Genomic DNA, 288,358 nt, shown 5'->3' on the forward strand with positions numbered 1-288,358 from the left:
TCCTCCCATAAACTGTAGCCTAATTTAAAAAAAAAAAAAACAAACTGACTGGAAGCCCCTCAGCAGCTTGTCCTTGCAGCCAGTTCTGCACTGGTAGAAAAACAAAATCTGACGAATTTAGGCTAAAAAAAAAAAAAAAAGAGTTCCAAAGTATTGCACACTGTGGATGTTGGCATTAAGACATTGGCACTAAGGCAGGTAGACAGGATTTTATCAACAGCAGCTATTTTGGGGAGAATAGTAGCTTGGGGGAGTGTGAGTCACAGTTCTTGACACTGAGCTGTGATTTTTATATGTAATGCTTATCCTGCAGCAGCAATCAAGTCAGAACAATGTTATTTTCCAACAAAACTCCACTTCACCTCAGAAAGATAATCTCTGAAGTGTAATGGTTGATCGCTCCCTTACTGTGGGTTTTACCCACTATGAATGAGTTTAAGAATCTGGTTTCTGTAGCTGTAACAGAGAAGACAATTTACTATCACTCTGACTTTTAGGTTATTAGTTCAGTAACCTAAAAACTGAGCACCCCTGCACCACTCCTATTTAGTCACTTCTCTATGTGCACCTGAAAGTTGGATAGTACTGAAAACTCAGTCCCATCTGCATTTAAAATTTAAAAAAAAACAACCAACCAAACAAACAAAAAAAATCACAGTATGATCTGTGACTCACCATAACAGCAGCAATTCTCTTTTGGGATCTTCCTTCTATTTCCAAATCTCAGAGGAAGTTGCTTGATGGGCAGGGAACAGAAGAGCGTCTATGTGATCTGGGCAAGAAACAAATACAAAATCCAGCCACCTTCCAGAAATTCTGCAAGGCTGTATTCCAGCATGCCTCTCTACACTGATTCTCTGCTTTGAAGAATCTTTTTCCCCCACACTTGTACCAACTTGATCCTGTCTTCCCTCTGCAAATACAGAAGGCTGCCTTATTACAGACCCTTCTGGGGAACTGGGGGGCCAGAAATTTAATTAAATTGCCTAAATCTCCATTTTACTCTATTAATTTTAGCATCAGTGACATACCGTAGTGGATTATAACTCTTAAGATACTAAGTAAGCATTGTCTTGAATACTTCTGATGCATTTCACGTTAACCCCAGTAGTGGAACCACCAGGAGTAATGATGTCCCAGCTTCAGCATTCTGATACGAGCTGTCCATTACAGCATTCCCAAATGCACTGACAAGAAACAAAATGGGTAGAAAAGCACTTGGGAAAATTACCAAGAGAGAAGATTGCTATCCCTCTTGTGCCAAACATGGAGAGATTCACTGCTGTACGCCTTTGGATTTTCTGCTGCCTGTACAAGATCACATTCACCACACTCAGCAGACAGTATCTCGAGACTGCTGTACTGCACACAGCCTATCTGAACCTCCTAAAACACTATGCAGTGAAGCTGCAAATATTTAATTCCGCATTTTCAGCAAAACATTTATTTCGGTAACTGTAGGTCAGTTCTGAACATCCATCTATGACTAAGAATAAATGGAGATTCTCTGAGCAGGTGTATTGCACTTGTATCTCCTTAACTTTACCTGCCATTACAGCTGGGAAAGGAGTTGTCTGACTCCGAATTTTTAATCTGTGAGGCTTTGCCATCTGGGCCACACAGCCACTAAGTAACCATTTGAGACAGCAGTACCATTTGATGAAACAGCAGGAAGAACCAAGTATCTTCCCATTCTTATTACCAATTAACGTGAGTTACTACCTGTGTTTCAAGACTATTCTTGGTGAAGTTAATTTTTTACTCTATTTTTGTTATGATTTCTCTGAATCTAACTGAATTTGGAGGTAAAGAACAGTCTTGTTTGTTCTGCTGCTTTTATACTCATTGCTAGACCTACAAACAACAATCTCCATGGTCAAGTACATGGTTTATTATTTCAGTAAACAGGACATATACTATGGACTTTGTCATTTTCTTCTTTTCCCTCCCCCCAATTCCCAGCAAGACAGTAGTACAAAACAGTACATAAAAGCAGTTGAAAAGCAGTATATATGGATGATAGATGCAGAAGGAAGAATTTAACAGAGGTTTAAAATAGTCTGTTGGGAACAGCAGACCTGGCTGCATGTGCAAATGTAATTTCACCGTCACCACCGTAAGGGTCATGATGAATTAAAATATCAGGAACTGTGCTACTAGGGATGACAACTCATGTCCCTAAAGCAAAGCAGATGCTGCACTGTTCGGCTACATCACATTAGCGTGCTCACTCAGCAAACCTGACCTGGACCGTGCAAGGCACAGCTCAAAACTTGTTTTCTCACTGAAAATGTGTTACCCCTGTTGTGTATGTCACAGCTTCTCCCCCACAACCTCTGGACTACTTTAGTCTGGAAATAAATGTTTCTACGACAGTTCACAGCTGCAGCAACTATAGTCTCATTAAATAAATCATGTTTTGCTTGTACTGGTTCTTTGCTCTTGCTTAGACGGAGGGACTACCATACAGGAGGACAATGGATTATTTCATTTTTCTTCTAGACTGCACATTCTATATTCAAAATTAACTGTTCTTTTTCTGTAGACTATTCTCACAATCAAAAGCTACAGACTCAAAACATGGGTAAAAGATTGCCCGCAGCCGCCTTGAGCTCCTGGCAGTCATTTCCCCGCAACATGCTGAACAGCACTTCTGGAATTCTGTGGTTCTTTTTGCTTCTTCCCTGCCTTTATTCACACATCTCTTATACTAAGATCCAGCATGTCATCATTATTGATTCTGAAAATTCGAGTGTAGACCCCACAACTCAAGAAATTAAGGTACACACCTGGAAGGAGATGCAGGTGGCTCAATCCTGGCTCCAGTGGAGGTTCAGCTACAGCACTTCACTGCGGCCTGGCTTCCTCCCCACGCAGCGGTTAAACTGTTCTCTCCTACCAAGAGTCAAGTCACCTACCCTTACCAATCCAATGATAGAAGAAGAGCACCACCATTCTTAAGTCCTTTAACTCAATCTTCATTCAACACTACACACTAAATTTGAGTCAACTCCTTCAAACTTCCAGGTCAGCCAAACTGATTTTTTTCCCCAGAGATTTGACAAAAAGTTATCCTGTCTTTGTGTTCAAAATAAAGAGATAAAATGGCTTTTTAATCACAGCAATCACAACGGAGACTCTGGTTGAAATACTATTTACTTCTCCAAAAGAAGCTGCATTCCAGGTTCCTCTTTGCTGTTAGAAATACAACTCTGCACTGGAGGAGGATACACATGCAGTACTACTAGCCTCTGCAAGTGACCCCACCAGTATTTACTGCTTTGTAAGTTGCTGATTAAGCTGTAGAAATCAATTCTTTCAAGTCACTGCTACAAATACTGAACAATGTTAGGACAAGAACTTATCATCTCTGATCAATGAGATTCAGTCTCTCTGGCCAATATTCCACGTAAAATTCATTTGAGGTTTTCATCTATTCATAGTGAGATATATTTGCAAGCAAAGTCAGTGTATCTTAAAAGGACAGGTAAGGCAAAATATATTAACAAGCACCTTTGGTTTATAACGCTGTTATGAATGCAGAATCAATAAACGGTACAAAAAACATTTAATGCAAAGTTAAATACAATACAAACTTTATTAAAAATAGGTTGCAAGTGAAATACAGTAGAAATGGGAAACTACAGCAGTTTTGATGTTTTTCATAATAATGCACAGACAAATATGAAAAGCACTTTTACACATATTCACACTTGACCCGAATGCCCAATAGCGGCCAAATCCACTCGACTGAAGGTTATAGGTATTTTTTTGCTAAGCCTTTTTCAGATTCTAGCAGCAACAGTAATTCAGCCACAGCATAAGGTTTTTTTTTTTCCTTAAGAAAAATTTGTCACTGTAAGGCTGCTAGTGTTCTCAAGATAAATTGGGAGAGGCTTGCTTTTCCTGATTAACAGACATAGCAAGCATGCAGATCCTTCATTAACACTTTGAACCAGTTTAATCTTCTACTTCATATTTAACAGGTGAAACGGTAAAAGCACACTTTCAAATAAGAAACCTGAAATACGTAAAAAATATTTACACTCCAATTTTCATTAACTTGCATTTATTTATCATACAACTCTTATTAAAAGTGATTTTTTTCCTAAGGCAGTGAAAGTCTACCCCTTTGTATTTGGAAGTGTGCACAATTCCCTAAATATATATTTATAAGAGAACAATATGATACAGGAAAAAAAAATCATCTAAAGCCAGTAAAGGGCTTTGTCAAATAGAAAATTTGTTTGGAATCACAATATATATTGTCTTAACATCACACAATGAGAAAAACTCTGATGAGGTCCTTATTCCCAACATCATCAGCCACATACGCATAGCTGAAGAAACAGTGGGAGGAAAAAGATTAACAATTTAAAATTAAATAAGGCTATTACAGTGTGAAAAAATAGCTTGAACTGCCAAAAAGATTTTCAGTACAACAGTGACAGGCTGTCAGTAAAGCCAGCCAGACTAACGCTGAGCTCCCTAGCACTGCTTCCTCAGTGTGAGCAGAGAGGGTTGGCTGCCAGCACACCGGGTCCCTTAAAGACCTTACTAACATTCCCACTCCCAGCCAGCAGTATTGTATCTGATGCTTCACACCTCAGTCTTTTTCTCTAATGTGCCAGTTCACCCCTCCACAGAAAAAAAAAAAAAAGATATTGCTGAACTGATAATAGCAGACTTATCAATACTCTTCCATGCCTAATTACCTAGTAACTTCCTTGGAACTGGAATCATTACTCCTCACCTCCAACACATCACTAACATTTTGGTCCTAGCTGATGAAGGGCCACTAGAGTAGCCTACTATCTATTGCTTATGTAATTTTTAATGTAACAATTATCCAAAGGTTTTATCTTCAAATTTTTGAAAGTCTGAAGCACACAGAGTGGGGATGCATCAACATACAGACTTTCCCATAACGTGTAAGTTCTTAGGCAACCACTTTAGACCCAACAAATATGTAGGACTAGAAATGTTTTTATTCCAAAGTTCTACCTACATAATGTGTGTTATTCCAGTATTAAGTAATGGCAAGATCTGTATTGATATGCTGACCATTCTACGAACACCATACAGTATTTCAAAACTTGCATATAAAGTCTTATTTAAGGTGGCCCAGATACTGGCTTCTCATCAAACAACCTAATATACTAATTTCTAGTGCACAGTTTAGGCAGTTCAAGCTATTTTCACTCTCTCTGCTCAGCAGCTAAAACAAAAGTAAGTGTGTAAAACACCAGAAAACAGAACTTTGACAAGTGCTACTTGGTCTGGTGCACAAGAACTTAACCCCCAAAACAGAAAGGAAAAAAAGTTACCTTCACGTGATTTGTATCTTTAAAATTTTACAGTGCTTTCATTGTATAAACCACAAGCTCCTGGCAAAGTAATCAGTTTTCCTGCTATTGCAACATCTCTAAATCTTAATTAACAGTCTTAGATATAGAGGAAACAAAGTCACTCTTTTTGGAAAACATTCATTTTCTGTTCATTAGTAGTGTGCCCCCCATCTCCATCCCTCAAATTAGAGATCTTCAGTTACATCAGGTAAGGTGCTTTAAACTTATTTTGTGTTCAACTCATTTTCCAGTTCCATTAATTTCCTAGAAGCTTTTACTTTATTGGATACATCCTGACCCTGTGAAAAAAGTCGTTGGCGTTCCCTGAACGTCAAGTTTTCTGGTGCTCCAGGTAAATCTGTATCTTGACTGGAAAGGGAAAAAAAGTCTTTGTTATAACTGTCATCTACAATAGCCTTACATATAGTAATTCTTAGGGACATGTATTCACTGATAGCTGTTTTGACTACAGCAAAGGATTCTCCCTTTAGTGTTCTGCAAGGTTTTGCTCCCCACACATACCTTTAATGTGACATTGTGCTATCACTTAGGTATCTTAACGGCTTGTGACCACCTCTGGCACATAAACGTGAATAAAACTGCCAATTTTCAAAGTGAAGTGCAAGTGTAAACTAAGGCTCTGTCTGTATTAGCACAGCATTGATGTTATGGCTAAATCTGCAAGCCTTTCTGTGGTGGCACGTGACTAGGAAAAAGCACTGGAATACAAAGCTTTTCTGTCTTGTCAAACAAAGCAACTAGTACTGAGGTCTGAGGTATGCTGTAGCAGCTGCAACACCTCTGCATTTCATTCTATACTGGCAAAGCTTCCAACTGCAATCACTGCCTAAGCTCCTGCATTTATCTCTTACCCTTGTAGCAAACCAATTTTTGTAATGCGTGTTTCTGACCACTGCAGTTAAGATCCAAACATTCTTAGTTGTAGCTGTAAGAATACTTTACATAGGTGATTAACCCTCCAATAAAAAAAGCTTTAATATATAATTCTTGATCAGAAGAGGTTTCATGTTTAGTTCTAAGAGGTCTCTGCTCTGCATGCTGTACTGAAACATTAACTACATTTTAAAATACAAGAATTGGGCTAACAGCTCCTACAGAATCCTAGCCAAGCCCAGTCACATCTTCAGTGCACTATACAGTAAAGCCTGCCACTCACATATAAGACAGCCTGTATTATTTATGCTTATTACAAATTTGGTAAGAATCCCACTTGAGAGGTACGGTTCAGAATTACAAATACAATTAAAACAGCTGAAGTTGTTAATTTACAATGATCGCTCAGTTTACTCAGTTGTAGCACTGAAATTTGCTGCTGTGAAGTATGACTTCAGATCATCGTAAGACTTGGGGAGAACTTAGCTGTATTTTATAGGAACCAAAGATAGTCCAGAGCCAACGGCAGAACTTTGCAATAGCCCAGATACAACAACAGAAAAAATTGCAGAGGTTAGCCAAGTCAGGCGTATAGAAGTTAACTGACTCCTGCATGTCACCTTTTCGATCTTTTGTCTCTTGGATCCCGATAAACTTCATGGGCCCCAACGGCTGCTCCTGCAGATCCAGTGTATGAGTTTATTCCTTATGCAAAAGAAAAAGTAAGTTGAAGGACTGCAGTTACAACACAAAAGTTTTATATTGTTTTTCTTCAGAAAGGTGCAGTGCTTCTTTCAAGAAATAGTCTCAAACTATAACCAGAAATAAACTTAGAGGGTCATCTGACCTCTAGAAAATTTAAAACCAGTACTGCTAAATTCCAACCCCCTCAAGCAGCTATGATTATTTTATTCCTGATTTTGATTCACAACGCATTTTGATTAGAATATCCAACACATATCAAATCATGGTCTTTATCTTATTATGGTTTACTGCAAGACAGATATTAGAAGTTGTTCAAGGAGGCTGACAGAAAGAGCAACACACTTGATTATCCTGTAACAAGCTCCACAGGAAATAAGTTAGCTGCAGCTGCTCTCTTTATGAGGCTATAAGTAAGCTAAGATTAGTGTATACCATCTTTGCAATTCAGCAGAGTCAGAATTCTTGTCTGTTTATTCTGATTAAGTCAACTCTATCACTCAGAAAACGTCCCCTTTCCCCCCACCCCTCACATTTAAACTTCAAGCAAGTATCTTGCAGCACTGCACCTTTAGTTTAAGTTGATATAACACACAGGTTTTACACATTGTATTAATTCTTTCTAAAGGCCACAAGACAAAACCTTGTCTTTCCAATCAAGAAGTTTAATAATTTAAGCGATATTTAAGACCATATTCTCTTAATAACTGTCAGGAAAAGAGTAAAAATAAGTGTCAGCACAATACTCAGATTTGCCTTCAGACATTTCTGATCTCAATATTGTACGTGTTATGTCTTGTGAACCTTCTTTGGTACAGAAGGAAATGTTTGCTTCTTCCACTGGTATATGCAACTTCTCATAAATATTCAATAAGAGGGACATAGAGGGCTGGAACACACAAGCAAATTTAGCTACCATGTTGCAGGCTAAATTTTTTCCACCAAAAATTTGTAGCAGATCAAATCGTAGTAGGTATGCTAGGCATACGAAGATTTTTTTCCTTTCAGACATGAATCTTACATGCATGTAAGTACCACCTTCCCTACTCTGCAAAGTCTGGATCCACAGGCTGTGGTTCACACTTCCACCTGCTTTAGGACAGTAGTTTCGATTTGGGTGTTTGATTTTGTTCTTGGTTAGTTGATAGACTCAGTGGTCTTAAGAGACCCAGTGGAAGAAGGTACGAGAGCAAAATTTGCAGAAGCGTGGTTTACTAGAGTTAACATTCAGAAGAGAAGAGAGCTGTAAAGGACAGTAATGTAACAGAGTCAGCGAGATGGGAGATGGTAAACTGCACAGTGAATTCTGCATTTTGTGCAAACGGCTTTGTACGTTACGCAGGCAGTCTTCATAGAAGCTTGAGCAATCAGGTGAAGTTAACCTGTTCTCATGGCTAGTTTAAAAATTATGAGATAAGAGTATTCAGAATTAGTTGTATGATTTATGAACTAGGTTATTAAAGGCGAAGCATCATACTACAATATTCCTTAATTGTTACCAAAACCCTGACCAAATCTTTGTAGATTGTCCTGATTGTTTTCCAGGAAAAACAAACGCGCACACACAAAAAATATCACTGAACATGTCACTTTCCTAAGATTCATTTTTCCATTAGAATTAACAGAAAACAGGATTGGGAAATGCAATTACATATGAAATGGTATTCTGTGTTGTGGATGATGGGAGGCAGGAAGAGTGGTGGTGACAACTACTCACTGATGGTTCTAGAGTTACTTAATTCACTACATTTACAGCCTTCAGAGTGCCAAATAAAGAAGGGAAGCAAGGGCCTTTAGAAGCCTACATGTTGTGATGGAAGGCACATTTTATGCTCTATTATAGTCAGTTTCAAATAAGAATTTCTTGAAAAAGAAAGTCCTTTGAAAGAAAAAAAATACAGGACAGACGTAATAGAGAAGTTTCACATCAGAAGCCTGCTGTTTCAGAATATTTGTAAAAGCAAGCTGACAACACAGATAGTCACAGTGTTTAAAGAGAATCTTATCCACACATTTCCTGTCTTTCCTTAATCTTATTTTGATTCAGTAGTTCTGTGTGCTGAGGTGCTCAAAAGGTAGAGCCCTTACAATACAAAACCATGATTTGGGTTCACTGGTTGTGGGTTTAGCAGTGGGCTCACATACATGTAGGCACAATGGAATTACTTGCATTGTAATGGTAGCACACAGCAGGTAGTGTACAGTGTGTCTACTTACACTCCAGTCTAATAACAACACACTGAAAAGCTAAAACCTTCCCTCACCTTCCTTTTAAGATTTGGATTCTGTGACAGAGCCAGACAGGAGTGACAGATGGGCTTGCAGGATCCATAGGGACTACTACATCACGAGATCTCACAGGCAATACCAGGGTAAATAAATAATTTGGGTTGTGTGTTTTTTTTTTTTTTTTCTTTTTTTCAATTCCTTTAAACTAGTATTTATGCAGTTTGGGTGCTGTACTGACCCCAGACAGTGAAACTGCTAAGCATCAACTGTATTAGTTGGACAATAATTATAACTGAGCTAAACTACTGCCCCCTTCTCTTCAGCACCGGCAGCAGTCCAACCATAGCAGAAGTTAATTTGCAAAGGAAAGAATGCCTGGCTGGGCAACAGTGGCTTGAACCTCAACTGAAAAAGATGCAGACAGGAAGCTCATAGTATCACCTATCTGTATGGCCTCACATATCTATCCTAAATCAGATTCACATGTTACTACAGCTGGATTAGAAGTGCTTCTGATAGATGGAACCTACTCTGAGGCTCATATGTTCCCTATGACCAGGGTACACCACACCTCTGATTAAAGAAAGTAAGTGATTTTCATAATACATTAGGTGGCCGAAAAGGGGATCAGGGATATACCATATTGTAGGCTTCCACATTTGTCACTGAGGCTTGAATCCAGTAAACAAGTTAGCTGCTTGGCTAGAAGCCAGCATAAACACTTTCCCTTGCTATCTCAGGTGACTTACTACCCTTTGCATTTTAGAAGGATGATTTCATCAGCCGGAGTTGGTTGCCAGGCACTTGGTGACTTCCAGCGTAAGTAAAAAGAACCAACTAGGGGAATGTCATGGCCACCATTCAGAAGAATATAGAAGAAGAAAACAGATGTAGCGGAAGTGCTGGCAGATGCTGATATTCAAAGTCAAAAATATTAATAAACTGCAAATTTATTAGAGTGAGATCTACACAGACACATACTCAAAGAGTAAAGTATATAAGATTCCTCCTATACAGCAGCAGTTTAAAAAAATGTAGCACAGAACTTTGGACTGCATTAGCTTTGAATTCATGAGTATAGCTGAACTAGCACTCTGCAGATAAAATATAGTGCTGAAGTTAAGAGCTCTACTTGAAATTAAACTCCATTATACTTGCCCACTTGGAGTTAGAGAAGAAACAAGGTGAGGAGAAAAAGAAATACAGGGGTGTAGAAGGGGAGGGGAAGAGTAAGGCACAAAGCACCAAGATGAAATTTAGACCTTTGTCTCTCTTTGCAAGAAAACTGCAGTGTACAAACTGGAAGTACAGGGATGGTGCCTAATACACAAAACTAACTGCATGTCCTATGTGTCTCTTGGTGCTTATATATTTAAGAACTACATCTACCAAGATCATGTTTAAAGCCATTTGCACACACTATTGAGAGAGAACCCTGGTACCAATAACAAAAGCAGAAGAGAAGCTATGTCCATGAACCCATTAGAAAAGCTTTCCTGCATTCAAGAAAGGTGCACTTCCAGATGCCCTGAGTCACCAGTGGTCAGTCATACAAAACAAATCACTGAAAGATACAGAGTGAAAGCCAAAACCAACAGTACTTTGAATTGGTTGAGTAACAAAGTAATTTCTGAGTCATTGTGTGAAAGATGGAATTTTTGCATTTGAAGAGTTTGGGTAAGGAACAAAGAAATTTGAGAGATCAAAACAATTAAAAATTGGAGGATTCATATTAATATCAGGATTGAAGTTAGATCACCACAGTGAAAATAGTGATTAAGTGGGAAGAAAATAAATCAAAAGGAAGCGATTCAATCTGCAGCACCAGAGTTGAAAACTTGAGGATAGTTCTGTAGAGATGACTGATATCATGGTGTCTACCTTTAGAGCTGCTGGCATGGATGAAACTTGGTTTGTTTGGTGGGGGCGGGGGCTGGCTTTTTTTGGCAGCAGTACTGTTGGCATTGACTGGAGATGACTGGAATGAGTTGGAAAGAAAGAGGCCATCTGAAACTGGGCGAGGCTGGCGGGAGGGCTGCTGTGGCTTAAGGGTGGCAGGAGGAAAGTCACCATAAGATTTTCTTGTGCTGGAGTACTTATCCTGACCTGCTAGATTGGAATCCTCCTCCTCCTCATCATCATCATTGTATGCAACAAACTTGGCAGTATAAATCGTGTCAGGGGAGAGGACCTGTGTTTTGAGGTAAGAGGTGTTTCGCTGAGGTGGGGGAGGAGGAGCGTTAGATGAAGGGGTTGGGGATGGGAGTTCATATTCCCGTGGAAGCGGAGGTCTGTACAGACCAGGCTCATCAGGTTCCAGTAATCTTCGTTCTGCTTCATCGTGCTGCCTGCGCCTTTCAGCCTCTAAGCGACTGTAATACTCCTCTTCCTGTCGCCTCTGTAAGCCCAGAGGAAACAGAAACACAGTGGTCAGAAAGGCAGACATTGCAATCTAAGAGAAATTTAAGTTGTCCCTCACCAAGCTACTAGCATCTTTTTTTGTCTCCTTTTCTGGCAATAAGCAGGGCATGTATGTGGGCTCATACAAAGAATATTTACTACTATGAAAAAAATGGCAGTTGCTGTTATTTCCAGATTTACCACTGCCTGTGGTAACTAAGGCAACTGCCTGTGTGCACTAAGGGTGATTCCAGCATTTATTACTCAAAATGTAATTACAGTTAATAAGGGGTAGATTTACTAAAGCTGTAAAGAATCTGTGGGAGAGGAAAATAACTAAAATTAACTACCAGCTTAAAAAAGGAACTTTGTAATTTTGCTGCATGCTTATACAATGTAAATTAATCAACAGAGCCTCGGAATAGATGACTCCTAACAAAGCGTCTAGTATAACTACCAGGAAAACTACTTTCACATAGAAATCAAATTACAAAGAACTTTTCTAAAGTAGACATAACTGTTTTTAAAAAACATTTATAAAAAAAACAAATTAAAAAACCCCGATGCTAATGATATTTATATGAGGCCACTGACCATTTAAAAGACCACGAAATATCTTCTATGTATTTTTCCAGTTTAAAAGATTTTTACTGTTTTTAAACTAAATAGCATTTCATTCTGTTTAGCTCTTGTCTAAGCCACATTGTAAATTAATACAACGGTCTATTCAGTAGTTTGTTTGATAACATATGAAGACTTCCATAAATGTATGTTACAAAAACCCTTTTGTCTAAGCACAGTATAACTTCTGCTGGGAACGTTTTGAACAACCACTCTTTCTGGTTTTAATCCGTATGTTTAAAAATCTCCATCTTATCTGCTCAACACCATGATTCAGTTATTTTAAAATAAATAAATAATTAAATAAGTCTGATCTTGTTCATCTAAAGCAAAAGACACGAAGCTCATCTTGTACTACTCTAAAACCAGTGCAGTGGTCAGATGGTACTGAGCTCCGAGTTGGTAGTTGTGTGAGTGTCTTTTTCAAGATCTGTCAGTGAAAACCCTTCCAAGTGCGTGATCCAAATGCCATTTGACTGCGTCATTATCGGAAATTAAGAAAGCCTTTGTTGGTTCTTTTGGTTGGCTTTTCTTTTTTAAATAATAATTTAAAAACAAAACAAAACAAAAACCAAACAACTTCTTACAGTGTATTTTAAAATACTTTCCTCAGTTCAGATACACCACACTTTCCTCAATTCTCACCTATCAACAACCCTAGTTTAGCTTTCTTCTACTTATCAGCCCATGCTGCTTATGGAAGTCTTACAAAGCTTGAAAACAATTTAGCAAAAGGAAAAAACCCCAAATCCAAACAAACAAACAAAAAAACAACAAAACCCAAACAAAAAACACCAACAAAGTAAATATATCTAATGTTTTTTTTTTAAAAAAACATATTTGCTCAATCTTCCAAAATGAAATTTCTCTCAACTTTAAAAGCTAGCCCTCTTTATGCTGAAGTCAGTGTTACTAATAGGCAAGTTTTCAATCTGAGTAAAAGTAACTGTTTTTTCTCTAGGAAGGTGAGTGCCTTAACAAACATGCTAAGAGTCAAATGAGGTGCTTTGTCTTCCAGTTTTGAACAATAAAGCTTCTCAAATTAATGTATAATGTTCTGAAGGAACCTAGAAGCCTGAATTTTTAGAATGTTCGGTTGCGCAGTAACTTAACTGCTGAAATTATTTACTTCCTTTCTAGAAACCAGTTCCATTTCCTCCCATAGTCCAGACATAAAAAACACTACGGAGTACTCATCTCCACTTCACTGTATTTCATACTCTCTCTCTATCTGTGTAAAACAATTATTGCAAAAATACTGAAGTGCTGTCTCTGAGACACAGCAAAACCCAACACCGCTAACTCAGCCATCAGAACAGAGGAGGTAGGCAGGTTATGTGGGGGCTGATGGAAACCAGGAGGTAACTGGTAACTGATTTCTGCCGAAACGGCTCTGAAGGCAAGCCCTTGCCACTGCCAAAACCCTTCAGCTGGCAAACCTACGGTACTACTTCTGCAATACCAGTCACCTCCAGCCACCACAATGGGCCATTTGTTCAATTACTTCTTGTTTTATTTTGGATAAACTGAAGCCTTGGGCCATGACCCTTATCACTAAGGCTAGTGTGTTTAACCCCTGCTGACCCAACACTGAGCTGTTACTGCCCGGGCTCCAGAGGAGAGGCCTGTAAGAAGCCCTGCAGCACTCAGAAGAGCACAACCTTTTCTTCTGCCTCTCTCCTGGTCCGCTCCTCCTCTTGCTGTCGGCGCTCTTCTTCCTGCCTGGCCCTGTCTTCTGCTTCTCGCTTGCGCATTTCTTCCAGTTGCTGCTGCCGTCTGCGTTCTTCATCCTGTAACTAACAGAGACACATCTTGCATTGTTTTGTCACTCGTGGGTAAGATGGGTCAAAAAAATGTAACCCAGGTATTTGCATCCGAAAATAACCCATTCAGTAGAAAATGCTACACTTCAGATAAATCATTATAATTTCCAGCTGTTAAGAGTATGCTTTGATACACTGGTTTCCCTAAAATCCATTAAAAAAAAAAAAAAAAAAAGGGTATGGACAGAACTACATACATAAAAGCACAAAACATACCGGGAGACATTTTTAGCAGACATACATGAATCCCTAGCAGAAGACTTGAAGTGACTCATGTTTCAGACAGCTTCAGCAACCATAGTCTCACAGGTACAGTAAAGTGAAATTAAATACTTGGAACCAACAGCCGACAGCTCCAGCAGCCAATTGTTTTTTCATTTTGGATTAGTATTTAAGCACCGGAAAATCATGACTCATTAGTCAAAGGGTCAATCCATTTAAAGTAACAGGCTCAATCAGCATGTCTGCAAATAGTCTCGGGAGATAAATAAAATCTCCCACTGTATCTGCAGCAGATGTGTTTTGGAAAAAGCAGAAAAGCAGAGAGGCAAAGAAATCTTTGACTACTGAGATTAAACAGCTCACATGAACAACTGATGTCCAACAGACAATACTATTTTGTATATGCTTATGATAAACAATGTACAGATTAGAAAACCAAGCAACAATGCAAAATTTGCGTGACTGTAAAGGTAACAGTATCTAAGCCCTTGATGGATGGGAATATTCACTGGCACAATAATATTCACAAGTAGAAATTAACTGGAATACATGCTGTGTTATTTCTTACGGCAGCATATGTTTGTTTTAAAGTGATCATACCACCCCACACCCCCACGATCTTTATACTGAGTGGTATAAATCAGTAAATCACTGGATCTTGCTATAAGCTCCATTAACACAGATACTTTACTCGTGGATTTGTTTTTACAATACAATTTAAATTCCAGAGAAATGCCCTTAAGACACAAAGCAAAAATGATAGAGCAAGAGAAATTTAGTTTTAACAGACTTTGTAAGGACAACCTTCATGCAGGTATCGCTCCCCCCAGTTAACAGGAAATGTGCTTTAAAGCAGTTTAGATTTTTCTAATCAATTTTTCAATCAATTCTAAAAACAAACTTATTTTTTTGACTAATTTTCTGGTAACTACCTCCCCCCACTGTTCATGTAGCATCTATGTTATGGGTATCTTATGACCCAGTACAACAGGTAATTTTGAAAGCATTTGCCTTCTACATCTTCAATCAGCTATACAGACTAATTGCAGTGAAAACACCTCATCTGAAATGTTAAACCCACCATTTTTGGGCATGAAAGCTGAAGAACAAAATTAATGCATTTCATTTAGGCAGTAATTTGGCAGATATATACCAGATGATGCTATCTCCAAGTCAATTTCCCTTATTTAGGGATAAAATTTTTGTAATTCCTAACTGAAATCAACACAGAGATCAAGCTCAGTATACACGGTAGAGCAGGGAATAAAACAGTTAACCAACTCCCTGCTTGAATTAAGACCTCTTCTTATCTTGGTTATTGAAAAGACATTATTTTAGCAAAGGAGATAATATTGCTGTCAAAAGGAAAGACAGCTAGTTATTCAAAAGAGTTTATAAAAGAGAAGTAATTTCCTCTTACAAAAAAGAAAAAGCAAACCCAAAAATAAGGCAAAAACTGCACAGTGAAAAATTACAGGAAAACTCCTCAGCTGTCCCAATTGCGTTTAGAGAAGAACTCAACATAGCAGTTACTGATCCCAGGTTACAGCATGGACACTTTTTGGCTTAGTAGCAAATATTCCTATTCAGATGTGCTTAAACAAGAAAATATTTCAAACTAAATTAAAGGGGAAGTAGGACTGATTTGTTGTATTTTCTTGTGACCTTAACTAAAGAAAGAAGGGAAAACTGGGCAGGATGCCCGCCCGGGAACTGTTGTCAACATCTGAACCATAATAATTGTGAAGACAACTGTATCCAGGTCAGAGGCTACTGTAAACACACTACCTAGTAAAAAGGCCAAAAATTATATGTCAGGCACAAGTGGGAATACAGCAACTATTAAGAGAGTAACATTTCATTTCTTTGTGATTAGTAACTGCGGCGCATTCCCAGACCAAGGCAGGGAGTGGTGGGATGCAGGGCATGCCAGAGCGCTTCCAGGCATTTGTGTTTGTGAATGGGCACAACAGTACCCAACTCAAACTTCATCCCAAACTTTCCAGATGCTAAGGAGAATCAGCTTCACATCCCATTTCTAGTAAGAGAGCTATCAGATTCCCAGGTCGAGTATTTTTATTTAACACTTCTCTATCCCACTTAGTTTTAATCTAGTTTAAAAGTTACGTTTTCATGTGATTTACGGTACTTCCAGGGTTTCTCCAAAGCGACACGTGTTTATATTGTAATGGGTAGAAACAACTGAGCCATACAGCCAGAGTGGCAGAGAAGAGCATTCTCCCAGCTAAGTACAAAGCACTTCCCAGTGAAGCAGCTAAGCACAAAGCACTAATTCTTTCTCCCTGCTTTGTCCCAGCTCTGCTGCAAATTGCCAACAGTTCACTTAGCTGCGCAACTCTGTCCCTCTATTGCCAACATACTCTTGCTGTGCTATTCCTACCTAGCAGGGCAAAAAAAGTCACCTTCCTTTGAGCGACTGCTTCTCATAAAGGAGCCGATGGGCTGATTTGTATCAGAAATGTTAAGGTATTCATGAGACTGGCAGGCATCCAGGAAGTCTCAGATTCCAGACAAAATTATTTTCTCCAAGCACTGCTTAGCACACTTGAAAAGAAGTTCCAGAAGAACTTTAAACTTATACCTATTTATTTACAACAGCTAAAGCTGGGTCAAACCTGTCAGTGGCCCAAGGAATTTAAAAAGACAAACACTAACCAAGCTGACAAGTCATGCATTAACTATTCACCTTTTATCAGCCTGGTAATTAGCAGAACAGCTATCACCAATGCTCACATTAGACATACATAAAAAGCATGGAGCATTCAAAAGTGTACTTTTTTTTTGGAAACAAAGAAGTAGTAATTACTTGGGTACGTGAAGCGGCACAGGATAGATGCAACTATACTCAGAAAGTCATCTGATCAGTATGAAAATGATGAAATTAGGAAAAAGAGGTATTTGCTGGGTACAGCATTCAACATCATCTATTTCAGAATTAGCTTGGTTTCTTTTTTTAAAGCTAAATTTATGAACATAATAAATCCTCAGCTGATTCAGGCAATGGATCCATCTAGCACAGCATTTGTCTCTGACCATGGCAGGAAGAGCTGTCGATGAGCCTGGCCATTTCTTCTAGAATTTCCCCAACATTCAGCTTGGTACTAGAGCTGTCAGTTGGTACAGCCTTGTGTAATCCTTTGAGTAGCTGCTTACAGGTATGATGTCTATGAAATCTGGCTAATTCATTTTTAAAACGATGATACTGTCTGCCTTCACTACCTCCTGTTGCAGAAAGATCCAGAAGTTTACATCCTGCTTGGCAAAGTAATTTATCTATCCAGTTCCAGCTCCGGGGATCAAGGCTTAAGCAAAAAAAAATACAAGAGTAGTAATAAGAAAAAATACTGATAGATACCAAGTCTGAACAATCCATGACTCCTGGCCTGTCCGTTATTTCAGAAAGCTGACACGCTTCACCTGTTTCACTGCTGTCAACTGCTTAATGCTCATGTACCACAGAGATACAAAACTGAACACTTTAGATATACCAAGTGATGTGAAGCATGCATTTTAAAACGTGGTGGTTGTTTTTTTTTAAAATACAGCAGTGCCAAATACCCAAATCTGTATTTTGAACAGACATGCTTACAGTTATTTCCAGCAGCACAAAGTAATTATATTAAGAGGAATTGCAAGCATTACCTTTCTTTCAAATTGGTATACTAATTATATAGAAATACATTTTGTAGAGGATGTATCTCTTCTCTGTAAGACTACAGAACTCTTTTTCCATGTATTTTCCAATGAGAGCACTAAAATACAAAATTAGCTAGAGTCATGGCAATTACTGCTCCAATCTGAAAGCCTGTCATGTTTTAGATGCAAGAGAATGGTATCAACAAATTGAAACTGAAATTATATGGTAACTTAATAATTGCATGTTCATGTGACCTACTTGGAAATACTAGTTTGTAAGTAATTTCTGCATTTACAATCCATTTTTACCTTAATGAGAAAATTGTAACACCTGTAAACAACAGGGTTTCAGCACATACTGAAACAGCGTGCTGTATTATTAGGCTCTCAGGAGAATTTCACTTCAAATTGGAAGGGAATGGTGTTGCTAGAGCTCTTCTAAAACCTGCAGGGGTGGGGAATGGAGGAAGTCTTACCTCACAGCCTGCTCATTCAAAGTTATTAGTAAGATTTTATAAACACAGTTGCACAAAACAAATACACTGTTTTATATATCAGACCACTGCTACAACAAACAAATCAAACCTGCAAGCAGAACGCAAGATTTAAAAAGAAGGAAACATAGGGAAAGGAGTTGCCACATCTGGAAACATTCAAATGCATGCTTACGGTTAACTTACTGCTTACAGAATCACAATGATTTTTGAAGACGGAAAAATGCCAAATCATCACCCGAAGCACATAGGGTGGTTATCAATATCAGGAATTGAAAAGGGAAAGATATTGAAGAGAAAGAAACAAACATACCAAATCTAGAACAGAGATTGCTGGCACAGCAGTCTGCTGCAGGTAGTAAGAAGGGGAAAAAAAAGAAAGATGCACAGTGAAAATAAAGATAGGTTAGACTTGTGCTATTTCAAAAGCATTTTTATTTGTTAAGTCAGCTGCTTTAGAATGAGGAACTGAAATGACATAATCCTGAAATACAGAAATGAAAACAACCAAATAATCTGAAATTTTTATCAGTATTGGTTTGATTCATTCAAAAACCTCAGTATTTCTCCAGAGATGCTACTTTACTGCATCTCTAGTCCTATGGACAAGTGAAATGTAACCAAAATGCAAACATTACTTCAGTTCAAGACAACTGTTATTTTTAGTTTCAAAGTGTTCCCAAAATGCTTTAAGAACTTTATGCATAAGTAGTATTTTAAATCCAGCAGTTGCAGAGAAGACTGATATAATGTTATGCAATACAACTGGCTTTCTGTTAATGACACATGGCTTTTTTAGCCTTGCTACAGTAAAATTTTAAAGACACTGTTTGTTAAAATGGCAGTTTTACAGGGATTTTTTATGCCCATAGGTAACTGCCTGTGTGCTACAAATTACATGTTAGCAATGCTGGGCTTTAACGCAACCTGTTTGCCAAGATATATTTAGCTTTTCCTTTCTTCAGTTTCCAAGTTTGAGGTATCTATTGTTTTACACAGTAATAAAGTTTGCCACAAGAAAAAAAGGAAAGCAATGCAGACTGTAGTGAATATAAGAAGAGCAAGTTTAGGAAACCAAGCTGCCAAAACAGTCCTGAATTCAAACGCTACTCAAGCCAATAGCTATTTCTGAATGTCAAAATTAGCATGTCCAAACATTTCTCAAGAATTAAAAATCACTTATCACAGAATTAAGTCAACTTTTCAACATAAACAAACAGAAGACACTCAGCATATTACAGAGCTAGTTTTTAAGCCTGTCCAAGCATAGCTATTGGTATGTAACTTTGGTATCTGTGCTATTATTCAGAAAAGAAAAATGAATTTTCCTATAGAAATTGTTTCTCAGTAACAATACATTTAACAGATTCTGAGAGACAACAGCCACTGGAGTGATAAAAACTTCATCATACTATTCAAGTTGTATTATCTTACTATATATATTATGAGCTTTTACAGTACTGAAGCTAAGGTACGCAAATCTTGTCAGATACTGATTAAACTGGACACCATGCAAAATCCAGGTATGTATGAGCTGGAGCCCTAGAGAGGGTGTATTACAACACCCAAAACCAGATGGCTCAACCTAATGCTTCCCCCAGTGCTGCTGGGGTCACCACTGAGGTGGTGGCAAAGGTAGAGGTAGCAGTTGCCTTACACCCCAGCCTTTACTTGGAACAGACCAGCAAGGTGGAATCTTGGTTCAGTTCACTGTTCCCTGGAAACAGCATGCATTCAATGTCTGTCTTCAGGTCCAAGACTATATATAAGAACTCTTGGAGGGAAATGTGTTTGAGGGAAGGGGGGGGGGGGAGGTGTAGAAGGGAAAAAAATTTTTTTTTTTCTTCCTAATTCTCCTAGAGACTTTCAGAATTTAAATGTTTTTGCTTACCTTCCTGTAAGCAAATTCATGCCATATTTAACCTTTAAATCCTACTCCAGGTACATGGCAAAATCCCTTTATCTAGACAGAATTTCTTTCCCCACAATCAGAAAAATGAATTTGACTACTAACTTGGATTCTGTAACAGGTAACTATAATACTTTCATAATATATCACTTAACTGGTGAAGCCACAGTACGTTAGCAATTATAAAATTCAATGTATTTAGGAAAGCTTCATCCTCCTTTACCCTGTAAGAACATCAAAGTACTTGAACAAAGAGCCAGAGGCTCCACCAAGGTATATATTTACAATACCGTTGTCTAAAAAGGATTATCCCTTTTTACCCTTGCTCTTCTTTCTGCCTCCAGTCGCTGCATGATGAGCATAGTATCCACATCATCATCCTCCTCTTCATCATCATCTTCATCCTTTTGCTTTGATTCCTGAAGTCGCTTCTGGAACTGCCACTCAAGCATGAGTTTGCGGAGGCGGTCATTTTCTTCCGCTGTACGATCAGGCTTGTTCTGAAGTTCCTGAATCTCTTTACTCAGCATGTCCACAATGTGCATCTGTTGCTGCTTCTCCAGTTTCTCCTTAGCATCCCGTTTCCAGGGATCTGGGGAGAGGCTGTCACTGGAGGACAGTTCTTCCTTGCTGATAGTAATGTACTGCAGATCTCTTCGCTCAATAGTCCGAGGCTGCTGTTGGGGCTGCAACTCTCGAATGACTGTTTCTTGAGGCCTCTGCAAAGTTGAAGGTTTTTCTGATTTCACTTGTTGAAGGGAGACAGGAGGAACAACAGGCTGAGTAGGAATTAGTGGCTGAGAACGCATTTGGCCCAGTTTTCTCTCCTGCTCACGCCGTTTCCTTTCTCGTTCTTCTTCCAAACGTGCCTTTTCCTTTTCATACCACCTCTGATGCTCTTCTCTTTTTTTACGCTCAGCAGCAGCTACCTGGGAGGATGCCTGTGCGCCTATCTGATTTGGAGGAGGAGGGGGAGGCAGAGGCAAATCCATTTGTAGTTCATCAAATTCAGCTGCATAATGCACTGGAGGAGGCGGTGGTGGAGGGGGAAGATCTGTTCTGATGGGCTGGGAAATGGCCACTGGAGTTGGCTGGCTAGTAGCTGGAGTTTTCCAACGACCAGGTCCACTTTTAGTTAAACAAGAACCAGGCGAGACCGGTTTGGATGAATGGTTCAGGTGTTCTTGGCTAGATGTGCTAGAATCCACAGATGAATTCATCCACTGATCGCTGTCTGGCTTCCGGTCAATGTACTCTACATCCTTCCGTATAACAACTTCCAAACGATTCCTTTCTGGCTGGAAAACTTGATCTCTGAGTTCTTCCTGGGAACGAGCTACACGCTGGAAAAAATTAAATAAGGCATGTATTTCTTAGTCCATCTACACTAAAACATATTTGAAAATGGTCCACAAACCACATTCTTATTACTGAAGATAATTACTTTTAGTGAATTTCAGCATTTCTGTGCCCAGTAAGTTTCCCAAAACCAACAATAAATTATCCTTCTCAGTCTTTTTAACTCATTTGAGTGATGGAAGACTTTGCAACATCTCAAGTTCCTGGAAACCTGGACTGGGAGGAAGTACGAACACAAAATGGGAGTTTAAGCTGAAAACTTCCCCAGCTTGCATAATTTCTCAGGACTATCTGTGACATCCCCTCCCCCACATGAGAGCACAACTAGAGTCCTGGCAGCTCAGAGCAGCAGCTCAGGCATACCAGCTCTGCCATTCAGGCTTCGGCTGGCTCGACTGAACATTCTTCCTATTGGGAAGGCAAACAGAAAGGCTGCTGAGGAAGAGACAAGGGAGCCTCTGCCCACCCTCCTCCACTAATGGGCACACGTTACTGTAGTGCCACTCACGGGTATGGAATCCAGGCAGTCAGGGCTAATTCTACCTGCTCTGGGGGTGTGGGTGTATTGGTCTGTGCTTCTGTCGCTTTTTTTAGCATGTCAAACACCAAGCCTTTTTTTTTATACAAGCTCAGGTTCTCACTGCACTGTACAACCTCCTGAAAGGGCTTGTCAGATCTGTTAATGCTTTTCTTGAAGCAAATATTCACACTTCAAATGTTAGCAACTACCAAGAACTGAACACATAATGTACCCAATTATCAACAACTGAGAGAAGACTAACAAAGCAAACTCATTTTCTTTTTCCTCCATCAATGACCTTAACCATGACCTCTAAATAATGCCTTCTTTGAGATTAACAAGTGTATTTTTTTATGCTCTATTAGTCCAGCAGACTAATAGAACACACAGCTATTTGTGTTACATTTGCTGTAAAGATGCACCTAGACAAGTTTGCTAATGCCTTCAGAACAGAAAACACACATTTCACATCAGTCAGTAGCTTATGGCAGCTTTTTTTACAAGCCCGTTCTCACTGTAAAGATTAAAGGGATGTATGTTTTATTTTTTTAAAAAGTCTATTTTCCTCCATTTTTCAACTTAAAAGAACTATTGTACGGTGGGGAAAAACTGCGTACACTTTTAATGCTTGTAAGGAGCTAAAGCCTCTAGTCGCTTGCTCTATGAAAATGTTTTTCTGCACTGTACTCAGTGTTAAGACCATAGCTCAAATTCGCTGTCAACAACTTCAACAGATGGGGTTCATCTCACCAGTTTTAACCACCTCATCTAAGTTACTCACTTAAGCTTGTCTTAAGAAGGGGAGATGCATGTCCAGGCAGTTAAGAGCTAAGCACTGAAATTCAGCAAAATATTTCCATAGCTATTTGCCACAGTCATTTAACTTGCAGCATTCTCCTTCAAAATTACCATCCTGCTTTGGGTATAACATTTATTTTCTTAACAGCTGAAATAATTACAATGTGATAGCGATAATATTGAAAAAACCCAAACCAAAACAAAACACTAAGCTTTTATTCAGTTGAGTTTTTACTGAATTCACTTTCCAGTATATCTGTGAGTAATCAATAATCAATCCTTACTCTGCTTCTATGATATAATCTCAAGATAATTTACATGACATTGATTTTCCAAAAGTAAAACATTCTGAGTCTGGTGTAAGGCTCTGCTTTTATCACAAATTAAGCAGTAGCAAAAAAAAGTTTTCTCTTTATATTTTTAAGTCTCTGGTGGATTAGAGAAAAAGATGATCCAGTGATTGGATTTAGTAGATCTAGATTTAATTTCCTGTATGGATTTGAGTAAAGTCCTCATTTACAAAGACCAGAACAACATTATTTTTTGAATTTATAAAGGTACAGTGGGGGTAAATTCATTTCAGGTCAAGAAGCAGCTGTACTTTGATAATAGATGCAACTTCGATTTATTTATTTATTTTTTTATCTGAGAGCAGGTAATATGTTTCAGTGAAGACCTTGGATAGGTCTCAAAGTATTGTTTTATTTCATTTTTAATACTTTTCTTTGTCACTTAAACAATGCACCCCACAGGCAGAGATTTTCTGACATAAACCTTCTTGGAAGAGCGAAAGATTTAGTTTGCTTTTCAGAAAGCCACAAAACATTTTACAAGACAAACCCAACTACCATCTACATCCCATTGACTCTAACAGGGGATTAAAACATCCCAGATAACAGGTCTGCAGAACATAACACAAATTCTAATGGGAGTAGAAGGAGAAGAAGGGAAAAAAAGGGCTTCTGAACCCAAGCCAGTCTTGGCAAAAGTAGCATTGTTCCCCGTCCCGTGGTTCTGCAAAAATGTCTCCAGCAGTCTGGCAGTGGAAAACAAGCAGTTTCTTTCTGTTTTTCTTTTTTTTTTTTTTTTTGTTGTTGTTGTTGGTTTTGTTTGGTCTTTTGTTTGTTTGTGTTCTTATATTGAAAGAAATTACTTCTCACCTGCATTGTAGTATTGATCGAATGATTACTTTCTGCTTGGACCTGCGGTTTCTCTTCATAATTTGGCCACTGACTCTGACCTGGACCCATTCGATCCTGGGACTTTGAAGCTGGGAACGTGAAATATTCTCTAGTATAGGTCTGCGTTGGGATGGGATAAGCTTCAGGTCGTGGTGGCAGAGTCTGCTCCTGAAAAAGGTAGAAAGAATGTAAGGTAGAATTTTCCAGTCACACAGATCTGTACAGAATATTATTCTAAACATGCATTTTCCAAATGTTTTCTTTTGGCTCGTAAAAGCATTATTTGTCTGGAACAGGAGATAAAGAGGTCGTCTAGTATCAAATATAACTGTGGTTATGACTCATGTTTTTATGGTCTGAAAGCAAGTACATAATATTGTACAAACCTAAGGACAACTTCATGAACAAAATTTAATAAAATCACTCAAGGCTGTCTCGATCTTTCATTAGCTCTAATAAGCAAAACCCCCACCCAGTCACTAGCACCAACATTATGCTCAAATGGTGAAGTAAGACACTGGTTTGATTCAAGCACACAAGTTTAATAGCCAGCATTTTCCCTGCCACTTCTGACCTCTGTGCAAAGATTTCCAGTAGAGACTGAGGTTATTTTGGTGGTAGTTCCAGATGCATATGCATTCTTTCCCCCGGGGCTTGGAGGCTGATCTGTTGGAAAGTTAAAGTAAGCATTTACATGACTGTTAATAATAATTTACATAGCTTAATAAAATAATAGTACTCACAAAATAACTATGATTTTTCCTTTGAATAGTTCTAACAAGATTCTTGCTCCAAATGTTACTACTATGTTGGCATTTTAGACTTAATCCATTTTTAAAAACAGTCATCCCCTTTTTGAATACAACAGCCTCTAGAACCAGTGGAGGAGGCATGTGCCCCTAAAAGAAGGATAATCTTTCTTACTTGCTACATTGGGACTGGAGCGATGATCGGCTCTGTTCTTCATTAATCTATCATCCCCTGGCAGCTTCTTTGGTTCACTGTACTCCGTCCACGGCAGCTGAGGGCTCTCGGGTGACCCATTCTGAGTGGAGTTGTTATACAGCTCAAATCCTTCACTCTTTGGTCGGGGTTTACCTGAGCCACGGCGGTCAGAAACTGTAACAGTTGGATATGTATTTTCTCCCTTTCACTTATATTAACTACTCTCTAGCATGTTCTTTTTCAAACCAGAGCTACCTTGCATTTATAATTAAAAATGAGTTCCCAGTAAAGCTAATGCTAGATTTTAAAATCTTTACTTCTTCAGATACACAAACCCACTCTTGAATCAACTATACAGGATTCCTTGGATTCGTATGCTTCAAAAGAGCTTTTGAAAAGATACCACAATATTTGGAAAAGACAAATGCACTTTACTGAAAAGTCTCTTGCTGACCCTCAGAGGCATATGGCATCTTGGATGGTGCTGTAAACTGTGATTATAAGGATTTATGCTTTTAACCCACTATTTTCTATACTGTAATACTATCCTATATGTAGAAAAGGTCTTCCTTTACAACATTATTTTACCTAAGACTTAAATACGTCTTTTGTTAATTCACTTAAGTAGGACGATATATTAACACTGGAGAAACATCCAAGAACTTCTTACAATCAGGCACAGAAACTTAAGAAAATATATTTCAATATTTATAGTTTAAAAAAAAATAAATAAAAAATGCAATGGAAAAACATGTTCCAGGGGCTTCTGTTTCTATTTCTTTGTCTCTTAGTAATTATATTGCACTCTGGTTACAAGGAAGTCATATTCCAAGAGGAGAAGCTTTTATGAAAGGGGCAAAAAAGCCATTGAAGTTTACTTAGTGCCCTTTGTATTCATTATATTCCCTTTGTTAAAATAAAAATTGCTTCAAACCAGAACTGTGTTTAAATGCATCAATTAATTTTTTTAAAAGGCACATATGCAAAGCATTTATTAATGATTAGACTAGCATAATTTCAAACAGTATTTAAAAACAGATGAACTTTTGAGAAGAAAGGAAATGCTTATTTTCTGTGCAATTATGTTTCTTTTCTGATTTAACATTTTGGTAATATTTGGCAAGCTACTGTGAATTGTTTTATTTTCTGCTTTGTAAGACTTCTAAAGCTGCTACTGACATAAATAATATTAGCATTCTTACCTCTTTGCATCATTGGGGATGGCTGATTAAGCAGGGTTGCCAGACCATGGTAAATTGCTCCTTGTTTTGCTACTTCTAGTGTTACTACAGAACCTGTCCTAGTCATAAGTTCTGCTGCCCTGCAATAGGAGCCAAAGCAAACAAACCAAAACAAAGTTAGGCACCGTATCCCTTAGTTCTCCTTATTATCAGTTAGTATGTCATGATTTCTCACATTTATTCTAGCAGTCTTTCATTTGACAAAACGCTATTTTCCTGATTAATACTTAAAATAGTTTTGAAAAAAGTTAAATGATAATGACTAGAGGATGCTCTACAGGCAAGTACTATGTCCACTTTATACAGTTAAAGGTCAGTAGCCACAACATTTCATATTAGAGCTAAATAAAGCTTGCTCAAAACTAAAGCCCAAAAGTGTGATACAATCTCTTCTACATGGATAACCCATATCACATACAGAAAATACTACATGAACAGTTGACCTTGTTACTAAGGTTATTCACAGACAGTTATAAAAAGCCTAACATGTAAAAAAAATGAACTTCAGCCCTTTTCAGGAATGGTGATTTTTTCTTCATGTGAAGATACCCAAGGAAAGCATTCCATACCTCTCCTGGGACAGGCCCACCAAACTTCGACCATCCACACTGAGCAACTGATCCCCTGCAGCCAGACGACCATCCTAAATACATAGTCAAGAGAGAAGAAAATTCACGTAACAGTGCTAACATGGTCTAAATTAAAACAATTATTCACACATACTAGTAAAGGAAGGATTTAAAAGCATTTCCAAAGGATCTTTCTACCTTTGGACTTCTGATGCTTAAGAATATTACTAACCACATCGGCAGCACCTCCTTTCACAACAGACTTGACATATATTCCAAGTTTGTCTTGACCAGCACCCTACAGAGAAAGAGGCATTAATTTATTACATTTATATTTGATCTCTTAAGCGTTTCACAAGTGTTAATCAGAGTTTTACATGGCTAGGTAAACCTCTAAGTTCTCATTACTTTTAGATATTCCAGAACTGGAAAAAAACACAATTATACTGAAAAGGGTTACATTCATTTAAAGTCAAAAGAAAATTTAAATATTAGGCCTATTGAACCTGCAGGCATTGTTAGAAGCAAAGAATATTGGGTCTTAATGCAAGCTTGGATAAGAAAGAAAATACATTAACTAAAACTTATACTTTAGAAAGTTGTTCTAATCCCCTTCTAATAAGAAATACTTATTTGCACTTTTACATGCATGTTATTATTTCTTATACCTCTATGTATTATATTCCGAAAGACTGCACTGTTTCCCTTGCCAATATCCAAATGAAACAAGGTAAATTGCGGATTACAAGAAACAGGAATAGAAATGCTTTTTACATTCATTAGGACTGTAAAGAAGCTAGTGTAAAGGAACAAACAGTGCCTCTAGTTTTAAATTAAACAAGTAGACATTATAATTAATAAGTCTTTTAGAGTTGACAGAGCCAATATTTAAGTCTATTGCAAAACCATGCGACTTTGTTCATAAAACATCTGCCTCAAACCGCTAACTTCTGAAAGGACTGTTAACAGTGAACTTATTGCGAGACAACCAGCAGATCCAAGACAAGAGAACATAAGCACCTACTCAAGCCATGCTGTTGCATCATCCACATGCTCCAATTTACACGACACCACACAGATCAGTCTACATGTTAGTATCACAAACCTTTAAATGGTCACTTCTAATGTAAGACAATCACTTATGATTTCATTATGTACTATAGCAAATGGTGCCATTTTACTCTGCAAGTTACTTGGAAGAAGAGTGCTAAGTAACTTTTCACCGGAGTACAGTTTTTAATGTAACATCATTTTCTAAAACACCCCCCAAGTTGGTTTGATATTGAATATGCAACTTCCTCCTCTTTCCCCTCTGCCACGCTTTTCTAACTCTTTTGGCCACAAAAACATTCATTGACTCCACTGTTGGAATAAAGTAAAATAAAAATCAAGGTGAAGATTATTCAAAAGATAGTATTATACATGGTTTTCTGAGCAAGTGAAAGACCTATTTTTATTCATTAAATCTTGAGTTAATCCCAAATGTTTACTCAAAAGCCACAGGAAAAGAATTAATGTAAGTCCCATGATTCCAGATTAACATTCTACATGTCCAAATTTTTCATAATAATTGCTTAAGCCATACTTACAGAAAAAAGGGGGGAAAATTGCAATAAATAACTGAAGTAAGGCCGCTTTCTTTGTTCAGAAAGAATATAAAAGCAGTTAAAAAAAAAAAAAAAGTAGTTACTTATTTGTTTAGTTTAAAGGGCTCTAACTGCAGAGTATTTTTAACTTTATACCAGAAAAATAGGTTGAAGTTATGAGAAACACAAGTCAAAAGACAGATAAATAAATATAAGAAAAATGAAATCAAGCTTCACAAATCTCTTTTCTTCCCCCCAACCAACCATGAAGCACACAGGGAAAGATGAACTTGTTGACAGAACACCTAGACTTCTAAGACAGATGTTGCAAGATCTCTTACCAGGAGTTCTTCAAGACTTTAAGGTGACATGGGATAAGAAGGAACTTGTCCTTGTATGCTAATAACTGGTTCAACAATGGATAGGAATTTCTTAGGTTTCACAAAGAATGGAAGTTTTCAAAGAAGGCCTAAGGGAATGTGCCATTCACCATGCTCATAAGTGTTCCAGAAAAAGGGAAAACAATAATGTAACTAAACTTACTCTATAAAAAGATTTATCAAGTAAGTAAAAACCAAGAGTTGGAAAAGGATCACATGATGCTGAACACTGGAGCAATAATGGGGGGAGAATGTATACTGGTCCAAATGGGAAGTAATGCCCCAACCTTATAAGGGACCAGTCCCTATGAGGGCAGTGGTGGCAGAACCAGTTACCACGTTCCCTCGTTGGGAACAGAAAATGAAGATGATTTGGTTTATATGCTCCTTCCTCTGCCTCCAACAACTAAATATACCTAGAGGCAAGCTCCTTTAGTTCCAAAGGGCAGGAAAGTCAACAGCAACTCACTCATCCACATTGTAGTTACAGCCTCATGCATCATGTAGTTATATGTAATTGCAGGGACAAAAGGCCAGCTCTTCTTGGAGATGAGACTAGCCAAGACTAACCAGAAGCCTCTGAAGCCACCTGGGGTTGACACTGCTTTATTCAGTCCTAACTTCAAAGGACGCTCGCATGAATCTCACCGCCTTGAGCTCAGTAATTCAGACAAAGATCTACCTAACACAGTCAAAGATGAGGTAAAAACAGCAAGCCTTTGGAAGGACGTTGCCACTTGAAACAGTGCACATATTAATCAAGCAATTCTGGGATTGTGACTTTACATTAGATACTATATCCATACACATCACCTTTCTTATGCTTGATTATGATTGTTAGTGGACACTAAATGACGTTTAAACTTTCTGTTTAAGCCCATGATACATGCACTGAGGTTTGCAGATAGTGATGACATAAACTTTTGTAATTTCACAAGTATCCATATAATAGTTTCTAAACTGGCTTTAACTCCTCAGGAAAGATCTTTTTAGTTGCTGTTTTCAGAACCATGTTCACATATCAGCTCCAATATCTGGAAGCCAACAGAACTAACAGAAAAGAACAAACAAAACAGAAACCATCACGGTCACTAAAAATCTAAAAGATTCACATTTTGAAAACCGTTCATAATTCTGATTACTCCCTTACAAAATGACACCAGCAGAACCACGAGGCTCAGAGGATAACAAGGGTGATCAGAAACATGGAATAGCTTTCTCTCCAGAACCAGCTAAACAGACATGGACTCCTGAGTTTAGCAACAATCAAGGAAGCGAAGGTATTCTATGGGATTATGAGTGACACAGTCTGGATTATTTATCATCCCTCTAATCAGCCAACAGAGAGAAAGCTTTCTTACTCATGCTATCACAGCTAGCGTATTTCAAAAAGTAAAAACCAAAACCAAACAAAACACAACAGATGAAAACCAAACCCCAAACGTCTTTCATAGCATTTCATAATTAAATTGGGAAACTGCCAGGAACAAGACTGAGGTAGATGCATAAGTGTAAACACATACAAAAAAGATCACATATTCATGGTATGGCCCTTCAAGGACTTTCAGAAAACAAAACAAAACAAAAAACCAAACAGATATATAATGCATTCTGAAAGAAATTATGAAATTACAGAAAGCCAGAAACCAGGAGGAACCATCTTAGACTTGTTTTGTTACTTTCTTTGGCTAAATACTCCACAGCTGGAGGATACTGGATCAGATGGATCTTTGTTCAAACTGTTCCTATACTCTAAGCCTTACAGTAATTCTTCATTATTATTTGAAGGAGCTGACATTTTACTCCTTGTTCCTTCTATTTTAATGTTTTTATGAAGCCTGTACAGTTAGCCAATTCCTCTTCTGGTCTTTTAAGAGAAGTTACAAGCAGATGTGTTAGCTCCAAGTCATCTCACTTAATACAAAATCGATGAATTTTGAAAGCATAAAGATTTATTTTAAAATAAATCTCCATTCAGATTACATTAAAAAAAAATCTTTATCAGTTACCACATCTACTCACATATTATTAAGACAAATGAGTTCCTTCTCTGCCTAATTCATATGCCATTTAATATGTTTCTAACAATATGCCTGTGCTCTCATTTATGCTTGTAAAGACTTCTCACTAAGCATCCTCAAATTTAACTCATCATCTTCCTTCAACTTCTACCCTAAGCTTTACAGTAATTTCTATCAAAATTCTTAATTTCCATTGAAACAGAATTAATTTTGCTTCAGTTCCACCTTCCAGGAGACTGCATTAGGAAATACACAGTTATTAATTAAAGACACAAAAGGGATGTTAATATGTAGTTAGACATACATACTAAACTCTAAAGTGAGCAAAATTCTTATACACACCACATGGATTTTTCTCCTATCATTTACTGACATTACAATAAAACAGGTTTCTTTGTATACTGCTTAACATGCTTTTCTTTCACAGGAATGTGAAGGTCAACGTAACTAAAACTATTCCCCCACAAGCAAAAGAGACCAATGAAATGTGTGCATCAGTAACAGTAATACAGTAAACATTCTTTTCAGTTTAATTTATTTTCTCCAATCCCAAATACCAAAAGCACGTGTATCTGTAAAGCTGTTAGTCCTAACAGAAGAACACAACTCTAGAGAGGTTAGATGACTGTGGAAAGAAAAAAGGTAGCAAGCATAAAAAAGATGGCTTATAACCATTGCTTCCCCACCCAAGATTAACATACCGGAACCTAGCATGCATTTTCTCAACTATACATACTCAAATACAAAACCCCAAAAACCTTTACAAGTATTTTTCAAAAATTAAAGCAGTAAAAGCTAGATGGGGAAAAATAAAAGAAGAAGAAGAAAAAAAAAACGGCTAATCCATAGTAGTAAACTTCTAGTGCCACCAATCTACTGGTTTTCTTTCACACTTGAGACAATTTTTTCCCACAATCCTTGCAGAAAGTGAAGTTATAGTACCCTTTTGAGGAAAAATTTCCCTTTAAGTAATAATTAAAGGAAAAATTTCAAGGTGTATAACTGGAAAAAAGCCCACAGACGTACTACTGCTGCTTCAGTTCATCCAGCTGACAATATTCTTGAACTGAACTGCATGAGCATAACCCTACTCCAAAGCCCTCCTTTGTTTACCTCTAAATGGTATCCATTGCTACAATGCATAGCCAAAGCAGGGAACCATAGGGAAAAAAGTTTTATAAGGAAGGTATTAGCTGATCAGAATTAGATGAATGGTGAATTATGCACTGAAGAAAGAGAACATAATATTTAAAAACTCTGATATTTCAAGTACATTAGACCTAAGCTTCAGAATGAGAACACACCTCCATTCTGTGCTTTAACAATACAGTTAAACAATCAGTACAAAAGAACAACCCAGATCATAAAAACTGCGTAAAGCACAGAGAACTAAATTTGGAAACCAGCAGTGGAGCACTATTGACACATCTCAGTATTTTAAAAAAAAAAAAATTATATTAAATTAATTACAATGACACTAGCTGTGCACTCATGCAGAGTGTCAGAAAGAAACCACTCACCGGCCTGCTCCCACACTGTCTCGCCCACAGACCCACGCAGGCACCACTGCATCGTGGCAGGTCCCACGACAGACCTGGCTGAAGGCTAAGCTGACCCCCATCCCAAACAAAAGCTTTGTTTTCAACCAAATCAGCTTCCTCAAATTGTTTACAGCACAGCATGACTGTCTGTAACTGTACAAGAGAGGGGGTTGCTAGGAGGGGCCTGGATCAATAAGGGGGGGCGACATTATTCTTAAGCTATTGTGCTAACTTTTATCAGGCTACAGCAACTGTGTACCTGTGCTAACAAATGTGTTATCATTGGGGGCTGTGAACATATAGGGCAAATATCAGGTAGGCTTTTCACGTCAGACCCCAAACTGGGCTTTTCACTGCTAGAAACCCAAAAGCCTTCTTTGAGAAGGAAAGTAAGAGCCAGGAATTGTTCACTTTTTAAATGTATGAACATTCACCCATGTTTAGGGCACATCTGCGAACTTCTACTAGCGAAGTCTTCTTTTTAATAAGCAATACAAAAAAATGCCATGGAGTTTGACCTAACAGAGAGTATTTCAGTTTAAACACTGCCCAAGTAATTTCCAAATGGGTTAAAACAGAATGACGTAAAATAATCAGCGTTTCTATGCTGCAGCCTTAGACTCCACTATTTGGTGAATAATGACATTTTTAACCCAACAAATTTAAACTGGTTTGAATTCCTAAATCCTACTATATGTCACCTATTGACTTGTCAAGCAGGTCTGAGAAGCGTCTGCAGAGCAGAAGTATTCTAGTGGAAGCCGAGTCCCAAAACAATTGCAAAACCCCAAAAAAGACACACACATGCAGATTCCCACACAGAGATGCAAACTATAGAGCAGAAAGATACCTTTGCTTTAAACTTTGATAGCCTACATTGGCAAGTGCATCCAAAAGACACTTCCCAACTTTGCCAAGGCCTACCCACTCTCCTTCTAAAAATGATTTGTGGAAAATACGAATCATCCCAACCTTAAGCAAGGGATGAAGTTGATTAGCACATCTAAAACTAACATCCCACTAATAAACCAACACACCTTTACTGATGTAATTACATGATGGGATAAAAATGTCCTTTTTGTCCAGGAAGTTTAATTAGGTCTCTGAGTAAAAACTGAAAACATCCTTGAAAATAACCTTCTCCATGCCTGGGCTTATTCATCTTTAAGACGGATGTACATAACCAACACACGTGGGAAACTGAGGAAAACAGTAAGTCCAGCACCCAGAATGAAGCCACACATTTGCATGACACTCAATACCCGTATAAAGCTTTTCTTATAATCTAACACTTATCTTAAGGAGTAATTTAATGCTTTAAAACAGTTGAAAGATGTTAACATACTACACTTGCAAGTTTGGCATGCACCTGAGTTTAGTCAAAGTATGAGAATAATTCATCTTAAATTTGCTGTGACTTACAGGTTCCTGCAGGAATTCTATAACAGCAGGGAACTTCTGCATTTAGATGGAATTTTAAAAGATCTTCTAATCCTACTTGGGAGGTAAAGGCAAACACAGGACATTTCTGCATACAGAAGTCTGCTTAGAATGGTAAGCCAGGTCTTTATCCTACATCTAAATGAAGAAAAGAATGTATGGGAAAATGTTTAAGGGGCCAGACTACCTTGTAAAAAGTAAATAAACAATGAGTCCTCCTCATTGAGAGCAAGAATTAAAGGAGCTACAAGTCAAGAGGATAAGCAAAAAACTGAGGTATGAAACACTATCAATAAATCCAGCAATTAAAATTTACCAGCAGTTCTATTACCTTTAGATCTGGCCTTATGGCATCTGTGGGGCCCACAGACACTGTGTAACAATATTTAAAGTGGGACAGAAGAAAGACAGGTAAGCTTTTAGAAAAGAGGACTAGCTTTATTTTCGTCATAGCAGTCTAGTTTCAAATAGTTCTTATCACAGAACAAAAACATGTTTAGAAAAATCTTACAAGGTAGAGTCTAAAATTACAACCTGAGGATATAAATAATAGCAAGGAAATAAAACACAGAGAGGTTTGTTAAGTTTATTATATGTTTGGATGATGATGATGATGATGGTTGGGAGTTTCACATTAGTACTGTTCATAAGTCACAGGTTGGATAGTCCATGCAAACCTAACTCTTAATTTGAAATTAAATTGAAATGTCAAATAATTGAAGTGGTACTAATTAGGCCCTAGTTCAGTGTAAGCATTGGAATGTAGCCGAACACTGTTGAACAATCTGTCTAATGCAAATAAAGAAAACTTAATTATAATGAAGAGATACTTATTTTTCTGGTGGTTTGTAGTTGAATTGACAAGTGACCTTCTCAAATACCTGAGAAGACCCTACATGCGAACTGACACTGAATCTTCTGTATCTGAAGTCTATACATGTAGTAAATCTTGCAATTCAACTCTCAAACACTGTAGAATACATAAATATCGTAATCTACTCCAAAACACTATAAACTGATCAGAAGGTGGTTGATGTGCCCCCCTTGTATGTAAATTGAATATCTTATACTTACGAAACGTCCTAAATCAATTACTTTCAAAGCAAAAACCTCTGATCTGTTAGAATAAGAAACTGAAATTGCTGACTGTATTGCTATGAATTAATAAAATGAATAATGAATTAATAAAAATGACGGAATTAAAGAAAGTATTTAAGGAGAACAGATTCTGTTGGTAGTGTTGCTGTGTCTCAAGAGGAGTTTTACAAGATTTCCTTGTTGGTAACAAGCACGGGAAACTTTGGCTCACATACATTACATCAGCCCTGAAATCGTAACATGCCATATAGCACAACTGTATACAAAGCTTGAGTAACAGGAACATCAGATATAGTCTACCTCATGGCAGCATCAGAGCTAGCTCACGAGCTGGTGACTCAGTCACCACAGAAGCACTGGAAGCAGACAGAAGAAATCCCGCCCGCTCCTTCTTCCCATCTGGTATTTGCCAGGACAAGAAGCTGTAACAGCGTGGTGGAAACAACAAGCAGCTCCTCCTGATGAGCGTCAACATGCAGCTGGGTGCCCAGGCGAGCCACCCATGCCACGTCACACCACGTGGGGACCTGCCACCAGCAGCACGATGGGCTGGAGGTGCCGGGATACCACGCTGCCCCACCAGTGCCCAGATCTGAAGGTATCGGAGTGGGAATGAAGGTCCCTCTACTGACGAGGTGGTAACCTCTTTAACACCTAAGCTATTCCCATCCTCATACATCATGCCCCACAACTAGCTTAGGTGGACCACAAACTGGCTGTACTTTCTGTGAAGTTAGTAATATTCTTGCAGCTTTAGGACATCTGTAGGGTGACCTAGTTATTTCATTACCTATCATTAGAATTAAAACTATGAAAACTATTACAAAAACTCTTTTCCAGTTGTTAGGGATGACAGCAAAATTGTAGTATTAAGTAATTAAGGAAAAAACTATGCATCTGCAAAACATACCTGCACCTAACCAAACCGGTAATGCTCCAGACAATTAACAGCAAGGTCTTGTCATTACTTGTTCTAAGCCATCATTTGTCCATACCTGTTTGGTTTCATGTATTTTGTTTATCACTCCAATAAAACCAGAGCGATGAACAGATTCCAGCAAAGACTGGCAGAATCATGTTTGATTAAAGAAAAAGAATACACTTCAGTAACAAGTTTTTTTTAAATACGTTACATGTATTAAAAACTACTTTTATTTACATAAAATACAAAGTCTTCCTAATGACTTTTCATTATCAATTTGAAGATTTCTGTCTTAGACAGAAGAATATTTAAATGCTTTCAAGTTTCACATAAATAGTAAGAAGAAAAAGTAGTCCTGAAGTTAAGGTATCTTCACTTTGCAATTATAGTTTGGCTTAATCCATAAAAAAGTGCCATACAGTTACCAATCTTTTCAAAGTAGTATTTCAATTCAAGTGGCTTCAGATACTGATTAGAGATTTTTGAAAAATAAAAAATTTTCAATACTTTTTCTCATTTTTCATAATTATGCAAACATTTAAAAATATTTAATTTTAATAATGTAAATATCACATATATGTATATACATACACAGATATACCTTGCTGAAATATTAGGACCTGGTGTATCTCATAACATTCCAAGGATAACACTGTTTCCCCAAGTCAGCCTTTTTTGTTAAGCTTCTGTTTTATTTTATAAAAATGAAACAGTTAGAAACCAGAATGAATCCCTGCAACTAAAACCTCTTTAAACAAAGCTGGACAGAAATGTACCTATCAAGCCTGATACCAGCCATCAGGCCTGAAATCTTTTATCTGCCTACGCCCTGAGTAGATTTTACTCATTTTTATCCAGGCTAATTCTGATTCCAGACTCTTAAGTTTACATAGAAAAACTCAGTAAGTTTTTATAAACATCCTTAAAGGCAGGTTTATGCAACAAAATCAAGTCTCAGTCTGACTTCCCTGGTAATTAGTCTAGAAGCATTTAAATAACACAAGCTTGTAAGCATTTTAAAGAATACCAGTTTACTAAACTATGCAGGCAGTTTATAAATGTACTCTCTAGGAGGCAAAAGCAAAGGCTTCCGATCACCCGAACACTCAGTCCCTAAAGCTGCATGCACTTCATAGGTTGTATCTGGGTGAGTACGTTTTTATCTAATTTATGTACTGAACTTAGTATGTCTAAAACTCACTGAACTATATGCTGTCAGCTCAGAGGAATGAGAAAGGCCAACACTGTAGCTACGGGTCCTGCCTCCAGCGAGGGCAAACTTCTCTGGCCTTGAAGATCACAGAAAACCACTTTGTCAGAGGAAGCAAAAGCCTTGGCTGCCTCAAGACCAATGTAGAGACTCTGGAAATCTGTCACTGTCAGACAGAATACTTCATAGCATGCTCTATATAATTTCCAAATATAATTGAGGTGAACCAGCCTACTGTATGTAAAGCTGGTCTGTTAGTTGTGGCTACAGCTGCTGCTCTTGAGTCATGTCATACCCTGACTTAAAAAGATTTTTAAAACTGACCCATGCTCCACATATGTAAACTTCTGCTTTTCCCTCTCAAATTCTCCTCCGTGGTGGAGGGAAAAAACCAAACATTTTTGGAGTTGGACAAACTACAGTCACAAGTGGGCAAAACTTTTCCAATTGAACAAAACAGGCAGTGGAGATTCGAATTTTGGTTGCAATCAACATTATTCACAGCCCAAGAAAAAATCAAGCCTTCAACAGCTATGAAGAATTCTGTTGCAGCTTTAAGTTGCACTGGGTGGGAAAACAGATGAAAAATAAGTGTCTTACTATTCCGAGAAAAACAACCACTAGACTGCAAGTAGTACAGTGTCACAGGACTCTCAAGCATACAACAACCTACAAACTTTATATCCAGTGTATCCAGAAGCTCTATTTACAAATAGCCTCAAAAAGAGTAAAGAAAAAGGACCGAAGACTTCTGTTGTTCTCTTTAATAGAATAAGGGTTACATGTTACTTTTTTATAAAAGAATGTTTGCAATCAAGATTGACTGGCACACAGAGCAAGCAAGTGAACATACACTCTATCTTCCTAAAGCGTGCTTCTTCCAGGAGATAAAAGACCAAAAAACCCAGGATGTTCTGTAACGAACTTCCTGAAATGCTATTAATTACATATGTAGTACTGTAGTTTTGTGCCTATGTAGTTGTCTTTAAAAAAAAAAAAAAAAGTTTATATTATGGTATTCGGAAACCTTAAGAAGTCAATTAGATAACCACTGAAAGCAGGCATGTTGACACAAACAGCTGTGGCTTCTTGTGTGCCAGACAGAAGTGTATCAGTTTGTTACAATGTGATTTCCCTCACACTCTGGAAATTGAGTGCTTCTAAACCATACCTGCTTTAATGAAAACCAAAGAAATCAAACAAACTATCTAAAGCAATTGGCCTAAAGTCTCAATTCTGAGACCAGAATCAAGTATGCAACAGTTCTTACCTAACTGTATTTTGCTCTCATGAAATAGGAAAAGTGGCAAGTAAAGGGAAAATGCTTCATATATGACATTTGTAAAGGACTAAGCAAGTTCTATTCATTAGTCTATCTTAACCTTTCTGAAAAGGAAGCCTCTGCTATTATTTTAAATGCTGCACATTAATCGTTATATGATATTCTACAAATGCATAAAAGCACGCTTAGTTTTTAACAAAAGAAAATAAATACACGAGCCTGTTTGATTCCATTTCTCTTTTGTTTCAAAGGAAAAATCTGTCATTGTGCTCAAGGAAAATACATTGTTTGACCTCTATTTCCCCAAACAAGGGTTAACTTCTTAATGTGTGTTTGCTATAAATACTCTCTGAGTGGTGACATGCTAAGGGCAACTCAGAGTTATGTACCAATCTACAAATTGTACTGCAGATTCTGTGACATTCTTCCCTGTTAAGGCAACTCTGAACTAAGGCCTCAGCTTAATTAGGTCTGTGGATAGGACTTCACAGGCAAGACGTAGGCGTAGCCTATTTTGGATAAAAAAAACATAGTAACTGCACTTTTTTGAAGAAATGGCACTGGGCTCTATAGCTAAGGACAAATTACAACCCAAAAAGACCCCACAGCACAATCTTCCACATAATGCTCTTCTGCAGTTTCAGATGGATACAACTTAACCCAGGATCAGTGTGTACACTATGACATACTATTAAGCACCTAAATTTCATCTCCAGTTGAGAGTACTATCTATAAAGGAAAAAGTCTACATAGACTTTGTTAACTTCTAAAAGTCTTTTTCATTACGAGGAGTAAAAAAACCTTAAAATTAAGATGCTGTATTATTAACACGTATCTAAACAGAATTTTGGAAGTTACTTGAATGCCAGAATTGAATGAAGTCTGGTAGAGGAATTCTAGCTAAAGCATATGTGCACTGTAACTTTTGCAGGCTTGCTAGCAAGTGCCTGCATACAGAAGGTATTAGTGCAAGGAAGAACTGGCACATGAATTTTATAACCTGCTTTGTTCCGGAAGGCATTAAATAAAATGTCTGGGTGATCCATTTGCAGTATTAATCTAAATACATGTAAATAAATAAGACAAAAAACCACTGCTGGTGCAGAGCTGCAGTCTGAAACTACTCAGACTAAAAATTGTGCTGTGCTGGCTTAAGCTTTAGCTTTTACACAGCATATGAAAGCATAAGCAGAATTTTACAGAACATCTACAAGGTACCAAAATTTAACCAAAAATACTGCTGGAAGTTATGAATCAAAAAGAAACAGGCAAATTGCTAACACACAGACTGCTGCTGTGAATTTGTATCAAACATTAAAAAAAACCCCAAACCAAACAACTTCTGAATCTTCTTAACTCAAACATTTAATAGAATTCATGATGGGAGGAAAGAGCAAAAGTTTTTCTTAAATACTTAGAAATCACAGACACAAGACAACTTCAGATACTGAGGTATCTGAAATCTCAAGACCTGGAACACAAGTAAAGAGCTAACAAACAGCTTAAAAAAAGAAAAAATCCCATTAACTGTCTACATTTGCAAATACAGAGTAGAGAGAATCAAATTTATGTATTATGTTACAGGTATTATTAACTATAAACCTGATTTTCAATTTTGAAAAAAAAAAAAAAAAAAAAAAAAAAGAATGTTTAAGCCTGTTCCTTCTACACAAATCACCTACAAGATATTTGTAGAATGAACTTTTGGAAAAATTTCACATTGAAATTTATATACCTGGTAGTCACCAACCCTCCTTAAATTTAACACCTTAAATTTACTGTTAAATATAAAATAACAAGCAACAGTTTAGAAAATAAAGAGACTTAGAACGATCTAATTAAACCTTAAGGACAAACAAGCTCGCCAAAGAATACAAATTATCTACGGTTAAGATGACACACACAGTTGTTTTTAGAAAAGTAAGCCCCCCTCCACAGAATATTTATTGATGAACTTTCACATTCAGTGTTTGAAATGCTTCTATTAAAAAAGAAACACCTTATCACCATCTCATCCTATTTTAGCAAGCCCTATGAGAATATTTAATCTGACCATCTGTTAAAAAATCCTAGAAAACACACTCTGATTTATATGCCAATAGGGGCATATACATATGTATTTTAAGGTGCTTGTATACATTTGAAGGTAATTTTTTCTGTTATACTAATAAAAGATGACTGAGCAAGAAATAGAAGTGTGCCACACTTTAAGGAACTAAATTGTACTATAACTAATGACTACAACCAGTATGCAAAGATTAATCAACAAAACCTGCTCTATCATTCTTGCAGAACACAGGAATCCCTTCTTTTGTGCAGTAGCAATCTAAACGGGATTTAAATGCCTCTACTCTGTGAATGTGTTGAACGTAAGATATCCTAACTGCAATGTATTTATTTGCGTGTTCTCGTCTTTTCAGGAGGGTCTACAGATTATTAAAAATCTTGTATATACTGTTTGGGATGCCAATTCTACTTAAGGCTTTACAAGGGGGAAAAGAGACTTTTAGAGGAACCTGGATTGAAGCCAACTAATATGACAAGTAAACAGATCACAGGTCATGCTATTCATGCTCTGCCACAGTAAAACAGTAGTTATCACACCTGAAACTTTCAGTATTAATAGTCACCTCCGCAAATTTGAGAAGAGCATATGAAGAATAAGCTAAAAAATTAGTTTTTTTCTTCCCAGATTTTAGAAAGTTAGCTACTAACATCTGACTATATTTAACTGCATGCTGTATTACATTGTCGCTACATGAACAAGTAACTACTGGCAGGTTTAAACAAGCAAGAGAGCAGGAAAAGTACAGGGATAGTAATTTAAAACTTCAGAGAAAAACAGTCCCAACAGAAACCTGAACAGACTTACCATGGATTCTGTTCTTCCAACAACAGAAAACCACATTTTGATCTCCGGGACTACAGATCCTTGAAAGAAAAAAAACAATTCTCCACTTCTCTTTCAGCCCTCAACAGCAACCACCGCTCTAGTCTGCTGGATTTTCCAAGATACCCATCCAGATAACTCGGAGCTGGATGCTATGACACAGTGTAGCATTTATCAACACCAGCTATAACCAATACAATATTCAGACTCTTACGTAATCAGTTATGCTGTTCTGACTTCCATTTACTTTAGAGGCTTTATTAAACTTTGAAAACTGCTGGGGAAAAAAAAAAAAAAAAACAAAAAAAAACAAAAAGGGAGCCCTTTTGTACAAAAGACAAAAAACCTCCAAATTAAACAGGAAGTAATGTGCTGGCCCACAGATGGCTGAGAAGTCACATGTGAAAGCCCCCAAAAAGCGATATATTTTTAAAGTAAACTGCATGCACACACTGCTTCCAAATCATCTGGATTTCATAAAAACTTAACCGCAATGTGGTTGGGAGTCAGGCAGCTTTTAACATCAAAACATCTTTCAGGGTTACAGCAACCAAAGTCTGCACACAACCTCAAATAGCAATACTGTTCCCGATGCCCGACCACTCCTACCAACTACATTTCCATATAGCTATTACAAAAGCTACTGCTAATAAAGCTACAGGAATATTACCATAAGAAAGCATGCAACACCTACAACAGGGTAGAACAACAAGTTACCTTTTTGGATCCCATCTGAAGCTATACATTTTAATTGTAATTAAAAATAAGCATCTGTGTAAAGTATTCAGTTTAAGAAATGCTGTTAGGTATTTTCCCAATTGAAGAAACCCAAACAAACACAACACTAAAGTGTTCTGGGCAGCTAACACTTGTTTCATAACTAAACTTGTTTTCTCTGGTATGTATGCATGTAGCGTACATGCTTACTACATGGTTGTTCAAAGGGGCTGTCCTGCCTCAGAAAACACCCCTACAGCAAAGAAAGGTGAACTAGGTGATGTGCAGCATTTCTGCTCTTCCTGGCACTCCCAACAGGCCTGTAAAACTTCTATTTCACAGCTACTCATATTTTATTTAATTAGAAGTATTGCATTTAAACATTTTACCTGTCATTAGGTCAAAACATGATCAAATACAGGGTTCCCCAGGGACCTAACACTTTCATATACTCCTTGACTTACCTCCTTGGGTTTGGTTTTACATTAATGTCACCGTGTTTGCAATCACCTAGTATGACAAATTCTTGTCTATCACAAGAATAAGCAGGTGCACAGAATTTCAATGCAAGTTGCATCACTTCTCTGCTTGTATAACCTTAGCTTCAACTCCAATCACCTTTTTGATTGCAGCAGAGAAGGCACAGCAATCACTTAGTAATTAATAACATTTGGTGTGGAAGGGGTAAGGCATTGTATCTAATTTCTCCATTAAAAACTCTTAATTGGGACAGAGTTTATTTATCTACTAAACCCCTGCAAACTAAAAGAAACTCAAAGAATTATCAGATGATAAATTTGCTAGATATTTCCTCAGAGATGAGCACAGATTACTAGGAAAGTGCTGATTTTTTGCCATGGGAACAAAGAAGAAAAGCAGTCAGTAGCAACTATTTTTCTTTACAATCTCTGAGAATCTACTCATTTCATCCATCTCTAGAATACCTCCAACTTACATTTTACCAAACTTAAACCAAAGCCAGTGACAAGTTTGAGAAGCCCATTAAGACTTAATAAGAAAGGCAGGCCAGCACTGACCTGCAAAGGCACTCTCACAGCATGTTACTGAGAGCAACTCTTTTGTCACATCGCAGGAAAAACACAACTGTTTTCCTAACCAAAACTGAACAGATTCAGGATTGTCTCTCACTGGTTGGAGCACAGCCACCTGTTGACCCACCACTGCATTTTCTTTTATTATAGCATTTCTGAACCACTCTAGAAACCAATAGTTCAATACACGTAATTGGGTCAGCAATCTAACTGGGATCCTGTGCATGGCAGCAGTAACCTTGAATTTCTGAAACCGAACATGAGCTTTCATTTCTTCAACTATAAGGTATTTTCATATGAGCATTTATTTGATAGCCAACCTTCTACTATTTAAAAAAGTTAGAAAAACCTGTATCTATTCTCATACTTCTCTCTCTCCCTATCTAGTTATAATTTAGAAGATTTTCACAAATAGTCTACTGGACTTCTCCCTCCATTTCCCTCAGCCAAAGGGAAAAAACAGCATACATGACATGAGGCATGTCAGAAAAATTATTAGTAAAAGTCGACAAGATAGGAATAGAAAGAAAAAAAATCCACCCACTACTGCTAGCTTCTCAGTCACACTCACTCAATTCTCTAATCTGTTCTACTCTGGTCAGATTGAGAAAATTAATGCCTCTGTGTTCTTCCTTACTCTGCTGTTTTACAACGCCTATTATAGGAAAAACATGCTATTAATTACTTACAATAAGCAACTTTGAACCCCTTGAAATAGCGACTTGAATATAATCATATTTAACTACTACAGCAACATGTTTCAACACAATGCATGACGATTATTTCTATGCAATGAACATCCTACTAACTTAAGTTAAGCAAATGTTTCTATTCTGTGTATACTGAAACTAAAACTAAGAAGCTGCCTCCTGCTTATTTCAGATCAATATTTAAGACATCACCATTTTAAAATCAGAATTCCAATACTGCAGTAGGCACGCAGCAGCAAGATGAAATGCAATCACTGCCTGAACCAGTGAGTACTTCTGCAACTGTGCCGAGATGAAGACTACTGCTTCCATCACTGATCGTGTTAAATCATGAAATCAGTTAAATAACTTGTAAAAAGCTTTCAAATCAAGCTTACACACTGGCCAGTAGCACTGTTACATACTGCTAACGGGAGTTCTGAGTATCAGTTGTTAAAACAATGTATAGAAGCCAGCCAGTTCCAGTGAAAAGGAAAATTTCTCCCTGTTATATCCTGATTTGCTCTACATGAGAAATCAGATTTCACAGTTTGAAGTGGAAAAAAAAAAAAAAATTTCCACTGCATATTTTGAAACATTCAACAGAAATGCAGATGGCAGTCAAAAGTCTGATACATATTTAATCTGGTGTATCTCAAGATCTAGTATCTGCTTCTGAAATTATTAACTCACTCCACCATGGCAAGAGCAGAATATTGAGTTACATTTTTCAGATCCTGAATAGTTTCCTCAATTACTGCTGATTGTTAATATATACACCTGACACCAGGTATTTCTTTACAGATGTCAGAAATAAATCTTCAAAGCTGATACCATGCAAGATTACCATTTCAAGAACAGACTATGAAATGAACAAAGTTGTAGAAAAAAAATTAGTGCTGTTTAGACACAATTAGCTAACCTAAAAGCAGTAAAACAATCATGTTTTCAGCCCATGCACTAAGTGCCAAGGGGGACTACAGCATTCTGAAGTCTCAAGTCCAGCTCAGTGAAGAGACATTAGGAAAGGCTTGTTCTCTGTTTTACACCACATAATTACAACACAGACTTCTGGATATCACGGTTCCATAACTTATAACAAGCTTAAAACTCGAAGATTATGTCTGCTATGTGACCCAGTTAATAAAGTAAAACCAACCAACTAGTGGAGTCCTCCATCTGGTGGCTGGAGTTGTATGTGCATTCTGTACATTCCTACCTACTGCTACTAACAACAGCATATAGCCACAATTTCAGCAAGTCAGGGCAAGTAGTACTCTCCTTCACCAAGCTACTTAACATATGTAGCTCTCCACTATAAAGAAGCAAAACTGAAGTCCTACATGCATCTGTACACTGTGCAAAAGATAAGGTGTTGTCTTAATAACAGAAAGTATACAAACTTTAATGTAGTATATATTTGAATTATCTTATCACATTAAAAAAAATTACACACATTTTATTCTTTATATTTACTGCTTTTCTTTCCTAGATATTTCTGTTACATTTTTGGCAGAAGTGCTATATAAGCCTGTTCATTAATTCCATTTAATAGCACTACCAGTTTTTGGCTCTGAAAAATGAATAAACCTATAGTAGAGGTTTAAACTTAACTGTCATAGTAACTACATCTGTATTATGTTTCCTCTTGTATTGTTCACATCTGTGTATTCTACAGAAACATTCCCCAGCCAGAATAAAAGTACGATCAACACAATGTGCACAGCAAACTGAAAGGAAATAGATTTTTCCATTAACATTTTCCACAATAGGCTGATAAAACAAAGCTTTTTTCAATAACACTTAAACAAACTGACTTCCATACCTTGGCAGCAACAATGCTCAGGCCCATTCCATTTTGTTTTTTTAGTGTTACAGTGATAATTTCAGGTTCTTTCCTCAAAGGCTGAGCCTATCAAACAGGGAAGAGGAAAGAAGAAAAAAGACAAGAGTTCATATTCATCACCAGGCTAGGAAAATTATTGCAGAAAATAGTTCGTCTACAAACAAAACTAAGTAGTTAGTGCAGCAGAAAATCTCACATCCTAAATAATATGTGTGGTACTCCATTTTAAAGGTAGATTCTCTAACATTTGATTAATATGGATTCACATTATCAAGAACTACACCTTATGAACACTGATGAAGCTTTGAAGTCTACCCTTTGTTTCCCCTGTTCTAATTCAGTAAAGATATTATTAATTATTCACGACTGGAAATGTAACACGTCTACAGAACTGTAGTAACTTTCAATGAAAACTAAAGTTCAGACTCAGTAGGCCACTATTAGAAAAGTGTGATCTGCGTGGAGCTCAGTTTTCAGTGCACATCTAGAATATAATAATTCTGACAAGATATTAAGAGATCAAATAATTTCAAAGGCAGAATTAAAGCCTCGAAAGTTCCAGAAAATTTCACTTCTGAAAACTTTGCAACTTGAATACAGCCTGAGCTCCTAAATACGTTCAGTAATTTTTTTGTATCTTTGCAACATTGCCCGTGCCCTCTGTTCAAACAGTTGCCATCACAATCTCCATCAGGTGAAGCATGTAAGTTAAAGCAGCCTAGTTTGTATTCATACTAAAACCTAACTGCAAGATTTTTTTCCCGTTAATTTAAATAGAAACATTATTAAGCTTATTCAACAAAAACCATACACACTGGAAAAGGTAAGCCACTGGGAACATAACTGTGCCATTAGTCTACACCGAATTTCTCTCTTGGTCTAAGAACAAGAGAAATTCTTCAGTGAAAATCTGAGGAGGACTGCCCAGACTGGGCAGCTCCCCAGACTACCAACAGAAGCAGAATTGTGAGAACAGTTTTGTCTTGGGGAAGAAAACAAAAAAAAAAAAAAAAAAAACACCAAACCAACCAATCAACCAAAGAAAAACAAACAAAACAAACAAACAAAAAGACCTCACAGCTATAAAATGGAACATTTATCTAATATTTAGATTATGTAGACATGTTGCACCAAGAGGTGATTCGTGACCTGGCATTTAGAGCACTGCTCAGACACCAAGACTTAAAACTTTTAGAACTCTCAGGCACATTCAATTAACATAAATGCACCAGAGAAAAGAATAATTTGATCAGGTTATTTGAACGGTGTTACATGGTATTCATTTCCACGGATGAATGAAATAGTAGCATCCACTCATCCTGCATTTCTTTATCAAGCCCTTTTAAGGAAGACTGGCCAGAACTCTAGCTTTTTCTTAGTATGAGGAACAGCAAGTAGCTAGTATAACTTCAGATGATTTTTGTTTCCACTAGTTCTAAAAATTGCATTTCCTCTGAGCAACAAAGGGGTGAAGAAGAGCACGTCTAAAGAATGTCTCTGATATATTTTCCTCAGTCAAATGCCCATTTAGTAAGATACACCAAGCCTGCAGAGCCTGGCTTATCAGTTCAAGACTGGGCTCTGCTGTATCAGTCAGAGATTTAGGAGATGCTCTCTTCTGTCAAGTAAACACATTCTTCAGGCCACTGCAGCAAGATGGCATAATGTCATCTGACAAATGTTGGGTTCTGAACAGCGTAAATGAAGCTTTCAAGTCCCTCTGAATAGTGAGGGGCAAGTATTTTTCATATAAGGCTTTAGGAACATAAATCTAGTTTCATGTTGGCCTTCCTGATTTTACTGCAATACTAACTATAAATATGAAGCTATTTCTGTTTAGTTGCTCTAAACATTATTTCACATAAAGCCACCATCTTTCCAAAACCAAGTTGTTCTGTAACTTTTATATTCTTGATTATCACATACTGAAAAGACAACCCCTCCCCCCTAAAACCCAATCAACCCATCACAAAAAAACAATACACAAATAAACAAAAAAACCAGCCACCTCACACTGACGTGAAAGCCCTCTTTAATAATGAAAAGGAAAGCTAAAGAATTTTTCCTGAAAACTTAGCAGAAAAAACAAAAGTATGAGATTACAACTTAATACTAAACGTTTAGTTGTAACTGCCTGTTTATAAAGAAAAGCAGCCTAGAGCTCCATTCATTCACTTACAAGTTATTTATAGATGAATATCCATATATATTTTTGCCTGTGTTTAAAAGCAATTTCTTCACTGTCTAACCACAGGGTGGGGGAACACAATGAAGTCTGAATACATGAGAATTGTATCATGCCACAGTCTAGAAAAACACTGACTTACAAAAATCTGCAAATACTTCCTTAAATTCACCAATCACTGATGAGCTACCTGTTTAATGATGAAGCCTGTTATTCCTAGTAAGGATTAAAACTCATCACATAAAACACAGTGGCTTGACAAGACATCAGTTTTGATAATTATTCACTGAATCGATACTTACTAGCTCAGCGTTTTCATGTGACAGGTGACTTTCATAGTCTGCACCTTCAAAGTATATCGTCCATGTGCCCGGTGATCGTGGATGAGGCGTTAGTCTACAGTAACCTAAAAGAGAAAGCAACATCAGCATAGTCATGATAATTTCTCAACAGGTTAATTAAAATCAAATAGCCTGCCACAAGGAAATACCAAATAGCAATATTTAACTTCTTATATTCACTAGGATGTTGAAGCTTGCATCTTAGATGCCCTTATGTGCTTCACTGCAATTTTATGGTATCTACAAAATCCTACAGTTCTATAGCTGCTGCTTCTGAGAAACGTATGTATTTAAAAAACATTACAAGCTCACAGAAAACTCTTGGGCTGCAAAACCAACCAGACTCAAGAGACATGAAACACCAAGTCAACTTTTAGAATACAAACCAACAGAACTCTGAATAAGAGAGCACCACAGAAATCTTCTGATTTGCAGAGTCTACCTAACCAGTCTCAGCAGAGATTCAGCAGAGATTCAGCAGAGGTGAAGCTTCGCCTGGACTCATTATGTTTTTAATGCAACTATGTAATTAGAAGTGGGGTTTTGTTTGATTTTTGTTAATTGAGCAATTCCTAGAATTTTGAAGAAAGGAGCAATAGCAGTGGAGAGGTATCCAACATTGTCTCCTAAATCAGGGACAGTGAGAATCCACATTACAGTCAAATTACAAATCACATACATACATTCAAAATTTTACTTTTTAGGTATTAAAAAGGCCTTACTTGTATACAGACTTTTTTTGGCAAATGAATTATACGTACTATTTATTCTACTAGTCTCCTTTAATCTCAAGAGTCCATCCTATGTAACTCACTGTACTTTCAAAACAGTCAGTTTCACACTTTTTTTTTTTAAATGCAAGAATATGGCTTTTCTATAAACTAAATTGGAACCAACAACTGCAAACTTCACTGTAGGATAGAATAAGTCTGCTTTGTTGATAGCTGCCTTTGCTACCACGTCATTCCCATGGAATTTTTTAAACAACTGCTTTTTTAAGCAGAAAATTTTCAAGAAATTATGTAACAAAAAAAGCTTCTAATAAAACTGAGTAGCACAAGGTAAGGACCACAACTTTCTCATTCACTGTAAATACCCAGGCAGACCTCCTGCTTTACTTTCTCAAGTTTAGGTCACTTTCATCCAACCACAAGAGCAATCTACACTTCACCTGAAATTTTGCCGGACTAGAAATGCCCAAACCATACATTCTTACGTTGCTGAACATTAAAAGAACTATTTTAAGCTCATGTTTTTTTAATGTTACATGGAAGCAGCTAATGAGTAAAAAAAAGCAACTTAAATAATTAATTCACATTAGCTTTAAAAGTTGACTGTGAAATTGTTGAATTATTACAAAATTTGTATTTAGGTAAATATTTGCTCTCTAGCACCAAAATCCAGAAAAGCTCTGGAGCAAAGGTAAAAAATTTCAGTAGACACGAATAACTCAGCACTGCTTATTCAAAACCTTGAAAGTGAATGAAAGAGACAGGGAGAAAGGTTAAGGATTAAAAAAATCACACATACTTTTTATGGGGTGCAAAAGTAAACAAAGAACACAGTATTAAAAGATTGAAATATATATAAAGTGGTTTACATTTAATTAAAATGTATTTTGCATTCTGTGTTCATTACAGCAAAAAATAGAAGCTCATTGTAGAACAACAGAAAACAAACCTCTCTGACAGAGTGGATCTAAAAATTCTTGTAAACCACTTGGAACGTTTCTGACAACATCGCAGGAATAGCCATCTTCTGGTAAAAGAAAAGGTAGCTGTAAGTCAGGATCCTCTTCCAGTTGGACTTCTCGGCCATCGCTGCGAGCAAGTTCATCAGCTGTATTTTCTGCAACAGTTACTACATTCTCTATCAATTCCTGTACAAAAGGCAGAAAGACATTGTTACTATCAAGAAACAATTCCCATTAAGGAAAAAACCCTAATATTAACAAAATATTAAGACTTCAAGAAAAAGGAATTTGGAAAATAAATTATCAGATATAAAACTTCTTCAGCTCTGCTATGTACAGTCAGTACGCTACACTGCTTTATTTGATTAAATCCCATAGATAATGTAGTTAGAATATACAACAGAAGCATTTATTTTTACTTCAGTATTTTCAACACTTGTGGTGCATGTTTTACTTGATATGAGAGGTGTATTAAAAAAATATATAGCAGAGAACATGCATGTGCAGAGGTGGAATCACAGGCAGCATTTTAACACTTTGTTGAATATATATATACTTCCGTAAGACTAAATGAATGGAAAACAGACAACCAGGATTTTCAGCTCCATCGGGACACATAAATCCACAGAGGACCAATGGCATAATACAGTTCCCTAGTTTGGAAGTTCTATAGAACTAATTTAATTCTACATTTCCTGGGAGCTCATTATAATATGAAGGATCCCTTAGGGTGGATATCTATTTTTGAAATAACACTGTAGAAGCAAAAAAGACACGTGCAGGATCACTCAAGGTGCAGCAGGGAACTTTTAAGTTTTACATTTGATGCACAACTGTTCTGCATAATATCACAACAAGCTTTACGAAAGCAGTGTACTTTTCACAATGTAGCTACTGTGGTTGCACGTAACAGATAGTAGTCTTCCTTCTACATTTTCAAGAGTTCTGTAAAATTTCAGTAGGATATCTGTTACTAGATTGTAAGAACTGAGGAAAATTACTTCAGAAGTTAACAAAAATAAAATTCCTAATAACTTCGTAGAAAGTAGTGGTCCAAGCAGCACTTTGTGTTCCTACAAATTACTCAAAGGAGTACACAATGAAAAGGCTCTTCTCTCCCCTCAAGCAGTTCCTCCATTTTTCTGTTACCTTGTATCTTTTGGGCTGGCCTAAGTTTTAACAACTGAATACTTTCATGCTAAGTGAAATAAAAGTTACAGGCAACTTTTAAAAAGATGGAAGTAGAAACTCTCTGAGCATTCAGTCTTCCAAGTTGCATGCTCTGCCTTAGAAACCAAGAAATCACATGAGGTTTGACTTATTAATACATTCGAACAAGCAGGCAGCATCAATACTTTAAAGGAACTTTACACCTAGTTAACCAGCATTCTTTGTGGAAGACAACTCACCCCAGAGATGAGTCATTTGGCTGACTTCAAGACAGAATTACTACGATTAATTTACCTGAAGCTGCTGTAAATATTACATGTAGATTCCTTTACTACAAGTATTTGCTTTATCAAAGATTCAGATGTGATTTCCAGTCTCTTTCCACAGCTCCTACTTGGCTCCCAAGACCAGTTTAACAGTTTGGTCTTAATTTCACCCCAGTTACAGATTCTGTGTCGCACATTAGTGTAAGCCTGATACAACAATTCCATTACTGGAACACAACGAGAACACGGTTGAGACAAAATCATGTAAGTGTTCTCATCTGAATGTTTAGTTTCAGCAAATTTCCAGGGGAAGTCAGGTAAATCCAGCCTGACTTAAGAAGTGTTCTTTGAGAAGGACCTTTTAACCATAAAAGGTGTTAACTTGTAAAAGCATTACATCAAACTAGAATATGTAGAAGAAAATACACTTATATTCCTTTGCACAAATTCCAGGCTTCCAAATTTTTCAGATTTGGCAGCAATAAGTCAGGATTTCAGCATACAAGTCTTTTTCATAGCAAGGAACAAAGAAGTCCCAAATACCACTTTACAACAGGACAAACTAGCCATATTGTAACCCTCCCTCTGACATAAAGATGATCTGGCAAATCTAGCACTGTATTTCTTTGGAGATCCCTAAAGAACAGTAATAATAAACTGTAGAATTCTACTTATGTGTACACAGGAAATACAAGATACGTTCTTCACCAAAAGACTTTTTTGGTTTGGTAGTTGATAGATAAATATATACCCAAGCTACAAGCCCCCCTGAAGGCCTTTAGAACCATTGTATTACTACCTCTGATTTAGTAAACAAGATGTATCCAAAGTTATTAAAAAATAGATTTTGTAGACAATACATTCAGTTATATATATATATATATATATATATTAGATTATCTTCACCTTTTAAGATTTTTGAGATCAGTTGACTATCCTGTAATCAGGGTTTACCTTATGAATTTTCACTCACAGATGACTACAATTCTTCAAGGACCACAAAACCTCTTTTGACTTTTGCCAAAAAGATGTTTCCCATGGATAAAACTTAGAATAGTCATTTATGTCTCAAATATCAAGATAAAAACCAGTTCTGAAACAACATCTCTCTTTACATACATGCTTCATGTATCAATATCAAAAGCATAACCTGTCTGCTGCTTGTATGAAGTGATTCAAGATTCATACATTTTTACATCCCACATGTAGAAAAGCTTAGCATTCCTGCTTCTTTCATTTGATTTTTATTTAGTCAAAATTTCAATCTTTGTTCCTGTGATTATATGTAGAACTAGCTTTTGGGAGTGCTCTGTGCACCCCCTCCTCTACCACCTTACTGGATTTCACCCACAAATGGTGTAAGGTGCAGTGACACCTCTCCAAGTATGCTCAACATGCAGTGTTACCTCACGTTCTAACTAGGTGTGAGAGAGATTTTTGGTAATACCCTGCTCAAGCTGCAGTAAAGTTCCAATGAAGCACACCCAAGCTGGTGGCCAGAAGCAGCTTGATACCACCAATTCTTCTTACAGTATGGAGAGCAGATTGACCACTCTGACTCTTCTTGTAATAATTCCAAACCAATCAACAAGACAGCTGTTTTCAGGTAGTGTTTTTACTTTAAGTCTATATTCCTCAGGTATGTCAAACAGCTCAGTAAGTGATAGAAGACTTACTGTTGGGATGAGTGGTTCATCTGGAGCACAGTGATAATTCTGCAACAAAGCTTGTAGCTGCAGAGAATTCAGCTTAAAGCAAGTACTGTTAATATTTGGAACATCTGCATGTGAATATTTGTCCATGGTAAGCAATGTGGTTGCCTATGAGAGAAAAAAAATGGGTCACTGGAGACAAATCCAAATGAGAATGAAACCTTAAGCCTTGCTTCTGAGTTTTCTTTAGATGAGAGGAAAAGACAAAGCAAGAAGCCAGATTTGTTACAGAAGCAACATAAATATCCCCAAAACAACCACTAAATATATCTCCTGTACCTACAAGATGAATTAATATTAACCTATCATAAATTAGGCATATCAATTTTTCAGCTACTCTTCTTGTCCCTGTTCAGCATAGTTATGGCTCAGGTCTTATAAACAGAAATTGAACAGTGTGTTGACTGAAATCATTATTAATTTCACTTGTAGCTTAAATATTAATGATGTTGAAAGCATATTTTGTGGTTTTGCATGCTACCTCAGTGCCCTAGGATTGATTCACATAAACTACACTTGTCCACATGCCATTCTTCAGGAACAGAGCATATACAAATACTGATTTTGAATATATAATTACTGGAGAAGTGTTAATCAAAAATACATGCACTCACCTGCACTATTCTGCTCAGGTGGCAATCAGCAGCCAATTCTAAACCCTGTTTTTCTGCCCAGGCTTCAATATGGCCCAGCTGTTGACGAACAATAGCTCCCCAATAATGTGAACATAACCCTGAATCTGGAGCGGTAACTAATCGGTTAAAAAGCCACATGTTGATAAAATGAAACAGCTGGGAGAAGAGCTGTATAGTCAGAGCAGCATTCACTCTGCATCGTCGCAACAGGGACATAGCTCCAGTCAACGTATGCAGCACATCATCTACAGAGATAAAACAAAATGTAAGTATCACATTCACATATTGTAATGTACAACTGGCTTGGGCCATAAACAATAACACAGAGATACCTAACCCAGGATGGTGAATGCTAGGTAGAACCTACATGTACTAAAGTTGCACATACTTTCAGAAATAAATTCACTGCCTTACGGTTTTCAAGATGAAGCAATATTAAGCTGATAGCTGAGATACGGTTTCTAACTCCTGAAATGAAAATATAATATTTGGGGGAAATATTTAGTATTCAAGTATATCATTGGTTATATCTGACACTTAAATCATGTCCTCACTTGAGTAAAATAATTTTTCTGTTATTTTAATAGCAAGTTAAAAACTTTATATTCTATTGTTTCAAATGCATACTGCAATTATTTCATAGCTCCTTGCAGTTAAATATCAAACTGTATTCAAAAATTTCAGCAGAAACTATGGGCATTCAATTATTCAGAATGCTACTATCTTCTTAGCTCTTTCTAACCTTTTATCCCCAGTTAATTCCTTCAAAGTTTAATATTTTTTATATTTTCCATTTTCTTCTTTAGTCATCAGGCTACATAATGTAGGAGGCTCTCACGCTTTCCCCATGGAAGCACAACAGGGGGTCCTATTTCTGGGGCCTGTGCATGAATGTGTTCAGCATGGAAAAACAAGAGGCATTCGAAGTCTGAGCACAATCACTGAGCTGGGATTACAGACACAGTGGGATAGCACACATGACCAGAATGCTGTCGTGGACAGAACGGCTCAGGAAGGCTGACACTGCTGCAAAGCACTATCATATGTAAAGTATCATATCAGGGATACTTGGCAGGAATCTACAAGGCCAGTCAGCTTAACTGTAGTACCTGGAGGTACTCTGTTAGATTCTCCCACAGCAACCTTATAGTGAAATTGCTGAGATAAAGGACTGAATAAACAGATGATAATGCAGGTAGAGAACCGGCTGGACCACTGAGCTTGGTGGATTAGTGGACACAAAGTCCAGTTGGCAGTCAGCTATTAGTGGCTTCCATCATGGACTGAGGCTGGGAGTGACACTGTTTAATGACTTCATTAATAACCTGAGCAATTGGCTGGAGTGCATTCTCCATTAGATTTCCTAGAGAGCAAATTCACAGATGACACCAAGCTGGGGGGAAATACTGATACACTGAAGGGCAGCAGTATTTTTCAGAAGGGCCTCAGTAGGTTGGAGAAATGGGCTGACAGGGACTTCATGATGTTCAAAGGCAACTGCCAAGTCCTGCATCTGGGAATGACTAAGTCTGTGCAACAGTACAGGCTAGGTGCCATCTGGATAGAAAGGAGCCCTGCTGAAAATGATGCAGAGATCCTGGTAAGCACCAGGTTGAATGTGATTAAGCACCGTGTCCTTGCTTGAAAGATAGCCAGTTGCATACTAAGCTGTTAAGTTAGCAGCAGTGCGACAAGCAGAAGGGTGGGAAGTAATCCTTCCTATGCATTTAGCATCTGTGAGACTTCATCTGGAGCACAGCACCCAGTTTTAGACTCCCCAGCACAAGCAGGACACCGATCTAACAGAGCAAATTCAGCAGAGAGTCAATCACCAAGATGATATGGGGGCTGCAGAAAAGGACAGAGAAGTGGACTTGGGTCATCCTCGGGAAAGAGAAGGCTAAGGGCACAGCTTATTGCTGTTTTCATCTACCTAATGGCAGACTTCAGAACAAGATCCCTCTCAAAGATGCACAGTGATAGCATACAACACAAAAACCAACACAAAAATTGCAACATGGGAAATTTCACAGATATAGGGAAAGTATTTTCACCATGAGGGTGGTCAAACACTGTAACAAGTTACTCGGAGATGTTGTGCCACCTCCATCCCTCAGTGGAGACTCTAAACTCAGCTGGGCAATACCCTGAACAATCTGATGCTGTTGCACCTGCTTTGAGCAAAACACTGGATTGATTACATGACATCCAGAGGTTCCCCTCCAAACTAAAGTATTCCATGCTTTTTAAATCCAATACAGATCATTCAAATGTCACTATTGTCCTTTCTTGTCACTCATACAAAATTGATCCGAACAATTCTCAGGGGTTAGGACAACTTGTAAATGTCCTATCACTGATAAGAAAAATTATATTTATTACTAATTAATTGGATGGTTTAGAAGATACAAGAAAAGATCAAGTAGTCTAACCTATTTTAGGCCTCTGGGGATTATTTTCCTCTGGATCATCAAGGAACGCTGGCATGTAGTTATTAAGTTCTGATTGCAGACAATGAACCAGGTACCTGGAAGGGAGGGGAAAAAAAGAAAGAAATTTTAAAATGCTGTTCATTATTAATGCTTCTGAAGAAAAGAGATCTATCAAATTACAAGATTCCTGAAATTGCAGTCTTATGTATGTAATGATAGGGAACCAAATAATATTTTTTCAAAGGCCAGAGAGACCACTTCTCCCGTGACTTTCCCAGAAATGCTGGAAAAAGAATGAGGTTGTCAGAGGACAAACACAGCTACTTAAACGCAATATCGCTATCACACTTGTAAGCAAAGGTCAGATGCTACATAAAGAGATGCTGTGAGGCCAAATTCTGGATCTGTAAGATTGCAAAAACTATTTTCTCCAAGCAGAAATATACTTTTCGCTGTTTTAAAATCTACCAAGAGTTGTATTTTTTTTTAAATAATTTTCCTATTCTGAGCTGATGCACAAGATCCTGAAATGGCCCTAGTGTTTTGTCTAAACAATTACTTTATTCTTGTATCTCTCTTACCTTTAACTACAGTGAAATGAAAAGCCAGTTTTAGTATTCTTTCTCTTCTAAGAATTAAATATTTTCTTTAACAGTTTTTGATAGTTCATTTACACATTTTCTGTTAAGAACTGAAGCTAAAAGGGAATCAAATTGTAATCACATATATATATATATATTAAAAAAAATATTTCATCGCTTTCTGCAACTCTCCTTTCTGTTTCACTGGTAATATTTTTAGTGAAATACCCTCAATTGCTAGAAAACAAAAACCATGGCAATTTCAACCAATTCTGGTGTATGCCAGTTGTTACCCATCAAACATTTTCACAGGAGATTTCTTTCTCTTCATGCTTCTGTTGTGCCTTTTTATTTGCCTTCTAAACATATATGCCACAGTTGTCCAAAAGTTTAATACATCCATTTAGAACCTGCCGTGTTACAGTCTACTTAGGGGAGAATTCACACACAGCTAAAATTCAGAAATACCCTTTTGCATCCAGCCTGCTCATCATGTACAAGGAAAAACACAGTGCCATTCCTTCCTAGCCACAGCAATATTCTTTTTTCATTGACTGTCTAGCAAATTGAAGTAGTAAAGAGTTTTTTTCAAGACACCAATCCAAAACACTGACCTGTGGTAAAAAGGCATAGCTTCATTAACAGTTAGTAATTTAGAGGTACTATAAAAACTGGAAGACTGTCAGAATAGCTACTTGCTATACCCTATTTGCCCATAATTCACCTACAAGAAGAAAAATAATTAAAAAAAAAAATCTGTAGAAGTACATACAAAGTGGTTTGCTGCATCTCTTTCGAAAGTTCAGAAAGCAGTGATAAGGTTTCACATACTACATATTGCTCTTTAGAACAATACAGCCCCCTTTAAAGCTAAACAGTTCAACAATGGATAGACCTCCCAATCCCCTCATGGTATAAAAAGAAGAAAGATTATATTCTGTGCTATTACAGAAGTATAAAAAGACTATATTTAAAATAGACATCCTGTAAGTGGGGGAAGGCTGGGTATGAGTCACTCAAGGTACACTGCGACTTCTCTAAACATTAGTTTCAGAGACACAAATTTGATGAGAAATACTTGTTCAACAGTAGGTCAGGGAAAAAAATAAAAGTTTAGATATGAACAGAAATTAGTTCTTTCTTGTTGATTACAAACTGTGTTCACTCAGTGTTGTTATGTTTGTTCAAGAACCCTTTCCTCAGAGGACTTCCCTTCCCATGGGGATATTTAATTCAAATTTTCTTTTAATCAGTATTGTAATTGCCTGAGCTGACGAGCATAGGTTGATTTTACCCCAAACCAAAACGTGTCTTTACATTTTTAAGAAAAAATTGTGCAAAACAAAAAACAAAAAAAAAAAAACACTGTGCAAATTGCTATTTATGTGAATTATAAAAGTAGATTATAATTAGAAGCCCTTAAAGAGCACTAGGTTCGTTACTTCTGAGACCCATAAATATTTAAGCCTATGTATCTATATATTAACAACAAAAATAACCTTTCCTCACATCTCCATAACAACCGTAAATTAAGAGAAAGCAATAAACACAAACTAAATTTAAATAACCTTTCCCTAAAATTTTAATTGGCAGCCTCAACTACCCCAAGAACAGCTAACAGATAAAACTCCTTGCATACCCCAGTGGTCCATATTCATAAAACAAAGTATCTGTCTAAAGAAGTCAGTCTAGCCTCTCTTGTAAGTCCTCTTTTCAGATATTTGATAATACACAAAAGACATTATTGCTATACCTAAAATTTGGCAAAAATGTGTATTTATTCTAAAAACCACAGAAACATAGAACATGTTAAGTGGAACAGAAGTTTGATAGTCTTACTTGAATGCCATTTGAACCAAGTGTGCCAGAACATCTTGTGCATCCACAGTAATTCGGCTAAGATCTCTGTCTTGCTTTATGAAATTCAGTAATTCAGATGCATTTGCCATCCAAAAGGCAAGTGCCCCAGCAATATTCTTCTGTTTCTGTAAGGAGAAAGAAGCAAGGAATAATATAGGGAAATAGCTTCCTGACAAAACACGGCAGCTTAAAAAGTCTCCAAAAGATAGACCAGTACCTTTTCCCATTTCACCAAACACATCTCAGATACCAGATATTTGCAAAATATTTATATGTAATATTGTAATTACTGTAAGTGGCAAGTTCAATTTTAACACGTTCACTAAACATACAAAATTCTGTTAAATTGCCAATAGCCATATCAATAAAGCCACGGCATAAGCATCTAGTTATACAGTGCTAAGAGCTTAATGGAATGCAGTATCTGGTAATCTGTGCACTTTTAAGCGCATATTCACTACTGCCCACTGCCACTCTGATACTGCTCTCACTGGCTTCAATGCCAGGTGATTCAGTATCAAGTACTGATCTATCTCACCATCTCCCGACCACAAATGCCAGGCCAGGCAACCTCAGATGAAATCCAAAGAATAGGAACCACAAACAACAAAAAAAGAAAATAAAGGGAAGAAAAAGAACTTTGGTCATTTCATATCCACATTGAAGTGCGTTAAGCAGAAATTATGGAATGCCGTAAAAGTTGCAAAGTCAAAAAAGGATTTTAGTACTGCATGTTCCAGTTGCTGAATGAGTGTTATGAACTGTTCAAGTCCAGCTGTTTGAGTATTGTATTTTGATATGGAAGCAGAATGAGAAACTGAGCTAAGCCAACATAGCTAGGATCAGTTCCCAGCAACATATCCTACCTGATCAACCTGGTCTACCTCCTGGAGAAAAACGGACGAAGGAAATCAAACAGAATAGAAGAAAAACTTGTGAACAATCATGATAGCTTTAGAAATTAAACACTAAATATGAAGGTACAACACTTATGTTCACAGTTATAGACAGATGCATTAATCAGTAGCTACGATGCAACTGAGCCCCTTTTAAAAAAGGTATTATTTTAATAGGACTAGTAGCACAACAGCTAAGAACTGAAGTGCCCACATGTCACAATTAATTCAAGGAATGCTCTATACTAGTTGACATCCCAGACTAGTCGGTTATTCCATGCTCAGTGCACCACAGAAACCCCGCAGAACTTTCTGCTGGCAACGGGGTAACCAGCCATCCAAATAACACATCAGGGAGCTATTTGCCCACACTGCTGCAATGAAGACAATACACAGAAAAACACAAAGGGGGACAGAAAATCCCCACCAGAAAAAAACAAACAAACAAATAAAAAACCCCCAACAAACAAAAGCCAAACAAACAAACAAACAAAAAACATAAAACACCTGGGACAGATTTAATACATGGGTTTTCAATTAAAGAACAAATAAACTGTTTTAAACAACAAAAGAGCATCAAATGAAATATTACACTAAGCTTCTTAAATGCTGGCACATATAAGCTCTACTGAGTTAGGCAAAACAAAACAAACAAACAAAAAATACCCACAAAAACAACAAGCCCCCCCCCAACAAACCTCAGCAGGTATGTTTATCTGATTATTTAAAACTGAGATCTTAATTCTTTTTGGCTTTCTATTCAGACCACTCTCCCCCACTTGCAACAGTGAGCTTAGATGCAAAGCTCTGAGGTGTCATTTGCTGCTACTATTATAATTTGAGTTAGAGCTCAAAAGAAAAAACAAATTGCCACCGATTTTTTGTCTCTTCCTCCCTTTCCAACCAAGGCACTTTGAACTGACTGAAGATGTGCTAGCACAGAACAAAAGGACATACTCCTACAAACAAATGTTAAAATTTGCAGAAGATCAGAAATGCCACAGAATTAGTTGAAAAGAAAAAAAAAACAGGATACAAAAATTTGCCTTTTTTATATGAAATAGATCTCTATTCCTAGATTTTTATTGAAAGCACTGAGCCTTCTCATAGATCCCTCCAACTGTATCCCTATCTCATACGAAGTCTTCTATAATATTTGCATACACTAATGCAGATTATAGAAAGTTACAGACTGAATTTGTTATCAAGTACTTCTTGAGTAACTTCAGAAAGCTATCAAATCTCCTTACAATCTAGGCAGGCAAGATGAGGATCTAAATAATTTATTTTACTCCCACAGTACAGCACGAGAGTTTGTGCACCTTCCCACTACTTCTGTTTTGGGTGTCTCTCTCCCCTTGCCTCCCGTCTGCCTTTTCTGTCTTTCACACGCTCAGTACAGGCATGCTTTACAGTTGAGACACACACAAAAAGCTATTGTGATACAGCAGCTTATTACACGGTAATTTAACTGTGACAGCCATCAATATAACCACTCACTCTACAGCTTAGATGAAGTAATTTGATTTAGCTTAGCTAGTACTGTTTATACTCCACTAAGACAGGTCCAAGTTAATGACATTTTCCTGGTCAAGCTTTAGGATCACTGCATTTGTCTCCAGACCATTAACCTTCAAACTTACTGAAGTTCTACTCTTTCATCACATTTGTAATTCTCCCCTTTTCCTCTAGCTTCTTCAGCATGCCATTTGAAAGAACCTCCTCCCAGTTTTCTTCAACCTCCAACTCTCTTCAGTTTATTTCTTACAACTAGGTAACATCTTTCAAAAACCACAAATGCAGCTACCACTTCCTTGTTGATGTCTTCCTTCAATTTTAGGTTGGAGATTAGATTGCAACTATGGGGAGTTGCAAGGCTGTAGAAACGGCCTTTCACAAAGGACAGTCCAAACATACTTGATTTTCAGTTTTCTAATACTATCAGCAGGATTATACAAAATAAACTTGCTTGCAACAATCACAAGGCTGGACTTGATTTGGGAAGCCTTTCTCAGTGCCGTAAATTAATGTTTCAGAGGATAATCTACTGTCTAGCTTTGATTTGTTTTCAAATCAAACCGATGTTTGAACCCACCTCTCTAATATCTTCTAGAAGCCACATGGTTATCCATTTCAGTTCAACACAAATTATTAAGAACTTTTTGCTTTCCCACTGTACCCATCTCTGCCACTCCAGGTTTTTCTGGGGTCATTGTTACTAGTTTACATCAGTTACATAAACCGAGTGACCTTTGATTCAGCCCTGTAACTTCCAAAATATATCTGAAGCCTTCCCTCTCATTGTTTATTTTCCATTCTCCCAACTAAATTGCTTATGTTCAGGCTCTTTACATTCCATGTTCTCCACTACTGCCACAGTCTTCCCGCTGACTTTAAGAAAATCACTCTTCCACAGCGAGTTCTGTTGTGGGATTTTTTTTTTTTCTTTTACAGCAGAAGCTGCATAATTAACTTCTGATACCGTTTCAATTTTATCAAAATAATGATTTACCATGGCATCAAGGCTCAAAGCAATGTATTAGTTCTTCACTTCCAGATTCAAACCACCTTTCAACTTCTCATCAGCCTCAGAATGCACATGAAAAGCTAGTCTTTGTTTTCTTACTCTGAAGTGTCTTCAACACTGGCATTTTCTCCCATTCTTTCTTGTGAAAGGTGGGAGCCTGTTGTAACTGTTTACAGACCCTGACGAAAACTCCACTAAATCTTTCCAACACTTGAACAAAAGCTGAACAATTTTGGTTTGCTGTGACTTTCACGTCACTGTTTACTCTTCTCTTATCTCTTAATCAACCTATTGTGTAGCGCATAATAAATTCTCTAAACCAGGACTGAGGCATTTATTTTGCTTGCTTAGTGCCTAGCACAGCAGGGTCCTTGCTCTATATGGGCTACTACAGCAGTACTTTCTGCAACAAACATATGTGTTTTAATAAATACAGAAATGTTTTGTTTTTTGTTTTTTGTTTTTTTTTTTTCCTCTGAGAAAAACCTACAGACAAAGTTATAGTAATGCATTAGTAAGTGAGGATACCTGAACTACCACTCCTTTTTTTCAGGAAATGATCATTACATTTTAGCAACAGTTATGTAATGCGAGGCATCACAGAATTTCACAGAAAACCCAGTGGATCTTATCCTGCACTTCTACACAAAACAGAACTCCTGCTGTGCTTCTACATAAGTCTTATACATGTAATAGCAGTAACATCAGACTACACACAAGATGTTGGAACATTTGAGAACTTGTATTTCTCTTTACAAAGCAATTGTGTCAGCTTGGTTCAGAAAGTCCAGTTTTATTACCATTTTTGTGGTTACAGAAGTTGTAATAGCAACAGGATCAAAATCAAAACATTTCTTTTTATTACGTTCACTTCAACCATCAGTCAGTGCAAACAACTGCTATCTATATGATATTTTTTAATAAGCACATCCAACTTGTTTTACAAGAGCTCACAGCAAAGATCTTACCTTCTACAGAACAGAAGAGTAATTTCTCGTCAGAGAACGTATCTTCAGAGCAACAGCCCCTCCCTAGCCTCCCCACACTGCTCAGGAGAGAGTCTCTTACCACTGACATTACACATGCACACAAAAGCAAACCTTCATATGGGCAGTCAATACAAGTATTAGTCTGACCCTTAACAACAGTTAGTTAAACACTAAGAAAAAGACTAAGAAGGTTCCTAGATAATCTACGATATGTATTTAATTGCCCTGACAGGTTTTTGCAGAGAAACTCACCTGTATCACTCCTTCCATCATGTTCACCATCTTGTTGACTATTGCAATGACTTTGTGAGTACGCTCAGCAGGAGTGATGTCAGGTCTGTACTGGCTTGACAATACATACCGACATGTCATGTACAAAACATACGTAGGTGACAGCTTAAAATGTACTGTTGAGCTATTTGTGTAATTTATAATGGCAGATAAGAAGGCATCTTCAGCTGCAGAGAAAGAGGGAAAAAACCCCAACATATCATAAAGTCGAAAACAGAAAGAAAATGAAATAGAACAATTTCATAACTTGGGGCATAGAGGATTTCTTTGGGGAGGAAGTTGGGGCGTGGGGGTGTGAAGGGGAGCAACTTACAGGAATTGGAACTCTAAACTGTCTAGTATGCACTACAGTTACGCACATTAACAGCACACCTCTGTATAAAGCTAGAAAATGTGATCATCAGGAAACATTTCTGTACTATTTCCTATCTCTGCTGAAAATTTGCATCTTCAAGGAAACAGGAAAATGTAAGGTTCCTCTTGTCTGTTCTATTCCTACAAAGTCTCCTTATTACAGGGAATTTTATACTAATAAAAATCTGTCTTTGCTTGTTCACAAACCTATCTGGTTTCAAATTTTAGAAGTCTGGACAATCTCTGGCATGGTATTTTTCTAGCAGATCTGAGACCTTAAGAACCTGAGGACCAAGACAACAAACAATTATATTCTAAATGAAAACTAAAATTGAATCAGATTTTAAATAAAATTAACCTGCCTCAATACCTGAAGTGTCTGTTCACCCTCCACGACAAAATAAATTCTATTACTGGATTAGTTATCATCTGTTCAGTCATTATCCTTTACAATGTTTACTTACATTACCTTAGGTTTTCAAACTGACTGAAATATTACACTACATAAAAACATGTCAGCAGGTTAGTTTTATAATTTCACAAAATTACTCACAGCTTTCCCTGAATTCAATACTGGCAGGTAGTATCAATTCTGGTCCATGGGTATCCTGAGGTCTAAAGAAAGAAGAGAAAAATTGAAACGAACAGTCCACACAGGTGATAATAATTCCACTTTAAATGACAAATTTCTCCAAATACACTGGTTCCAAATTATGCTGACACAACATCCTTCCCCAGAATGATCATTTTTTTTTACCTTTCTTCTATTATCATTCAAGCTGTATTTGCCTGCAACACGACAGATAAAAATACAGACTTGAATTGTGGAGTCTGTGATACTAATGAACATCATCTTCTGTGCTGTATGGCAGACTGCTAGGATCAGTTAGCCATCTGACATCAACAGGATTCAAGTAACAAATTATTCATGGACACACAAAAGAAAGTGAATGAAGCTTCACCTGAAACATCAGCTCGGTTACAAGTAGTGTACTTTGATATCTTTAATGCCCTCAAAACTGATGAGAACTTAGTGAACTTATTTGCCCCTTCTTCTAAAATCTATCCCCCACCCTCACCTGGCTGTTGCTATGCTATGTTATGCTAACAGCAGTCATTCTGTAAATCCCAGAACTACATCCTCACCTAACCTGACTGCAGCGCTCTTTCTTATCAGTACCTATCGGAGAATTCACAGAGGAGAAAGAATGAACAGAAAATTGATTTTTCTGGTGTCTACAAAACGTTAAGCATATTATTTCATTCCTCCCTTAAGCAAAAACATTAACTGAGATGTTCGCTGTAGATGGGCACCTATTTTTAGGAAATAATGTAAAAGCTTAACATCATCTGCATACAATAGCCATTTTTAACCACATTGTAACACTACAGGTAGCTTTCTAATTTCCTCAGAAATTTTGACAAAGGAATGTAATATGATTATATAAGCCTCATACTCCTGAGAAATATTAGTTATGCCACAAAGCAGAGATATGACACTGAAGGCCTTTATTCAGCTATCTCCTGTAGTAAAAACCCACAAGAAAACTTTGAAGACTGATGTCAAAGATCAAAAATTAAATTCTATCATACTCCAACAAAAAAAACTAAGTGTACCTTTGGGTGTTAGTGCATTTTTTTGTTTTCTTAAACTTGCAAAAACTTAAACCAACAGACAACTCAGTTGTGCCATCTAGATGCTTTATTATATAAAGTGCTCAGCAAAATAAAGTTCGGGGGAGTTGAAAGTTAAGGAACAGCAGGCACAGCAGGGCAATATGTACACAGATTTCTGCCAGTTCAGCTACACTTCAAACATGACAGCATGCTCCCTTTATGTAGAGCACTCATCTGGTGTGTAAATTCCTCTGGTTTTATTGCTATAAATTTAAGATTAACTAACTTCTTACTACCACCACACTGTCAAAAGTGCACCATCTTCACTGACAACTTAATTACTTCCATAGAAGAATAACTAATACTCACAAAGCACTATCAAAATAGAACTATAGTGACAAGTCCAGAGAAACTTTTGATCGGTCATTATGGGAATGGTAGTAAGACAAAAAAATATTTCAACGAACTGGCTGGTAAACCAATGACAGATTTCAGTCCATGATTTATTTCATTTTCTTTAGAACAAAAAGGTAGCGATCCCTTTCAGCAAAAAGGAAGGAACAAAATTATCAGTCTTCCCTCCAACGGGAGAGAAAGCTGCATGGAGAGATGAGAATTTATATGTATTAGTGCAAGGTTGCTTATGTAAACTTCAAAAGTAGCTTTAACAGATAAATCAGTATGAAGTAGGAAGAGGAAAGACTTCTTTAAAAAATGTTATTTTAGTTTTACCTGTAATTAGTTCTCTAGGAACAAATGAAGTAAGTAAATTATTTTAGTTCTTAATATGAGTTTCCTTCAATTAATGTATCATTTTCTGCCTTCTCTAATCACACAAAAAAGAAATACTCTCTAATTAAGCTTTGAAAATGGGAAATTTAAGGTAAAATAACTCTCAGTGCTTCTGATAGGATAGCAGCTAGCCAACATGCTTTATTACCGTATACATTAAGTATATATTGACTTTGTGCTCTTATTTTTATAGAAAAATCCTCTCTGTGGTGATTAAATTCTCTCAGCTAAACCAGTCTGAAAATCTAGTTATATAATGTCTAGCAAGGCCATAAGATATTGATATTGATTAGGGGTTGCCTAAGTATAGTGTCAGGTAATATTACACTTCAAAACTGCGTTAAAAACAATAGTACATTCTCCAGATATTTCTGCATTCTCCTAGCTTAACTGCCTATGATGAGCTGCATAAAAACCCCAAAATATTTTCTATCCTTGTGTGGTTGTATTAGCCAGAACAGTAGCTATGTATATATTTTCTAAGGCATGTTAAAATTAGGATTCAGGTAAGTGTCTGCATGCCATTAATACCACTTACATACTATTCTTATTTCCAACCAAACACATTTTTAAGAACTGAAGGATATCCAAGACAAAATTTTGGGGTTTTTTCTTTTTTATTATATGCTTGCTCATGCTAATTGAAGTCAGTTTCTGACGAGGATGTGTGAGCATAATCCTTATCTTTTTTTTTTTTTTTTTTTCCCACAGAATCACATTTCAATCAGAACAACCATACTCAGTAAGTAAATTGGAGTTATGCTCTCAGATTTCATTTTTTTTTCTAGAGACTAGAGATGAAAAAATAAGGCAGCCATGTTCTAAACTTTGGTCTTCAACACATTCAGCCTTTTTAAAGAAAGCCTGATTTGCCTTATTATTCACCTCTGAACAGCAGTGATGAACATGCACAGAAAGAACAGACACAGACTGGACTAGTACAATAACAAGAACCTGGAAATGCTCAGTGAAGATTTTTTGGTTTTTCAAACGTAACAGTTACTTCACTCCATGATTACCGTCCTTAGGTTCACAAAATGAGACCAGAGTATCCTACAGAAAGCCTAACTGAAGATTCACAAAATACACCCACACGAAGGGGAAGAATTACATTTACCCGAGCAGCGCATTGCCTGGACCTCCCAATTTGGCAGCCTGACTGCCAATTTGTTAATCTTAGCACAGTTAAGATCTATTTGCAAAAGAGCATGTGATAGAAATGCTGTACTTGGATAAATAACTCTCAGTGTAATTTCACAACACTTCCTGTATACATATAAGATATATACAGAAATAAAATATGTCAATACTGGTGATGAAGATCTCTGCACTTGTAGCTATCACAAATCTAAGTGTAATCTGGATGCCTCTTTAAAAACATTTTGTGCACACAGGTACCAAGGTAAAGAAAACCCTTTGTATAGTAACAGTAAGACTAATATGTGTATTCTCTTCAGACGGGCTTTTCAAAGTTTAAAAAAACAAAATAAAGCCAAGATGCAGCTCACAGATGGCTCTGTATTTTTGAAATATACAACTATAGCACAAGATGATAATCTTTACAGCAAGCGCTCTTGCTGAAAGGCAAAAGTACAGAAATTTAATGATCTTCACACGCATACAAATACACAGCTGGAACTCAATAAATATTAACAGTAGAAGCCTCAAGAACTTCTGACAGGCTATAGAAAGTTAACAAAGAAGTTTTGCTGATCTTTTATGAGAGATGAAAATTACAGTTAAAACATTAGTAATTCAACAAGGAGGTAAGTCTTCAGCAACCTTAATAAAAACAGTTCTGAAAGACACTCAAGATGCCCAGGCACTCTGACAAGAGTGCAGAGTAGAACCATAGAACCAAGTTGTATTCTACTGTAACTTCACTGAAAGCATTTTAAAAGTTGTCCCTGCCACCAAACACTAGACCATCAGGAATTCAGCTCAGGTGGAAGCATAACTTTCTGCTCTTTTTCTTCTTTTTTTTCTACCAGTCACATCTCTGAAGTCTGTTTTCTGTCTAGTGAATAATAAATCTACCAAAGGTACTAGAAGCTCCATACCAGAAGCTTTACAACTTGAATCACTGCACTTTTTAACCTTGCAGCACATTTACATTAACTTTTATCCATTTATCATAGCAGTTCATCTAAATTTAAAAGCTGATTTATGTAGATAGCAATACATTTTTCTTAAGATTTGAAAGAAATTATTTCCACAGAATCACAGAACTGCGGCGGTGTGAAGGGACTTCTGGAGATCACCTAGTCCAATATCCCTGATCAAAACAGGGTCAACTAGAGCAAGTTGCTCATGACCTTGTCTAGTCAGGTTTTGAGTACCTTCAAGGACGGAGACTCCACACCCTCTCTGGGCAATCTGTTCCAGTGTTCAGTCACTCTCACAGCGAAGAAGTTTCTCCCATCAGGTATTTACACACATTGGTAACCCCAGGCTGTCTCTTATCAAGGCTATGTAATTCCAACTCTAGGTACTCAGTCATTCTCTTCATAAATATGGGGGGTTTTTATGAGAACTGACAAAGACACTGGACTCCAGAGAAAAACCAAACGCACAGAAGCCTAAGTTGAAAGGGACCTCTAGAGATCATGTACAAGACAAACATTCAGAGGTAGCTAAAATTCTTGCTCACAAGACTTGCCAACAACACTGCTGTAGAAATACGAATGACTTGGTTATTTCCCTTTCCAGAGTAAAACACACCATCTTGCCACTGACAAATGAAAATTCCAAATAATTTTACTTTTGTTATTAGAAAATGTCATACAACATGCCTAACCACAAATCAGCACTGGTGTGACATGACTATCAGCACGGCTTTACAAAAAAGAGAACTACAAATAACAGAATATTGAAGCAAAGGAATATATAGGTTTTTTAATATTCCAAAATTTTTTGCTTTGATTGTTAATCCTGGGTTTTATTTGGAGTGAAATATCATTTTCCATAGGGAAAATCAGGTAGTTTAAAATATTTTAACACACCGCTTGATCTATCAGAAAAACATATCCAGTTTTTTTTCCATTATGAGAAGCAATGGACTACACATTTCCTACCTGCTTTCCTGTCTGCGGTAATCCTGCTGCTGCTCTATCCTAATCATCGGCTTCACCATTCCTCGTTCGGCTGTGCTGGATGCTGACGACGTCCTGTCACCATCAAGCCTGCTGGTGCTCTAATTCAAAACAGCAGGACAGGTGCTTAGCATGCAACATTGGATTAGCCAGTATCTGTGCTTGGCACTATTAAAATGAAGTGTCAATTTGAGGCTTGAGAAGAGATGAGAAAACAGAAGAGTACAGCACAGGATGCAGCAGCTCAGCAGGTGTTTTCACCACAACAAAGCGTGGAAGAGCACACTTGCAATTCAGAAGATGACAATGGCCAGCTAGGAGCAGCTATTTGTTAATGCATTGCAAGATGATATAATGAAAATTTCAAACACCTTTATTTAGATGTTGCATAGTTCTCAATACAAAGTAAGAACGAATTATTAATGAAAACTTTAGCTAAGACACAAAGTTAAAGATATTAACAGATTTAAAAGTGACTATGCTCCCCAACCCTGCTTCTCCAATAGCTCCAAGTCCTTACATTATTGAATCCATGCCATCATTTATCCTGTTCTTAAGGGAAGTCTGATCTGCTAGACAGTATGTAGTCTTCCAAGACAAGAAGTGGCAATTCAAACTATGCTATTTTTTATATACAATTTTGTTTGTCTTCTTTCAGTGTCACAAGCTCCTTAGTAGGAAGCTTTTAATTTATGATTTCCAATTACATCAAACCCTATCAGGAAGGGGTAAAAAAAAATGCTGCTTTAAGCAGCAAAATATGTAGCAATTGTTTTTCAGTATAAACAGTTGAAATCAAAACATCAGTAAAACACAGATTGTTTCCACATTTCCTAAGAAATTTATAGGACTAAATAATTTGCTTTGACACAAGAAAACCTACAAAAAAATGCATCTCAAAGCAAGAGTTTGAACAGAGGTTTTTTCAGTACTGACATACAGAATCACTTTTCATCACCAGGTCTCAGAGAACTTTAATTGAAAGTTATCATTACCCCTTTTCCAAACAGAAAACCAACTCATAGGAGCAACTTTTGCAAAACAAGTGACTCACCAGTGATTTAAGAAAATGTCATACACGTTCTTTAACAGTACAACTCTAAAAATTTAAATTCTCCCCAAGATTCCCTAGGTCCACTAAAAGCATTTTTATAATGAGTCTGAAAAGAATATTATGTATGCTATATAATAGTATCAGAAATTCAAATTCTGAGCAATTTTGAAGCATTTTAATAGTTTGTAAAGTTTTCTTCTTCCCCCTCTCCTCCACTCTTTCAAAATGTCACTAAATAAATTCTTATCAGAGGTAAAGAATGAATCCAGATAAAAGAAAGCATTGTCACAAAGCAAACTATGAAGAAAGAAGAAAAACTGAATCGAAGTCTGTAGCAAGAAAAAAAGACTAACAAATATATTCAAAAGCTATCAGAGTGTTATTAATACCTACACTGCCATACCAACATCACGAAATTTCTTTACACATATTTCAATCTGGTAATAGGAGTAATAAAACATGAAAGGAAATGTATTTCTGGGAGGACTACTACATTTCATACTGCTGAAATAATGAATTTTCTCATTTCATCTGAGGAGCGTGATCATAGCACCAAGAAAGGCATTAAACATTGTGTCATTCTACTCTGTTTGCTCTTGGAAAATGCATCTCTGACACAGAATTTATTAACAGAAAGACAGTGCAGAAAGAAAGTAAGAAAATATTATAACCTCATAAAATGTTTATAACTATGACTGCAGAGACAGTTTGTTTAGTCAATGTGTGTACAGAAGCCCTATTGAAGCCAAAGTCACATCCATTAAATTTTAAAAGCCTAGTTAAAATAAAATTGAACACCCTTTCACATTTTATATAAAACATTTATTTACTCTATTGAAGATGACAATAGTCATATGCTACATACATGACAATGATTTATCATTTCTAATATGACTCTCTATCTGCACGTAATCTGCCTTCAACAGGTCAGTTTGGGGAAAAAATATTCCAGGCTTGAGGAATTTTCCCTTCCGAAAAAAAAAAAAAAATATTATTGTTCTTGGCATGAAATGCATGTCAAATGCTAGTACAAGCTTAAACAGAACAGTTTTGTTAGGAAGGGGGCGAAGGGGAAAAAAAAAAAAAAATGCTGCACAATACCCAAATCCACCCACAGCAGGAAATACCTGGGGAGAATGAACTGGCCACACTTTACCAAATACTATGGATGTTGTAACTTTGATCTAACTTACACATGATCTTTTATTATCTATTGCAAATTTAGTCATAACAGAATACCTTGCTTGCTGGTAAGGCTGTTCCACTGTGAACATCTCCCTCCAGATCAAATGTGGTTTCCTGAACAGCTCTAAAAGCAAGATAACATTTCAAGTACTTTTTTAGAAATTATATTGTTAAGTGTTTAATAAATAAGGAACGGAGTAGCTAAAATTAGTAAATTAAAATTGAAGAGGCACACCACGAGTCCAGTTAATATTCACTTTACGAAACATTGTATCAATTCTTTGTATAATAACACTACAAATATTTATACAGATAACTTCCTTCGAAAAAACAGACTCTTAGTTACATTTTTTTCCCAGTCAAGTGAGAAAATACATATAAACATAAATAGTATTAAAATATTGAAAATATATTCAAGAGGTTGTATTCACTATAGTAGACCTGCTACAATTTTTTGCTCAGCTCTTCGGTATTAAACTTATTATAAACTTGATAATGTAAATCATAGTAACGCATTTTATTTTCTCCTTAAAAAAATATCTGATTGTTCAAGCTGCAATAACTCTTTGCCAGAGATTTTGATATCCAGGCAAAGCTCTGCAGAAATACAGTGCTTTGCAGTTGACTATGTAAACATGTGAGAGCATTTGTTTAATTGTTTTGCAGCCTAGACGAAGAATTAACTCAAGATTTAAACAGAAATAGTACATGACAGCTAAATGCCTGGAGGTTTTCCTGCAGGCAGATCCTGTGCTACAACAAGCACACAGTGTACTTCTACATTAAAATAATGTGGAGAACAAAAATAATAATGGTTTAAGTATACATCTATATTAACTCAGATTAGCCAGAAGAGCTTCTTTTCCTAGGTATCTTTCTCTCATTCATCTCCAAGCCAATTTGTTTCTCTTCTAAACCACAGTATACTACAACAGCAGCCTCAATGGGACTCAGAGAGGATGGAAGATATGATGTTATTTTTTTTCCATGCTATATAGTCTGATTTTAAGATTGTTCTTCCTATTTCTGCAGCCACTGAACAGAATATCTGAGCCCTCGCAAGTCATTAAATCTATAATCAGTATTTTTATTATGCACCTATCAAAAATATAAATATACAGAGATACAACAGGATGGAGTTCTGGACTGTTACTCCTTGCAACACAGAAACTGGAAGACAGGTTATCACACAACAGTGGTTGCTATATTGAGACATTTAGTTCCCTACCTTGACAGTCTCATTTCACAACTGCCGTACTTAATTTCCAAATCCTTCTAGTGGAATTTTCAAAGTTAGTATCCAAGAAAAAAACAGAACAAAACAAAACAGGTTTTCTGAAAACATTCAGCAAATACTCTTCCTGGAGGTTGGATGAACTTTGGAATACATTAAAAAATAAGGCATTCCACTGTTTTTAATACAGAAGTGACCATCAGGAAAACTTGTTTGAATACTTCATAATGAAAAGGACACTTGCTAATACTAAAAAAAATCACAAGGTGGAGCTCAAGTATTAAAATAGTTATTATACATTTAACACTTAGAAGCAGCTATCAGAACTCATTTAAAGTCATCCTCTAGTCACATTGTCTATTTTTTCCAAAGCTCCCGCCTTCACTTCTGCGGGAATAAAATAAATTTTACTCACCCAGTTTTGTGTCTTGGACCTTTGACCATAAGACTTGCATCGATAGGTCTTTTAGGAATTATATGGTCCTGAGTGGGATCCACGAACTTAAATACATGAGATGATCCAAACTGAACCTTCATTCCACTTTGCAGCATAGTGGTTTCTGAAATACGCTGACCCTCCACGTAGGTTTCAGCATCAATGCTTCTCGGGGTTACAGTAACAACTCCATCCATATTAGTGAGGTCACAATGATGAGGCTGAATTCCTGGACCAAATAACTGGAAATAAATTTAACTAACATGGAATAAACTAAATTACACATCAGCAGAAATTAAAACAAAAAGACTGAGCTGTAGCTTATCCTATTTACAAACTAGTAACTTAACTTTGCTTGCTTATGAATTTAACACAGATGAGTGGTACTAAAATCAGTTGAGTTTCACTTCAATTTTCCTCGCAGAGGTAATAAAACACACATTTAACTAACGTGCAGCAGAAATCCTGTAATGAAAAGTTTTTCACTTTTTGGTCATATGCTGTTCAGAACCGGTTTCTTCACTTGCTGTTTCGATGTGAAATCTCACAATTCAAGTACTTACAAGTCAACTAACTGCACTGACGTGGACCTAGGGTGCTGTAAGAGATTCCCAGGCACGAACTTCATACAACTGTGTTTGTTTTATACATTTAAGAAATCCTACCTCACTCAAAGGGGTTGAGACTAGGACTTGAAAGCCATTAAGCAGTTACAATAACACTGACACATACCACTTGATCCACTGATGAAAAAGAATACCCCTTTTTAAATAACAAAGCCCTTATTTTCTCTTAAAAAGAGAGAAAAGAAATCACGACCATTAACATGACAGTGCACCAGTTTTTTACCGTTCCAGCTTTGCAGGGTACTCACGGAATATTTTACTAGTTTTCACAATTACACATAACTGGCCAGAGACTGAATCAGTTCTGTCATCTGAGTGTGCTTTTTTTTCATACCTGAATGGAATTGTCATCAAATTTTTCGGTTCCAACTTCTGTGACACTTAATTGTAGACGATAGAGCTTTGGCTTATCTCTGGAGTCAGAACCATCTGTACAGCAAGTGACAAATACCAATTTGCACGTTAAAGTTCAAATACACTGTATTTCTACATTATTTCAATTTAGTTCAGAGTAGCAATGTTCACCAAAAAAATAACTGCATGAAAATTCTTTCAAGATTTGTTGGAAACTTAGGTGTTCATCGTAGCGTAATAACACTGAAAGTAGACAGACCCCACTCAGAGTGGCTGTTTTCTACAAGTACAAAGAACAAAGTAATCAGGAGCTACTATTCTGAACATATGTTGAAAACCTTTATCTATTTCCTTAGTAGTTTAAGCAATATAGTTTTTATTAATCTCTAAGCTTTTATACGTGTATACCAATATGGGTTTAAAAGATCTAGAAAGCAAGATATCTGCAGATCTCTATAATAGTAGTATATATATTGATCTTACCAAAAGTAGATTATCAGCAATATCTACTGTCAGGTGGCAAACATGCCAAACTGTTTCCTATTCATCAGATACTAAAATAGGGCAATATTAAAAGGGAATCTTACAAAATGTTTACCTATGACAGATTTAGTCTTGAAATACAGGACTGTAGCACTTCTTGCCTTACCTGTATAGTTACACTGACTTATATTTTCATCCCTCAGAAAATTATGTCAAAGATAAAGTTCAACTTCTTCCTCCCCCCAGAAGAGCATACTGTCCAAACAGAATCAAATTTTGCAAGATATGCTGGATGCTGCACCAGATTTAGCTGCTGCCTTCACAAGCTAACACAGGTGGGTTTTGGCATACATATAAATCCTCCCTGCTTCCCAGAAAATACAACAGCTTTAAATATTATCAGATACTGAACTAGTACTGCCACTTCTGACTCTTCTCCAATTTCTCCTCCAAATGGAAGATGCACAAAAGGGAGGCTGCAAGACAAAGAATGTCTTACCTGTGGACATGAGCAATGACTTCAAGTCACCTCCAAAAAGCATTAGAGAATACTACTAAAGCCATGGCACATACAGTGATACTATCTTCAGCAGGACACTAGTCATCTTCAAAATTTAAATGAAAGCCAATATAAACAGAACCTCTGTAAATCTAATTGTAAACTCCCAGCAGTACTACCAGGATCTGTTTATTAAAATCAGAATGCAAGCCATTTAACCATAAAATTTCACTTAGTCTATGAAGTCCTCTATCAGTTCTTCAATGAACAGTATTTAAAGGAACTAAAAGTCAATAGCATAGAGAAAACTTAACTGTTAAGAACTACAGACTGACAAAAAGCCAAAGATACAAAGAAAATAAGGCAATAATACAAAAGAACAGAAAATACAAAGTGAATGAAGGGGCTGGGGGGGGGTTTGGGGAAAGAAGCTGGTTATCAATGAAGAATGATACCAACAGAGTTTTACATGATTTTGACAGGAGGAAAGGCATAAAGGGTGCTTCTCATGGGAGTGTTGTCATTTTACTTAAGACATTAAGACATCAGGCAGAGACAGACCACAGACTAGTACTATAAATACCAAAGTTAAGTGATGATACTATTGTACTATCCCCATTATTGAACATATTTAGAATCACTATTGTAATAGTAGTATGTCCATCACAAAAGTAGTATTGAACATAAAAGAGCACTCAGTCTTCTAAACATTTTTCAGGTATAGGGATAAGCCTTTTATTAAATCCCAGTATTTAACCCTCTAGATACATACATCTAACATCACTGTACACTAAAAAATGGTAACGCTAATACATTATTTTCAGCAATTTAAATTGTGTGCAGTTTTTAATACTTAATGCTGATCAGAAATTATATGGCTGCACTTTCAATGTCACCAAATGCAGACATGTAATACAATACTGAATACATTTGGCTGCTTACCCCCAATTCTCTTAATTACTGTTACGTTTCCCCACGACTTACACATCAAATCCTAAAGTAGCTCCTCCATTTATTTATTTATGAATCCAGAAGTCAAACATTTCCTCCTCCTACCCACATCCCAGTTTGGTAAAACGGGCACCCAAAAAGATATAAGATTCAGTTTGGAACCAATGACCCTTATTCAACATGCAAAAATACTGGAATTTCAAAAGCCAGTGGCAAGGAAGTAAGGGCTAGTTATTTTGGGCTTTTTGTTCTTAATTTCTTATGGCACTTTCTCCTAAACCTAACAGATACAGATTAGAGAATAGGTTTTATTTACAGTCTAGTCATTTCACCCCTACACTAAGTATACTTCCCCCCTGGACTTTTTCATTTTTGACATCTTAAAGAGGAAAAAAAAACAAAACAAAACAAAACCCCACTTTAAAATATTCCTAAATATTTCTAAAATATTCTGTAAAATATATTATAAAATATTATGTTGTTCAAGTGTTTGTTTAAGATAACTTCTGGATCTCATTCCTGAGTTCAGTACTTGTGAATAATCAACCAATACCAAGTTTCTGCTGATGAATGTTTACCTCACACCACTGTATATCCTCAATATATATGCATGTCATGTAAAATATGCTTTCAGGTGAAAAACATATTTTAAGTATCACAATATTTCTGCTGAGGCAAATTAAGACTGTTTTGTTTCTCTGGAATGTCCCATATAACAAGAAACAAACCCTCTAAAAATCACAGCACTAGATACAGGCATACTTCCCCCCACCCCCCCCAGGAAAATTAGAAAGATTCAAGGGGTTACTGAAAGTTATTTGGAGCACACCTGTAAACATCCATCAGTAAAAATCAATTTCTACAGTAAAAAGTATCTTAATCTTGAAGAGAATTACTACAAATTCTGAGAAGGATGAAAGGCCTTCTTGTTCTAGGGGAGGGATGCAGGAGGGAAGGAAGGTTGCATTATACTACAGTGTAAAGTCTTGTATTTCCTGTTTTTCAACAGCTGGAAGGTCACCTCAATGCTGTCTGGAACATATTCCTCACTGTACTCCAGCAGGATACAGATTTTGTCAAACCTACAGCAAAGCCCCTGCTCCCCAAACCACGACAGTCCAAGAAGGCTGTTCTCAGCCTCTAAGGACCAAACACTAAATTCTGGTGGTTCAGAAGGGCAATATATACAGTCTAAGTCATGGGACTTAAGGTCCAGAATTTGTAACGGGGGGGGGGGGAGGAATAATACATCTGGGGTTGTTATGTGACAAGAATAATTTTCTTTTAATTAAGAAATTTGGAAGGTCAAAGTACTCAGAAAGGTGGGTGTTAATAAATGATACAGACACAGCAGCAACAGGCATAAGGAAAATGTATGAATGCTATACGAACTTGTTCATTTTATGTGTGTGCGTAAGTAAACATGTGGGATGGAATAAAGGTGGCCTGTATTCTATTCACAGCACCTATGACTGAATAACATTAACCCAGATAATACACGTGCAGAAAACATCTAGTTTCTGAGTTTTAAGCTTAGAAAATTGAATTGGGATGTGCCTCCAAGACACGAGCAGAAGCAACAAGAACTATGATTCAAGAGACCAAGTCAGCCACTACTGCATACATTAAACTTAATTATCTATCTGACAAAGCTTTTCCCAGTGACATCACATGAGTGTTCAAATAAACTTGGTATGGGTTTGCATTTGAAGTAATTTTCACAAGTCATTTTCCCCCATGACAGAAGTACACAGACAAAGAGATATACACATCTCTGTACACTGCCTATTGCTGATCGAAAACTTGTATTTCAAGAGAAATCAGAAAACAGACCTTACCACCAAAGACCAAACAGGAGACTGATTTAGAAAAAAAAGTTTTTTTTCAAAAACACTAAAGCATGTAAATGTACAGTAAAAACTGCTATAAAACATACAGTGTAGAGTAAAAAGATACACAGTATATTACTGTTCACCTATAGTCACTAGTGAAATCGTTTCTGTAAAACCTGTGGCTTTCTGTCACTTTCAATGCTAAGGATGCAATACAAACAGATTTCATGACTGGGTTTATGCAGTTACGAGTCCACATTCACACTTCAAACATCAGTCTTTTAAAAAACCCCCTGTGTAGCGAACAGAAGTGAACAGTCACTGTAAGCACATCAACTTGGTGATTCATAATACAAATGTACATTTTTGATCAACAGAAAAAGACAAGACATACCTCCCTTCATGGATACATATTTTAAATGCATTACTTCACCACTAAAAGGTGAATTGTATACCATTTTGGAGAAGATAATTTCAACTGATTTTGCTAATCCAGTGCTTGAAACAATGCTGGGAAATAGCATTGACTTAAAACCAGACTAAACCAAGTTCTGGAAGGTCAGATCACAGAAAACAAGTGAGCCCAAAGTTCAATGCCCATACAAGAGACTGCACCTATTGACTTGAAAATTAGCTAAATCCTCATTTGAAAAGGAGCAAATTTCCTGCACAAATTCATGAGTGTTAAGAGTTTAGACAGTAAGAAGTTTAAGAGATTGGTTGGGCAGATTTGAAATACCACATCAGATTCAGGAGACAATTCTGCTATTAAATTTCAGAGAAGATGCACACTTCCAGCAGAAGGAGCCAATAGTAAACATTTTTGGTAAAGGAAGATTCAGTGAGGAATGTGACAGACAACAGAGTTCCTTCAAACTAAAGGGTAAAAGTGTTACCACATACCATACTGCAGTTCTGTTCTCAGAAGGAAGTTTGGCCAGGGAAACTGCCGTGGCCAAGGCTTTCAAGCTTCTCCAACCCCCTGTAATTCTTCTTTCCAGTTTGCTATACCTGCATGTTCGCAGCATCCCCCACTTCTGTGAACTCTAGAGCTCCGGGCTGCTTTTATGTGATAAGGCAGGGAGAAAAGCCTCAAGGTTTTCCCTTTTTTGTTTTCTTTTTTAAATGCTTTATAATTTTTATTTCAGGCCTGCTGGATAAATATCAGAGGCCTAAAAATATCCTAAAAAATGGCACTCTGTCATTCTTCTCAGACTTTAAATATTATTATTGACAAACTGAAGTTAATAACATGCCTGAACTCACCAGCAGCCATATTCACAGATAACATAGACAGCATCAGCTATTCAAAGCGCTGACATATCTCACTTCAGTCTATTCAGTCTATTTCTATTACTATCAGATTCATCTCAGTTTATTGGTTCATTTACATGACTTGGAAGACAGAGACTACTGCTGATTGCCACATTTACAACCACAAGCTACTGAAGTGTATCCTCTACCATACTGTACAGAACCTGATCTTCAGTCTATAAAACAGCCATTACAACCAGCAACGTCAGCAGCTGTGGAGAAGCAGAAAAACCGGACATGCTTGCCATAGCGAATTTACTGAATCTGTGCAATTGCACACGGCATGAAACCGAAGCCTGCCCAGTTTTTCTGCAAGATTGTAAACAGCCAATGTTTTAACAGAAGGACACTTCTACAGAAGTTATTTCTATAGTAAAAATTAGTATCCTGAAATGTATTGTTCCAAAGAGACAGAAGGGACTCTAGAGTACTAAGACCCGAGATAAAGATTAAAGGAATTTTTTTTCCAGTGAGATACAATGAAATTTCAAGCTTTCCACTCAATGGTCAGGTGTTGCTGCAGAGCTCGTCTGTGCTTATTAGTTCAGCACACTCTACAGAACTTTTCTGTTCTCTGGAATAATGACGTTAATGAAATGGAAGTCATCAAGGAGTTGAGTTGAGGCATAAGTTTGAACAGGGTTCTTCAAACCCCTATATTGTACTCCACAGCCATGAAAGATTGAGCAACAACAACAGACATATAGTACTTTTATAGCAGTCTTGAAAATAAAATGAGGAAACAGATGCTAAAAAACTAAGAAAAGGAAAAGGTATTTTGGTAGATGTTTCATGATGAAGAACAAAGTGGCTTTGTATTCTTGTCCTTTTGGCCAAGCCAGGGCATATCTGCACACTGAACTCTGTGGAGAATCAAAGATCCATAATGATTTGTAGGCTAGGTTATCAATTTCAAGTGCTATAGATAAAACTGAACAAGACTCTACTGTCTAATGTGGCTAAATCTCTTTGATGTACACTGTTCATCTTAGACAACACCACAAACCAGGCAGCAGAAATACCACAAGATGCTATGGAACACCACACAGCAGAAAGCGAGGTCACTTTACCAGTGGTCCAAACACTGTTTCACATAAAAGCATCACAGATTTCATCCATTGCATCAGTGTGGTCAAACACTGAAGGGAGGTTAGGTTCCATGCCATTTACCCAATTCACTTTTTAATTATGAATTCTGCAAGCATCAAAGAACATTTTTCTTTCTACCACAACACTGCTTGTAAACCACCCTGTGAATTTAGTAGTTAACCTTAGCTGAAAGATTGAACTCTTTGGATGGTAGCACATTCATGATCTATTTGATGTTTGTTCACAGATAGAATAATTAAATGGCAGCTGACAAGTCAGATAACTACGTCACAGAAGCAGTCCCTTGGGAAAAAACTAAGATAAGCAAGACAGCCTTTCATTTGTCAAAAAGAAACAGGATTTACTGCCAGCGATGTTTTTAGTGACTAATGAGAGAACAGTATTAAATATAGCGTTACCTTCGTAAGCGTGATAGTTGTAGTAGGCAAAGTGATTCCTTCTCCCTGGGGTTAGAAACACATGCAGAGGACCCAGGTGAAGGCAGCACCAGCAGGACAGATACCATGCAGAACATGCGGAAGAGGGCAGGAAAAGAAAAGACAGGAAAGGGTGAAACTGTAGCCACACAACTCTTATTCAATTTATAAGGATGAAGTGCATTAAACTCTTTCAACTTTAGAAACTGCAGAGTATAAAGTCATCAGTACTACAAAGCTACTGAATGAAACGATACTCATTGTTTAGAAAAACGACAACAAGCTGTTAGAAGAAAAACATGAACAATAGGTCAGTCCCACAGGCAACTGTGCAAAGGCTTAGTACACAGCGTTGCCACCTGTGACATTTCAGATTGGTTTTCCTCTCCAAGTTAATGGCTGTCCTGCTCCACTGCTCAAGCACGTTTTAATTCTAAAGCAACTACACTCCATGAAGTGTAAGAGTTTAGAGCATAAGAAATTGAAAGTACTAGTAAAAGAACACAAAAGCATATAGTACACAATATAAAATACACTTAATATATTCTGTGTGCTGCTAATTTCATCTGGCCCTTTTTTTAAACAAGCAAATAAACAGACAAACCAACCCACACTATTTGACTATTAATTTAACATGTTTGCAGTTCTGATCAAAGTTTTCAGCACCAGCTTCCAACCTTGCTTCCCAAAAGGTAAACAACCAGCCTTCAAATTGTAAATCACTTGTTTGAATACCTGAGTGTACCCAAGTTACACATAACAGGAAAAAGAGCTGCAGATAACTAAATCACCAAAAATGAAAGTCTATATCCAAACATTAAATGTTAAAACAACAGAAATTAAGATTAGAAATTGTATGTGTTTTAACAGTTATTGTGACACAAACAGCCAAGCTCCCCTAGCTGTTTCTAGATCATAAAATTAGTTATAAATTACAGTGCAGCCCAGAGAGTTGTAGTGATGTCAAAATAAAACCCAGTCTTGCTAGTGATTTGAAGCTTCCATTCAGGATAAAAAAAAACCAAACCAAACCAAACCAACGTTTAGCAAATAAGCTTGATTTAAAAATTCATGTTCTTGTTCTTCTAGAAATGTATTTTTCATGTATATGTATGGCACTATCAAATATATCTTACAAGGCATGCTATGGTATACGTCTGAATGTAAAACAAACCAGATATAAGGAGTGCTTTTCTGGTTCTCCCCCAAATCACAAGACAACATGTTAAACTATTTTACTTATTATCAAGTTTTAAACACCAAAATCTAGAGAAAGTTGAATTTTTTTTTGTTTTTGAAACACTTAAAACTTCATTCTTGAAACCATGCTAACAGAGACAAAGTCTTAGTCAATCACTTCTCCCCCTTTTTTTTACTCCAGACATTTGCTCTAAAAATGTCAACATTATAGCAGTATGCAGCTCTATGTCTAGATAACTCCAATTCAGAACGTGACATCAGAAGAACAAATGATGTGCCATTCACTTACACTGCCAACAGACTTCCTTGTGCTTCCAATTCAGATCCTATTTTTGGAAAATCTACATGACTATGAAATAATGTAATTTAGATTATTAGACAACCAAAATTCTTACCTGGGCTTAATTCTACCAAGTATGGTAGTTTCTCAGGAGGAAGGCAAGAGCCATAGCCAGACCCGTCAACTCTTTCCTTCCCCTTTAATGGCTTTCCATCAGTTATTTTCTTAGATTTCTTTGGGACATAATCAGGAGGTCGCCTTTTCAACTGAAAGACTAGTATTCCTAAAACACAGTATTACACATCCTTTGAGTCTCACTATCAGTGAACAAGCGCACATCCAACATCTATTAATTTGCAAAAGCATTCCATAGGATTACTTTCAGCTTACTAAGGTCCTGACACTTCTTTATGTAGTTTTCTTTAAGTTAAAACAATATAAAAGATTAATAAGCATACTTGTCCAAAGTGGGTAATTTAGAAACTTTAGGGGGAAACACAAAACACTTCTACTGTCTAAAGATACATTACCATAAACAGTGCTGAATGAAATAGTAAGTAACTCTAAAAATCATTTAGTATTAAAAGTACCTGAAAAAAAAAAAAAAACACTTTAAAAATACATGTTCCAATTTCTTACTTTACAGAGGGTCCACACCATAGTTTACACCACCACCAAGGCACAAAATGCTCTTAAAGCTTTATGGACATACCTTTATCACTAGGCCACTCCCTGAATATCTGCAGTGGACACTCATCATCATCAAGAATAGTTTCTTTAGCACCTTTATCATCAGAGTGCTGAGCACCAGGAGGCAGCATGACCTAGAAAAGAACCATTATCAGTGTTCAGAGCTGTTAGTGGACAATTAGAACAGAGGATTCCGCGGGTATATCTTCTGATTTGTTTGTTTATAACAAGACGCAAAGCACAAGAATTCAGTAACTTGAAATGCATTTTGCTTTCCAAGACTTCTAACTCACTCTCTTGCCTTGCTACAGTTAAATCACACTTCCCAGAACATCAAATATATTCAAAAAAGGAAAGGAAAGCAAGTTACACTTAAGGTAGACAAGACCATCTTCTAGTAAACAAAATTATTCCAATTTCTCAACAGCCATGGGGTGGGGAATCTGTGGAGGTGATAGTTACAAAAATAAAACTGTAGTTTCCTTTATCATCTCACACATTGGAATCAGCCTTTCATTTTGGTAATGCCATTCCACTAATGCAACATGCAAGCATCTTCAGAAACAGCAAGACCTTCTAGAAATGGCAAAGAGAATGCTGTGACACCTCCTGCATCCTTGTCTTATCCAACCTTTACCTGGTCTACACAGAGACTAAGGGCACAACTGGAACATTTTGCACAATTGCTTCATGCTGTCTAGCTTTAAGGAAGAACCAAAACTAAGTATACCTTGGGAACAGAACCACAGACTGTTCATACTCATTACAGCTATGTCCTTACAAGGTAGAGGAAGGGGGAATCCTTGATTTATGAGTTCTAACTCTAAAAGATGACACAGCCTGTGATTTCATGCACATTTGCATTACTGCTCCCTGCAGCGATCAAGCATAAAAAACAATGACAGGCAGTATTACAGTGCATGAGTACCTTCTAAGTTAAAGACATATCTTTCAAAGCTGAATAAAGAAATAAAATAAAATACATTTTACTCCCTCATTTGTGATCCTAACAAAGTTATTTAAATTCATAGACAGCTCTATTTTAAACAAACTACTCAAAATTGTAATCTCTGAACTATGACCCAGGTAACACCTTCGAAATAATGCAGCTATTGGCTACTCCATCCTACTATGCTGCCGCCCTCCACACCCATTTCAGTCTTAACTAAGTTCTCACAGATCTACCTCAAACATCCTTTCATCTTCTTCCAAGCAGGAAACAAGCACATTTAAGATCAAAAGTATGTAATCAAGTCATTGGCCCTTCCCTAAAACATTTTCTATGCAAAACTTGGATAAAAATAGGTCTAATTAAATTACTTTTAATTAGCTTTTCAAATAGACATTATAAAAATGAGGAAAACATTAAAATGTATAAACTGAAGGGAAACAGACGCACATCCACACTCAAATCTTATCTTGCCAAACCACTCTTTTCTATTTCGCATCTCAGGTTTTTAAAATCAATTATACCTACAGGATAATTTTGATTATCTAATTAAAGTAACACTGTGTCTCAAGCTCTACTCAAGCAACAATTTTTAAATTCCAAAGTCCTCAATACAGAAGGTAACTAGTTACAACACAGGAACTACATGCTACAGCAGGTATACAAGGGACTGACCAATACTGGACTGGAGAGCAAACCAAAGAAAACCCAAATGCAGTGAAGCTAAAGAACAGATGAGAAAGAAGTACATAGGTGCTACTACTTGACCCTGATATTACTTCCACCTTGGAACTTGGACGAGCATCTGTACTTGGTGTTGGGCTTAACAGCAGCAATGGTAAACTAGACAAGTCAGAGAAGAGGGGTCACAAAAGCAATAATACTTTTGTCTTCCCAGCCAGTTACTGTTCCTTCCGTCTCTCAGGAAGAGTGAGCCAGAAACTCAGATATACCTTACTCAAGAATTCTGTGACCTAACCTGCTGAAAGATACAAAACACCACATCTGAGCTTATGCGGGCCAGAAGGCTTCTAAGCGTGATGAAGCCAATTTAGAAAACATCTCTACGTTTTAGGCGAATGCTGCCCCAGTGTTACCCACAAAGCTGAAATTCCTGTGTTTTAGAGTAACAGGAAAACATGGGAACAAGTTTATATTATGATTGGGTTTTGGCTCATGGGTAGAGATTTGCTTTCATTTTAAAAAATAAAAGATGCAGTTAATATCCTTTCATGAATTTGAATCCACACAGACTTCTGAGATCAGGCACAGACATCTCCCTCATTTCTGCAACAGCATAGGAAATGGAGATGGGTAAAACCAGCTTAAGATCACAAGTCTTGAAAGCAGGTTGTCAGCTGACAACCTACAAATTGAAACAAATTCATAACAGATAATTAGGAAGAATATACTCTGCTTACTCATAATTGCATCCATGAGAATATATAAATTATCATAAAGTCATTCCAATCTGTATTTATTAACTTAAAATGCAGTGAAACATGCAGAAAATACAAGCTAAGAAATTTAAATGAAGTCCATAACAACTTAGGACTTAACTTCCAAGGCATTTGCTGGGATAAACAAGAGAGGATAATACTCAAATACTTAAGCCCCCTGTGGTAAGTAGTAGCTACAGATCAAGTTATCAGATCTATCCTTAGCAGAAGTTTCACACATAAAAACCCATGCTATAAACAGGTTTTCAGTAAGCTCCTTTGTCATTTTAATGTTTTTAAATTAAAAACCTGTATCTACTGTATGTTTTAATATATCTGCTTATTCAAATGAATTAATCCTCAATTGTCCTTACAAGTTGGGAATATGGGGTCTGCAGATGCCCCTGAAAAAGACAATGAAACTTGCTAAAAATATTTAATGCCTTGTGTCTGTAATATCTGTTTCTTAAAAAAAAACACCAACAAAACCAGAAACTAATCACTGTGAACTGCTTGTTTCTGCTTGACATTACAAAAAGTTATTTATGCTTTATCCTTGAGTAAAAAGTAATAGCATGCTAAAACAAAAGTTAAATCAAGATTCTACTTTTAGGAGTTAACTGGTTTGCTGCATGCCTCGAGTCTTATGCCCGAAGTGAATATGCACAGGTATCCTGAAAGAATGTCTAACTAACTTGACATCTTGAGAGAGATGTTCAGTGAACCCTGTATTATTCAGGGAAACTCAAACCAAGCAAACTGAAACAAACAAAACATATATTGGAACAAGCTTGCATTTACTTCATTGCACAGAAAAGCACTTTAGAAGTGGGCATAAAGGTACACTCTGATGCACCACAAACCAGGGTACAAAAGCAAGCCACTCACAGGAAACTGCTAGTCACAATAAAAGTTGTCAATGGGAAGTGTTGAGAAAAGTTCTTGCAATGCTCATCTTTCAACTGAAACTTCAGAAGCAAGTGAACTTTACTACAGGTACTTATGCAGCCTTACAAAGGTCTTGTCATATAACTTAAAATCCATCTTAATAGTTAAGTAAATGTCAACTGCTTAAGTCTTCACTGAAGAAACTTCACCTGCCACCCAAAGAGAATAAAACATTTAAAAATCTCAACCAGTAAGAAACTTAAGCTATACATTCCACTGTACACTGTTTTAAACACAACAAAAAGTAATAGGAACATGCAGCACATGATAGATTGCTCTTACACAGAATACTGTCAAGTGTCAGAAGAACAGAGACAAAAACCCCACCAGGGTAAAGAACAGCTATGAGACTAATGTGTAAAGGAGTATCAATGGCACCTATTTAGCACTGCATTTGTGAGTTTTCAAAAAAGAAAACAGTGATGAAAGACACATCGAGCTAAAGCTAGGACATTTTGATGTTTCAGGCAAGGAATGTGACTTCATAAAATATTTGGCAAAAAGCAGATTTTAAAGTTAGGTTTAAAATGCTCAACCTTTTTTAAAAAAGGGAAGGTTTATCATATTTAAAACAAATACTGCATCAGCAGAGGCACTGAGGAAAGCCAAGTAAATTTCAGCCAACTGCAATGACTTATAGTGAGCAAAACAGTAAGGTCTTCTACACTTAAAGTCATAAAAAAGATCTAACTAGATTAACTAATGAAGACCACTCATATTTCAAATGTAAACATAAGCATACAACTTATGTCAGCATAGAAACTTGCTATATCAAGAAGATATGTTGCTCAGAAAGACAAAATATTTTCCACAAGTGCTTTCCAGAAAACTAATTTAAATTAATTTGCTACACAGCAAAGACTTTGTTAATCTTCCCCAAGATCAAAGCAACACTCCTCAGACTATTTTCTACATTAAACATCCCCACACAAGATCAGGGAACAGGTGGAGGGGGAAGAACACCATCACCACCACAACAGTGTCTTGCAATAGTTTCCCTGGTAAGTGTGCAATCAGTTCAATGAATTCCATAAAGTATATTTACATTATAATACCTTCTAACTCCGAACTAAACAGACTGATGCAAAACTATCTTCCAAGTTCAGTCACAATGTCTCTGCTGTAGCCCACAACTCTCTCAAACCAGCAGAAAAACAAGTGTCAAGTCAGCAGCCTATTTAATAAGATCAATGACTAAAAATCATTAATTTCATTTATAGAACACACAATATGAAGATAATTGTCATAATTAAAACTACACATAGAAAATATTTTGCAGCCAAAACTGAGAATCAATTTTTAATATGCTGTGTCATAAAAAACCCCAAACTATTACTTATAAAATTACTCCCCTCTATAATAAAAATCTATATAAAATTTTACTGAAGTAAAATTAACTTTCACAGTTGGAACTCCAATTACAGGTTAACAAAGACAAGAATAAAACTTCATTAAAAATATGTCTAGAACTAAGACAAAACTATAGAAACAATTAAAACTAAGGTTAGTTTGCTGTCAGGAAACTACAAAAGCACTACCACCATATGGTTTCCCTATTAATAATTAAACAACATCGGAGCAACACGTCAATTCCCAGCTAATTATACTACTAGAGGCTGTAAACACCACAAAAGTAGACACCAAGGTTACTTAAAGATATCATAAAAAACAAATCAGAAAGCAACTTTAAGGCCAAAAATATACCCACATACTTTAGAGCAGCTAGAAGGTGGGGGGAAGCCTCCTTGTTGTTTTCCAGTGGCACTTAAAGCACTGGAGAAGGGGCAGGGGGCAGAAAGCACAGTATGATGAGACAAAACATTCTTCACTTTCAGCACTTTAAGGAACAGTAAATCCAAGCTTATTAGACAAGTAATAGGTAGACATTTAATCAAAGATTGGACTCAAACAAGGACCAGATGTTTTCAAATCTCACTATCCTCCTTCAGAAGATGCTATGGGCAGAAGTTTGACACCTTTAATGAGTACTGCCTATGGCACTTTTTGATAAAGCCACACCTCTAAGAAACAGCAATTTGGCAATTCTATACAATTAACTTAGAACTCCTAAAATAATTAAATTCTGAGAATAAGAGTAAATTTCACTTAGACATTTAATCTTTCCTGTTGTGTAAGCTACCACTGAAAGGTATAAGGCAACAGCATACAACGTACACTTTTTATAATGGAATTCACCTCAGCACTTCTGCCTCTGAGCAGCTGCTCTTAGTTCAGAATAGTTTTGTGCACAAACAGATGACGTTAAGCATCCACAGGATTAACTATTAGTTTATACAACTGCAAACCATAAGCATGCTTAGTGGAATAAAACCACAGTGCCAAATACAGAAATATGTTACTTTCCTTATTAATGTTTATCTATGTAGCAAGTAATAATTTAGTAAGATGGCAAGATTTAGGTTTTAAAAACAAAAAACCTGACAAATCACTTCAGAAGTCCTGAAGCTGTTAGATTAAGGACAAAAAAAAAAAAGTCACAGACCTACCAGAGTCTTTCCATTTAGTTTTAAAGCTACTGCAAGGAACAAATCAAATATGAAAGCATAAGAAGATTGTGACACAGTAACTTTACTTACACGAGCAATACAATAATCCTTGGGATTTTCCTTCTCCAGACCATATTTTTCCAGTGCTTCAATAACTGCAAAGTCTGCAGTATCCGTAGTGGACAGCAGGATTGTCTTGTACGGTATATTTGGTTTTAAACTATCTGCATAAATTCTCAGTGTCCCACCTTGGAAAGAAAATTTGATTAACAATGCAACCAGAGAATAAAAAGACAGACATAGTCATTTTATTATATTTCTAACAGAATTTAAGGTGAATAAACACCTTCAGAAATCATTTAGTCAATCCATTAATACAAGAAAATTTACATAACATCCCTGAAATAAATTTTGTCTCCACCGCTGGTAAAAATCTCCAGTGACGTTTTCCTAATTTCTCTATGCAAGTCTTTTCCCCAGTGCTTCACCATTCTTAGTATTACCTGAAGTTAAAATGAAACAGTGACAACTACTGGATGAAGAACTGACCTTTCCAGTCTTGACAGCAAGTTTGTGCTGACCTTCAACAATCTCCCCTCTCTTTAAAAAACCCATTTAAGATTTCCCTCACAGGTGACGTTTTCCACACCTCTAACTACTCCTTCACTACTCTCCCACAGACAGAATACATCGTTTGAGGTTTTATCAGTACTAACATTGCTTCGTTAGTTCATTTAATGCTGATGTTTATACAATAACAGTGGTTGTCTGCCTGCTCCCAAGAATGTGAAATCCTTGATCACTGATATTCACAAGATCTACCAGAACTCTCTGTGCAGACTTGAACAATCACTCCTTGCCATCTTGTATTTGTGCTACTGACTGCATTTTTACATTCAGGTCATTCAGCTTGTTCTTAGTAAAATGCATGACATCAATTTCAGAAGACTTCCTCCGTTTGTCAGTTTAATAAATCTAATTCCATCCTTCCTTTTTCCCCAGTTTAGCACTATTAGAGAGATTAGTGAGCATATTCTCTCCCATCAATGTGGCCATCACTGCAAGCTTTGACTCGCACTTGTCACAGAACACACTCCTGTGGAATCTTACTTCTCAAATCCTTAATTCAGTTACACCACAGATAAATTAGCCATGAAGTACAAAAAAAACGCTGGAAAAAAACGGAAATTAAGTTGAATTTACAGGAGTTGCTGGCCTTAAAAATATTCTCTCAGTGAACAGTTTACTCTTTACAACTTAACCAGAAGAAATCTAAGTACCTGAGTCTGGTCTGCCATCAGAACTGCGAAATTCCTGCATTCTCTTCTCTAGTTTTTGCTGTCGCCGTCGTTTCATAACCACCTCAGGATTGGATATTGTGCGAGTGAAGCTGGTCTCAGGCATATCTTTGTAAACCTCAGCTGCAAGGCGAGAATTCTCACTGCCAAGTTAGTTTAAATGAAAAGAAAAAACTGTCACTAATAGCTTAAAATACATATATCCTCCTGACTTTATAAAGGATAAAAAGCAAGTAGAATCTATATATATAGGAGATCAGTTAAGTTATTGTAAAAATCGTTTCTACATGAACTTCAATTTTGCTAGAATTAGCACTGTTCATGAAACCATGCTCACCTGAAACAGACAACCACCAATTTAAGTATTGATGGTTCTTAGTTTTCAAAGGGGAAGGCATTAAGGAGACTTTACATTATAACCCTGATTTTATTCTGATTTACAATGTTGCAAATCACATGGAAGCAGTATTAGTGTATGTTTGCAGTTCATGATTTTTATTTTGCTAATACACTTAAATACAATTATATTTTAATTTTTAAAAAATTAAGATCAAGATAAGTAATGGTACAGAATACTGGAAAGATCATGCTGATATCTGAAGAACATTGCAAACATATCCATGCAGAGCAGTACTACACATACGAAAAACAGTTGTGAACTAAAAAAATCACAAATATAAAAAAAAAAATCCAGCTGAGAAGCTAAATCCTCTATTATATGTCAACTAGAGTCAACTAATTTCTTTTATCTCTGAGAATTTGTTACAAGTTTTCACCATTCATTTTCTTTCTGGGTATGTTAAAAATCTACCACTATTTGTTTTTTCTTCTGGTGTCTTATATATGAAATCTACAGAATTTGGTACAAAGGTGAATGTAATGTAGACCTTTCTCAGCTTTCTACTTGTACATACAGTCATTCGCACTTGATTCTTGTGCTCCAGATTTCTATACAAGGATTGATGTACGTCCTGTCCTGTCTCAATAATTATGGTGCAGCAGATTTAGGAGCAAGAGTTGAAGAAGCTAGAAGACTGGCTACCAAAATACACCTCAGAAAAACAAACTGATAGTCAGGTGCTAAGTCAAATACAAACACCTACACATACTAATTTTTCAGGCAAAAACCAGAACAATCAAACATAGGGAGAGGAAAAAAATCTACTCTAGAATAAATGCTCAAAAATAAACATGCTGAGGAAATTCCATGTCACCAAGTATGTGTCAATTTCTGTACCAAGAGGTGGAAAAAACAGCTTATTTCATGGTTTAAAAACAAACCTCAGAGAAACATCCACATAAGCAACAAAAATTGCCATCACACATTTCAGTTTATGATGATATTGCACCCATCTCAACTATTTTACTTTTGCAAGAAACAACAACTTATTTGGTAAAGATAGGGAATCCTTTAAAATAAGATGTAGGTTATATGAATTGATCAAAGTTTAAAACACTTACATATCATCCCCATGAAGAAGTCTATCATCTTTATCTGATGCTTGTCGCAATGCCTCTTTTTCACGCCTCTTTTTTTCTTTTTTTTCTTTTTTTGAGAGAGTTCGTTTGAAATTCTGAATCACTCCCTCTTTTTCTTGTTTTTCAGGGCCATTACTCTGAGCCTTCTGAAATAAATGAGTTTAAAACAACTTCCATCATTTTTAGTCCAATGAAAAGTTAGTATTGGCTTTAATCAGATTTGTCCAGAAAGTTAAGACAGTATCACAACCACAAAACAATACCCCAGGCAACAATACTCTACTACACAGGGATGGGACTAATACTCTCCAGAATATCAGAGGCAAAAATAGTATCATATGCCAAAGCAGGTATGAACCAGTTAAGCACCTTGTACTCAAGAAAGTGAAGAAAGAAGAGAATTTTACTTGAATGCTTACTATCTGCTTGGCCTCAAAATTAACTGAAGGTTGCAAAACAAATTTCTGCCTCCCAGTAACAACACTTCGTAAAAGAACACTGCACTTAATCTGTTTTCAAGACAACTGTGTTGGAGCATCAGGTAAGAATAAAATGCAGAAGGAAAAACACAATAAAGGACATTTCCCCTATGGTGTATTTTTCTGAGTTGTCCTTCCAGTGTTCTCCAATCCCTGCTTCTTGCATACACAAGATACCTATAATCATAGGCTCATTTGCCTTCTGTAGAGAAAATAACAGAAGATGAGAGAAAGATGATGCAAGTTTTTTTGCTTCTATCAGGAAGTGAAGAACAGAGAAGGAAGAATGAAGATTATTTAATTCAATGAATAGGAATAGCAAATCTGGCAGATGTAGTGCAAGGCATCAATAATCTTCTCTCCCCACCTCTAACACGGATATATCCTGTAGTCAAAATCATAGTGTAAGAATAGCTCATGTACCTATACCGAAAGCATATTTAAAATTAAGAAGCTCTAATTCTAAGAGCAAATGAAAGTCAGTGCTCAGATCAAGACGAAAAACCTGTCTGAAGATAGCGCACACTGAACAGTATGTTTTCCATAGCTATAAGCATCCAAGTTAGATATAATAGATATAATTACATGACTTCAGGAGCCAAAGTCTGATCTAATTTAATGTTTAAACGACTAATATAAAAAAAGCTTTTGTATGGCTCATGTTCACCTGTCCCTCATTTTGTATTTGGAAGGAAAAAAACCCCACCCCAACAGGAAAGAGTCTCCCATCAGTTTTGTTAAGAAACAGATTGTTTCCTAGGGGGGTAACAATTTTCAGTTACTTCACTCCCTCTGGCATCCCCTTTGAAAGGCTCTGCAAGAGGCAGGATTACCTCCCAGGTGTTTGGCATCATCTAATGCTTGAGGAAAATTTTAATTCCTCATATTACAACAAAGCATGCTCTAAGTTCTCGTGCACCAGTACTAGGGAGCTACATGGATCAAAGTATCAAAAGCCATCTGAAAGATCACAAAAATGCTGTGTTGCGAATATGCATTTTAAGTATTTAAAAATACTTCCTCCAGATATCAAAGATCATCAGCAGCAGCTGTTTTCAGGAATTAGAAAAGTGAAAATTGTATTTTGCTCTATGAGCAAGTCCCACACATTCTGAAACTGCTGTTACCACTAGTATACTCTTTAAAGACCCACCTTTGGAGGAACCGTATCATTTTCATTCTTGAGAACAAATCTTCCCTCTCGATCATCTTTGTTCCAGTTTAATTGTACAACAAGAGGCTTTTCATCTACATCTAATCTTCTTTCTTCTTCAGAAAAATTAAAAGCAGTAACAGTTACTTGGCATCTCAAGACCAAAGACATTTAGAAACAAGTTATGCTCTTAAAAAAACAAAAGGTCAATGAACAGTACACATCAGTTCATGTTTCCCTGTTAATATAGGGACAGAAAGCTTGGGGAGGTAGAAATATGTGTCTCCTTTCCAGAAACCAGCCTAAGTGTATTCCCTCTATCTATATAAGCTAAAGGTCCATATAAAGTCATCTTACATACCTCTTTTGTCAGAACTAAGTCTGGGAACACAAGATTATGACTCAGGAGAAGTTACACCTACAGTTATAATGTCTCAAACTTTATAATTTCATGACACTTTCAAATACTCATTTTCCTTATTTTAAATCTAACCAGTCTGTGGCCCAAGAGCTACTATTCTGGAAAGACTGCACAAATATAAACCAGATCATGAAATTAAAAAACAAAACAAAACAAACAAAAAACCCAACAAATAACCCTACAAAAATAACAACAAAAAAAATCCATTATGCACATATACTAGAAAAAAAAATTATTTAGTGTATTATAACTATTTTACAACTATGAGAACAATCTGAGTGGTTAAAAAAATTCAACCAGTTTTGCCATTTGATCTCTTCCAGAAGACACAATACACATGCACAGTGAGACAACGATGTCTTTGCAGTTACACTTTATTTAATGAGAAACACTCCTATTAAATTAGGTGGCTCTCATGTCATGTTTTATTGAGGAACTTGCTCTGCAAAGGAAACAATTTCATTTTTACTACAGGTACAGTGCTAACATTTTTAAAGAAACCTAAAGCAGAAAAAACACATGCTATTAATTGCTTAAATTCATGATGACACATGCACTTTTCCCTAATCTCACAGAATTCACATCAAGTCATCATTCCCATGAAAAGTGACGCCTGTCCTAATAAATTTCCATTTTCTATCTCAATTTAAGTTATTTTCAGTCCTTCAAAAGCATAATTTAAGATAGTTAAATCACTTGTGTAAACTTCCAAAGTACAAAAAAGCACAACAAAAAGCTAGTTTTTCCTATTCCTGTCAACCACCACGCACACAGTACCACCTAATGACCTGAAGCTTTCTAGTGGGGTGGGGAGACACAAATGCTAGCCGTATCAAATTGCTATTTAGATATCTAAATTCTTCACAGGTTACAAGAAAGGATCTGTTTAAGAAACACCATGGCTTCAAACAATACTGTGTTGAACTTCCCCCAATCTAGCAGTAAAGGAACAGGCATTGTAAGGCTACCTATCAAAGGCCCACAACATCAAAGAACTGAGAATGTACTCTTAAGTGCTCCAATTTAACACTCCTCCCACTATAAATTTAGTCTTTATCTACTAGTCCTAAAAATAGCAGCTCTCTCACAAATGTCAACCAATTAACAGGATGTCAACTACAGCATTTAATAGATCATAATTAAAACTCACATAAACTACAGGCCTGGTATGCACACTTAACATTTTGAAATACTGCTCCCCCAAGTAACAATTACTATCAGTGTACTTAGGAACAAAACTCCCAAGTCCTGTGTAGTTCAGAAGCTGGGGGCAAACCTAAAGATTGGCTGGTGGTAGATAGGAAGGTGGTGTGGATGCAGGGAAGACACTGTGAATAAATACTAACCTCCACTGACATGCACCTCATAAAGCGAGTATTTAGGGGATGACAACATGCGCATGTCTGGTCGAAACTTCTCTGCAAGAGTTTCTATCACATCTTGAGTTGTGGCAGTACTAGAGACACGGATACATTTTGTTGCAAAATTTCCAGCTGCTTTGTCTTGAAAGTAGAATCTCATTACTCCATGAAACTCCAGATCCTGTAAAGAAATAAAAATAAAAATCTGAGTGCTGGCTAACAGTTATAAGGTTCAGAGTTCATTTATTTATCAGATACACAGATATTATTAAAACATAAGACATTCACATATCACACTGGTTTTCAAAACTTTGAGGACAGTAGAATTTACTAACTAGGACACCATAAGCCTGAAAAAACAAGGATATTCTGTAAAAATATATTAAATAATCTATATTACTGGAAATATTTAAAACTTGAATCTTTAAGTATTCAAATGTACAGCTATTGTCAGGTTCACCTGAAGAAGAATTAATAAAAACTTTTTTTTTTTTTTTTTAAACCCAGAAGTATGTCCTGAGACTGGTTTCAATGTATTTTGTTACCCAGAGCAGTCCCCTGTATCCCATGCCTTTAAGACTGTAGCCTAAATATGCTGAAGAAACAGCAACGTGTCTCAGAGAACTGCGTTCTGTCACAGCAGTCCTACGTATCATTTTTTTTCTTCTCTTTACCCCCACTTCATGTGCTCCTGTCTTATGTTAGCATCTGTTTGTCCTCAAAACAGCCTGTTCAGAAAGCTAAATCAGTTGATTAGTTAGTTTTATCGTTTGTATTTTCAGAAAGGTTAGTCTTTGGTACAGCTCCCTAAACACCCTGGGAGGGAAAGAAAGCTCCAGTACCAACACAAGGTGAAAGGGAGGGAAGAAAGGGACTGCAACTGCCAACCAGGTGGCTACACCACTGCTGCAACATCAATCTGTTCAAACTATTGTAAATTCACATCCTCAAATAACTTTCCGTAGCTATCAGAGTCCTGTCTTCCACTCCAGCCTATCAAACTGCAGGAGGACATTGGCTGCTCATGCAACTCCATTACTGGTCTGAACACTGACTCCAAATTCAAGTATCAGTTCTCCAGAAGTCTCTACCTGGCCAACTCTTGCCCCTTGCATAAATTACAGCACTCTTGGCGAATCAAGAAGATTCAAGTGCCCTAGTTGACATTACCAAATTTACTCTACAGTTTAATCATCACTGCTCCTATCTTCACTTTCCAGAAGCTTTGAAACAAATATATCTTCAGGTGTTGAGGGTAGTAGTAGATTTCATGCTAAGGACAGCCCTTTCCAACACTATGCATGATTACATGAAACACATCACAACATCTCTTTGAACAACAAAGAACCAGAGATATTTATTGAAGGTACTCTATCATTCAGAAAACTTTCACAAAAAAAAAAAAAGTGTTATAACCTACACTAAGACAAACATCTCAGTCACCTAGATATACACAGAAGCACTGTCCTTCCCAATGCCAGCACAGCAGTCAAATGCAAATGCACCATGGACCCAGACAATGCTGATTTTATTTTCTGTTGTTCTTCTAACAATTACAGAATTAATCTTTCTGAGCCTAAATTGGTGTACCCACAGAACTACCTATTGTAATGCCAAAACTATTGTTCCTTCCTGCAAGCAGTTACAGGTTCCACATGCCTTGTTTCAGCCTAACTGCCACCTCCTCATCTACTCTGGACTTAACTGCGATTACTCAAAGGTGGGGTGGGTCTCATTCTTCTACCCCAAGTATTTTTGTAACAGCTACTACTCACCTCTGAAACGCATCCTATCCACTTCATTTCTTGTCTCTAATTACCTATCTCCAATTAACTAACTATCCATACAAGAACTTACCCCTGTCATGCAAAAGGCTGCCAAGTGACTTCTGGAAATCCTACCTACCATAGCAAATTGGAACTTCCTTACATGTATTCTTGCTAACTCCTTCAGCAAGCTTCAAAAGGCTTGAGGCACAACTTTTCACAAAGCTATGTTGATCTTTCCACAAGCTATTATAATTACCACATATCCATGAATTCTGTACATTAGTGTAGTTTCTAATCAGCAAAGACAACATCCTGAGTAAACGTCCGTTTAATCTTGGCCTCACACTGCATTTATATCCAACAACCTAAAGGTGTCTAGCTAAAGGAGCCATGTACCACTTAATAAAATTACTTCATCACTCACTTTCTATAAAGTTATTGGATGAACATTGTCTGGTTCTCACAACTTGCTTTGTCCATTTGTTCTCTAAACTCTTAACAAACACCGATTTGGGAGTTCCTTTGATGAGTTACCTATAAAATGTTCTTGGCAGGGCAACCTTTCCAAGATTTTTAACAATGAACACAGATACAAAGCAAAGGTGACAACACATGAACTTTCTGCAAATGTGTCATGAAGCATAATCATATCCCATTTACTTCCCTTTAACACAAGGTTTTCACCACCACCACCTCAAGACAGTGCTGAAGCAAGAATTAAGGGAGAAAAAGAGCAAACTGCTAATCTACTTTTTCATCAGACTTTACGTATTGTGTGAATTCCTATACACAGGTAAGGCTCCAGCAGATTTTTTTTTTTTTTTAAGGGAGAATAGGACACATTCCACTGTCCATTAGCCATGCTTTTAATCCTGTATTTTAATTCTCTAAAACACAGTAAAGATTCAAGAGCAAGGGAGTACAACATAGACCCATTCAGAGAAGATACAGAAAACAATTAAAGAAACTCTCTAAACTACCATGAGTTTATTATTTAAAATTTTATTGCTAAAACTTATTTCTACTTCCAGACACTAAACAAGCAGAAAGGTTACAAAATTGCATTCGGAATACTCAAGATACGATGTTAATATAAAGCAAGTTTTGTTTTCCTTTTAGAAAAGAAATAATGTACTTCTCTGAAGAATCATCACTTGAGTTTTGTTTTTCATTGCTTTGACGATATGGATATGAAAACGACTGAATGCATTGATCACTGACTGTCCATTTCCCCCCATCCTCTTCTATGGAGGCTTCTCAAGCTGTGTCCCCATAGTCCATGCCTTCCCGGTCACTGACCCCTCAATTTTCCAAAGTTTTCCATTAAAAAAAAAGACTGCACAACTGCATCACAATGCTTTACCACTTCCCATTATAAAGCTCTAGTTATTTTAACTGTTCCTTTGGGCATTGCTAGAGTATTACAGCATTTAAATAAAAAGCGTTTGGTGATACGGAAGTAACTGGTTTCACATTTCAAAAAATTAGGAAAGCAGACTAGAAAAAGAAAAAAGCAACAAGAAAAAACTCCTCTAGTCTTCATTATTATTATTATTGTTCTATATCACGTGTGTGCATGTATATCTCCAGTTCAATACACATTTAACTTTCTGGCCACGATTAGCAGATCAATAACAGAGAGACTAGTGCCACCACTCATACTAAGACAACACACTTAAATTTCTACTCTCCACTCTAACTCTGCATTAAAGTGTTTATTTTTCAGAGGTTCATTTCATCCTCAAACTCACTCAACTCCTGAACTTCTCCATCAAGACTGCCAGGTAGGTTCACTGCAATTTATAACATGGACTTGTGTCAAGAAAAGAGGCTAGCGAGTAAAAATCATGTGTCCTAAACCAAACACATACACAAATATTTGTTACTGCCTAACCTATACTCATAAGTGGAGAAATCTCCCCAAAACCTCTACAAATCTCTTAAAACCATCTTTCTCTAAAGTTAGGAGCTGACATTTGTAAATTATCAAAAGAAAGTTAAAATGTTTTGTGGGTTTCAGAAGTGACTAATTACATACGTTTATGAATGCTGAACTTTATATACATCATAAGCAATTTTAGCTTTCCCATCTAATCACATTTTAGATATTTTATATATCTCCTGTGCAAGTCCATGGCTCCTTATGTAGCAATGTGAGAATACAGAACAGCCTTCAGCTACATAAGTACAGTCAATTTTCATAAAGCTTTAAGTCTGATCACCTAGACTGCAAAATATATTTTAAAGAGCACCTAGCAAAAGTCAGCTCTTTTTAAGTCTTTCAAATTATAAAGGCCATTTTCCTTAAATACAAAGCCTAATTGTTCTTTTTTATCACTACCCGAACAACTTAAGAGTACTTTCCAAAAGTGTATCCTACTCAAATGAAGGTTCCACCTTACATAATAAAAAATTGCCAGTTAACCATTGTTTCCTGGTTTTACAAAGATAAAGTTGTATCACCTCTGCATTAGGCACAAAAAATAGGTGATAACAGTGCTTTAACTACTTGGTTATGACTTTTTGCATAAAGTCAATGACAGGCAGTAACTGCTTCAAAACTCACAGGTTGAATGTTCCAAAAGTGTTTCTTTAGAAAAAGAAAATAAAACCACACAAAAGCATCAGAATGACACACTTGAAACAACACTTCCACAACATGAAGACCTCAAAATTCTACAGAATCTTGTGAAAAGCTTTGATGAAACATTCTTAGAAAACATCTGTGTTCTCAGTGCTACGCCCCTCTTCTGACATCCTCCTTGATGACCTCAGACTATCATCAACTGAAAAACAGCACTACAAAAGCAGGAAGCAAACAAACTTTAATACATAACAGAGTCACACAGATTACTTAAGTCACATTTAAAACTGAAAATGTGACATACCAGTTTTCACATCAATCATCATCAAAGTTTTCCATGAACCCTCAAGCAAAGAGATTCCTATTTCTCAAGATGGCTTGATCTTTAAATCTATCTCCCAGTTACTTACTATCAAGTAAGTATTTCTGCTTTAAAGCAGTAATCAGTAATAATCACGATAGTAACTCATTTGAAGTTATGTTACACAGAAAGGCAAATAAGTAAAAGAGGCAGAGAAAAGGGTCTCAAGCTTCCATTTCCAGTTATGGAGGCTGGTTACACACACGTACAAAAACCGTTACAGAAGACAAGGGTATTTAGAAAATCCTCACAGAAAACCAGCTCTCTTTCTTCCAGTCATCCCATTCTTTTAGCACAAGAACATAGTCAAGAAGGAATATGAAAAACAAGTAGAAAGATAAAAAGACTGTGCTGTGAGTGAGGTTTGGAAAAAGCCTGCAGTGGGACACAATGGGATTTGTCACAGGGAAACCTGGACTTCCTGACCAATCAGGGAGGCTTCTGCCAACAAAGCAGCAATATCCAGGAGCAGCAATCCATAGCCATGCTCACATATGAGAGAGGAAACCCCTCCTTTAAAGTGTCAGAGGAGGTAATGAGTGAGGATTATCCCAACACGCAGGGCACAGCAATGAATGAGATCAAGATCACCATTCCACAAGCCCAGCAAAAAATACTGGTAGGCTTTTAAACTACAATCCCACCCATCCCTATCACAAAGCAACACATACTTCAGTACTTAAGCATATTACACACTATCCATTCCATAAACTTCTCAATCTCCTAAGCAGTAGAGAAAATACAAGTTTCCCTTCAGAAATCCTCATCTGTAAGCCCCCCAAGAGCCTATCTTTGATCTCTTTTAGCTACATCTATAACACTGCCCTGAAAGCAGAAATCTGCATGACTGCATCTAGAAAATACCAAAATCCAGCATTAAGAACATCACATCTTCCTTCCTGTCCCATTCAAATTCTATGGGCAAAAGTTACAGAAGACTAATTCCTAACTAAGCTGCAATTATTATTCAGGTACACATTCAGGAGTTTTGCTAATAAAATATAAAGCACAATAAAACCAATCCATAGCGCAACAATTAGAAGTAAAGCAAATACAAGTTGCTTTCAAATTAATTCAGGTCACAATATTGATATAACAGGTCAACATAACAACAGTATTATCACTGCAGGATATTCTGAAACATTCACGTAACGCCTTTGTACCCGACCCCTTGTCAGGCTACAGGGTAAAATGGAATGGCTTCCTGCGCCTCTCCAAAAGCTGTTAGTACACAACAAATCTGTGTAAATCTAACAAATATATGAATTAAAAAAAAATTCCTAGAAGATTTTAAATCCCAAGCATATTAAATTACTAAGACAGTAAGCACTGAAATTACACAAGGGTCAGGTTTCTAGCATACAGTCCCAGCAGTTAATTCTCAATTTGAAACTGAAAGGTAGACAATATTTTCATATACAGACTCTAAAGCCAGCTATTAAAAAGGAATTCCAAAGATTCTTTAAGAAAAAAATTCTGTTAGCTGTTATAAACTGTTTTCCATGTAATGGAGAAAAGCAATGTTCTTGCTCAGCTACAGTTTTTTCAAACACCTTCAAAAAGCACAGCTTGAAGATTAATGACGAAATCCCCTCTTTCTTTTCCTGAAGAAAACTACATCTTAGGAACCAGACACATTACAATATGAAACACAGCCTCAAGATTAAAAAAAAAAAAAAAAAAAAAAAAAAAACACCAACCAAAAAAAAAACCATAAGAGGTACTACAAACATTTTCATAATATAAATGTAATGCAATTAAGTCAATTCAAACCCCACTGCAGTATATGGTATATGCTACACGAATAAAACCTTAAACTAAGACCAAATTAATATCTATAAATATAGTCACACACCCTAAAAAAGGATTTACTTTCATAAACACAGCTATCACTGATGTAAATATTCTACCATATACTTTATATGCATTCTCCCCACCTCCCGTTACCTATCTGCCCACATAGCAAAACTAATATAACTCTTGGGAGGAAACAAACATTACTGTTGTCTTGAATATTTTCCTGGTGAGTTACCCCTCACAGTTCAAAAAATTGAACTGCAGAACAGACTCATCCACATGAGGTAGATAAATCAGAATATTTCCTACCTACTTCAAAACAAACAAAAAAAATTCAGAATTGCTTTTTGCCAAAGCCACTAGACATGGTATGCAACCATCAACCATGCTTCATTATGAAAACACTTAAGTTTTCATAACCTTCTACAAAAGACATTACTACACACACAACATGAAGTGTCCTCAAGCACCATTTATGACTCCAGAAGCAGCTACCATTACAAATAAACAAAAATCTGTAAAGGGTAGTCCCCAAAAGCATTACAGGCTTTTAAATTCTGATTTTCAAACCTACAGTAAGTGATTGGCAAAATCTTAACAGCACTTGCAACACACAGCTACTGTCTGCCACCTGCAGGAAATATTTTGTTCAGCTGTGGTGGACAGCATCATTCAACCTTTCACAATTAAGAAGAGAAAATGTAGATTGTTCTTCTTACAAAATGAAATCTACTACAGTTAACTGAAAAACATTGAAACAAAAGTATTTTCAGCAATAAGCACTACCAACTGTTCTGTAACCATTTAATAATTTGTTAAACTCAACTGATTAAATTCAAAATGCAACAAATAAAGCTACAGGAGATTAAATCATACCCCCAGGTTAAATCATACTACCCTTTATAAACTGCATTGATGCTTGTATCATGCAGTGACTCTCCCAATACCATAATACTAAGGATCTGGTAGTCACTGTCAATAGATACTTTGAAAATATACCCAGAAAGTTTAGAAATATTATTATCATTATTATTTTTAGGAAAGTTGTTTGAAGGAGGTGACATGACAGAAAAAAACAAGGAAAAGTAATTGACACACATCTGGTGTATCAAAATACTCTGAAACAGTCTCCAACAAAAAAACAGAGGCACAGGCAGAGTTCAATCACATTTGAAACCACTAAAAAGCCAGTCAAGACCAAAACATAGCATCCTTTAAATTAATCATGATGTATTTAAAAGAGAGAGCAAAAATAACAAATCGTAATAGGCCTCAAGAATACATTGCTTGGCTTTCTACTATTTAACAACAACCTGTCACTGTTGTGGAACTAAGCCAAATACTTATGAGCAACTCCAGAAAAGCTTAGGAGAGAAGAATTAAAGTACAGACAATTCATTACAGCATGTTTCAGGGGTGCCTTAAAAAAAAAAAATCTTGAAATAAATCAGAGTTCTCCATATTATTTACTGTGTTAAAGACTGCTCCTTTTAAACAGTCTGATTTGAAGGAATATGTTATTACATCCACCTCAAACCAAAACATAACAGGAAAATTGTAAGGGGAAATATGAAAGTTCAGGCACTGGAAGTCTGATTTTTCATTGGCATTGCAATCCCTGTATTTAAGCATCTTCAGGCATCAATCAGGCCACAAAAAAGACTGCCCTTACTCACTTTAACATTAAAAGCGTAAGCACACCGTCACTTGAAAGCAAAAGAAACTCTAGATGCTGCAGAAAGCCCTTCCTCATACCATGACGCTTATTCCCACCTCCTCACTTATGCTAGGCACCATCATCCTGCAGCTGTACAGCAACATGATTCAGGTTAACTCACTCAGAAGGGATTTTCGCGTTTTTTTCCCCCTCCACTCAATGTGGAGGAAACTGTCCTTCTGCTGACACCTTGTATTAACTTGAAGGAACCATGCAACAGCAACCTCTGCTCAGCTAGACACTTAATTCCCCATTCTGCACTAGCAGCAGCACATGCCGGACCCTGCAGAGACACTGACAGCATTATAAACCAGCAGGTACTTTTTTTTTGTTTCAGGCTATGCTGGCTTGGCAGGCTGTGAAGACTTTGCACAGGTCAGACAAGCACCAGACCACAGAAGGCAGCCGAAAAGTAGCAGCCAGCAGCTCATCTATCCAACCTAATCTGTCTGCTCTCGCTTTCACACCTGCATGGTATCACCACCATCAGTGCGTCTGGTTGACTTGACAGCAGCCAGCCAACTCTCAATTGTTTTTGTTTTCTCGTGCAGTGTTTATACATTTCTGAACAAACAGTTACTAGTATAACAGCACAATAAACTGTTCCTATTACAGTGGTAATCCCACTTTCAAATTGGAATTTTAAAGGTAGAGGCAAGCAGGTTTTCAAAGATACATTTTTAATGTTGCATGTAAAAAGTGAAGATCTGAATAGCCATTTTTTCAAGGGAAAAGTAGTTCTAGCTCATCTATACAGTGGCATCACCAAGAAAGTTCCCTTGAGGATGCTGACACTGATAATAGGGTGGAACTGTGTCCTAGAAGAGACTGACAGTCCTGATGAGCTAAGTGGAAATTGTGGCCTGCTACAGGAACGGCAAATCTCTCAAGTATTTTAAAGACTCACTCCATAAACACATGACATTTAGATAAATAAACAACTTTTTTACAGTCACAAACTACAGTTTAGAATACTGTAGTCTTAAGGGCTTTTCCATATCAGGCATCCCACAAGAGTTGTTGGACACTGGAGTTACAATTTCTCTACAGTTTGAAGAAATCGTTTCCTTTATAATAAAACTTCAGTAGAGGAACTTACTAGGAATCATCTTAAATCCATAAAAAATTACAGTACAACTAGTGTTCAAATTAATCAGTGAAACTACTAAAAACTGGAAAGATAATTTTCACTCAAGAAGCAAGAGATATCTCTAACAGAAATGCTGATCTACTTACAACAGAAAGCTGCATTTTTGAAACAACCGTTTCCACCAGCAAACTCAGGAAGCCTAATTTCTTGTGGCTATCCTTCCCAAAGGTGATCACAGTTTTATTACAGGTGGCACCAATCAAACTATTCCCAACATCTCCCTTCTATGTGGATTCACTAGTGCCCAGAAGTACACAGACTACATAGTGGGAACTAAATCTAATGTATTGTTTCTATCTGACCACTCACTGCGGCAACTTCACGCTCCTGACATGGGCCGACAGTTCAATCTAACAACCAAAAGATCAATTAAAAATCAAATTTGACCCACCCTAGGCTGACACCAACCAATACACAGAGCAGCTCTGAAACCACCCTCACTTCAACCACCTGCCATTCACTTGACAAAGTATTAATTTTTATTTGCTTTTGGTATAACCTGTATACTGGAAATACAGGACATACACCCTCACTGCATGACAAAAAATATGTGGTAGCAACAATTCTTTAAACTAACAGCTGTTTGGATTAATTTCTTATAACTATCACTGTATTTTAGTATCAGGCTTTAGTATAATGTGACAAGATAACAAAAGAAACCATAAAAATAGGCTCATTTTAACATAATGCAACCACAGGTCATGTCATATTTTTCTGATGACACATCCAGGAAAGACTGATCCAACTTCTACTCTGAGATTATAAATTTGATTGTGTTACATTCGTTTCTCACTCCTGTGGGATGGGCTGGAATCTGCACCATACAGGGTTAAGACACCCAGCTACACTGACTGAACTAGAAAAAGGCAGGCGCTATCTGATACTCTGCATACAAGTGCTCTGGCAACCAGGCTAATTAGCCAGGAGTTTAAAGTAGGAATGCTAACAAGCCTAATAGGAAACAAGCACCTGATTCTCCTGAAGTAGACAAACTGTGGCAGGAAATGTACTTGGAAAAAACCGAATACTTTAAAAACAAAACAAAACACCCAAACAAACAAACAAACCCCACTGAACAAACAAAAAAAGACCCAACAACCCTCAAAACCACACATCAAAAGAAGAAAAATCAAAAATGCATACAACCAAAACACACTTAAACCCTTACCTTAACACAAATTCTATTCTTGATTAGACCCAGGTCCCAAATGTCCCGCTCTGTCCTTTAAGATGGGCAGACCCACTTCAGAAACATTTTAAAATGAGTATTTATTTCTTTTCTGGGAGACCTTAGGGTAGCTATGGATACGATGAACCATACAGCCAAATAAAGACTAAGACGATGTTATCTGGCAAACTGCAAAATAAGCAGGGAATTGTTGTGCACCTAAATTTGGGAAGAAAGGGGGCCCAAATGCAAAAACAACTCTCAATCTGTGTTCTCTTGTTTATGGCACTGTTAAGAGCTCACTGCCAAACTGACATTGCTAAAGGTTTTATAGCAGGTCAAGATCTTGCCAAAAAGCAATGTGATAGCACAGGAATTGCACCAGACTGTTGCCAGCTTCATTAACCTTATTACCCGTTTAACCACCTCTAGAGACACTAATGTGCAACATTTAAATTCGTTCCAGTTGCACAATTATTGTGGCACTGTCTTGGAATTCAGTCTACAACTGTTAAATTCATATATTCCAGATCATATTGATTCAAATCCAACATTTGACTAGATTTCAGAAAGTTACTTTTCCAAGGAAATTAAGTTAGTCAAGCAGGTTTGAAGGAACAGTACAATTTCAAAGTGTAGCCTAAAATGCTATTTTATTGTATCAAATACTATGGAAATAGAGGGAAGGATGTCTTCTTCAACTGTTACTGGTTTTCCTCTCTACCTGAAATACCTATTTTCCCCCTTCCTTTTTTAAGAACTAACCAACCATAGTTCAGGCTATAATCATCAACATCTATAATATTAGTTCTGAACAAAAAAAAAAAATCCAAATGCAAAATCTGTACTGTTGAATGAAATTTTGTGAGATAGCTGTGTCATAGCCAAAGATACACAGTCACAGTGCTTAGATGCAGCTTCATCTTTAGCACACACAAAAAGATAAGACATCCTTTTAGTTACTTCTACCATACATCCAGAAAAAGGATATTCATTCACTACAGATACAACCAAACAGGTAGCCAAATTTACACATGAAAATGCTACACAGTTTTAGACACTATTAGAAGCATTGCTTGCAACCTTTCTGAACATGTAAATGAAATACTGAGTCCACTTTGAATCTTCAAAACAGAAGAGAGAGTCCAAAAAAGTGTTTTGTTTTGTTTTTTTTTTTAAATTCTCTCACCCAAAACCTCCAGGAATTACAATTCTGATTTACTTATATTTTTTATTTAAAGGAATGATGTCATTTCTTAAAACCTACGAAGCAGCTTATTAATGCTGTTAGTTATCTTAATGTTGGTTGACAGGACTATCAAGGGCACAGATAGCTTGGAAAAAAAATCTTTACACTAGTTGGAATACTTTAGTAAAAATTATCTGTTGATAGCCTTCTCTGCAAATCCTACTTAATACTGTTGTATAATCTTTGGCAACAATTTCATCAAGCACTGTGCTTGGTGAATGACATCCAGCTTCAGTTAACTGCATTTAAAAACAACTGCTGACAAGTTAAAAAAGGGCTTTCTCTGCAGTAACACCATCTACAGCATCTTCAGACTGTTAGTGATGTCACACTCACTGTATTTTGAAGCTTTGACTATTCTCATACTACAAACAAATTCCTCCATTCTAACACAAAAGCTATTTCAAACTAATCCTAAACATATAAACAGATTTCTTACTAAGGTACTTGCACAACCAAAACATTGCTTTGGTTCAGATTTTACTCCCTCACTACTCCATTTACTTTTAGATTTGAAACAAAATATACCGTGTAGCTATCAACATAACAATACACTTTAGAGCTTTGTACTTGAGCTGGCACCCTTCTCCTGAAGAAGCATTTCACCTTCCAGTTACTTACTAGTTTCCTTTTCTCCTAGGGGGTTCCAAACTTGCTCCCACCTACAATAGTTTCTATTTTGCCAGACTGGAAGCAAGTTCACTGGCTGAAAGGTCTTGCTCTAAACAGGTTCATTTAACAAGAAAATCTCTATACCTCAATACTTTCTTCTTTTATGTATCGTCCACATTATTATTATTATAATAGAACATGGAATGTACTATTGACATAGCCTTAGAAATAAATTCCACCAAGTCCCTAATTGTCAATTACGGGAAGGTTACATCAGAAGAAAAATTATTCCATGTGTCCTGTTTGTCCATGGCAGTGAGGGAGAGTATGACATTAAGATAAACCAATGGCAACTAGCAGTTACATTTGAAGGGGCTTTACTTTTCTCTTCCTCATTTCAACTGATTCAATGTAAGCATTTAGGTGAACTCTAATGAGCTAATTCAGAGAGAAAAGTCCAAGGAGAATTAATCCTAGTCCCCCAGCTTTCTTAAGAACTTCACCATGGAGTCACGTAAAACCCAAAGTCAGCATAATGGAGGGATTAAAAAAAACCCACTCAACTGAAGAAGGGGTGAGGGGAGCACTCCCTTGCTGCGCGAAAGCCATTTTACCAGCTTAAGCTGTAAATATGAAATCTCATCCTCATACTTTTCCCTTGTGTAGCTATTGGCACTCAAAGTAAAACCAAGAACAATAGTTTACAGAAGCAAGGAAGGCCTCTGCAGATCCAGAACCCCAACCAACCAGGAGTGTGTTAGAGGCTAGCTTTAACAGCATCTAATGGTAATGAACTCGTTATCTATGGGAATTCAGGTATATCATCATCCCTGTCTAAACACTTATTTCACTCATCTAAGGCTCAGCAAACAAAACATTATGAAAAAAAAATACAGTATTTGAAACTCAGTATAAAAGACCTAAGAAAGGCTACATATCAATTAGGAAATCATTTAACTGTGGAGAACAGAAGCCATATTTTTGTTTATAATACTAGAGGACACAGCATCTAATGTCTCAAAGTAGCATTGCATAAAAATAAATACAGCTTTCTATTATTTCAACTAAAAGTAACTAAATAATAACTGAAGTTATCAAATACCAAGGTGATGTTATTTTCTACTGGAAATTATGTTTTCCCCAAAATGTCAGGAGTAACTGAATCCAGAGTATGTTAGAGCTACAATCACTGACTGCTAATACTATCCTCTGAAATATTTTTCATGTCCTGGGCATAAGAAGACAATACTGACAAGGATTCAGTTACAGTAGGAATGACACAAATGGTGGAGGAATTACTCAGTGATGCAGTGACCTTCTGCATGCTCAGAGGCATTCTGCAAAACATTACATCAGATGTTGTCCACACACAAACACTGACAGAGTTTTACAGTCCTGAGAGTCTCCAATGTCCTGCAGAGATCACAGTAGCATAATTTCAACAAAACAGGTCAGAAGAAGAAAGTAAGCAAAATTATTAAAAGAAAATGAGATTTAAGGAAGCAGTCATAATTAAGAAAGTCAGTCCAGACACGGGACAGGTTAAATGTCTTTTTTTTAAAAAAAAGCTCAATTAAACCTGCTAAATGTAACATTTAATTGTGTCACCAAATAGTCATTAAAACAAAGAAGCACTTGAAAGCACCTCATGAATATCGGGAGTAAAAAGCTACTCTCTTTCTATAATTGCAGTATTTCAGCCATGCCCACTGTGTTTTCTCTTTCCTTCCTACTGCTTCAGAGTCTCTTATTCCATGCTCAGGACAACAATACAAATGCAGCGACTGAGTAATCGCCAACGCTATTCCCGATAGAGGAAACAGCAGTTGACCACTTGATTACATCGGAAGCTCCTCATTTCCTTTGCAGGTCTCTTCATAACGGCATAAATAAACTAGAAAAAGGCATCATGTGGTACAAGCATAAAGATCAACTTTAGCGACTTCTTGTCAAAAGGCATTTGGTCAGAAATCACTATTAATTTTTCAAACAACGGAGCTGAGATACATGCCCAAGTTAAAAAAAAAAAATAAGTTTGTTGATTTACTATTTGGTAATTGTTGATCCTACCCTCTCAAATATTTTGGGGTTGAGTCTCTAATTGGAATAAGTGTTCTGTTCAAGACTACTCATGTATTACTAAAAATATCTATTTCCAAACAGTAGCAAGGCAGCTCTTTTCTCCTCATAAACACTGACGTTTCATTACTATTTTTAAATTATATAAAGCATCTTGCATTATCATTTTATTGAAATACCAGGTAAGGTAAGAATCTGGCTTCAATTTTAGTCATGATGAGGGGTTGAAAGATAAGTATGGGACTGATTCAGTTGATTAAGTGCTCAAAATTTTAAGTAGTCATAGTCACTTGCTCACATCTCATTTAAGTATCTGAACAAATCTACTCCAACAGCTCAGCAACTAAACCAATACTGCCCTGCTGTTTGGTAGCAGTTTGCTCCTTATTTCACAAAGGATTGCCACCAGCTGCTACAGAAGAGTGAGGAAGTTTCAGAGGGCAGGTCTGTCAGATCACCAGTTACAAGACTGGGTGTGTGGCGTGGAGAAGAGATAAGAACAACAGAAAGACAACTTAAAAGCTGAATGCTTAATCATCACATAAGCATCCTTCACATTACTGCTTTCTTCCTCACCTTTCCTGTCCACCCCTGGTCTGGAATAATGCACTTAATGTATTTCTGTATTTGTACATTGCTTAGACTAGGTGGCAGTTTCACTCCTAGAACCGAGAGCAGATGGTTACAGATCTTACAGAGTACAACTCAATAGCTCCTTCAAGAGTTTGTTCATTCAATGTTAAGGCTTCATATTGCCATACATAACATAGGTAGTCTCTCCGCACTGCACACTGCTGCAGCTGTCTTTAGCTGAACAGATTCCATTTATGAAAGAAGACTTCTGAAAGCATATTTTTCCTGAGGAACTGCAGTTTGTGATCTCTGAAGTGCTGGGACAAACCAGTTCTGACCTACCAACTTCCCAGAGTGTGCAATAAACCTTTTCAACTGTGTTTTTTAGGTGGAAATCCAAAACCAAGCACCTGGACCCAGGGGATTATCAACCTAAATGATAATTTAGCTACTTAAGAATGGGTAGCAAGTTTGCATTGAAATAGACTCCAACATAACATGCAGGAAAGGAGATTTAAAGCTTTGTTTAAATTTAATATCAACATATAAAATTTAATGTTGAGGTTTTGGGGTTTTGTTTGTTTGGTTTATTTCAGTTTTTAAATTCTGCTACCTTAATACTGGCCTTGGAACATTTACAGAATGAACAGATTAATACTACCCAAATTTCAAAGTCATAATTTAAATTTTAATGGTAAAAATGTCCCACTGAAGCAGCTAACAGTAATATTAAACACCTGTGGCTAGATGAGATTATAGTCTTTTTCAAACTAGTAATTCAGCATTTGTTCCACCAAAAATGTTACCCTATCAGCACAGCTGTATTTCCATGCAACTGACATAATCTCCATATCTAATCAACTATAACAGATGTTTTAAAGTTCTGATACCATGAAAAAAGACCTTTCTGTGGTTAAAAGTAACATTTCATAGATAAAACTTTTTGTTTCTAAACATCACAAATGCAAGATACTTCCAGTGGCTACCACTAGCCCCAAGCAATGTGTGCTCTTTTTTTAGACATTTTTTTAGGCATCAGAGAGACCCATATCACAATGGCAGAAATCAAAACAGAGAGAACATGAGGTTCAGCACGAAAAATTTAGCTAGTCAACACACTGTACTGCACAAAATACAATACTATAAAGCTAACAATAATCAGGAGTGAAAGCAAGTATTATTCACAATAAATACGTATCAACAAAAATAATCCAGCATACGTTATTCACTGCAAGTATCTATTCCAGTAACTGATACAGGTGTGTGATCCAGAGAAGGAAGAAACACAAGGAGCAGAAAACGGGAACAAAATAGTGGAATTTAGACAACTTACAATCACTTCTTGTCCTGCAGATTTGACTCTCATCCTATCTCCCCCCAAAGCCTATCACATAAGCAAAGTATGTTCCTTCAATGTATGCCTAAATCAAAGGATACATACAGTGATCTTGAAATGTTAAGGTACTTTCAGTCATAAAAGGTGGGTAAAACAGGGGTGGAAGAATGCTGTGCTCAACATCCTCAAAGCACTCAAGCACATGCCTAAATGTTTTGCCAGAGGAAGTTCTACCAGGTGGGGACTTGGGTTTTTGTTTGAGGCTGGGTTTTTTTGATTTGTTTTTTGTTTGGGTTTTTCTGTGTTTTTTTAATTCCATTGAATTCAGTAAGGACAAATGCAAAGTCCTGCCCAAAAAGGAATAATGACTTGTAACAACACAGGCTCAAGAATGACTGGCTAGGGAGCAGCTCTGCTAAAAGGGACCTGGGGATCTTGGTGGACAGCAAGCTGAAGATGATTCAGAAGCATGTTGTGGCAGCAAAGGTCAACAGCATGTTGAGCTGTATTAACCAGACGAATATAGGCTTTAGATCAAGGAAAATGATTACCATCCTCTACCCATGAGTCCAGTTTTGGGCTGCTAGTACAGGAAGGACAGAGGCAAACTGAAGTTCAGCTGGGGGCCACAAGACAGTCAGGAGCCTGGAGAACCGAAACAAAAGGAATTGCGTTTGATCCTCCTGAAGGAGAGATGGCTTTGGGTAAACCTACAAAGCAGCCCACAATATCTACAAGGAGGCCATCAAGAAGATGCAGTGAGGATCTTCACAGCAGTGCACAGTGGGATGGCAAGAGACAACGGATGTAAACTGAAATAAGAGGCCTTTAAACTGGATATAAGAAAAAGCTTTTTCACCATTAGAACAGTCAGGCAGCAGAGAGAGAGGTTGATATCTGGTCCTTAGGGGTTTTCAAGACCTTACTAGGTAAAGCCCCAAGGGCCCTCAGGGCTGACCTTGCTTTGAGCAAGAAGTTGGACTAGAAACCTCTTGCAATCTCTTCCAAACCAAAATATCCTAGGATCTTACTTAAAAATCTATGGATGACAGGCTAACTGATTTTCCAAGGTTATCTTCCTGAACAATACACTAATTATTACACCAGCCAGGCAGGCAGATATTGCTAGTTTACACAAGTTGACTTCCAAGCACAGAATAATAGAGGACAAGACCAACAGAAGCGGTCTGATACTGAGCTGTCCCAACATGTAGGTCACAAGAAGAGCCATGGCAAAAGTAGTAAAGCAGTTCAAGTAGCAGCATAAGATTCACAAATTTCTCTTCAGGTATGAGTCCAACTGGTAGATATTAGAGACAGTACAACTCATATGAGTGGTTCTACTACACATATCAAGAGTCATTTCTCCAGCTAATGCAATGCAATCCTTCCCAGATGGAAATAAACTGTAATGGGCACACACACCATTGATCTATCTAGGATCATGGAATAATTCAGGGAGGAAGGAAAGTCAGGAGTTTCCAATCCAATGTCCTGCTGAAAAAAGGGTCATCTCTGAGGTCAGATCAGGCTGTTTGCAGCTTTATCCAGTCTGGTCTTAAAAACCTCCATGGACAGAAACTGCACCACCTCCCTGAGCAACCTGTTCCACTACTTGACTATTCACCGTCATCTGAAAAGTTTTATTTTGCAGAACACATTTGTAGGTAGTGAACTGCATAATGATTTCACTTTTAATATGGATAAAGTGAACTGTAAGCCTGAAAACATTTTTTCAAATATTATCAGGCATATCTATATATATTATCACTATATAGAGGCTGTAAAATAAGCTTGCTTACTCTGTTCACCAGAGCAATATACCAAGACGAGCCTCTAACTCATTTTTTCTTTAAGAATACAAAATGATATTTTATAACATAAATAGGTCATCAGGAATTTTCAGGACAATTCTTTTAATATGTAAGTCCTGTTCATTCTTCAAGATTATACAACTGAAAAGCAAAGAAAGATCGGGAAAAGCAAAACAAACAGAGAAATTTAAGGCAAGGACTCAAAAGATGTGCCTTTTTTAGAGGAAAAAAAAAAAAAAAAGAAAAAAAAATGAGAGAGAAAGAAATTAAATATTCCCTGCCCTCCCTATATCCTCAGACTGGTGAGATTTCCTTAAACTGCATATGTTACTTTTGAACACAGTTCAGTTCTGAATTTCCAGACAAGCATCTGAGTGCAACAGGGAAAGTGATTCACCACCATCAATACCAATTTGTTGCTATCCTTTAGTTGCTACAGGGTATGTGGGGCACAGCAGGGCAGGAGTGGGTGGAAATATTATTATTAATAATCACATACTAACCACAGTAGCACAACTTGATTTTGAGGAGAACGCCACAAAGCAACAGAACATCAGAAGAAAACAAACTCAGAAAGCAGGAACGAAAAGAAAGTGGGGTAGACCAAGACAAAGAGAGATCAAGAGAAGAATGAAGAAACACTGGTCTAAACACATTAACAATCTTGTTTCAAGCTTCTCAGTCGTTCACTTCATGCAAGTATACACGGGGGGGGGGCAGGAGGAGGGAAGGAGGCCCAAACAGTATCTGAATTTTAGACACTTAAGATAAGCCTCTTTGTTTCAATGTTCTCATGAACAAAAAAACCAAAATGAGATAAAAAGCCCCAAATCCATAAAACAGAGGATCAGCCTTCCTCCTACACACTTTAACAACAGAAAAAAAAATTAAGAAAGAAGGTAATAGTCTTATTTTATGGAGAAAAAAATGCACTCGTGCCTCACTTACCAATCTCTGAATACTTAAGACACCCAATTCAACTTCAAATCTCTCCTTCATTTCAATTTGTAGATGAGAGATCTTATTTTCTGAACTTAATTTAGCTGGCACATCAGTATGTAGCTACTAAGTTGTATGTAACAATAGAAAAATGTCAAGGTCTTATTTTCTACATGCCACTGTGTAATTATAGCTGTATGACAATAGAGATACTGTTTACATGATACAGGTCTAGAACCAGAATCATGTGAATTTGTCACAGTGCTGGCTCTAGAAACCAACTACACTAAAAATGAAGATTTTTTTCCTAATCACTGTCAATAATTTCATGGTCATAAACTCTCAAGTAAATATTCACCCCTGCTGAGAGTACTAGACTAACAATAATTCATTGTAAAACCTACATGGCCTGTATCTGCCAGTAATGAGTTGTTTCCAAACTGTAACGTGGATACCCAGAGCAGTCAATAGGACTGCTCCTCCATGGAGAGCAGGGTACAATCGTGTCACTGACACTACTTTTAACATGTGGATCACCCTGTCATCTTTTAGGAGCAACCTGATATTTAGCAGTTGTTGTTAGGTAATCCCTAAATATCTTTCAGATATATGTCCACAAAAATCGCATGGATGAGTCTCTCCATTTTAGCACTATAAAAACATGGTCCTCATTGTCAGAAGTTCGGAAATTCTCAATACAGAAGGCATATGGGCAACTATCAAAGCAATTTGTATCAGTTTCTTTTCAAACTATTTAATGCAATAATTAAATAAGCATTTTCTTAGTGTTAAATGAGCTACCTGAGCACTGAAGAACTAGGAAAACTAGCTTTGAGTTTTCTGATGTCAAGCAGAGAACAGTCGTTTTTGACTTTCCGATTCATACCTTTCAAATGCATATCCAAGAGACAGCACTCATTTCAGCCGCCAAGTTATAATCTAGCAAATTACTATTTTTTTTTACAGTAGAAATTATGAACAATTAAATCGACTAATTAGTTTGATTAATTGTAGAAGGCAGGAATTACATTTTTTCGTCTTTTGTCCTGAAATCAAACTGCCATACAGTAACAAACACATTTGGGCCTTTACAAATTGAGATATGTGACCAAACTACATCAAAGTCTTGAGCAAATATAAACATTCTTCCCTCTCAAGATGCTAAATTCCAGTGATGTCACCTCCACAAGGTCCTTCAGCCTAAAACTTTAAGCTATATAACGTCTCAAACTGCTAAAGGTAAACAGAGATAAAACATCTTTTTCCCAAAGCCAAATCTTTCAGAGGTTCTGCTGAACAACAAAAAGGAACAAGTATAATTTCCTCTATAAGGATATAGTTCTCCATTTTGCAAGCTGTTCTGTTTGGACAGACCCATATTAATAAAGTGAGATGGACTAATCTGCAACATCAGAGTCAAAAATGCTAATTCCAGAATCCATTCATTTTTAAACAGTGATCAAGAACTACTGAATTTACACTCTCAAATCTTCCCTGTGCCACTGGCTACCCACTCCTCCTCATCAGTAAGATTTACACAACTAAGCAATGACAACTTTCATACTTGTTGAAAGTGATCTCAAGGAACAGATTTTGACAACAATCAAGCCCAGAACAGATATGTTTTTATTAAAACAAAGAAAAATTTTTTTTTTTATTAAACTTTGTTCATTACTTTAAAACTTCCAATCCTCTGGAATACACTTCAGCTTTAAGGAAAAAAATGCTTTTCAGTCTGAAAATACAACCTAAGCCTTTCAATATATTGAAGTAAATTAAATGCTGCAAATTGCAAAATAGATGTTTTCTATAATCTGTCCCAGATACACAGAAAATATATAATTGATTTTTATTAAAATGTAGAATAACAAAGTCAGGAAAGTAAATTTGCACTGGGGAATCCACCCATGAATGTGCTTATTTCACCCTTCAAATGGCACACTTCATTACCAAAGGAGATATGTTTTTAAAAGCATTACCAGCTCTATTTTAAGGATTACTTCTAGAAGACAACAAATTGCATTTTTTTTATCATATAACTGGTTAACAAAACTGGTCTCTGCAGCTGCATTACTCAGGAGTCACCAGAAGAAAGTGTTTGCCAGTGTGCTGTGCATGAATCCTTATTCTCAACAAGTGCTGCACTTCTGCCTAGTGGGGCCAGTGACATGGCTTGTATGTTTAGTTAACACCACCTAAAAAATTCCCACCTTTCATTTTTCATCATTACATGGCAAAAAACTACCAGAAAATGCTTTCTTGGCTTATTTTCAAGCACTGTCTTGCTCTAAAATGCACTTCTATCAAATAAGCTTAATTTTATTCTTATCATTACAGTGGCACATGGACCAAGGACAAGTTACAATACAAACATTAATGCAGATGATTAACCATGAACAGGAGTATTTCAAGTTTAAACAGGCTCAGATTACAAAAGCATTTAGTAACTTGGTTTGGCTTACTCAGATATTAAAACATAGTTAATGAAGGCATAAATGATACTACCATGCAAGATTTCAAGTATATTCTGACTCACTGTGAAACAATTTAGGCTTCAACTGGTGATATTACCAAAAGAATCTTCGCAGCAAATCAAGATTAACGTAGTTGAAGAGTTACATCAAAAGACATATCCTCTCATTAGTGATGGAGTACATCATAAAAATAGGAAAAGAGAACCCAAAGAGAAAAAAAATCAATCTGTCAAGAAGCAAAGATTGCAGTATACAGAAGTGGAAAGGGATTTAAAAATATCAGTAGTTTCTAGCCTCTTTTCCTCTTCTTTAATTAACAACCAATAATCTCTCCCAGTGTGACGTCCATGCTGTCTACTGTTTTGTTTCTCTACTACAGAGGACAGTAAACTTTTCTAGGCTTATTTGAACAAAAATATTTTATTTGTGCAGAAATAAAAACAAACAAAACAAAACAAAAATACATGCACGTTTCATATATTCTTACTTAACACCATACTATCTGTGCTGTGTATTTTTTTATTATTATTCACAATTAGAAGCAAGCTCTCTTTGGATTAAGTACTTTAAGTTACTCATTCAAGATTATTTTTTTTTAAGTACTATTGCAAAGCATTTGGGGATTCTGAATTTCTTCTGTATGCACTATTCACTTTAAGAATGTTAATAAAACATATATATTCATCTTAACTAACAGTCTATAAGCTTCCCGGCAGTTTGAATACCAGAAAAAGTTACACACGTGGAAAAGAGAAATTATTCATCAAATTCAAAACTTAAGTTACCTATTTACTGCAATGAGACAGTCTCATGTTGATTTGATATTTAAGTACTTTTGAAACAACAAAAAAAATAAAAAACGAGTATTAAAATTATTCAAGTTTTCTATGAAGATACATAACCTAGTTCTCACTGTGTGCACGTAACAAACAGAGAAAAGGGGCATTCTCTGCTATACCATACAAGACAGCTTAAAATTTAAACTGGGGGTGGTGACGTATGACATCCTAAGCATAACTCCACCCCCTGCCCTAAATTTTATAAGGTGAAATCTTAAGTTAGCATGACCCAGCAAACAGCACGCTGCATATATGCATAAATATCGGGCTTCTCTTTCTGGCTGTGTAGTAACCAAGTTTACAACACAGTTTTTAACACACTACCTGGTGGATCTGCCTCTCTGTTTTCCCATCCCACTGTCCTGGAGACATTATAACAAAGTGAGAATGCTAGATGTGTTTTATACAAACAACAGACAGTTTAAGAAGAGACTACAACCACACACGAGTTAAACAAGATGATATTATTTAAACCATACTTAGTACCACCTTGCAGAAGCACTCTAGGCAAAAAGGAGAAAAAATATAATCTAGCAATATTGTTGGTTTCCAGACATTTCTGATTAGGCATTGCCTACTTTCAAGAATTAGACTCAAAATTGCTCATTACATAAAAAACATATATGGTATGTTCTACCAACAAAACTGGTTTAGATCTAGAGTCAATGTAAGGGAAAATTCAGACTACCATGTTATTTTGTACTGGCATACATAAACAAGAAAGCTCAGTAACACACACAGAAAAATGTCCACTTGTGTATAGCAAGTTAGCAACTTTTCCAAATGCAGTAAGCTTTAGCAAAACCTAAATTTCTAAAAATGTTTCTTCATTTGACATAGTTCACACATGTAAATACAGAAATAAATTTTTGAAATTAACTAAGCACCAATTAAAGCATTGTCAACATTTAATGACATTTAAGGCAGATGGACATTGAGGGTGGAGGATAAGGCAGAGAAAGGGCTGGCTAAAGTTTCTGAAAGCCATAGTAACTATCAACATACAGATTTAACCGCTATTATTCAGTACTTCTGGATCTTGTAAAAGTGGTAAGGACCAGCTCAAAGCAACTGCTAAACGTTAGCAGCAGAAAAACCCATCACTGCCTTTCCCTATCATCAACACCAGAGAGCTGGAAGACAATCACAGACAGTTCCACATTGCAGAAGACAACCACCATGATGGCAATCGGATGGAGGTGATGAGAGGAAGAGGGTCAACACTACCAGCTTTCTTTCTGTGTCTCAGAAGTGCTGAGAGGTGAGTGAAAGAAAGTGGCTGCAGAACAGAGTATGTACGTACACATGAAACTATTCATCCTCTTTTACAGCTGTTGAGGTGGAAAAGGCTTCAGATTACTTAAGAATCTATCAGCCATGCCAAAGAACAGTGCTCTTCAATATTTTACTTCAGAAATATGCTGGTATCTCACTTCGCTTGCAGACTTCTACTATCACTGAATGTCACGATATTACCTTGGAAGGAAGGGAGTTGGAACTAGGAAAAAGGCATGTGTATCAAGGATCAGAGCAATTGCCTTGGCCATTTTGCACCATAAAGAAACACTCTTTATCCTCAGGATTTCACTAAATTTAGCTCTACCTGCTGTGAGTACCATCCTAATTACCTCTGAGGTGGTTAGGAAGGAATTTTTCCCCTTGGTGCAAGATTCCCTTTTCAGCTACTGAGGAATTCAGTGCAAGGTTAATCCAGAAAACTGATTCTCTACCTAGCAGGTACCCAGAATAGATGGCACTCAAGCTGAAAGCATATTAGATGAATTCCTCTCCAAAATAAGGAAAATGTATCTATGGCTATAATAATACAGCAAGCAAGAAATAAACACCTTTTCTCCCCACTCCCTTAGAAGAAAACCCCACTGTCATAGCCACCATCAGCACAGGGACTAGCTATTTATAAAGAGGCCTAACTGCAACAATCCAGCTGTTCCAAACTCCACTTGGCATGTGCTAGAGGACTGGCTGATCAGTAACCTCATGGGAAGCTACTGACAAAGTTGGATAATCATAAAGTCATGCTCCCAGGGTCTTTCTGAAGCCTGTGTAGCAGGATGAACATATCTGAAGGCTGTTGTAATTGGCATTTTTCACCAGTTTAGAGCTGTGGATTTGAGGTTTTTAGGGCAGAGTGTGTGCAGATGAAATGTGGAAGAGAAGGATTCTATATAGGCAGGTTTATTGAGAGAGCTAGAGCAGTGCATTTATCATTACACACAAGGATATTTTTGAGCATCAATGCACACAAAGATACTCAAAGACCTGGAGACAAATGTAGAATACTGAAAATAAGACAGACACTTAAGGTAAGTGCCAAGTTTCAATAAATTTTTACAAACTTCAGACTACTGCTCCCAGAGTGTTGTATAATACTTTGCTTCAGTACATGACTGTTCCACATTGGTACAATGCTATCCAAGTTTTGTGCTGCCACTTGACACTTATCATTCAAGATGAATGAAGATTACTTTGAGAAGGCAAAGTTTTTAAATTTGACTAATCTCTCAAATTTGATGCACTGATTTTCTGAGCTCAAGCTTCATCTTAATGCAGGGCAAGAAAGCAAAGCGTGAAACAAAAGTATTCCATAGCTTCTAGTAGACTGTAAACTATTTTCAGCAACAAGAATTAGTAACTCCTTCAGAACTACTAATACTCAAGATACTGAGTCAGTATCAGATTGTTAAGAGATTTTCTTGATTACTACTTCAGAAAATTCTACTAGGATTTTCAACACTATAAAATTTGAACACTGTAAGGTCATCACAGATCCTACCTTACAGGCCAACTTTAGTCAAAAGCTACACAGACAAGTCAGAAATCAGAAGGTAACAGAAAAACAGATTTTTCACTGTAAATCCTGACAAAGGCTCTGGGATAGACACAATGCCTCTCTTCTTTCACATTTTTCCTATTAAATGTCCAGAACACCTGAGACAGACTGCAAACCTAGCTCATGTTTTGAGCACTTCTTGGGACTGTAATAATTTCACCACTTTGGGATGGTTAGGTCTTTAGATGCTTGTAAATGGCTTCAATGTCTATGCCAACAGTCAATGCATAAAATTACATCATTGTTCTCTTACAATTATTTTTTCTTTACGTATCAGTCCTTATCTGCCTAAAACCAGTTTGTTACAGGCATAATAGCTGAATTTATTGAAATAATCCCTGTTGCACTATGGCAACAGTCTTGTAATACTAGATACAATTTTAGTATTTCTGGAGACTTCATTGAAAGTATTCCAATGCATCTCTTTACACAAAACAAAGAAGGGCTTTGTTAAAGCATTTCACCAATTTTTGAAGTAGGAAACAGTTGTTTGGCCCTTTTATTTTAAAGGCTTCAACAAAGCTAAAGAATTAGATCGCAAAATGCAGTAATCTTAAGTAATGTCACTTTTGAGTTTCCTCACTACATAGCAAACACTAGACATAATAGGCAATCCACCAAAACTGATTAGAAGGATTGAGCAATGTTTTCATTAGTAAACACTGCCTTTCCATCACAATTTTCAAGTTGTTTTCCTTTTCCAGATATGAAACCAATCCATCCCGGTCTTTCAACAGACAGCATAAATATAGTGTTAAAGAACTCTGAAAACATCCATTCTGTCTACATTGAAAACAAGTAATATTCATGTTCAGTAAGGTTATCACTTTAAAAGGTAATAACTTACATGTTTCCTAATGAAACGCCCAGCATTCTACAAGAAGTATGCAATGCTTGGATATGATCCAAACACAGTAAATATTATTGAACTATATCTGAAAGGTGAATACAAGCCAGATTTCTCAACATAAGAGAAACTATATTATAAAGACCATTTTTTCAATGCAAAGCTTTCTAAAACACAACCTGTTACAATTTGGTACATAAACTTCTTCCTGTCCAGGAGGACACTGCATCACAGTCAGCATTGTCCTCATATTTTTTAAATTAAGAGCATGGAATAATTTTTTTTTACTAAAATTGAGAACAACAACAAAATGGTTAAAGGGTCCTTTTTAATTTCAAGATGATGTATTGCTCAAAGTAGAGCACCTTCTGGGAGAGCAGAGGGAAAGAGTCCTTTTCTTGTCATCGCTGGGGGAGGGTTTCTTTGTTGTTTGAACTCTTTTGCCCAACCATAGGCTATGCAACAGCCGCTAATCTTCATTAAGAAGGGGGATTCTGATCTTCCACTGGGTTTTGTGAGCAATACAATACATGTGTAAAAGCATGACACTGCAATTAAGTTGTGCATCTGCCTGTAAGAAAATACTCAAGTGTGGACTGACAAGACTCATCTGACAAAGTAATAAACAGCTCACAGGGTGCTTAAAAAAAAAAAAAAAATCTAGGAACTGAAACTTTAGTTCATAGATACTGCCATGGGCAACATACTTTGTTGGCCAAATAAATATTGTTGCCAGACAACTCATTCTTTCATTTTTGCTCCACTATAAAGGTGCTTTCACTACAGAATAGACCAGAAATTTGACCATGCCCTGGAACACAATTCACCAAGGGCAAGCCTTAAAAAAGTTCATCAAGAAACTGTCATCTAGTACTAGGTAGTAAGCTATTGTGAGAGCTTTCATATACAATGTATCAAAATAGCAATAAAAACAATGAACAAATAAAACAAAAAAACCCACCCTGGACTGTTTAATATACATCACTTTTGTTTCAGTCTGCCACCACTCTATAGCTACTAGTGCCGTATTACCCAAAACCTATTCTAGAATATTTACTCGGGAGTTGACCTGACATTAGGAGTCATATGCAAACATATACCCATCTTCCAATTACGTCACATACCAACAGGTTTTCTAATGTCCTTGAAAAGAACCACTATAGTAACTCTTAACTATTTTTTAAAGTCTAGTGTATCTTATCCTCTTGGAATACTTGAGTCAAATTAGAAATCCACTGATAATTGTTTATACCAACCAAACTTAAAACTTGCAAAGTTGACAATGTGCAATTTCTGCTCTTGATTGGAACAGATGACATGGCCAAACTTAGAGAAGAGAATGCACAATTTCATCGACACAATCACAAACTCTATTAACAGAGTCTTCTATTTAGATAATAAAATTCAAAGACAGATTAGAAATACGTGTATCTGAGTATTATTTACATTTCCTAGTGTTCCATTTGCACAACTATCACCACATATTGTAATCTTTTACATGACAACCCTAGTCCTAGAACTTTTTTCCAGTTCTTTCAGGATTAAAACTCCAAATATATTTCCAGAAATAATTAGTAATCTACACTAAAATTATTCAAGACAGACCAAGGCAATGAAGAGCCCTGTCCTGCTCCGTATGAAGAGAAATGAAGAAAGCAGTATCTAGACAGAGGGCTTATTCATAAGGAGATGAGAACGTAGGTGGTATCAGGGGAACAATTCCTGGGTAAGAAGACCTGAGCTAAAAGATCATCTGAAGAGTTGCTGAGCAAAACATCTAACTTACAGGTGAGCACCCAAGGAAAGAAAGCAGCTCTAGAAAATGTAATGAAAACATATATAACGTAAAAAATGTAATGTAACATATGACAACGCTAACCAGTTGATAACCTTGAGGCTAAAGCCTGTAACAGAAGTAGATGACCAATATCCTGAAGTATCACACAAAGTGGTTTTACCAAGTTATACACACCTAACAGGGAAAAAGAAAAAGTCACCTAGAATAAGAAGGTATCAGCAAAACAGGTGAGTACTGAGAAAAAAGACTCAATGAACACTGGACTTACGTCAAAGCAGATTTTTTTAGTGTTATATAGAACCAAACTAGACAAGAATGAAAGGCAGAATTGCAGTTTGGTGATTCAAGGCAACCAATCACATGGAAAACTTACCCTCCCACTGCAAAAAGTTATGTTACTACTATACACAGTTGTTCATTAAGCAGAAGCTCACAAGGTACAATATGGTCCAGCAGGATAGCTTGAATGTTACTGCTAGACCTGAAGTACTTCTCATCAACAGAGTTTTATCTCTGTTGTCTCCTGTTTTTGTCTTGGATTATCAAACTTCTAGACAGGGAGAATTAGAGAAAAGCAGTAAGTAATTTTTACCTGCAATTAAAGACTAAGGGTGGGAAGGAGGACTCTGCAGTGTTTAACTAGAATTATGTGCTAAGTCATGTATGAATCCAGAAGAACTATCTAATACCTAGTTTGGTTTATCCTAGAAACATTAATTGAAAGAAATAAAAAAAAAATAACTAAAGAATATTTCTAAGCCATTTAGTCGTAAAGATAAACCAAGACAGAAAAAGCTGGCTCTAATGCATACCTTGACCAGAGAAAACACTGAGCAACAATTTGGGAAATAAAAGATATAAACATCTGCTTTACAGACCCCACTGAATTGAATTTAGTACTGAAGTCCTAAAAAATACTGTTGCTACTGTAAATTTTAGCCTCAATTTTCACATTCCTGACTGCTTAGCAAATAATAAAAATGAAAGAAACATCTCAATGAAAATCAGTAATGTTTGCATTTCCTTCCCTGAAACCAAGAGAGAAGCATCAAAGCAGGTAAGGAAATGAACAAGCAGAGAGAAAAGAGAGCAAAGAAAACCCAACGAATTAGAAAAACACAATGGTCCTGGAGCATTTTCACTTTTAATGATCTTGATTTCAGCCAGAAAGAGAAATGCACTGTATTTTTACACAAATCTTAAAAAATTTCCAGGGAGATGTGTGTTCAACATTATTTATTTCCAATCTTGATGTAGAAAACTAGCTTGCAGAAATCCCACACTGGTTGTTTATATGGCAGTTCTTAACTCTGCTAAGAGCTAGATCTAATGCAATATGTTGCCCACTTATCTTCATCTCAACTACTTAAAACATAATTAATGTGAATACATTGCTTAACAGTTACTGAAATCATTCATATGTCAGGATTTTATATCCAGTTTAAATAAAAAAAAAAAAAACAACCAAAAAACAACTATGCTTCTAAAATGTTATTGCATTTAACTGCTAGCAGCTGATTTTTTTAAGGTAAAAAATAATGTTGCAAGGAGAAAAGATCTCCAAAATCAACAAAACCTGAATGGCAGAAATTAACAGGCTCTAGTCTTTTCATTTTGCTAGAATTTTTTCCATTTTTTCAATTTTTCACTCAATTTCTTTTTTCATTTTGCTAAAAGCAAAATCCGATACATCTCTACTTACTGAAATGAGCTCCACCTCAAAATATATTTTATATGCAAATATTTTTCCTAGACAAAAATCTTCAAAACATCAATAATTACCTAAGTAGCCCTCTACTCATATATACTTCAGAAGAGGCTTCCATTAGCATGAAGTTCATTTTGAAAGACAGAGGAAATACTCCATCACTTACCTGGAATATGTGCTAAATTTAAACTTCAGTTAAGTTTATCCTAACATTTGGTGTATTCCTTCACACTGTGATTTTCAATTCCACCTTCATCAGAACCACTGGTCAAAACCAGAACTTATTCTTTATGCAACACTGAATTTTGTCTAGCCACTATCTATTTCCCTCCATTTGTAACAAAGCAACTTTTCAAACACACATTGACACAAAGATAAACTCAGAGTGGTTTCTTATGTTCTACAACCTTATCACAAACAATAACTCTTCTAAATTTTTAACACTTTCAGCTAAGTTTTAATTTTTCTTACCCTGTTTAAATGACTATTTCTTATGGACAGAAGCAAAATTTTATTAATTATAAAGCAAGCTTTTCCTCAAAAATAATAAAAATCTGTTTCTTTAAACCTTTTTGAAAGAGAAATAGTTTTGTCAGAAAAAAACACGCTTGTGAAAACAAAGCAAATCGCTAACATGTCCAGAGGACTAGGGTTTTTTTCAGCTGAAAAATAATGCTTGTCAATGGCATTTTAGGCAGGGAACAGATTCACGCATCAGGAGGGAATTCTTAAAGCCAGTATGTGTGAATTGTATGGACCTAATTAGCCACTAACTCAAGAATTAATTTACATAAAGAATATTAAAAGCACAGCATAAAGCTTCTTCCTAAAAATATTTTCACACCATTACATTGTCTGAATTGAGATTCTGACCACAATCTACAAAGTTTTTATCGCTCTCTAGGTAATAGCGATTACATTTCATTTGTAAAGACAGACTATTCACTTTTATTCAGTTAAAGGAAAACTGGTCTCCAAATAGTCCTTTTGATGCAAATGAGCAGACCTGTGTCCGTGACTTCTTTTCTCCAGCCATTTCAATGCAGAACTAGAACTCAGACTCAGTGTTTTTACCTCCTCTTCAACTGTGCCTGTTTGGTGCTAGTAATTATTGGAAAATATTCTACTCACTAAGAAGTGCAGGCACCAGACCTTGAAGATTACAAGACACCTTTCCAGACTGTCTAAATATTGGCTTAAACATTTGTTGCAAGGAGAATTTATTTTCGCTATCATGGGTTTGGAACGCTTAAAAAGACTATTTTCAGATATTTCATCAGTTTCTTGATATCTATATGGTTTGTGGAGCTGCACTAGTTAAAACTAGTGAAAGATGTAGACGCCAATGTGTGAAGAAAGCATGAGCATTTACACCATTTATATGATGTTTCCCTATCTCTAGACTTGTACTTCCACTAGAAGCTTCACCTGTAGTGCAACAGGCAGTCACTGATAGTCCCCATCTTAAAACACGGGTTCTTTTAAAGTCTCAGAGCCAGATTTTTAAAAGCCTCTAAGTGAGCAACTGTTCAGATAGGTTTGAAACCCAATGTAGAGTACCAAAAGATTCCTAATTCTTACTGCTCTAACTAGATGTAAATAATGAACTTGCAGAACTACTTGGAAAATACAATAAACTTATGTCATGTATCAGTCTTCGCTGTGATCCTTAATGAACCAGAATCAGATCTGAACCCAAAGAATAAAGACAAAAATTGCATCAACTTTAAAACAGCTCGTCATCCAGTGTATTGTGTAACATTTTCCATTAACAGATTGATTATTTGTATTTAAAGCCAGTGAAAAGAATTTAAAGCATACTGACTACACCAAATATATGTAATATCAGAACAGGTAGAAGCCAATATACAAAACCAACAAAAAAAAAAAAAAAACAAAAAAAAAAAACACACCCTTGTTCTGAAGTAATTCCTACTACCTTGCTGCAAAGCCTACAAAAGTGACTTTTGGACAAAAAAAAAAAAAATTAAAAATCTTCAAATAGACATCAAGACTTCCAAATTCCTCTTTTTTTTTTTTTTTAAGCTATGGCCATTTAAAAGTTAAATACTCTATTACTAGTTATTCTTAACACAAAGCATGCCATTTCTCCAAGCTTTTTGACTAGACCTTTCTACTTTTGTCACCACATAGGTATATTAGATCAGTTTAGAACAGCTTTCTCATCAGAAAACAAAACTAAAACAGATGTTTCCAACAACAATCCCAGAGCGCTTGTGCAACTACCAAAAAACCCCCACCTGTTCTAAAAAGTGTCTTTCTCAAAAAATTAAATGTAATGCACATTCCTAGCCCACAAACCATGTTCAGAAAAACACAGCGCTTCTCTTCCTGTCATATACAATTACCAAAGCCTACATTAAAAATGAAACCTTATTTTGCCATCAAGATGAACAATAATTATAACACCTAGTTCACCTATGGCATCTTAAAGCAGCAAATCTTAAATGCTTTCAGGAGAATTTATATTTATTCTATCCAACAGTAGTAAGTGCACTGGCCTACAGTGCTTTTACAATCTTTGCTCTCCTCCAAAACATCCATATGCAGTTATTTTATATAATCAATCACTTCATTCCAGTAAGCACTTGGGAGAGGGAGCAATGTGAAAGTGTATAAATGCAAATAATTTCTTATCTACAAGCTTCTGAACAACTCCACGTACTTGTTACCAAATCATTAATTCCTTTCTGAAAACTTGGGTACTATAATCACCCAAGATTTAAATCAAGATCAAAACACAATTTTTTTTCCTACTGCAAAACGTCTTAAGTCTTTTTATCATATTTCTGTTCTTGGTCAAAAAAAGGAGGGGGGGAAAAAAAAAAAAAAATCAAGAGCAAGCCAGATATTAAAGCATCCAAAAACCTGGTAATACATGGAAGAAAGGCAGGGAGAAAGTGGAACAGAAAGGGGAAACAGATTTAAAGGGTTAATATACTGTTTAATTTTGAATCTCACTGTTGATTTATCTACAAACAAAAATATGATTCAACCCACATTTCCCCAAAATGTTCTGTATCTTCTTTAGACTTGCCAAAGTGAGTACCTGCCTCATCATTTGAAGTAGATACAGTAATAAATTAGTACAAGCATTACAGAGTTATTTAGCAAGGGTCTGTACCTAGAGCCACTCCTAACACCATTACAGTCTAACTAGTATTAAATAAAACTTTAAAAAACAGGTTTGGGTTTGTTCATTTATAAGCTTCTCAAGCCACAGAGCTTCTCTCAGCTATTTACTGAATAAAATTTAAAAAATAAAAATCTTCAAAATTAAAATAATGCAAACTTAACAGATTTCTCATAATAGCAACCAGTGTTAAAATAGGTAATACCTAACAAAGTTAAAATTACCACCTTCCTCTCAAGCACAAGCCCACAAGTGAAAGAGTAAGTAGTAACTTTCACTCCCAAGAAGTCTTCAATCTTCTTCACATGGAATATAGACAGAGGAATACCCAACTTTGATCATGGAACAGAAAGTTCCTTTCATCTTTGTTCTGCTGGGGGAAAGTCACACTGGATGGCTTAGTTAACTGTTCATAACAGAACAAGTTAGGAAAAAGTAACAGAACTCTATAATATACTCTACTCAAGGCTCTTGCTTTTCAGTATCTTACAAGCAACATACTCTAAGAAATAATTTGTGCCTAACACTCGAAAGAGGCAGGTAGACATGTGGATCTCTAATCCCTTAGGACCACTCTACACCATAAAGTACTAACAGGAATTCAAATAGATACATTTCATGAAGCAATTCTCTGAAAAAAACCCACACATTTAAACTGCTTTCAAAATCCTACTAAATACATTCAAAACCAAGTCACATTTTACACTGCCCATTACATTAAAGTGATGAGAACTCAATGGACTTATAGCAATTGTGTCTCTCCAAAGAATGAGACCTTTCAAGCCAACACGAAGTCACATACAAACACCTTTCACTGTCACTGCCTAAGCTATCCTGTCAAAATTCTAGTCAGTTTACACTAGATTTCACTCTTCCTTTTATTTTCTGAATATATGAATCTCCCTGAAACCCTACTATTAAGGAAATGATTGGCTCCTCGGGAAAATCTCACTCTCGCTTTACAGGAAACTTACAAGACAAGTCACTTAAACCAGATTGTTTACACTGAAGAAATAAACGCTTGGAGTGCCACCATAAGGCATCAAGTCTCAATATTCTAAACATGATCTATAGTACCAGAAGCTCCTGGGTGACAGTTTGCACCATGGGCACGTGCTAACTGCAAAGGTAACCCAGAAGGCCCATAACGGTGTGCAAATAGTTTAAAAAGATCCAGTCTGACCCAGCTCAGGCACACCCAACCAGAAGTCATAGCCAGGTTACTGCATCTTCAGAGTCGCCACGCTCGCTGCAGCCCCTACAATAAGCAAGACATGCCTTACAGTCAAGCTGTGCCTGGAAAAGCGGGGAAAACAACAGAGGATTGTCAGCTCTCTGCCTAGTAAAAGGGCTTTCATTTAATGATAAATAGCACCCATGTGAATCACACCATCATCTCCGTTGAAAATACCGCCAAATTTAGGTCATCTTAGGGTAACGGTGAAAAAAATGCAAACATCTGTATTTGTAATTACCTGGAAGGACATTGAGCTTTACCTATAAAACTGTTACCTACTGCCAGTTTGTTTTAAATGCACCTGCAGTCTTATCAAACATTTTTAGAACTAGTTGTCTAAAAATCTTAGCCAAAGAGATATGTATGTACTTGATTTTCACTATCAATACTTCAACTGAAATAAATGATATCATTGACAGTGGTAAGTATGCTCCTATACAGGTTCAGAGGCTTAACTGAAGAAATGTGGAGCTAACCCAAGTAAAATTATTATTTCTTTTCCTAATAACTATAATGAAGCTGACAGCTTATGTGGAAAGTCTAGTTAATTATGATAAACAGGTAAAGCTGATCTAAAAAGTAGTACAATTTTTTAAACTACTAACAAAACTACAGAAACATAATCTGCCATAAACACAAAGAAAACGAGTAGCAGTTAGAATGTATTGGGAATTGACAAATGCATTAATCAGACAGAAAATAAACCACAGACAGTTAGCAGTCAACATGCAATTCCAGAAAGACTGTGCTACATTGTCGGACACAATCGCAAAGGCTCCTTCATGCCAGCATCAGCCCACTTCTTTGAACAAGCAACTGTCAACCAACAGTGGTATTGTTAAAACCTAAGCAATACGAGCAAGGAGCTCTAATTATGGTAAATACTGCAAGATGTAGGAAATAATCACTGAAAGCTCTCCTCTTGCTGTTCAAGAAACAGTTTGCAACGAGCAGAACTGAAAATACCCAACGCAATTCTTTTCAAGCTATCACAGACTTCATAATTTTAGAAATGCTTTTAAGACTTTTTTGCGGCTACGCTAGCAGCCAGCACTTGGGTGCAGAAACTGGAGCAAGCTCCCAAGACCAAGCCAACGTGATTTCTCAGAGGCTTCTGTTAATAAACAGCCAGGACGAGGGCCAGGCCAAGAGCAAGTGTGAATTTCCTCCTTTTCCCCGGGAACACGCACATAATCGGCCTCCACCCTCGGAGCGGGGAGCTCGCTGTCACACACAAACAGGGCTGTAACCTGCCTCCCCAGTCCCCCCCCCCCGCTGCTTTCAAACCAGATGCACAGCACTAACCAGCCAAAGGGAACATGACGAGGGGTAGTGGCAGGGTGTGGTTTGACTATTATTAAAAAAAAAAAAAAAAAAAAAAGTAAAACCCAGCCTCTCTTGGCCGTCAGAAACAACCATTTCATTAGGAAGAAATTACCCGCTGTGTTTTTCCGGTACAACATGTGAACTCAGGATTAGGAACCTTCTCCTGGTTCTGACTACACCGAGGGCTGGCAGCCGTCACCCGCGGCGAGCCGAAGCGCCGCCCGCCCGCCACGCCGCGGGAAGCTGCCCCGGAGCCCGCACCGACCGGCGGCCCGGGCAGCCGCCGAGCTACCGCAGGCTGCCCGGTGAGAGACGCCTTCCGCACAAAGCTGAATATTTAAAGGAACAAAAAAAACAAAAAAAAAAACAAAAAAAAAAGGGCAAGCAACAACAACAAAAAGCCCACCAGCAGGCTTTTCAGTCCACCTCTCCCACCAGCAGCCTGTCGGCTGTGTTGAAGTCACAGGCAAACAAAAAAAAAAAAAAAAAAAAAAAAAAAGCAGCCCGCAGAGGTAGACCGTGCCGGGGTCGGGGGGGTTAGCCTCTGTATTACCGCCCCTGCCCGCCCCCTTTCGCCACCTCCAGCTCCCAGGAGGTTTCCTGCCCCGGAGCCGCCTGTCCCGCAGGGTCGGGCCGGCATGTGCCTGCGGGAGGGGAGGGCGGAGGGGAGGGCTCCGGTCCTGCGCTCCCTTTCTGTCCCCAGCGGCTGCAACCTGCCTTCGCCCGAGCCGCTCCGGGCACGGCGAGGGGGCCCGGCGCTCGCTGCCCGGCCCTCCCCGCCGAGGAGCGGAGCCTCCTGCCCGAGCTGAGGCCACGAGTTAACGGAGAGCGGCGGGGGGGGGGGGGAGGGCTGCGCCCGGGTCCCCGGGCCGGGGGGCGGCGGGGGGAGCTCGGCTGACCGCGGGCCGCGAGGCGGAGCCGGGCGCGGCCTGGCCCGGGAGCGGTGTCTCACCTCCCGGGCGGGCCGGGGGGGTGGCGGGGCGGGCCGGGCCGCGGCCGGCATGGAGGGGGTGGGGAGAGGCGGGCAGCGGCGGGGTCGCTCACCTCGGTGGGGTCGCTGATCTCGAACAGGTCCAGCCGGTTCGCGTTCCAGTGGTTGATTATGTCGGCGAGTTTGCGCCGCTCCTCCTCCCGGCTGCCGCCGCCGCCCGACATCCTCGCCGAAGCCGCCGCCGGGGAGCCGAGCCGAGCCGGGGCCGGGGCCGGGCCCTCTCCGCCGAGCCCCGGCGAGGGGCGGAGGCGGGGACGGAGCGGGGGGTCCCTCAGTCCCGGCTGGGGAGGGGAGGGGCCGGCTCTCCCTTCGGCCGCTGCCGGCACGGGCGCTGCGGAAACGCCCCGGGATCGCGCCGCCGATAGCGATCGGCCCCGGAGGACAGCGGGGAAGGAGAGAAAGAGAAGGAGGGAGGGGCGGGGAGAAGGAGGAGGAGGAGGAGGAGGAAGAAGGATGCCCCGAGTCGGCGGCGGCCGCCGTGTCTCCCGGCTCGGCAGCGTCTGTCCGCGCTCGCCCGCCCCGAGCGGAGCCGCCGCTGCCGCCTTTCTCCGCCCCGGTATCGCCCTCCCCTCGCTCGCTCGCTCCCTCACACACCGTCCCGTGCGCGCCCCCGTCCGCCCGCCTTCTCTCGCGGCGCGCGCGCGCCAACGCGCGCTCCCGCCGGCAGCGGCCGCGCGCCTCCCCCCGCCGCGGGGAGGGGGCCGGGGCGCGGCCAGGTGCGGGGGGAGGGGCGGCGGCCGGTGGCGCGGCGGGAGGCGGGCACGGAAAAGGGGGGGGGGGGGGGGGATGTTACCGACAGCCCCGGCCGCAGCGCGGGGCCCGCGGTCGGGCGCTCGCAGGCAACAAAGGGCCCGGGCCGCCGCGGGAACAAAGACCCTGCGGCGGAGGCTGGCGCGGCCCCGGCGTGGCCTCTCCGCGCCGCGGCGGGCGCGTCCCCGCTTCCCGGCCCGCCCGCGGGCAGAGGTCGGGGCCCGGCGGGCGCCCTGCGGCCTCCGGCCCCTCGCCCGGCCTTCCCGGGCCGCGGCTTTGCCCCGCGCGGGGAGGGCGGGAACGCGCCGCTGCTCCCCCCCCCCCCGCCGCGTAACGTTGGTGGGGTGTTTGTGAGGCGCTCTGTGGAAGGAATTGTCCAAAAAGACTGTACTGACAGAAACGTGCGCGGCTCGAGATGAACCTGAGGGGAGGTTAAAGCATCTGATACGTTTTAATGGGTTTTGGATATATAATTTGTGTGTGTCAGTTGTCTGTAAGAGGCATCGCCCATTGTGTAGGCTCTGGAATCCAGTACAGCTCCGGGGATTTGGCTTTGTTTTTTAACCCACTGATGTAAGTAATGCATCCTGATACCCCAGCAGTCATATTTGTTTTGCATTGGGCATCCTCTGAAATTTATTCCTTGAACAATCGTACCTGAACTCAGTTGCCCGAGTGTGTGTCTTTTTTTTTGTTTTCTCCAGGTGGTTAAAAAGGGGGAAATACTGTTTCTTTTTACAGTACCTGGCAAAGTGTTTCACGTTCCTCTTTGCTGAGAGAGTTCCGGTGAGTGGGTTTTGCTGATGAAGTTTTGCTTGGCTGGGTTATTTGAAGAAGGAGATTCCTCAGAGGCCTTGTCTACATTAAGCAATTAAATTATTGTTTTTATCCAACAGTATAGCTCCTGTATAAGTACCAGAAGTTCTGGTTTTACAGGTGGAGGTCAGTTATACTTTTGCCCTACATCTGTAACTGTGCCATATTAGAGTTTTACAGTTCCTAGGACGGAATAGATACTATTTCTCAGGTCCCAAACTCTGAGAGGTATTGAGAGCCCTTGGAGAACTTGGAGGGGGGACAAAGCCTCAAGTTCTTGTAATACTATCATCATAAAACTATACTATATTCCTTTTAGAAGAAGGAGGAACAGACAAACAAATGCAACTCTTCTCACATAAAAGGAACAAAAAAAAATTATCATGGATTTTTTTTTTTCCATATCCAGAAAGGGTGTGCTACCAGATAACTTTGGATGTTCTGACAGTGCCTGCAAAGATCAAGAAACAGTGTAAAATCTGTGCTGCGGTAGTCCGCAACCCAAGCAGGTATCTGCCTGCTCTGTGACAAATGACATTTGCAGAGTGGTGTGCTGATCTGGATATTGGTGAAATGGGATTGTTCAACACACAGGATGAGAAACACTGGCAGTATTACTTCAGGATCAGGATGGAGACATTTAGGTACAGGGTGTGCATAGATCACCATTTTGGTATTACAAGTTACGTAGATAAAATTGTTTTTCCTGGGGAAAAGAGGCAGTTGCTCTGGGAAAACTGGCAACTGAAAGTAGTTGATTTAGTATTGCTGGCATGTCTAGGTTTTCAAATGCCAAGGAGCACCAGGAATAAAATTATCACCGTGCTGGACCCATGTGGTGTGTATAATCATCTGTGAATTTATTTTATTCTATTTTAACTGCAGCTAGTCTGCATTTCTAAACCATAGCTAGACTCTGGCCTGGATACAAACAAATCCTTCAAACCGAGCAGAATTGTTAGCTGGCTAATAATGTTTAGATGTCATTTCTCAGAAATCCCAAGTCACTACCATGTATTTCTGCAGTGGCAGGAGCAATGGAAGTGCTACTGATGGTCAGATACCAGCAGCAACCGTGCTGCTGATTAGCTCTGCTCTGAGCTGGACAGTGCTGAAGGAGTGTTGAAAGAAACCAGGCCCGCTTGTACCTGCAGAACAAGTTGTCATCAACAAGCAAATGGCAGCAGCTTTAGTACAGCATCAGGGTTTAAGAAAAATCGTAATGTAGACGAGAATTTAGCTGTCTGAGTGAACCAGCTGGACAGTGTCCGTATGGAGATAGTACTGTGGGAGATAAAGCATAAGCCCTGATCTCCTTGGACAGGTTGGTGTGCAGAGAGCTAAAGCATGAAGTTACAGTGTACCATCTAGTTTACAGTGGAAAGTGTGTGCTGCTTCACTTTCAAGCCCTGTTTTTTTTTCATAGGGCTATTGCAATGAGAAGTAAAACAGCTGCTGTGAAACCTAGCAAATGACATGATTCCTGTAAACAGTTGTAAAAAAAAAAAAAATTCAGATACATTTATGAATGGAAAGCATTATATACATAAAATACATTATCAACAGGATTGTGTGTTTGAGCTATCATCAAGGCATCTGCCGTTTAAGGTATTGCGTAACATTATTTGAAACCATTAAGTTAAATTTTCCCCCATATTCTTTCTGAGATTTTTATCATTTGCATAGTGAGAAGGCAGAATCCTATATGAGGAGTTCCCAATTCAGCCCAGCATTCCTGTAGTCCCACTGAAGCCAGTGGCAGAGTTAGATTTAACTCTATAAATGATCCCATACTTGATAAGAAATAATAGGGTAAAAGAAGAAAAAGAACGGGGAACAAAAACTCAAAAACTGCCTTCCTTGCAAGTGATAATGAAACATGTTTTTTACTTCTCTCCTTACTGAAGAATGTTCTTTTTTTTTTTTTTTTTTTTAAGGTGCTTAAGATAACTAAGCTACCATACGCCATTATTGTGATTGTTTGTTCAGCACTCAAAGTATAATATGCATTTTGCAGAACAAATAAGATAAATGCCCTTCCCCGTAGAGCTTGCAAGCTAGATTTTGTCACAGGTGAGAGCAACAACTGGAAGAGAGATCCATAAAGAAGAAACAGATATACATGGAGGCCTTTGCCATCCTCCCCATTCCCCAGGACGTCAAGAATTGCGGTGCCCATGTGGTTACCTGCTGCAAGGGGGTCGTGGCTGTGCAGCTTCTCTCGTTAATCATACTGGCGTACATCTGTCCCTGGGGGATCTGATGGTTATAAGCAACAACAGCATACAGGATCCCTTTATTTCTGCTCCTTGGTTAGTGCAGTTCATGCAAATAGTCCTCTTGTGCAGAGAAGGTTTGCGTGAAGTTAGGGTTGTGCTCTGCTGGTCTCCTGGCCGCTCGCCAGCTGCCCATATGGTTGCCAGAATGCAGCAATAATTTTCTGAGGCAGCATGCATCTGATGTATAGTGCCATGCTGTATAAATCAGCATGCTGTTGGAAGTTATAAATTCATAGATAAGGCTGAAATTTATTAATAAAGTAACCCTTCTCATGGCTTCCCCAGTGTGCACGTGTTTCTAGAGCAGGAGTATCGGAGCTGTAATTTTGCATAACGCAATGCAAAAGCTTATGTAGAGCAACATTAACTTTGCAAACCTGGGTCATCAAACTGCAGTCCTTACATGGACACACCCACTGAGGTAGATAAATTAGACAAAATAAGGATTGCAGCTTTGGACACTATAAACACACATGAGTCAGGGAGGGAAAAGTAATTTTTCATTGCACCATTATCTTACCCGCATGAATTGCACACGCCGTGTACATCAAAGTATCAATTTCATAGCCTAATTGGTAAACATAGTATATAGAGGCTACATCGCAAATTCATGCTGCATGAAAAATCTTTACTGTATCTTTATATCCCACTTCTCTTACTGTATGAATATAGGAGTTTAAATTTAATAACCTTGACCTCTTTAAAATAAAAGGTGGGGGGGGGAGGAGTAGGACAGAAAACAGGGCAAGTGTGTCGAGTTATGTAATTGGTTTTTAGAAATCTTAAGGTTTTCATTTCAATTATCCTTGCTCTGTTTTTAGGGAGAGGGAAGCACAAAGCTGTATAAATGGTAGCGCTCTCAATAAATGTATCTTTTAGTTTCTATATGGATGAATTGCAAAAACTGTCAAGAAATTTCCCGTGAGGAAGTTGCTTAATTTTTATTATGTATAGAAGGTCTTTCCAAGTAATTTATTGGTAAAAGTTTGTTGGGTAAGGACCCCTTGAGTTATATTTGTACTAATAAAACAGTGTAAGGAACTTTCTCTAGCCTTCCAGCCGACTGACCTAGCCTGGCCACCTCTATGGTTTTAAATTGTTTTATCTCTAAAACGGGGTGGCTGAATGCAGGTTGCCTGCTGGAATGGCCGCTGGCACATGCTGACTCCTAGTCTGTGCCCAGGAGTTGTCTGTGAGCTATCCAGTTCATAGCCAGACCACGCTAACAATTTACCTCACAGATGGTTGGACACAAAGGAGTGGATCTGGATGCTGAAATGGTCCAGTGGACCGTTTAGCAGTGGAGAAGGAGCCTGGAAGCTCTTTTTGCACAGCTGGCTTCAAGGTAGGGTCCTCTGCCCGGTCAGGGTGCTCAGGCATACCTGCGTTTGTAGGTTCAGAGCACACGCAGCCTCCTTCCTGTCTTTACTGAATTGTGCTCTTTGATCCACGTTCAACAAGGTGGATGAGAGTTTGACTGTCCTGCGACATGTGAGTATTTGTGTTGACTTCAGCAAGATGTGTATTTGTTTTCAGGTGAACAGCTCCTGGAAATCAGAAGCACATGGGAAGAGGGTCACGTCCCAGTGAGAGGTTTGCAGTCAGTGTCAGCTTAATACTGGAATCCTGCTGGATTCGTCCTCAGATGAATACTGAGTGCTTTTCTGGAAAACGCTTCTCATCCAGGGAATGCTGTTCTCATTGTAGAGGTATTGAGGAGAAATTTAATGGCTGCGATATACATTAGATTATCAGATGATCTCTCCTGGCCTTATCCCATATAATTTAAAATGCAATCAGTTAAAACAAAGTTCAGAGCTGCTGCATGTACCGCAAAAGCTTTCTGATGGTTTTTATTTTTAATCACAGATCTCTAAGGTATTTTCTCCCAAACTGCTGTGTTATGAAAGAAGATGAGAAATTGGCCGAACATAAGCAGGGAAAGAAAGAAATGAAGTCAATGTAAACTTGTCAGGTGGACAGTGTAAATAAACTGACATCACCTGTCTCCAGAAACCTCTTTGTCATATACAGTGTTATTTGTGAAAATGGTAAAGATGCTTGCATAAAAGTTATCTATTTCTTTTAAGCTGAGTGTAGCTTTCCAATCAGTGGTCCAAACTAGGCTATTAGCTACAACAATGTGTAATCATTTCAAGGCTCTTTGAGCAAGATGTAGTGGGTGTTTGGTCTTGTAATTAACCTACTGCCATTGGCCACACATTCTCTCCACCCTGTAATTACTTGACTAAAAAAATAACACCATTCAAAGCATACATTGTATAGAAAATGAAAAGGGCATTCATTTTCATCTGTTTTCACACTCACACAATGACTATAACTTGTACATACATTTCAGATGAGCAGAAGTTGTTTGGCTGCATCTGAGCAGTTTTTCTTAGAAAAGTTTGATTTGGAAGCAAACTGGGTCAGCATGCCATTGGCTTTTTGGTTTTATTTCACGTTTTTAGAACCAATCCAAAAGTACTGAAAGGACTTTCACTTAAAAATATCTTACCACTGAGCTAAGAACGTAATGGATATTCAATTATTTGCTCCAACAGTTGCTGTTCTTTTAAATCATATAACATGCGTTAGTGCTGTGTGTGGAGAGTTTTAGCCTCAAAAACAAATACTTCGGGAAGCTTGTAAGTGGAAACATTGGTATAAACCTGTGAAATGAAAGTGCCTGCTCAGCAAAAAAAGGCCAATCCTTCCCTCAACAATTTTTCCTTACTAATGCTTCTGCATTCTTGAGGTCTTTGTCCAGAACAAGTGTGGAATAGAAGTGGAGTTTGTATGTACAAATGTAAAGCAACTGAAAGCACCAGGGAACTCTATAGAAACCTGCAGTGGGTTTTCTTTTATCTAACCTGAATTGTCAGAAAGTTAGACCAAGAGGATGAGTGTAGACTCCTTCTATAGATAGTGGGGAGAAGCAGCCGTTTCCAGAACACAGTTGACACCTATCTTGTGGGAGGATTCAACCCTAACTTTTAGATGGCTATGGAGAAGTGAGATGAATTCTTCCTTGAGAGTAATGCTGCCATCCCACAGCTTCTTCAAAGCTTCAGTCTTTTGGTTGTGTCATAGGCTTCACTTCCAAGCCCATTATTGCTTCAGCCAATTATGCCATTTTTGTATCAGGAGTGATGGAGCTGTATTGGTCATCTCATTTATGCAAAGACAAGGAGTCCCTTTACCTGCCTTAAACCACATGCATCAAACTCAATGAAGGACCTGTTTTTCAGTTTATGGGTGTCACAGCTCAGTCCTGCCCAACTGGGTAAAGAAGGGAATAGCTTCAGGGGGGGTATATTAGGGAGTATACTTACATTGCAGAACATGAAATAGAGATACATGGGCTACGTTTAAAAGAGCCTCCTTTTCAGCTGGCTAAACTTGTCCATGTGAAATTCTCTCCTGCCTCATCATTTGGAGAGCTAGCTGGGATGTCTGTGCTCAACACTGCATCTGTCAGCACAGGAATACTCAATAATTACACTTAGAAATAACTGAGCCCTGACTCTTCTCTGCAAGACCAACCTTTAATACCAGGTTGTGTATTTTTTCCTCAAACACCCTCACCTTTCATCCCATGCCACTCCTTGATTGCGGGAAGACACCTAGCCAAAATCACAAAGGTACTTCCTTCATATCCTTCTGAATTCACTACAGTCATGAAGCTTGTGAACTACTAACCTATGGATAAGGCGTTTGGTGTACTCTGACCTCTGCTTGTTATGCTAGTCATGAGCCTTACATGTTACTGTGTTTTCTGCATCATTCCCTTTTCTGTCTGGTCAGTATATTCCTTTCCTCCTTACTGTGTTTCAGTATGTGCTGGGATTTGCATATTTAGGGCAGGGACCAGCTTCTTGTGTATGTGTGCATCAGTTAGCACAGCTCAGAACGGTAGGGGCAAGATGCATCACCACATGATAAATATTAAAGCTCACTGGAAAGCTAGTGTGCCCACCAGACCCTAGTACAATAATCATGAGCATTTTGTATCCTTGGCTCCTTCTCCCATGAGTGCAATTTTGCACAACAGCAGGGAATAGAAGAACCAGACCATCTCCTGGCAGTATGGGCAGGCTGACACAATGGCAGCGAGAGCTTGGTTGTTAATGACCCTGTCATGCACAGCATACAGCCTGATAGGTAATTTAAGAAATGTGTAATGAGTGTCCTTAATGTTACCTAGCAAGGCACTGTGGAATCTGTTTAAGCAAATCCTAAAGATGACATACTCTATTTTGTAAGCACCTTTAGGGTCAAAATCTCCCCGACAAACTTTCCCATACGCAGTTTTTCTAGGTGCAAAATTTGTCCTTACATTGTTTTCACATTGTAAAAGTGCATTCAGATGTTACCAAACAAAAAGCCAAACCACAGACAGTTTGGGACTAGATCTGACATAAACAAGGTACAGTTTCCGAGGCATCTATCCAAAGGAAAGTTATCCAGATCCAGCACTGCAGGCCAATCAAATGAGAAACCAAGAATTGAAAGATCATTGTGGACAAAGATTATGGAGGAGTACAGCTCTCTGGGTGAAGGATCTCCTGAATCATGTTACTTCTATGCTTCAAAATGGGAAGATCACTGCTTTTACCCTTTCTGACTACAGTTAGAAGCACATACACAGAAATAGGCACCTAGATTAATGACCTCTTTTCCAAACTGCTGTAAATTTCCAGCCATCAGAGGCACCTTTGAATCTTCACTTACAAATTTAGACCACGAGGCATGAAATAAATGCCCTTTGCCTTCCACTAGCACCTCTCCATAGATGGGAATTCAAAAGAAAGTCTCCGCAAAAAACCTTCACCCAACGTGGTTACGGCAGATGGATGTAAACTGCTCCATGTCACAAATCACCGGCGTCTGGAGGTGCTGCTCTGAAGCTGGGGCGCGCTGCCAGGCTGCGGGTTTCCCTGCCCGGGGCTCTGCCTGCTCAGCCCTGGCCCCGGAGCACGGCGGCGGCCGGCCACGCTGGGCCCACCTGCGTTGCGCTCGCTGCAGCGTATTTGTGACGTGGGGCTGCACTGGCCACTTTGGGGATCGCTGGCGAGGACGTTGTGGTGGCAGGGAGCTCCGCAAACCCCCCACCCAGCGTGCTGCTGGGGCAGGGGGGTCGGTCTGGGGGGCCTCTCTGCTGCCAGCAGCGTTTTAAAGCTAAGGCAGGGTGGTCATCCCAAGACACAGGCGCTTCAGTTTGAGTAGGGTGTTTTGAAATCCCCAGCCTGTGCTGGATTTCCTTGCAGTTGTTGACCCTAATCTGACTATCAGAATTACCATCATGTGAGAAGGCCGTGTGGTGAGATTACAGCTCCTTCTCCCTGTAACTTTTGATTGACAGTGAGCTAAAAAAACATCATCCGCTGAGGAGACATAATATAAAATGCCCTGCTGCAGGCATGAGCTGTGACACAGGTGCCCCCGTGCAGAGGGAGCAATGGAAAGACTCATCTATATTCTAGTAGATGGTGAGGCAGAATGAGCAGCAGATCTGTTCCGGTTTGTTTAATACAAACTGTAGAATTTAATTCAGCTGGTCTTTGAATTAATTCAGCGGTTCACATTTGGTGAAGTCCTATCTTTCATAAAGACTTGAACTGAAGATGGCAGGAGACAGAGGATAAAGAAGCTCACGGGGTTTGTTCCAGCCGTTAATCATTCCCACTGCTAAAAGGTGCATCTTATTCAGTGTGTCCAAATTCAACTTCCAGACACTAGCTCTTGTCATGCTTCTCTGTTTTGCTCAATAGCCCTTTGGTACTTAATATTTTCTCCCTTTTAAAACACTCATCTCTTACCTGCTGGTTTATAAAGATACCACTTTATCTTCTTTTTAACTAGCTAAACAGATAACCCTCTCTCTCACTGTAACATACTTTTTCTAGCTTGGAAGTAAGCACTAAGGCTGTTCTCTGCACTTGCGAGCATATCTTGGCTTTTCTGAAAGGGGATACTGGCATCCATCAAAACAACAATTCGTTTTTCTGGCCGTAGGAGTTGGAGCACTCACCGAGTCCTTTGGGGCCTCCTGGCACGAAGGTTAGCTCTGCATAAATCAGGCCGTACTTCTCGTATCAAGTTCTTCCTGAATCTTTGGGCTGTATTGTATTGTTTCAATTGAGAGTATAGAACATTACCAGATTATTAAAAAAAGAGTGTGTATTAAGACAACAATCCTTCATGTGCACAGTAGCATTCTTTCTAGCCATGCATCTTTTTAACAAATGCAAAATATTTTAAGGAGGAACTATTTAAATTCTATCCACAGTAGTACAACTAATTTCATTCCTTAATACCAGGCTTTTTGGTGTCTGGAACTGCAAAGGAGCTTCTAAACTATTACACATCTCTCTAAATATAAATAAATATATATAGTCAATACTACTTATTTTTTCCCACATGATACTTTTAGGCCAAGAAACGATGTGTTAAGTTATGTCAGGGGTGGTCTAAAGCTCAGTCCTAATGATCTGATGGGTCGCTTATAAAGAAAATTCTAAGATATCCTTAAGGATGCGTGGTGGTTGTTTTCAGTGAATCACAGATTGCTTGCAATGGCTCTGAAGACTGTGCATATATATGATAACTCTTTTGTTAAGTACTGTAGACTGTTCTATTACTTTTAAGCACAGTAGGAGCATTACTGCAGGTCAGAGAGGACTCTCATTGGTAAAAATCCCTGTAATCCATAGCTTTGCTCAACGGCCAGTTTTGGGGTTGAAATGTGCTTTCAGAAATATTTATAAGATTTCCAAAGGCCCAGTTACTTGCATTTGTCCCTGAAAAGAAGATACACCAGTGTAACAGCCCTCAGCCTTTCAGCAAGGGTAAGAAATTGAAACAGATTTAAAGAAAATATTAATTGAATACTGTCATACATAAAGTTTTGAGCTCAAAGGGCTCCATTAGATTGAGCAGAGAAAAAAAAAAAGCCTTCAGAAATTATTATTCCTTTTAAATATAGTTATTTTTCTTAAGGAACACCTTAAAGAGACTGCAACTGCCCAGCCTTCCTGGGATATCTGTACAGCAGCCTTTTGGATTAACCGTACAGGATATTTAAAAGGATTATTCCAGGTTTTGCACCGGTGCTGGAAAAATAAAGTTACACCAGACCCAAACTGAATTAAGTAGTTAAGAATGCAGCCTAACACATTAAAATGACCTTCTCACTACTGATTTACTGTTTTTCAAGCAAAGCCATTATCCTTAGCCACTGGTGTAAATGGATTTGCTGTTGACTGTAGCAAAAACAAAACTGAGGCTCATTTGCGGTTCAAGACTTCTTGCAAAGGGATTTGGCACACAATGCACAGTGATAAAACAAAAGCAACGCTGAACTTGTAATAGATACACAGGGAAGGGACAAGAGTAGAATAAAATAAAAGGCTGTTCATTTTAGAAGAAAGTCCTCCTTCCCACTCTACCTTTTCCGCTTTTCTTGTTCTGTTTTCCTCATTCCTTTCTTCTTCCTTTCCTTTTCTTTCATTTCCTTTCTTTTTGCTTTTATTTGCCTTGCCTTGCCCATTCTAGAAGGCAGTTATATATTTGCTGAGTTCCTCTTTACTAGGAATATAACTCAGCTCATGATAAGTTATGCATATGCTTACGTATCTTTCCTGACTACAGATATTTAGGTAAAGTCAGGCCTTAATTAGGATCTCCGAGGCTTTTTCCAGCTGATAACAAGATGCTCTCAGAGGCTGCCTTTACCACAGGAAAGCCACACTCACTGCGCCTTCTCTGCCGTTAAAAAGAAGCTCTCACGGAGGGCACTTCAGGACAGGATCCTTACCTCACTATTCTGAATCAACCCCTGGAAATGTTTCTCTTCCTTAATTTTGGATTAATGATAGGAAATCCTCTCCATACCACGTGCCTCATGGCTCATCGAATGCCAGACCCCGTGCCCTGTGCGTGGAAACTCCCGTGCCAGCCCTGGAGAGAGGGGCTTCGGTCACCGTTCCTGCTGTTCGTGCAGCGCCTGCCTCTGCCCCCCCGGGGCTGGCCGGTGGGAGCGGGCAGAGGAGCCCGGTGCAGGGCAGGGGGGCAGGTAATGCGCGTCAGGCTCACTGCCGCTGCGGCCCCGGGAGCTGAGGGACACCCGCTCCCTCAGACTAATGTCACCCGCAGCAAACATCCCTTCAGTGGCCCTTCCTGAGGAGAGAGCGCTGGGTAAAAGCTGAGGTTGACAAGTCCATCACACTTACTGTACTGTGTTTTCTTTTAAGATAAGCACAGCACACACAAACGTAAGCAATGAGAAAGGGGAGAAGGCAGAGCTGTGTGTACTGGAGACTCATGTTGCGCTGTGGTGGATCCTCCATCCCTTGGTGTTTTTACGGCTCTGCCCTTTTTTAGCACCCACCTTGTTCCTGCACTCAAGTACCTAATGACACCGTGTTCCTGAACAAATGCCTGCTCTGCTCCTTAGAAAGGGCAGAAGGAAATTCACCTACTGCAGAGGGAGATCCTGTCTGACAAAATTTGAATATCCAAGTTAGGCAGACAAGTTCCCTTGTGGGAATACCCCTCTCCTCTGACATGCCCAACCAGTGAGTTTGCCTATGTTTTTGAAATTGCTATACCTCAGAGTGGAGTATAAACCTGCTGTATGAGAAGGTTCAGTATCCACTGAGTACTGAGTCTTTCTGGAGCTGGGGAAGGTGTCAGATCATGATCTCAGTCTGACTTTCTCTTTGACAGAGCTTTTCAAAATCATGAGCAAGCCTAATAGCTGCTTATGAAAATTAGAGTATGAAAATTAATCATAATGTGCATCACCTCTTTTCATCCAGCTATCAAAACTGGGAGTGAACTTAGAAACTCCCATTTTACAGAGGAGGAAGCAGATGCCGAGTGAATCAATGAAGCAGAAAAAGGAGGCAGGCTCCTGACTCCTCCCTGCCTGCTCACCCACTTCACCTCCCATAGGTATCTATCACGCTGCTCCTGGTTGTCATTTGTGAGAGCTGTTAGTAAACACAGTTTGCCTACATTCTTAGTTGTGCCTGGGCAGAGCCCATGGATGCCACCCCGGGCTGAGTACCTGTCAAATACCCTAGATGTGTCCAGGGACCTAGGGAAGTGCTGGTCCAAGTGGCTCCCATGACTTGGGGACTGTGGAGAGGGTGGAGGGGAGGTGCAAGCGCATTTTCTACCGCAGCCTGAGCGTGCCACCTGACTGTCTGTCGTCAGGTTCTCCCAAAAAGGACTGTGCATGAGGATCTCCCCACTCCCAATCCATTCCTGAGGTGTACTACTCACAGGTGAAGAGTTTTGTTGTAGAGGGAGGTTCGACAAGAGTATCTTTGAATCTCAGCAGCAGAGGCTCCACTCACACCCTTCTCAGATCAACTGTTCAAAGGCAGGACTCCACCTCTATGTTGTGACTTACTCAGTTACAATGAAATGAAAAAAATCTCTGATTTAGGCAACAAGGACAGATGAGATCCTAGAAGTTCAGGCTATGCCTGAGGGATGAGTGCTGATAGGTGTCTGTAAGAGGAGCTGGTAGCAAAGTCCACAGTGCCAAGGTGCCAGTAAGAATAGATTGCAGGCCTTGGAGCTTTAAGGGTTACTCAGATTATATACTCATGTATGACAGCAGTGCTGGCAATTTGCCTTCTACATAGTGGCAGTGCGAATCAGCTTAAATCCACTTCATAGCTCCCTAAAAAATGAATGCATTTTCTTAAAGAGCTTTAAAGGAAAACAATGCAAACTCAATACAAATCAGACTGTCCTTTAGATAGGAAGAAATCAGCCAGTTATTTTATTACTAAGTTCAATAAAAATAATTACTTCACCAATATGTAATAGTACCCTGACTCTAGCTATCCGATAAGCAAAACCTTAGTCATATGGATGAGAACTGGAAGAAGTCATTAGCAGCAGAGAAGCAATTTTAACAGTTCTGTGTTTGATTCCCATGGAGAATTTCATCTGTCAGTCACATCTCCTAAACAAACATTTTCAGCACTCCCATGGAAAGTAGTATATATACAGATAGACTCATTGGCTTGCTTTCACCCAAGCTTGTTTTGATACAAGGAGATAAATATGTTAGTTGTTTTATGAGGTTTTTTAATTCAGATTTATAGCTGGCACAAGTCAGTGCACCTTCAGTGATTCAGGTCTGAATTACATTCACACCAAAGTCAAGCCAATGCACTGCAGTGGAGCTAAACTGATTCACACTTGCTGAAAATCTGGTGAATTTTGTAAAGCCTCTTTTGTAGTGATATAAATACAGTGCAAAGTCAGTGTGAAATCATGGATACATGAGAATTTTAATATTTGGCTGTAACACGTATGTATGTGGCTATGTAACTAAAAATTTGTGAATACACATTTTACTCCTCAGTGTTTGTCATGGGATTGATGTAAGGGAATACAACTGAGTGACCCAGAGTCCATGCAGTCTTTACACGTGCCACTCCTGGTGCCACTGCATCTGCAGGTAAAGGTGGGTCCTTACACAATACTCATGTTCCCTCTGTATTGCTACAGGAATTGTAGCTCATCCAGGTACAGAAGCTCACATAGATATGACCACCAGCTCCATCAGTTGTCCATCAGCCCAAGCTTTCCTCCATTGTGACCATGGTAACAGCCCTTACCAGAGCCTCCTGGGGTACCAGACCCCTGGAGTATCATATACCCCATCCCCAAGCATTCTGGTGTGCAGGAGAATGGGCAGGGTGACTGGAGCTGCAAAAGATGAGAGGAAAAAGAAGCATAAATGTAAAGAGTAAATAATTAAAAGTGAAGGACAGTAGGACAAGAATTAGCGCAGGCAAGAGATGCAATGTAAAGCATGTAAACCAGAGAGGCATGGGCGGAGATAGAGATGACAATAAAACTGTGTCAGGGCGGAGACCAAAGAGAGAAAAATGGCTTCTAAACAATTGTAGGGGAAGGTTCCACCCAAATCCAGGTACTGCAGCTTTGAAACTGTCTCTGAGTTGTAGCTCTCAGTGGTGCCTCTCTGATAATCTACCCCTGCAGCCTGCAGAATTGGTCCTTCTCAGCATTGGCAGTTTGCGAGCAGATTTTCCTGTTTGCGCTTCTCTTCTGCTTGTGGATAAATGACAAAATCTGTGCTGTAGAGAGTCGGTCATGGGAACAATTTCCCTATAAGAGTACCTGTGGCACAGTAGTACTGCCAGCCGCATGAATTAGCTCTATTTTTCAGGACATACAAAGAGTTAGTTGGCATTTATGCTTCTGTTCCCTTCTAAGAGTCATCACAGGTATAATGTTTTATGTCTTGTTAATCATCTTCACCGACACAGTGTTTGTTTTCTTCTGTTGGCTCTGACTTCAGACAAAAGGTGGCTTGCTATGTCATGCAAAGGCTGTATCCTAGGAGTAAATGATGTAAATGTCTACGTGGATTCATGTAAACAGTACTTGCTACTGCTGGTGGTATTGGGAGGTGGTAACACTCCCATGAATGCAGCTCCCAGTGGAAATAACACAACGGAAGAAAATTCTACAGCATTTGCTATAAATTTCAACCATTCTCTGCTATCAACAACGGGGAGCTTTGAAGCCCAGATTTCCAGCACGGGAAGAGCAGTTCAAGGAATGCAAATCTGATATATACAGTTTAGCGCTTTACATGAATTTCACTCCTGAATGGCTTTAAAATAGCTTTTCCCTTGCAAGATGAAATTTTCAGTTGACAAACAGCTTGAATTGGAGCCCATTTGTGTGCTAGGAAGGTACTGTATGTCAGCTGGTTTTGAGAAAAAACTCACCATCGTGAAACTTATTTTTTGGAATAACCATGCAAAATATCACTGATGGGCAAATATTTGTGATTAAAGTTTATCGTGGTTCCTTTTTAAGTAGTGACTTCTATTTTTATGCTGAACTTTCTCTAAATTTGTGACACAATGTTATCTCAAGACCTTTCAGCCAGATAAGACCATGCCAGTTTTCTCAAAAAATGGCCTTCTGTCTATGGATTTTGTATATAATTAGGGTAGGGAGGCACTATGGGAAGCAAAACAGGCTGTATTTAAATTACTTTTAAAAGTAGAATTAAAAATTGATGTTAGTTTGGAAGTTTACCCGAAAGTTTTTGGTAACTTGCATAACTTCAAGGTAGGCCTTATACCAGATTTGTCCAAAGACTTTGGACAGATGCTCCAGAAAGCAAAAAGAAAGAGCCCCAAAAAGGATAAGGAAAATTAATGTTCTAAAATCTCTGTGACCATCCACCTTGGACAGAGAAAAGTCACAACTAAAAAGTACCCCCTACCAACATGTGACTAGTCATCTTGAATGGAGAAAAAGTCTGTTCAAGATATGTGATGTCCAGCAGATCACCATCTGGCTTATTGGCTGCAATCCTAGGTTTTACTTTGTATAAATTCAGAAGCCTGAAAGAGCTGATATGTTTCAGATTCCACCTATCTTCAGAAATTTTTTCTTTTTTTCCTCTATTCTTCAATGCTGTAAAATTACATGATCTTTTTATGTTCCTTAATCTTACGCATGAAAGCAGGCATATCAAATGCATGCATATGAGCACATGTAGAGTCAATGTAGAGGAGACTTTACTGTTCAAATATTATTTTATAAAATTGGTTTTTAACATGTATTCTACATTTAAAAGTCTGAAAATAATCAATTGTCTACCAATGTTGGTAAATAAAGTTTTCAAACTTATTACATTGATAAACATCTCTGAGAGTAAAAGCAGGGAAAGGTAACAACTAGGTTTTCAAGGTAGCCAATATGATTTTCAGAAGCACCAGAGCAGTCTCTCTGTCTAAGTACTCAAACATTCAGCGACATAATTCTAAGAAGAAAGCTTTAATAATCATCCCCGAGACAATCAGATTGCCAGATGGTAGTTTTATTTCAGCACAAAGAAGGTTAACTTTTTCAATCACAACTTGACAGGTTTTGGTAAAATTCTTCAGCTGTACTTTCTAAACAGAGGACATGACTCTTCTTAGATTCTTTTTAAAATGAATAAGGACTGATTATTTTTGAAGTAATTTGGCTAAATTCCTGTATTATAGTGAAACTCATCTGACTTTGGTATGACAGTTGTAATTAATTCTAAGTTAACTAAGTTAGTCAGATGTCAATATTTGACTTTATCATTCGTTTAAGTGTTTGAATTAATGAATAGCATAGAAACTGAGTTTAATTTCTTGCCACACTCAGGACTTGTGTGGCTGTCATCTGGTCAACCTGAACACCTGACCATCTTTCCTGATCCTCATCCAAATCTCCTAGGACTTTCCCACCTACTGAGTTGTGCTAGTTGAACTCAGCTATTGTTTTAAAGCTGATTAAGAGCAGCAAAAAAACTCTGATTTAAAGTATTTGAATTTAACATCTCCTGCATTAAGCTGAAATTTGCCCAAAGCACTCAGGAACAGACTGAAACTGAGCCTAAGCTGTGGACAGACAAGAGGTGCCAAGCCCACCAGTGGTTGAAGGGAGCATCCCAGCTGCCCATTCATGTGTCCATTGACGTGGCAGTGAAATCACTGGGGACCAGTATGGATGGGTGGGGTTGGCTTAGCTGCTTACCCTGGCGTGACTCACAGTTTCTTCCTCACTGCCTCTGCTGTCTTGTTTGCCATGCAGATACCTGAGAAGCTGGAGCAACAGTCCCTCCGCTGCCGCCATTCACAGTGGGTCGTCTGGGGCAAACCAAAATCGGTGAGGGTTTGATTTCCACTGCTTAATGGGAAATCACAGAGGCTCAGACCTGATTCATGAGTAGCACAGGGCCAGGTACAGCGGGCATGGGGAAGACATTTAGAGCATCATTGTTTCGGGCATCGTTCCCCAGGACAGTCCACCCATAAACCAGAGGCCGAGGTCCCTTGTCCTGACTCCGCTGTGGGAATGGTGATGTCTGGCAGAGAGGTGGAAAGAAACAGAGGGTAAGAAACATTCCCAGTGAACTGTGAGGTGAACATGAACAAAAGACCTCAATGAATCTTAACTTGAAGAAGAGTCTGCAGGTAAACCTGCAGCTGCTGGATTAAACGAGAAAGACCCTGTATGGAAGGGGAGCCTTGCTGCAGACCACCTGTCCCCTAAAGTGAATGAGCTTGGACAGCTTCCCCCTTGCTCACTCAGTCAGGGCTGTATGTGAGCACAAGCACATGTGTATTTGGTTGCCTCAGCTCCTACAGTGTGATGTAGTGCAGGACTAGATATGAAGAGCTAGATCCAACAGAGTTCAGGTGGCTGAAAACAGGGCGTTGCACGTTTCCTTGCACAAAAACTGAAGCTGAGGGGTTTGGTTGCCTAGAGAGAGCATGGAAGCAGGTCAGTGACTCAGAATAGGATGCAGACCGACCACACACTGAATGACATGGTGCCCAACACCAGTGTGCTGCTGCCCAGTATCCTCATAGAGAAACATTGGATGCAGCTGCCTTCGTGCATTCTTTCAAAAACTGCTTGCTCCTTATATGTAAACATTGATGAAGATATTTGTCTCCTATGTGTATAATAAATTAGTGGTTAAGGAGACTGAAAAGGCAGAAGTCTTCATACAGTCAGGGCCTTGCAAGCACAAAAGCAATGCACCGCTTTCTGATTAAAGGAAAATTGCTCAGTACTTTTGCATTGACATGCTATTATGTCAAAAACTTGTAATTTGGGGCATGAGTATACAAGTACTCATTTGATTTTGTATACTTGTTGCTAATTTCTGGGGTGAAGACTAAGGGAGTGCTTCTGGCCCACTTCATGAATTCTGAATACCATCTGTATTCCAAAATATCTAAACAAGGACTGTTCATTAGAGGCACTAAAAAAGTGTTAGTATTTTACCGAAATTGTTGCATACGTTTCACTGAAATGACAGGCAGAGCACACTCCTATTTTTTGGTCACCCATATGTCAGCTGCTTCAAGCAGCAAGGGGGCTAAGAGGTTCCCAGAAGTTCCTTCCAGCCTCAGCTGCTTCGTGATTCTGACTCGGTGATTTTATGTGTAAAACACTGGTTGAGAGAAATGCTGGTTTCCAGCTATGTTTCATTTTAGCCTTAATCCATTTGAACAACTGAATTTGCTTCTGAATTGACACAAAATGAAGATGCCAACTGAAAAAAAAAATAAAAAACCACAGACAGGATACTTTCACATATTCTGAAGAGGGTGGAAAAGAGAGAAATCACAGTTGCATCGCTTTCACCAAAAGCAGAAGTAAAAACCACAGGGGAAACCATTAAAACCAACTGTGTCACATGTTCCTGTATGTAATTGTTAACTCTCTTTTAGTGAGTAGCTGACACAACATTTTTTTCATCTGATTACCGGTTGGAAGACAGCTGTCAAACACAAACATCCTCAAACCATCTTTTGTTTATGGTGGACGTATCTTCCCTCCTGCTCAAAGCCTAAATTCTACCAGTTTGATTAAAAAAAAAAAAAAATTATCTTTTGCAGTTAAAAGAAGATAAAAATTAAGATAAAGGAAGGGTAATTTAAAGCACCTTTGTATGACAGCTGAACTTGGCCACATGTCTTTTCTCTCTGGAGAAATTTGCATCTCCCCCCTAATGTTAAACAATAAGAACAAGGAACCATTTTTTGATCAAGTTTAATTTGTCAGAACTGAGAGTCTGAAATTTCTGTCACCGTATCTTCTGAGATCAGTTTAAAAGATGAGGTTTCGGTTCCCTTACTACCCTTTGCCTGCCGCTCACAGAGAGACAACTGCCAAATTCAGCAGTGACGCACTGGGGCCCGCTGGGTCCGCCCGGCAGTGCCAGCGAGTCCCCAGCCAGCAGCCACCCACATCGGCCCCTCCACTCGAACCAGCCGTATTTGCCCGGCCCGAGCAGCCCCCTTCGGGCACCACACCGTCCCCTCCAGTGCCGGGAGCCCCCATGCTCCGGGGAGATGCGGGGATTAGTGCAGGGAGGCTTTGCTCTTCCCCTGACGCTCACAGATCACCTCAGCACCTGCCCTGGGGTCTCTCGCAGTTTTTCCTTTTGCAGCCCCTTCATTTCAACAACACCCCCCCCCCCCCCCGCCTCCTCCACCCTATGCCATTTCTTCATTAGATGTAATTTGTCCAGCAAATGAACTGGAAGTAGCACTGTTCATTTGTGGTTTTTTTCTGGCATGTGCTGAGTGGGAGGAACAGCTTCAATTTTTTCATCTAAAAATACGACCGAATCATTGTCTTGCAGCTGCGTGTTAGCACGTGCAGCACCCACAGCCAGAAGAAAGCTCTCGGCTGTCTTGTTGGTCACCTGCAGATATTTGCTTGAGGCCTGTGAATTTGTTGCCTCACCTGGAACTGATATCTCGAGGCTTCTGCAAGAGAAGGGAATCTCAACCTAGTCTGCTTTCATCACAGGTCAAAAGGAGGAGTGAAACGTGTGTGGGCTTGAGCGAGGGGCATTCTACATATCGTCTGCACCATCACCACACTGCACATGTCAGGGACCAAAGACTTGACTTTGCTGGCTTCAGATAAAGGCATATAAACAGGGAAGGTGGCTAGATCTGCGTACCTCTGGTCAAAACATGGTCTTCTGGAAAAGCGTCATCACAGTCACAGGGATGGTATGGATGAAGAAGTGCTGCGCTGAGAGATTAATGCACCCAGGAGGAGGAACAGCTTAGATAGAAATCTGCCAATCCTTTTAATGTGGCATCTATATAGCACTTCTTATTGACACGTCTCAAAGTACTTCCCTGCCTTTGATTCCAGATCCTTGTCTGCTCTTTTTTTTCACACCTTGCTATCAACCCTCCAGTAAAGGATGATCTGCACTATGATGATTTCAAAACATAGACTATTTTTAAAGATTCAGATTGGAGAGCAATAGAGCTCCTTCTAAGACATACAGGAACGCGAGGCTTGGAGCTATTAAAATGAGCCTTTTTTTTCTGATTTTGGTTGAGCATTCTGAGTGTCCCTGGTAGCCTTCCTTTGATGTCTGTAAAGTCACTAGGCCTGGGCAGGAGCCAAAGGGGAGCACTGAGGGCCAGTTGCTTGAGCCTTTTCCTCCTGCCTGTGAAATAACATCTGTACAACGCATTGCTGCAACGCCAGCCACCGGCTGGGACTGGGACTCACTCTGGCTACTGAGCACGCCTGGGAGGGGGAGGGAGGGCAGGCAAGGAGGCCCAAAAACCTCTCTGGTGATGATCCATGAAATGCATAAGTGTCTGGGTGATATTTCAATACGCTGTCCCCAGTGTCCCTCTCTCAGGCTTCAGCTCTCGATAGCCATACCCTGCTGTGCGGAGGTACCTCTTCCCTCCTGCTGATGAGCAGTGCTGAAGACAGATATGCCTGTTTTCGAGCTGCATTCTGGATGGATTTGTGTCAAGTGCAGCAGGACATACTGAAGGCATGCAGGTCTCAGCGGGTGGAGGGGGTGTCCACCAGCATGCTGCTGCCCACGGTCCCACTGGCTGTCACCTGCTGAGGTCACACGTGCACCACTGCCACGTAGGAGACTCTGTTCACACACACCAACAAGAAGGTCACTACCCGACACACAAGACATCTGCTCAGTTGTAATTTTCCCTACGAGAAACGTTCACTGTGGCTTGTGCCCTTACACTGATAGCCTCAGTGCAAATCAGCAAAGGGGTTGTTGAAAACACTCCCACTCCAAAGCACAGACACTGGCTGTCTTATTCCTTGTACTGAAGGAAAGCCTGTTTCTAGCTCTTGCCTTTTGTCACTCTCATCTCCTTCATCTGGAGCACTGTGACTTGCACATCTCTTGAGCAGCTCCCGAGGAAGGGCTCAGGACTGCATGTTGCTCGGGTGTGGGCTCAGGTCCTTGTGGTGCCCTGGGCTGTGCTTTGATGCCAGCCCATCTGCTCCTCCTGGGAGATGCTGAGGGCAGGAGGGGCGGGGGGTGAGGAGAGGCCCCCCCAGAACCGAGGACAGAGGGGGCAATGACAGATGGCAGTGAGAAGAGAGGTTGTGGCAGGCACAGGTTTCACCGAGACCATGGCGAAAACCAAGTTCATGATGTAGGAGAGCAGGGGGGTAACAGGAGGAAAAAGAGAGAGACAGTGGCACGCAGAGGGATGGGGAAGTAGGGTCAAAGAAGGGGCAAAAAGGACAGGAGAGGGAAAGAGAAAAGCTGATGAAAAGGAAGATAGCCATAAAGAGTGTTGTAAAATAAGTAAATGTCAATTAATAGCAATCTGCTCAGGGTACTGGGCAAAGGATGATGAACTTGCAATCAATTAAAGGCAGTGAACGAGCTATCTGTTAGAGTCAGCCAGCCAGCACACAATCAATCAATAGCAATGCAGAATTGGAAGATGGGGAATAATACTAATAGCAGATGGGTGACACATACATTGCCCTCTTGGTGGGATGCTCCTAGAAGAACCGTAGACCTGCATGTGTGTGGAAGTCATGGATGCATGAGGAGAGGCAGCATGCTGATGGAGTACTTCTGCACATCAAAGAAGTGTAAAACTGGAACGGCTGTTAGCATCCTTATAGAGATTCTCCACCAGATTTCAGATGTGCTTTGAATTTGTGCCACGCCTTGAGGAGGATGACAGAGCTGCCCATACAGTTTTTTCCCTCTGGAAGATATCGGCAGGTGAGAGGCTGGAGCGCTTTGTAGCAAAGGGGTAGTTCTGATAACTGTCTGGATTGTGGCTGGAATTTAGAGACTTTCCTCCACCATCCACTACATCTGCAAAGAATTGCAACTACCTTTTTTTCTACTCTTGCCCACAAAAGAATGTTCAGATCTTCCATATAAAATCAAACTGACACTGGCCAAGAAAGCATGGCCTAGATTTCCCTGTAACTGTATTATCCCCCCACCTCTTTTCTAAAAGTGCTGGCATGCTTCCTCCAGGACTTTCTGAGTTTGGATCTAGGAGTCCTTTGTAGTGCACAGGGAAGACATAATTAGTCTGAGATTAAATATCTGCTGATCAAGATAAAATACAGGTCATCATTAATACTAGAAAAATTACAAGATTGTCTGCAGGAATTTTTTTTAGTCACAAATCTTACCCAGAGGGCCTGACCCGAGTGCCTGATACACATCTTTGAAATGAGCGATGACATCCTATCCCATTTTAGCTTTAATCTGTAACTCTGCTGGATTCCTGCCATGCTCCCAGAAGTGTGCTAGGTGGCATATGTGTGTCTTTTGTGCTATCTCCCAAAATGTGTCAAAAAGACACAGATTTTATAGAACATGCCAATAGCAACCCTACACCCTATGCCATCCTGTCCTCCCAGCCAGCGCTTTCATGCTGTGGGGTTTGCCTGCTGCCGTCACGAGTGTGCCGGCCCAGAGGCAGGCACCTGAGCACAGCACCCACCTCCTCCCACCCCTCTGCGCCCTGAGCCTTGCCAGATGTCCTGTGCCCCATAACAAATGAAGAAAGGATGGGATATATTATCCAAGAAGGGGAAGAAAACTCAATCTGATGAGCAACTTGCCATATGAGCCGTAACACATGGCCGTGTCCTGGGGAAGAGCAAACCTCTGCAGAAAGGAGCAGCAGCAGTCTCCTCACAGCGTGGTTTCCTTGCGATGACCTATTCCAGGCCATCCAAATGATGGGGTGAGTGAAGGCGAGCTTAAGCTTTTCCTTGTGTGCCATTCACATTCCATGGCTCCTTTGCATCTTGTGCATGCTCACAAGAGTGCTTGTCTGTAGTTTGTTGACTTCAGAAGTGCTGAGAAATACTGCCTGAATGCTGAGCTGTCTGTGATAAAGAAGCTGCACTGTCAGGCTCTACGATTCTGTAATGCTCTTTATTGTGACATGCCCTTGAAACTGCACAAAACAGCTGCTGCTGAGCAGCTTCTCAAGACCCTGGATGGCAGGAGTCGCAGCATTTCTGCTTCGCCACCTCTCTGGCTGACTCTGGGTCAGCAGCGTGCTTTGGCATTTTACACTGAGCAACGTGATCAAAACAGAAAGCCTGAAACAGTGCTGTGTGAGTTGGCAGCATAGCTGCTGCTAACCACAAGTTCCAACTGGGATGATTGAAGGTCTACCTGGCAGGAAAAATGCAGACACCTTTTTATTTGCCAGTACACCACAGGGCTAAGTGCACCTGAAGGGACATTGGTCCCATGTTACATGGCAAACCAGGAAGCTCACAGCATGGGTACCATTCAGTGCTCTAAGAGAATAACCCTAGAATTTGTGTCAGAAAGGGAGAAAATGTGATCTTCACTTCAAGGTCCTCCCAGGCTGCTGAAACTCTGGTTCTTCCAAGCCCTGAACAGCACAGGGGAGCTAGAGGATGCCCTCTAGTCGTTTGTATTTCACATGGTCTGTGAGTAATCAAAACCAAAAGGAGCAGATCTTTTTTTAGTGTTTCCATACAGCTGATAGGAAACATTTTTCTTGCTTTTGGAGAAAGGTGAAAAACTTCATTTCTCCTTGAATCCGTAGGTTTTTTTTCTGTTGGTGACTAGCCTTTTGAATGTGTGCCCAAGGAAAAAGAAGTGAGGTTTTGTGTCCTGTTCCACTATGGAGCTGTATGATGGCATATTGCTCATGAATTATGTCTCGGGTGCAAGAAAATACTTATGTGTCAGTGAAGCAGACTGCAATTACAGTTACAGCTGCTTGGTGGATGAGAGCCTGCAGGAGCACAGAAGAAAAGGAGAAGGCTGTGACCCAGGAATTCGGGGCTCCTTTACACTGGCAGAAAGAGAAAATAAAAAGGGGCAGTCGGTGGCCCAGCACAGTTAGTTGAAAGGCTGGAGCATGGCCTGGAGTGGAAAATACGGCCCTGCAGAGGTTTACTTTTTTTTTGGATTATATTCTCTTCCAGAGTCCCTCAGAACAGGGGGAGAAAGAATAAGCAAAGAATTATTCTGTTTTCCCTATTAGAGCCTTGATACATCTCCACAGACAGCATCGTCCTTCTTCTTGGCAGTCAGATCTTTTTTCTCTCCCAATAAAAGAGCCTCTGGAGAGCAACTAAGATGAACAACTTCACTAGAGCAGTTTAGGACAGCACGTGCCGCCCTACATGGCCAGATTAAAATCTGAACTTCTGCCCCCTTCCATGCGCATGAGTTCATATTTTGGCAAGTCTGTAGATTTTCTAAACAATTATATGCTTAGTTTACTGGTACGAAAGGGGAAGCCACTCCAGACAAGTAAATAAGATACAGAGATAAGTTTCTTGAGAAATTAAGGTCTCAATGAATGCACAAATATACAAAGGATGTATAAATAAATGACATTTATAAATAGTACACTTAGTGTACTGTTACTGATACTAGCTTTCTTCTCCACTTAATGTTTAAAAGAATGTCATTCCAAGAGGTTATTTTCCTTAAGTGTATTCAAGATGGCCAACACAATGGCATTAAGTAGTTAGAATGCACAATAAAATGATGCTGCTTCGCTACAGTGAAAATAAACATTCTCGTATAATGTCTCTCATTTTAATTTAATGCATTCAGATGAGTTATTAGTCTCATTCATGATAAATGAATAATTTGTCCTGTTTTCCTCTTACTAATAGCAGGGAGCAATCTCAGTTCCCATTGTAGTTCTGCTTCTCTCACTGTCCCCAATACCAGAGCCCGTGGTTACTGCGGAGGCAAACAGGAAGGGAGCATCCGCAAGAAGCTGCAGCCCCTCTGTGCTTTTCAGCCACTTCATTAGGAATCCCACCTCAGAGACATTGCTTTTATTTTGTCCGGTTATTGAAAAATAATCTGGAAAAGAAATATCTGTATATTATAATGCCCTGTAGTCCTGCTGTGTAGGTCCCACTGGTCTGTTTTACGTGTGGGTGGTGCCGTGCTCCCAGTCACTGTGCGCACAGGGCTCCTCTGCAATGGGAGCCTCGGTTGTGCAGACAGTAACACTGAGGCACAGGAAGCTTCACGGATGTCGTGGTTTGGGCCTGGTTGGCAGCCAACCACAATGCAGCAGCTCTCTCTCCCTTCCCCTCCGGCAGTGAGAAGGGACAGAGAGCCAGGCTTGGGGATCAAGATAGGACTGGGATGGGGAGAAAATTCCCCTTTATGGTCACGAGCAAAAGGCAGACTCGTTAGGGGAAGAAAAAAAGAACATACATTTATTACAGACACTAACAGCACATAACAGTGTAGGACAGTGAGAAGCATTGCCACATCTTGAGAACACCTTCCCCCCACCCCTCCCTTCTTCCCGGGCTCAGCTCTGCTCCCGATATCTCTACCTCCTCCCCCAGTGGCGCACGGGCAGGGAATGGGGGGTGCAGTCAGCGCTGCCACTTCCTTCATCTTCGGTGAGGGGAGTGTCCAAAACTTGTTACCCCCTGCTCCATCGTGGTCCCCCTCTCACAGGAGACAGTCCTCCACAAACTTTCTCTGACTTGAATTCCTCCCATGGGCCACAGCGTTCCCCACACTGCTCCGTCATGGGTCACTAACTTCCTCCGACTGGATTCCCTCCCACGGCTGCAGCCCTTCCCGAGCTGCTCCGGCGTGGGACTCCCCCGCATGCTGCAATCCTCCCAGTGCTGAATTACAGCAGCGGGGCTACCTTTTCCCATGAGACCCCGGCCTTCTTCGGGCACAGCACCTTGATCAATCAGGCAAAAAGCACAGTCCATAAATCAGTGTCTGCTCCACCGTAGATCTTCATGGGTGGCAGGGGGGGCCGCCCTGCCGTCTCACCACAGGATACAGGGGGGTCTCTGCTCTGGCACACCTCCCCCCTCCTTTCTTCCTCCGTTCCTCCACTGACCTTGGTGTTCACGCAGCTGCAGCAACTCCTCCTCACAAGTCCCACTGCTCGTCACCACGTCCCTTCTTAAATACGTTATCGCAGAGGCGCAGCCGATTGGCTCAATTTCCCAAACAGAAGTGGAGCTGACGTGGAGCTGGGGGAGCTTCGAGAAGCTTCTCACAGGGGGCCGCCCCGATAGCCCCCTCCCCTGCCACCAAAAAACTCCACCACTCACTCAACCCAGAACAACGGATCATTTCAAAGTGGACTGTAATGCCCAAGGGATGAGGCCAGCAATGAGCACCTCTGAGAAGCCTAGCAGAAGGTGACTTGCTCAAGGGCAAACAAAAAATCGCTAGCAGAACTCATACCGCAAGTTAGAGGATCAAACTCATACCCATCTTCCTAACGGGTCGTCTTCTGTCTTAGAGCAACAACTGAAAGATAATGGCTAGGGATTTTCAGAGTATGCTATTCATTACTACAGTGTTTCATGCTTTGAGTTCCAGTTTGAGAAAGAAGGCTCAATTTTCAGAAAAAAATAAGCACTCACTTCCTGACAAGCAGGCTTTTTAGATTCTGTTAAAGTGGATATTCCAAATACAAGGCAGCCAAAATCACTAGCCAGGTTTGCAAATCTTTATGCCTTGCAAGATTTCAGATATCATTTGCCTTAAAAAAAAAAAAAAAAAGAAAAAAAGAAAAAAGAAAGAAATAGAATTTAATTCATTTTAAGAAGCTTATGATGTCACATGTGAAATGTCAACAGATGATAGCAACTTAGATTAATCCCTAGAAGATGACCTACTTGAAGGTGTTTGACAGACCAGGCAGTCCCTCTATACTGCATCAATGAATGACATTTTTATGAAGCTGGATTTTAAATGCATTAGATTTTGTGCTAACCGGCTGGTTTACTGTTGGATCAAACTCTGATTTCCTAGTCTAACATTTAAGACAGAGAGTGTTAAACAGACAACATATTAATTCTCCATAAAATGCCTATGAACCTGAAGCTTTCACATTCCTTTAATTCATTCTTTATCCGATCTGTTCTCTTTTATTACTATAGATCTGAAGTTAGAATTTTCTTATAATTGCTTTTCTTTCCATGGAGGAAAACTAACTCTCTTCGGATTGAGGGCTTGCTTTCCCTACAATCAAAGGAATGTTAGCCACAGACTCTGGTGGGAGCAGAAGTATAACCTTAACAGACATAGATCAAAATTACAATGCAACATGTATCATCTGGATAATTTTAGGGAAAAAGAAAATTCCATCCAGTCTAGACCTTTCAAATCAACAGGGAGGGTTCTTTCTCCCAGCAGAGGTATTTTTCCACATGGCACCGAACCCAAAAGGTTGGAGATTGCTTCAAGACAATAAAGATGTTGGCTGAGCAAACTTCACCCCTGCCCAGAAGGCCAGTCCAAGGTCTTAAACGATCTATAGGCTTTGTGCTGACCCCTGGCACAGAAGCACTTTTCACCGTCTATGCAAATAAAATGGACAGGCTTGCCTGTGCTGACACTAGGAAAGGGCAGGGGCCAAGAGTGGTTGTACTGACAGGCCATTCATTTCACGCTCTCGTCTCCTTAATGCCTTTGTTTTATCAGTGCTTTTTGGCTTAAAGATAATGTTTCCTGGACGCGCCTTTAAGAAGCCTGCCAAATAAGAGACATTTGGTCGGGAGTGGTTGCAGAGGGCCCCGGGAACTGCAGGGAGAGGGGCCCTGAGCTCTGCGAGCGCAACCTGAGCACAGCTGGGCGGGATGCGCTGGAAATCAAACGTCACCGCGCCACCCCAACAAGCTCCCGCGCTGCAGGGGCGGGTAGGGATGAGTCCTCGTTAGCGCGCGGAGCAGGTTCATAGTTAGCTGCAGGTTACTGGGTATGGAAACCTGTGCCTCCGTGAGCCGCCCGGTGCGGAGAGACCTCAGAGAGGTGGGTTCCAGGAGCAGATAGAGCCACTGATGGTTTAGTTAAAATGGAAAAGGTTGGTGAAAAAAAATAGTGCTAAGGTAATGGGGCCAGCACTGCAGGACTGGGAGCTTCCAAAAGGCAAGATAATTTTGGAAATGTTTATTTGACAATGCTGTACAACTACCCTATTTTATAGCGTTTTAAATAACCCCAAACAATCACAATAAAGAGGATCCAGTAAGTAAGACATAATTAATGTGTGCAAAGCAGCTATATTGACAGCGACTACTTAGGACACCAACTTTGTATTCAGGGACAGCTCCTGTACCTTAGTGAGAAGCCGAAGACATACACAGACTGTGCAATGCAGAGTCAGATTTATGCAGGTTTAATTTTTGGCCTGTGTCTGTTGGCTTCAATCAAAACTGAAGAGCAAGTGAGAATGGATGTGATCTCTTTTTAAAACGCAGGAGGAGTACATAAAAAGGAGGCCTTCAGGAACATTACTAGCTGTTCTCCACCTCCACAAAGGGAAAGATTTTTATTACACATCACTACTACATTTTTCAATAAAAGTAAAGCCTGGCACTTTTGTGAATGATATGTATATTTTATTGATTTTATCCACCCACTGTGGATCTGACAGAAATAACTTTTTTACCTAAAAGAATATTAAAAGAAGAAAAAGAAAATTGAAATACTGGATAAGCAATTGTCAGGAAAATTGGGACTTACGTGCTTATCACATTAAATTAAATTATACTGGGTCTTTACTATGTTATGCAATTATCAAAGCGGTCTCACCTGCACCTATTTGGATTTTGCACATTTTCTACAGTCAGTGTATTGATATTTTACAGGCAGTTTGCTGCATACAAAGGAATGAAGCAAATGGGGGCCAGTGGGATAGCAAATCTTGTAAGCTTGTAATAGCGGAAAGCTCAACAAAGCTTGCAGTGGACACAAAGTCTAGATGAGAAAACAAAGCAGCCTATTTATTATAGCACTACAATTATCCAGTCCACGGGATCAATTTTAGACGAGCTAGCCAGTTATTTTCCTTAGGTCTTCACATAATCCTCGGTTTGACTTTCTGTGGTATGAACTCTGACTGTTTGAATGAGCCAGGGAAAACCTGCTTACCGCCTGCAGTGATCTGTGTTCTGGGAGACCATCACCCACAGCACCCTCTGCCTTCTGCAGGCACAGTCAAGAGGAGGGTGTGGATTATTTTCCCTCTTTTAAAATCATGGTGTAATTTGTGGAGGGAGAAATCATTATGACCTTGCGTGAACTGGAATTTTACTGACACCTCACTTATTTTGAGAATGATGGGGAAGCCTGCACTGGCAATTTTGCTTGGCTGCAGAATTGTGTTCACCTTTGAGTCTTCTTCAGAAGATATGTCTTCTGGTTTGTTTTGTTTTTCCAGTATTATCTTATGGCTAACAAATATATCAAGATGCAAGTGTGGGTAGTGAAATACTATTTTGTAATTATTCTTAGTAACAGAAGTCTCTTATAGGTGATAAGAAACAAATATGATTTTTAATTGCACTCTTTGATATAAATAACTGTGCAAACTTGGCTTTGTTGTGTTTTGTTTCCAATATAAGAGCACGGGGTTTATATGCTCTCATGTATATTGCCACACTTATTATTTATCTTAGGGGTTTATATGTGTGTGTATATATATGCGCACACACACACACACATATATATACACATAGTGCACGTATATGTGTATATACACACATGTAAATGCACAGAAAAGTGGCAGTGTGATCTACTCCTCCTCAGAATATTTAACTGTGTAAGTTGTTAAACAAAGACAGAAAATACATGCTCTCAGAAAAGATGTGAAATGACTCAGACTTAGTGTTGTACCCAAGTTTGGGCTAGCCAGCTTAGAAAAAACATAATTTTTGGTGAAGAGACTGTTTTCCAAAATCATTACATAAGTTGGGAACTAGTTAAATGAAACCTTCCTCTCAGCTCTCCTGGTGTCCAAAACCTAGGTCAGGACAGAATGAAAACTGAAAGTCATTACTCTTTGGGTTGAAGCCAAGATGGGAAATGCTACTCACATCTCTACTTGCAGCAAACTGCATGAATTACAGCCGGGAGTGAGCCCCTGAGGACATTCTACATTTTTTAATTCTCTTAGCTCTTTCCTCTGAACAGGCACAAGCTTTGTAGAACCAGGAGGCAGAACCATGCTGCAAAATTTGTCAGTGGTGAAATTTTGTAGGTAGAACAAAGGGTGCTGAAATATAACTCTTTTTTGAATATATATTTATACATACACACATAATATAAATAATATTTTATATATTATAATATATTTTTTTATATTTAGCTTTATATATATACTAGTATTTATATATATATATATATATATATATATATATATATATATATATATATATAAAGTTACTTCAAAACCAAGATTTGCATAGAAACTTGAAATACATTCCGGGGGACATTATAGTACAGTTGAGCTGGCCACTAAGACATCTTCTGAAATAAGTATTTCTTAGGTAATTGTGGGAATTAAAAAAAAAAAAAAAACCAAAAAAAACAAAAAAAAAAAACAAAAAAAAAAAACAGGGATTTCAGAATTAACTGTTGGACAGATGGATACAGAAGAAAAGAGGAGGATAAAATTTGCAAAAGAAAGTGACTATAACTTGTCACTTGACTATAACTTGCTTTGCTGTTTGCTTCCCTCAGCTGCTTTATTGCTTTCTCTAAGATAAATAGCCAAAATGTTACAGAGTAGCAGGAGCTGCTCTGAAATTAAAGTAAGTTCTTAGGCCAGTTTTATATCTTACAACTTCTCCAAAAATATCATTTTTCCCTGTAAAAATCCTAGCTGGCACATCCCATCCCAGGGAATAATCTTGAAAGACTCCAGGCATGAATCCACCTATGGCATTTTAAAGAGAGGGCATCAGTTTTGAAATGTCCCTTTTCTAGGTTTTAAACCCTAATGTTCTTGGCATATTATGTCTTGCTCATGGTTTGATCTACAGGATGCCATTTTTTGTTGACTTGGTTGAGATGTACCTTTTACAACTGTTGGAAAAAATGGAGATGATTACAAAGACCTCGTGTGTTAACACCTGTCTAGTTTAAATGTACTAAGGTAGGCAGGGCAAGAATGATCTGAGTGCTGATTACAGCATTGATAGTGAAGGTACAAGGTAGCTGGAGAAGAGCTTCCTTCGAGAACGAGCTGAGAAGTGTGTGTATATATCCAACAAATGTCCATTTGGTGTATGTAGACCAAGACTGTCAAATTCCACCTCTCCAAATGGCAAATACCAGTCTTTTGACTCTAGGTGCCCCGACAAAGTTTTCCAGATAGCTGGTAAAACAGGCTGGCCTAACTGGATGCTGACAATCTGTCCTTGTTCTTCCTTTCTTTCCATTTTTTCTTTTTGAATTCTTTTCTATCTCTGTTTTATTAACTTGCAGGCTAACTGGTTTCATCACTTCAATGTCCTCATTCCCTGAATGGAGTAATCACTTGGGTTTCTGAACATTTGGGTTTTTTTGAGGATGGCTTGTTTTTATTATTCAATACCAGATTGCCAAGTTTGCTTAGTGGTTTGGGGTTTTTTTGTTTGGTTGGTGTTTTTTTAAGCACACATTTCTACTCCATCTGTTTTATTTAGTACTGCAGAAGATCCTGATAAGTCCATGCCGGTTGATTTTCTGTTCCTAAAACTTTCTGCAGCTGGGAAGATGGCAGCCTCACAGCAGCAGCCCAACTCCATCTTTTGTGCAAGTGTGCAACGAGCAGAGTCAAATGGAATGGTGATGGTCAATGAAAGGTTCATTGCCAAGTAAAGATCACTTAAATTTTTGAGGATAAACAAGCCAGCAAAGAATACCCAGAAATGTATGGGTGAATGTCAACGTGAAGTCCCACAGAGACTGAGTTGGAAAATCTGGACTGAGGTGGAAAATCCCACATGTTGCTGGCTAGCCCAAATGTTTTTGATTTCTGCCAGGCTTTGGGCTACATACAAGGCTGAAATACAAAGTGTCTTGGTTGTTTCAGAGACAATAAATGAGACCCAGACTCCCTAATAGGATAAAGGTAATGAAAAATGCATCAAAATGAAATTAACTGTAATCCCTTGTTTCAGAAAGAGAAAAGCAGCCACAGTGGATCAGACCAGGGGTCACCACAGCCTGATGAGTTGCCTTGGACAGGAGTCAGTGGCAGGTGCCTAGGGAGAGTGCAAGAACAGGGCTTGCATACAGTGATATTTTCTTGGAATACTTTCCCAGCTTCCGGTGATTGCTGTCTCTGGGTTTCCATGAGAAAGAGGAGGTGCATTTGTATTTAATAGTCCTCAGTGGAAATTCCACGGAAGAGGAATCATTCCTTAAGCCCCTTTTCCCCCATTCAAGGCATGCCATTACCCAAAGAGTTGGATGTGAGCTTTTGTTGCATACTTCTGTTCTCACAGTGGCTGGAACATTTGCAGTTCTTGGCAAGGGACATTTACTTATCAGTGATTCAGCCTTCAGTAATCAGCACAATGGCGAAACTATACTGCGGCAGCTCAGGGATGAACTTGCAAATCCCACTAGTATCTCCCTTCCTTGTCCATTTTCTTCCTTTTTGTGAGGTGGGAGGAATGATGTGAAGCCGCCTTCTGACATTTAAATACATGATCTGATGAGTTATTTCTGAAAAACACCCAAAATAAAATGGTGAGACTTGGTTCTTCCTACTAATCAGCTGTAGCAACTTTTTATCTCCTATACTTTTCTAATGTTTGGTATTAATATTTAATCCCCTACTCATAGAATTTAGATTAATTATCTCTTTCACAGTTAACATTTATATTACTGAATTTTGCTTATGTTTGGGATTTTTGGGAGCGTGGGGTGTCTGATCTCTGCTTGTAAAACAAGTTTACATATATGCAAAGGGTCCAAAACAGTTATTATGGATTCACCCTGAGCCATGGTTCCACGAGTCCAGAAATGACATTTTGGGCACCTGGCATGGTGTCAAAAACATGACAGCCACAGGACATTAATTCATTTATCAGTCTGAAGAGACTACTGATTCAGATGTGCTAATGTTTGATAACATTTTCCCAGCAGATCTGCAAGGTCTGTAGGCCTTTGACTGGGCCTTCCATAGTCTTTTCTTGCCATTTACATGGCAAGGTCGAGGTCTCTGGCTATTGCTGCACTGCTCTGCAAGCAGATTTGGACCCAGGGGCTTCCTCCTATTTGCACACTGTGCTCATACTTCTCCTTGCCTGCTGCCAACATGCTTCAGTTCCCAGTCATGTTAGTGCCTGGACTCACTCATGCACAGCATAAGCGGTGTGGCTCCACTGTTCGGTCTACATCTGCAGAGGCAGAATCCACCTTCCACATGTCCTAACTGGATCATAACTGGACTCAAGTACAGGTACTGGCATGGACACGTCAAGAGACATGTCCATGTACCTGGCTGTCACTGGAAATCTATGGAATAGTACAGTCTGTCATACCATCCCACATGATTATTTCAGCATCTTGTTTAGGCCCTTTTGGATCAACTCCTTCAGATGGCCCTACAAAAAGCCAACAGCAATAATGTGTGGTACTAAGTGTTTTGCTACTCTTGGGGCAAAGGACTGCATTACAAGTTGGGACATATGCACAGCCCCTGAATATGACAATGATGCTTTGTGGGAACATCTCTTACCCCATTTGTTTAGAGGCAGTTGATGTCTTCTGAAAAGGAAGGGGAGGCAAGCTCGTGAAAGACCAACAATACACTGTCTCCGTTTACCTCACTGCTCTCTCTAACAGGAGCACACCTGCTGGTTTTGCATGCTTTAGCCAGGCCAGAGTTGTGGAAACCAAGGTGTCATGCAGCTTGCCAGGCCAGCAGAGCAAACTAGCAATTGCCATCCATGGTGATCCACAAAGTCCTGACACAGAACAGAGAAGGACAGAGAGAGGCACAGGGTAGGTATCGTCCTCTTCTCAAGGATCCCAACACTGGAGACACCCATTTAAGCAAACCCTGCCACACCATCTATCCATGCTCATCCCCTGCAGACAGTGTGAACAGAGACTCTACTGGGTAGCGTAAATCAGCTCCAAAGTTATTTTGCTGGTTGTTCAGTTTCTGCACCAAAGCAGAGTGGCAGTGTGTGGTGGATAACTCTTTCCTTAATACTTAGGCTGGCCCTATTCATCAACAGGCAACAGGCTCTAAGTGAATCAGCTCTCCCAGGTGTAAGGACTGCAGCTAGGTGTGGATTAATCCTGCTACTTAATGTGATTTCGAAATATTTTGCTGGACATAGTGCTGATCTTCCCCTGAACACCTTCTGGAAGATCCCATTGGAAACACACATGAGCTGTCCTTAAAATAAGAAGGCTGGTCCCTTGGGGTGCCACTTCCAAACATCCCCTCAATGCAACTGGGACAAAGTTGCTCAGTCATGCAAAGGCAACTGAAAAAAATGGGCAAATGCAACATCAGGGCTGACAGGTCATGATCGTGGCGCAAGCTGGCACAGGTTCCCTAAAGTACACAATTACTAACCTGATAGAAATGCAGTTGAGGGCTTGCTTCTGATCTGGATTAAACTTGTACTGCCAGATGATCTGGTAGATACAGAGCTGGTATTAATGAATGTTGAATCACAGACTCGGTGAACGATACCCGAGTCAAACTCTGCACTCCAAAACCATAAATTACTGCTGCTGATGAATGTACCCCCTTATGCTACTCAGTGAACTGATGTGATGAGTTTTTTAGTATGTATATCATCTCAGGCAAGAAAGGAGATGCAGGTAAGGAATATAAGAGCAGTTAGAGTGGCAATTAGAGCTAATATTTGACTGACATGCCTTGACATTAAATGCCTTGGAGAATTCACTCTGCCATTGAAAAGTGTGCTTTTCTGCATAAGTGTAATTAAAAGGGGGCAGTTTTTTTCCTGGTAGTTAATTTTTTCACCAACTCACAGTGAAAAATGCATTGGGGTACAAAATATATATCATCGTACAAAAAATAAAGAGTTAACGCTCGTGCTGAAACAGAACACCATACTACTGCCATAGGCATAACCCTGGAGAGGATAGAATGCAGATAGAATGTGTCTGGCTTAAACACAGCAAACCTCCCAGGTGGGACACATATTCCTTGTCTACACTAGCAACCTTGATACAGATGTCTTGGCAAGCCCTCCTGCTTCTTACAACTCTTCAGTATTTTTACAGATGAAAAAGATGTCGCCAGCAGGGAATGTCGCAGCATGTAGAGAACTAATTATAAGTGATAATAATCCAGCAGACCTATACTGAGATTAAAATGTCTCATGGAATCAGTTTTGTCCTTGAAAGGTGGACACTGGATTTTTTGCACAGTCTAACCTAGGGACATGTAGCAAAAAAGCTCTCTTGCAAGTCCTGAAATGAAGTGAACCGTACCAACAAAAACACTTTCCCCTTAGCAAAGTGCCACAGGGCATCAGCTAACAGAGCTGCAGCAGTTTGCACTGCTGGCAAAACTCAAAGATGGACCAGGTCCCAGATGTTTCTGAAGGTTTTCCACAAATGAAACTATGGCTTTCCAGTCTTTTGACTAGCTGTGCTATGAGGATGTTTTTGGCAGAGCGTATGGTCTAATCAAAGACAATGATCTCAGTGGCCTATGTATTTTATCTAAACCCACAATAATCCCTTCGTCACCTTGCCAGCAATTCAGAAGACAACAGATAGTGGCAGAATCTGCTGCCAACATTCTCCTTGTGCCCAGGTATTGCACACGGGTACAGTTGCCATGGCAAGGTGGGTACCACGAAGCAGCACAGCCTTTTCTGCATTGCCTAGCATGAGCCCCCACCCTGTACGAGACCTTTTTGTGGCATGGGAGGGCTGCACCCTCATGATGACTCCCGATAAGTCCTGCTCTGGATGCTGCATGGTGGCAGAGCAAGGGGAATCATGGAGCTGCTGGCCCTGAGCCGCTGGCCCCAGGCCGGGGCGAGTGGCCGGGAGATCCCGGAGCTGATCCCCTGTGTCTCCCTCTTGTTTCCTCCGAGGCAGGATATGGTTTGACCTTCCAAAAGCCACAGAAGGGTACTGGGGATTGTATCTGAAAACTGGCGATTTCCATGCTCCTGTTACCCTCAGTGCCAGAGGGCTTATGGCAGGGATGCAGCGGAGCTGCAGGGTGGGGAGCAGACCCTCGTGACCACACAGCTATCACCCCTAAAGCTGCCCACCAATCTCGGCGGGTGGGATTTCACCTGCAGGCCAAAGCAGCACGCTGCGAGGAGGGACCTGCCACTGCTCCCCCTTGCCAGGACGAGTCTACCGAGCACCCCTGCTCCTAGGTCTCACAGGGCCTCTTTCAGCGAAGTATTAATCTTACGGTTAATACAAGCAGCTGCCAATTGTTCCACTAGAATTAGGCATGTGTTTATGTTTCTTGCTGGATGGGAGTCTTAATGCATTACGGGGAAAACATTAAGGAAATTGGCTGGTAGGCTTGGAAGAATAATGACTGTATATGACCAGACTGAAAATATGAAGAAAGTGTTTACTTTTTAATTTTTTTTCAGGTAATTAGCAGATCCTACTACATGATAACTTACACAAGAGCTATCAACTCTAACACTGACCGTTTTTCCCATTAATTAAACACTGTAACAGCAGATGGACTTTAAAATAGATACGTTTATTAGATTTGGGATGAAACAGTATTTTTAGAGGAAGTATCTGGTATACTGGTTTGGGGGTGGTGATGAAACAGTGCTTAATAGTCCTGCTATCTAACCTACTCATCACACAACAATCCAGCAGCAATTATCTAGTATCTTATGGGAAGCGGTAGGAGCTGCCGAACTCGCCGAGCGAGTCCCTCCCAGATGGATGGCAGCAGGCTGAGAGTCACAAGGCGTGCTGGGACCTCGTCTCTCCGGTCCTGCCCAGGAGAGCAGCAGCCTCCCCAGAGAGCAGCCGGGATGGGATCTCCTCGTGGGGGATCCTGCCCACGCTGATGAAAAGCCATTTATCTTTCAGGGGCCAGAGATGGACAAAAAAACCCAGTCCCTCGCAGCCTCAAAAGTGAGTGTGGCCTTTTCTGAGCCTGTTCTCCTTTATCTTCTAAGTTAGTTTCTGCTCCTCAGTTCCAGTTTTTTTCATTCCCCACATATCCATCCTACATTTACCATTTCTCACGATATTCAGACCTGCTGGAGGCACTGTGGGAGGAATGAAGAGAGGGTAGTTCATTCTCTCTGGCTGAGGCTTGTGCTCAGGCTGAGATGCCATGGGCATGAACAACCAGAAAAAAATCCTAAAATCTAGATAGCTGCTCAGCTGAAAAACGTAACACTCCCATTTACAAAAGGCAGGAGACACAGCTACAAGATCTAATTTGGTAATAACAATAATAAAACAACTTGTGCCATATACACGCTATGTGAAGGGCAAAGGCAGATTGGATACTTAGGGGAAAAGTGGTTCTGAAACCCAGCTATTACTGTTGTTTTCCCAAAAGAGTCAACAGTGAAAGATCAACGAGGCCATGGCAATTCTCAGGCTGCTCAAGGAGCTTGAGAACATGACACATTAAGATTTCAGGCTAGCAGAAATCTTGGTATTAGTTCTGACATTTGGACTCTCCGGTGTTCAGTGTTGTTCAGGTCCACATTCTTCAGCCAGCAATGCTAATAGCAGCCACTTTCAAAGATGAGATCAAGGGATACCTCAGATTTTGAACAGAGCTTCACTAGGGGGGACACTGGATCCCCCTAAAGTAAGAGTTTTTCATTGTCAAGTACCAGAAATTGTCATCTATTGTCTGCAAAAACTTTGTTTCTGTTGTAAATCCAGTCGATACCTTTCCCAGCGTTAGCCCTTATATTTAAAACAGCAGTGTGCACTTTCTCATAAGCATCTCGATTTTGCTCACCCATTACTCTCTGGGGTAAAATATGTCCTCCTCCTAAAAGCTAAGCGTGGAAATTTGCAGCCCGCAGGGCAGGTCTGTGGAATAACTTCTTTACAAGAACTTAATTCAACTGCTTTCTGAGTCGTTAGAATAAGGAACATGCAAAGCACATTTTTCTTTTATCAGCGGATTTATTTTTTTTTTTATAAGACTAGTTGGTGAGTTGTTTGATTTGGAAGCCCCACTCATGCCAATGATTCTGTGGGGCAAGATGCATGTTGCAGTCCTTACAGAGCCTCAGGGGTCTGGCTGTGCTGGGGCAGTTACTGACCCAGGGCCTAATTTAGTCCAGCCATTACTGAGCAGCAGGCACAATGCATCCCGGATTGTTTGGCTGTGAATGCAGCAACTGTCCAAGGACTTTTGGGGGCAAAGTCTCCCTGAAAAGCACACTGGTGGTATCAGAAACAGACGTCCCTGGAAAGAAGAATGAGTTTGGAAGACGTTATTTAAATCCTGGAGTTATGAGGGATTACCAAACAAGTTTCTCACTGACAGAATGAGACCTGTAGCCAAATTCCTATCTGGGTAGCTTTCTGCTGCCTCACGCCATTGTGCAAATATGCGATCACATGCCACCACCAAGGCTGTGTTGTTGCGTACCTCTGAAATTGCCAAAGAGCTCAATCAGCTAACCCCATCATAATACACTTAGCACTGTTTGTTTCGCTCTTGCCTTTTCTTTTTAACTAAAAGGGTGGAGGAAATTAAGTAAGCACTCCTTTTATTAGCAGTTACCATCTCCAGTTTGCAGATCTCAGGAAATGCGAGTGCTGGGCAATAACCAGCAGCGCGAGCTGCAGGTCTGCCCGGGGTCCCCTGCAGTGACACCCCCCCCCCCCCAGGCTGGGGGCTGTGGGAGCTGGCAGAGGCTGTAGGGCTCCATGGCCACCAGCGCTTGCCCCTGGCTAAACCGGGGCTGCATTGAACGGGATGTGTGCAGTGTGTCAGTCATACTTGTCATTTAGGCAGGCTATTCACTAGTGACCCCTGTATCTCCAGGTAGGGGAGTCCTGGATGCAGAAGAGGGTACAAAGTACATGTGCAGGGTCTGTTAGGTATCTCAGACCTCTGCACCAATATATAATATTTCTGCAGAGTTTGGGACAAACTGAGCCTATAGTATGTGTGCTGTAAAGCTAATCGTGGTAAATCAGAGGTGTCCGCAAAACATGGGACTTCCTAAGGAAGCGGTCGGTTGGGCAGCACGGCCACAGAAGGTCTGCCTTGTGAGTAGTTGGTGTAAGAGTGTATGTGTGTGTGTGTGTGTATGTGCACAATGACTCTGGAGTCAGTGTGAAGCTGTCTGATGAGACAAAATTTATTTGACATCTGCAAAATCTGGAAAAAGTCCAAATTCCTTTTTTTTTTTTTTTTTCCCTTATTTGAACAAAATTTGTATGCTGAAAAAGACAGCACGTGCACATAAACCCAATCTTATTGGGCCCTAAATTCAAAGTATTTCACTCTCCTGAAAGTGGTTGTATGGGTGGGAAGACATTTTAGTACTCGACCCAGCAGCTCCCACGGAAAATGGAGAAGTGTATTTGCTGAAGCTAGTAAAAAAATACTATGCAGGCTACAGGTGCTTCTCCCACACACCTGTGCTGCTCTCTTCAAATTAAGTTGCTGGTGATGGATGTGTGATTGTGTTTGCAGATGTGTATCTGACGGGATCTTGGAAGTGTTTGCTCAGGAACAAAAGGAGCAGCACCCAGCCCACTCCCCTTTGGCTGGCGTGGCTCTGCAGGGCCAACTTGAGAAAAACAGCACTTCAGACTTGTCTCAGCCCTGACAGTGATGGAGATAGCTGTATTACCTGCTCCACATTCAGCGACCTTGCAGAGTTTGCAAGGGCTGTGACAGTCAGGGGAGATTTTGACTCGTCAAGCGAGCAGAGCTGGTGTGGGAAAGTGGGGCAGGCAGTGAGCACGCAGCCCTGCAGTACCCCAGGGGCAAAGGTGGCCACAGCTCCCCTTCCCTCCTGCCCAAGGCCCAGCTCCCAAATCCTGCTGCTGCCTTCCCACACCCAGTGCACCCACTCACCCCACTCCTCCTCCTCCTCCTCCTCCTCCCAGCCTGACTGGCTGCTCTGTGCCCTCCGCTCCCTGCATTTCTCTTGGCAATTTCTTGCCTGCAGGTCGGTGACTGCAGGCAGCCGGGGCAGGACTTCTTGGAGGGAGGGAGAGGAGTAGCTCAGGGCTACAGAAAAATAATCTGCCGTGTCTGCAAAATTAATCTGTTGTGCCAAGGCCAATATTAAACTATGTCCCTGTTCTCCTTGTCGCTGTGTTCGTTGAGCTAGGCTACGCAATCACACAACACATGGAGTGCCTCCACTGCACCACATCCTACCTGTAGGCTCCCTTTCTGCTCCTTCCTTTTCCCTGTGAAATAGATCAGAAATATTTTTAATTTACAAGATGTGACTACTCAGTAATCCCATCAATATATTTTTCTAGGACACAAATATATAACAGATTCTGGGCATGTCTGCAAAATCCAATTGTTTTTAGTCAAGAAACCATCATTTTCAGTTGCTGTGCTCCCTCCAAATTAAATACTCATTCTCATCTTATATTTTATTCTACTGCTGCGTACTGATTTACAGCAGGGGAAAACCTACTCAGTGAAATATCCACTGTTACTGATGAATTCTGAATGAGATATGTGATTAAATACTATTTAATTTTTTAATGATGTCCATAAGTGTATATAAGTGTTCTTCGGGGAATATAAATTTCCATGTAGCAACACTGAGCAATAAGCTACTAGGAGACCTGATGTGCTAAACAATTCAGATAGGTCAGATGATCAAATGTGGCTGTTCCAGCTTAAACATTTATGGTTCCTGAAGAACAGAAAGAAGTTTAACGTGTCTGCAAAAAGAAAACTTACCTTATTCGATTTTGTACTACAAACATCACCTGGTAACTTTATTGCAACTTTGCCTCTCACCTGAGTACATCCATGCTGATCCCTCCTTTTGCAAAAATATTATGACTTTTACCTTGATATTGATCTGCTTGCCAAGGATTAGCATAAAATTGTACAACCCTCTTGAAGCTTTATCATATCTGCATTGCAAAACTCATATAAGCTCTTTTCTATTATGACAGAAGAGTCTATATCGCATCCCTTAATCCATCAGCCTTCTGTAGGAATGAAAGATGTAGAGATGATTGCAGAGTTTGAAAGTCCTGTTCTAGGCCGGTCCAGCTGCCTGGAAAAGGAATCTGAAGAAGATAAGTCTATGCATCCCACTCCCTCTTCCAGAGTTTTGTAATGCAAGATGCCTGCACATGCCGTTTTAAACATCTAGTCCACAAGTTTATCATTAAGTGTATTCTGTATCATTAAGAATATACTGATAAAAATCTCTTCTTAAGATTGATTTTGCAGCCTTTTATCTAATGTGTACTGTCACAAGCAAATCTTCTATGAAGAATGGAATTCATAATCTGTGATGATAAATATTGGTACCATATTGACATAACCTAAAGATCAATGAAACCACTTTAATGTGCTACTGGAAGACTTTAGTTAGATAATAATGCTAGAATCTCCTCTGTGGCACTCTCACTTCTCTGCTAAGACCTGTATTTGTCAAGGATGCCAGGAGAAACATTCCTTTTCATTTTCACTGCACTATTCTGGCCTGTTTTATGCGTCGGTACTATAATGTTAAAGCCAACTGGATCAGAGTAAAACATGAAACTGTTCTAAATACAGTAAACAAAATGCATGTGCTGTTATAATGACCATAGTACAGGCTGCAAAATTAATTTCTTGCCTTATCATCACACAAGGCCAGGGGCTCTGCTGCTTCCTTTCCCTGCCATCTTCCCCTCTTACTCAGGTATCTCCCTCAGTTTGCTCTATCCAACAGCTTTTCCTCTGATCTGGAGAAGTCAGAGGCAGCGGGATGGGAAGCTAGTGGTGTGGTTTAACTCTCACAGTGTAACAACTGTGCTCAGGATGGACTTCTGACAGGCCCCCCTGCCCTCCTCAACCTTGACTGGAAAATGACCGTCTTGAATTTTGCAAGGCTGGGACATTACATCTGAAACTTCTGGAGTAAAGGTGATGGTTTAGTTATGTGAGTGTCTAGTGAAATACAGACTGGGATGCTGGTCCCCATAGGCGTACTGCAGTGCACATACATCATAACACACAAACACACTAATTTATTTGGATGGACTTTGATGGATTTTCTTGCAATTAACTGGAAACTGGGTCTTACAGAGGACAGAAACCACTCAAGTTAATATCACATAAATAATTTCATCCCATTACATTATACAGATGGCATCACCTTCTTTTAATCTGTGAACAGCTTGCTCTTGCTGTTCACCATCTTTACTTTTTTAGAGAAAATAAATTAAAAACAACACTAAGGGTAGTTTTGTCTCCAGTGTCTTACACCATAGAACCACGAACCACATACAGCTCCATTGCAATCACTTTTTTTTCTCATCAGGACATTCTGAGAGTTTGCAACTGGCATGCTGAGATGTCCCAGTGTCACTGAGAAACTGGTGTTCATCCAATGACACTTTTATGAGAGGTGAGAAAGCTGTTTCCAGAGCGAGGAACTCTGGATATATATAGCAAAGTCCCCCACACCCCTTACTTCTAATGGGTGATAATAATAACTGACATGCCAGCCTTGCTCTGAGTGGGCTTTGCAGAAGCTAGTGGAGAAGCAGATATAAGATAACCCTCAGAAACACTCAGCGAGCAATGGAGCGTGTGCAGGGAGCTGTGTGAGAAGGGAGAGGAAAAGCAAAGCCCAGGGAGAGGTCAACCATGCAGCAGTCTTTCATCAGGACCAGGCCTTTTCAGGCATTACTTTTACATGTGCATTACACAGCAGAGAAATCTTCCCACAGAAAACTTCCTCTGTAGACTTCCACCTCTTTTCCTGACTCAGTGTTATACTGGCAGATGAGCATTTGGAGTTCAGAGTCCCACAGGGAAGGAGTGGGGGGGGTCTTTCCTTGCAGTTGGCACTGTTACAGCTCTCCTCCACCTCCAGCCCCTCTCTCTGCCCCTGGAGCCCTTTCCCACTGCTCTGTGTCAGGCACACTGCCTCTCCATCCAGTGATTTCTCCCTTCCAGCGAGTTTGTGGGGTGTACCCTGAATGGGGGGGTCCCCTGCCAGAGTATCCCCCCTTTGCTGAACTGAAGTCTTTTGCTTAAGTCTCCCCATCTTAAACAAAAGAATCCTTTTGAGGAGGTCTCTCAATGCTCCTTTTTCACTGATGCTTTGCACCGGTCAGGCTTTAACAACTGTAGAAATATCGTTAAACAAAATTTCAGGGTTGTGTAGCTGAAGCACTGTAGACAAGCAGGAACAGCTTCCCCATATACATACTGTGATCCCGTTAGTGGCACTCCCCAGCCCCTGATTTAGAAAAAGTTCAGATTTAGCCAGCCAGGTTGCTTGCCAGATCAAGTGTAGATCCTAAGCCAAAACCTCTGACACAAACAGTACCAGTATATGACAATGTGATACTCAAGCATTTAGACAGCTCCTATTCCAACTCAAGCTATCCGGGGAATAATAAATGATACAAAATGATGGCTTCCCAAAATATTTGGCTACTCTATCCCTTTATTTCTGGATCTAATCAGTATTCTAAACTCATATTGCGCAGTCTTTCATTTATACATTTTTGTTGCTGATCCAAATCTCTTGCTCTGCATATCTGGAAGTCACTTTGCTCCTCGTCCCTCTGCAGGGATGGTGACAGCTGTCCCAGGGCTGACGGCTGCACCCTCTCAGTGGGGAGCTCTGGGCGCCGGGAGTGGGGGGAGCAAAGCGCCATGTGGGTGTGAGAGCTGAATTTTGCCTCGGGGTAAAAAACAGGGGGGGAAAATAAAGGCGAAATCAGAACACAGGCTACATCAAAATGAGAACGGCACATCAGCTCGTGGAGGCTGGGGGAAGGGACAGCGCTGCAGACTGCCGGGCAGCTGCTCAGCACTGCCAGCTCCGCTTGCCAGCACTCGGCTTCAGATTTTTATTTTCTTTTGAAATCTCACGAGGGGTGAGACTCTAAGGCGCAGTGGAGAACCAGACTGCAAATCACCAGCCTGTCTGGAGGTAATGATTTGAGGGCATGATGCTGCAAATGCCTCCCCATCTGCGTCCCTCTCTGGCAGGCACCCCAGCTGTGCCCTGCGGTGCCGTGGGGTGCCGAGCCGTGACCTAGCCGGCGCAGGGAGGCCACAGCCCGCCTTGCAGCCAGCCCTGCCAGGGAGGGGAAGTCGAACCCCATCCTAAACCCCACTCTTTTGCTGCTTCACACTGAAATACTGCAGGAAAAGGAAGGAGAGGGAAGATCGACGTGTTCAGTAAATCCCATTAGCATCGCCACAATCCCGGTTGGGAAATACTTTGTGTGGCCTCCAAGATCCCTGGGCAAAGTGAGGGATTTGTTTCTAAAGCAAAAGCGGGTGATTCAGCACGGCTGAAGCCAGCCTGATCCTTCTGCTCAGTGGTGGTGGTGGTGGGGAACAGCCTGAGCACGCCCTGGGGACTGAATGCGATCCACCCTCTCCTGCATCCAGGAGCTGTGTCTGATTTGAAGGCAAAAACATGAACCTTTGCCAAAGCTGCCATTGCAGAAGCTTTTCAGTTAGTTAGACATGGAAATGCTGGGCATTTGCAGGTATGAGTGAGATAGATAGATACTTGTCCATTGCCCCACTGAGGTGAACCGGCTGCTGCCAAGGTGGGGTGCAGGAGACTCTTCTACATGGCTGCAGGACTGAGGCCTTTGCACTTTAAATAATTTTTTCACTGTTTTTCTCATGCCATTTAGTCAGCAGCCGGTAAACTGCACCAAGAGAGGGCCCCAGGGCTGGGACTGACGCCGCTCCAGAGAAGTGGCTTTTCCCTCTCTGCAGGGTTGGGATCGTCCTGGGGCTTGGCCCTTTGCTCCTGGTGGGTCATGATGCCATCTCATCATGGCCAGTGAGGTCTGCGGAGGCGGCAAGGGGGTCTTGGGGTGACCATGGCTATTGGAAATAGTCCTGCCTCCCCAGGCACAGGGAGATGATCCTTGGAAGCCTGCTATCAGTGTGCCAGGGTACCTGGCAGGCAGCAGCAGTGGGTACAGGGACATGAGCAGGGGCTCAGTCCAGAAAAAATTACTAGAGCATCTGAAAGGAAGACAAGGGAAGGGCTTCCATCTGCTTTATTTAGGGTTGCATTTAGTTTCTTGGCAAGGAAACCCACAGAGAATATTTTTTGGAGCCCTGGATACCCTGAAAGATTTGAAGCTGACATGGCTACCACCTCTTTCTGTTTTGAAACACAGAAGAGAGAAGGGATGGTATCCATGAGGCAGATCTAAGCACTGTGACTCATGCATATCACCATCCCGCTAATGCACCTAATTTGGACAATTATGTTAAACTTGTTGTTAACCTTCTCCACACTTCTTTGAAAGCAAAACAAAGTCTATCCTGGCCAGGGGTGCATAATCCTCGGTCTTCCGTGATTAACATCAATGGGCTGTCATGCAGCTTAATTTGTTATTGGTTGCAAGGTACGTTTAGATCTCAGAGTGGCTTTAATGGTGGAATATATATAATTAATAATGAGTAATAGCTCCATAATCTGCGGCTCTCCCCTCCTTCTTGATGTGTTCTCATCTCAATCACAAACACAAAAACTCCCAAGCGTTTCTTTATATCATCTTAAAACCATCACTCTAACACTTTATTTCTGTTCATTATTTTTCTTCAGGTTATGGCTGCATGTTCAGACTACAAATGATACCAGGCAGAGACCTTATTCCCACTATATCTGAAAAATGTTTGCAACAGAATAAGTGTTGCTAACAGAACAAACACTGTAGTAATTAAGTATTCATTGAATTTTGGGACCCAGCGGTAAGAGTAGATGCATTAGTTGGTCCCCAGACACAAAGATAAGCGCCAGCCTGCTGCAGCACACACCATGGGTGATTAGAAACAGAGGGTGTAAAAGTGATTGCCAGAGAGACACCGTAGGGAGGACAAGCTGGGAAAGACCAGCACAAACTCTGTTCCTTTGTGGGAGGCAACTGACCCATGGGCAAGGGCATCCCCAAGGCTACGCCGGTTGAGCTCACCTTTGGTGGTTTTTTGACATTACCACCCCTTCCACTACAGATATTATTGTTTGGTATTACCGCTCATCCACTGCAGACAGGGTGCAGAGTAGCCTAATTCAGGCAGCAGATGGATATCCGTGCCCCTTCTGCAGCCTCCCAGTCGAGGCCAGTGCCGAAGAACTGGGGAGCCGGCGGCGGCAGCGGCGCAGGGGCTCTGCTGATGCCACTGCTCGAGAGCCGACAGCGCACAGCAGAGAGCCCTGCACACAGCCGTGGGCTGCAACCTCTCACACTCTTGCAGTTACATCTTCCTACATGTGTCGCTCAGAAGCCACAGATGCCCTCCTGGTCACATCATGTTGCACTCTAATTGCATCCAGCAGCATTTAAGGACATGGTCCCGCTAGTCGCAGAGACTTCCCCCTTGTCCTATTGAATAACCTTTTCCGACATCATGTCTAGGATTGTTAAACTGTCTCTTCTCAAAGTGTTTCCCCTCCGAACCACATGGAAGGAGCAAGATGCAGCAGCTGGGGGATGAAGGGGCAAGGATGTTTTTTGTGGACCAACAAATGCCTCGAGAGCTTGTCACAACACCCTTTCATCATTTTTAGTCAGCACTCAGCAAATGCAGAGCCATTTATTGTCCCTTGAATAGTCTGTAGAGCTCTGCTTTTGCTGAGTTGTACGTGGAACTGAGCCAAAAGGAGAAGAAATAATTAACAGTCTGCCCTGTCCATATGTTTAAAATACACTACAAAATGAAAACAGTCCTGTGGAGAGTTCTCTGCATTAAAGCTTTTCCGTCATGTGGAGTTGGAATATTTTCTCTGTTCCTTAGGGGAGGACTTAGGACAATATTTGAGAAACCAAAGTTAATATTAATTTTAAGAATCTTTCTTTCCAATTCTTTCAATTCATTATTCATACATTTTATGTCTGTATAAAAAAAAAGAAATAAGTTGTATTATATACTGGAACTATTTCAGATGTTTAGAATTCATAAGAATACTAAGGAAGAACTGAAATTAGTTTAGACCCTGATAGTGCAGTCTGGAAAACAAAATGATTCATGCTTAAAGTCAGATTTTTACTGAAACTTTATGGTCTAGACCCATTTATTTTAAATGGATCTGACATCATCAGACCCAAACCCATTTAAAGCAACTTACTGGGTTTGAATTTCTTAGGAAAGAAATAACACACAAAAGCTTGTTAATAATAGGGGGTCCTCATATGACAAGGGAGGAATTCATGTCAGTCCCTATTGACGTGAAATGAAGCGTACCCATGTGAATGCTGCCCATTCCTGTTTAAATGACTAATTCCAGAAAATGTCCCTAGGAATCATGATAATAGCTCTTCTGCTCCTATCAGCACCCACTGGCCTCATTATCAGACTCATTGCAGTTGCTTTCTGGTGAATCACCAGTGCAAAGCAAACAAGATCCCAGCAAAACCAGCCAGCAAATGATCCTCACCTCACTGAGTAGTCATGACTGACTATATATCCAGTTCCCCACCTTTGTCGCCAAAGGTTGTGACAGTGCTCAAGCCGTGTCTTCTAGCTTACCCTTAGGGGGCAATTACCCTTAGCCTGTCCTCTGTCCATCTGCCCCTGCCAAAGCTTCAAAAATCTTCATATAATAAAACCAAGATTAATGAAGCTGTTTGGCTGGTTTTGTTTTCACATGAAGGACTTGCACAAAAAGCCAAACTCTCCTCTTGCTGCTGCTGGTGTCCTCCCGGGGATTTTTCTGGCACCCTATATCAAGAATCTATGAGAGTTAAATTGGCATAACCAGTCCAGTTTAGGGCAGATCCCAAGGTCAGCCACCCAGCCTGCACTGAATGTCATCTTGTTGGTAATCTCAGCAGAAGAGCCTAGCACTGAACAAACCTACAGACCAACCAGCAGCTCGAGCCTTATATGTGGCCCTTTGGAGTCATGTTCAGGTCTGCTGGCAGAGTCAGGTGAAGATTTCATTGGCACAACCCAGACGGCACCTGTAGATTTTAATCTCTCTAATCATTAGTCCAGCACCTTGCAGTGCAAATAGTCCAAACAGACACATAGCCATCTGGGTTGGCTGGACAAGGATCAAATATTCCTTGTGGAATCCCAAACATCCACCGGCACAGGTATTGCTGGACTGGCACAGACATTGCTGGACCAGCACATCGGCTGTTGTCCAGGAGAAGCCAACCATTAGCTCCCCAAACAGCAACCTCTCCTTGTTCTCCATGTCTCAGGGGCCTATTTTTTTCCGTGGTCTCTTGCCCCACAGCTCTGACTGGTATGGCAGGTTTGCACTGGGCCGTGCTTATGTGGCACGTGTTCGCAGTTAGAGCACAGCTAGAGCTTCCTGTGGTGGCAATGGAACGGGAGGGATGGCAAAAACTTCAGTGTCAGTCCTCTGCTTTCTGGTAAAAAAATGCAAACAAAGGGTCTCTAGGGCTAAGAGATATATTTCACTGGGTGGGCAGCAGGGGTGTCAAAGCCTTCTCCTCTGAGAAGGTAAAATACTCTGTCTTCTTCATGGAGACCAATGCTCTTATCCTGCCGCACTCTCCCAGCTTAGCTCATGTGCCCTGGCTCACTGCTGCCAAGGCCTCTTCCACAGCTTTAAATGCCACAATATAGTGGCATAGCACAGATTTCACCTTTCTTTTATTTCCCTGCTAAGTGAAAGGTCAAAACAAATTGAATTAAAGAATTATGTGGGGAATTCAGTAATTAAAAGCTTGTGAGCGGGTGTAAAAGCTAATCACAAAAATAAATAGTTACCTAGTAACTTCATCACATTAAGGTAAGAGCCATATATGCTGCATAATATAATAGGAGCTTAGGGAGATGAAACCACTGAGAAGCCGTAAGTCATAGTTTGAACCACAGGAGAAAACCCACGTTGCTGTCATGGTCCAGGCTCAGGAGCAGGTGGGGAAGCTGAGCTCTGGGCACAGATGACATCCTGACATCCTCCTTAAACTGCATGATGGGCATGCCCTTAGGTACCATCTATCATCTGGGTATGCACAGACCCTGTTTCCTGAGCTGGCCAGCTGAGCAGAAAGTGGCAAGTGAAGCAGTGGGGATGGGTAGGCTGGAAGTCTGTCCTGTTATAACCAGCCTGTACTCTAATAAGGCGACAAGCCCCACTGCGAGGTGTTTGCCCTGGGAATGAGACTGCTAAGTAATGTCAGCCGGGCTGAACACCACTATCCGTGCAAAAGGGGGGAGAAGGTGGTGGGGAAGTAAGAAAACTCATTGTCAAATCAGTAACGTCATCTAAATCATTCTGGCCTGATCTCGTCCAGAGAGGAAAAGCCGGCAGGCATCTCCTGACAGCGGAGTAGGAACGTCCTGCAGAACGGGTTGCACCTCTCCTCCCCCCCCATGCAGAACAGGACTGAATAGGGAAGAATGCTTTGGGGATCCTGAGTATTTTCTCAGCAGCCTTACTTCTGCTGAGGGTGATATGTAACCATTCATTCAAGTTTCAGGCCACCAAAAAATTCGGGCTGGATGGGAGTGCCATAGGTCACAGCAGGGCAGAAGCAACTGTGCCAACAACAGCCCTTGGCAGACACAAAGCTGTCCTGCAAGGTGAGCATAGATTGGACAAGAAGAGTGAACAGTCTACAAAGAACTACCTGGTAAGGTTTTACAGGTCTGGAAGTGTCTCACAGCCTAAACCACCGGTGACTAGATTTTAAACCAAATCACAAAATAGCTGGTAAGTGGGTAACTCTCTGCATCTTGCAGGTGGCTGTTGAGCATTACTCACAGCAAGATTTTCAGTGATGGTGAAATCGGCCTAAGGGTAAGCAAGGGAAAAATATACATGCAAGATATTTGAATAACACCAACCTTGTTATTTAAATAAGGAAACACGACTTTCTGAAGCAGCTGAAAGAACAGTTAAATGTTAGCTAAACCGTGGGCCTCGAAGCTAGAAGAGGCACCTCCATTATGTCCTGAGGTACATTCTTCAGGGAGAACCAGTTGTGAACAATTGTTTGCAATACAACTGACACAGGGGAAGAAGAAAACTTGGATATTGCTAAAACTATTTTTTTTTTCCCTGCTAAATCAATTTGATCCTGGTGGGGTCATCAAATTAAAATAGTTCTTTCCATTAAATAGTTAAATTTATGTAGTCTTCAGATGCTGAATTTTCTGCTGATCCTTGAGGGCAGCCAGTCTGAAGGAGAAAGGGTAGAGAGATCCCTTGTCCAGCCTTTTTTAATTTTAATTTATTGCAGTCAGTACTGTCCTTTACCACTGCATAGCTAGGGGGAAGGGAACAGAGCTGAGCCTTCAGCTGGGGGATTTCAGTAACCTTGGTGTTTGAACACAGCCAGTGCAAGGCAAGAATCTACTTTGCCTGCTATATGCTTTTCCCCATAATACTAAATTAACTCATTTTCTTAAAACTGAAGTCTTCCTAATGCAAGGATCTTTTTTAGATACAAACTCAAGATTACAAAATATACCACATCACATCTCACACTAATGGGTTATGAAAATACAGGCTATGAAAATCTGAATCTTTTCTGTGTGCTTAAACAGCTGTATTTCCTGAGCCCAAATAGTAGCTGTGTTATTAATAACTAGAGCAATACAGCCCTACTATTTCCAGACCCACATCAGCTCAGATATCTTAGTAAGCTTTGGAATTAAATAACCCAGTTTCAATATCTACTTTTGCAGTAAATAATTTTTAAATGGGGAAGAATACATCTTAAAGTAATATGAAGGGGGAAAAAAATTAAATGTACACGGAAAAAGTAGGAGAAATCTAAGTTTTCTGAAGCATTTTTTTGTTTGTGACAGTAAACTCCACCCTCAAAATTGTAAAATTCACTCTATAACCTTCACATTATCAGTCTGTAGACTGACCTGACATGTGAAAACTGTGATAGTATCTACAGACCTCATTAAAGTTACTGTCTTTTGAGTTGCAAAGGTCAGCAAGGTTACCAAGCTGGTACAGTATTATTTCCCACCAGTCTGAAAATCTTCTGAGTTTACAGATCCCCGAGTTTTGATCACTAACATGGCTCTTATTTGAAGCATTAAATCACAGCATGGCCCCCCCAATTCAGCAAGATGCTCAAGCACTGAATCCAAGCTTTAATGCCAAATAAACAAGCGTATCATACTGTTATGCCATTTAGGCTGCTATACAAACTGAAATAAAACGCATCTAGCTTAATGTGTGCATTAAACATTCTGTGTAAGCACATGAAATTACAATCTTAGTGTTCTATAATGAAATCATAACTGCTGCCTGCAATAAGCTCAGTATAAATCTTCCTGCTTTCCCAATGAGGCAGTGTCAGGCTCCTCTGAAATCTGCTCCATAAAAGCAATACAATCATGATATGGGAGAAAAAGCAAACAAGAAATTTCAGTCAGGACTGAGGCCTCTGCAGGCAAACATTTTCATGCTCCTAGAAATCAGATTTTTGTTCATGTTCCCATCTCAGGATTCATCCCCGTACCATCTCTTCCTTCCAGCATGCTCTTTTCGCTGTTGATTAGAAGATCTTGCAATACTCAGCATCATTACAAGTTATGACTTCATTCCCATCTATTGATGTGTGTAGGTTTATGGCTTTTTGCCGAACTCTTGAAGCTGTGATCCAAGCCTTCGATTTCTCATGCATGAAAGCCAGAAAAGTCTAGATAGCATTCAGAATGCCAAAAACATCTGATCTTGGTTTTCTTCATAAATTAGATAATGCACCGTCAGCAGTGTTTACAAATGCTGGACACCAAGGAACCCACAGTGGGCTTGTACCAGTTTTTACAACATGTACTGAAATGTCTTGGTGATTTCTGTTTCCTGCAAAAAACATAAGAAAACTCTCTTTTCAGCTCATCACCAAGACCACGGCTTTCATTAACAATTATTAAGCCTAACTAACCAATATTTCTCTGCCCATGCCTGCCACCTGGGTCAGGCCCAGATGTGAGCATAGTGCTGATGGTCTGCATTGGGCATTGCTGCCCTTTGGCAGAAATCAGCACTGCTCTTGCAGCAAGGTTGCACGCCACCACAGACTTTCAGAACAGAGGTGCAAAACCTGGGCTTAGGATGGATGGGTGCTCGGGGCCTTGGTGAAAGCAGGTTGAGCCCTGTCCCTGCTGGTTCCCTCTGGGAGACCCTGAGGAGTACCCAGCCGAGCACTGGCACCAGTGCCAGCCCTGGTGCCACCCCAGAGGGTGGTGGGAGGAGCCTCAGACAGGACTGGACTCAAAGCTGTGCTTACCTGAGCATCTAGACATGCTCAGGGAAGCAGGGGTAAGTGCTCTCGGTCCCCCTTGTCTACCCCTTCCCCTTCATCAGCGTCCTCACTTTAACATGGAAGAGCTCATAGGGAGCATGGTGTTTCATGAAGCCTGCTTGCAGCTCGTGCCTCCGTAGCCCTGAGCAAGCTTCTCTCTCCAGTCCTTTCCCCATCTGCTTTCACAGGCAGCTGAGCCCTCTCAGCAGTCAAGGCCTTCAAGCAACGTTTCCAGCTGACGCCAGGGCACAGAGGGACCCCTGCTTCTGTCAGTGGACTCTTGGACTTTGAAGCCTCTGTCCAGGCTGGCAGGGCAGCCACAGAGCTTTCTGTGACCCTGATGGGCACACAGCCTCTCCCCGGGATTAAGGAGCCCTGCTGTTGCCTCAATTATTGCTGGTTTAAAAACAAAGCCAGGGAAGCAGAGCTTTGGTTGGGAGGGACAATATGCTAAGGAAGCATGCCTTAAGGAATAGGCCGTTATTGCTTTTGCATTAAGATTGAGAAGCCGAAGGGAGGAGGCAAGGAGGAAGGCTGGGAAAGCAGGCCTAGAGCCATTTGAAGTGGACAGACCGGATTTATTGTGCTAGACACTGATAGCAGGGATGCTGCTCTTTCATTTGCAGGATCTGTGTTTGCCTGATTAGCAGAGTCACATGTAAACACTTGGTAGGGAAGCTTGACATTAAGCTAAAGCAGCAAGAGTTGAAATTGCTGGCTGATTGCAGGAAAGCTCGAAGCCTTGTTATTTTAATTTTATCTGGAGTACAGCTTTCAGGCCCAAGCCTAGTGCTTTTGCAAAACCCATTCCTCATTCTGAGTTGGAAATGTGCTACCCTTATGATATTATGGAGCATATTCGGTTCATATGATTCAGCCCATGGCTCCTGCAATTTCTCAGGTTTTCATGCAGTTATTCGCTGTCTGAAGAATACCAATTCTGCAATAGCCCTAAGGAGAAAACCTTAATTTAAAAACAAAAACACAGAGACGGTTGCACAGAGATCCTTAACTGTGTCTTTATGCCAATGGCTAGCTGAAGCAAGTGAAACATGCTGTTCTATTGCTTAGCTGGATTCAGATAACGCTATGCCAGAGAACTATTTAATTCAGTTAAAAAGAAGAAAAAGAGCAAGTTTGGGACATTTGAAAGCATTTGTCAGTTCAGGCAGAACATGGCCCAACTAATCTAGTTGGAAAGAAAAGGAGAAAAATTGAATCATTGTTTCAGCATTCAGATGCTCCCAATTTATTTTAAAATGAATTGTAGCTAAGTTGAAATTTTGAAAGCAGAGAGGGAAAAACACCTAAAAACCAGAAATAAAATAGCCTGGATTAGCTTCATAATTTTCCTCCAATTTTTGTCATTCGGTCACAGACCCAAGGCAGGGGGCATTCAGCTACCCAGAAAAAACAAAAGAAAACCACTGTCAGTTGCGACCAAAAGCTGCCATGACCCAGCTGAAGGACATCCATGACTTGGTGCAGGCTTCTGGAGAGCCTGTCTGAGCTCTGGGAGAGGTGCTGTGTGTGTCTCACTCTGGATACTCAGTGGTACCCAGGCAGATGAGGGCTGTTGAAGCCCAGCTTCAGAGTTTCTGAGGGACTGAGTGCTTGGGAAAAGTGCCCCAGGATCTCCAGCAGTCCTCGGTGGCTGTAGGACACCAGAATCTGCAGCAGCTCAAGCTGCTTCCCTCTCAGTCTGTGTATCTCCAGCCTGGAGTCACTGGCTGGAGGGACCGAGCACAAACTGTTCTCTATACAAAGTCAGGACCCCCTCCCTCCCCTCCTTCTTTAAACCCGAAAGGTTGGTCAGCACCACCACGCTCTTTTCATCCGCTGCGCCTCGGCAGGAGACCCAGGCGTTGCCTGTGTGGGAAGAGTGCCAAGAGCAGCAACAAGCTCTTCCCATCAGTGCCAGGAAAACACAGTCCTATTTCAGACCGTAATGGTTTATCTGCCCTCAGTCTCTCTGACGCCCACAAGCAGGACAGACCATTTCATAAACTGCTCCCACCCTCACTACAACCCCGTTAAGTGGGCACAGGAGCTGAATCCAGGTTTGATAACGCAGGGTGACTGAATTTGCCGCCCCTAGTGAGAGGGGTCCCAGCTTGCTTTCACGAGAAAAGGATGCGTCACTGATTTCACTGCCTCCCCTTCTGTCTGTCTGTCATCCATCCCATCCCCCAGCAACATTTTAGCCTGCTGGATGATCTTAAACACCCCCGAAGGCATCAGTGGTCTCAAAGGTGTTCCTGAAAGATTCATCAGAATCAGCAGCTGGGTGCAGACAGGACAAAACCAGGCTTCATTAGCTCTGCTGCTCGCAGAGTAGCTTGTAATAGTGTAAATATGTTTAATTCCTTATTGCTTCTGCCCTGGAGATTTGCATTTAAAAGAGGAAGGGGAGCTTGCAGATTAAAATGCACAGTTAGGTCCTCTTAATTCTACTATTCCAGAATTTTAAACTAGGTAAGAATACAGTGTTATAGGCACAGGAGCAACCAGACTTAAGCCTTGTTTATCTGAAATTCAGGGAATGTGGTTGTTTCTTTATATACATCTTTGTAAAACCCAGGTTTTATTCCAAAAGAGAAGCAGGGAACTGTGTTCCGGGAAGCCTCTAAGTGGCTCGCTGACACACGGGATTAACATAACAAATTATCGCACAATGTGCTGCAGTTAGAGGCATAGAGATTAATTGCTGGAGGCCAGATGGGAGCGGCAGGGGTAAACACAGCCTTTTGTTGAAGGATAAGGGTGAGGGCTGACCGTGCAAAGCTGCAGTGACCAGGAGGGGAGTGCGAGCGCTCCCGGGGATTTTGCCGTGGCCGGGCAGACGCAGGGCCCGAGGGGACCAGCCCCAAACTGAACCGCTCACACCTTCTGCAGAGGGGCGGCACACGAGCACCCCATCACCTGCCAAGGGACGGGGCCACCGCCGTGTCCCCCCCGGCTGCCCGTACGCTGCTCTCCACCCCGGTGCTGCAGGACCCAGCACCAGCCCTCTCCCCCCACCCGTGCTCCCGGGGCTCGCCCGCGGGGCTGGGCACCTCTGCTGTACTCAAACCACCGCCTCTCTTCATGCCAGGACCCGGCCTACGTCTGTCTGAATGTCACAGGGTTTTAAGCAAACTTCTGAGTGGCTTGCGGAGGTGCTACTAGTGTAAAGCTCTATTTCATATGGACAGAAGTTAAATGTAGATGTTAAATGTTAATGAGAGCTGGCTGGGACAACTAATGTAACTCACTGCGTTTCATGTCATCACTTAAACAGGAATGGTTTCTTACAATAAAAGGCCCCTCTTTTAATATGGATCTAGAAACCTTTGCCTATCTATTTGTTGAATACGTCTGAAAAACCTGCTTTCAGAGATCCCGCCTTCCAAACATCACCATCTAGTGCAACGTTTTGATTCTGACCTTTGAAACTGTATTGGCAAAATGACTGCCAATGGGGCTAATTTACGGGAATATACTTCAGTATCACACAAAGAATTTAGAGATGTTTCCCACTGTAATTTCAGCACTGATGCATTTCAATTGATTTACCATCACAGAAAACATCTGGGCTCTAGTCCAAGAAGTGCTGTATCATTTTTCTATTATGGTGATACCTTGCTGGTTGATTTAGGGGAAAAAAAAATAATAAAAAAAAAGACCAATTAACACAAATACTATTCGTCAGTTTACTGGCATTTCCAGATGAACATGTTAAAACACAGTACTCTGGAGCACTGTAACATTGGACAGTGCTTGGTGTAGATACTGAGAGTGAATGGAGAAGGAACAGCTGACTTCTTGGTAGAAGCAGGAATTGCCAGTGCTACTGACATTTACACTTCAGCTAATAAAAGGAACTAATGGGTTTTAAGCCCCACTGAGCCATCCACTGAAATAACCATGTTATCCCTCTCTCGTACACACCCCAAGCCTCAATTTCTCAGGTAATGCCCAATAGGAGAATCTGTATCCCAGCAAGGAACTCCTCTGCATTTCCAGACTCATGGTTTCATGATAAATGTGTTTGTCTGTTTTTTTACCACTGAAAACCTGCATTCATTTGTCTGAGGAATAGGTACACAGTTTGTCCTCCTCTAATAGGCAAACCTCCACATCTCTAGTTCCACAGGATATGCCTAGACTAGGAAGTGCCCCCATTTAGTGAAACAGAGAACTTTAATTCAAAACAAACAAATATTATTTTAAGACATGCCATAGTTGCTAATCCACCAAGGCTGACTTTTTTTCTTTTCTAGACCACAAAATTCTATAGAGGATTGAGGCTGCTAACACCATGCCTGTCTGCCTCAAAGTCACTAGCTATTACTAACTGGGAACAGTCTGCAGAGAGATTCTCGAGCAAGGAATAAACTTTTACCCCTGGGTCCATGATGTCTTAACTGTTGTGCTACAGATTGCAGACTGAACTTTCCAGCATGACCCGGCAGGAACAGTGCAGCCCAGGCTGCCTGAACACTATGTACTGCAAACACTCAAGAGACAAATGAGGGAGGCCATTTGGCTCAGTGGGCTGTGACTGCAGGTACCAAGCACCATTGCTTTGAACTCCACCATTGTTATCTAGACATTGGCAGCCAAAGCCTGACAAAAAGAAGTGATCCATGCTGTAAATCCACATTTCTAGCATAGAAGTGAAGTAGGACTTAATACATGAAAGAGGCAAAAACCACTAAGAAGGACATCAAGAACCCAAAAGACATCCACATGCTGGCCACGTGAATTGAACTCAATGGGTTGAGCAGAAGTCACAGAAAGATCTAAACTACATCTGGTCAGGAATTTTACAATCTGACTAATCAAACCCAAAAAGGTTTTGTAGTAGTTGCTCAATCTTGAGGAAGTTCTGTTGACAAAATGCTGCTCAGTTAGTTTTCCTGCTAGTCCATGGGGCAGGCTGATGGAGAAGCCATGCTTCCAGAGGACCTGGTTTCATGGCAACTGCACCACAGAAATGTCTCACTCAGGAATTTCAGGCTCACAGCTGCACTTCAGGGAGCTGGAAACCTGCAGAGCCCAGCTCAGGCCAGGGATTTGAGAGTTTCAGTTTCCCAGGCTTGCAGGGACTGGGCACAAGTTATTGTTCAGGTTGACTTTTTAGGGGGGAAAAAAACCCCAAACAATCAACATGCAGAATTTAGACAGGGAGAAGCATTTCACGTTGGAAAAACTTAAAATCCAGAACTTTGTTTCCCTAGGAAATTCTGGAGTTTACTGCCCTGGTTCCAGATTTAGCAAAGTTGGAGTTTTCCATTAATGGAATTTTGACAAGGTCTAATTTATCACTCTTCCTCTGAGAGAAGCCAAATTCCTGGGACACAGCAAATATAATATTGTTGCAATTATCTGCATGACCTTCTGTCACTGATACCTCATGTTGCTGTGCTGTGTGTGTGGGGGGAAGGAGAGTTATTTTGTGGGTGAACTCTGATTTTCATCCTTCCTTCTTTTCCAAGCTCCTGCAGAAATCCAAGCCCACGCTTCTTTGGAAACTTACTGAAGAACACATAAGGAATGAAACTACTCAATCTAATCAAGTGGTAGGTCTATTGCCTTTCATTTTGGTTTTAGCTGTTGAATTGCTGCAGAGGTGAGTGTCACGTTGCTTCCAATATACGCCTCTGATTTCTACTCTGTGCTTAAGTGTATTCCCACAATTATCAGGGAAAGAAATAAATCTTACTGTATATATTAACATATGCCTCTCTTTCCTGTAGCTGGTTCTTTATTGTTGAAAAGGAATTTATATGGAGGACAAGTATGAGAATTAAAGTTGGGAAGGAAGAGACAGAAAGATGGTTAAATTTTTTTTTTCTTTGTAATATAATTTATATGCTCATTTTTTACATAATACTCTCATCTCTCAGGATGTATAGCTGTCATTACCTAAGCCAAAGCTAAAAATCACTTCACAACAAAATATCTTGTTATATTTTACAGTATAAAAAAGGCCTCAGAGACAAATATACCAGGGAAACAAAACACCTAAAGCCAATTTGAGCCAGATTAAAGCTGACCAAGCTTGCAGTCGAATGAGTTTTTGAGATGTGGTATTAGTGCTCACATGCAATTTACTTTTCAGAGACAGGATCCTGTAGGAGGACTGGCTAGCTATTCATCAGGTCATCAAGCATTCTTTAGTTGTATTTTAAAGTCTAAGTTTAGATGATGGGAGGGCTATTTCAGGCAATTCGGTTAAAGCTAGTGCAGATGCTAACTGATATGGGTAATTGTTTCTAAAAAAGCCATTGACCTACTGCATACACTTGAAATTCAGTCACAGCTGGAGCAGAGATTTGTTAAAGTTCTTTTTATTAACAAAAAAAAAAAAAAAAAAACAAAACCAAACCCCCCAAAAAACCTATGCTCCCTGACTAGTTAAACACCAGCAGGCTTGGTGATTCTTATTGCTTTATATACTACAATTTTTGAGAAAGAGGCTATCTCATGTTGCCTGTTACTCAAGACGGCTGAAGAGCAAAGACGACAGAAGATGTGGTAGATGACAGACCATGGGCTGTCACGGGGCTGCCAATCCCCATCGCTTGTGGGCCAGATGAGAGCCAGCTCCGGGCAGCTAAACCACAGTCAGGGGCTAACTGCCGTGCAGGGGCTAGCCTGAAAGCCTACTGAAAAGATTAGTGACATGGAATTCAAATGCCTGAACCTTACCTGAATGTCTTAGGCTTTGGGTGGTGCAATATCATGTTGAAAGCAAAGACAGCTGCATGGGGCATGCTGCCTGGCCATTACCAGCAGAGAGGAGGATTGGATGATGAAAGCTTCTCAATGTGGCACACTGGTCAAGAGCAAAGCACCGTGAAGAGCCTGGCAAATAGCGATGCCCGAGGTGGCCACATACATGCCGGTAATGGGATGAAACTACCCAGCTGGGCAAATGTATTTGGTGCAAAGATGAGAGAGAGCATGAAGCACTGATCAGGAAAATCATTAAGGTTTGTTTAATAGGAGTCATGGAAATGAGAGATCTCCAATGCGGCCATATTCAACAAGGATGCAAGAAGGTCAAAGCAAAATTCAGCTACTGTAGAAAAGATTCAGCGTTTAGGGCACTTGCCTTAGATGTGGGAAAGCCAAGCTCCAGCCTGTGACTGAATCACATACGCAGATGATTTGTGCATGTGTCTCCCACGTCCCCAGCTGATGTTCATCCAGCAGACTCCTGCCTCGTTCCAGGAAGGGAAGACACCCGGAGAGCTTTTCATTTCATCCCAAGCAGAAGCAGGGAACATTTCTGAACACTCGCTCTTTTGCCAGAAGCAGGACGTGTTTCTCACCTGGCTCTCGCATGGTGTGAAATGATGTTGGGCACAGCCCTGTGCTTGGGCAGAGTCCCCCAGAGCAGCTTACTACCACTCTCTCAGCAGATGGGAGCATATGAGTGTTGCTCACATGTTGAGGTGCCAGCAAGCAGATGCAGAAGCAGGGCAGAAGCGAGGCAGAAACACTACTGTGCTGGAGAAATGCTCACTGACTGCTTTCTGCCTGGAAAGTGGCATCGAGTTCAGTGGTGAGTTGCTAGAGTGGAGGGAGAAAAAACCTCAGGCAGGAAGAGGTGGAGGAAGAAAGGAACATTTAGACCATTCCTGTTAACTATTGTAAGGGGAGCAAAATTTACAAGTCATCAAATTGAATCTAACCAAGTAGTTTCTCCTTCCCTGACTGTTTGCCATTCACTCAGGCATGTACCTTTAAAGTACACGTATTTGTGCAGGCTCTGTCCATAGTTTTATCACATAGTCAAAGTCCTTTCCAACAGAGGACACAGAAAAATACCATCAGACTTGGAAGCTGGGCAGTGCAAGAGGCCGTAAACACAGCGATGCTGCCTGCAAGCCGCTCTGCGGGAGCGCGTGGTGCCAGAAAGGGGAGCTGGTGCCTCCGTTTCGTGGGAACATCGCTCACGGGGCGCGTGCAGTGAAATGGCACCCCGGGATGTTACCATTGCTACCTCCACTAGAAAAAAGGTGACAGTGAGCTTCCAGACAGCTGGGAGATAGGTCCCCAGAGCCAGTGACAGGGCCAGGAATAGAGCTGATTCCCATCTTCCTTGTGCATAACCGTGATACAGCAGAAAGCCTGTGCTGTGGCTCTGTGCCAGAGGAATGAGGAAAGACTCATTCCCCTGCCCATACTGTCCTCTGTTTCCTTTTGTTTTGCAAGTCAGGAACAAGGCAATGTTTGGCCCTGAGTGTGGACAGTGGAAGAAAAGCAATAATGACTTCACAAGAAATACTGGGCAAACAACTGAACAACTCCCATTGCATCACATGCCTGTTGTACATGAAGATGAGTGGCTTTCAGTCAACTGCATATTTACTGAAACAATCACATGACACTGGTCTGACCTAAAAAAAAAAAAAAAAGAAAGAAAATATCACAAACTTACATGGTTGCAGGAGTTAACTAGGACAAAAGTGCATGACCCTCCTACATTAAATGGTAAGGGTGGAACAGGAAAGCTGATGCTCTGTCAGGAATAGCACAGATAAACATTTATTTCAAAATAAACAGGTAACTCTCTAGCCTCTGAAGCCAGTATATTGCTTCCCTTCCTGCCAAGGATGACGGAGTAAAGAATTATTCTTAGACTTATAACTGAGAGTAAAAATAACCATGACCCCTCTGCAAACCTTAAGGAAAAGTGTATCAAATGTTTTATTTAAACAGGTCTTTGCAAAATTCATCAAAACTATTCCAAGAATGCATCAGCAAATTACTCCAACACCCTTAACACCAGGGAGGGGTGACACCTGTCATATCATCTGTGACCAATTCTCAAAGTCAAGTAGGTGGTTCTGACACTGCCCTCTGAGTCTTGTAGACATCCATGGGAGTTTCGCCTGTAACCTGCAGGACTACAGTGCAAGAGTTTGGTTTATTATTTGTATAGTAAAGGAATAATGTTCCCGTGGGAGACACGTAGGGCTAGGAGTGTGGTCTGACACAGGGATTTGGACACATCTGCATGACACTGGGCAAGCCCCAGAAACACTTCCCAGCTTTACCTGTTGCTCGAGGAGGAGCACTGCAACTGGCAGGGAAGGAAGGTTTTGGGCACAAGGACTAGCTCCTGACCTTGGCCACCCCAGAACTTCCATCTAGTGCAATTTGTCCTTGGGCGGGGAGGTGTCTCTGGATCACTTTGGGGAACTAAGTCAGATCCATTAAACAGTACCTCAGTGAGATTGAGCAAGGCACAGATGGTCTAACCATAAATCCCCACTCAGTTACTCTCTAACCCAAAAAACCACAAGCAGGAGCATCCTGGCATCCCCATTTGCTGTGGGACATGCTTGTGACTGGGATCTTCCAGCTGCCCATCCCATGACACAGGGGACAAGACAATGAACTCCCCTAATAAAGAGACTGTTTAGGTGCCTGCTTGCTCCTCCGCACATACCACACAAATTGCCCACAGGGAAATCTTCTCCATAACCATCTCAGTTAGAGGTTAGTTTACATTTTTGTTAGGCTGGCTCTACATGAGAAAAAGTCTCTTCTCCTGGAGATTGATGGGTAAATTACTTGAGCAAAGAGGTTCAACCGAAGTTCAGATTAGCATCTAGACTAAATTAACAAGCCTCTTTGGTTGGCCCATTATTAATTCTTAAATTGGGAGACCACATGAATTTCTGCACCTGTGACTGAATAAGTAACCTGTAAACATGCACATGCAGGAGTTTGCCAGTATGAGTCTATTTGGACTCTGTCTTGGCCATGATATACTGGGAAAACCACTTATTCTTTGATTTTATTTTCAGGCCAGATTCTCTGTACATCGTTCCAGAGAATGTCATTTACAGACAGTTTTTATCATGTTTACTTTGATCCTAGAGATACTCAGCTGGAAAGAAGTACAAGGAATTTAGGGGGCATAATTACTAGAATTCCTTATACCTGCCAATCTGGCTGTATTGTGGAAACCCCATTAAGTGTATTGGAGAAAACCTCAGAAAAGACAGAAAGGATTTAAGCATTACCTGCCTTATTAATCTGTCTAAAAGCATTGCTCCAAAGAGAAGGTCAAGTATAATTTCAATTGTTTTACAGCCACTGCAGTTAAATACCTTCAATTAAATCTCTATGACTACATAGCATCATAATAATACCTTATACCTCCAGGGCCCTTAGTTAAAATTTCTTAACATTTTTATAAATCTTCTTCCAATGATTAAGAAGCTGGTCTTCAAGCAGCCCCATGAGATGGGACTAGACTTCAGAACACCTAGTCTGGAGACCACAAGCAAAGCAATCAACACCTCTAGTTGTGATGTTCAAGTAAAAGCCCCAAAGGAACCTCACTACAAGAGCTCTTCTCATACAGCTCCATTTTAGCAGCCTCCACCACCTGGTGCTTTATGTCCTGGCTCCTCTATGGGTTGCAGAGAAATTAAGCACGGAGAATTTTGATGAATACAAAAAGGATTTAGGCACTAAGTGTCAGGAACAGTGCTACAGGGTAGAAGAAAAGTTACACAAACATTATACTCCCTTCTGATAAATAGCTGTACGGCAGCAAACACGTCCTACAAACACACAGAATATGCCAACTTCTTTAATGAGATACATTATTGTTAAAATTAGTCACTTAATGCAGCATGAGATGTGCCCCATAGCTGATTACCATAAACCCCAGTGTGTTGTACAAGCCTTGTACGAGATAACTCATTTACAGATAATGAAACTAACAGATGAAGGAATTGCTTCTGAAATGACTCAGGCTTCAGCTGTGAACTGCTGTGACCTCATCTCCAGGCTCCTGAGGACATGCCCTCACTCAGCTTGGATAGCTGGTCTTCTCTTTGAGGCAGGGGCCAAGTTTTAGGGCTAGTTTTGATCTTTGATCTTCTCATCATGTCACCCACTTTTCTCCATCTTCTCACTTCACAGGAGGATGTATTAGGACTACTTATTCAGGCCCCAGAAACAACCAGAGGGAGCACTGAAGAGCCTGTGGTCTCAGAGAAACCACAAAATAATTCTGCTGTGACAGCTGATGCTGCAGCTCCCACACCTCTACAGTGGTAATACAGCATGTCAGCCTGCTGCTTTTGTGCAAGCAGTCATGGGATTACCTAGAGATTACAAACACGGCACAAATAAAGCAACTTCTTGCTCTGTGCCTTCATTTTAAACTCTTCTTTCTTTCAGCTTGGAGGACTTCTGCCCATTTCCCTATCCACCCCTCAAAGGCAGCAGAGAGTGCAACAGATGGGGAAGGAGGTATCAGCCTAAAACTATATGCCCAGCCTCAATTCAGAAAACTGAATATCTTCAGGCATGGCTCCACTAGGAAATTAGCAGATTACAATTTTGAAAAAAATGGTGCAGTTACATTTCTAAACATACTTTTCTGGATTTGACCCTTCCTCTCATGTCTCAAACTTCCATTAAACTAAGGCCAATTTGAAGCTTAGTACGTAGCATAGACCACGCATGTCTCAATCTCTCTACACATGCTGCTATGGTATTTATGAGAGGAGGGTCCAAGACTCCCTCAGCCATGTGATGGTGGCCTTCCTGGTCCTTCGGTGTGAGCCTGGCAGCCCAGCCATGTCCTCGTCAGGGTCACAAAAGTCCACCAACACAGGCTGCCAGACCACTTGCACAGTGCATCTGGGCTGAACCACGGCTTGCCCCTTGCCTGGATGCGTGGGGAAGGGGGACTGGCTGCAGCATCAGCCCCCCGTGAATGCCTGGTATGTTATTTCACCCCAGTGACTTCAGTATCTACCACTCCCTATCTCCAACACCCTCTGAACAAGCAGGATGGCATGTTGTGAGAAGACCTGTTTGTTAAGCACACAGGAATTTTCAGGATTTGCTCTCAGACAGGACAGAAGGTTTCCTCCAGAAAGGTCAGAGGGTGCTGTTCTGGTGAGATTGTGCAGTTTTCAGCATTTTGTGGTTCACTGTAAGTGGCATTTAAGGTTGCTAATCCTTTTAAACTCCTGCACTGGTTCTTTTCATTAGGTTACTATACCCAGCAATTACATATGCAGGGCAAGGGAAAGCTCAGCTTTTCTCCCTCCTCTGGCTCAAATTCTCAATACCTTAGGAAAATAGAAACAACCCACTGTATTTAGGCTGCCACCTTCTTTTTGTGGATTCTGCCATTCAAAGGCAGCTGTATTTATATAAAAACATAACACAAGATTTGCCAAATGTCCAGCCAGCCAGTATCTTACACAGCAATTGCAGATACCTAGATAGGAACAAGACAAGCAGAGATACTTTCTGTGCATGTTCTCTCAAACTTAGTTTGGGACTCTGGGATTTTCAGAACCCAAAGTAATTTCTTTGTATTTGGGTTCCCCCCATCATCCCTTTCCCATATGCTTCTCCATTTGTTTTTTGGACTCATGTACCAGATGCTAAAGGTTTACAACATGTGGCAGTGTTATGCACTTTTCCAGGGCCCCGTATGAAGCAGACTCTCTTGTATCTTCTGATCCCCCCCAAACATCTTGTTGGTGGAGACTACCTCAGGACATTTTTGCCATCCATGCTTCCACCCCTCTCCAAACACCACTACACTGTGAGCTACTGCAGGCTTTCACTGGTTAACAAGCTGCCAGGGCATCATTGTCACAGGGTATTCACCTAGAATAATCTCAGACATGGGCATAGTTAAAGTCTAGAGAGGAGTGAAGGAAAGAATGGATGGGTTTAGCCAGCAGCCTGGAGCTTCATGCATATTTGCATATATCACTGGAGATAAGAGGATGAACAGGTGAACACTCCACCATCTTTTGTTTTCATTGTGATGAGTTGAGGCTTCTGAGGATACCAGAGCTGAGAGAGCCTTCTTGATATTTCCTTTTCCAGAGCATGCCTGCAGCAGGACTGGGAAGTGCTGGATGCAGACAGCAGCCTGGGTGTTGGGAGCAATGCAGCCACACAAGGGCTGCTTGCTCCACAGACCTCAGCAGCATGGGTGAATCATCGCCATGGATGGCTCTGCTGCTTGCAGCTCTGGCGCAGCAGTGCGTGGTGCAGACATACCTTCCTTCCCTGCCCTCCCCAGCCTGCTCTACGCTCATCCCTGCACCAGAGAGGAGCTTTCCATTCCAGTGCATTCCCAGGAGCTGCAGCAACACCTGTACCTTCTTATTTCCCATGGGATGTCCTCAAAATGTCTTCCAACTTTCTTAATCCTATCACCTAGCATTGCCCTTGCAATCACATGCCCAACATATACTTCAGTGCAAGGTGCCTATCAAACACCAGCAGGCTAATGTGGCAGAGACCTTATTCTCTGATGGCTGCAGTGGAAATCACTGTACAACATGTAGAGGCAGGCTTTCTGCGTATGAGTTGTGAGAGTGAGCATGGTTATCAGAGCTGCCAGCCCTTGCATGAGCTGGACTCTGCTTAGGGCCTATTTACTTAGCATTTTTCCCCAAAAATGACAGTGAAGAAAACAGTCCAAAAGAAATACTGCTGTGACAGGCAGGAATCTTGCACACTTTATCATATGCACTAGGCCCAGCTGGGCTTTCTGATCAAGTATCTTGCGGGCTGAGTCAGCTCGTCAGAAATTTGGTACCCCTGGGTGCCTGAGGCCAGGAATGTGTTTCCCTGTCTGAAAACACAATATATATCCATATGTGTCTGTGGGAGTTAAGGCCAGAACATTGCTTGCACGAGGAAGGTGCATGTTCTTCCAGCACTGCAGCCCTAAGGCATGATATCTACAGAAGGCAGAGGCAAGCATAATGCTTTTATAGAGGTTGGTCAAGTGATTTATATGAGAGCCACCAGCAAAGCATACAGAGGCCTTGGATTCACTTTCAGCTTCTCCTGAATTGCTAGACAAAGATCACATGTTCAGATCCAATTTCTTCAACTGTAGGTGAGAGAAGACCCCAGTAAAGACCCAGTTACTACCTTTTTTTTTTAGTTTTTTTTTTTTTTTTCCCTGTGTGAGTTTCCCCCTCTCCAGGTTTTTAAGAAGCAGTTTATGCATCATCAACATCTGTGTTACAGTATTTGGAGGATTGATTTCCTGGCATGCAGCAAGGAGCACCCAAGCCCAGAAGTAACTGACAGCAAAGGAGATGAAAAAACCCACTCAGGATGGTGGATCAGAGGAACATCTAATTGCAGGGAAAGTATCTTCCATTCGCCCTTCATAGTCATCCATGGGGGAGGCTAAAAAAACCCACCCCAAATGCAGTATTGCATAAGGTAACTCTCCCATAAAGTGCAGCACCCTTCCCACGGATAGTCACTTGAACACCTTTCCTGTACCTTAGCGGGGCTTGAATATGGCTTTAAAATGATCTAGATGAGGTAGTGAAGAGGGAAGACTGAATTCTCGGCATCAGTAGAAAAGCAAAGAATAGAGAGAAGGAGGTGCAGGAAGAAGTAACATTGGATTGGAAGACCCCGTTTGTTGAGAGAAGCAGCTAAGAATAATTCTATGGTTCTTGTGCCCCATTTATATATATACTAATAAGAAATGAAGGCACATTTAAGTATGAAGCTGCTACTATGACTCAAACTCCTCCAGTCTGAGTCAATGCCAAAACCCAGTAAAAATAGCATACTAGTGACTTGTTCCTGCTGCCTGACTTCACCAGGGGAACTACACAGACAAAAAGGCACCCAACTGCAGCATGGTGTTACTGCTTTGCCTGACACATATTGCTAACGCTTCTCTCAGATGAGTCAATGAACACTCAGTACCTGTTGGGTTGATGAACTGGCAAAGCTGCATGAGCCCTACTAAATCTGCTGCCCTAAGAGGTTATGTACTTCTTCCCCTCCACCTGCCACCTCCCAGCCTTTCTGCAGCTGCAGGGGGCCTGAGCAATGGAGACTAACCACCACATTTGAAGACTGCTTGCTTACTTTAATATACTGTCTCTAACTGTTAGGAAGCTTCAGAATGGGAGCCAGCCCAATCACTCCTTTTCTTAACTTCATTGCAAGCCTACTGGCTTGGACAACAGAGCAGAGCTACCCTTTAGTTGTCCTATTTGAGATCATCACCTCCACCCTTCCCACCACCCACACAAACACTTTTCCTCAGGAAGCAATTACATTGCCATTCACTTTAACAAAAGTTATTCATCTTCTGAATTGGCCTTCAATAAGGCCAGCATCAGGCAAGCACATTCATTACGGGCTCACCCATGAATACCAACCCCTCCCTCTTACAGAGGGTTTAACCCACATTAAAGCTCAGTCTTTTAGAAGTTGTTTGCAGCATTCCCTCCACAAGAGTTCCCCAAACAATGTGCTCATGATACAACTCACATTGATCAAATAGGTTATCCATTAAAGCAACCTCTTCACTCTCCTAGCTTCACACACAGAAAAACTCTCCTTCTCTTAAGATATAAAAGACCTTCCTTTAAGGTATGAAGCCTAAATAAACTCAGCTGCACATTATTAGCCACATGACGGAAACTGCTGCTCGAGTGAGGACTGTGCTGAGCTGAGGAATGAAGCAACCAAAAAGCTGGTGTGTCTCAGGGCATGGCCAAGATGTCTCAAATCTTATGTCCCAACAGGGAGAGTGAAGACCTTGGTGCTTCATGACTTAGAATTTTCATTATCACATCCTGAAGTTATTTTAACCTCATTTTATTTGGAAACAAGGCTTAGGCTGTGCCTTGTTTTGTGTGTATGTATGTGTGTACCCCTACAGACTTTTAAACTGATTGGAGAGTTTCAACCATATTTAACAGATTAAAATATTAAGTTTTCATGGGTTTTATGGAAACTGACATCTGAGAAAAAGACAAGAGTCCTGAGTTAAAGCTGCGGCATGAGATCACTCCCTATTAGCTATCAGTGACTACACTTTAGAAAGGGCCCTTATAAGTGTTGAAAAATTTCTTTCAGATGTTATGGAAACATAGCTATTCAGTGGCTTGCATGTTAGCTACCCAAGGGTATCGCCAGCCTTGAGCTACACATCTGTAAGAGATCATTCCTTCCTCATTCTGGTGCTCAAAAAATTCTTGTTTGAGTTCTTATAGACCTTGACTCTCATCCTACTCCCTCACTCTGTAGATTCAGCTCTTCCAGTCCTTCTCACTGACTTCCTTGCAGGCTCCTTTCTTCCATGTTCCAGTGCCCTTTGTTTTGTCAACTTTGTGATAACTAGGTGCCTGGATCTGAATGTGGCATGAAAATAAGCTCCCTGTTGAATAATGCATCTCTCTAGCCCTTACCTTTCCTCCCTTGGCAGGAAAAGGTTGTCACATTTGTTTCCACCTTTCCATTCAGCCAGCTGAAGAAAACTGCTGGCACCTACACCTTGCGCAGACTCTCGGAGAGGCTGGAATTACAAATTCATGCTCCTTGTTCCTGCATCATCTTTACAAATTGGTAGCTTTACATCTTTATACTTCTGTGACCAGCAGTAGCAGTCAATCTCTCTTCTCTTTTGGCACAACACTGGTAAGCGGAGGAATAGTAATTTAATTTTTGCCCTGATTTTCAAGAAAAAGAATGTGGATGGGGTAGTCCAAAGAAGAGGAATATTTTTTTGCACATGAGCAGACTGAATGAGAGAAGGTGCCTCAGGCACCTTATCAGCAAAATGTGAAAGCAAACTTTGCTGTGAAGGGTCCAAACTCTGAAGACTTTTGTAAGTTCTTAGCTCACGCAGAGACACAGTTCCTAGTCAGGTCACTGGGAATTTCTACCTGAACTCTGAATTAAACTAATAAGTTTCAGATCCAGGCCTACGAAGTTCAAACCCTTACTTCAGAATTCGTCTTGTTCTAATACATGCAATAAAAGTTGCAAGTGGCTCTTTTGGCTAATTTTGCCTGTGTTTTTCCTTTTTTATAAATAGGGACCCTACAGAATGAGATGAAAAGTGACCTCCTCTTAACCCAGGGACAGGGATAGTCCAAAGGGTTGCCATACAAGTTTTTCCAATCTCCACCCTGCCAGGATAATGCACTATCCACTGTGGAGCCACCTCTGGGCTAAAAGAGCCGTGCAGCCCCCATGCTGATTTGGGAGTTTGGCCTTTCTGCTGTGGCTGCCAAAAGTGACAGGAGTTAGTGCTAGGTTTGCTTTCTATTAACAGCTGTGCTGAGATCATGGGGTTTCTTAAGCTCTCAGTGTCCAACTGAAAACTTTCAGTCAGCAGAGCTGTTTTCTGATGGAATCACACTGGTGACCTGGAGGTGAAAGATGATTTCATCTGTGTTTCCACTAAAACAACTTCATGGCTCAGAGTTCATCCTGTCCATAAGTACTGTGAGAGCAGCCCTAGAAATGAGTATAAACGTGTGTGGTTGCATCTATACGCAGCAGTATGCCTTTGAGTATCTGCACTTGAATGCAAAGACCTGAACTACTCAGAGTGAGTGATTTAGACATTTGTAATTATGGCACAGCCTGGGTTTATTAAGGCTACTGAAGCTCATTAATGAACTTTGAAGTATGCTTAAAATGTATAGGAGTAGAGTTAAGATGAGGCAGATTCAATTTCAAATTAATGGCTGGAATTCATTAAAAGGGCAGTAACAGGAATACTGGGGATCCACAGAATCTGTCCTTACCCCGTGTTCTGGTGGAAAGCAAAGAAGCTGTAAGAGTACACATGATAGTCATACAAGGAGCTCTGACTGAACATCTCTGCCCACTAAACTCAGGTCTGGGCTAGCTCCATGAAGTGACTGAACTGAACTCAGAGCCCAGCTATTCATACTGAAGGGAAAAGGTAGCAAGCCTATCCAGTAAGTCCACAAATGAGGATAGAGCTGGTATTTTTTTGCTAAAATTATTGAAAAGGTCCTGAAAAACATTTCTCAGTATATTTCAGTAAATTTCATAAGTACTCTAAAAACACTAGTCAGACAGTTTCTGATGCCGCCTTCTTGATCCAGGCCTCTCAACACTAAAATGGGAGGTGGGCCCAAGTCCAGGTTTAAATCCAGACCTGGTTTCCAGGTTAGCTTTAGCATAAATGTACAGATGCATCCTTCCAAATATTTTAATCCAGGTCAGGCATGGGCTTTTGAAGCAAATCTCCTGATCGTGGCCACTGCCTGCTGTTTGGTTTACATTGCAGAGAGGTCTCAGGGTGCACGAGACCTCTTTCAGATGAACCAAAGCAGTAAGATGCACTCCTGCTGTCAATGTCTACAGGCCTCCGCCTAATCTAACGTAAAGGCATCAGGATGTCTAACAAGATCACTGGATCCTCAGCACCAGTGGTTCAGGCCAGCGGATTCACTCATTGCCCTGCACTACCATCTAACAGAAGCATGATGTAGACTCTCTATAGCATAGGAGTACCTGAAAAAACATTAAGTACAAAGCACGTTGTACGGGGTTTACCTTCCTTCTTAAAATGTGCATATTTGTACTGAAAGAGAAGGAAACAAGTATCAGTATCGCTGTCATGACTAGAGACCCCTGCCATTGCCCAGCATAATCTTGGTTCAAACTATAAGGACAAATGTCAAAAATGCCATTTTCATGTATTGTTAAAATGCAAAAAAAGAGAGCAAGATGTCAGCACAAATGCTTTCCGCTGCATTTCCTGGGCTTGATTATTACTGTGTGTTTGTGTGAAAAATGCAGGTTCAGAGGTAGATTTGGAAAGAACAAAGCACTGGGTGTGGTAGCAGATCTCAAAACTGCCAGTACAGTGGTAAAAATGTCGTCTTGGGCACTGCAGGAGGCCCTTGGGAGCCGGAGGGACCCTGGACATGGGAGCAGGGCACCTTCAGGCATGTCCCCCCAGGCAATCAGCCAGCTGCTTGCAAGGCCTCCTGTTGTTTAAGATGCAGCTGGAGGTGGGGCACGGCTGCTTGAGATTGCTTTTTCAGAGCACAGCCAGTACCTCTGAGTTAGTCTGTAAAATGGCGTTGCTGCCAGGAGTCCAGCTCTGACTTATCTCCTACTGGTGGTTTTGACTCGAGCAAGGAAATATTTTCTGTTGCTGCGTACAAACATAATTTGATCTTAACTGTTGCAGTAGGCTATAGTTTATTAAATGCACAAGACCGATTAAGCCTGTTAAGATACTTGTTTACTAAAGATAATTAAAGATGGCTTTAGAAGTTGTATGTAAACTGTGGTTTAGCAAGACTGGAATAAATATATAGACAATATTTTCCCGCCTTAGCTTTAGTTATGACAGAGGAAATAAGATGGGTGACCAAAAAACGTTGGAGGTGAGAAGATTAAGAAGTAAACCCCAGGTTTTCCGTGGGCACTGCTTAGAAAGATTGCTTTGTCACAAATGGTGTGTAGATAAATTTATTGCTACATACAGGATAATATAACATTGTATAGTTCAAAGTTATTTAATATGAACAGTAATACTGATGACCTCTGTAGCTGTAGATTATTTGAAATTAAAAGCAGCAGAACTTCCAAGATAGATTAAAATAATTTTGTATTAATGATGAGATAGGAAGAAAGAAGATTATAGGGAGGGCTCTGGCTCACCCTGGGGCTGTGGGAATGGGTGTCCATCCATGCTGAAAATTCCACTTGCAGATGTCCCGAGATCTCTCTTGAAACTTGAGTTTTGTCTGATAGGTTTCTTTCCTAATAGGCTGCCCACCTATGCACATCCCTTATCATAAATCTTCAGTTTTGAAAATGAATGTTTTCTCTTTCTTGCTCATTATCCACATAATTGCACAATTAATGAATTATGTGTCACTGTTGTTCATGATTTCTGCATGCCATTAGCTCTGTTTCATTGCTCTGTGATCATTGCATTACATGTTTACCCGTATAAGTAAAATCCTTCTCTGCCACTGCAAGTTCCCAGTTTCTTTGCAGCAGGTTTCTCCAAGTGTCACGGTTGCCAGCCCATGGCTATGGGTCAAGAGGCATCAGAACTTAACTTTCATCATATGGTAATAAAAGCGTCTTCTTTGGTCCAGTGCCTACCTGCTGCAGCTGGGCCTTTGCTGGAAAGGATGTGGTACATTCCTGATTTAAATAAAGCCCTGGGCACTTCTGTGGTACACACCAATAAGGTTCTGCTTGTGCCCAAAAAGGCAAGGCAGCCCTGCCATCTCCTCGAGCCCCTTACATGACATGGAGTCTCCTTTCTTGTAATGCATATGAACTTGCAGGAAAAATAAACCAAAAACCAACACAGGATCTTTCTCTCTCCAGAGGATACAAATTAGGCCTGTCTATCTTGCATAGCTATCCTAATACAGACTTGTTGTCTGATGCTCTGCCCTGCTCCAGTGTGGATACAGTGTATGCCAAGCAAAGGTTTTTTCTTGTGCAAAGTTTTGGTGCCTTCCCAGGCAGTGGAAATGTGGATAGCAACAACTCTTTCTCAGCTGAGAGGTGTAAAACAAGAGAGAGACAGAAGTGACAGCAGTGACAGTCCTTTGTCATAAGGGCCTGAAAATTGCTGCAAACAAGTGTGCAACACGAAAAAAGGATGATAGATGGTTTGCCATTTAATATGGGGGACTTAATCCTGCAGGAGAGGCTCCTTCAGTGTTACACTTGGCCAACACACTGCAATGAGCCTCAGAGACACAGCGGGCTTGGCAGATCACTTGCATGGCATTGCAGTCCCTGACGCTCCTCTCCCTACACAGCTGGGAATCCCACCAGCACCAGACAGCATTTGGTGCATGCCAAGGTGGCAGCCGACTTGTATCATGAGGGAAGCAGAGTTTGGCCCCTACTTTGAGGGGTGGCACTTTGAGAGATGCAGGCTACCCCCTGCACTGGGCATGCAGTTACACCGGTCCAGGCTCTGCAGGGCAGCTGAGGCTGTGCACAGACCAGATCGCCTTGGCTTAGCTGGGGCTACTCCTGCACCTCTCTGCAGGGCTGATTTCCCTGCGATTATATATGTCTCTGCAAACACCTCATGAAAACTGGTATCATCTGAATGCCGACCTGCCTCAGAAGGTATTTATGAGACTTGTGTAATTAAACATTCATAACTTCAGCTGAAATATAGAGATGAAAGATGCAAGATGTAATTACGAAGCATTATGATGGTGATTATGTGGCTAAAACTGAAATGATCCAAGTGGGACAGCTCTTCAGCCTCTCACCTTTCTGTCAAGATCTTTTCCTCCCTAGGGGCTAGGAACAGAGATGTGTGTGTGTGTGTGGGGGGGGGTTGCTGGATTTTGCCTTATTTTGTACGTGGACAGCAGCAGCACCGCGCACGGCAGGTGGGACACTCTCCTCCTGTGTGCCAGGACACGGGGGCTCTCAGTAACAAGGCATTTACTCACTAAGAACCATTAAGAGGGAAGGAAATCTCCGGAGAACCTGCCTGCTCACTGCATGAACCGCAGTTTTCATCGGCTTCATAAATAACAGCTGAAATACAAGATGAAGACCAGAGCAGAGAGCCTTATCAGTTAAAATGTCATCCATGGTCATGAGACACACACTGTTCTCCTTTGGGATTTTCTCTCCTCTCCAGCATCTCAACCTGTTGCAAAAAAAAAGCCTTGAGAGCAAGAGCAGGACTTTCTCGAAGGACTATTAGCAGTGTGTGTGAGAGCAGGTGGATTAGGAGCATTTTTTCTCTTGTCTTCCGGCAGGCATGCAGCTCAGAGCAGTGTGCCCAAGGCACCTCTTGAATATTTGGGGGTGGAGCTGAGAGGAGCTATGTCTGTACCTCTCCATACCTCCACCCTGGAGAGATTTTAGGTTATGGTTACAAAAGCAAGATGAAGTGAAGCTGAGTACCAGAGTCTTATCTCGCACCACGGGAGGGGGCACTGCCTCTGCACCCACCTCCTTTGCGCACCCATCCCTGAGGAAATGTCAGCACAGCTGTGCGAGTACCCAGGCTGCTGAAGAGCCCAGACACATCTGGCACTGCTGGCTGCATCTGCACTAGGAAACAAAGCAGGGTCAGGGCATGAGCACTGGCTCTGGCCTCTGACTGTTCATACCATCACATTTTGAGCATGCTGACCGGCATGATTTTGGCCCACGACAGCTAGTCCCCCACCAGGCAACAGTTGGGGACAGCATAAGCCAGACATGATCTACTGTGTTTTGGGGGCTGAGAAAATTTAGCGGTGCAGGCAACAAACTGTGATACCTCACTTGGCCTCAGAGTCCGAAAATGGTCTCTGGGGAGTACTATTTATTTCTATAAAGAGCTGCTGAGGGCCTGAGCACAGAGGCTGCGGCCAGAGCAGGCCTGGAGCACAGACCTGTCTCTTATCTATACAACATGTGCTGCTAGAGCTGGCAAGAGGCTTTTACCTCATTTTGCTTTTGTTTCTGTGGATAAACCCAAGATACCGTGCTCAAGGGCTGTCACTGCAGCAACTGGAGACAAGCGTGCATTGGCCCCATGGCACTGCTCCCACGAGGTCTTCATGAAACACAGGGCTCCTGCAAGTGACTCGGCTCACCCCTTCTGCACAAAAACTGAAACGGGTGGGACAGCAGAGAGGCATGGCTGAGAGGGCAGCAGCCACAGGTCTGGCAGCATGGCCAGCTCAGCCCCTCCTGTCCCGTCCCAGCGCCCTGCCAGGCAGCTCTGCTCTCCTGGGGTATGGCTTTTCTGCCAAAACAAGCCAAAGAGTTAATCTGTCAGGTAGACCCAGCCCGAGTTGCATGATACCGCTGAGTTCAGATTGAGTAAGTGTAATTAGATGATGAGAACCTCATGGCAGGGCGTGCCCTAGTTTCAGTCAAAGGTGGAACATTATTAAGTACCATTTACATTCAGAGAAACACCCACTTTTGAAATTGCTGATGCCAGTAACACATGCTTTGTATTTAACTCACTCCCTGAAATGGGAAGTCAGCGGCAGAACACAGAGTTTCTAATTTGCTTGCTGCCAGCACTGTGATTAATGGCATTTCAAAACACCCCATCAGCCAATTATGATGGATACTAAGCCTTTAATAGGAATCTCTGGATGGATCCTCATTACTCGGATTTAGTGCTCAGACCAGTTAGACCATAAATTATTTTCTCTCTGGGAAAAAGAGCAAACTTCTCTGAGATATAATAAGCAACTTGAGCTTTTTGTTGTGTAGAAATCAGCTGCAGGAGCAGGGTCGTGGTATATTTTGTGCTCCTTGCCTATCAACATGCAATTAGGAACAATCACTCTGCACCATAGGCCACCCTTTTTTGGGAGTGCGCTCCCTTTGGGTGGGTGGAGGAAAGGCTTCCGGCAAAAACCTAAACCTTAATTTAAGAAGCATTCTACCGCAAGCCCAAACTCCGCACCTTCACAAAATGGATGCATTGTAGTGTATTATTAATTTAGAAAAAATAGATCCAACTGCAATATTACAAGTGTTTATGGTGATTTTAAGTCAGGCATAGTTTTTTCTTCTCCTCATGAAACCGTTGGGGAAGAGTATGGTTAGGTAGCTACGCTTCACTTGTTAGTTTGCTTGTGTTTAATTTATCCCAGAGTTTAAAATGAGAGGAGGGAATTCTGTACCCCAGAGTGAACAAGAACATGTGGGAGAACCATTTTCAGGTTTCTTTTATTTGCATATGCTCTGTTTTAAGTTTTGAACATAAGTTAATGCATGTGCACCTTGAAAAAAGAAGAGAATGTTTCTCTTCTCTATTACCTGTTGTATAAACACAGCAGTTGCTAGTGCAGGAGCCTCTCCAGTATCCAGAAGCAGAAGAGTGTGAGAAGCCAGTCCCAGCTGCTGGAGAAGGAGAGGTGCAAGGACTCCTGCGGCTGACACACACCAAATAATTATTCTAACAGAAGAATAATGTGCAAAAATATTTGATCAAATTACTTTTTAATACAGCGAAGCAGAGCACTGTGGCTGGGGCACAATGAGATTTCCACACATGACCAGATCATCCATCCACTGATCCCAGATGCCTGCCACTGGGCCTGATGGGGATAGCTGCTCACTCAGGGCCCTGTATTGAATTATACTCATTTACAGCTCCCCAGAAGAGCTTGGTGTCTGCCTTTGGCAATGAGAGAGGAAGGAAAGAATGAAGCACTGGTGAGAGTCTACCCCTGGGCAGGAACAAGGCCACCTCCCGCAGCAAAGCCCCGTTCTCTGTCCCTCTGAACAGCCCCAGCTCCAGGTCTTGCCAGCCGACCCACTGGTCCTCAGCAGCACCACCACAGAAGCAACAGGACCATCCCTGAAATGTTTGAACCAAGTGCTCCTGCCCCAGTTTCAGATGACTCTTCGTGTCAGGGACTGCCTTCATTCCAGTTCTGTACCACAAATAGCACAATGCAAGGCCAGGCCATGATCAGGGCTCCTAATCCCCACAGTAATAAAAAGAACATCCAAAAACCATAATAATCTGCATTGTGAGATGAGCATGTGAGCATGGATCACTTCCAGCATTTCATTTATTTGATATCAAATCACTAGTTGCAGCACCATCCTGTGTGATTGTCTGCTTTCCTCTCATCTCAGAGCACCCTGAAAGCCTGCTCTCCTCCCCTGGATAGGGAGTACCGAGGTGATGGGGATCCCTGCTGGATGTGGCTGGGGAAACCCCTCACCCCTGGCAGCAGTACTGCTGTGTCTCCTCCACACCTCACACTGAGGGGAGAATTTGTCTCAATTTCCTATTCCTCGAGCCTGGGCTCAGAGCGCTGCCTCTCATTAAAGGAGGAGTTCTGAGAGGCACAAACAGTGCTGTGGGATGTGGGAATAAGAGCAAGGAAGCAATAGGCGCAGTGTTGCTGGGTGGGTGATGCCCCATCTGATGATCCCTCCACCACACCCCGATGCAGGGCTTTGGGGACTGTAGGGTGACTCCAGGAGAGGGGAGTAGAGCAGTGAACAAGAGGAGGTGACTGCAGAATTGCTGAGGCCTGCCTAAACTAAGGGTGGTGAAACTTCTGTATTAGGGAATCACTTTGGTCTCTATTATAGAGCTTCTAATAAATGCCATCCATGTCTGCATCATTTTGCAAAGCATGTCAATAATTCATATTGACTCCATCCACCAGAAATTGTCTCACAAATCTGCATTTTCATATGGTGGCTGCCACCTGGGATTGATGCTGCACATGGGTTGGTGGCAGCAAACACCTGCAGAGGAGCAGTTAATCTGCAGGATCTTTATCACAGTTTCTTCAGAGCTGTGGCAACGTGAAGTACCGTTGCAGCAGCTAACACAGACCTAACCATCTAAGCCCACCTGCAAGCGCAGAAGATGGGGCCTTTCCCCTTTTGGCCCATCAGTTAAACTTTGCTGCAGTGGCCAACAGTGACAACATGCTGTTATGCTCCAATGGATGTTTTGTCTCTGGTACAAAATGGATATGTTTGTGGTGGAAGAGCACATGTGTACGTCTTGCTGCTGCAGCCGGGTCCTGCTGCAGAGACAGCTGGAGGCAGGACAACTGGCAGTAAGGCTCGACCAGCACCTTCCATCTCAGATACGGGTCCTTCTGGCCATCTGCACCATTCACCCAAGAGTCTCTTTGCAAGTTCCCAAGTATGGGTGGGACTCCATGAAAATTAAAAGGTGGAAACTGCTGCTTATGGGCAAGGTATAAGTAAGGACCAAAACCCACTCTCTCTCGGTAATGATATTGTCCAAGCCAATGTACTTCTCGCAGGTGTACCTGCTGATGGGAAATGTAATGTGGTCTCCCCAGGAGCTGTTCAGCTTTGCTCTGCCCTGTCCCAGCTTGGGTGTCATCCTCAAGTGGGTAGTGAAGATGTTGAGGAAGGAGGACAGAGGCTTCAATTCCCTTATTCCCTGCAGGTGTGAGGATCCAGGCACGAGAGTCACCTGGAGTTATTTGGTACAATGTTGGCTTGCCAGCTCCAGCTCAGCGACTGCTGTCCTGGGCTGCCCGTGTAAATGGCACTTTTCAGAGACAAGTGCTCTCTGCAGGCATCCCTTCTCAACACAGCAACTGGTCTCTCTCTTTCCAAACTCTGTCCCAGCCCATCACAGTCCCAGAACTTTCCTTTGGTAAGTGGGGAACACTTCTGGTGGCACATCAATGCTCTTCTCCTGAACAGGGCAGACCAACACTTACTCCTTTTTTTCTCATGCCTCTTCACAGGACTTCAGCTGTGTCCCAGCCGAAGTTGGATGTCAGAGCCACACAGGTTTGGGCCTGTGCAATGAATTTGTGTCATACCACATGAGAACAGGCCTTGTCGTGCCTGGCCTCACCCTGCAGCTTTCCTCCAGAGCTCCAGCGAGCCGGGCCACGGGGGCAGCTCGCCCAGAGCCCAGCACCTGCAGAACCTTCAGACATACACTGTTGTGTGCATGGAAAAAGCAGCCTGTGTATTCCAAGCTCAGAATCAACACAGCTGTCACAAATTACAGACAAAAAGCAGGACATTTTTTTCCTGTAAGGGTCTTCTGCCCATCACCTGCTCACAACCAGGCTGCTCTTTGCTCCTCTCTTCCCCTCACACCTGTAGCACTGTGGCATGATCAAACTATGAATGGGCTGAATCAAGTGATATTAAAAGAAATGGAAATGAAATATGCAGCTGATTTTTCCTGGCAGTATTCAATTCTCAGCTCTGCCAGAGAGCAAGGACCAGTAATCATTTCAGCAACTGAAATTCAAGCAGGCAGTACAGAGCCTCATGAGAATACATGATACAGCAGGAATCTATTATAATAGGTGACCAGGAGGAGGATGCATTGGGTGCTACCTGCATAAAAAGCTATCAAGTAAAGATGACAAAGTTCACTTCTTCTCAGGATCTGCTGGAAAGGATGTCAGTGCTGATGTAATCACTGGGCTACCTTTTAGTCTCCATGTAATCAACACTTTTCCAGGGGTTGAGAGTTCTGGGTTACTAACAGATCAATCAGTTCAGTTTGGTCATATGCCATGTCAGCTTTGTTTAGTACCATTGTCAGAAGTCATAAATCACAGCCCAAATGTACTTAATACTCCCAGTTAACAACATTTTTCCATTCTCCAATGGACACAGTAACAGCTGAGTCACCTGCACAAAATGAGTCAAAATACTTTTTCTCCTCTATACAAAAAGATCAGTGTTCTCTTTTTAGCAAGGGTTCATGAAGATTAAGTACTCAAATAATTTGCTAGTCAAAGTGAACTTCAAGAATGTCTCTGTAGCTAGCCCCAAACCAATTACAAATATTGCTCTTTCCAGTATACCCCTTACAGCCAGAAACCTCATGTAAAAAAGCATTACTTCATTCCTATCCAAGAACAATAAGGCACATTTCTCTTCCAACAAGAATAGCAAAACCTCCTTTTGGCTCAGTGATTTGATCTGAGTTGGCATTTTACACTTCTGTGTATAGGTCTGTATAGGTTCTTCCATTGGTTACATTTGTAAAGGAATTATGTTTATTAGGTAATCTCAATAATGGACTTGAAAATTTGCTGCTTGTGTATACAACAGCTGCTTTCTCTGCGGCTACTTGTGCCCACCTTCAAAGCCCAGCCTGGCTATGCACATTTGGCCGAAACCCATACACTCCTCTCCCTCTCACTCCCATTTGTTCTGTTTGTCCTATTAGGGATATATATCCCCTGATCTAGTTACATCTAACCCCTTGATAAAGACAAAACCGCTGCAGGATGCTTTGAAAGTACTGAGGCTGTCAACCCGTCTGGATGTTCCTGATACATGGAAACCTAATAGGGGAGGATATGTTTCGACAAAAATAGTAACTTTAGCAAGATAGAATTTTTCCCAAAGTTTCACCTTCTGTGTCAGGGAGCTGAAACATCCAGCTCTCTGTAGACCGTAGGCACCGGCTGGTTTTGCACTGCTTTTTTGCACAGTCCTCAAAGTCCTGGCCCGCAACTGCAATATCAAAAATGAAGCCTAGATTTAAATAACAGATGCGTTTTGTGCAGGGATGTGAACGCACATGGGCAGATCTAGGCTGGAAGAAGAGTGTATAAGGTGCAGTGGTGCTCAGTGGGGCGGTGGGTAGGGCTGGGCCGGGGGTAGGCTGCCATCACTGGTGACATACTGCAAAGGTACGGGCTGCAAATAAGAGCTGAAATCCCTCACCACCAGAAAGCAGACTGAAGGAGAAACCTAATTATGTCCTCACAGAATATTCTTCAAGAATCATTCCCAATATGATTTTGCCTTAGAGCGTTTCCCACATGTGTTACAACTCAGGTTTATCTTGAATATTGCAACAGTAAAACACTTTGCTAGATCTTTCCTGCCCCTTAGCCAGATAACTCCAGATGATTTTTTCCTGTCAAAAGGCTTGTGAAAATCTGGCTGTAAGTTAGATTTGAGTACAGTCACTGTCCCCAAGCACTCCTTTTAAGCTTGAGGTAATAAGTAATATGTCACCAATGGGCAAAAATATCTTGCTTATAAAAGCATAATGCATCTTTAGTATGCCCACTAAAATGCAATAAAGAGACTTTTCCTTAGACACAAAAGAGTGGTAGCTCAATGCTACTGCTGTGTTCAGGGTGCAATAACCCTAAGATAGGTGTATTCCTGAACACGGTGCTTACCATTCACCTTATACTCCATTGATTGTTGCTTTCAGTTATACTGTTGCTTTGTATCTGGCATACATCAAAGAAAGTGACACCCACATGAACTCAAAAAGCCATTAAAATCCCACATAGTTTCCCTTCAAAGAGCATTTATGGAAATAGCAAGATCTATAAGCCATTAGAGGAAGACAAGAATAGATTCTGGTAGAATTGGTTTTCAGCCCTTTCTGTTGTCAACCTCAGAGACTTCAAGGATGCTTAAAAAGCTACAGAAACAGTGCTTAATGAGTCATTTGAGAAAAAAAAAGGTAAAAATGTTGTTTACTATGAACCATTTGAGAGAGTTTTAAATGATTCTTTTGAGCATCAGTATTGTTTTTACATGTAAATAAATTTGTTGAGGTGCAGGTTGGCAAAATCAGAAAATAAAGCCGAACATGTGTTGCTTTGCACCAGCTGCCTAGCTTAGCTCATCTCGATGCGATGGGGTGAAATTGAAGATCCTCAGTGATATGTCTGAAAGTAGGGACTTTTTTACATTGTGTGGCTTTGGTGGGAACTTGCTCACTGGCTGTGAGCTGACTCTGGGTCAGCTGCCTCCAGCCGTCCTGCCCCAAGGAGAGGTGTGGTCAACAACACCCTGTCCTCATTCCCCACCAAAGTGCAGCTGCTTGACCTAAATTTGTTTGAAAAGCCCCTTCAACTTGAAAGGAGGGCAGATTTGTATTTTCTTCTGCAGTTCTGCCACGTGGGAGGTGCCTTGCTAAATTAGTCTGCTAACAAGGTAGCTAGCTGTTTAAATAACATCCAAGAAATGCCACTGGTACTTTATAAACTTGACAGAGATATCTCTTGTTGTTGTTTACTTCTGACCTTGACCCAGTCTGCTCCTCATCTAGTCCATTGTAAGCAAAACAAAAATAGCAGAGCCTGAAGTTGTCCTTCATTCCTTAGATACTCATTCCCCTATCAGCCTCTGTAGGAATGAGTCCATGAGATGGGTATGAAGAAGCCCTAAGAGAACTTGCTCTTCTTTCCTTACACCACCAGCCTTTCAGAGCTGCTCATTCACTTCAACCCAAAACTCGGGAATACAGCTTTAGTCAAGCAATTAGCAGTCCTCCAGCATGTCTGCCACATACACATCATCGATAGCCCAGGTTGCCTTCCACTTAGAGCCACCAGTCACAGGGCTTCACTGCAATTGGAAGAATGATGAATGCTTACACCTCATATTGACTCCAAATAGAGCTGATTGAAATAGTTTGGTAGAAATGTTTATTCATGTCAAAAAATAAACAGTTTGAGATGAAAGGAAAGTATTTACAAATTAAGTCAAATTTGTTGAAGTTTCACACACACCTCCCACCTTCCCCTCCCATGATAAGGTTTGGGAAAGTAAGGGAAGATATTCTGTCATCTTTTGAAACAAGATTTGCTAAATAGGAGTGACCCACATTTGTTTTGCAAGATTTCAAACTCCCCCTCATGAAACAAAACATTTTGTTTTGGACTGAACAAAGTGTTTCATTGAGCCTTAAACGTATTTTACACAAAGCTCCTTTCTGTGAGAAATTCAAAGCATTTTCATGCTGACTTGACACCAAATTGCTAATTTTTTTTGCACAGTTCCAAGGGTCTGGGTTCTATCTAGCAACCAGGAAACATTGAAATAATTACTGTTATTGAGATGGCTTGGAGCTACTTCTCATACTTTAAGAAATCCCCTTGCAATAAAACCTGCTGCCAGGCAAAATTCATCAGGCAGCGTTAGGAGAACATGGGATGAGTTTTGAGTATGCTCGGGTCAGATTTCAAGTTCAATCTGACAAGCCTGTGGCTGTAAACTAGCAGGAACTGTCAGTTTTGAATATATTTCCATTTGGGTTCTGCAGTGTGTTGGGGCCTGTTATTCAGACATAGATCTGTGGAGCTGAAGTCACAAGGACTGAAACTTGATTTAGAAACCGAAGTTGGTTGGCATGTTTCCCCAAACTGAAATCCCTATCATAAAATCTTAAAGAAGTAAAAACCTTAAATGTTTCTCCAGAAAGAGAGAAAACTCGATTCAAAGAAGACCTGTCAGCATGCCACTTCTATCATTTAGTTCCTCTTTTATATATAGGTCATATTAAAATACACGTCTATGTGATTTTAAAAACATCTCAACTTCTCCCTGGGTAGCATCACTGATTCGAGTGGCACCTCTAGGTATAAACCACAAAAACCTCTTTGTGAGATGATGGATCTACAGACACATTGTGAAAGAAGGTCTGAAAACGGTCCAGAACACTGTCAACATTTTAAATTTCAAAAGCTTCTTTCAACCATTGGTCTTGATGTGCAGACTCCTACTTTTCTAATCCAGACTAACTTCCTATAGAAACAAGGGAGATTGTGCATGAGTGAGGATTAAGTGAAATTAGAGAAAGGGCCTGTGTTTAATCCATGATTTTCTGCTAGGTACATGTGTGAAAAAAACCCAATGTATGCATATCCCTGTTCAGCACAGCTCAGCACATAGATGATTTTTCAGTTTCATCATTGAAAAAACAAAAAGGAAGAGGAGGAAATTAATTCATCTGATAGCATATAGAAAAAGTTCAGGGATTTTTGTCAAGTCAAATTTTAAAAATTACTTTATTTATTCTGGAAATGTGTTGTTTACTTTTGTTTTGGGGTAGAAGCTTAATTTTGGCCTATTTAATCCTTGTTTGACTTGATCCCTTAAAAATGGGATCAGTTTTAAAGTTAAAGCTGTATTTCAGAATGGACATCAGACTCTGTAATTTAAAAATACCAGAAAGAAATGCATCAACTTTTTTTTCTAATTCTCTATTTAAAAAGAAAATGATTTTTTTGCCTCAAATTCACAATACTTAAAAAAAGTTTTTGGTGAATGTATGTTAAAAAAAAAAAAAGAAAAAAAGAAAGTCTTATATGGTAAATTTTCTTCTGTTATTTAATACGTTTCTTCAAATCACTGTAGCTAATTTTTAGTGTCCTCACTGGGCAGTCTGGTATGTTTGATTTATTTTCTTTACCATAAAGGTTTCAGAGGCCTAAGGGCACAGCCAAACTGCCTATGGTCGATCATAAATTATGGGTCAGGTAGAAAACAGCAACACAACCAATACCCTTTATTTCACCAAGAAGAGAAATATGGAAGATATCCCATACAGGGGCAAAGCTCAGATCCTAGCCAAGCAGTCTAGCTGCTGAGAAGGACCTTGGCACGTGAGATGACAGCAGACAGAACCTGAGGGACCTGGGGGCTAGCAAGGCCACCCAAAGGTGCTCAGAAGAGAAGTGCAGCACCAGATGGGTGGTGGTGGGGATGGCAGAAGGAGCTTGGCACCACCTGGTGCTGTACCTGTGGTAGGACAGATGCCACCACAGCTCACGGTCTCTTGTCACAGCTCAGCAATGAGACCTTCTCCCCCTGCCAAGCTTCCTGGGTGCAGGAGTTTCCAGGATGGCTCAAGGTCTGTCCTGTATGGTTAACCTTGTGTTTAGCCATAAAAAAGCATGGGATGACGGGAAGTGTTATCATCCAGGCTAGAGGAAGGGATTAGTGTCCCATGGCGGGATGCTGGGATGACTGCCAGAGGGTGGGGCTCCAGCAGCCAGTTGACTTAAGCTCGAAGCCCCCTCCCAGCCCAAGAGGGGAATCCTGTGTGTGGGGATGGAGTCCAGAGAGGACCACCATTACAGCTAATGTTGAGTTAACTCTGCACTGTAGGAGAGCTGATTCCTCCCCTCAGACCTCAGACCACCTCTCTGCTCTGCAGCCCAGACCTGGTGGTGCTGGAGACTACAGTCACACCATGGCTGCCATGTGTAGGGTTCCCATGTTTTGTCCAGGGCACCGGCCTCCAGAAAGTAAAATAAAACTTAAAAAATGGCCAAAATCCACTTGGATGACACTTTCTTGAAAAATAAGATGTGATGTTTTGATGAAATAGAGCTAATTACATGGTACAACACAATGGCTAATGTGACATCGTGTATAGGATTTTATGAATTCAGCTTATGGTCCAAAGCCATTCAACAAACACCAAAAAGGTACATGGGGTAAAAAAAAGGGCTTTCCAAGTTTGTTGCTTAGCACAGTGCAATAATTCATGTGCAGTTAAGATGTGCAGCACACGTTTCTAATTCATTTAGATGTCAATCAGGAATAATTGCTGCAGTCAATGAAGCTATGCCAGCGTAACAGATACAGAAGAGACTAGCACTTCAACTCTCTCGGTTTACCCAGCTTCATGTTACTGACAATATTGCAGATTCTATGCATTTTTAGAAACACAGGTTTTCCAGCATAATTGCAATAGTTGGAATAATTTTGCATTTTTCAATTCTTTTTTATGAAACAAAATCTTGCATTCTAAACCCAGAACTTCCCTTGGCTTCTTTCTATTCATGGTGTTCCCACTCCAGAGGAAGCATTTGTCTGAATGTATTAGCAATATTGTCTAGCCTGACTTCAAATTTATTAATTTATTTGGAAGGGGCTGGAAGAAACAAAATCTTCTCACTCTTGGATGTAATCGTTGGTCCTCAAGGAAAAGCCCTCTCCCGCCACAGCAAATACATTTATTTTCATGCAGTTCATGGCCTCTGTGATCTCTGGTTCCATATGGTCTTAACTTGATGAAGAATATGCAGCTACACACTCTTTTTAGGAGTCCAGTGTGACTTGTTTAAACATGGACCATTATTAGTGTGTGTCAGGAGGCATGCATTGTAGTAGTCACACTGACAAAACAGGGGAAGGTTACTGCAGGCGAAATTATTCTGTGCATATTCTGTGCATACACTGCACAAGAAAATTATTCATCAGCACACCCTGATGAGCCCTTTTAAATGGGGCTCAGTGTGATAAGGTGGATGTTGGATTGACCTGAGATAACAGCTTCAGTGTTGAGAAGGAGCAGTCGAGTCTGAAAGTTTGAAGAAAACTGTGGAGGTAGCACAGACTACTCTCAATCTAGGAGACAATATTGGTGAAAACCAGTTTTTCCTCCCGCATTCATAAAATGCTCCTAATCTTCTTTAAACTTCTTTTTTCCTCCTGAAGGCCAGTATGGATTAGCGTTCCTTGGACAGGCTTTGAGTATTTTATAAAGCATATCTACCAGCACTTCAAAAACATTTACATTAAGTGCTGGACAGTAGCCCATTCTCACAGAACATATTTCATTTGGTCACACCACAGTTATGTATTGTCAAGAGCCCTATTATCAGCCAATAACTGCACCTCATTTTACTTCCTTGATGCATTTTATCACAAGCCAAGTGCTGACATCCTTGTGTGGACATAACTCCTACTTCAGTGACTGATGAGAGTAACTGCCAAACCTCTGCAGATGAAGGTATCCATGAGCTCAAATTCAGGCTGGGCTCAGGGTGATTTGAGATTATGTGAACTAAATTCAGTGACACCCTTGAGAGAAATGTCTTCAGACAAGGTGTGGCTATTTTCCAGGATATTGCACGCCTTCCTAATTACAGGGCCATTGACTGCATCGTACCACCGTACTGTGCCCATCAGTAGGAATCAGGATCCACCAATTAGAACAAAGGACTGCAAGTGACCATCAGATTATCAGTTTCTGTACATGTGGTCTTCCTCTTCCTAGGAGGCAGTAACCCATATGTAAAGCAGGGTCTCTAATAATTTTCTAATAATAATTAGGCCATATAGGTTTGCAAAGCACTCTTTGGTTGAAGTTCATCTAGGAAAATATTACAAACTGTCATCACATTTTACATTTTGAAGCTATGCAGTGTTCTAATCCACTGCTGTGCTGTGACCTGTGAAACACTTCCAATGTTAGGGCACTAGAATTTTTCTGCTCTAGAAATCAGAGCTAGAAGCTGTAGCAAATAATACCCTGAGTAGAAGCCTGTATTTGTAAGCATGCAGAACTGATGACAGGTTTTCATCTCCCATCCATAAGCATTACAGAGAGTAGGAGAGGAAAGGCTATCATTCCATTCTGCACATTTTCTAATGGAATGCTTCCACATTTCTGTGTCCAAGACCCCCAGTCAGAGTGGATCCACTCTAAACACCAGCAGTTGTTAGTCCTGCTCCTGGGTCATTTGTGAGTTAGCCTTGCTAGGCTGGGTTCCTGTTTTAGAAGTGGCACACACTTAATTTCTTACGTATTTTTACACTGTTATATAATGCTTCTTTCACGTGAAAATACACTTCAATATAAAATGACAATATACCATTACAAAACAAAAAGTTCTCATGCTCCCCGTAGCTAACTAGTAGACTATTCTTTTCTCACTGCAGAGTACTTAATATGCTTCAGCCTCTGCCTTTCCTTATCAGGTTTCCCCTTTCATTCAGCTGAAAACTTCTTATTTTGCATTCTCTGTTTGTTCTTGTGCCTTATCCGCTTCCAACTTAATTGACTAGAAAAGCTCACAGTAACATCAATGTCATTTAGATGAGACTCTTTCTCCTCCTCTTCCCCTAAAATGTAAATAGTTGGTGTCTTTGTTTCCTAATTTTTTTGTGGCTGTTCTAAGACATGGCCTATGGATTGTGCAGATGGTGCAGGTTGCTGACACTACTGCCCAGAGCAAAGCTGCTGCTGTCCCCAGCCAACTCATGAGCAGGACTATGATCCGTAGTCATAGCCTGCTCATATGTCTGGGGTATAAACCCCCACATTTTATAATGTATTGGGATAAGCATATAATGTGCCTGTTCAATACATTATGTTCATTGGAGATGACAAGAAATATTTAAAGACTGGAGTTCATTTGTGCCCTGTTTCCTCATCAAGAAGGAGGAAATGTTTTTAATGCCTAGTTGGTTTAGCAGTAGGAGTAGGCATGCTTTTTGTGCAGAACCAGACTGGGTATCAACCAAGCCCAAATCTTTAAGATCTGGCTACAACCAGCTAGGAACACCCAGAAAGATATTGGTATTGTCAAGTCTTTGATGGGTAAGGCTGAGGTTTCAGAGTGTGCAAGGCGAGCTCTGGCCCTGACCTGACCCCAGCCAGATCCCTGCTGTGTTTCAAAATTAGCTAAATCACAGCCAAGACTTTTTTTTTTTTTTTTTTTTCCTCTCCTTAAATGAATATTTCCCTTCTCAGTGTGGAGTACACTAGGTGCTAGTGAAAGAAACATGCACTTTTTAAAGTAAGTATTCATTCCTTTCCAATTTACCTCCAGCTTTGAGCTCCTGTGTTTCTCAGGGAAAGATGTTGTTTCTCTTTGCTCTCACAGGCCTTGTAGTTTTGGGAGCTCTGCTCTGGGCACAGGGAGAGCCTTAGGTCATCCCACACACCCGAGCACCATGACCCACCCTCCCTCTGCTGCTGGAGAAAGCTATTTCCCCTGTGATAATTTGCTGGAACCTGGCATGCTCCCATCACCCACCAGCCCCAAAACAACCTTTATTTGCATTAAATCACCAGCGAGTATTGCCCAGACACTGAATTAGCAAATATGGCTGTGGCCAAAACATGCCTTCCAGAGGGGTACTGATTTTCTGTAGTTCACTCAATGGTTAATTGCTCTCACTGTTAAAATAGACACTTTGGACTCAGCTTCCAGCCATTGGTTCATATTTTAATGTTCTCTGCCAGAATAAATATCATTTTAATGCCTGCAAAAGGAGAAAATATTTTGTAATCCAATAGCCCTGGTAGCTAAGCCTTCAGAGAATTTCTGTGGCTCCTTTTTTCACAGTCTCTGAAGTTTTAATACTATATCTGCCAAAAAATGTTGACACAACACCTGACAACTCTGTTACATGACTCAGCTTCATGTAATATGTATCCATTCTCTGCCTTTTTCCCTGCAGACTGTTTATTGCCCTTTTTGTGTTTTCCACATTATTACTAACACTATTACCATCCCTATCTAGCAACTTGCCTAAATCTACTCTGTGCTTGTGTTTGTTTCTAATGCATTTCTTGTTCTTCCTATTGTTCTTTGACTTGTGCTTTAAATAGCTACTTGTTTGTAACCCTTGCTATCTATTTTCTGTGTGTGATATATTGCTTTGTTATTTTTAATTGCTTTCATTTTGCAGATGAGCCAAGAAGGTCTGTTAGCCAGAGCTTTCCTATCTCTGGAGCATGAAACTGTGGCTTTCCAGACAGCTAATTAGTTCTCTTAAAGGACTCCCATTTCTCTCTTTACACCTTTCCTCCCAATTAATTTCACTGGTAATTTTCTTTAACTTTGGGAAATTAGCCCTTTTGAAGAACCAAACTGCGACCATCTTTTGTCTGGTCACCATGACTGCAATCGGGTCATGATCGCTGATCCCTAGGCAACCGGTGCTTCCAGGCAAGCGATTAATTCATCTTCACCCATCCTAATGAGATCCAGAAGAGGGCTACCTCACAGTGAGTGCAATACCTTTTCTGAGAAGGGTGGAAATTATCATCTGTAACTTTAAGAAAGCCTAATATCATCTTGCTCCTGGATGCACAGAATGTGTCAGTGGCCGCATCACACCAAAGCGTGTGCCCTTCGTTAATTCACACCTCCCCACTGGAGCACATGGGAAAATCCTGCAGGAGATGTTGTTTTTCATTACAAATGTGATGCCGAAAGCAGCATCCAGCCTGCCGGCTGGTGACCAAACCGGTGTTTGCAGCTGTTAAGGTGCTCGGTGGATGCTCAGCTCCTCCTCCCTGGGTGCTGACGGGAGGGTCGGTGTGCGCAGCAGTCGTGAGCTGGTGCGGGGCACGGTTCACTGGCCGCCCCAGCCACTTTGAAGCTCGGGCACTTCTCCAGATGTCACACACTTCACTTCCAGTAATTAGATCACTGTGACAGTTCAGTACAAGAGGTTGAGCCTGTGCAGTCTGTCTCTGCTCTGGGAATTCAACCTCCTGAGTCCCCCCTGTGATGCTCTTCCCACTCTGCGGCGCAGCCACTGCCTCCCTCAGCTTGTCCCCAAGCAGTTGTGGTGCAAGCAGGACTCTGTTATAGACTGGGAAAATCAGTTCTCCTAGAAGAATGGACTACTTGGAAGGTTTTTTGCCCTCCATCAGGGCAAGGTGATGCATTTTCATCCAGCTATCGATGAAATAATCACAGCAGGTGAAGCTGTGAGGATTTCTATCCACACTTTTTTCTCTACTTCATCATCATCTGGTTGCTATTTTTCTTTAAGACGTGCACTGCAAGCAACTAACTTTCCTCTTCCACCTTTTACCACTACCTTCTTAATGCACGTCTCGGCATTGAATTACCTGTGCTCAGCAGAAAGGTGGCTCAGTCCTTCAGAAAAACAGCGTTCTTTTCGACCTGTTCAGCAGGAAGCCTATCTCCACTCCTTAGCCCATTCCAGAGGGGAGAGGAGTAGTGAATAATTGATTAAAATATTCCTTTTCCTTTCACTAACACACTGATTCACCAGAGATAAAAATCTCCTTCTACTTGACTGTGTGAGTTTTCCTTCATCTTGGAGAGTCAAATTAGCACTGATCACAAAAGGCTCATGCCCCTTCCTGCTGCAGAGGTATTTTGGGTGTCCTGCTGAGAGCAGGGGGTCGAGGCCTCAATGCCTACAGCTGTCAGTGCTCAGCGGTGAGCTTTCAGCCCCGTGCTGGGAGGGGTGCCCTGGGCACAGTGGCACTGGGGAGCGCTCCTCTCAGCAGGGTATGGGTCCAGGCCCACGGAGGGAGCTGTCATGCAGGCATCACCTGCACTGTGTCAAGGACTCGGCTGAGGCACTGACGTAAGCTCACATTTGGCAATAAAATAAATGGCTGTCTGCTTTCACCGGAGAGGTGGGAGACAAGTGGGTTGCACGTGGTGGGTGGGAAGAGGCAGCAGTGGCACTCAGTACCGAGCCCTGGCTCTTGGGATTGCTGGAGGTCCCTCTTCTGCTGGAGGTCCTGTGCCTAATCTTGGTCAAGGACTCGACTCTGTCACACAGTTTATCTCCCCATCCTAAACTCCCACTGCTCAGAGCACGGCAGGGGAGGGGACCAGTTCTGGTTTTGGTAAGCTTGTGTGGGATCTTTTGCAAGGTGCATGTAAATATTTAACTGTTGTAAGGAATAAAAAGGGGGGAGAAAGAAAATCACATGAAATGCTTGTATGTAAAAAGAGTTTCACAAAGTATCTGCCTTAGAAAATAATGCACAAGGCCAACGCATTCGAGATGAAGTGAACATGTGTGAAGAATAATCTATTATACAGGAACAGATACAAGCAGCTGTCTGGGCTGATACTTTTTCTTTTTTTTTTTTTTTTTTTTTTTTTTTCCCCACTTTGAAGCCTTTCCAGGAAAGGCAAAAGGAGAATTGGAGACTTGTTATAAATTGGGCTCGGCTCTGTGTCTGTTGCAGTTAGTATCACAACTCCTAGCAAGGGATGCTCAGAGAAAGAACATGAACAGGGCAGGCATGGAGAACTAGAGCCTTGATTTGTTGTCCTCAACTCCAGTGACCTGTACCTTCAAGACTTCAGGAGTGACAAGTGGCATCCTTGTATTTAGTAACCCATAATGTATTCACCTTCCATGACTTTGTCTAAGGTTTTTTTTAACCTGACATGAAAGTTTTGTCATCAAGGGCATCATGAAGTGATGAGTTCCACGGACGACTCATTTGGTGATCTGAGCTACCAGCAGATGATTCTGCCTGACAACCCCCCTAGCCCTTCTATCGCAGGTTGCGGTGAGCAACATTGCCCCTTTACCTTTTCTGCACTTCTGATGATTTTGCAGACTTCTGTAACATTCCTCCTGCAGCCATCACTTTTCTAGGCAAAGAGTCCTCCTGTATTTAACATCTCTTCGGGCGTCCATCCCTTCCATATACCAGATCATCACAGCTTCCCTTACTGCACTCTTTCTTGTTCTGCTGTGGTTTAGAGACTTGTAGGGCCAGCAGATCTGCACAGTTTAAAGAATGCAAGTATACCTTGGATTTGTTCAGGATAATAATAATGGACTATGATATTTTATCTTTTTCTTTTTCTCCTAGTTCCTTATGCTCTATTTGCTTCCTTGACGTCTCCAAATATTGAACTGCCATTTCAGAACAACTCACTCTTCTGTCCTCAAGTTCTCAATCCTGAAAGGTAAAAATAGTCTGAAGTCAGTTGTAAGGCACACAGAATTAGGTTTGTATGCTCTCCCTTATGCACTAGTTTACATTTATCAGCACTGAATATTGTGCCCATATATATTTCAGCAATGCAAAGCAAGAAGGAAAATAGAAATGACTGTGTGTAGAAGCACAGGCAGATGATGGCATTATCAGCCACACTAAGCAAAAGTTAGGTGAGATTCTCTAAACATCCAGCCTGTCCTAAACTTCATAGCTATGAGTCTGGGCATACCCTTGTGCCTGGTGCCAGATTTTGTAACCCCACAAAGAGCGCCTGGGGTTGTCAAGCTCAGACTCCTTCCCTGCATGGAGTCCTTAGCCTTTGGGAATTAGGTCTCCTGTGCTAAGCCAGCGGGGACAGAGGTGTCCCCCAGCAGCCTGCACACTGACCAGGTGGTGTCTGGAATAGCTAACTTAACACACTGAGGAAAAGGAAAAGGCTGCTTCTTAAATCGTACCCCTCTTAGGAGCTCAGTCATCGATTTCCAGGCTGCAGGGAAATCAATCTGTCAGACCAGGATTCGCAGCCTGTAATTCTCTTTTGTGTTAGATAGTTAAGCATCCCTTCCAACAGGACAGCTGGGGGAGGGAGGAGGAGTGCCAGTCTTTTCTGCAAAAATATGGCTGGGGCAGAGCGCCCACAGCTCACTTCATGCAGGGGAAGAGCAGTACACCACTCATGCAGCCAGCAGCAGCCGTAGGTTCAATCCTTCTCCAGCCTGAGAGGGTGAACCCGGCCCTGTGATCACCAAGTTCGGGGGCAGTCAGAGAAAGGATCATCCCTTCCAGGTGGGGTCTGAAACTGCCATCTGTCTTCCATGTTGGCCAGCATCTTGTCCTCCTTAGGCTTCTTCTTCTGAAGGAGTTTTATAGGTTTAATTTCTATTTGCTTGCCTTATAATGAGTCTGCACATTTTCAGGTCAGAAACTTTCTCTCTTGCATAATGCTCAGCACAAATGACGAGCAGTCTGTTCATAGTTACTGTTAAAATTATATCATCAGAACATGTATTATATTTTGGCAAACTCTCTTCCCCTTTTCATGTACAAAGAGATGTGATTAACTGCTGCCTTTCCACACTTAGATTGAATGGCTTTGTGGGCTTTGTCAGTAGTTAACATAATTCACGGAAAACTAGAATACAACCTTGAGGCTAAATGTGGCCCATTGAATTCCACAATGGGGCAGTGGTTTGATCAGGGTACAGCAAAGCAAGCCAGAAGCAAAAGCCTTTGTGGGCCATAGCTCCATGGGAAAGATTAAATCAGCCACAATCTGCTCCATTTTATGTAAAATAGGTGCAGCCCTAAAGCTCCTGGCAAGTGGCCACTGAAGCCTTTGGCTGGACAAAGTTTGGGCATCTTTGTGTAAGTGTTAATTGCCAGCTGTTGGTGACTGGAAGGTTGCCAGGGATGGAGTGACTGCAGCAGTGTTTCTGACTGAAATACATATTTTATAAAATAATAATCTCCAGTCTATTTAGTGCCTTGCAACAGACACATCTATACTTATCAATTTCTCTGTCTGGAGCATCTGCACATGGAGATGGCCTTAAAACACCATTATAAATACAGTATATGTGACACTCATGCTGCCTATTCCAACCTCACAGTGGGAGGCAATGATAAATAGCAGCTATCTCCACAGCAGTGCTACATGATGGCTTAACCCACTCACATTCATAGCCCTTCACATTTAATTTGCAGCAAATCTGGGATACAGATCATTGAGGCTTTCGAATCAAGCTGTAGGAGCCTGTACAGCCCTATGTGCTTCAACTTTCTAAATAACAATATAACCATCTCAGCTCTTCAACATGTGGGGTATTTGCAGATGTTGCAAGTTTTGCAATATTTTAAACTGCAGGTTTTCAAATATTGCGGATGTTTGCAGATATTCATCCCCACAATAGTATGACAGATTAAATAGTATTTCACTCTTAAGAGTAAACGTGAAGCCCAAAGGCCAACATTTTCCAAGTGAGTATATACAGATGTCATGTCCTGCTCAGAGGACAGAGACAAGTGACTTAGATTCACAGATCCCAACAGAGGGTACAATGGTGAGACAAGTCTAAAAATCCACTCCATTGGGGATTTACGAATCTAAGTCATTGTCTCCCTCGTCTGAGTAGGATGTGACAACAGATCAGTACAAAGTTGGTGATTGAGTACTTAGGTTTATATGAGAAAATGCTGCCTTAAGAAACACTCAGTGGAAAGTCAAGGGGGCACTGCCAGACTGCAGGAAGAGGACCGGGATGCCTGGAGAGCAGCACTCATTCCATAAACAAGGGTAGCCTGAAAAGGATGATCCTGGTGGTTGAAGAACAAGACTTCATGAAGGCCTCTAATTCTCCAACATGGAGAAATTACCATTTGGCTTTGAGGCTGATGATTTATTTGTGAAACTTCTTCACCATCATTGCAAGTGAATGAAAACTTAATTCACAGAAATCATCATGCCCCTAAGCTGCTGTTAACTTTGATGCATCCTCTCTCACCACACATTTTTATGTCTCTCATCTTGCACTTCTATGTCATTTGGTACCTCAGTGACCTTATACCTCTAGATCTCACACTCAAAGAGTGTGTGCTCTGGGACTGCTCCGGCCTGGTCCTGGCTCTGGGAGGTCTGTGCTAATTTCACTGCTATGACAGAGATGATCTCTGCACCATCAAGGGCACTGCTCCAAGTTTAAGTCTGCAAGCTCGATGCCTCCATTTTCTCCATTGCCATGTGTACCTGGGTCTCCTCTTATCAAATACAGTTCCGCAGCATAATGTCCAAAGGGAGCCCCAGCACCCAGGAGGACGCCTAGGCTAAGCCTTTGCTCTCTGAAAGACACCTTTCTGTTCAATTTGAATTTATTTCTTGATCTCAGGCCACTGCCTGTCAGTGCAGGATGAACAACTTCCTTCAGTCTAGACCTCTCGTAAAGCCACTGAGGTGCATCATTTCACGTTCCCGTTAAAGGCAGACACACCAAAAACACTGTAAAACTCAGATTGCTTTATGGAGAGGCAGGTGTGTGGTTTTTATTGCTGCAAACTGTGTTGGCTAGAATTATTACGATCAGCGACAGTGGTAAACATTTATATCGTCACACGGCACAAAAACCACAGAGGGGAGACTCACTGTGCTGGACACCTCTTAAATAAAAAGGAGAAAATCTGTCCTGTTCAGTCAGATTTTCTCTTTGTATCCTGAAAGCTCTTTTCCCAAGAAACTCTAGCAGTCTGGTAATGATCTGTTTCATTCATCGGCACTCAGCATCCAGCATTGTCTGTCTGTGCAGCTCAACTCCTGATTCTGCCTGGGGAGGTGAGCCAAACGGGGCGGCTTCTCTCCTCTCCTTTGTAACGAGGCATCTCCTCACCCCTCTGTTGTCTGTTTAGTTCAATGAGCATCATGTTCTCTCCAGTTGCGCATGTGTGCACACAGCATACAGACTGGGTGCAGCTGGGGTTTCTATGTGGAGCTTCAACATGAAAACAGAATAAAAATAAAATGCTAATAGAGAATAGGTGTGCAGACACACACTTCTGCCACACTTACAGGTGTTCTAGCTATCATTAGAACTGCGTGTCAGGCTGCACAGGTTTTCCATTACAATCTGCTCTTTTGACACTGCCTCTCAGCTTATGAAATTTCCAGCTCCATTTCATGTCTTACCATGAATATTATTTTTGAAAAGTTGAGTAAAACCTCTTCACCCTTATAAAAAAATCAGGAGGCGTTTGTTTGTTTGTTTGTTTGTTTGTTTGTTTTTTCCCAACAATATCGCTATACTGTGATTCCTACTACTCATCACAGAGATGAAACTCCTTGTGGGTCACAGGTCTAGTTTAACAAATGTGTGACGGCTATTAGGCAACCAAATAGCTGTTTGCAGTTGGAGTAGTTGTTCATTAAGTCCATTATCCATAGCTCCTTTTAACCAGGAATGTTTCCATGAGTGGTGTGAGAATTTTGATGTTAGTGATTTAAACACGGAGTGGAGCATACTCCTACTGCAGTAAAGAATTTTAGCAACTCCCTTAGCACATTCATTGGCTCTGCTAAGCAGCTAAATGAAATTTAATCCAAATGGCCCAGCAATTTACATGTGAACCTTCCATAAGCAAAGACTGTTCTGCGACTTATGCTGCTCCTAATGGGAACATATGCTGCAATACTTCAGGATGATTCAGAAACCACTTAAAAGAGAGAGTTGTAATTTTTTGCCTTTAGTATCTGAGGATGACAGTGGTGCTACATGCTATATTGGTCTTAACTTCACTTTTTGTTTTGAGCCAGTGTAAGCTTTAAGCAGAACAAAGATTTAAGCAAAGTCTTTTCAGACAGCTTTCCTTTGGAGAAAAGATGAATATTTAATACTTGCCACCATTGTACTGTATACACGTGCAGAACATGCAACATAGATGAATGAAGGTATATCAGCAGGCCAGCAACACAGTTTTCAACAAAAAGGACCATTTCAGAAAAATTCCTTTGGAAAAAAAATGTTATTTTTGCTCCATTACTTTTTTATTTGCCACCTGAAATTCCTTTCAAAAAAATTAATAGGTGCATCAAAATCTGTGGAGGTTTCTTGATTCAGATTGGAATTATCTGAACTTTAGAGCAAAGCTGACCAGTGAGTTCATTAGAATGAGATACATATACCACTGTCCCCCATGGGCAACCATGTACCTGCCAGATTTCTAGCCAAATAATTCCACTATTTCTGCAGCTTTGACCCATTCAGAAAGAGGGTAACAATAACAACGAGGCAGGGATTTTAAGGAATCTTAACCACTGTCCTTGCCCAGCACTACAAGGGATGCAAAAAATGATGTTCAGTAGATGTATCTGTTCTGTGTTTGGTAAAAGGCAGACACCACACTGATTTTCTAAGCTGTGTAGAATACCTTCTATTACAAAAGTAACCAAGGATAATGCTAAACAGCAGCTACTCTCGCTAGGCTACTAAAAATCCGGCAAACTTGTAATCAACAGCTTTAGAAGAGCTGATGAATGGCACTCTGCATCAGTAATGTTCATTTTCAATGCATCTTGAAACACCGGGGAAGTTCTGGGGCATTGGCAGGAAGCCAGTAAGATGGCAATATTAAAAAAGATAAATAAGATGATCCCATGGTACCAGCCCTGTGAAACTGAACTGATCTTCTGTAGAATAATCAAATAGCTGATACAGAAGTTAATTTCCTAAAGGAAGAAAGAAAGAAGAAAGGTACTATTAGTACAAACTCGCACAAGTTTTGACAAAATAAAATTATATTACAAGAATGTGATTCTATTCCTTAAAAATCAGTTAAATTACAAGCTTGACTGATACAGAAGAGAGTTGAAATAACAGTCTTCTGAAAGATGTTTGGGTTGGTACCTCGTGACATTTTGAGTAATACACTAAAAAGACACAAAATCCTCATAGTAGGTGCGAGAGACTAGAAACTGGTTAACTTGGAGATTTGAAAATATAATTGTAATTGGGAAATCATTTATGAAAAGACCAGATTTTACAGATGTTCCATGAAGCTTAGTTTTTGTACTTATGCTATTCCAGATAATTGCCACTGATCTGGAAGAAAATGTAGAATAATCCCTCATGAAGTTTATGAGACAGTAAAAAGATTGGAATTGTGATAACTAGAGACTGATTTGGATCAGTTGTAAGCTGGATGCAGGTGAAAAGTATCTGCCAAAACATTACCAGTTGTAATATCCTACACTTTGGGGGAAAAGAGCACAGGTCATATTTACAGAATAACAGTTTATTTAAAAATAAGTTTGGTATACAATGACGTATTGAATGGTTGTAGAAAATAGCATCGAAAACCTTTTCATCTGTAGTTTAGGTAATAACACAGGAACAAGAAGGGAAGCAGGATACATCATTGATATGTATCTTAAGTCTTCAAGGTGATTTACATCTTACAAAGGCAAAGATAAAAAGTTTTTTCTCTGTTGTTGCTGGATGACTCTTAAATACTGTAGCACATATTCCCTGAGAAGGGGGAACATCTTTCCCCAGCCATTTCTGTGGTGCAGAAGAGTAAACATTATCTTTCAATATAGAGAATATCAATTAGGACTAGACAGTTATATTACTGTACCCTTCTGTGGTGCACTCAGTGTGAGAATAATATGAATCTGTTAAAGGTACTTCAGAGCAAGACATAGACTGGAAAACACAGCAGAAAATCACAGGAGCTCAGATGGTTAATCTTAACAAAGCAAAGTTTAAGAGATGAATTAATCATAGCATCTATTTGAGGAACAGAAATGGGAAAGAGGACTCTTCAGATAAAGATGTAACTGGATCTAACAGCTGGAAGTTGAAGCTGACAAACTCAGGCTCCAAATAAAGCATGTATTTTTAATAGCAAGCAGCAAACAGAGCAACAAACAGCTAACACTTGTGGTGGCTGTTCCATCATCAGAAAGAATGAGCTAAGAGTTGTCATTTTTTGAATGTCTATTTATAGAAAATACAGCAGGAAATAATTCAGAAAAGACCTGTGGCTTAAATTGTAGTGGAGATCGGGCCAGATGGTCACAGCAATCACATCCAACTACATAATCTATGAGCAACCAAGAAATTTAACTGCCTTGGTCAATGGCTAGAGCTATGGTCGTGGAGAGACGAATTGCCGAAAAGCCCCATGTTGACGTGTCCCTTTTAGCAGAAGACAGATATGAGGAGGAGAAAGATGGGCAGTTTTGGTGGAGAGCGGAAGGGGTTTAGGGAAATGGGGAGTGATCGCCTAGGTGAACATATGGATTAGTTGTCTGTGGGGGTCAGGATGCTCTGAGATGAGGGAAACCCAGGGGTTGTGCTGTGGGGTGTGGGAACACTGTGGGCAGAGTGAGAGGCATAGGCAGGGGGGAACGACAGAGGAGGCACACAGAGGAGGTCCGAGTGGCAACCCAAAAGGGCATCCACCATCCATGGGGCAGACATCAGCTGTGCTGGGGCAGCTGACTGCTTGATGAGGGAAGCCTGCCGGAAAAGACAAAGACTGAGAATTGGGTTCAAGCAGGCAGAGGGTGAAGGCCAAGCAAGATGCGTGGGAGGAAGGCTGGGGCACACATGGAGGATTGGCCCTAACAGCCCGGGGGGCAGGGACGAGGCAGAAGACACAAATCTTTAGCCAGCCGTCTGTGAAATGGCTTTAATGGGCTGAAACACAACATATGAATAGTCAAATCTGAAAGGATGACAGTGTAAAATTGCTCGGGCTCTTATCATTTTCAAGTGCTTTTATTTATTCAGAATAACCATGACATCACCCTCTCCCTCAGACAGAACTCATGTAATTGCTGTTTACAGATTCAAGGCCTTTTGGGGTAATTTCTGAGGCCATCTACTTCTGGGATGAAAAGTAATTACTGGTTCTGTTGTCTTATAATGCAGTCACAATAAAATCTAGAGAAAAGCCCTGTGTTAGAATGTGTGACAGCCTCTCCTTCTCTGAGGCAGCAGTATGCAGGGCGAGGCTGACCCCCCTATGGAACCCATCAAGCTGGAAATCCTCCCCCCTGGGTCAGAGAAGGTGGCCGGCGTTTTGGGCTGGGAAGGGGATGGCAGCAGGGTACCAGAGACACGGTGTGAGGGGAGAAGAGGTGGGGAACAGAGGTCAAGCAGTCAAAATCTAGTTTCCTCCCAGAACAAATTTAAATTGGTCCCTAAGCACAAAGGAATATAAATATGTGGACTGTATAGCATACTCTTCCCAATATATGCAAAAGCTTCAACACCAAAGGACCAGTCATCGAAATATCTCTCATTTGGGCATGAGGTTCAGTTTTTTACCTATTCTGTGGTTTGATGTGGTGCTGCATCTTATTGTGTCTAGTTTTCCTCAAGCCCAGTAATAGTATATGTAATGCTTTGGAGGACCAACACATCGTCACTTATGAGGTGAGTGCCTCAATGTAATTAGTTTTTATTAGGATCATAAAATATATATTCTAACTAAATATTAGGCTAATGATATTAAAAGCCTAACTACTCCAAATGGGAAACATAGCAGGCTTCTATAAATACACATATTATAAAAAATTACTGCTAGGTAATTCATGATCTTAGAAATTAACAGTTTTACTCCAAGCTGTTTTTAACTCCAGTGTTATAAAAATTATTATTCAAAAGAAAAAAAAAATAAAAGAACTTCAGAACTATCAAATTGCAAAGAAGTTATTAATGTGTAATCTGTCATCTCACACTGTTAATGTAAACTGCCTGCGGCTTATGGGTGTGACCCAGCCCATCTTGACTGCACCATCAAATCACATGAGCAAATAAAAATAACAGATATTTAAACAACTTTGTACAGCAGACTAATTCCCAGCCCCTTTGCAGCAGCTGTCACTGAAGGTGCTGCCTTGGTGAAGGCTGTCTCCCAGGTTTGGGCAGCTCCTCTGGGGTCACGCAGGTACCAGTGGGTGTTTCCCCCAGTAAAGCAAGGTAGAGGGTCCCGCTGGCTGAGTCTCGGTGCTGTCACAGACATCCTGAGCATCCTCACCAGCACCCAGCAGCCGCAGCGGGAGCCAAGGGCACTTCTCCAGGTATGTGTCCTGTCGAGTGGCATCAACCCTGTACAGCTAACAGGGCCACAGCCGTGTCTCGAACTGGGATGCATCCCAAAAGAGAGGAGACGGCTGGGTGTCGCAGGGGCCCGGGACAGAGGTGGTGTCTCCATTCAGTTTCATTTGCACATCATTTCGTTGAAGGCCTGGATGCGTTCCACAACTCTTTGTATTTCTCTGAGAGATTTTAAGGAGGTCAGGTAGGGACAAATAGCACACAGCAGTCATTTGACTTTTGTAATGTCACTGCTTATTCTGCTCACAGCTTGGGCAGTCATTTATGACGTGCTCATCGAGAAACTTTAGCTGACGTAGAAATTTTCCCCTAAATTTAGAAGCAAGATTTCACAACTCCTTTCTTACAACGAGGAAGGAATTTGCCCCGATGGCTGCAATGCCATTATTATGCATCATTCAAAGCACTGTTACTGTCTGTCTCTGGCTCCCCACGCAGAAAACCTCCCCCAGAATAAACCAGCCCTGTCAACTGCAGCTTCCCCTTTCCCAGAGGGCTCCAGCTTCAGATGCTGGCTTTGCGCAGCCCGTGGCCACTGGCGCTGCCTCCTGGCTCCGTGGGGTGGGAATACCCCCAGTCTCTGCCAGCCTGCCTTGGCCCGCAGAGCACGCAGATCTGTCAAAAGGGTAAAGCAAAAGAAAGGCTGGGTTAAGTGGCTTGTTTATTACAATAAAAGCTGCAGAGCCAGCTGGGGTGAGGAGGGTGTCCTGTCCTCTCCTGGATGAGCCAGCTGAATACCTGGTTGCAGGTATCTTCTGATAGACTTTTTTTCATTAGAAAACCTGCTTTTGAAGTCAATCCTCACTGTAGACCGGATCAGACAAATGAAAGATAGACTTGCTGCAGTGTAACAGACCCAGGTCCCAGACCTTCACCAGGTGGGTGATGAGCTTGAAGCTGTGACTGTCCCACCCCAGCTGAGCACTCTCACTCTGGGCAAATGCCCAGGCCAGCTGGGACTCACAGGATGCTCCTGCACTGCAAGCGGTGCCCTTCAAACACCACGACTCACTGACCATGGAGTTACCAGCCCCATGCAATGGGGTCTGGGCTGGGTCCCTCTCAGGCACAGGACCCAGCTTCTCTGCTGCCAGACTGAGCGCAGATCTGCCCCCATCTCTGCTCTTACAAGTCTCTCCATGAAAACCTGTATTACTTGCTAACCTCAAGGCAAGATGATTCACAGTGAAGAGCCATGAATCTTTCCCTGGGACCAAAGCCTTGAGCTGAAAAAATTGTTCTCTCCTCAAATGGTTCAAATAGCTATAAATCCACTCAGATTTGCATCTGAACAATGTTGTCTGGGCTCATCTTTAGTCAGCCCCCCCTGCAGTGTGACTCAGAGTGAAGCAAGGCAGAGTACTGATGCAGACACATTCATCCACACAATCATTTTGTAAAAGAACAGTTCACATCTTGTCCCCTGGGCAATAAGCCTTAGACCCGGAGCAAAAGTAAACACGTTTCTCAGCCTCTTGTTCAATGTCAGCTCTTTCTCTGGGCAGAGCAGCCAGGTACCAGCACCCACGGCTGGCCGTGGTGCAATAGCAGTCCTTCCAGTTCCCCTTCTGAGATGGAATACTGCTGGGATGTGAGCTTTCACCATATGGGGGATCTTCATGCATGTGCCTCCAAGCCCAGTCCTCCCAGACAGCCAGTGCCTTGGCGCACGCTGCAGCCCAGCACACTCATTCCATTGCAGAGCAGAGGTATTAGCGATTCCAGCAACGTTATGGGCCTTTGTTTCGATCCCTGCTGGGACAAGCAGGACTCTGAGATCATGGCAAGTTGCTTCATTTCCCCAAGCTGTCGGCATTTCCAAAATGTCATAGGCATTTTTGACTTGATGCACAACACTGAATCAACCGTAGACCTTTTCTTCCCCACTCCTAAACACTTTTTTTCTTGAGGGGGCATGGCTTTGCAGATGAATCTGTTATCTCTTGCCAGTATTTTTCCACTGGCTCCCTTCATTACCTTACAGGTGGTCTGTTTTGAAGTTGTGCAGGCATTACAAGCTTGAGGGGAGCTGAATCCTTTTGAAGGTTCATCAGTGGGAGGCTGTTGCAAGGTGCACTGAATGCATCTTCTCTGAAGCCTCTGATCCCTGTGCACAGGGCCCAGAGCGTGACTCAGCCCTTCATTTGCACGTCTGATGAGCACTTAAATATTGCAGAGTCCTTCTGGTTGCCGAAGGGGGAGAAAAACATTCGTTAGCTTGTTTGAGTCTTGAGGAGGCCCCCTGTCCTTGATGCTGCACTGCCCAGGAGCTCACATCTGACAGCCATCACCACTGCTCACCAGCTCTACCTCTCCTCCAGATACAGACCACTTTTAAGATACAGCCTTTTCCTACACCAGCAAACTCCTAACCTAAACCACATTTTTCCCCACCATATGAGATGTGCTGGAAAAAACAGATTTCTCTACACTAATATCACTTCTCAGAAGTCAGTTATCTGCAGGGATGATGCTCCAAGGTGCCCTTTGGAGGGGCTGAACCTCTGGCCCAGGTGTGGGAGAGCCAGGGACTTCCCAAGCCCCCACTCCCAGGCTCCCTTGAAGCATGGTCATAAGTCCTCACCACTCCACAGCCCCTGGCTCCGCTTTCCTTGAGTTATATGACAATGATATTACAAGCTGCCCCATCAGAAGTATGTTTATTTGCTGAAGAGGCATGACAGGGAATGAGCCCTGCTTGCTGGCCCCACTCTGACACAGTTTCCCACAGCATTGCTGTGGGCTGCTGTTAGAGGCAGGGTAAGCAGACAAACTTTTGATCTAACCCCAACAGCCTTTCTTACCTTCTGATGTTAATGGGGTATCTTTCCACAAAGTGCTACGGCTAAAACCATCAGGCATTGCTGCCCTCCAGGCAGCAATCACTGCATTTTTTAATTTCCTCCATTGCACCATTCCTCACTAGGTAAAAGATAATTCATTGTAACTCTGTGGTTACCTTTAAAACTCTGTATAAATTGTGTTTAAAAAACAACATGGAAATTACTGAATTTTTAAAGTAATACTGCCATTTCAGGTAGAAAAAAACCTTGATTTAGAAACCAATGTCATTTCTGCATCTTTGCTGTTTAGCTGTAACCTTTGCCCAGTTACACCTTGCATCAGGGAGTGAGAGTTTTGTCCCTGGCACCAGCAGCCCACTCGAGAAATGATGCTGTACGTGACCAGAATGCTTTTCTCTCTTTGGAAGAGCTGATCTTTTCATCTTCTGTTTCCTTTAGGAATTATCTTTGATTCCCTTTATCTTTCTACTCTTGCCCTTTGCGGCAGGTTGCTTCCAATCAGTTTATGCTCCAACTCTTTTTCTGCTGCTTAATCTTCTGCATATTCCTCACTCCCCTCTGCTTTCTGCTCCTCTGCCTCTAAATGCTGGACACCCACTTCTGCCCTAAAATGTGGGCACAGAGTCCAGGCCCCATGTCTCACTTGGGAAGGGGACCGTGAAGGCCAGTGTATCTATGATCACAGTGGAGAATCCAGTCACAGGCACTTGCTCTACGGCCAAAGCGTGGAGAACTACACATCATAGTGCAGGGAGTCCAGGTGCGATGTAGGGGTCGGTCTCACATGGCTTGTCTGGAGACACCCCACAAAATCTGCTGGAGGTTTTGACCAGTTCTTCTGGCACCACTGTTTTTTTTTCCTTTGCTTACTTCTTCCCAGGACTTTTAGCTGGTCGAGTTTCACAGCAGGTGGGACAAGAAGGTGAGTTTTGTGGAGAGATTTGGTGTGGCAACTTACCCCAGAGTCACCAGTGGACTTGCTTAGGAAAGAGACACTAAGAGCACTTGAACCCTAGGGAAAGCATCATGTGGAGCTTGTGTCTTCTTAGATATCAGTTAATCTATCCATAAGACTGAAAAGGATAGGGTAACAGGCTTTGATTTTTTTTTTAATGCTTTTGGAACAATCTTCCAAACCTTTCTAAACAAGAGATGTGCTGAAAGCAGCTGAGAAAGGGCAGGAAGGTCTGATATCCCATCTGATTGCTGGGGTAAGCACCTGGGGGTCATCCAATGCCGTTGGGTCACACTCATCCAACACTGGTCAGATGGAGAATGATTGGTCTTGATTTCATGGAGATTTATAATGCCCTATAAACAAAATTAATTTCAGTGGTCTATATTTAAACCCTTCCCCAGACCACGTACATGGCCAGCTCATGACAACAGTGACTGGAAGGCAGTACATTACTCAGCTACTTGAGTGAATAGCCAAAGCACTTCTAATTAAACCCACAGTGCCTCTGTGAGAACACATCTCTGAGGTCGCAGTCGCCCCATACAGCAGGGTACTCCTCTCCTTGCGTTAGCAGCTGGGGCTGCTGCCCGAGAAGGTGTCAGCAGAGCTCCGGCAGGGAGGCAGGGTGAGGGGTTGGGACATTTTGTACCGAATGCTTCCCTCTGCCTCTCGGGTCCTCCTGTGTCAGGTTTGCCCAAGGCAGGCGCTGTGTCTTCCGCAGCAAAGAGCTCGGTGCTCTCGCGGTGGAGAGCGGGCCAGGCGAGCACATGTTGCACGCACTTCAGTTGTCACAGCGAGAGCAGACCTCGTGAGCGCTCGGGGACGTTGTCACCTGTCACCCAGGAGGGACGAAAGCTCCAAAGAGCTGGAGCCAGGAGACGCAGGCAGAAGGACAAGACTGTGCTGCCCGGGCTGCTGGCACGTACGGCTCCAGGATCTCTGCAACCCACAAAAGCAGCTGGTTGGGGCCATCTACCCCCTTCCACTCTCTTTTTGGGGCAAAGACCCCAAAGCCGGCAGTGCTGAGGGCCCTGGTGCAGCTGGAAGCCTTCCCCGCTGCTGGGCTGCCCCGGTGGGCACCCCCCCCCCCCCCCCCGCCCTGTGCTGGACCCAGACCCATCCTGCCTGGGTGAGCAGCAGCGGGATCCTCTGGGTTATCCTAAGCAGGTTATGTCAGTCCTGCCCCCCCCCCCCCCCCTCCCCTCTCCTCAAAGCACTGATCACTGTGGCAGGATGGATTTGCCAGACTAAAAGGGCCAATGGTTTAATTGATATGATATGGCAGCTCATATGTAATCTCATTATTCTGTCTAGCAGGACATTATTCTCTATTTATCACACTTCTGTCATCACAGGTCTGCTGTTCCCGTGCTTTGAGGACAACAGAGCATGCCTTTCTGACCGGGAAATCTCATGGAGGGCAGGAGCAAGGGGGGGGGTGTTTCTGCAGCAGCAGACAAAGCTCCTGGACGCTGGTTGTAGGCACATCTGCCTCTAATCTTCACACAACAGGGCTGGGAAATGTAAAAGAAGGTGTTTTCGGTGAGCAGTAATTTTGCTGGAAAATGAACCCTTCCACAGTGTGCTTGTGTGGGGCGGGGGGGCGTTGCCTTAGTGGGAAATCCAGTTTGCATTTGACAAACGCAGATTTGCCCCCCCCCACCTCCAGGGAGGAGGGCAGCCACCACCAGACAAAGAAATTTGTTCTGGTGTTCTCTGTGCTAAACTGGCTGGCTTCTTTTTATGTTTTTTTTGGGTTTTTTTGGTTTTTTTGTTTTTTTTTTTTTCCTTTAAATCAACCCACAGCTGAAAAGACAAAACAGGAAATAAATAATCTGAACACGCAAAAGAAACGTATTTTCAGGTGAAGAAATACTTGGTTGATTGAAATGTTCTAATACAAAATGATTCGCTTTCCTACACCATCCTCTCCCCATTGATTTTTCCCAATGGCCCTTAAAACAAAAATAAAATTATCGGGCCAGTTCTAGGTATATTTGTGCTACTGTGCCCTCTGACAGTTTAGCATGGCAAGCAAAACCATGGCTTGTTAGAGGATGCACCTACAAGGACTTCACAAAGGAGCACAGTATGTGGATGTGTGCATGTCAGTCGGGGGGCTGAGGAGTATGGGAGGGGAGATCCAGGCAGCTAACAAAGTGTTATAGGCAGAACAGCCACTCATACAGCACTTTTCAAGCCCAGATCTGAAAATGCCTTGCAGAGGATGAGAAGCATAATTAGCAGAGTATGCCGTAGGATAGATGTTAAAGCAATCTGTCTAGCAGACAGATACTACAGTACTGAATAATATAGATGTTAAACCAATGACCCAGAATTTAGCCAGCTAAAATCTTAATCCCCTTTAAATAGATTCGCAGACATCCTTTCATCGCAAACATTTGATCCGAGCAGACACTGTATGCTGTTGTGTTGTATTTATAGAGCACCATGACAAAAGTTTGAGATGTTTGTGCTTAAATAATGCTATTTTCCACTGTTAATTTGTCAGCACAGTGCTGTCTTTGCACAACAGGCTTTTGAGATGGAAAGAAAAAGAACATCAGCTCCGGATCCACAGGCAGATAACAAACAAAAGGCTCTGTGAAAGCAAAGGCAGCCCACGTAAGACAGAGCAATGGAGAAGGGGGGATCGAGCTTGGAACAAGGACAGGACTGACTGGGAAGGGACTTTTTGTCTAAATAACCCTGAGGCTGGAGCTTGGCAAACATTTGTGATAAATGTGTTATGTGATCAAAACAAAATCCCTCACACCAGCAAATGGAACAGTTGAAAATATCTGTGAATTCAGTTTGCGTTCAGTAGTTTGGATCAAAATAAGGAAGAGGCTGAGATGCAAACTGGCTTGCTTTGGCACGTCTGGAAGGAGCTGCTTCAATTTTGAAGCTAGGTTCAAGGATGGATTTGCAAAACTGACAAGGCAAGGACAGCTTTCCTCTGGCTGCTTGGGTGTCAGCAAACCTGCAAGAGTGAAGACTACCTGCATGGTTCAAAGCCATTTTCTGCCAGGAGGTAGACAGAAGCTGAACTCGGGTTTCTCGACCCCTATTTTTCAGGAAAGTGCCCTCCCTAGCAGCTAAGCCATACAGAGGTCTAACAAAAACACCTTTTCAGCATCTCCTGGTAAAAATATTTTATTTGTGCATGTAGGTAAACACTACTTGGAGCAAAGACTAGTGTCCGGCTATTCCTAATGGTTGAGCCATCGGGCTATCAAATCACTCAATATTTTATTTTTTCTAATTTGTATTTAGCAGTTTTGCAGACTATAACTGTTTATAAATGAGAAGCTCACTCCTGTGCCTATGCCCAGAGCTCAAAGAGCTCGGATGGGATACCGGAGATTTGTATCCAAGACTACAGACTGGGAGAATTCTGTTCAAATACTCTTTCTGCCAATTCTACCTTACTGCTCCACTCTCACTCATGACTGATGTCCCCTGGAAAGGCAGTTTTTTATTTTCCAGTTTCTTTCATTGTAGAAAATACCCAAGGATTTCCTAAATGAAGCCTATAATGTGTATCAAACTGTTTTTTCCTCTTCAATTCAGTGACTATTAAAGGGCAAATAACTTGTTTTTTTTTCACTAAAAGAGAAAAAAAAAAAGAAAAAAAGGATTGCTGGTGAAGAAAAGACTTATCAGTCTTCCACACATTTCTACCTGGGAGAAATATTCATTTCCTAAGCAAAGCAATCTCCCTTGCAGAGAGGCAATTCTCACCTCTCTCTTGGAGACAACTCTGTCTTTCTCCTCGCTCAGGCTGGCTTCTTCATGGAGGTGCCGAGACCGTCAGGGACATCCAGCACCCAGAGCCCTGGGGGACAGCCAAACTCCTGGAAAGTCTGCAGTGAGGACCAGGGTAAAAAAGCCCAGTGGAGAGTGCCCAGACACAAATGGCTGAGCGACAACACAAAATATCATCTCTTGTTCCTGCATACAACTCCAATATCTGGTGCTAAGAAACATTAAATGACTTATCTTAAGGGGCCCCGTCGGTGCAAGTTTGAAACTGGGACAGCTCTGTTCATGGTCTGCAATTGCAGAGCAAGCGACCTGGGTTATACTGCCTTCGTGGTACTGAAATGTTGTGATGGAGCAAGGCTGCCTGCCCACTATCCTCTGATGTCTGTGGCAAAGATTGCTCCCAGAGAGCAAAATGGAACAAGACAAACATATTCAAGGGAGTCTGTAACTTTCTTTGCATGGGAGTAATAGCCAACACAGGCAAAGAGGCTTGAATTTAATTTTCACCTTAGCATTCCTTCATATTTGGTTCCTTATCTATAATAATGTTTTGAAAATATCCCAAGAGCACCTCTGCTCCCTGCTATGTGTGCAGAAGTTAGAACATCAAACTGTAGAGGGGCTTTTTGGCTACTGACTTTATTCTGGTGATAGGATGACCAACACTATATTCCCATTCATGATGTTTGAAAGCTGTTGAGATTCTTTGTTCTAATTATTCCTACCAGAAGACAGATGCAGAACCTCACTCTTCTGATGAATAGAAATCTTCTGGTTTTCCTCCTCAATTTATTCATGGATAATTTGTACACATTTGTTCTTGTGCCAGTATTGTTCAGCTCCCAGCTCTTTTCCCTTCTGTTTACTTGCTTATGGAAAGCAATCATATCACTTTCAGGCTTAATTTAGCAAAGCAAACAAGCAAAGTTCTTCTAGTTCTCTTTCTGTAAAATGGAACTTTCACTTACCTGCTCATCCTAGTAACCCTTTTCTGCACATGCTTCTGCTTGAACCTGTGGCCCCTCAGTGCCAGCTTCCACAATACTGCAGATATTCCAGGTAAGGCACTATCAGCATCTTACAGTCTGGCATTCCTATTTTCCTAAATCTATTGTAAATATCTTACTTGGAGACACGTAAGATGAAATTTCACTTTTTTACCTTTTTTTTATGCAGGCTTCTGTTATCATTCCCAAGTGATGAACCTTTGTGTCAGGATAAAAAATCTTGTTACTGAGCTCCAGTCCTTTGTACAAGTGAATTTCAGCCTCTTTTGTTATTATTATTCTGAAAGGCAACTACACCTCTCTGTGTGATATCTGGATCCTCCATTATACTTGCAATGCCCTTAGTTTTGGGTCACCTGCAAATTTCATCAGTACTTTCTCTGTTTTGTATCAATTAATTTTGAACCAATATTGTCCATGAAAATATAAGATCAGACCAATCCACTTCTACAGAAGAATTGTAAATTCAGAGAGGAACTGCTTACATCTGTTTTTCTACTCTTTGCACAGTCATGTCTAATTCCTAACACTCTCTTTTAAGGAGTCATTAGTACAGTTAAGTTCAGACCTCTTTCCAAGTGTTTGTTTTTCTGAGGCTGCAAATTATTAAAGGTTTTGAGGTGCTTGTTTAAGAAAACAAGAAACTTTTTCATTTAAGTCCCTGAGCTGTCCAGGCCACTTGGCTTTGCTAATTCATTCTCACACATTTCTCAGGGTTTGTACTGGATAAAAAGTATCTCAACATGTTTTAATTCCTCTTCAATTTAATGAATATATTGTAACTAGTTCCACCACAGTTATTTTATAAGAGAAGCTTGTCTGCAGTATCTTCACCAGTTATCAAAGCTACATACAAAATGCCATAATTTTTTCCCGATTACATTTTTGCTGATGAAAGTTTTTGGCTGTCGTTCTAGGAATAGCTGGACTTCAAATGATTAGCTCTGCAGTCTGTAGCTGGAAAGATAACATTTCTATTATGGTGCTATGCATGGTTAATAGATCTCGCTTTAATAGTGCAGAGATTTCTATTCATATTCCAACCCAGAGCTTAGAGATCTGATGTGGAAGACTAACCTACAAAGCTCTTTCTGCTCTTCTTTCTCCAAATGACTTTATCAATGCAAGTTCATTTTATTCATGCCTTTATTCTTCATGTTTCTCCAGTTTATGACACCATTGACACACATTACTTGCTAGTTTACCATACACATTTCTCCTATCTGTTTCTGGACAACACATTATTGCATTCAAGTCACAACTGTTGTTTTATTGTATTAATTTATCAGGGGAAAAATAAAGCACTCTCAGTGCCTGAGAGAAATATAAGCAGCAATAATGCTAAAGCAACCTATAGGAAATCCTGAATTGTATTCTGTTATTTGCAAGTTTACAAGCTGAAAGTCTGCAGAAAACACCATTGTGATTTCAGTCATGTTAGTGAAAGCCTCAGGTCTCTTGCAAGGGATGCTGTCTTTGCTGTGTGACTGCCCCTGGCATTCCCTGCACTGAGTTCCTGGAGAAAAGAAAAGCACAATACTGACTGGAAAAATTTCTAGCAAAACCAGGATAGGAAGATTTGGGGCTGGAAGTGGCTATTGATGCACTGATTAGCAGGGCACTTAAGCTCAGGAGTCCTATTGCTTTTGAATAATATACTGGACTGCCTAATGTTAAGCAGGTGTTTGTTATTTTACTAAACCAAAGCACTCATGGGAATAAAATAATACAAATGAATATGTATAACTCAGCTGTGTGTGCCCTAAATGAAGTATAAATAGAAGAATAATAAGAAAAAGTACTTCTAGATCAGCTACATGTTCCTTAAATGAATCATATAAAACTCTACAGGCAATGAATTCTGATTTAGAAATATTGATTGTGATACTTGAGGCCTCAATTAGGAGTACAGGAGGAAATGGAAAAAGTGAAAATATAGGCTGAGGATCAATAATTTGTTGACTTTCAATTTTTGTAAGCCAAGAGCAAACAGAGGCTTTGGATTCGCTGTGTGTGTGACCCAGGCAGAGTACTTTCAGGAGGTCTATTTTTTCAAAGGGCAGTTTGGTGAGAAATTCTGCAGGTCAGGCTTTCTTTGAAGTACTTCCAGTAGCACCCTGGGCAGCTTAGACATTTTGAAAAAGCCACATTATAGCCTCATGGGGTCTTCTGCAGAGAAGACATGCTTCTGCATTTCACTTCCAGGGTCTTTAAAAATATTGTTTTGGGGGAAAGAAAAAGAAAATGATGAGAGGAGAAAATTCTCATGTTTGTCTGATTGATACTTTTTGCTCACATCAGTGAGTCAGTAAAGGTCAGATGGCATCTGTCTTTGCCACAGGTTACTGGACACTTAGAAGCTTGCCTGTAAATAAAGGGTTGAATCCTGTATTTCCAGTGCAGACTGAGTACTGAGTGAAAACTGTGAATGCATTGCCTGCAAAAGGCCTACGGGATTTGACCAGCAAGAAATAGCTGCAATCATGAAGAGAGAGTTTGTTAAATGTTTAACCAAATTAACCAGCTGCACAGCATGGTGCTTTCCAGCTCCATTAGAATTGGGGAAGCATGGATCCAGAAGCAGTGGATGCGTGTCTGTGGGATCAAGCTATCCATGTAACATTTGGAAAAGAGAAAGTTGGCTGACTTGGGAGCCTGACAGTGTCAGAGGTTGTCGCTAGTTGCAGGGATGTGTTTCTCATTTTTTAAACACCTCAGCAAAACATCTCACTCTTCAAAGAGCAGCAAGCATGCTGGCATTGGGTTGCAAATCCCTTGCCACCTCTACTCCAGCACATGTTATCTCACTGGGATTACCGAGAAACTTGAAAGATGCGCTTCTGTCATCCTAAAACTGACAAGTGGGATGAAGAAAAACATTTGCTCGGAGTTGGGGCTTAATGAGGTCTGATGTTATCTTTGAGACCAAATGCCTAAGCGTTTCTAAATGAGCATGTGGGCTATTTTAGTGCCTGCTGCCTTTCCCTGACATGAGCAGGTCAAGACAAACCGGGGAGGGCACCAAGAGCAGGGCAGGGAGGAGGCTCGGTGAGCCCCTCAGAAGGGCTGATGAGCAAATTCCATGGGACAAAATCAGTTTTGGGGGCTACTTCAGGTCTGGGTGACACCAGAACAGTACCTATGCCCTACTCCCTTGCAAAACTGCCCCTCTCTACCTGATTGTGGGTTGAGATGTCTTATGCCCACCAAAAGCGTAGCCCTAATAGTCCCATAGGAGTGAACTTTTCATCACCTCTCTGTTTCTGCTCAATGCCTTTCACTATAATATCACCTTTCCATGGCCAGCCAACCCCTGGCATTAGTCAGTGGAAGAGGTGACGCCCCCCCAAGCAGCTGAGCTGACAGGGGAAGGCATCTTGCTCTAAGCCCTGACAGTCCCACTCTGGATAAGAAGTGAGAGAAACATGTCACTGTCAATTAGCTAATATTTGTATAAGGGATAGTTGAGCCCCATGGAGTTTTGTTAACCTTGTGGCCTCTTTGTAAAACCTGCCTGAGTTCATGAACCTGTTTCCATCTTGTAATTTAAACCCACGCATTCTCCTTTAGGGTGAGGTTAATCAAAATATGCTTTGACTTAAGGAGAGTACGATGCTATGCATTGGAGTAGAACATCATTAGCTCTCAGTTTAGGCAGGCAGATGCTCTTGGCACTACAGGGGCTGTACATGCACTTCCATTTGTTTTTTCCTTCTTTCTTTGCTTCGCTTTCACAGCTACTTGGAAATTATTTTTCCGCTAGCTGCATTTTCTCACTATTCCTTTGCAGGAGCTTGCCTTTCTGGCAGTGTCATGAAGGTAACAAGGCTCTCATGGCTTACCAAGTCTGACTGTGGGACCACATTCAAATAGGTTTTGAAAACAGGCCTAATGAATTCCCTTTGCTTTTGAAAACAGCTCTCTGTACACACAAAATATGAAATGCTCAGCATCTCCTGCCTCTAGCAGAAGAGAGGGATGTAGGGATTCCCTTTGGCCAGACAGTGAGAACACAGGTCACTGTCTCTCCATTACTGCTGCGGGTGCCCAGCGCCTGCGTCCTGCAAGTGCTGCTCTGGACCACAGCTGCCTTATTTGCTCAAGACTTTATTTCTCTGTTGCATTAGATCATGAAAAGTACCCACAGACAGGCCTAAATTAAGCACATTCAAAGGCAAGACTAAGTTTGATCCACGTCCAAGCCATTTCACTCATATTAATAACATCAAGACAGTATTTCAGTACATATCAGTTTAAAAATGTCATCACATAAACACCTCACTGCAAATTCAGTGCTCACAGACAGGCTGACAGCTCTGGGATTGGCACCTATCCAGAATTAAAATTTGGTTTCCAGAATACAGTGCACTTTTTTAAACACATTTGGGGGATTTTTTTTTTTTCTCCACTGGTGTTTGTGATGCTTAGTATTATAACTTCAGGAATTCAACTTACGTAACACATTCATGTTTCACTGAAAAGCATTCTGAAGTTCTGAATATGATTATAAGCATAATTTGAAATTGTAGTGTCTAAATGTTGTATTATAAATATATGAACTTAGATCCATGCTGTAAGTCATGCTAGCTAATGCCAATAGAATGAACAGAGCAATTCAGACTTGACCCCTCACTTTTTCTAATGCAGGAAGAGTATAGCAGGAGTAATTTTCAAAATCAGTGAATAGGAGTCGTTTTAAAACCAATCTGTTTCAGCACTTCACTTTTTAGATTTACTCCTCACTTATCTAATCCTATCAGACAAGATAAATTTATATATATAGACACGATCCGGTAAGCTTTTTTGATTTATTAATGTAATAGCTGCCTTATATGTCAATGATGATTTGCTATGAAAAGTGTTTGGAGAAAATGCATTCAATTACATGAAGACATGTTTTCAGAAAACACTCAGTTTTTACTGGCTTGCTTTGCTGGATTTGGAAGCCTGGTGACATTTTATTTAGTCCCCAAGTCACATGAGCATTTCTCTGACATCACCAGCCTGAAAAAAGAGATGGGTTTTGCAGGTTCTAATGTCCAGAGCAGACCTCCTTCCTCTTTTCCACTCTGATTTGCCGTTGCATTCAGATGGCTTGAAATTCTTTTACATGAAGGCTGCTTTCTGTGGCAAAATGATGGCACATATCAGGGTCCAGGCTAGTTTCTTCTACCAGTTCTGTTCACAGTGTCTATGTGACCAACTTCACTGTGAGCAGGACTGGACTGGGGTTGTTAGCCTCTTTCAGCAGAGTCAGTGTTGGCTTTTTTTGGTGCCCATTGCATGTGACAGGCATGTGAGCAAAACTAAGCCAGTTGCCAAGCTTCTCCTGAACAGAGTCTGGCACACAAACCTTGCCACCACCATTTGGCATTATTTTTGTCAGGGAGTAGGTATCAAGAGCTTTAAGTGAGTCCCTCTGGGAAACTTAGAATAGCCCTGCAGAAGAAAACACTTTGGAAGTTTTGAAAAGTTGTGGCAAAGGTTGCCTTTTCCTGCTAAACTCCAGTGGGCTTTTCATGGGGCTGCTGAGCAAGCGGTGTGGAACCAGCTCTGACCTCTCATGTCTTCAGGTGGCTGAATCACAAAGCCTCTGCAAGGGAAGTCGTGCATCGCTGCTGCCCCTATTGTGCTCATTCTGGGGATAAAAGAGACACTGCCATCTCATCTTCTTTCCCAAGGGTTTCCTACAGATACCCCCGCTGAACATGAAACGCTTGCCCAGCAGGGTCTATCGCACAGGAATAAAACCTGAGACCCCTGCTTCTAGCCCCTTGCTCCAAAGACAGTCGCAGTCGTTGTGCAGGAGCATATCCCAGGAGCATTTGGGCCTCCTGGGGGGGAGGTGGGGGTAGACAAAAGCGTGGCCTCCATGGGCTGTGAATCTGGAGGAGCTGGGCATGCATGTGGTGTATTTGCTTATGGAGCAGCCTCTTTTCCTCCTTCTCCTGGTTTTCTTTCATAAATAACAGTACAGGCCTTATATTTGCACAAACCCCACCATGCCCTGCAGTCTGGAGCTCCACGCACGAGGGTGCCATCATTAAGTGTGTGCAGGCTTCATGCATGGAAATATGGTACACTGGGGGGTTTAGAGAATCCTGCTGGTGTCAGCAAGTCAAAAAGTCCAATTACTGGTGCTTTTACCACTGTGGCACTGAGACTGCCTGTAAAGTTATTAGTAGCTACTTCAGGATTTGTAAAAGCCCTTAAAAATGAAAGCTGGGGCTTAAATGTCTCAGCTATAGCCCTTTAGTGCTTCAGTTTGCAATTCTATTTGGTGAATGGTTTTCATGTATAACTGAAGGAAAGATAATTTCAGGAAGTATAATACAACTAGTGATAATAAGTAATAAACTGTATACTGTCCTTGCTCCTACAATCCCAGCGCAGAGGGAAAGAAATGAAAGATAATTAACAAAGTATAGTGTGGAGTGGTCTAATCAGTAAGTTGGATGTCTCAGTGTAAGCTAAGTGCTAAACAGTATGGAAGTCTGTAATTTCATTGGTTTCATTACCAACTTTTAGAGGCAAGAGCATCAGCTAGATCATAACAGGATATAATACTTTATAGATACACTTTGCATTACAGTGTGAAAAAGCATCCTTTTAGCCATCTTTCTCAAGTAATTTCTTGTGGCAACAGACCGATAACAATTGAGTTTTTAATCCTCTCCTATAATTCAATGGATTTAACATCATTTACAGGAGTCCTTATTGCCAGGGACACACAAAAAGCCAGTTCTATCTTGCATAGAGGCTATTTATCCCTGAATGGATATACTTGGCTTCTGCCACTGCTAATGATAGATCGAAGGGGAATTTTGCCCTGATGCCTCATCTACCTCTCTGCATAAAACTCTACCTTGAAGCCCCCAATAATACCTAGGTATTTTTGCTATATATAATGAAGCCATAAACTCTTCACAGGGGATCATAAAAGTATTCGATGCAGTTTTACCACTCTTGAGGGCTGAGACAAAGTGCAGCAACTTATAAAGTGGCAAAATCACCTGAGCTACGGTAATTGCAGAGAGATATTCAAGTTAAATTGCTCTGACTCCCATTTGGAGCAGGCAAAGAATGTACAAACAGGCCAGTGTATAGAAATTTCTGGAACTGCCACAACTCCACTGTGACCCTGAGGACCAAATGAAAACCCTTTTAAATACCCATCCTGGGAGGCACACACATTGCTTACACAGTGTAAGGCATGGTTTTCCCTTTTTGTAGCTGGGACAGGACTAGAAAGACCTCCATGGTTCTTGACAAACACCCAAAGCATCTGTATTTTTTATCTTAGGCCTGACAATGCCTATTAAATCTTAATGAAAAAGTGAATTGAAAAGGAAACATGAACAGTTCTGTCTAACAGCTGTGTCTGTGCAGCAGACAGGATGGTGTCCTGCTTTCTGTTCCAGTTCATTCCCTCTTGACTGGTGTCTTTGGGGAGGGTCTTGCCCCACACAGGGAGAGATTTTCAGGTCTGAACCATGAACTCCCTCTCCTTGCATTTTCGTCCTTGATGGAGAAAGGCTAAAGGAAAATTGTTCCTTCATCTCTACTGCACGTTAAACATCTCAGTTAAATAACTGACATGAATTCAAGCGTTGTGGGAGATGAATTCAGCAGACTTCCATTTACTGAGGATACAGCTCCAACACCAAAAGTGCATGAGAAGGACCCTGGCACTGTTCCAGCATCCATTCACTGTGATCCACTGGAGTCAGTTTGGTCTTCACATCCATTCAGCATTGGCCTTTCTGCTGAATTTATCAACAAAGGGTGGAAATTATGGCAGCAGTTTTAAAAACAAGGATATCTATTTATCAGCAGCAGGGCAAGATCCTACAACCTCACAGGCCACTTAGAAGCCCTCAGATGCTAGTGATTTTTACTCAGGCTCTCTATGGATTGAATTCAAGCCAGTTGTCAGAAAGAAAAATAACAAAATGGAGTCCAAACTCTGACTATTTGACTGAAAGCCACAATGAGCTGCTCTTTTGGTAGGGGCATCCCTGGAGCTCCTCTCACCAGTCTGCTGGGTTTCCTTGGTGTTGGGCAATGAGGCTAACTCGGAAGCTGCTGGGTCAACATTAACTGTAAATTACATAGCAACAAAGACAATTGCCAAGGACTCCAAAACAATTAAGCAGAGTCAGGCAAAAGGATTTAAAGGGTTTTTATAAAGCAAACGGTCCAGCCTTTGGCTGCCTTACCTCCTGCTGAGAAAGTTCTCTGACGCTTGAGTGAAGGGCCATTTACAGCATTTCAATCAGACTGAAAAACAGCTGTACCTGCTAAAAAAATAAGAAAACCCCAACAGTGTATTGCAGGATGGACTTCCTCCCTATTGGAAGCTAATTACTCCTTTAAAGGAGGAAAGGCTTAGCTCAAGGTTTTTGTAAAGAGCTGGAAATGCAGGCATGTGGGATGAGATCAGGACTGAACTGGCAGTATAGGGGGAGCAGGCTAGGTTAGAAGAGTACGTGGGCCTGCCTTTTGCATGGAAAACATTTGCCACATGTAGAATGGATATTATTTCAGTCTATCTGGCCCAGATCTGATGAAGAAAATGGCATAGTCTAATTCCAGTGGCTGCTGGTACAATAAGGCATTTTACTTGAATTACATCACTGTAAGAGCAGAGCCAAGCTCATCTGTTCAAAATAGAGCTTTTTTGGGGAAAATATTACCTGCAATATTAACATTTAGAATCTTTTAATATTCTAAATGCCAAAGAATGTGATGCTTCTTGTTTTCAAGAAATTTTCTGATTAAATTTTTTTTATACTTAGCCAGCTCACTGACCCCAGTGTTCATTGCTGCAGAATTTCGCTGTTTCTGATATTTTCATTAGGGAAGTAAGTCAAGGCATTCTCAGCCAGGAGTAGTCAGTAGCATAGCACCTGGTTTAGGACAGACCCAAACCCAAGTTTTAGTTGTAATCAGCACAACATATATCAAACACAGAGGGGCTATGAACCTGGAGTCTCACCATCCCAGATGAATGCTTCAGACTTGGAGATGCCAAGGAAGGAGGATGTTTTTAATCAGAAATTATAAATTTTGGTCTGACACACAGCAGGAGAAAAATGCAGATTTTTAAGATTTGCTGTGGGAGAGGGAAACCATTTCTCACCCAGGTGCCTTGGGAGCATGGTATGACCCGGTTTTTCTGTTGGAAGACAGAGGTGATGCCAGCTGGAGCCCAAATGATGTGTGATCACCATCATGGTTTCAAAATCCCAGTGCTGTAAGTGAAATCCTGGGGTCACACACTTGCACAGGCCCTGAATGAAGAGCTGATCCACATGGCAAACAAACAGGCAGGAATCATGAATTGCATCTAATTGTTGTTGCAGCAACAAGATCAAGAAAGAGAATGGAAAGATCATCATTAGGAAACAGGGCAGAGGGAGAAGGAAAGACTGGAGATGAAAAGAAGTGGGGTTATCTGCCTTGCACTGTCAGATCATGCTTTAGCACACCCTTCTCCTCCTGTTCCTCCTCCCAGCCACGTTGTTAGACCTCCTTCTCCATGATCTTGACCCTTATGCAGGATGACTGGGAAATATGAGCCTGCTGCTTTGGTAGCTCTCGTAGCTCTGCACACAGACCACAACTTCTGGCCCCTCCTGATACTTTATTCCATCAGAAGGCCACCAGAGCTATTCCAGGTCAGTCAAAACCACACTTCAGTCACAACAGCATATGCCCAATGTATCAAGGGAAGGCAAAAACCCCACAAAATTATGTTTAAACTAAGTACAACTACTGATTTATCAAGTTTTTTCACCTTGTTTGCTCTACCTCTACCATTAACTCTTTAAATTCTTTGAAAACCAGCTGTCATTTGCCATGTCATATAGAACACTACATGGTGTTGATGGTGAATAAGAAAATTAAATGTTTAAAGTGCAATACATTATATTGTTATATAAAAAAGCAGCATGAGAAATCTGACATGCTTTTTTTTCCCCCCCAGAGACGATAAGGCAAATGAACAGAGAGTGAGATGTTATGGATATTTGAGAATGCACTGTTCCTCTTAGGCTGTACAATTATTGTAATTCAGACTCCTTATTTCCATTGAAGGACTGCGAGTCAACCAAACAGGGAGTTTTTTCTGACCTTGATATGGGGGTTTCATGTTCAAAGTCAGTTGCTGGCCTGGACCGTAACATGTGCTCATCCTCATGGAGCTCTTATGTTGATATCAAATTTTCTGATTCTATAAGGGAAGCTCAGAGGAATCCATTGTACACACCTGTTTAAGATGGCAGGGTGAGGAGAGGGGAAGCATTGCTTTTAAGGCATACTCACTTCCCTCTGATGACCCTACAGAAATTTCATTGACATTTAATTCATATGTGGACATAGTAAATGTCAGGTCGGTGATGGCTGCTTCACCATACGTGTCCTTTGCACTTGCAAATTCATGGACCTTTTATAACCATTTTACATGTATTTGGATGAGATTAACATTATCAGCATTTCTGCTAGAGAAAATGATGTGATCAGCAGAGATGGGCAGGAGACAGAAGGGAGCAGGGGTTGTGAAAATATTAATGCACATTGCCACATATCTTCACATTTATTATAAGCATCAAACGCTTAAATCCTGAAGTAGGATGCCTCACACCAGCTCCAGAAGCAGTGTGAGCCTAAACTGTACCTATCTGTCATCCAGAAACATTCCAAGGAAACACTGAATGCAGATTTTTTTTCATGCTCCACACTGGGAGAAACAGAACATGAGAGCCAATCTCCATCTTCTGCTGAAGGTCATTGTGAGCAATACTGCAGGTTCCATGGGCAACATCGCTACTAACAAAACAATCTACTCAGCCCAAATGCATTTCAGCTCAGTGCCCATGCTTTCTTCTCAACTGAGAAAATGATGCCATTAGTGTCAGCAGTGCTGCTTTTTCATAGCAGTTTTGTGTGGTGCCTACAATGATTGTTTGGGGCTTTTTCATTCCAATTTTCAAGACAGAAGGAATAAGAACAACAAAACCCTGCCAGCTTCTATTGCAAAGAGAGCTGTTTCACTGTAATACAGAATGCTACCAGCAAGCTACGTAACAGACCTTGAAAGGTTCAGCTTACAAAGCATTTTCAACCAATTTTTGCAAGTACAGTTACGTAAACCACTGAGCAGGGATTTGGAGAGTAATGCTGAGAGTTGTTTAACTTAAGCAGTGCTAGCAGGGAAGTGATGTAGCTGGGCAGAGGCAGGAAGAAATGGATGAATGGGATGCTCCTGGGCTATGCTGCCAAGCAGATGCATGACTACAGCAGCTAATGTTCATACCCAAGCAGGATCATTTCCATATTTGTAGGGTGAAGCCAGAAACTGTGTAGTTTATTACCCATGAATCTTTCAAGCAAAACATTAAACACTCTGCTCTTGTTTGGATTGTATGGACACTCATCTTCCCTTAGCATTTGCCCTAAGTAAAACATTTACTCATCTCTCTTGAGCTAAAATCTCTTCACTGCTGTGTTGCATAGTAAATATTTAGCACTTGCACTCTTCTACCCTTCACCGTGACTACATCATGTAATGAGATGTGCTTACTGAGTCTTTGAGATGAAAAGTAATAGATCAATACTTTGTCATGAAATATAAATGGAAAATGCAGTATAATTTCAGATATGAAAGATCCTGAGAGCAAGGTTGGTAATTTAGTACACATTTCCATAGTGCCTGAGACAGTGGGACCCTGGCCTAGCCTTGGGCTCTCTAGGAGCATCAGAACACAAACAGTAATCACAAATGTAATAGAAAAGTTTTTGTGTTATGAGTATAACTAAGATATACAGTATGATATTATGTTGCTGTATGAACACATGTGGAGCCCTAGACAATTAGGTTAACCTCCAAAATCAGGGCACTGCTTTACAGGGAACTAAAATCTACTTTAAACTCTCTATAAAATTCCTGCTAAGCCCGGTCATGAAGCTTCCTATATGTCAGCTGAGGTTTCAGTGGGATGCAAAAATCCGTGTTCTGCTACCAAAATGGCTATTGTACTTTAAGCCACTGATATTTTCATATCTGTTGTACATCATCATATGCATTGCACTTTAGCAATTAGATTTCTGTAGTCAGTCTTGCTCCTGAATCAAATTCCAGAATGATGTGATCATCAGTGTTGAGCTACTTTACCTATTTCCTTATACCCATAGTGCTCAATTACCTTCTGTAGAGTAATTTTAGATTTACAAAGCCTGAGCGTGAGAGAAAAGCACTAGGCCTGCTCTTTTGAGGAAAGTGGTGAGGAGGGCAATTCCTTTCAGTCCAGTGAACACACTGATCTCATGAAAGCTATTTCTGCACAACCACATAATTCGCTGGATAGAGAAAGCATGAAGGAACATGTGGGGGGATGGCTGGAGCTGCCCCTTGCCTCTCCTCTCCTGATAAAACATTGTCCCCATGTAACTCATTAAATGTTTTAATATCCTCTTAAATTTTTTTTTTCAATTTTTCTATGGATCATTAAGTGTAGCTCTGCTGCTACAATCAGACACCTGTATCCTTCCCCAAGAAACGTCTTGCCATGGGGTGAGGGGCAGAAAGTTTTGGCATGTCTGGGCTAAGCCTTGCTCTTCCCTTCCTGTTTCAGTATTGATTTAGAGGCGTGAAACAGAGATGGGCAAAATTAAACTCTGTTGTGGCAAAGGATTATGTATAGCTTTTACTGTACCTTGAAATGAGTAGACAAAAGAGAGGATAATAGGGGGAGAAGGCTGATATTAAAGCCAACTGCCAGCTTAATCAAAGCAAGCCTTGAAAAATGAAAGCGATGGCTCAAGACAAAGAATCCACCACAAATAAGCCAGCCAAGGCAAAGTGGTCAGTTTTTCTGCCTGTGCAGGATGCATTGGCAGCCTCTGCGTGGCTTCCGCAGGATGACAGAACGGATTCAAACAGGAGAACATCAGCAACAGCTGTTCCGGCTGCTGCTTCAATATTGCCTGGCTGCCATCAATTTGCTGTTAATTCCCTTCAGATGTGCTGGGTTTGCCTCACTGCTTTTGAAAGGAAGGCTTCTGGCTGCACGCGGCATGGCACCGGGCTATCGCTCATCCCATCAGATGTTTGATGATTGCACTGAGTCAGAGGTTGGCAGCGACAGACATTAATGGGGGCATTACCAGCATTATTAATGTATGTTTGCTTTTCTGCTTTCCCTGCCTGCTCGGCTTGCAGATCTGTACAATCGTGTGCGGTGAAATGACCCAATGCAAAATCATACAGGAAAGAGAAAACATAGTTACAGCATTTCCTAAGTGTAAATTATCTTGCATAATACCATGCTGTATTGCCCTGCATTACATCCTCTGTATATATGCCAAGGAAAGGCAATATTCAGTTACTTGCATATGGAAGCAAACATACTTTATGTTGCTGATTCTTCTCTTTAAGGTGCAGTACTGGGAAATTGCCCAGAAGGACAATACCATGTTGTACTATGGTGGTTTCCAGGATAGCAATGTGCTCAGTCTGGGAGCCTCCCTGCATCCATTCCTATTCTGCCTCACGATCAGGAGTCTGTTTAAACTCATTAGGGCAAGTTCATCCCAGGAATGTTGCCAGTCAGACAACAAAGTGGCACGGGGAGTGGACGTGCGGCGTTTTCCTCGCAGTTACGCTGTGATGCAGCTCAGTGCGCGGCTGGAGCTCGTCACACCTTCACAGCGTCGCAGAGCTCCCTGACTTAGAACACTCCTCTCTGTGAAGCAGTAAAACACGTAGCATCTTTTAAGTAGCATGATGTTTTGATTTGATGTGTTTTAATTATTATCTGTGGAGCTTTATGTTCATGTAATAAATCAGAGCTCATCCTGAAAAAGACTAAACTATATTTAGGAGTAGCCTGTGAAGGCAGGGCTACTAATGGTGCCACAGTGGGTACATGCTGGTTTTTAACACAAGTCTTCCAGTACCAGCTCCTGTCTGTGGTGGATGAGCAGCTTTTACATTCTCATAGTAACAACAGCTACCAGGAACAGGATTTGTTTTGCAGCTGCCTTGAATGAGCATGCATGTTGCCAACTGCACTGATTCCTGGGAACAAAGTCTGCCTGGTTTTGTTTTCAAATATTAACCTCCTGCAGTAAGTGCCAACATACTTCACCTATTTTAACAGAAATGGGGCCTCTGCAGAAAGACTGTTCTGGAAAGAAGGAAGGTTTGTCAAAGGAAGAATAACCATCCTTCTCCTGGAATTTTTCTTGTCTGGGAACAAAGGGACAAAGCACTCTGAAATGTATAAACCCAGCTTTCAACTTCTCAAGAAAATAACTTTCCCTTTGTTTCCCATATTTATTTTCTAACCTCAACATTTGCCGCGTGAAATACTTGTATGGAGACAGAGTCTTGCAAACAAACATGCCCTCTACTGTAGAGAGTAACAAAGCTCTGCCCAACACTCCTGAACTGATTTCAAAGTTTAACAGCCCAGTTTTGTGCAAGCAGAATCTCTGCTTGGGCAAATGCCATAACTGGCATATTGACAGAGAAGGGGGGGAACAGTCACCCCCCCCCTCCTCACACCTGCACTGAACTCACACAATTTATGGCCTGGAGGAACACGTAATTTGCCCCTTTTTATATTAGAGGCAGCAGATGCCCACCTGAATGAGGGGATCTGGGTGTGCTTCTGGGGCAGGGCATGCTTTAGCCTTAACACAGTGCAGAAGCTTGGTGAGATGCTGCTCTGCACCTGTACCTACTCTTCACCTGCTTTCTTTTACAGGGAACTAAAACCTAGGCTGAGGGCCAGCAGGAGACCATAGCTTTCAGGAGAATTCATCCACCCTGATCTGGATGAGCAGGATCCTGGGTGAGCCAGCAGCATGCTCATTGCCCTCGTTGAATGTCCTCACTGGCTGAGAAAGGTGGAAAAGCTGGTCCCTGTGAGGCAGGGGACCAGGAGAAGTACAAGGTGAAGGCAGCTGAGGAATGCTGTGGAGAAATTCCAGCCCCACCGCCCCCCAAGTCTGGGACCTTGGTGTGATGCTAAGTTAGTCCCTTCAACCAGACTTCTCACACATGGTTGTCAACAGGCATAGAGGCTAATGAAATTTGCTTTCATTTAAGTTTAACATTTACTTAATATTTTTTAATAAATTTAAAGCAAGACTTCAGGCTGAAATAAAAAATAACCCTTGAAGATAATAAAAATAGCAAAAAAATTATTTTCACATTCAAAATCAACAGCACAGAAAGCACTATGCAAAAAATGTTGCTGTTTCAAATCTGTGTTGTTCACGGAGAAAAATGGAGTAGACATCCTCTCATATGCCCCAAACCCCATACTCTGACAGCGTTAGGGATTGTTTACTTCCCATTTTCTGATTTCTGCCTGAAAACCCTTCAGTCTCACTGGCAGAAGTGCTGAACATTTAAAACTGCGATTGTAGCCCGTAGGAAACGTGCTTTCACCTCCATCTATTTTTGCCTCATATCCCTCATGTGTAGAAAGGGCCAAAATTGCTTTCCATTTTTAAGAGTTATTGTGAGAGGGTGTTTCTAAACACCTGTGAAGCAACTCACTGGTGATTGTAAAGTCCTGAGGAAGGCTCATGAAGAAATAAGTGATTCTTCCTGCGGTGGTGCGTGGTAAATAAGGTGTGGGACCACACACCGAACAGCACTGGGGCAGCGATGTGTGGCACGGCTGCTGCCAAGGTGAGCGCCGTCCATCGCGCCCAGGGGCTGAGGCGGGGTGAGCGCAACACGGGCTGCACGGCACCGGGGAGCTACGGAGCCTCTGAACGGGGTCAACTGATGCTGTGCGGTTGATTTTAACCCGGGCATTTCCTAATACAAGTGTGTGACTTTGCAGCCTCGGAAATGTATTTTAATAGAAGCGGTTTGTGTGCACCAAATGTGGTGCAGAGTCAGTGAAGATCCCAGGCTTAACCAGCTCTGTTATAGCACACTATCTCTTCTAAATAAGTTACTTTAAAAAAATAAATGGATGTAGGACAAATCTGAGGTGATTGTCCAAAATTCTATTCCATTTCTTCATTGGGCCTTTTCCCAATATGGAATTATTTCCCATTTTTCCCTTTTTGACCAACTAAACCAAAAAGCTAGTGCAAGTCACCTTACAAAAAAGACCATTCTTATAAGGTTTGTAGGCTACAGTTATTTGGATACATTTCAGATAAGCAGCCAACCTTGTGCATTCTATCCAAGCCAAACCTCTTATGCTGTTTGCTCCCAACTATCAATCTTGTATCCTATTAGAAGCATTTCTGATGAGTTTTGGGGATGTTGGTGCCGTATTTTACTTGGATGTGGGTGACCTGTTCTGGATTACCTAGGGATCAAAAGATTAATAGATGACTCCAAACATGTAATTCATCTCAACCTTTAACTCCCCTAACTTCACAGGGCTTAATTACACTGTTGATAGTAGATCTTCATTTGTATAAAATGACTTAAGAATAAGAAAACCCCTCTCAAGACCTGGAGGATGCTTCCTTCTCTGGAGCCAAGAATCTGTTTGGCAGAGAAAAGCATTTTTATAGGGCCTATTGGAATTTGGGGGATACCAAAGTTTGCATCTGTTATTTAAAGTAGCATGATACACAGATAACAGAAATCAGGGTATTATTTCCATGGACTCCAGCTGTAGGAAAAAGAAAAGAAAGAAACCATGAGTCTCTGTGCCTGGGTGAACATTGATGTATATACTTAACTGGCACCCAGAGCATGAGACAGAGTTGAAATGCACACATCCTTACAGCACAACTGGAAGACGGCGCAGTACCATTCTCCCCAGTTTTTGGATGTGAAGCTGAGATTCAGAGTAAGCCCAGGCAGGGTGAACAACCTGCAACTCATGCACTCCAGGAGCAGTTTCTATTTAGAATCACACTTGGCATGAGATGGTCAAACACAGCAGAGCACTAGTTAAAGTGCCTGCAGAGAGAAGGACCACCTCTCCCTTCCCCATGCTCCTGGCTTCTGTCACTCTTGCTTTAGTGTGTGCAGCAGTGAGGGACTGGTAGTATTGTATCCTAGGTTTGATATATTCATCTCCTCTCCTCCTCCCACCTCATATTCCCTCGGGCAAGTTGCTTGAATCTAAACTCTTGCATGCTGAGACTTGTCTAGCACTCAAATGAAGTCAGGTTAGCCTGCCACAGCAAAACAGCTGATGCTGAAGAAAGGAGAGTGGATGTTTAGGAACGATGCGTGATCAGCCCTGTATAAAAGACATGTCCTTCTTGTGCTCTTTAAAATACAGGTGGAGGGAGAAAGAGGGCCATGCTTTAAATGGTGGATATTTTCAATAAGTTTATTCTGTAATGCTCCATAATGAATGACCATAGCGCAACACCCGGGACTGGGTGCTGAGCATGGTCAGAAAAGGGGTGTGAGGACTGGGAGCCACCCCTTGCCCCCATTGTGGCTGCCACCAGGTACAGTTCTGCTCTACACTTAAAGGACAGGGGCTGGGGAAAGACATAAAGAGCCTAACTCATATTGCTACCTTCCTTGAGGTGGTGGGTTATTTTGTTTTGTTTAATCAACTGTGAGACATTGAAAAAATTAACATTTCAAAAGTGTGCGTTGGCATGCATAGTTACATCCATAATTCATGAAAGCTTTTAAGTCATTCAAGAGGATCCAACAATGCTGAAGTCATGGGACAAATCCCTAATCACTCCGACTTTATCCTCTTATACTTGGACCCAATCTGCTCAGTGTTAAAGTATCCAAGATGTGGTAACAGAAGAGAGCCCAAGGTCACTGTGCTGTGCAGTCTGGTCTTTATCATTCTCTGAGTGACTTTTGCAAAGATGAAACCTCCAAGGGCAATACAAACCAGCAAAACCTGAACGAGTAACACCACGTTCCAGAATTTTGTTAAAATTTCAGTAAGTTGGCTGCCTCCATGAACAAAATTTCGCCCAGGTACCTATGTGAGAGGAGCCCAGTGGATTGACTCCAGGTACAGCATTTGGGCCCTAGGTGTGCTGAAATGTACTGGCTTAGCAGTGCTGAGGGGCTCTAATCTCCATCCCATGGCACAAACCTAATGCATCAGTTCCTCTGAGTTATTTTTGGAAAGGAAATGCTCATATATATATAAAAAAAAAGTATTAGATGAAAGCTAATTTAATCAAGTGCATTTATATAATTACTTTCATATGAACAACAATTGCTGAGATGATTTATAGAGACAGGGAGAAAATGAATACTGTAAAATGACATAACACCAGTGCTCAGAAATTTGCAGTCAAGGGAGAAATATGCCAGATGTTCTGTAGTACTTAAAGCTAATGGGATGCCACATTAATCACTTTTTAAGGCACCCTTTCCATGTTTACATATTGGAAATTGCTATATTCCTTTCAAATTGCACATTCTTGATTTCATCACATCAGGTCTCAACTCAAGGTCATTGCACTGGCATCGTACCTTTGAGCATGTTGACAGTCCATGACCAGACTGAGATTTTTACACACTATGTGTCCAGGGGTTTTCCTTGGAGATTTATTGCTAACTCCTGCAAGAGTTACAGTACGTATTGTGCCTCCTAAACTGGCACAGTTCAAATATCTGTCAGGTATAGAAATTAACTGCTAAAAGTTGTATGTTTAATTATAGTCATTACACACTCAAATTGCTTGAAACAGTTATAGCTGGTCCCAAGGAAACACTGAAATGGTCCAACTAGGAGCTCACAATATCTCTATAATTGCTCTTTATACCTAAATAGATTAACTTGCCATTCCGACCCAGAAAAGAAGAACAAACTGGGAATGACAACAGTAATCTAAGTCCTACCTACTCTGTAGTTTGCCCTATAATATACTGCCAGTCCTGCCAAAACAAGGAACAGAGACTGAACCAGAGTCAGCAGACAAAGTGTTTGGAGACACCAAAAAATCAAACATGTCAAGTAACAGACAGCCCTATTATCCCCTATATTTTGAGAAGTAGCACTTTTGGGAGATGTTAATCAGGAGTTGTCGGTCCTCAGAAACCACTCCCACCTCTGCGCTGTTTGGGCTTGAATTAACTATTAGGTTAAGTTTTCTAAAATACCACAAGTAGATTTTCAGGACAATTCCCTGAAAATTGTTTCTTACCCTCTGTCTTTCAAGCAGTGGTCAAGCCAAAACTTTCAGGGAAAATGAAAAGAAGGGCAAAGATCCAAATGTCAAAGGAAGCAAAAACAGACAGACAGGCAGAGAAGGGGACCACCATGTGTGGGAGGCCATTAGGATTGGAATGGGAGGCAGATGAGGTCTGTCTGGATGAGAATAATCCAGCAAAGTCCTGAGGACTGCTGAAGAATTTAACTCCGCAGACCAAACTGGCAAAAACATGGCTGTAAATCTAACGCTTACTAAGCTGTATCTATTGAAGTGATGCCACGGTGTGTGTGAATTTTAGTACATTAGTATTACAGTCTAAGTTCTCTCACATATCGACCAATTATTTGTACAAGTTTTAGAAGCTGAGCAAATTTTCTGTACGGGGCAGGGGGAAGCTGTCCTAAGGAGATTTTAAAGCTCAAAAGCATTTCCTAGGTCTACCCATTACCACTTGAAGCACCATCTATGCATCATGACAGCAATTAGATTAGACCCAGCAGAAAAAGCAATAGAAGAACTAAATTGAAATCTTCACATAGCTGTATCCAGTGCAGACAGTGTATGAGGCAGAGTAGCCTATACCAGCTAACACAGTCAAATAAGAGAGATAACAGGATGCTCTTGCCAGCTATTTTATGTGAGGGATTTTGAGAGCCCGATTGTTGTCATGAATGAGGGCACAGTATCCCCCAGAATGATTGCACTAGTCACGACACTGACCCACTTGTATGAAAACATCATCTGGCAAGGATATTAGTGAGCATCCTCTGCCACTTCCGCTGCTTGCCAGAAATAGTTGTTTGTCAATCGGGGAGAAAAAAAGGAGTGAAGTGTGTGACAGGGAGTGGAACAGTGGTACTAGGAGCCCAGGAGTGCAGGAAGATGTTAAAGCAAAGAAGGAACATCTGGGCAGAGATCTGGCCCCTACTGAAGTCAACAGCAAAGTGCTTAACTGGCTCTTACAGGACTAGAATTTCAGCCCTGATGGAGGAGGGTTTTCAGGAGTGGGATGAAAAGCACATCTGTGTGGATGAAGTGGCTGGACTGTCTGAAGCACTCAAATAGTTTTAGCTGAGGATCTTTTATCCTGCATACATTTGTAGAAATAGACTAAACATGACCAAAGGCTTCTGCATTGTTCGAAGTGCTCTGTCTTGGTATGGAGGTCTATAGAAAGAATAGCTACAGCCATTAAAACTCAACAGGACGGACAAGTCTCTTAATGGCATATAAATGTAAAATGTGGGTAACTCCTGCAAGGGGTCTTCTTCTTTCCCTAGACTCTGCTACTTGGGGACATCCAAGAGCAATAGTTCATGAAGGGCAAAACTCCTCACAAAGGGTGGTGACGCACACCTGAGGATGCCTCAGAAAGCTCTTAACTCAAACAGCAAGTGAGGGTTTGCCTGCGCTAAATAGACAGATGAAAGGCAGACTTTTAAAGCTGCTGTAGGAGCAACATTAATATCAGAGATGCAGAGGAGAGGTTGTGTAAATGAGAGCAGAATTTGGTGCAAAAGTGTGGAAGCATCTCAGTCAAATAGCATTTACTCTAGGGGCTATCAGACATGTTGTACTTGAAGCATACATTAGTGCCAGTCTTCTGGCAAAACATTAGTAGAAGGACTAATGCTGTCAGCCTGTCATATGTGCCAGAGGCAGGAAATTTCCATGGGTGCTCACCCAACAGTTACATTTCTTTCCCAAAGGAAAGGTTAAGTGGGATGTAGAAATTGAGAGATGTTGCCTCTCAGCTACACAAGAAGCCACCAGTCAGAGGACACAGGACACTTTGTTTCTGTGCATAGCAGCTCATGATGCCTGCTCCTGGGTCCTGGAGCACTCAGTTCTGCCTCATCCCAGGCAAAAACCTGCTGTGTGTGTTCCCAGTTCACGGCTGGCTTGTGCCCCACGGTTTCCTTCCTAGAGCTTTAGCAATGGGTTCTTTTTCTTCCTGACTTTCAAGGGGTCTGACTTGTCTTTCCAAGCCACTTCTGCTGTTCTGGCTAGGGCTTCCAAAATCCATTTTCCCGTCCAAAGACACCCAGGGGCAGCAGGGCCAGCTGGAGAGCCCTCTGTGTGGCACTGCGGCAGGCTGCTGCAGCCAGGCAGCCTGGGGGTGTGACACCCAGGACAGCCCACACCCACCACCTCCCACCCCAGCTGTGGATGACAGCTGGGGCATCACCCCTTTTCCACTGCACCTCCAAACATGATGAGATTGGGAGAAGAAACATTTTAAAGGAAGCAGCCAGGGTATCTTGCAGGCAATGCCATCTTTAAGATGTCAGAACAAGTTGCTCACAGGAACAGGCAAAGGCTCTCTGAGACCTTTAAAATAATATTGAAGGAAGTCCTAGAAAACAGTGCGGGGAATATTTCTGTTTTGAAGTTGTGGGTTAATTAATTGTTTAGAGAGTTTTGTAAACCTCACTTGTTATTTGTAATAACAAACTTCCCTTCTGCCTTGGAAATAGACTTTCCTCTTGGTTACAGCAGTATAAATCAGAAATGAATCCATCAAAGGCAAAACATTATACTAGCACAAAAGGCAAATCAGACCTTCAACCATCAATAGCCTGCTGAGCTTCTCCTGGATAAAGCAGTGATTACTCACATCTTGGACTACATTTTTTTATCACTTTGAGAAATTTACCTCCCATGTACGTCAGCTCCTATGAGCAGGAAACGTAGAGCAGAATTTGGCTGGTTTAATTCTAGAAAAGCTAATTTTTCATTGCCCTGACAGTACAAAGGTCATTAAAGCTGGTCATTAATTATACTTCTACGTAATTTAGGTGGCCATGGCTCAAGTGGTAATCCATCTAGGAATCTGTACTTTTTGGAAGGCAAATAGATCAGGCTCAAGAAATTCACCTTATTTAGAGATCAACAAAAGAACACATTTGAGAAACCTAGGAATAACTGCAAAATATGAAATTACACTAGTGATTTAAGTTAATAGTCAACTATCTGTGTTCACTATGAAAATAATGCCACATAATACAAGGGATATGAAATGAATTACAACTATGACCTACGAGCTTTGATTACATCTACAGACCTCTTTTGAATAAAGAGCTGAATTAAGTTTATAGAATGAGCAACCAACTACAAAATACCTAAATTCTTCCACTTTAAATTCTTACTGTGTTGTGTACTTTATTTCTGCACTCTTCAGGACTTAACTTATATTTCTGCAGTTAAAAGGGCAAAATCCATTAAAGAGGTCGTTTTTAACTCCACTGACCACTGATTGCACACTATATTTGTAAAATGAGAGGGCATATAAATCTACCTTTCAGTACCTGAGTCTTTTCAGATGCTGTAAAAATCTTACTGTGTCTATAAAATTCATCCCAGAGGAAGTGGTGTAAAGCCTGATGTGATAAAATGCATCTATCTCAATATATGCATTCATTAGTGTGTGCAGAAAAAACCTCTCATCAGTCACCAGCGAGGACATGTTTACTGTCTGTCTTAAACATCAGCTTGGACTGGTTAACATTTTTTACAAGCCAGAGTACTGCATATAAGACTGTGAAGTCAAATGAATTGTGGGTAGCTTTGCTGAACATCTATTTGACTGATCCACACAGATGAAAGAAGAGCTGAGAAGAAACATTGAGAGAGTGAGTCCAGGAAGAAAACAATTATGGGATGACTTAGGCTGAACTGATTGCGTGCAAGAGCTCTGCTGCTAGAGAGACATGGCTCAAATAGGAAGATGCACGGCCAGGTTGTTACTCTGGCAGGCTGCTGGACTGCTTATTAGAGGTTTGACTTCTCTTTCAGCTTTACCCCTTTTTCAGCTTTAGAGGTTTGACTCTATATTTCAAACTGAGCTTGGGAAAATAAGAGCAGGCTGCATCCCAGTATGCAGAATCAAATCTTTCTTTGAAAAGCCCAGATGTTCTCTCCATGCTTGTGGACTCCAGCCTCACACAGCAGCAGAAATGTTGCTGCAATGGGCAGTGGGGTTTTGCCTGAGATATTCCACCCATGACCTACAATGCTGATGTGTCAACATATTTTGTTATCCAAAATTCTCCTGGAAAGATTTCCCTCCCACCATTAGGGCCTCCAGGATGTCATGAGAAATCCTCTGCACTGAATGCCAAGAGCCAAGCATTTTGCATTCACTCTGCTGTCCTTCGTGTCCTGCAGTATCGGAGGTTTCAGCTATTTTGCTGCTACAGCTGGAGCATTACAAACAAAGTTTGTGTCTACATGGCCTTAAACGTACAGGGTAGTTTATTCTACCTGTGAGTCAAGGATTGTTACTGCCATTTTATAGGTGGATAGCAGACACAGACAGATTACATGGGCCACCAAGGTCATACCAGAAAGGGCTGTGGCACTATGGGAGCAGGGACAGCCTGCTCTGGCATCTCAGCCTCCATGCTAAGGAGGGAAGTATCAGCACAGTAAGTTCCGCTCTGAATCAAGAAAAGAGTGGAGCAGGGTGGATGCATCACCAGGCTTGGATAAAGCCACTTTATAAACATGATTTTAAAGAACTGGAAGAAAACAAGGATGATGAGAATGAACACCCTGAGGACTGAAGAACGGGGAGCTCTCAGCTCACTCGTGCCCTCTTGGACAAGCCTGCTGTTTTACTCACATAACAGCAAGGCAGAGGCAAGGAAAGACTTGCATCCTGCACACCAGCACACCTTTTCATGCTGATAACAGGTCCACAAAAAAAGGTGTCAGTCTTGGAAAGACACCCTTGGAGAAAACACTCGTGTGACATAGCTTGGGAGGAAAGATAGAAAATGCTAGCTCATTCCAGAAGTAATATATAATTCTCTCCTAGGTTATGTGGGACATGTATGGATGGTCAGTGAGAATATATTTTTATACAGCTTTTTATACTTCCAGCTGCATAACAAGGTGGGTGGAAAAGTTCTACCTTAAGAAAATGGGGGAATATGAGCCTGGGACTAAGATAACCCTATGTATTTTTGACTGAGAATATCTGAATTTTTTGCTGAGCTGAAACCAGGACCACACATGGAGTTTTCTGGGGAATGGCAATCCTCTAAGTACTGGCTGTGCTAGTCTAATTTGATGAGAGACAAGAGAAATCAGGTATTTCTTATCCCAAACACAGACTGGGGTGTGCTTAGGGCCTAAGGGACAAGCAATAAAAACCTTTGGAGATGAGATAAATTATGCATTCTGTGGGTTAATTTCTGCTCCATTGCATCACAGTCTCTTCCAATTAAAATCGGAATGAAATTGGCCTCTTTAAATAAAAATTAGGATTCCATGACATCTGAGCCATAAGCAAGGTCACAGTAATAGTTACTCCTTTTTCAGCTTCTCTTCATCAACAGAGAAACATTGAGGTGGCAGAAATCCACTGCAGCTGCTTATGGCCATTGTTCCAAGGCTTTTTGACACTTTCCTGGATGCAAAGTTGGCCCTTGGAGGACCTTTGGGATAGTTTTCATGCTGTGCTATGCTAGCTGATTGCCATCTTGAGCCAACTCTGTGAACCTTACTCTAAAATAAAATAGGAATATGCAACACTTGAGAGAAGGAAAGCAAAGGGGCTGGACTGAGAAATCTCAGATACCCTTCTTTGTGGTCTGTGACTTTCATCTGCTCCCTGGTAAGTCTCAAAATAAAACAAAATATTTGGAGGTAGAGAAGAATAATCTAGCTAGTTTGCCTGGTAAAAAAGGTATGGATGACAGTCCTGCTCCTGACCCCATGAAGGAGGATTACCCAAGAGATTCCCTTCCAGCTTTCTTCTAGGCGAGAGGAGCAGGACACAGCTTGTCCTTCTTCCTTTCTGCTCCTCCCCATTCCATGTCCTCCACCACCACCAGTGGGGCGATCATTCAACATGACATCGCATGAAATAGGTCTTCCCAAACATGATCTCTCCTTAGGAAATTATCTGCAGGCAAGACGTACCTTTGCAAAACGTCATATTCACACATGAAACCTCATAAGGGCTCTCAGGTCCTGGCAACTCCAGCTCCAAAAGCCTGCTCTGGCAGGGAACAGTGATCAGGCTTTTGCCCCAGACATGGTTACTGGGCTAACAAATCTTCCCAGTTGCCTTTCCACTTCTTTTAAGTTCCTAACTCCATGGGGGACCTCAAGGACAAGTTGCCGATGGAAACAGCTGGTCCTAAAGGACATTCCCCCATTTCCCTTGCAAGACCTTGCAGTGCAGTGGCTGCATCTCTTGTTTCTAGCAGCTTAGTTCTTCCTGTGCTAAGGTAACTTGGTAACTTTTTCTTTTGTAGCTACCCTCCACCCGTTTGTCAAGGACACATTTGTTGTGAAACTTTAAAAGGTAAGTGACTCTTTGCTTCAATGTTTTTTTTTTCTACTGTTTTGTTGTGGGTTTTTTTGTTTTTTTTTTTTTTTTTTTTTGATGTGGTAATCTCTGCTAAGGACACATTTTAAAATTCTCAGTATGTCCCAGTGTCATTGCAAATGATTGCTTTTTAGGCTGCAGTTACTTTCCAAATTGGTTTTGCCAGAGGAAGACTCCAATAGAAAAAAAAAAAAATCTGAAATATCATTTTAAAAGCAGCTATTATTAAGAATGGAAAAAAAAAAAAAAAAAAAAAAAAAAGGAAAAAGAAACCAACAGTTGGGAAATACAGTGAGTAGTATCTATGTAAAATAAGAAATGACCAGTATTTTAGAATATCTTTCTACTTATACAGCAACCCATTAGATGAGTAATGCAGTATGCTGGTGAATGCTTTTAGAGATATCTGGAAGATTTCATTCTGCCAAAGGGTTCAAGAGGAAAAAATTTGTTTTCAGAAAATGCCCTTTGGAGGTTTTACAGGTTGGAGCAAAGAGAAGCAAAGCAAATGGGCCAAAAATCTGGAAAAGAGATTTTTCAGGTGAAACTTTGTTGTTTCTGACTGCAGTTGGTACAAACCATGTGCAAGATGCATTTCAAATGTCAAATACCAGGCTTTAGAAATGTGAGACAAACTTTTTTTCTTCTATACAGTGAAGATAGCGAAGTCTCTGTTTTCCCCTGTCAGCCATACATACCCAAATACCCTTGGTTATTGAAATAATTGCCTGGAGGATACACCCACCCCAATATGGAAAAAACATATGCAGGGTTTTTTTCCCATTCTCTCCTTTTCTTTTCTTGTCTAACATATTATTTTATCCTATTCCCCAATGAAAGCAATAGAAAGTTTTTCTTGTGTACTTCCCCTGTGGTCACTTGTGGGTGGGCATAAATTAAGTGATTATTGATGCTATACTACTCTTTTGAGGGAAGGATTAAGCCAGACTGGAAACCCAAGAAAGGTCAAGAAAAGGAAAATGTAGCACCTGTACATTAACTGAAAGTGCACACTGACCTTCCACACGACATGTCAAACACCAACTGCACTGTACAAAAACAAACGCTTGTTCCTGAGCACCACTCAGCAAATGCTCAGGGTGGGATTTTTTAATTCCAGTTACTTTTCACTTTATTGTGCAATGCAATATTTACTCCCATGGCCTCACAGTCAGCTGTTTTCCTAGTCTGTAATTCAAGGTAAATCAATAAATAGTTGTTGGAGAGGAAAATCATCACAATCAAACAAGTGCTTTGTTTCAACATGTATATACAAGCAGTGGTTTTCAAGAGGAAGGGTGTGAAAAATAAAAGCAGATTAAACCCACAAATTAATCAAAATTTGGTCAGTAGGATTCAGCTTTCTGAGTTAAAGTGCTCCTTTACACTAAGCAAGATGCCTGCATCTGAACCACCTCAAATCCCTACACAGACCCTGTGAACATTGGAGTCCATAATGATCTTTCTGGCCCCTGCCAAATTAATAAACCTAGTTTTATTGCCTCTGCATCTCAGTGTAGCTAGAAAGCCAGATCCCCTGCAGCGTCACCAGACTCCACAGGCACTCACACACGCAGCCCCCTGCGCTGGAAACCAGCCCTCTCCCTCTCTGTTCTCCCCACCTTCCTCAACTTGGGAAGATGTTAAAGAAATCCTTTTTGTAGCTAAAACACAGCGTTCTGTCATTGTAGATTCTGTTCCCAGTGTATTAGTGACAGCTGTGTGACAAGCTACTTAGTATCCCCAGGCCTTACTTTGCAGTGCTTGCCACCTTTTACAGGGACCCCTTTGGAGGCCAGATCACTACCTCAGTAGTACTTCATACTAATTTTGAACTGTTATCAGTGGCACTTCAAGGCACTGAATAAAGGCTATTCAGGACCTAGTATATGGACACAATGATGTTTTGATCTCGTTCAGGTTCAAATGCTTACATGCAAAATGTCATGCTAACTTCAGTTCTTCCATGACTCAATTTCCTCACATGTTCAAATATAAAAGAAAAAAAAAGAAATATTATTCAATGCCTATCTGTATATTTCATCAGGACATTATCCAGGGTGGATCTTACCCCTTTTCTAGACTTCCTCTTCTCCTTCCAAAACTATAAGCTTGCTGTACTCTACCAAATTAGTACACAATTAGCTGGATAAATAGTGCCAGCCTTCTTATTTTCTACTTTTCAACGAGTTACTTTCAGATAGAGAAGAACATGGGAATTTGCTTTAAATACAACCTATGATTTAAAACTGGAAAGGAATGCAAAAGCTCAAATTGACAGCTCAAATTGTTTCTTTTCTTGTTTGCAAAGGATGCATTGTTTCTCTACATGTGTGTGTGTGTGTGTGTGTATGGGTATGTGTTTTAAAACAAGTAATTAATTCTGCTTTTTAAGGAGAGAGGGAGGATATACTGTTTTCACTTGTGGGGCTATCATGTACAACTTAATATCTGGTCTCAGGTGATCTCTGGAAGACCCTTGTGCCTAAACACTTTGCCCCTCTGACTATAAACAGGTTTCACTTCTGTGTTTGGCAGAGCTGGAAACAGATCTAATCCTTGACATCATTAAAATGCCTGTAGAACAAAACTTTAATACCCTATGGGACATTTCTATATGTATATTTTATAACGTGATTTCCATATACATCAGCCCATAAAACTAACTCCATAAAAGCATGCTTTGAAGGAGAACTGTATTCGTAGACACTAAATCAGCTGAACGTGATTTTATATGGCATGCAAAATAGATCTCTTTGTCAGAAAAGGGCTTGAGCTGCTTAGCTTAGATCCACGTTGGAACTGCCCAGAGGTGTTCATATTTCAGTTACTTGGCATGGTAACAAAACCAGGCAGTATTATTTGAAATGAAATTATGCCAATCCATGGCTGAGCAGCAGGGAAAGCAAAGCTGCCTTATGATTCTCTGGGTGTCTGACAAGATGGGGTAAAAACCTCTCTTTAGCTCTGTAGAGGCTTCACTACCCTGAAAATACCTGACGACTGATTTTCAGAGAGCAGACTGAGTTGTCTTGATGAAGAATTAAGGTACCACATTCTCATTAGTAGCCTTACAAATGCCCTACCTAATTCATAGTTTTGACATGCACCTCCCTTAGCTTATGCTTGGCAGCCTCTGTAGGTGGTCACCCCGAGAGCTGAATGAAAGGGTAAACCCAGCAAAATAGGAATCGCTGTAATTCTTAGTGCATCGTGATGAAGATGGTGTTACAGTTGAGCCCCATATTAGTGCATGTGCATGTGAAGGATGCTTCCCTGCATAGCAGTGATTTCCTTCCCTTTCACCCATGCTCTTGAATATCTTGATTAACTCCCAGCACTATCTCTACCATTCATTTAATGAAGAATCTCCCCCCATATGCACCTGAAGTCTCTCCTGCATATTTTCACAATCATTGGCCAGTGATCTCCTTCATTCAAGGAGGCTTTTAAAGAGGTGGGAAACAGACTTTCCCCTCTGGCATCAACAAGGGCAGAGTCCAGCAAGAAGTCACTCCTGTTCTGTCAGCAGTTTGCAGAGTATCAGCAATGCAATTAACCTAATGTCATAAATGATAATGTGCAGAGCCCAGCCCTGTTCCACCCATATTTTGCTCCCAATGAGGTGCCATAGCATTCATTGCTAAGCAGTTCACTGAACCTTCATTTAATCCCTAGCTGAGGCTTCATCGTATGTATTTTTCTTTCAGTCATATTCCTGGATTTGCAGAAGTTAATTATATGAACAAACACCAGTGATTGGGATAAGCATCATAATACAGCTAACATGTAGGCCTTCCTGATATGAAGCCTCCATTACCATCTCATGTCATGACTGGGGCTTCCTTTCTAGTGGTCCATCAGGTAGCTCCCCTTTCCCAGTCCCCTTCAGATCACTTTTCTTAAGGGGATCTTTCTTCCTATGCAGACACCTCTGAAGAGGGAAACCAAGAGCCACAGTCCAGGTGTGGGTGTTGCACCCTGAGAGGAAGGCAATCCATGGCAGTGGTAAGGACTGTTTGGCAGCAGAGTGTCTTTGACCCTGTCCAAGGAGATCAATCTTCCTCCTCCTTTCTCTTTCCCTCCCTCTCTCCCTTCCTCCCTTTCTCCCATCCCTCTCCCCTGAGGAGCATCTCCAAGTGTTCTTAGTGCTTTGCAGGATTTATTAGCTGGGGAAATTCAAGGCGATGTGCACACACTAAACGACTGCATCTTCTTCTCTAGTCTCAAATGATATAAAGGAGGCATGTCATCAGCACCTTTTTTTTTGGGGGGGGGGGGGGGGGAGGGGAATAAAAAAGAAAAAGAAAAGAATTTTCTGGATTGTTGTACCCTTTGAAAAACCCAAGAGGACCTATATCAGAGTCTATCCAAATGCATAGAGGTATTTCAGTCTCAAGTGCCTCACACAAACCTGAGCCTAGCTAAAAGAAATATGTGGAGACACCATTTAAAAGAAAAGTGAAACATAACTGACAAGGACATTTAAAAAGTGCTCCACAAATTTCCTTTTCAGCAATAACTACAAGATGCTGAAGTGACAGTTCAGGAGGGAATGAGCATCTACAAAGCCTAGATGGAAAACTCATCATCCCCGTTTTTTACAAGCAAAGTTCAGACACGTTTTGGTTTTCATTTGGCAGCAATGAGAAGATGAGGTCACCGAGTAGACAAAAATAGTTATCAAGGCACTGGAGAATTTTCAAGTTAGATTGTGAATAAATGCACCCACAACACTGATACGGGAAATCCCTATTTAATTTCTGTAGACAGCGCCCTTGTACCGAACATAACAAGCAAGTTCCATCATTCCCCCAGTGTTCATAACCATAGAATCATAAAATCATAGAATCCCATGTTGGAAGGGACCTCAAGAATCATCTGGTCCAACCTTTCTTGGCAAAAGCATGATCTAGACAAGGCGGCCTAGCACCCTGTCCAGCTGAATCTTAAAAATGTCCAATGCTGGGGAATCCACCACTTCCCTGGGTAGATTATTCCAATGTCTGACTGTTCTCATTGTGAAAAATTTCCATCTTGTGTCCAGTTGGAATCTCCCCAAGAGTAACTTGTGCCTATTACCCCTCAACTTTTCCATGTGACTTCTTGTAAAAAGGGAGCCTCCATCTTCTGTGTAGTCACCCTTTAAATACTGGAACATGTTGATAACATGTGTCCCCTAAGCCTTCCTTTCTCAAGGCTGAACAAACCCAATTCTCTCAGTTTTCCTTGTATGGCAAGCTTCTCAGTCCTTTGATCATCTTTGTGGCCCTCCTTTGGACCCTCTTCAGCATGTCCACATCTTCAACATTCATTTTCACCACTGGAAGGGTTTTCCCTGTGCCTAAACAGGTGATTTTTTCACTGATGCAAGAAAAGCTCTATGGAAGATCCTCTATGGAAAGATCCTGAACACACAGCCCTTACAGGGAAGAACACATCTGCATTTCATCATTTCAAACAGAGCTATGAATATAACTGTTTTTTTCAGATGACTGGTTAGACATAAAGAAAAAGTCATTCATTTTACCTCTTAGAAAAATTAAGATTAGGTACACTTCAGAACAAAGCACCATTTCAAAATGGAAAGTAGGACAATTTTGAGAACAGGCAAAAATAAGTATTTAGACTTAACTTTAAAAGTCTCCGTCTTCCTCCACTTCCCCTAAAATGACCATCATCATTTAACATGTTTTAATATCACACTGAATCTGTCCATTTTTCTGTTCAAAAAACTAAATTTATTTTTCTGGTTCTTGGTTTGCATTTGTAGGGTTTTTATGCCTAGACTAATTTTGACTAAGCTTTCTAAAATATTTTATGCTTCCAATCCCATCTGAGAATACAGATATTTTTATCCTTGGTTTCAGAGTGAGAAAGAAAAGAAGACCACAAAGCCAGGGTTTAAAGCCAGCATCCCCGTCCTTTGTTCATTCCTTTAAGTAATATTTTCCTATTTGTAGCATGTGGCTCTCCCCTCTAACAGTGTATTATTCTGAATATATTAATCAGGAAGAAAAGTGACTTTTCAACTGTACATCTGGAACCTGAAAATGACCAGAGCAGCTGCCTGAACCCTCTACACCCTAAAACTGCTTAATGGTTCAGGCTTGCTATACACTGAAAAAAGACAGACAACCTTGCAAAACAGACATAGTTTCCAACTGCATCTGTTTGCCTAGAAGAAAAAAATTATGAATTATTCTGTGTAATCACACTCCTGTATTACAGCTCATGTCAGTTTATATTATATGCAAATAACAAACCAATCTCAGTCCCACAAATTTTAAAGGAGAACAAAATCCTGTGAAGTATATATAATGCTAGCTGAATGGAACCAAAATAACAATCCATCTAGCAAGGAGAAAACCACATTGTTCTAGGGAAAAGGGCTGTATTCAGCTTGATCTGAACAGGAAAAATATATCATTCATAATATGAAATAAAAGCAACACTATCCCCAGTGCAGAGAGGAAAACCACAGCTTTTAGACTAAATCTCAAAGGATAAAGGAGTTACTCAAAAAATCATGTGAATATGAGTCCTTGCTAACATTTTTCCACTTGTCATTCTACTATTTTTCACATTTTTAAATGCTTCTTTGGTTGTATCTTATATTGTACACTATATATCAGGGCTCCTTAAAACATCCTATGGCAAATCTTGGCAGAAAAGTTTGAGACAACACCACCTCCAGCTGTCTGCCCACCACTTCTGCTGCACATCCCACCCCAGCAGCAGACGCATCCTCACCAATCAGGTTTCCCTGCCTTGCTGGCTGTGTTGAGTATAACCGTCACATTACATGCACAATGCTGAGTGCTCTCAATTGTCACAAGCCAACTCACCCACTGAAAGACTGAGAAATGGATCAGGCTGAAAATTTTTCTCCTCAGATTGGTCTTTAGGTGGATTTGCTCTCCAGGTGGCCACACAAACAGTTGTGCTGCACATCCTCAGGGAATGGATGTGCAGAAGGGAGCAGCCAAGCTCTATGAGACAGGGAAACCATTTTTAATTATCTCTTCAAAGCTCACATATTAAGTGGAAACACATCACACACAGCCTTTGCAAAGGTCTCTAAGACAAATTCACTGCACTTTAGGTGATACTGTAGTAAACAAGGCTCAGACTGGAACAACAATGCATCCTAATGCTGACGCCTGCTCTAGTCCTCTCATCACTCTGAGCTAGTCTGTAAGCATAGGTCAGATCTTTCTGGAAGCCCATTCTGTTCCCTTCCCTACTGCATGTGGTTTCTCTTCTTCTTCTACCCTCTTCTGTATTTACCCTTAGTTATCTGTCCTTTTCCTTTTCTCTATCAAAAATGGCTAGAGAAGCGTTTTCTATTATTGTCTCCCTTTGATGCCTCCACAAGCCTCAACAGGCATCTCTGGTGATGCTGATGTGAATTTAGAAATAAAAATACTGTGAAGTATACTGTGAAAATACACCAAATATCCCCAAAATGACAACCAACATTTTCTTCTAGTCAAAATTATTTTCCTTTTTATTTTTCCTTGCAACCACTGAACTAGTCCCTTCTTTAGTTTTGGGCATTGCCTCCCACCAACTGCTCATCCTCTCTAGTGGTATCATGCTTGATCTTTCTTCTACAACTTCCAGCCCTCTTCAGGTGCCAGGACATATTTAGCATCACCAAAGACAAGAGATTTCCAGTTTTTAACTGCAGTGTTAAACGGACATATCTTGTGATCAATAATGCAGTGTTGTGTAAATATAATGTGTGCTGTGTATGCACAGCTTCACTCAGCAAGGTGGAGTAGGACATTAGCAGGAATTTGTGATTTTGTCCCCACTGGTGGCTGCTCAAGAAAGAAAGATCAGCCCCAGTAATAGACATCCTCTTCCTTAGCCTAAAGGTCAGGAAAGACAGGCATCCTCTTTTCAGGAGTCACACATTTTAACTTGTGATTCCCACATCCATAATTACAGTGTGTAAACCAACCCGTGTTACTGTTACCTACACCAGGACCCACTCACAAAGCTCATCTCCAATTCAGTCTAGGGAGGTGAAAGTGTCAATGTCTAAGTGTAAATTGCAAGAAGTTGCTGTATGCCTTCCTGTATCGAAATAGGAACAAAAATTATTTTGAAAATTTTACCCAGAGGGATTTTCTAAGCTTGTCTTACATGTAGTTTCACACACACACACACACACACACACACACACACACATGCACACACACACACTCTCACATAGATTTTTTTTTCTTCCCTCACATATTTTCTCCTTACTAGAGTAAATAGTTTGTAGATGGAAAAATGTAGGTTTGCAAGCTTTCCAAGATAACAACATTGTTTTGGTATTAGACCCTATTTCCTTGCCTCCTGCTACTGCCATTTCAAAAGTTATCATTAAAATAAGGTGCTTTAAAAACAGTCAAGAGTCTTTTCTCCATAACCACTGTTGTTTTCAAAGGAAGGGAAAAACTGAAGGTTTAATAGCTTAAATACAACTCCCTGTATAAGATCCAAGTAGAACAAAAATAAATGTCTTAAAAAACAGACCACCATCATTTCTGAAAGAAAGCATCCAGTTTTGTAAGTAGTTAAACAGTGCTGATCTTCCTTGAAGGTCCAAGGAAGAAGAGGTCATTCTTCTGTGAAGCTTAAGACCTTGCAACATTACATCTTCAGCTAGTCAAAAAGGAGAAGTCATCCAAAACCATGACCATTCTTGGCAATCAACAGCCTATGAGAGTGCCAAAAACATGAAATCCAACATCTTATTGGAAGAACTTTTGCTTCCTCCCCTGTTTTGACATTTCTTCACCCACCAAGCTTTCATCCCTTCAGCTTGAAGTCACGTGTCAGTAGTATTTTTAATGGCTGTGTGGAGCAGTGGTTCAGTACAGGAGTAAGAGGTGTCAGCAAGTTAGGAGAAGTCTAGTAGGAACACATGCAAGACTTTGTTCTGTAATTTAGCTGGGGTTTCACACAACAAACTTCTAATAAGCCCTGAGCAAGATGTATTGATGTTGTCTGACAAGGACATGGTCTTTTGTTTCTTGGAAAAGGAAAAAAAAGCCACAGACAGGCCTAAGCTCTTTAACTGGGATTTCTTACTTTCCTGGTCCTTTACGAGGCTTGCTTTTGCAATCAAACAATCAAGTCTCAGCAGACAACAGAAAGGTTTTTGGTTTTCCACTGAATTTAAGTTTTTTGTGAACTCCAAACAACTCAGCAAAAATCAAGGTTTTACAGGATTTTCCACCTTCAAAATGCTGGTGGAGGCTTTCCTTCCAGCTTCAGTGCTACCACTGCAGTAATTAAGCTGACTGAGGATGTTCATATGCTGTGCTATAAAGGGAGAGCTGGCACCCACACTCTGTTTATGTTAAATTGATGTTTGATTTACTATTAATAGTCCTTTGAAAAGAAATGAAATGACAAATCCTGTATATTGGTCTCAGAGTTGCACGTTTCTCATACAATGTGCTGCAATATTTGTATAACACACAGAAAAGACAGACACAAGTCTATATCTGTATCCCATAGTCTGCTCCAGTCAGTATGAGAGTTCATTAACTTGATCGAAAGCAGAAGTGCCTTTTCTCCCCAACCCATTAGAGGGATACAGATTTGAACTGGCAGAGAATCCACTCTGTACCTGCTCAAACAACCCTCTAAATCACATCCTCATCAGTAGCTCTAAGCTGCAGAGTCAGACTGCGGCTTCTATAAAATCAGTTTGTTTTTCAGAAGTTGCTAAATTCATCCTTCAGCCTCTTAGATGCCTTTGCGATGGGAGGCACTCAGACAGCTTTTGCTGCAATGCTACCCAGACATGCCTGCCAAGGGGTCTCGCCCCCTGCAATGGGCACGGCTGGAGTGAACAGCTAAGCCTGCTGAAACCTGACATGAATCGTGCCTAATCAATCCCTTAGAAAATCCCAGAGATGCTCCTTAGACCTTACTAGCCAGTTCCTATAAAACATGAAAAAAGTAATTTGAATGGAGGCAATGGTCAGGTTAGATAAACACATCAAGAGAAAGTCCTCCACAGGCAGAGAGCTTGCTGCTTTTTGGCTTTCCACACTCCAATTCATATTCTATGGTATTCAAAGAGTAGATGCTAAAACAAGCTAAAACAGCATCTGGCTAAAATACATCTCCCAAGCTGCCTGTGGGTCTCTGGTATATCAGGCATCCTTTACTGTGTCTGCCTGTCCGACCCACCAGCCCATGCTGGGACCAGCTGCTGGGGTGACCGGGCTGTGCAGCGCAGCAGCAACCCATCCCCTGCACATTGCTGGCATGTAGCGTGGACCGCACGGCGGCCGGGGAAGCCTTGCAAGGGGGATGGAGCCACTGAAGCACCAGGGAGCTGCTGTGTCTCTCAAAAATTGCACATGGGCTCTGTGAGGCAGAGGATGAAAAGCAGGGACTGCCAGTTACTGGGCTGTGAAGAGACCTGCCAACCAGCTAAGGACGGAACGGATGGTACCTGGCCCTCTGCAGGGACAGAGGACCAGCTGGCAAAGGCAAGAGTGGAGATGGTTCTGTTTTTCCATGGCTAGCCAAGGGAGTATAACTTTCCTGTGGGGTCTTTTATTTTTCATGGGCCCACCACTAAAAGGTGCTGCATGTGTGCACAGCAGCACACGAGCCAACTCTCTGGAAAATCACCACAGAACATAAACAGCACTGTATATCACAGCAGCTACAACTGCAGTAGCAAACTGAAATGGTCCAGGGCATGGATCCAATGACTGGCACCTGAGTGACTGCACTGTTTAGCTGTTGGTGTGTTTATTGGCACAGTTTTGGCCTGTGCCAACTTTCCCAGGCAATGCCAGGGAAATGTAGCATGTTTTGGTGCTGGGGATTTTTCACAATAGGCAGTATTGATGAGGTTACTTCATTTAGGGAGGAAGACAGCTCACCTATATGATTGCAAGCTGTGACACTTGCTGTCAGGGATGGAGAAGGAGCCTTGGTCTGGTTTATTTGTTGGTAGATATACAGCCACTGAGACCAGAACTGGCCTGCTACTGTGCAAAACTTTGTAATTATTGTTATAACTATTTTTAATAATAAGCCATAACTATGCTACTAAGACAAGCAAATAAACTAAAATGTGTGCTTGGAAATTTATTCAAGTGAAAGAATGTCAGATATATTTGATTCTGCATAATATATCTGTATTAGTTTTTATGCTAAAAATACCTGCCAAATGCTAAATCGAGTAGTTTATAAAACCTGTGCTTCTCAGGCTTTACACATTTTATTTTCTTGCCTGTCAGGCTCTCAAAGGTTGGCTGTTCCCGATCTAGGGCAAGCAACATTTAACATCACAGAAATCAGCAATGATCAAAGCTACCTCAGCTGAAAGTTCATTTTTTGCCTATGATACTGAGTATTATTTGCCTTGGTGTGCACCAGCTGTGTATGAACTTTTCCTGCAAAGGGATGAGTCTTCAGTGAGACACAGGGCACCGAAAAAGCTAACCATGTTTGTTGTTTACAATACCTGCTCTGAGAAGTGGTTCTCCTGCCAGCAGAAATGCTGCCAGAGGTAAGAAAAGTTCCTTAAAATGTCAGAGTTATCATTATTCTCACATCATCAAAGATCTCATTGAGACAAATCACAGTGATGTTCACCCCTTCCCGAGGATCCTGCCCGTCAGGAGGCTCAATTCCTTTATATCACAAACCACAGGCCCCTTTCCCATGGCAGGGTGCAAGGCAGCCTCTGCTTCACATGACAGGTAATGTGCCTCCATTCTGCAAGCCATGGGGATGTAATGGGAGGAAGCAGATATCCAGAGATAGCATTTTTCTTTCCTTTTCAGTTTGCTTCCTATGAGGAGTTTCTTATGGGTATCTACAGAGTTTTAATCCCTCTTTAAAACCTCATATTGCTGTGATGCTTACAAAAACCAACCTGCAACACGGTCAATGTGAAAGTTCAGTCAGTTGAGACGAGTGCTCATCAAGTCGCTGTAACTCCACCAGACACACTGTTCTTCCAACAGCCTCCCTAAGGACATGTTCCTCAGTGCCTGAAATTAGGTTTTCAGAGGAGTCTTCAGAAGAAAGGCCCCCTTCTCTCCATCAGCGGAGAGAGAGTCTAGCGAAATGGATATCCCTGGGTTAGGGTCACTCTTAGGGAGCTTTCCCTTCTTTCCCCTCTCTCCACCCCATTTCCACAGTAAATGTTTGAGTTCCTCAGCTGGCTTTCAGTAGAAATCCACAGGAAGGGCAGGCAAGGCGGATCAGCTTTGCATACAGCAGGAGGTGCTACTGCAATCATCAAGAGTTAGCACATGGGTTTCAGCCCCAGGACAGAAAGACAAGGATGTTACACCACACACTCAAGTTTCAATTCGGAGTCAGGGAAAAGACTCCAAGAAGCAAGGCTCCGTTACGGGTATCATGCTGCTGCTGCCTTCAGATCAACCACTCCAGATTTACACCCATGCTGCCCTTTGCATCCCTCTTCCAAAGGAAGCATTGCAGCCTTGGATTAACAATTCCCATTAAGAGAAAGAAAAGAGTGATATTAACAGATCACAATCGCCTGCAAATCATTTGGAAAAGAAGAACTCTTTATCAACTTATGTAAAATCATGAAATAAAATCAATATGTTATTTATTCTCTGCAATGATAAGCAACTCATGTATTGGTTTGGGATATTCTGTGATAATGGAAGATGATTTTCTCATTTTTACTGACAGCATTAGAACCCAGGTAGCCTTTTCATTGACTGGTTCATTTTCATTTATCCCAAACAGCCAAATGACAATTGAAAACAATGTAGCACAGCAGTGACATAATAGCATAACTCTGAAGGCAGATTTTACAGATGTAAACACCAATAAAAGTAATTTAGGTTTTATTCTTTCAAGCAGTGTACAAACTTGGCTCCATCAGCCATTTCCAAAGGCAAGTTCCTGGGGCTTGTGGTGGATATCATAACTGTAAGTTTAGCAAACGTGTGCATGGAAATCTGATGGGTTATTTATAAAGGTCTCCGATGTAAATATTGATGAGCCAACTGTTCAGCTAAGTTACTCAGCATAAATATACTCTACATGTGAACCAGAAACCTGAAAAGCTTAGCCAACAATGAAACTCTGAATAAGAAAAGACACCCTTTGCAGCTTGTAGGCCTGTAGCTGTAGTTCCCCAATGGGAGCGGTATCAAAATGTCAAGACATCTAATCTTAATGTTCAGTTATTTGTTTCCTACGAGTATTTCCTGAAACCCATCTGTCCTTAGGTTCGTCTTTTAGGTCCAACTGCAAGTGGACCACAATCCATATGTTTGTACCTTTGCATCCCATCCACAGAAATCATAGAACCAGGTCAGAGATAGGTAGTGTACATGGTACGAAGGTCTCTTATTATAGTCCTATAGCTTACCTCACTGCCATATGAAGGAATAGAGAAAGAAAAAAAGGGAGTTTGTGGCCTAAGAAGGAAGGTCATGAGCTAAAACTTTCTTCCTACAATGTATAACTGCAACAGGACCTTAAGAAAATTAATTCAAAACCTGTAAGTGTTACATCTGCTCCACATGCATCTAAGAGACCATTATGGTTTGCCTTTATATCTCAGAGACAGAGAAACCTGAAAGCAGTAAGAAGTTGAATCTTGTCACTGGGAATTTTCTCCATCCATATATGTGATTAGTCCAAAAGGAGCAGAAAGTCTTCAACTTAAAGGCAGACTGGATCTGAAGCTCCAAGTTCATGCTGACTGAAAAGGGAGGCTCTTCAGGCTGTGCTTCACCATAGCTGGTAGCATACTACTTGAAATTCTATCAACTTAAAGTGAAGATGATGGAGTTGTATTAGTAGTCTCAAGAGGGGAAGAGCTGAGATGTGGTATCAGATAATTCAGGGAGAGATTTTTGTTTAAAACCTAACTACAACTAGTGGTATGGGAGATGGGGGAAATGGAGCTGTGAAAATTTGCTGATTCTCCAAAACCATTATGTTCTGCAGAGACAGCTGGGTTTTGAACAAGTTTTGGCAAAATCCAACTATGTATGGGTTCAGTGGAAATGTGTCTTTTGTTCAAGTTATCTCACCTGGCTCCTAGCCAGACCATCTCTTTTACTGTCTTGAAGTCAGAGAGCCCAGCATCTGATATAACCTCCAATCCACACTTATTTCCTTTCTGAAGCAAAATTCTTTTCTTCTTCTTCTTTTGCCCTTCTTTTTAATTTGTTTTTTCCCTCAGTAGAAATAGTACTCTAGGACTTACACCAGATAAGCTCATAATGGTATGTCTCCTGCCTTGTTTTGCAGAAGCAAAACATTTCTGTAGAAATGTAGAAGCAAGACAACAATTCCTTGTTTCTCTGACAGTGCCACTAACTTTGCACAGTTTTCTCATCACTGTGTTGCAGCAAGGGGAAGTGTTTTGATGAAGAAATGGGCATCTTGCCCTAGTTTCATAATGGCTTGTTGTTAGGACCTAACAAGAACTACCTGAATGCCTCAAGTACTTTTCCTTTCTCTTTCCTCAGTTCTTTCTCTCACCATCTAGCCTACGCCTTGTGATCAGAGTAATAATGTTGTTACACACCTCTTATACTCCTTCTGCTATCCTATTTCTTCCACCCTGGAGGGCTTTTCTGCAACTTAGAATGTTATATGATTGTTATCTCATTTCATAAACTGTATATCAAAGCTAACATTAACTGTACACACACCTTATTGTATTTGCACCTGATGCATCATTATTCATTATTTAGTGACCCTCTGCATAACACCATATGTGGCAGACCTGGCACTCACTTTGCTTTTTTCCTAAACTGTCTTTGTCCTTCCTCCAGACTGGTTTAGGGGATTCAGCTGTCACACACCAGCTTATTCTCTTTATTTCTTTCATATGCACATGAGAACATTTTTTTCATTCTCTATAGCCCTAAGTGCTCAGACCATTGGTCTCCCTTCACACCTGCATCGCCATTGCATTCTCCCTAGGAGGTAGCTGCTTCTTATTAGCTTCACCTGGGATACTGAAGACCTGCTAAACATAGTGGCTATTGAGCAGCATGCAGAGGACTTTTGCCCTCTAGTTGTGCAGCAGTACACTGGACAATTCTCCATTGCTTTATTTCAGTAAGCCTCTTTAACAAAACTGCACTAAAGCTATTGTGGTAACTTTTGCCCAGAGATTCAGGAAATGCATTTCCTCTCCTTCAGAGGAGACTTTGGCTTATCACAACAAAGTCAGATCCTTCAGGTTTTCATTTCTTTCATTGCGTCAGTCCTGCTAGTGAGAGCTGAGCGTTAAAACCCCAAACAAGTAACAGTTTAATACACTAAACAAGCAAGCAGGTTTTGCCAAGATCTAAAAGGTAGAATGTTTGCAACTTTATTATTAAGCAAGACTTTCTTCCTATTCTTTACAACTGTATTCTGAAGATTGATCCACAAAAAGAAGAGAGCCTGCCAGACCAAAAGCTCTCTTTCCTCTGAAATAGAAGATTAAATGTAAATGCTGAATGGCAGATCCTTAAAACATGGAGATGAGATTGTCAAAAAGTTAGTAGCTGTTGCATTCTTATTTGTTCTAGGCTTAAGAGGAAGAAAGTCACTTATCAGGTAAATGAATACAAAATTTCCTACACTCTATATGTTTAAAATCATCTTAGTCTCACTAATTTTAATAGTTCAGTTCCCTCCTTCTGACTGAAAATTCACTTCCCTGCTTGTTCTCATTTGCCAGCATTTTCTGCTGAGAAGTATGATATACTTTGGTATATTATAGCACAGGAAGGGGAACACATATGCAAATGAACAGATTTTATGGGCTCAGAAAATTGGGACTTAAGGCACAGCTAAAACTCACTACATTGAAGACAAAAGAATAAATCCACTGGCTGTCAGTAATTATCAGTAAAGTATTAGTAGTATATTCTCGCATGGTTGAGGCAGTAAAAAAACTAAGACTGTGTCTTCACTAGAAAAAAGAGTAGTGTTATCAGGAAATAATTAGCCATATCTATGTCACTTAAAATCCCTATAGGGCCTAGGCACCTGTAAATTTTGTTGTTAGGTAGGTAAATAGAATAAGCATTGTGTCCCAAACTAGTGGGACACACCTGACACCTAACTGACCTTGGGAAACTAAAGTGAGCTAATCCACCCTAAAATTAACAGCTTCCTGGAAGTGAAAGCAAAACCTAGGTAGGATACAATAGAAACAAGATAACAAATGTTCAGCTTTGCCTGTGGAGCCCCTCTGAATTCACCTTGGTGGGCATAAGGTAATTTTCATAGGTGGCAAACAAAGATTATTTTCCTTTCTCCCTTAAGCCACTCCAGAGCTGGCCTCCTTTCTTGACGTGGTCCCTTATAAGGGTCACGCTCTTGGGTGGTTCCCTGCACCTCAGAGGAGGATGATTCCCACCTTCCTTGTCCACGGGCAGAGGGTTGTGCTAGAGGAGCAGCACACAAAGGTCAAACCAAACCCAAGGTATTTATTTTCTAAAAAATAGTTGATAATGTCTCAGGAAAGGTGGTGAATGGTACAGATTTAATTCATATCATGGCAAACGACTTCAATTTAGATACGTAAACATCTATCTTTGATTTAGAGAAATTAAGCATGGGTGCTGGCTCAGTAGATGGGATGATGTCATGCTTCAGATTACAGCCTCATTTCCTTTCAGTGCTTTCTCACACCAGGCGCACACTGAGCCTGACTATTGTTAAACTACCAGTGGCATGCTGGTGAGCAAGCCAGCCAGAAACCAGGAGAAATTTCTATCTTTGATTTGTCTTCTTAAATTGAGACTGCCACGCTGACATAAATAAGCACAAGTATATCCAGAAGGCTGTATTTTCAGGTTTTTTTTCTCCTAACAGAAAGAGCAGCAAGTTATTATTCTGTCAATGAGCAAACAAGAACACCCACAACTATTTGGTCGAAGCAGCTTCCTGCCACTACCACGCAGCGCACGCTCAAAATGATGGCCGGGCTCGGGGACACTCGCACAGACCCCAAAGCACCAGCTCGTGCTTCCAGGTGGCCTGGGCAGGCCAGCTGCTGCCCCAGGGTGACAGCACGGCCACGTCCCCCCAGCTGCCCCCTCTCCTCGTCCCCCCCTTATTCCCTCTCCTCCTCCCTGCGTGGGCACGCATGTGGGCACGCAGCCGATTCAGGAGCCCAGCGTCAGGAAACGCTTCGTTTGCCTGGAGCTGCAGAACCAGGCTGATCTGAAGCACACTCGCGTTTGAAATGGTCAGGGAGCATGAAGCAGAGCTGCACGGGTCACAGCAGAAAGAACCCAGACCTGGAGATGAAAAGAATTTGGTCTTTAAACCCACAGCAGAGAGATAAGGAAAAAAAAAAAAAAGGAAAAAAAGATGGGTCAGCCTGCAACCTCTGCTCCTAAAGATAAGCCAGAAGGACATTGTGTCTCTCCCTCCTGAAGCTTTGTTAATTTGAGCAGTTCTGTTAGCTGGAAGATTTAGAGGGAGGGAGGGAGGGTTAACAAATTCTTCTGCATCTCCAGTGTGCCAGAAATTTCCCTAGAAGCAGAAGACTTCACATCACATCCTCAGATTTACAGCAGATTTTAAAAAAATACTATATGACAAGCACAATCAAATCCATGCACAATTAAAGTAGATGTAGAGAAACTATTTTATAGATGCAAATTAACATGTGTTCGTCAGTATGCTGCAGTGCCAAAAAGCTTAAAGTTGTGTGAGAAGGGAGGAAAATCAACTCCAGAAAAGCAAAACTGTTATAGATTATGATCAGCCAGTGCCAGTCCAGTCTATCCTGATGCAACTTTCCTTCTTTGCAAAAGGACAGGGTAACAGAAAATTTGTATCTGGAAAATAAAGAGGAGGGAGAGCAACCGGCTTGCGCCTGACAGGAATTTCTCCAGCAGCACACAGAGACTCATTAGAATTTTTCCCATGACACACCACAAAAGATGGCTGGAGAAAACAAAGTGAGATGCTGGAGCTCAGTATATTTCTTTGTCCTTGAGAAGCCTGGCCTTGCTGAATCTCACGGGCTAATGCATGCATAATTTGGGGCAGCTGATTAAGTTTATTGTGTTCCAGACTAAATCGAGAGGAGGAGGGAGGGAGAAAAGAAACAAAGTTGGCTTTAATTAAAGCTCCACAATTGTCTTTAATATTTACATAATGTGCTATCATAATTGCCCCTGATTGGAGACTTAAGATGCGCAGAAGAAAATGACACGTTGGAGGTCCCCAGCTGAGGAAACAAAAAGCAAGACAGCCCCTTTCCCTTCCCCCCATCTCTCCAAGCCAAACCGAAAGCCACGGAAGAGGGATTGCTCCGGGCGCTTTATAAAGCCGAGAGCTCTGCCCCGGGCTCGGACCAGCCCAGCGAGCGGGTGGCTGCGCTGGCGGAGACCGGAGCAGCTGCTGGCTCCCCACACCTCCTCCGATGTGTGTCCCCCCTCAGCAGAGGCTGGGGAAGAGCTGCTAAACCCACGCAGGGGGCCTGAGGGTGCAAATTCCCAGATTTAACTGGGAAGTTCCCACTGGGGAGGCGACCACGAGCTTCACAGGAGAAGGAAGCAATGCTGCCTCAGAGGAGGGTAATCGTTCCTTAAGATCCATTCCACTGATGTCGATCATAAGGAGTTTTTTAGAAAGGAGGTGAATACGTAATTCTATTGGAAATTATTAGAACTGTCAGTGCTTCTTAAATTTAAAAAGAGCAAGAAGTCTAGATCTGAATAGAAGACAGGGACCTCCTGCAGCCTGGGGCGGATGCCCAGTCTGGGTCCGAGTGCTGTGGATCTGGGACACCTCTACAGTGTCCCAGGCTGCATTCACACATCTCCTGATGTTTGAATGCAGATGCTCATAACCACTTGTGCGTGCAACATAGGTAGCTCCCAAAGAGAAGTTTTAAGCGTCTGTGTGAGGTCCCCTTTGATTTGGGATTGCAGGCATCTTGTTTGTAATTACATGCAAAGGCAGGCATGATTTTGCTCTCAGTGTTGCTGCAACCACTTGGGAGGAAAAATATGCATTGCAGTCTCTCCCATGGAGAACCCTCTACTCTTTTCTCATTTACTTTCCTTATAGAAAACAATAAATAAGTACAGTTTACTTTTTTTTTTTTTTTTTTTTTTTTTTTTTTTTTTTTCTTGTGAAAAGAAGTATATCAAAGTTGCTGGTGATACAGAGGATTTCATCAGCTGGGAGCAATAATAAAATTTCCATGACATTGATGTTCTTCCACTTTCTAATGGGCCACAGTGTTGTCCAAAAATAAGGTTTTATCTCTGCATGTTTCTCTCACACATTTAAGATCCATATCTAAAAGAGAGTCGTAACTGTATCAGTGTGTCCTCTGTAGATTGTGCAGGTCCAAGCTGTATCCCCAAGAGGCTTCACAGGTTCACCTAACAAGAAAAATGCCGATAGGTTTTCACTAGTTAGTCTTAAAAATGTCATCATTGAACATTTTGGTACTGATATTTTCCTAACAGCCATGGAAAACCAGCATTTCTTAGGCATATAGCACGCCTCAATTCATGTTTAATGGTTTAAGGATGGAAAACAGTGTTTGCAAAGAGGTACAAGTGAGCAAAGCTCACAAATACTCTTTCCTAGTGGCTGAATGAAGGAGAAGCAGCATGCAATGTAGTGGCCCATATATTTCCAGCTTGTACTGCCTTCATTACAAGCAGCTGCTTTTCATGTCTGCTGCAGCAAGAGACTGAGGGAAAGCAGAACATTACCAGTTTAGTCCTCAAGGCAGAATGCCAGTTGCAGCATCCTACATCTAACAGCATCTTTTGCACTAACAATCCTGCTGAGAGATGTGCACTGTATTGCAGAGAGACTATGCAATGCCTTTTGGTTGGATTGCTGTTCATAGTGATTTTTCTATAAACAGTATGATCTCCAAACAATAGCAATGAATCAGCTGGGATATGGGAAATATACCTGCTGTTACCAGCCACTCTTGGAGTAGCAGCTCTCTTGGAGCACATGGATTAAACTACAGTAATCTAATTTACTTTTTAGCACGAGGTTACTTTTCCTTATGGGCATCAGCATATTGTTTTACCAGACTTTGACTTTATATTTTTGATTGTTTTACTTTAACTTTCCAGCCACAGCAGTACGGATAAACTGAAAATTAGTTTCTGTCCCTCCCTTCAGAGCATAGCTATGACTCATGGAGTTTATGCATTCTCTTGGAAATATGGTGCTGCTTCATTCCCACAATATAACAGCAATAACATACAGAAACTGCACTGATGCTTCAGGCATCAAATAACCTATTTACTGGCAGGGAGGGCCTATATATGCACTGCTGTTTTCACTAGTTCCTGACTCAGAATACATCAGGGACTACTAGCAGATTTGGGAATTACTTAAAGGTTTAGTACCCTGGTCCAATCCATCCATTATTTATATTCTTTTGTCTTCAGTATAAAAATTACAATGCTAGAAGTGCATTACCATCATTAGATATGCAAGACACTACAAAATGCCTCAGAAACCATTTACAACATCTCTCTAGATCCTGTACTGTACCAGCAAGAACTAATATCGCTGAAATTCAAGAACAAAATATTGCTTTTGTCCTTCAGATTATTCCACTTCAAACAGTCAGGTTTAGGCTTCTCTGTGTGAGGTCACCCTCTTGTCTGTGATATAATCTGAGCATAAAGCTAACTCACCAGGAACATGAGCAGGTTTTCAGGAGAAATGCCAAGTGGGACATGAAGAATGGTGTGGAAAGAACATTTCTACTCTAACCTACACTACTGATTCTGGAAAAGAAAGCTGTAAAAGTTTGAGATTCAGCATGGGTTGGTGCTTTATTCTGGGCTAGGCATCCACTCAATTCTGCAAAGAAAAAGAACATAAAATAAGCTAGAAACTGTAGGTAGGAGCCAAATTGTCAGTGGAAAGGGATATTTTCTCCTCCTTTTGGTGGCAAGCAATCTGTTTTATCCTAGTAGTTTGTATTTGGACTACATTTCCAGACACATAAAAGTTATATGGGAATAAGGTAGCTGAACAGGCGGTCCTTTTTAAAACTCTGTTGCTTAGATGGTATTTCAAAGTGGAGATGAACATGGAGCACTGGTTGAGGTACAAACTCTTTCTGTAGCTCACCATCTGCCATTGCGCAGTGCATTACAACATTTATTGGCTTTACTTAACTGCTAATGAAAAACTACCATCAACAGCTGCCATCACTCCCACTACAGATTGTAATAAATAATAGCTTGTTTGGCTCATAGCCCTCATTCTCCTGCTCTAGAGAAATAAGAGCTAGGGAGTCCACAAAGAATCAATGAAACTGGGGGACAAGAAAAGATAGCTAGAACTCTGTGATTCATTTGACTTTTATTGGAACTGTGTTTTGCCCAGCCTTGAAAACCATCTAAAAAACCCAAACCAAACCAAAACAACAACATCTAAAAAATGGGCAATTAAAGATATTCCACTCCTGCCTTTCCCTGGAGTCTTTTGCATTGACTGCAGTGGGAGCAGGGGTGGTCCACTAGCCTATTATAAAAAATCCACTGGCCTGTTATAAATTTAAAAATTTATAATTTGGTAAGTACTCAATTTCAGACTCTAGAATTTTGCCTTCTTTTGATGTTTTTTTCATAAATCAGCTTTGGTTTACCCCACTATTAATTAAGTTATGAAATCCTCTGCTTCATCAGCTCTGGGATTTATTGACTAGATACTCAGAAGAGCTCTGCTTCTCTTTAAGCACCTCAGAGAATTTGCCAGTCTCAAGGGTTCTCCGACATTTCTTCTGGAAATTTGGCTGATCAAGATCAGTTTGTCCAGCCTTATTTTCAGACCAAAGGAATCCAACTTTTTGAAAATTTGTCTTCAAACATTTGCTTGTAGCTGTTATTTTGAATCCTAAACTGGAGTTCTTTGTTATTCACACTTAGAAGAGTAATATAAGTGGATCACTATCGGGTTTGATAAAATGATAGTACTTAGTTTTATGTGAAGTCATTGTAAAATTAGCAATTCAGACACATTCATGGCTCAACATCTCCTCCAAGTGAAAAGAAAGGCTCCACCTATGTTCTTCACAGATCAGTGAGAAGACGAAAGATTGGATAAATGGAACAACCAGCAGCTGTGCAATGACATGCACACAAATATAAATCCCAACAGAGATGCAGACACAGAAAGCACAGAGCTGCAACAGGGACAGACTGTGTTTTATCCAG

At 40.6% G+C, this 288,358-nt stretch overlaps 1 protein-coding gene and 1 long non-coding RNA gene across 20 annotated transcripts; one reads left to right on the plus strand and one right to left on the minus strand.

Annotated features, from left to right (window-relative positions):
• Positions 1 to 3,572: 3,572 nt before the first annotated feature.
• AFDN (afadin, adherens junction formation factor) lies at positions 3,573 to 131,702 on the minus strand. Of its 19 annotated transcripts, none has more exons than XM_042795647.1 (35): positions 131,144 to 131,702; positions 94,703 to 94,898; positions 92,936 to 93,048; positions 91,286 to 91,449; positions 89,807 to 89,967; positions 88,617 to 88,774; positions 82,706 to 82,817; positions 82,109 to 82,276; positions 80,496 to 80,540; positions 73,889 to 73,983; positions 72,908 to 73,170; positions 71,313 to 71,382; positions 69,002 to 69,120; positions 64,072 to 64,133; positions 63,126 to 63,331; positions 59,328 to 59,348; positions 58,441 to 58,586; positions 56,021 to 56,115; positions 53,568 to 53,833; positions 52,918 to 53,061; positions 49,793 to 49,991; positions 48,074 to 48,177; positions 45,566 to 45,652; positions 27,145 to 27,210; positions 26,913 to 26,986; positions 26,305 to 26,423; positions 25,082 to 25,276; positions 24,732 to 24,823; positions 24,137 to 24,325; positions 20,620 to 21,642; positions 18,704 to 18,739; positions 13,856 to 13,990; positions 11,280 to 11,571; positions 6,863 to 6,947; positions 3,573 to 5,717 (listed from the first exon to the last, which is right to left on the minus strand). In XM_042795647.1, exons 1-35 carry the CDS (start codon positions 131,252 to 131,254, stop codon positions 5,573 to 5,575), a joined length of 5,556 nt encoding a protein of 1,851 aa, XP_042651581.1. In that variant the 5' UTR covers positions 131,255 to 131,702; the 3' UTR covers positions 3,573 to 5,572. The 19 variants fall into 19 exon arrangements, 18 of the variants coding, with proteins under 18 accessions (XP_042651581.1, XP_042651579.1, XP_042651593.1 ...); XM_042795645.1 differs by having other exon boundaries at positions 11,055 to 11,571; positions 25,082 to 25,255; positions 92,936 to 93,051; XM_042795659.1 differs by having other exon boundaries at positions 11,475 to 11,571; positions 92,936 to 93,051.
• Positions 131,703 to 132,555: 853 nt separating this feature from the next.
• On the plus strand, positions 132,556 to 136,951 carry LOC116962627. The gene is made up of 3 exons (XR_004407680.2): positions 132,556 to 132,626; positions 136,472 to 136,644; positions 136,805 to 136,951. It is a non-coding gene; the product is annotated as an uncharacterized LOC116962627 (long non-coding RNA).
• Positions 136,952 to 288,358: the final 151,407 nt, after the last annotated feature.

Source organism: Tyto alba, unplaced genomic scaffold (genome assembly GCF_018691265.1).
Source record: "Tyto alba isolate M040663 unplaced genomic scaffold, T.alba_DEE_v4.0 Super-Scaffold_22, whole genome shotgun sequence".
In the NCBI taxonomy this organism is placed as follows: domain Eukaryota; kingdom Metazoa; phylum Chordata; class Aves; order Strigiformes; family Tytonidae; genus Tyto; species Tyto alba.

Excerpts from the sequence above, each read along its gene's own strand:
- AFDN (XM_042795644.1), bottom strand. The coding sequence starts at position 131,254 with ATGTCGGGCGGCGGCGGCAGCCGGGAGGAGGAGCGGCGCAAACTCGCC. Across the intron at positions 73,171-73,888 it reads TTGATGACAATTCCATTCAG|TTATTTGGTCCAGGAATTCA; the intron begins GTATGAAAAAAA and ends ATTTATTTCCAG. Across the intron at positions 11,572-13,855 it reads GGAGAGAGGCAGAAGAAAAG|AGGCGACAGGAAGAGGAGTA; the intron begins GTTGTGCTCTTC and ends CTGGGCTTACAG.